Here is a 288,358-nt window from a genome sequence, read left to right on the forward strand (position 1 = left end):
TTTAAATAAATAATTTATTTTTAACATGGTTATATTTTTTGCTATCTGAAATTGAAAGCACCGTCAAAATCCCTTGCTTTTCCTCCACATATGCTTGACTGCACTATATACTTTGCACTGCATTATATATACTACACTGACTGCACTATATTATTCTGCACTGCATTATATATACTACACTGACTGCACTATGTATTCGGCCTTGCATTATATATACTACTCTGAGTGCACTATATACTTTGCACTCCATTATATATACTACACTGACTGCACTATATACTCTGCCTTGCATTATATATACTACTCTGACTGCACTATATACTCTGCACTGCTTTATATATACTACACTGACTGTACTATTTCTTTGCACTGTGTTATATATACACTACACTGACTGCATATATACTCTGTACTGTGTTATATATACTACACTAACTGCACTATATACTCTGCACTGCGTTATATACATTTCCCTGACTGCACTATATACTTTGCACTGCATACCTACAAGACAAATCCTACAGAAACTTTGGCAGCTTTTCTTCCAAGGAGACTTTACTCAGTAAAAAAAACTCCTCTCATCTCCTCCCTGTAGTGTGAACAGACATCCCGACCAGCTAAAGGGAGCTCCGCCCCCCTAAGCACACTGCACTGGTGATCGGCGGAGGAGGAGGAGGAGTTGAGTCAGAGATCTCTCAGGGACAAGAGGAGCTTTGGAGATTCTAAATACACCGCTGGTGTTCTATCGACAGAAGACCAGCACAGACAGTGTGTGTATTTAGAAGCTGCTGCCCCACAGTGGCAATTGTACCCCCATCCACTTACACTGGGCCCTCAGTCATCCCTGGTTAGAATGGAGGAGCCCTGCTCCATCGGCTAGGTGTGCTGCTGTGATAAGCAGCCAACGTCTGTCCTCAGAGGATATACAGGGAAAGTATCCAAAGAAGTGGTCCCCACTCGGGCTCCTAGGGACGCCAGGGGCCCCTTACAGGTGTATGGGCTATACCCCCCTGATGGCGGCCCTGGTCATGGCCATCTGGTGATGTCACCCATGTCCATCTTGTGGCATCACAGTGACAGAGCCCCCCCTGCCCCAAAACACCCACCATCCCATGTTGAGGGCATGTGGCCTGGTATGGTCCAAGAGGGGGAGGGGCACTTGCTTGTCCCCACCTTTCCTGGCGTGCATGCTCGGATAAGGGTCTGGTAGGTAGTTTGGTTGGGACCGCACGCTGTCTTATTTATTTGTTTGGCGTGGGGCTCCCCCTAAAACCCTTTGGGAGGGGCGTTTTTTTTCCCTTCAAGATCTTCAGAGCATAAGTCTCATTAGTTAAGATGATGATCTGACTTGGATGCGATTTACATTCAAATCAATGGGCTGAAATTGTGCCCAAGTTGGGCCAAAGTAGTGCAGGAACCTTTTTCTAAGTCGGACCAAATGAACAAGACGACTCTCATAGGGAACCATCGATTTTGACATGTCATGCAACTTGAAGTTGGAGAATATGTGTGAACTGGCCCTTAGTACTAGAAAACCAGGTGACCATGTGTTTTGGTAAGTGAGCAGCAAAAAAGTGTCTTTGGAAATATTTTTGAAATGTTGGCAACTATGTCAGCACTCACACTTACTTCTAAAATCTAAAGAAAATTGTATAGTGTGTATCCAGCTTAGTCTTAGGCTGGGTTCACACTATTCACATAGCAGGAGATTCTGACCAGCTCTCTATGGCGGTGTTTCTCAACTCCAGTCCTCAAGGCACCCCAACAGGTCATGTTTTCAGGATTTCCCTCAGATGAAACAGCTGTGGTAATTACGAAGGCAGTGAAACTGATCAAATCAACTGTGCAAAATAATGGGAAGCCTCAAAACATGACCTGTTGGGGCGCCTTGAGAAATGGAGTTGAGAAACACTGGTCGATGAAGCTGGTTCACACATCTCTGGAGAGGCTCTGGTGCAAATTGCACAGGAGTTCTGTGCATCTTTTGTTAAGTTTCAGGGCCAAATTCAGACAAAAATTCTGGCTGAAAATGGACCTGAACTGCACCCCCTGTTGTGAGCTGCTCTGTGCTCTAGTGATAACCCAACTAAAAAGGTTGAATGAAACCATTCCACCAGGGGTGCTAATGACATCAAGAAGCACTGCAGAGGACAGCTCCAGATTTAAGGGTATATTTCTTTTTAATTAGCTAGAAGACCATATCACAATGGAAAAAATGGCTAGAGTTGGGCTTTTATACAAAGAATTTGGAAGTATTTTAAATGATTGCCAAGTGCTTATCAAATGCCTGCCATTTATGCCCCAGGCCTTTGGGTTGGCATCACACCTATGCATTGTAGAACACATTACCACAACACATGGTAACACTGCATGCTTTACAGCACCCTTCATTTGGAATAGCATCTCACCGTTGTTAAGGAGTGCACCTGCATTTCAGCGAAACACACAGGGCCATCCTTAATATTGATTGGACCCTGGGCAAACATTTTCTTGCCCCCCCCCCCCATATAATTTGGCTCTCCACCTGCTCTGAGAAATACGATAAATAGCAGCTAGACTTCAGTTTACTCTATCAGATCAAGCAGCAAGTGTGATTGGTTGCCAAAAGTTACAGTGCATCATTACCGCTTACTGACTGTTAATCCCCATACACACTATCAGATTTTCTGCTGATTTTTTTCCTTCAGATTTACCAAAACCATATAATATGAGGTCAAACCTTAGGAGTTTCAATTTGTATGCAATCAGGCAGGCCCTTCCACTATATGGTTTTAGTAAATCTGAACACAAAAATCAGCAGAAAACCTGATAGTGTGTATGGGTCTTTAGACTGTTAGAGGTTCCAACACACATTAAAGCTCACTGAATAGTTGCTAGATGTTATAGCACATGATTTCTGCTTGTTGATTGGTTTCTAGAGATTACTGTACAGTAATAATGCTCACTGATTGGTTGCTAGAGATTACAGCACATCATCTCCCCACTGCAGGGGGCATGCAATACATAGGAATGCTGACTCTATTTACATATATATGCCACCGGATGCAGCTATTTACATATGAATGCTGGTTATTTACATGTAAACACAGGGTCTGCAGGTGAGTCATCTGTACACAACAATAGGGCAGAGCTGTGCAGCATTAGTAGCAGCACTTCACACTGAGATATAGGTCACAGCAAGGGACTAAAACTTCAAGGGACAAGGGAATTTAAACTGAAATAATTGGCAAGTATGAGGCAGCTGCTTTGGGCCCCACAACAATGACAGGGCCCAGGGCAGCTGCCCCTTTTGCCCTGCCTTAAAGACGGCCCTGGAAACACATGGTAACTCACTGCTGTGTGTTATAATTTGCTGTATCAGGAAAAATAGTGCACATGTTTTCTGGTAAATTGTGATATATTGGCAGCCCACTCAAATCAATTGGCTACCTTAATCCAGCACACATTACGGTGCAAAATAAGGTCTGAATGGGGACTTTTTGATTTATAATGAATACACAACTTAATTTTTTTTCTTACTGGAGTTCAACTTTGAAATATTAACTGGAGTGCTAGGGTTAATTTGGCAGGGACTGATTACAACAAAGGGTTGCATCAGCCTTTCTCAACCAGGGTTCCTCAAGAGATTGCTAGGGGTTCTTTGAGCATTGATAAGTAACTGCCTCTCAGATAAGTAACCACCACCCACAAAGATCTTTTTATATATTGATAATGGGCGTATTCTTCCCAATGACCAAAAATGTAAGGAGCATTGTTCCCTCTCACTATCATGCTAATGTACTGTGAGCTGTAGATATAATATTAGCAGGGGTTCACTGAGACCAAAAAGTTATTTCAAGGGGTTCCTCTGTGGTAAAAAGGTTGAGAAAGGCCAAGGTACATGGAAGTTTTGTACTGGCAGTTTGAGTTTGTTGACAGATTTTGTCAATCTAGTTTTAACTTCTTTTTCTAATAGAATAAATGACATGTTGACAAGCAATTAATAACACTGCTGAAAATGTTCAGCAAACTCGGAAGCATCTTCAATTAATTATTTGCCATTGTTGCCAAGAACACATGCTCCTTCAATCAGGCTTCCTTTCATTACTTTCATGTGTTTGTATTTTATTAATTTAGTGTGGAGCAGGCTGGAAGATAGATAGCTAGCAAGTCCCAACATGACAAACTTTCTGTATATAAATAATTCACCATGTTTTCTGAACAAACTTTTATGGAACTTTATTGATTTTCTTGTGATTCACCATTGCAGTTTAAAAAAAAATAAAAGTATTTCTGTATCTGTGCTGCTGCATGCTTTTGTCTTTATACTTCATTCATGAGTTAGCTGATCTAAAAACATACGCATCTTATCTTTGAAAAGATGTTGTTTCTTTTTACAACTCATGAAGCCATTTTATCTAGTGATTTGTATCTATGCGTAGACTTCAAAGAATATAAGCCTTAAAGTAAGGTGACCAGATTTTTAAAATGAAATCCAGGGACATTTTTTTTTTTTTACTAGTTATGGCAGCAATCAGCGATTCATAGCGGGACTGCGATATTGCAGTGGACAAATCAGACACCAAGTGACACTTTTGATACTTTGTGGAAACCAGTGACATTAATACAGTGATCAGTGCTAAAAATATGTCATGTCAGTTAACTAATCACACTGGCTGGGAAGGGGATAACATCTAGGGCAATCAATGAGTTAAATGTGTGCCTAAAAAGTGTTTTCTGTGGGGGTGGTGCTTTTACTAAGGCAAGACATAGATCCCTGTACCTGCTTTGCAGGAACACAGGATCAAGGTCTTCCACGCTGACAGAATTGTGAACTGCCTTGTACAAGATCCGCTGATTGGCTCTGACACCCAGAAATGCAGGATCACGTATATAAGTGATCCTGCCCAGCGTAACCGCCCTGTAAAGGACATCACTCTTGACCGTGTAATGGTGATGTTCCCAGAAATTCTCTCCTCCTGCACAAAACTTATACTGTAGTTATCACTATAAAGTAATGTCACATCATCTTCTGTAAGCAAGAAGGACCCACTCTGAATAGTTCCTCAAACTGGCTGTGATTGCTCGCTGCTACTAGGCCAGAGGCCTGCAGCACCTCTCCCCGGAGGCCTAGTCGTTTAAAACCACACATTGAGCAGTGGACTACTGTTCCCAGCTAGCCCATCTTGCAAATCCTGTGCCCTCAGGGCACATCAATTTGGTACAATTCCCCACAGTCTCTCCTCTGATCCAGGACTCCTCATCATTGACTGTGTAAAGATGAGGACTTTGCTAATGACCGTGTAAAATCAAAGTTCCCTCACAGACTTCCTGGCACATCTAGCCCTCCAGTGTAGTACTCTCATTGACCTTTCTCTGCCCTGAGTCCTTGATGGAGGACTTGACCGGACCATACATTCTGACAGCTTCACCTGCCCCTCTGCTCCAGGAGTTCCTTATTGATCACTATGTAATGATAAGGACATCACCAATGACCGTGTAAAGGCGAAGTTCCCTCAGAGTTCTCCCTGGGCCTCCTCCTGCGATTGGCGCCCCCCAGATGGGGATGCCCTCCTGCTGCTGTCTAGTATTACATTCTCCACTTCACTCAGCCGACAACTCCCACCAGTGGCATGTTACCTCAGCTTATATAGGAGGCCAATACAGGTTGGGGATTGGTCAGGGCTCCCACATGAGCTGCCTGCCAATCCAGTTCCAGGCCCTGCCCCTCTTCCAGAACATTATCGCTGGAAGCAGAAGAGGTTCCTCAGAACTAGAGCACAGGTGGTCACACCCACTGTTACATTAACCACTCCCAGCCCCCAGATCAAAACAGACAGGCCTAGCTTGCAGCATAGGCCTGCCTAAATTTACCTGTGGTGACATTCTATTTAACAAAAATCCTATTACTATCACCTACCTATTGGTAGAGGGTGCTACATACATATGACGGATCCTTCATCCTCCAGATATTCCAGGTGAATTACAGCACATTATAACAGAATATATGTCAATTTTCCACATACTGTAGTGTACAATAACAAAGACATGTTTTTTTCCCTCCCAAAAAATGTAACATTAACCACTTAAGCCCCGGATCATTTGGCTGGTCAATGACCAGAGGACTTTTTACAATTTGGCACTGCGCTGCTTTAACCACTTCAGCCCCGGACCAATTGTCAGCCTAAGGACCAGAGGTCTTTTTACAATTTCGCACTGCACTGCTTTAACTGGTAATTGCGCGGTCATGCAATGTTGTACCCAAACGAAATTTGCGTCCTTTTCTTCCCACAAATAGAGCTTTCTTTTGATGGTATTTGATTGCCTCTGCGATTTTTATTTTTTGCGATATAAATGGAAAAAGACCGAAAATTTTGAGAAAAAAAGATATTTTCTACTTTTTGTTATAAGAAAAATCGAATAAACTAAATTTTAGTCATACATTTAGGGCAAAATTTATTCAGCCACATGTTTTTAGTAAAAAAAATGTCAATAAGCGCATATTTATTGGTTTGCGCAAAAGTTATAGCGTCTACAAACTAGAGTACATTTTCTGGAATTTACACAGCTTTTAATTTATGACTGCCTATCTCATTTCTTGAGGTGCTAAAATGGCAGGGCAGTACAACCCCCCCCCCCCCCCCCCAAATGACCCAATTTTGGAAAGTAGACACCCCAAGGAAATTGCATGTTGAGCCCATTGAATATTTTTTTTTGTCCCAAGTGATTGAATAATGACACAAAAAAGAAAAGAAAAAAAGTTTACAAAAGTTTGTCACTAAATGATATATTGCTCACACATGCCATAGTTATATGTGGACTTGCACCCCAAAATATATTCTGCTGCTTCTCCTGAGTATGGGGATACCACATATGTGGGACTTTTTGGGAGTCTAGCCATGTACGGCACCCCGAAAACCATTTTTTGATTTCACCCCTCACTACCTATCACAGTTTCGGCCATAAAATGCCAAAATAGCACAAAACCCCCCAAATGACCCCATTTTGGAAAGTAGACACCCCAAGCTATTTACTGAGAGGCATGTTGAGCCCATTAAATATTTTATATTTTGCCACAAGTTGCAGGAATATAAAAAAATTTATTTTTTTTTGCACAAAGTTGTCACTAAATGATATATTGCTCACACATGCTATGGGCATAAGTGAAATTACACCCCAAAATAAATTCTGCTGCTTCTCCCGAGTACGGGGATACCACATGTGGGGAACTTTTTGGGAGCCTAGCCACGTACGGGACCCCGAAAACCAAGCACTGCCTTCCGGATTTAAATATAAAACGTTACCAAAAAAACTGTTAGCGATCGCAGGGATCAGGCCTGACTCTGCGATCACTGCAGTTATGTGTTTAGTGTTTTGTAAGTGACAGTGATCAATCAATACTGCACTTGGGTGGGCTGCGCGGAGGGGCAAAACGCAGGTGCTAGCAGGTATCTGGGCTGATCCTGCTAACAATGCGTTTTTTTGGAACCCTAAACTGCTGGGGACGCTAGTATAGATCTGATCAGTCAGATATTGATCTGTTCAGATACTATACCACTACGGGAGGTGTATGCTTTGCGCGTGGGTGCTAGCGGTACTGGCACTAACCTAGCGCTGCCTGGGGCGACGCAGACCCTGACCCTAAAACCTAATTGATATCACCCGCCGGGTGATCAGGGGGTTAAACCTTTATTGGGTAATAAATGGTGGGTGCCCTGATGCTATAAAAAGCAAACTAACTAACCAGAGTCACCCATAACACTTATACGGTGATCACTGGTGAAAGGGTTAACTAGGGGCAATCAGGGGGTTCAAATTTTTATTAGGTAGTATATGGGGGTCCCTGGCGCTATATAAAAACCTGGCGGTGAACCTAAAAAAATAACTAGCTACTTAGCGGCACCAGTGACACTAATGCAGCGATCAGAAAAACGATCGCTTAGTGACACTGGCAAAAGGGGGTGAAAGGGTTAACTATGGGCAATCAGGGGGTTAAAACCATTATTGGGTAGTATATCGGGGTACCTAGCGCTATAAAAACCTGGCGGTGAACCTAAAAAAAAAAACTAGCTACTTAGCGGCACCAGTGACACTAATGCAGCGATCAGAAAAACGATTGTTTAGTGACACTGGCAAAAGGGGGTGAAAGGGTTAACTAGGGGAAATCAGGGGGTTAAAACCATTATTGGGTAGTATATCGGGGTACCTAGCGCTATAAAAATCTGGCGGTGAACCTAAAAAAATAACTAGCTACTTAGTGGCACCAGTGACACTAATGCAGCGATCAGAAAAACGATCGCTTAGTGACACTGGCAAAAGGGGGTGAAAGGGTTAACTCTAGGGGCAATCAGGGGGTTAAACCTTTATGGGGGGGGGGGTAGGGGGCTACCCTGGACCTAACACTAACTGCCCTGACAGTTTTTACTGTCACAACTGACACTGAATGCAGTGATCAATAAATAAATGATCACTGCAATCAGTGACATTGTGACTGGGAGGGGGGGGGGGTGGGGGGGTGTCCGGGGGGGGGGATTTGTGTGCCTATGTGTGCCTACATGTTAGTGTAGTGTTTGGTGCACTTACTTTTAGTGTTCTCCTCGTAGTCCAGTCAAAAAGGAGAATGACATCACTTCCTCCCTGCCTGTGTTTACTATACACAGCGGGGGGAAGCTTCTCATTCGCCAGGAGCGATCGAGAGGGGATGGCCAGAAACCAACAGCCATCCCCTCATCCCGGATCGCTCCTGAAGCGAAACGAACTGCCGCATCCAGCGGGAGGGGGTCCGATCTGACCCCCCACCCGCTGGAAGGCAAGCACGTACATGTACGTGCTTGTGCCTGTACATGCCATTCTGTTAACGTACATTGCCATGCGGCGGTCCTTAAGTGGTTAACTGGTAATTGCGCGGTCATGCAATGTTGTACCAAAACAAAATTTGCTTCCTTTTTTCCCACAAATAGAGCTATCTTTTAAAGGTATTTGAGTGACTCTGCGATTTTTATTTTTTGCGATATAAACGTAAAAAGACCGACAATTTTCTTTTGTTAAAAAAAAAGTCAATAAGCGTATATTTATTGGTTTGCGCAAAAGTTATGACGTCTACAAACTAAGGTACATTTTCTGGAATTTACGCAGCTTTTAGTTTATGACTGCCTATCTCAATTCTTGAGGTGCTAAAATGGCAGGGCAGTAGAAAACCCCCTACAAATGACCCCATTTTGGAAAGTAGACACGCTAAGGAAATTGATAAGAGGCATGTTGAGCCATTGAATTTTTTATTTTTTTTGTCCCAAGCGATTGAATAATGACAAAAAAATAAGTTTTTTTTTACAAAAAGTTGTCCCTAAATGATATATTCACACATGCCATGGTTATATGTTGAATTGTACCCCAAAATACATTCTGCTGCTTCTCCTGAGTACGGGGATACCACATATGTAAGACTTTTTGGGAGCCTAGCCGCGTACAGGGCCCCGAAAACTAATCACCGCCTTCAGGTTTTCTAAGGGCATACATTTTTGATTTCACTCCTCACCACCTATCACAGTTTTGAAGCCCGTAAAATGCCACGATGGCACAACCCCCCCCCCCCCCCAATGACCCCATTTTGGAAAGTAGACACCCCAAGCTATTTTTTGAGAGGCATGTTGAGTCCATGGAATATTTTATATTTTGCCACAAGTTGTGGGAAAATAGCAAACTTTTTGTTTTGCCCAAAGTTGTTACTATATGATATATTGCTCACACATTCCATGGGCATATGTGGAATTACACCCCAAAATACATTCTGCTGCTTCTCTTGAGTATGGGGATACCACATGTGTGGGACTTTTTGGGAGCCTAGCCGCATACGGGGCCCCGAAAAACGAGCACCACCTTTCTGAGGGCGTAAATTTTTGATTTCACGCCTCACTACCTATCACACATTTGAAGGCCATAAAATGCCAAGATGGCACAACCCCCCCCCCCCCCCCAAATGACCCTATTTTGCAAAGTAGACACCCCAAGCTATTTGCTGAGAGTCATGGTGAGTATTTTACAGCTCTCATTTGTTTTTGAAAATTAATTAAAAAAAGAAAAACATTTTTTTTTTCTTTTTTCAATTTTCAAAACTTTGTCACAAAAATCAAGGTCTGAAAAATACTCACCATACCTCTCAGCAAATAGCTTGGGGGTCTACTTTCCAAAATGGGGTCATTTGGGGGGATTTTGTGCTATCTGGACATTCCATGGCCTCCGAAACTATGATAGGCAGTGAGGAGTGAAATTAAAAATTTACACCCTTAGAAAGCCTGAAGGTGGTGCTTGGATTTTGGGGTCCCGTACGCGGCTAGGCTCCCAAAAGGTCTCACTCTTGTGGTATCCCCGCACTCAGGAGAAGCAACAGAATGTATTATGGGGTGTAATTTCACATATAACCATGGCACGTTTGAGCAATATATCATTTAGTGACAACTTTGCAACTGTGCAAAAAAAATATAATAATGTCTTTTTTCCTCAACTTGTGTCAAAATATAAAATATTCCATGGACTCGACATGCCTCTCAACAAATAGCTTGGGGTGTCTACTTTCCAAAATGGGGTCATTTGGGGTGTTTTGAACTGTCCTGGCCTTTTATACACAACATTTAGAAGCTTATGTCACACATCAATCACTCTTTTAACCACTTGAAGACAAAGCCATTTCTGACACTTTTTGTTTACATGAAAACATTTTTTTTTTTTTTGCAAGAAAATTACTTTGAACCCCCAAACATTAAGTATTTTTTTAAACCAAAGGCTACAGATTAAAATGGTGGGTGTTTTATTTTTTTTTCACACGGTATTTGCGCAGCGGTTTTTTTCAAACGCATTATTTTTTATTTATTTTTTAAACACACTTTTTTTTTATTTTAGTGCACTTATACTTACATGCTCTGTGTAGTCATTTTGCACAGAGCAGCCCCGATCCTCCTCTCCACAAGTCCCTCTCCTCAAGTCCGTCTTTTGTGCTCTTGGCCCCACCCTCCTGTTGCGTGCCACCACAGAAAACAGCTTGCTATGGGGGCACCTGAGCAGAGCCGCTGCTCCCTGTTTACATTCAGACAAGGAGCCGTGGCCCTACCACGCCCCGCTCTTTCTCTTCTCATTGGCTTACTGACTTTGATTGACATCAGCGGGAGCTAATAGCACCGGGCAGCTGAGTCTGTCGTGCTGGATCTAGATGGACCTCAGGTAAGTATTAAGCCTCATACACACGATAGGACTTTGTACAAACTTTCCCTTGGATTTTTGTACAAAGGGCGTCGGCCCTGAACTTGTATTGCATACACATAGCAGGACTTTTTCAGCCAACTTTCACCAAATCATGTGGTTTTTCTGCTCTTTACCACCACCTTTGGTCAACTTCTGTGTTGTTGTCTGATCTTTTGCTTTGGTTCCGAGCATGCCTGTTTGTACTTTGTACAAAAGTCCTATGGTTTTCTGTACACACGATCAGACTTTACTCCATCAGACTTTTGTTGGCAGAAAGTTTGTTCGTTCGCACAGCCAATAAAAGTCAGAAAACCAAAAAAGTTTGTCCGATGGAGCGTACACACGGTCGGATGTTGCTCCAAAACAGCTAATTTGCATGTTTGTTGTCAAAAAGTCTGATCGTGTGTATAGGCCTTTAGGGGGGCTGCTGCACACAAGGACTTTTAGATTAAAGCAGAGTTCCACACAATTTTAGAAGTTCCACTTAATAGCTTCCTATCATTACAGACATTGTCAAATGGAATTTTTTTTTCCCTAAATGCCCATACACACGATCAGACTTTTTGACAACAAACATGCAAATTAGCTGTTTTGGAGCAACATCTGACCGTGTGTGTACTCTCCATCGGACAAACTTTTTTGGTTTTCATCAGACTTTTGTTGGCTGTGCGAACGGACAAACTTTCTGGAAACAAAAGTCACATGGAGCAAAGTCTGATCGTGTGTACAGAAAACCATAGAACTTTTGTACGAAGTACAAACAGGCATGCTCAGAACCAATGCAAAAGATCAGACAACAATACAGAAGTTGACCAAAGGTGGCGGTAAAGAACAGAAAAACCACATGATTTGGTGAAAGTTGGCTGAAAAAGTCCTGCTGTGTGTATGCAATACAAGTTCAGGGCCGTCGCCCTTTGTACAAAAATCCAAGGGAAAGTTTGTACAAAGTCCTATCGTGTGTATGAGGCTTTAGGGTTACCTGTCTCGCCTTTATTTCTGTGGCGTTTCCTGTCTCAGCCACCCGCGGGTATCGCCGCCATATCCTGCGGCGCACTGTCTCCTGGGGTGGCGCACTGTCTCCTGGGAGCTATGAATCATTATTCCCAGGGGACAATGTGTCTAGCCACCGCTAATTCTCGCGATCTTCCGAAAACCGGAAGTGACGTGATGATGCCAGTTAAGTCTTGGAGGCATATTTTCATTGCCGTCACAACGGGGCAGTCTGCTGATGTCGCCCATTTTGATGGCAATGTCGGAAGTTCACGGCGCTGTGCACAGCACATAATGCGCATGTGCGGTAACGGACAGTGCATGCTGGTAGCTTAGCATCACCGTATCCAGGAACTGTCTGCTTGTGGGCTTCAGATGCCCACAGGCAAGATGAAAACAGCCAGGAAGATTAAAAAAAACCTCCTGCCATTACAACCACTTTAAGAAAGGATCATATACAAGGGTCTTGTAAGATTAAATGCACGTTTTGGACACCTGAAGCCAGCAGTCCCATAACTTGTTTTGGCATTCTCTATGAAAACACTAAATCATAATTTCTTGTATGGAATGGTATTATTTATGGTAGCTTAAGCTTCCAAGTAGCAAAGTCAGGTGGTATTGCCCTCATCTATTGTCTGGCTATCACTTTTCTGGCTGATAATAGAGTTACATGTAAGTAAACTTTTGTAAACTTGTCTAAATCTGGGTCAGGAAATATCCCCAGCAGACACTGTTTGGGACAAAGAGTTAAAATGGAGCCCATGGTGTCATGGAGGAATTTGACGACTTGTGGCCAGAAACCTTGAATCTCCAGGCAATTCCATATTAGATGATAAAATGTACCAACATCATGGGAGCACATATCACATGTGGTGTTTTTTCTCTCTTATAATGAGCTAATCTAAGAGGCGTGAGGCAAGCATGATGTGTGATATAGAGCTGGGTGAGTCACTCTGATAGTTTAGGTGACACTGCTTTACAGGTGTCCAAGGCCTCAGTCCACTTTCCATCAACTATTGTGCCCATATCCGCTTCCCATCATGTTTTGCTATCATACACCATTTGGGTAGAGAATGCAGAAGTAGCATGTTTTAGAGAATGGAAATTATTTTTTGGAATCTGTACTCTTGACCACTTGACTGGAATTGGGTCTGGAGAGTATGCTATACTTGTAAGTACCTGAAGAGCATATGATTGGGCAATTCATATTCCATTTTCAGCCTGTTAAATGTTTTTAGGATGCCATCTGACATAAGGTGGGACAAGTAATACACACCTATTTCATTCCAAAGGTCTGTGTCAGGGATCGAAAGAAGTTAAGGTTAGCAGTGTGTTGTGCCACAGAGTTAAAAAGTCAACGTGACAGAAGCTATATCTCATATGCCTCTGTAATGGTAAAGTAGGGACCTTAAAATAGCCAGTACTTTCAGCTCCCCTAATCCCACTTGCTATTACACTTAGGGGTTCGGTGGATAATTGTGATCAATTAGGCCATAAGAAGGCAATTGATCTGCCCATTTTGTCAATATGAAATAACAGGGAAAGCTGAGTCGATATGTAATACAGGTTAAGTCTAGACATGTGCATTTGTTTTCATCCGAATTTCAGGTATTTTCTTTTTTGTTTTGACAAACGATAACTAAAGTGCAGAATCCGAAAAATGAAAGATCCGACATAAATAAATGCTTTATTTTCATTTTCGCTGTTACAACAGTTCGATATAGAATAGGAGATTCAACGTGACTCTAACAATAACAATCTGTGTCTATAGAACCTGTGGTCGAATGTGCCTAACCTTACCTCTATTAGTCCAAGATTATATAGAGAAAATATTCGACATAGAGAAAAAAGATTCTAAAGTGCTAATTTTAAATGCTAATATGCAAGTTACTGTCCTAAAAAGTGTCTGGGGACCTGGGTCCTGCCCCAGGGGTCATGGATCAATGCAAAAAAAAAGTTTTAAAAACTTCATTTTTTTCAGGAGCAGTGATTTTAATAATGATTAAAGTGAAACAATAAAAGTGTAATATTCCTTTAAATTTTGTACCTGGGGGGTGTCTATAGTATGCCTGTGAAGGGGCGCATGTTTCCCATGCTTAGAACTGTCCCTGCACAAAGTGTCATTTCTGCAGGAAAAAAAGTAATTTAAAATCACTCACGGCTATAATGAGTTGTCGGTTCCCGTAATACAGAGAACACTCATTGAAAGTCATTGATGAAGGGGGGCGTGGCCGGAAGTCGCTGAGGACGGACGCGTTCAGCCAGAGCTCCGCTGAGGCCTACTTGAATCGGACACAATCCGGACCCCTAACACCGCCGATCGGGCTTCCTCCGGGCTACGGGCCCTGCTGGCATCCCCCGCTGTCATCCGGAGGCCGTGCGGCACTTCTCCGGGCGGTCCGCGAGCCCCGATCTGTCCCAGGCCTGCCGCCCACACGTGAGGCGCTCCGCCGCCATCTTGCGGCCTACCCGACTCCCGGAGCGGCTGGACGTCCCTCGGCTTCAGGGGGGTTCCCCTCCCTTAGCATCCACCTAGCGGTACATCCCGGCCCGGGTCCGGTGCCCGAACGAGGCGCATTACAGACGCCTGGAGGTCTGGGGCCTAACGTTCTCCTATAGCATACGGCGGCCATCTTGGTACACCCGGAGCGGGCCGCAACCCTCCACCCGCACTTCTGAGGCTGAAAACTGCTCACAGTTGCACACCCCCTCTGAATTCTGCTCTCCTAAGCTTCGTGGGTCAACATTGGAACCAGGAAGGGCCTCCCCAGCCCCCTCAGCAAGTATTAACCCTCAGCCGGAGCGGTTTTGGAGCTACCTGGGCCTACTGTGTCTTCCCTGCCACCGCTTGGCTTCACTTCTTCATCTGCAACATGTGCGGTTCGCAGGGTTCCTTGCTACAGTTATTGCACCAGAGACCCCTGGACTAGCGGTGAGTGCGGCACACCTCTCTCCCCCCCCCCCCCGGCTGTAGACTGTTTCCTGGCTCCCTAACCCCCCCGTTGGTTGTTCATCCTGGGGGGAGCCCCCTTCTACAGGCCACTTTGGAGCCGGCTGCTGCCGGGCGGCTCTATCAATCAGGGGCACAGCAGCCCTCAGCTTTCCCAAGGACTGCCTAATGACATTGTGCTGATTGCTGCTGCTTCTCTGCACCGCAACCCTACACAGTAGCAGCGCACGCACCTAATTTTCCAATGATTTTCTAAGACCCTTGATTAGCTCCGTTCGGGACTTCAATCTATCTCAGAGGTATTCCTGCACCACGTTTCACCCCATCCACAATTTTTCTTTTTCTCCTTACCTCATCTTCTAACCCGCTGAGCCTTAGTGTATGCCGTCTAAAAAAAAGAAGGCACGGAGCACCGCCCAAAAGACTCTCACACAATACCTTCTCCGCTCTCAAGAACATCCTAGCATGGAGCGTGAGGGATCGGTTGATGGGCGCCTTTCCCCGGACCCGGCCTCCCCGCCTCGCTTACTGGGCCCTACTTCTCCTGCTCCTTTGTCGGGTAAAAGAACTCCCAGTGCCCTCTCAAAAGCGGACCTAGAGGACAGTCTGGACTCCATGTACAACAGATTGGCATCCAAGTTTCAATCAGAACTTCAGAAAACTTCTCATGCACTTTCACAGGAAATATCGGCCCTTGGAGCAAGGACTGAAAGGCTAGAGACTAAACACGACGAGTTGGCAATAGCTCATAATGACCTCAGCCGGGAACACGAAGCCCTTTCCTCCACGGTCCAACTTCTACAGTCTCAAATAGAAGACCTCGATAACAGAAATAGACGTAACAATCTACGTATACGTGGCATCCCGGAGTCCGAATCTGAGCTTATTCCGGTAGTTATCAGGTTGTTTAAGTCCTTGCTCCCTGAACATGAAGCAGCCATGTTCAAATGTGATCGGATACATAGGGCTCTGCGCCCCAGACCCCCGGAGGACAAACCTCCCAGGGACATCATTCTCTGCATGAAGGACTTTCTAGTCAAGGAGGAGATTTTGAGAGCAGCCCGTAACAAACAGAGGATCACTCTCGATGACAAAGTTATCCAAATCTTCCCAGATATCGCTCCTGCGACTTTAGAGCGTAGAAGGAACCTCAAGGAGATAACCACTGTCCTGCAGTCAGCCCGCATCAGGTACCGCTGGGGGTTCCCGTTTCGCCTGGTGATTCCTCATAACGGCTCGACCTACTCTGCTACCTCGGTCCTGGAGGGTCAGGAGATCCTGGTGAAGCTGGGACTTTTGGACGCCTCGGCGGTTCGCAGACTGCCCTCCACTCCCAGAGCTACACCTATTTGGCAAACCCCTCCGACCAGAAGAGACAGACGCAGAATCAGATATGGTGCAGATGACCGGGTGGAAGACAGTCCTCGATGATGTTGTTTTGCTCTCCTTTATCTGAAGGCTCAGACTGTGGTTTGCTATAAGTTCTCAATGGCTGTTTATATGCTGCTCTGGTTTATATGGTATAGGGTAGTGTGTGTTTAAGTTTCTGGTTTTATACTGGTTCCCCTTCTTAGCTCCCGCTCGCTCCACGCCTCAGTCCTATTGGGGGACGGTGGAGCTTGTCGGAGTGAGGGGCCTTATGTGTTCTAGGTTTTTCCTACCCATTCCACCAGCCATTTACAAGTCCCTAGGAGCTGTTTTATGGCTCCCCTTTCCAGTGGTCGGTTGCTTCTTTGGTGGGCTCCCCCTACCATTGCGCAACCCTACTGGGCACGAGACCTTGTTGTCTCGGTGTTTGATCGTTATTTTGGTGTGGCTATGTTTTCCCACACGCTATTATACTTAGCTTTCATGTTGGGCCCCAGGCCCTTCTTGGGCTTTGGGCCTTTTCCTTTTGATGCATATTCTCTTCTTTTATGTCTTTTGATTTTCTCCCTTCTAGGTCGATCATATTACTTGTTCTATGCTCTTACAATCACTCAGACGCCTTTTATACTCAAGATTGGTATTTTCCCTATACACTTGTTTTTATTGCACTGTGTCTTATTTTTCTACTGTCCCGCAGATGATATGAGGGTTCCCCTGCGCCTCGGGCGCCTGTTGGACGAGTATTCCCCGAGAATTTCCCTTTCTCCCCCGGCCACCATATCTGACCTCTCCACTATAGTTGTCCTTTTTTATTTGCCATGGCAATAACTTGTATTTCCCATAATGTCAAGGGATTTAATTCACCTTCTAAAAGGCGTAAAGCCTTCTCCTTTTATAAAAGCCTTGGAGCTAAAATCCTTCTACTCCAGGAAACACATTTCTCCCCTCTCACCCTAAATTTTTCCATAAGGACTTCCCTCAAGCCTTTTACTCGCTCCACTCGTCCAAGACCAGGGGTGCCGCCATTCTTCTTCACTCCTCCCTCCCGATGGAGGTCAAGCATATATTTAGAGACCCCGAAAGCCGCTATGTTATTATTCAGGGTGTGGTCCACAACAGGGAACTTACTATTGCTAGTATTTACGCACCCAATGAAGGATCAGCCACGTTCTTTGGGTCATTTTTTGAGAAAATTGCTCAATACCACTCCCCTCACTTAATCGTGGGTGGCGATTTTAATTCAGTTGCCAACGCCACTCTCGACCGTTCATCAACACCAATCACTTCTAGAGCTTTCCCGAAATCGCTCTCCAGGGGCCTACGTGAACTGCAACTCACTGACACCTGGAGAGCTCACAACATAGGCTGCAGGGAGTACACTTTCTTCTCCCACCCACATAACAGCTATGCGAGGTTAGACTACATTTACTCCACTCCAATTATTCTTGCTAACTCGGTGGAAGCCTCCACCCACCCCTGTGTTTGGTCCGACCATCAGGCAATTTCCTTTACTACAGAGTTCATTAGGCTTGCTCCCACGCCTCACTCCTGGAGATTGAATGAATCCCTTCTCTCGGACTCAGGGGTGGAAGCCCAGGTAGCTCAGTCGCTGGAGGAGTATTTCTCCTTGAATGCTCGCCCGGACATGCTACCCTCGACCCTCTGGATGGCGCATAAAGCCGTCATCAGGGGACGACTTATTAGTCTTTCCGCAGCCCGGAATAGAGCTAATAGACTTAGGATTGTAGAACTAACCAGAGAATTGGATCTCCTATACAGAGACGCAGCTTCGTTGCACTTGGACTCGTCCAGGCGCACCATAGATCAGAAGCGCCTGGAGCTCGACTCCTTGTTGTTCTCCAAGCTTGAGAAGACGCTACGCTGGGCCAAGGCTCGCAGTTTGCTATTCAACAACTCTGCCTCGACCTCGTTTGCCAGGAAGTTGTCTAGCACACTTCGACCGCCTCACGTCTACCGGCTATCTAATAGTGAGGGTTTTATATCTTCACATCCCAAGGAGGTTCTCAAGATCTTTGAGCAATTCTACTCTAAACTCCTAGAAGCCCCCCGCACCCTTCCTTCCCTTGAGGACCTGTCCTGGCTGCAGGACATCCCTCTCCCAACGCTCTCCTCCTCACAAGTGGAGGCGTTGAATGCCCCCTTTACTGTTCCGGAAATCCTAGGGGTTCTCAAGTCACTGAAGTTGGGTTCGGCCCCGGGCCCAGACGGCTTTTCAGCCCTCTATTACAAAAAATTCTCCATGATTTTAGCCCCCAGAATGATGCAACTTTTCAACTCGATTCTACTAGGTGGTAGCTTCCCGGAGGAAATGCTGTTAGCCAATATGTCACTGATCCCTAAACCCAATAAGAATCATAATTTACCTCAAAACTTTAGGCCAATTTCGGTAATTAATAATGATATCAAAGTATTTAGCAGAATCTTAGCTGACAGACTAGCAAAGTTTATCCCTTCTCTAATTTCCCCCTTCCAGTCTGGGTTCATTCCACATCGTTTTATCACTGACAATATACGCCTTGCCTCCAATGTTATCCAAGATGCCAACCTATTTTCCCGTAAGCTCCTCCTGTTGAGTTTAGACATACAGAAGGCTTTTGACAGTGTTACATGGAACTATTTAGACACACTTTTGCCTCTCATGGGCTTTCAGGGTAGCTATCTAGCAGGATTCCAAGCCCTCTATAATAATCCTATGACTCGCATTAAGTTGCCCGGCTGTAACTCAGAATTCTTCCCCATAGGTAAAGGCACTAGACAGGGGTGTCCCCTTTCCCCTTTAATCTTTGCCCTAGCCCTGGAGCCCCTCGCAATTGCTCTCCTTAGACATCCTGATATTTCTGGTTACACTAAGGGGTCCGAAACGTATAAATTTTGCATGTATGCAGATGATGTTTTGATGTTTATTACTAACCCTCATGTCTCTCTTCCCAATCTTTTCTTGACTCTGTCTCATTTTGCGAAAATCTCTGGCCTGTCCATTAATGTGTCTAAATCTGTAGCCCTCCCTATAGGCTTTACACCCAATGATTTGGCCCTTATTAAACTAAACTACTCATTTACCTGGGCCTCCACCCACATTTCTTATCTGGGGGTTGGTCTTCCCAGTAATTTCGGGGACCTCTTTGGGGTCAATTATCCCCCACTGATTAGCAAACTTAAAAACACCCTGAGAAGTTGGCTCTCTTTACGTATCCCCTTTATAGGTCGAATCACTGCCCTCAAAATGGTCATCCTACCCAGGTTGCTATATCTATTTCGCTCTCTACCGGTTAAGCTTCCCAAGAGCTTTCTCCTTGGCCTTCAGTCACATTTCAATAGATTTATTTGGAACAGTAGACCTCCCAGGTTTGCGAGAGGGGTACTCTATAGATCTATGAAAAATGGTGGTCTGGGGGTACCTCAGATTTGGTTATACTACCTTGCCTGTAGATTTACTCAGCAGGCACAGTGGTCGATCCCTAATTCTAAAGTCCCCTGGGTGAGGTTTGAGGGTGACTCGATCACTCCACTCTATCTCCCCGGCCTTATGTGGTCAACTAATCATCCCCTCCTGACTCTAACCACGCGCAACACTATAGTGGCGGATTGCCTCCAACTGTGGCACCGCTTCAAGCAGAGATACGACACCACCCTGGGGCGCTCTTTAGGGGCCTCCTTCCTGGGTGACCCTAGGTTCCCCCCGGCTTATCTCCATCCGGAATCTTTTGATATCTGGGTCCGTTGTGGGCTTACCCAGTTGAAAGACTTTGTGACGGGCTCTGGCTTTGTTCAATTTTCGACTCTGCAGGCCCAGCACCAACTCCCAGACTCTGAATGCTATAGATACTTGCAGATCCGCCACTTCTTCCTCTCCCGGTACGGACTCCGTCCTCGAGCACAGCTCACTGTCTTTGAAGACGTGTGTTTCAATTTCCCACGACAAAAGGGATTGATCTCTCTGATGTATAGGTCCCTTGAGGGACATTCGGAGTGCCAGTCCCTTCGATATAGAGCTCGCTGGGAGGAGGAGTTGGCTCTGGAGACGGGAGTGGTGGATTGGGAGGAAGGTTGGAACAACATGCGCAAATGCACCAGATCCCTAACTGTTAGGGAGACGGCCATCAAGGTCCTCACTAGGTGGTACTACACCCCGGTACGTTTGCACCAGATTTATCCCCTTACTTCCCCCAACTGTTTCAGAGGGTGCAATCATCCTGGCTCCTTTATACACATTTTCTGGGATTGTGACTTCATTCGCCCTGTTTGGCAAGAGGTCCTGAGGCTGGTGGATGGGTTCGCGGGCCGAACACTGTCCCTCTCTTATCATCACTGTCTCCTATTCCAGACCCCCCCCGACACCCCTAAACATTTTATAAGACTAGTGCACTCTATCTGTGTTGCTGTACTGTGGACTATTGCTCTTCACTGGAAGTCCCCGTCTATACCTTTAGCACAGGTTCTCACTCGTATCGATCAGGTAATGCTGTCTGAAAAGATCTTTCACACTCTACATGACACTGAACACATCTATGACCTTAAATGGAACCCATGGTTCCTGTTTCGTCTACAGAAGTGATCGCACCTTAGGTTTTTCCTTTTGCTTCTCCTTTCTATTTGCTTTTTCTCCTCTTTTTCCTTAGTTTCTCTCTGCTCTCCCTCCCCCTTCTCCCTGTCATGATCTTTCTCTCATAATTGGGTTATGATGGTCAGCTCGTTTAACTTGTCATTCTCGTTACTATTATGATTGATGGTTGGAATATGAGACCCATACAGTGTATCATTTATCTATGTTTGTTCCTGCAGGGTTCTGTTATGTGATTATTACCTTTTGGTAACCTGGTCTTCCAACATTTTCTGCCAATGCTGAAATATGTTTCTTTTTGCTGACTTTGTATTTCTGTTAATAACTTTAAAAAAAACCTTTTTTGAAAACAAAAAAAAAAGAAAGTCATTGATGAAAAAAAAAAAAAAAGCGTGGGGTTCCCCCAAATTCAATTACCAGGCCCTTCAGGTCTGGTATGGATATTAAGGGGAACACCGCGTCAAATAAAAAAAAAATTTGACGTGGGGCCCCCCCTAAAAATCCATACCAGGCCCTTTATCCAAAAAAAAGGCAGTTTTTACAACTTTTTTTTGCATTGATACATGTCCCCTGGGGCAGGACCCAGGTCCCCAAACACTTTTTAGGACAGTAACTTGCATATTAGCCTTTAAAATGAGCACTTTAGATTTTGAACTTTGGAGTTCCATAGTCTTTAATAGGGTACTAAAGTTCACACAAAGTTTAAGTCTGTTTGCAGGTTCTGGTGAGAACCGAACCGGGGGTGTTCGGCTCATCCTTAGTGGGGGAAATAAAATAAAAATAATGATGATGATGAATGTTTTATATTCGTTATTATCAGTCACTCACTATCTGACACCTGACACTGTGAGACTTAGACCATTCATTCAACATGAACGACGGAGATTCAACAAAGCAATGAAAAACACACACGTTTCTAATAATATTCGATGGAGCATCGAAACTGTACCACGCTGCAATCTTACATTTCCAGAGTCAAATGCTCCGCCTATAGGCTATATAGAGTTTAGCAGCTCCATCTAATCTTCTTTATACATTCGACAGACGCCATAAGCCTTCAAAGACAGATTCGACCTTAATTCATGTGGATTTTCGGACGAATGCAATTTTTGAACAAAAAATAAAATATATAGAAACGAATTTCGGGAGCAACTAAATAAATTCATTTTTTGGACGAAAATGAAATTCCGAAACAAAATATTTCACTCTGCACATGTCTAGTTAAGTCTGAAAGGGCAGCTTCTCCAAGGTCAGTGGGGTTTTTCAATGCATGCCAAAGCAGCTTGTGCCTACTGGTGCCCCATACAAATGGTTTAAGTAGGGCCTTCATAAACTGACAACTTTTTCATGATGAACTTTCCAAGATAACAAGAATAACTTGCCACAAATTTGTGGCAGTGTTGAATTGTAAGTCTTGTTAACTTGCTGAACCTTTTTACTGGCAAGTTGTACACTTGAAGAGCACTTGAAGCACAAGCTCTAGTTGACACTTTTCTAATTTGTAGCAAAGTTGCAGTGATGAGTCTATAGCAAGAGCTCTGCAAGTCACAGTGACCCCTGTGGTGGGATGACTATCGCACAACATAACTGAACCAGAACTTGTAGCAGACTTGCAGAATGTTTATAAAGAAAGTTGATCTGGAGTCATGGAATGTGGAATTGCTGCAATTGTGCAACAACTTGTGAAGCATGGAAAGTCCAGCAATAGCTTTGCAAGTAATTTTCAAACTTGCAGCTCTATTGCTTGCTATCTGTGTTCAGCATGGTTCCCTTACCACTTTAAAGAGCACCGGTAGTAAACCTAAAACCAAAAATGCAATATATTGCATATTACCAGTTCTTAGATGCGTTCGCTGTATTCATTTTCTTTTTAGGCTTCTTTTTTTCTCTTTATTTTCATGATCCTGCCAGTGAGTCTGTTATTTATCAACTTCCTTCCTTTTAAGACCAAGTTGTCTGGACAAACCATTTAACAATTGCCAACTTTGATTAATTTAGGAACCTGTATCCCAAAAGTACAAAAAGTCTGCTGATAAAGAGTTAGCTGGAGCTCAGCTTCAGTTTGTCCAGATCTGTTAGTCTAATGCCGCGTACACATAACTGGACTTTCTGGCAGACAGGGTCCGACGGTCTTCCCGACTGACTTTTCAACAGAGTTCTGATGGACTTCCGAATGAACGGACTAAGTCCGTTCGAAAGTCCGCTCGTTTTGAATGTGATGACGTAAGACGGGACTAAAAGAGGAAGTTCAATAGCCAGTACCCGATAGCTTCCCTTGCGTCGTATTTGGTCCGTCGGACCAGCATTACAGACTGTTTTCCCGACAGGAATTGAGTCCGTCGGACAGATTTGAAACATGTTCTATTTCTGGGTCCATTGGATTTCTATAACGAAAAATTATCGGATTAGCCCAAACAGGATCGGATTGTCCGACGGACTGATCCCGTCGGACCTAGTCTGCTGGAAAGTCCAGTCGTGTGTACATGGCATTACAATACCTTCTCCCCAGACTGACAATGCTGCTGTCCAAAAATGTCTTCTTTATTACTTCACCTAGAATGCAGACATCCTAAGACCGGAAGTATGCTACTGGCTGGATTACTAGGTGAAATAAAACAAAAACAAAAAAGAACTAATGCAGCCAACACATCAAAGGATTGGTAAGCTGCAATATATTACATATTTGTTTTTTGGGATTAATATCGCTTTATTGGCCTGTGTTGATGGGATTTTCATTTTTCTTTAAGCAGGTTTTGCATTCCATTACAAGTCAATGGAAATGCAAAATCCACTTGAATAAGGTCCAATACAGTTCAGAAAGTGGTCAGCTGCAGGTCAAATGCACCCATCAAAGAATTCTGAATGATTTCAGAAGCTTCTAAATATGATGTCAAACTGATGCCATCAACACAAGCCCAAAGTCTATCAGCTCACACAGGCTCTAAAGGTCTCCTAAACTGACACAGACACCGGTGAACTGGTCCTTAGCACAATGCAGTTAAAGGATAAGTTCACCTTTACAAATAAAATAATAAATGCACATGTTTTGCAGGTAAACCTGTAAAGCATTGCACCCATGATCAGCAGTAGGGATGAGCTTCGTGTTCGAGTCGAACGTACGTTCGACTCGAACATTGGCTGTTCGTCCGTTCGGCGAAATCCGAACATTTTGGTCCGTTCGCGTCAAATTCGCGTGGCGCTCACGGCCCACAATGCACTGCGATGGCGCAGTGCATTGCTGGCTCATGATTGGCCAAGCATGCACTGTGACCCCGCATGCTTGGCCAATCGCAGCGCCAGCAGCGAGGAGAGCCATGATTGGCCACAGGCAGGATGCCTGTGGCCAATCATAGCTCAGGCTGTGTAGTGCACGCCCCACACTATATAAGGCCGCCATCGCGGCGGCCTCGTGTAGTGTGTTGGCGTCTGAAGCAGTGGGTGTTCTGTGTACCTTCAACACAGTACACACCGATCGTTTTCGGCCGATTTTCTATCTTGCTGTTGTGTAGTGGTTATTGTCTGCGTGCCCTGACCGCAGTATACACCGCTATATTCACCTCACCTATATAGCTAGTGATCTATCCTTTATAATAGAGCTTGCAGTCAGTAGTGTTAGGAGATAGTGCGTGCTGTCTGCGTGCTCTGTACCCAGTACATACCGCTATATCCACCTATATAGCTGTTCTCTATTTGAGACCACTTGCCATCTGCAGGAGTTATTGGAAGTTGTGTGTGCCTCCAGCACAGCACAGTATACATCTGTATACACCCCTTTATCTCTGGTGTTCTCTGGTTATTGTCTGCGTGCCCTGACCGCAGTATACACCGCTATATTCACCTCACCTATATAGCTAGTGATCTATCTTTAATAATAGAGCTTGCAGTCAGTAGTGTTAGGAGATAGTGCGTGCTGTCTGCGTGCTCTGTACCCAGTACATACCGCTATATCCACCTACATAGCTGTTCTCTATTTGAGCCCGCTTGCCATCTGCAGGAGTTATTGGAAGTTGTGTGTGCCTCCAGCACAGCACAGTATACATCTGTATATACCCCTTTATCTCTGGTGTTCTCTGGTTATTGTCTGCGTGCCCTGACCGCAGTATACACCGCTATATTCACCTCACCTATATAGCTAGTGATCTATCTTTAATAATAGAGCTTGCAGTCAGTAGTGTTAGGAGATTTACCCCTTTATCTCTGGTGTTCTATAATAAAGGCATCTGCAGGAGTTAGTGGGTGTTGTGTGCCTCCAGCACAATATACACTACCCAACTGCTGTTTTACCCAACTCCCTTCAGGCCATTACCATGTCTGGAAGGCCAGCAAGGAGAGGCAGACAGGCGCGAGCCGATAAAAGAGGGCAAGCAGGCTCTGTGTCTAGAGACAACAGTGCTGGTCGTGAACGCGGTGCATTGTCATCAGCACGTGGCCATGGGACATGCTTGTCCTTCTTTTCGGCAGCTGGACATGTTGAACCGCAACATGCCAACGACTTGGTAGAGTGGATGACCAAGCCCTCTTCATCCTCCTCATCCTCTCTCACCCAGTCTCAGGGTAGTAGCAAAGCAGCTGCCAACGCATCGTCTTCCCTCCTCTAAATGTCATCATCAGTGACTCCTTCCCTAGACCCACCACGTCCTCCTGAGGAGTCTCCTGAACTCTTTGAGCACAGTGTTGGGTACATGCTCCAGGAGGATGCCCTGTGTTTTGTGGGCTCTGCTGATGACACACAGCTAGAGGAAGGCAGTAGCGTGAGCGCAGACAGAGGGGATGCTCAAGAAGGACAGCAATCTGGCAGTCATGTTCCACAAGCTGCAGCATACTGCCAGGTTTGCTACAGCGATGAAGAGGGAGGGGATGATGAGGGCACTGACTCCACGTGGGTGCCTGGAAGGAGGGAGGAGGAGGAGGAGGAGGAGGAGGCACATGTCCAACGAGGCAGGATGCCCTCCGGGGGCCAGCTTAGGGGCAGCACACCGACTGAATCACACCGCAGAGCTCCGCCTGTGCAGAGCGCTGCCTCTGCGCGTTATTCTAAAAGTTCTTTGGTGTGGGCCTTTTTTGAGACGAGTGCATCAGAGTGCTATTTGCAACATATGTCTCAAGCGTATCTCACATGGCCAAAACATCAGCCGCTTGGGCACCACATGCTTGACCAGACATATGTTGACCTGCCATGCAGCTCGTTGGCAAGCGTACCTCAAAGACCCACACCAAAGAACAAAGTGGACCTCTCCTTGCTCCTCATCAGCTGGCATCTCCAACCCCACTAGACCTTCAGTCCTCTCTGAAACCTGCTCTGAGAGGAATGAAGGTGTAGAATTAGGTGTGTCACAGCCAAGTGCTTCTGGGAACTCTGCTAGCGGTACACCCACGTCCGATTATAGCAGGCAAATGTCCCTGCCCCAGCTGCTGGACCGGCGGAAGAAGTTCACTCCCAGCCATCCACATGCCCAGCGGTTGAATGCTAGCTTGGCTAAATTGCTAGCACTTCAACTGCTGCCTTTTCAGTTGGTAGACTCGGCCCCCTTCCGTGAGTTTGTACAATGTGCGGTTCCTCAGTGGCAGGTCCCCAAACGCCACTTTTTCTCACGGAAGGCGATTCCGGCTCTCTACCGGCATGTGGAAGGCAATGTCCTTGCCTCGCTGGACAGGACGGTCAGCGGTAAGGTGCATATTACCGCTGACTCATGGTCCAGCAGGCATGGACAGGGACGTTACCTGTCTTTCACGGCCCATTGGGTCACTCTTCTGGCAGCTGGGAAGGATGCAGGACAAGGTGCAGTAGTGTTGGAGGTTGTTCCGCCACCACGCCTCCAAAATGCTACTATTGGTTGTGACACACCTCTCTCCTCCACCCCCTCCTCTTCTTCTTCCTCCATGGCCTCTTCCAGTGCTCTGTCCTCCGAACCAGCGGTGCTCCGTAGGCGTTCCAGGGGCTACGCAAGTACACAGGCAAAACGATGCCATGCCATGCTTGCGCTGGTTTGTTTGGGGGACAGGAGCCACACTGGGGCGGATTTTTTGTCAGCTCTGCAGGGGCAGGCCGAGAGGTGGTTGACGCCACGCCAGCTTAAGCCAGGAATGGAGGTTTGCGACAATGGTACCAACCTCCTCTCCGCCCTCCGACAGGGACAACTGACCCATGTGCCCTGTGTAGCTCACGTCCTTAACCTGGTGGTGCAGCGGTTCTTGGGCAGGTACCCCGGCTTACAGGATGTCCTGAAGCAGGCCAGGAAAGTCTGTGTACATTTCCGCCGATCATTTAATGCCTGTGCTCGGCTGGCTGAGCTCCAAAAGGAGTTGAACCTGCCCAAGAACCGCCTTATATGTGACATGCCCACCAGATGAAACTCAACATTGGCCATGCTGCAGCGGCTGTACACGCAGCAGAGGGCCATCAATGAGTACCTGTGCGACTACGGCACCAGGACAGGGTCAGGGGAGCTCGGTTTTTGATCAGGGATGCATGCACTGTCCTGTCACCGTTTGAGGAGGCCACAAGGATGGTGAGCAGTGACAGTGCATGCATCAGTGACACTGTACCTCTTGTCCACCTCTTGGAGCATACACTGCGTGGAATAATGGACAGGGCACTTGAGGCAGAACAGAGGCAGGAAGAGGAGGACTTCCTTGCCTCTCAAGGCCCCCTTTATCCAGACAGTGTTCCTGCTGTGCCACCCATCACACAGGAAGAGGATGAGGAGGAGGAAGAGAAGGGGGAGGATGATTGTGTCAGCATGGAGGTGGAGGCTGGCACTCAGCATCAGCATCAGCAGCAGCAGCAGCAGTCCTGTAGGGATGATTTACAGTCCCAAGAAACACGTGGACTTGTACGTGGCTGGGAGGAGGTAGCTGCGGATCATGTTGTCCTTAGTGACCCAGAGGACTCCGGACCGAATGCCTCAGCTAACCTACGCTTCATGGCCTCCCTGATCCTGCAAAGCCTGAGGAAGGATCCTCGTATTCTTCGGATCAAGGAGAGGGACCATTACTGGCTGGCCACTCTCCTTGATCCACGGTACAAGGGTAAGGTTGCCGACCTTCTCTTGCCATCGCAGAGGGAGCAGAGGATGAGACATCTCCGGGAGGCCTTGCAGAAAGGTCTGTGCAACGCGTTCCCAGAGACTGGGAGGTTACAAACTCCTGGTCCTGGACAAAGTGTTGCTGAGGCATCGGTCAGAAGGAGCGGTGGAGAAGGTGGCCGTCTGACTGATGCTTTCAGATAATTTTTTAGTCCACAGCCCCAAGGTATGATCGGTTCCAGCACCCATCGCCAGTGTCTGATTTACATGGTGCAGGAATACCTAGGGGCAAGGTCAGACTTGGACACCTTTCCCACCGAAAATCCTCTGGCTTACTGGGTCTTGAGGATGGATCACTGGCCAGAGCTTGCACAGTATGCAATTGAGCTACTGGCCTGTCCTGCATCCAGTGTTCTTTCGGAACGCACCTTCAGTGCTGCTGGTGGCTTTGTTACCGATCACAGGGTGCGCCTGTCCACCGAATCAGTTGATCGACTGACTTTCATCAAGATGAATCAGTCTTGGATCACCCACAGCTACCAAGCACCTGAAGCTGATGTAACCAAATAATTTTTTTTTAAATACCACATCCCTTCAAGACTGCCTATGCTGATGCTGAGTGACTGTCCTGTTATGTTGATTGTCTATCCTCTTCCTCCTCCGCTGATATGTTGGAAGAACATTTCTGGTTCTGGTTGATGCCATCAGCCCAATTTTTCTGCCCCTGTTTAACAGGGGCGTTTAAGTACAATTTTTGATGCAATGCTTTGCAGCAGGGCTAATTCCTGCAATCAAACAAGAGTATATGGGAGAGGTTGCAGTGTGGTGGCACCAGCACCAGTGCCTAAGGCCCAATTTTTCTGCCCCTGTTTAACAGGGGTGTTTAATTACAATTTTTGATGCAATGCTTTGCAGCAGGGCTAATTCCTGCAATAAAACTAGAGTATATGGCAGAGGTTGCAGTGTGGTGGCACCAGCACCAGTGCCTAAGGCCCAATTTTTCTGCCCCTGTTTAACAGGGGCGTTTAAGTACAATTTTTGATGCAATGCTTTGCAGCAGGGCTAATTCCTGCAATAAAACTAGAGTATATGGCAGAGGTTGCAGTGTGGTGGCACCAGCACCAGTGCCTAAGGCCCAATTTTTCTGCCCCTGTTTAACAGGGGCGTTTAAGTACAATTTTTGATGCAATGCTTTGCAGCAGGGCTAATTCCTGCAATAAAACTAGAGTATATGGAAGAGGTTGCAGTGTGGTGGCACCAGCAGCAGTGCCTAAGGCCCAATTTTTCTGCCCCTGTTTAACAGGGACATGTAATTACAATTCTTGATATAATATTTCACAGGAGGGCCCGTTCCTGTGCCCACCCAGAGTAACGGTGAGGACTTATAGTGTTGTGGCACCAGCACCACAACCACCAAAGGTCAATTTTTCTACCACTGTTCAACAATGGCATGTAATTACAATTCTTGATATAATCGTTCACAGCAGGGCGCTCCAGCGCCCACTAAGAGTCACTTTGAGGGCTTACAATGTTGTGGCAAAACCAACACCTTGTTCCGCCATTTCTGCAGAGCATATAGGGCAGGCCCCTACTTTCAAACATCCAATTTACAAACATCTCCTACTTGCAAACGGAAGGAGACAACAGCAAGTGAGATGAAAAAAGATGGACGACAAAACAAATTATACAGGGGTGATAACCCTTCCCTATGTTTTCCAAAAAGCTTTAAAATAGTTTTTTTGACTGGAGCTACACTTTAAAAATGTACCAGTTGAAAATTACAAACAGATTCAACTTAACACAACAAACCTACACAGTCCCTGTCTTGTTTGCACCGCCTGTATACTGCTGTTATGAGTATATAGGGCCTGAGGGCCACACGCATTTCCTTTTTTTAATATAGGTACGGGGTTCCCCTTAATATGCGTACAAGACCCAAATAGGCTGGTAATGGGCAGGGAGGGCTACCCATGCCATTTTTCTCAATGATTTTCAACCATATTGCAGGAACCAGATATAACATTAAAACCGCAAGCAGTTTTAAATGGTGTTATTTCCGTTAAATGTCATTTTGTGCAGGGACTGTTCTAAACACGGGAAACACGTGGCACTTCACAGGCATACTACAGACACCCCACAGGCACCATATTTAAAGGAATATTTCACTTTTTTTTTCCCACTTTAATCGTCATTAAAATCAGTGCTCCCGCCAAAACGGCAGTTTTTAAAACTTTTTCTTGCATTGACCCATGTCCCCTGGGGCAGGAGCCAGGTCCCCAAACCCTTTTTAGGACAGTATCTTGCATATTAGCAGTTAAAATTAGCACTTTTCATTTCAAACGTTCGAGTCCCATAGACTTCAATGGGGTTCTAACGTTCGTTCGAATTTGGGGTCCGTTCGAAAGTTCTGGTGCGAACCGAACCGGGGGGTGTTCGGCTCATCCCTAATCAGCAGATTGTGGGTGTAATGCCACAGACTGTCCGTGTAACTGTCTGCCCACACCTCCAGTATGGGTAGGCACTTACACTCTGACAGGAAGTTCAATTAACTACCTAGAGCGATCAACAGTGCCCTGGCAGTTTATGGAGACCTACAAACCAACAACCGTAAAGGCTGTCGGTATTTTTAGTTTTCCCATTCACAGAACACTGTGAATAAATGACATGGCCAGGCGTTGTCAAAATAAGGACTTGGGAGGGCACAGGGGTCGTGCATTTGTAGCTTATGTGCTACACCCTAAATATGGGTGTAACATGTTACAAAAGGTGAACTTATCCTTTAATGCAAAGCACTTTGATGACAAAAATAACATGTTTAGAAAGTTGTTTTGTAAATTTAAAAATTTTCATCCTTTTCATGACATAACAGTGAGAGAAGAAAGTCAGATACTTCAAAGTTAGTCTGAAATTGCAATGAGCAGAATATAAAATGTAGGATATGTTTTATACTTTATAAAATACTGCATGAGCAATGAGGCCATAAATAACCAAAGATGGCTGCAAGTGAATTATTTCTCGTGTAGGGGAAAGCAAGTCGAAATAAATCAGTGCATCTCACAGCGGGATCCAGAGTGGCATGACTAGTGACTGAATTATTATGGGATATTATTTAAGGAAAGCAATTTTTGTTACCTCATAAAACACCACCTTTCACAAGGCTTTATAAATATTTGATCATTTAAAAAAACTGCAGTAGCTCATTCAATTACTAATGGATGAACAATTGACTAACCAGTGTGCAGTACTGGCCTGTGCCACATAGGGACATCAAAAATTCTACTCCATCTGGATGCTGCGAATTAGCAGGGGATATAAAGTAATGATTGCACAACACTGACATCATAAACCTATAAAAATAAACGACTTCACTTTCATAATCTGGTTTATGTGATAGAATTTTCAATAATAAATCAGTATGTAAATGTTTCAGGCAGTTATTAGAAAAATAAAATAAAAAATGAAAGTGAAACCATGATTAAGATCATCTTGCTAAATGCCAAAGAGCTCAACAACCTGTAAAATGCAGCTCACTTTGGCAAGAATAAACTGATGGTAAGTAAACTCCGCAGATTTACTCACATTTTTTTTTATTTTTTATTTTTTTTAGCTCATTCTGAAAAAAAAGAGAAAAGGACAATAAGCTTCTAACTCCATATCAGGTTCTCAGACCCTGATGAGAGGTAAATCGTTTTAGCTGCTTCTCTCTACAACAAATGAGGTACTATGGTAAATTTATGCACCCGATATACATCAGAAAGCCGTTGTTAAAGGCCTGTTTTGCAAAATCAATCAATATCGCTAAGTCACCGGATCATATATGGATACCTTAATGGAATTACTCTCATTACTTTCTGAAAATCTTTTTGATGCTTGCAACCACAACAGACAAACTCTACGATTGACCTGTTCCGTGTAGAAAAACACATGCTACAATCCAATTAATCCATCACAAAAATAGATATTGGCCTGATTACATTGGTCAGATCACACCCCTTTCTCCATTAAGTTATTTTTGTTGCCTAATAAAAATGTGATGGTCTGGAGTCTTAATTTGGCCTTATTGGCTATCCCCCTACTGCTGGTATTAATGATAAATATAAACATAGAAATGTGACGGCAGAAAAAGGCTGAGTAGTTCATCGAGTCTGCCCAAAATTTTTTATATATATATTTTTTTCCTCTTTTTTTTTGGGGGGGGGGGGGGGGGGGTGTTATTTATTTGTTTCTTTCTTTATTTTTTATTTTTTTCGTTAACTTTATTGTCTGACTATAGATCTATGTTTAACCCAGGCATGTCTCACTACCTTATAGTAAAATAATACTTTCTAATTCTAAGATTAGTTTTAACTTTCCTCCAGTTAATTTGAGGTCATGTCTCCGTGTTCTTGATTGTGGTTTCATATTGAAAAAAATGCTTTCCTTGTTCTGCCTGCCCTACCGTATTCTGCCTGCCCTACCGTATTTATCCCCTTGATATATGTATAGGTTTCAGTCATGTCTCCCCTTTCTATTCTTTCCTCCACACTGTACATATTAAGTTCCTAAAGTCACTCTCAATATGTTTTATCCCCTAAACCTTCCACCATTTCATCTTTTCACAGTATAAAATACACATAAAGTGTTTATATGAGGATTGTTCATTAAAACGGGTGCCTGCAAAAAATAAATAAAACCTGAAGTCCTAGAAAATCAAGTGTAAATTTGATAAAACATGGTCTGAAGAGCTTTACTCTGCTCACCACAAACTTAGCCTGTGCCTAATTAAAGAGCATGACTTCCTGCACAGACTTCTAGAACTGGAGTTTTACTCTTTTTTTGACTGATGCAGGGCCAGATCCCCAACCATTTAGACATAGACAAATATTTCTGGGCATACTGCTCTTTCTTTTGTTACCTGAAACATGCCACTAGATTCCCACATCCTACAGTATGAACATTCATAAATACCATAGCTCAATTTCTCCAGAGCAATTAGCATCCCTCGCCAAACTTAATAGAATGAGTAATCAAGGAACTGCCACTACATAAATCCTCCCAGGGCCTGATGGATTTACAAATGAATACTACAAAGCATTTACAGACATACTAGCACCACACTTTTAGTCTATTCCAAAATCAGGCAGCAGCCACTGGCCTATTTCGTAAAGAATCACTAGAAGCACTCATTGAGGTTTTCCTGGTTTAGGAATTGCAACAAACTGACCCAGCTAATTACAGACCCCTCTGCTTTCCAAATTCCGGATATGAAAATGTATGTCAAATTGCTATCTGATACACTTTTCCAATTAAACCCCAACTGGTCCTTCCTGACCAAGTCAGATTTGTAGCTGGCCGCCAAGCCCCTGATGGTACTAGATGCCTTATCGACTCAATTCAATCGACAGATTATTGTCCAATGCCTTCCCTGCTCCTGTCTTTAGATGAAGAGAAGGCAATCACTGGGGCTGACTTAGTGAGGTCCTAACCACATTTGGTCTTACTTGTTCCACTGGATCGACTATTACAGTATTCTTTACCTCTCCTGATGCACGGATTTGGAACTCTGGTATGCTTTCTAACCCATTTGTTATAACTTAATATAATATATTTAATATAAATTAATTTATATTAATGCACAAACCTCTGGCAGAATACATTTTGTATAAACTCAGATCTCTCTGACTTGATAATGGGTGTCATAGAGCATTAAACAGTAGTTTATGCAGATAACATAATAATTTCCATGACCAATTCTAGAAGCTCTCTCCCTGTCTTTCAAATCTTCTCAGAGTTTGGGCACCTCTCCCTATACGTAATTAACAACTCTAATGCCGCGTACACACGACCGGACTTTCCGGCAGACTAGATCCGATGGAATCAGTCCGTCAGAGATTCCGATCACGTGTGGGTTAATCCGATCGTTTTTCATTTTTTTTAAATCAGACGGACCTAGAAATAGAACATGTTTCAAATCTGTCCGACGGACTCAATTCCTATCGGGAAAAACGTTCGTCTGTATGATGGCCCGACAGACCAGATACGATGTAAGGGAAGCTATTGGCTACTGGCTATTGAACTTCCTTTTTTAGTCCCGTCTTACGTCATCACGCTCAAAACGAATGGACTTTCGAACGGACTTAATCCGTTTGTGTGTGGGAAAATCAGTTCGTTCGGAAGTCCGTCGGAACTCTGCCAAAAGTCAGTCGGACCTTTTCTGCTGGAAAGTCAGTTCGTGTGTATGCGGCATAAATTGTTTATGCTTCCTGAGCACCTCTCATCTCAGATCAAAAGAAATAGTTCTCGTGTTTGCTCTTTCTCCTGCGCTCCTTCCTTTCAACTCACCTACTTAGGTATAAACCTAACATTCCTTGAACACACTGCCATCTTGGGCAGTCAGTATAGCACCAGCTAAAATATTTAATCTATCCCATATACTAAACCTCGTTAAGGCTGGGTTCACACCAGTGCAAATTGGATGCGGTTTTCCCCGCATCCAATTTGCATAGCAGGAGATTGTGACCGGCTCTCTCTAAGTTTATCTGAGGTAACATAAATGCATTCCCTACAAGGAAACTGTGTGAGTGAAGGGAACTCCCGGAGGAGCAACTCTATGAATTATAGACACGTATAATTTCCCTGCAACACTCATGCAATAATCAACTTTAAGGCTTTCCTTAGCCATCTCACGTTGTTCATGCTTGCAAATTAAACATGCTTGATTACTACAGGAATATATTTGAACTACAACACTCACTGCTCGCTCAGAACATATAGAAACAACATTGCGATAGTGTACACAAACCCATTGTTTGTCTATGAATATATCTCCCTAGAGAACAGAGAGATGTGCTCCATTTATGTACTAGTTACACCATCTCAACCAGAGCCTTGCTTTCTAGATAAAATACTAATCCACCGATGCAACTTGTGTAGTACCTTTGAAAGTGCTGAATTTTTAAACCTTTCAGAGTTCTGAAAAAAAGGTGCGGAGAGCTAAAATTCCACTCTGCAGAGCTCAGTGAGGAAAGCTTTGAGAACGGATTGGAGGGAAGAGACACGCCTCCTCCATACAGTTCACAGGAACAGAGCCAAGGCTGTCAATCTGCTGGAACTTCCTCCCCTGTCACCCATTGCGATAGGGTACAAAAACCCATTGTTTTTCTATGACTATATCTCCCTAGAGAACAGAGAGATGTGCTCCATTTAAATACTATGTTACACCATCTCAACCAGAGCCTTGTTTTCTAGATAAAATACTAATCCACTGATGCAACTTCTGTAGTACCTTTGGAGTTTTTTCAAGCACTTTTTTTTATATATTGCTCCAGTATATCCATCAGAGTAATATATAATCACTACTACCAGTTTAGGATATACATTAGCATCCAGCAATTTATTTACTCGGCTACATCAGAAAATTTCCAGCACACAGGCTACAATCCGTATTGTTTTTTATTATATGTTTTTGTATGTAATGTATTTTCAATGTTGGAAGGTGATAACATGTGTAATCCCACTATGTTTTTAATCTAATAAATAATGGAATTAAACTGATTGGTTATCAGTGGCCACTTTTTTTACATCTTTTTAACATAAAAGTATGTATAAGCAAACTATATTTAAGCCAAACTACCCTTAAGTCACAAGCTAGGAAAGGGGCCCCTGATATAGCTAATTATTACAGACCTCCTGGATCACTTTAAAGACACTACAATTTGAATCAGATATTATCTCTTCTAGTTTTAATTCACTACTATGAGATTCCCTTTTAAAACAAAAAAATATTAGATCTTGCCCAGATACCCAATGCTCTGTGAATGTGTAACCCTTAACCTGGATTTCTCTTTCAAAACAGTCAGAAATTAAAAATGAATTTATTCCCCTGGCATCTCTGAATCTCACATTGTTGGACCTATAACTTTGGGAAATAGCCAGGATCCACTCCATTTTAATTTTTTTTGCTTGATCACAGTTATAGTTTGACAATTCTTCTGATAACAGCTCCCTCCTAAGAACTCTTTCATACTCCTATAGCGATCCCAATCCTGGTCAAAAGTCCTCTAAAAGCATTCAGATGCCTATTTCATTGGGTGTCAGTGCAAAAAATATTTCACAAGTGGTAGTATTTACCTCAAAGACTGGAAACATGTTTGCCCCATCATGAATCTTCATTTTGCTAGAGAGACTATGGCAACCTTGGCTTTTTAAAACGCATTTGGTGGAGCTGTGAAAAAACATTTCCCTTTTTGGGACAACTTCTTCATGCTGATCTCCTCAGTTATTATTATTATTATTTATTGGACATACAAATTGATACCTTGCTTCCAGATGCATAGCATTTCAATACACATTCTGTAGCCAAATAGCCTAATAGCATTGGCAAGATCTTGGAAACTTGAAAAAGAGGCATTACCCTTTGTCCTAAAAATCCTGAATGTCCTCACCTCCTTCAAAATTCTCTTTGCCCAACTGTACCCTACATGGTCTAAATTTTAAATGAGTGGTCCCATTGGCTATTGGATGATAGATAACATGACTTCAGATACACCATGAAATTTACTTATTTTCTTTTTGTATTAATCTGACGATTAAATTTACACCCCAATTTGTATCCCTTGTTCCCCCTCCCTGTGTGATCTTTGCCTTTCTCCCTTAATATCAGGCATACAGAGATTGGCTCTGAATAGTGTACACTTCTTCTGGTTTACGCTCTTTGTTTTTGTTTTAATAGAAATATAATATACTGTACTGATACCTGACTATGTTGTCTTTTTAATTTTTACACATGTACTAAACTGCAATGAAGAAGAGTAGTAGTTTAAAAAATGAAAGCTATTTAACGGAAAATAATGTTTCCAAACACACCGATGACTTCTTTTCTCAATGGTCTCACAAAGGAAAACTCCTCTGTCATTTTAGTTGCTTCCCTTTGTCTCTAGACAATTGTTAAATCATGAAAATTGTACCACTACCACCCCTCCCTCAGCTGTTAAAAGATTTAATGTCTGTTTTGTCAAGGGGATGAACCAACATAGAAAATAACTCCCCCAGCTGTTGAGCCAAATTGGGCCTTAAAGTAAACCTGTCAGTCTTTTTAAAACTAAAAGTCCTGTCACAAAATGTTTATCTATATGAGACAGACAACCATCTACCTCTAAGCCCTTGTACACGCGGTCGGACATTCAAATTGTCTGATCGGTCCATGTTGTCGGATAATCCGACTGTGTGTGGGCTCCATCGGACTGTTTCTGTCGGAATATCTGTCGGAATATCCGACCGACAAAGTGTTAGACCTGGGCTCTAAAATTTTCCGACAACATGATCCAATCTGACTTTGTCCGATCGTTTGTAGAGAATTCCGATCAGACAAAGTGCCACGCATGCTCAGATCAAATTCCTATACCAAAGCTATTGGCTACTAGCTTGAACATAGTCCCGTCGTAACGAAATAACGTCATCATGTTCTGAACGATCGGATTTTCCGACAACTTTGTCCGACCGTGTGTATGCAACACCAGTTTTGGCCAAAATCTGACGGATTTGGTTGTCGGAATGTCCAACCGTGTGTACAAGGGCTTACACTTGTTAGTGCCCTTTTGTAGCTCTTTATGGCGACAAGGTTAGTTTCTACTTGGTTACCCACTAGAGGTCTCCACTTCCTGTCCAATTTAGAGATATGTGGAAGGGGGGGGGTCTAATTGGCAGAGAGTGTAGCAGAGAAGTTTGTGATAACTAAAGTGGTGATCGTAGGCCCCTGTGGGAGCCTTCCTTTCTAAAATGTAGAGGATATGTAATGGGCTTCCCCTGTGGGAGAATGCTGTTTTGGTGGGTAGCCAAAAAGCTGGAGAACTCAGTCAGAACATGCCCTTGAGTGGGCATAGTGTTGTAAAGAACCACCCTAACTTTATGGATTCACAAAGTGATGTTGTATGTACTGTTATGTTCCCACCTGCACAAGAAAAAAAAATCCTGTGGTCTGATAAGACCAAGATAAACTTGGTTCAGATGGTGTCAAGCGTGTGTGGTGGCAAGTCAAGTGTGTCTTGCCTATAGTCAAGCATGCTGGTGGGAGTGTCATGGTCTGGGGTTACATGAGTGCTGCCGACACTGGGGACCTATAGTTCATTGATGGAACCATGAATGCCAACATGTACTGTGACATAATGAAGCAGAGCATGATCTCCTCCCTTCGGAGACTGGGCCCCAGGGCAGTATTCCAACCTGATAATGACCCCAAACACACATCCAAGATGGCCACTGCCTTGCTAAAGAAGCTTAGGGTAAAGGTGATGGACTGACCAAGCATGTCTCCAGACCTAAACCCTATTGAGCATCCGTTGGGCATCCTCAAATGGAAGGTGGAGGAGCAAAAAGTCTCTAACATCCACCAGCTCCATGATGTCATCATGGAGGAGTGGAAGAGGAATCCAATGGCAACCTGTGAAGTTCTGGTGAACTCCATGCCCAAGAGGGTTAAGGGCGTGCTGTAAAATAATGGTGGCCACACAAAATATTGACACTTTGGGCTGAGTTTAGACATTTTCACTTAGGGGTGTACTCACTTTTGTTGCCAGTGGTTTAGACATTAATGGCTGTGTGTTTAGTTATTTTGAAGGGACAGAAAATTTACACTGTTATACAAGCTGTATACTCACTACTTTACATTGTAGCAAAGTGTAATTGTCAGGGAACTCACCATGTGAATGTCCGTCCCCGTGTAGCAGCAGTTTATTTTCATTCCAAGAGCCATGCGCGGTGTCCCCGTCAGAGACGAACGAGTTCCGGAACGAACAGACGCACGCTCACGCCAATATGAACACGTGGACGCACTCGCGCAAACCGAGCGTATGTGCGTACTCACGCACGCACGACCACGTCCACCAATCCTGGCACATCTCGCCATATATAAACAGGATCCTGACCTGATACCAGTGCTGGATCATCTTCAGCTTGTCCCTGGGATACCTGATCATTGTTTGTACCTGTGACCTTGTTCCTGATTAACCGGCTTGCTCGACTATTCTTTTGGATCCTCCCTGCTTACTATTTCCTGGATTATTACTGACCTTGGCTTGGACTTCCTACTTTGGCTTGATTCCTGATTTTGTACCTCACTGCCAGCACGTTACCAGACCCCTGCTCGTCCTTGACTATGTACCTGCCTTCCGTTCATGTACCTCGTTGCCAGCCAGTTGCCAACCTTGCTTGTCCTGACGTGCAGTGTTTTCCTCATACCTTCTTGGCTTCCGTTGAATACCTCCGGTGACCAGTTTACACCTCTTCCTCCGTGAGGATCCAGTGTCTTCAGGCCTCCATCTTCAAATCCGCAGGCACTTGCACCCTTTTGCTTCCTCAACACTCCCTGTCCCCACTTCCAGGGGTGTTGAGACTGGAACCGTGCAAGAGGCCACCCCCAGCAGTCTGACTCCGCTGTAAGGTACGTGACAGTAATTTCTTCAGTGTTGTCACATGAAAAGATATAATAAAATATTTACAAAAATGTGAGGGTTGTACTCACTTTTGTGAGATACTGTACATTGTGTCTGTTTATCTGCCGCCATCTCTTCCCCAGATCCACTCAAAGTGCTGAATTTTTAAAGCTTTCAGAGTTTGGAAAAAAAGGGGCGGAGAGCTAAAATTCCACTCTGCAGAGCTCAGTGGGGAAAGCTTTGAGAACAGATTGGAGTGAAGACACACGCCTCCTCCATACAGCTCACAGAAACAGAGCCGAGACTGTCAATCTGCTGGAACTTCCTCCCCTGTCACCTTTTTTTTTCTCTTGGCGTCAGGAAAACTTGTCAGAAGCGATTAATGGTAATAGCAGAGGAATGAGCCAGAAGACAGAAATGACACTTAGTGCTCTTAATATAGACAAGTACACATTATAGAGGGATATGCTTTGTTCATATTTCATGTCTGAGGTCTACAGCCACTTTAACTTTAAAAAAAGTGTTAGCTCCCTAGCAAAGCTCTAGTAGGTCATGGGTTGTATGCTATGGGTTTGATTTAGCTGGTTTTGGGGCTAAGCTAGTGTTCTGGAACTTCAATTACTCACTACATCACTGTCCAAAGAGAGTGCCTTAGTGACTAATTGGGGTATGGTCATTGGAGAACTGGAGCCCTTAAAGTGGTACTAAACCCACAACAGTAAAAGAAGTCTGCATATGCAGTAAAGCATGCTTGTTATACTCACTGTGGAACCTAAGGGGTTAATCCTCCGCATTGTGTAAAAAAAAAAAAAGCTGTTTGATTCTGTCTTCTCTGATTCTCCCCTTCCTCGACTTTCTCCATCCCCAATCCATCTCATGATAGTACAGAGCCTTTGGAGTCACTCTGCACATGCTTAGTTTGGGGTATTGCTAAAGAGTTTTGCATGTGAACGGCACGGGACCAATCAGCGCTGTCCAGACAGAGGGTCAGAGGTCCTGCAGCCTCATAGGACAGTCAGAGGAAAATGAGAGCTCCTCCTACAAGCTTAACCAGACACTGATAGAAGTCATAAGACTGCTATATACTGCTTATGAGAAAGAGTATTTATCAGTTTATATTTACTAAAGTAATTGCATTTCCATGTTCTGTGTACTGTGGGAGACTAGCTATAGTGAATGCAGGGTCCTGGGTTTAGTATCACTTTAATAACAGAATACAATCTGACAGGGGACAGGGAAACAGGTTTTCCTGGTTAATATAAGCAAGTGCCTTTTGAATCCTATTCACAGGTACAACTTTTAGTTGTAAAGTTGTAAAAGACTGACAGATCCACTTAATGAAGTGCAGTGTTAAATAGATGTAAAGTATCTAAATGTTCTGCCCCCCTCCCAGCAAGAAATGAAAAGTCAGCAGCTACACATACTGTAGCTGCTGAATTTTAATATTAGGACATTTATTTGTCTGGGAATCTAGCGGTGCCCCAGCTGATTTTTCCATTGGCTCTCGAGTGCTACCGCTGCCATTGTCTGCAAGGGAAACCGGCAGTAAAGTCTTGTGGCTTCACAGCTGGTTCTCTACTGCACATATGCTTTCTGAAAGGCCCGGCGGGGGGGGGGGGGGGGGGGTGGAGAGAGAGAGAGAGGGGGGCTGAACTTCCGAGTGATCTTGTGATCACTCAGAAGAGGGGACAGGCATCTGTCAAAAACAGGTACCTGCTCCCCCCCCCCCCAAAAGGTGCCAAAGGTCCGGACTCAGATAAGCAGAGCTTCCACTTTTGGGTGGAACTCCGCTTTAACTCTTTAAACTTGACTATATACTGGGTTATTAAAACCCAGATTACATATTCATGTGGTAAGCTTGTCTCTGGCCCCTGCAGCATTAAAAAGGATCTGCATTAGCTTATTAGCCCCCTTGTCTTCATTTCATAATCAATAATTTAGAACAGAAGCAGGTTACAGATGAAATATTAAATGCTACAAATAAAGAAATTGTATTTGTTGTGAACATATTTGTGTTACATAACAGCAGCAATGGCTTATGATAAATACATTTGAGGTCTGCTTTAAATTGTATAATTTGCAGTTTTAGGAAGGTATTTGAAAATGTTATCAGTTTATATTTTATAGTTCATTTATACTCCATGCCTAGGTATAGTGGTCCTCTTTGTCATAGTCATTTTTTTCTTTGCAATAAAAGATAATACATATTTATACACAAACGAAGGTGTAGTAGCAAAGCAGTTCATGGCGTTATATAGCTATCGCCTTTCTTGTTAAAGGTACCATATATTCTGTATAGTAAAGTAAATCCAGTTTGTCTATTTTACCTTTTAAAAGGATGCAGAGTGGAAACCAGTCGCTGTGAAATACACATGTAATTATAGCCCAAGCCGTTATTCATATGGCACTCTTTTCTTTCCAGGACTCTCATTTAACTGCTCACATCCTCTTTATTACATTTATTTATGTTTATAAATAAACCTACACTGAGAATATGCTGGAACTTAAAACACACAAAAACAAAATAAATAAAGTTGCATAAAATGGACTTGTTTAATAAGGCGATGTGCACTACTTGAGGCCAAAACCTGGCTGCTAGGTGTTACTCATAATCTTAACACTTATATTGTTAATATTACTAATACAGTATCTTATTATGAAGTAGTGCCTTTGTATATCATATTGCTGTATTTATTTATTTACTGTGGGGTGTTTTTAACACAATGCAAGTATTTTCATATGACAGGGGACAGGCACAGACAACATGGCTCTTTCCTGAGTGGCCCTGTCATGAGTGATGCGCATTCAACGCCGCAGTTTAACGAAAACAGGATAACTAAAGCTGGATGAATATAAACATGAACTCTGCTCCACTCTGCAAGACGCCAAGCAAACCAGCATTTGACATTTATTTTATATCAAGTCAGATTCCCACTCTATCCACTAACAAGCTTCTCATTCTCTTCCTTCTCACATCAGTGTCTTCTATCCTCAAATGATCCTTACTCTACCCCTCTCTACCCTGCAGCATGCACATATCACCCTCACTCCTACCCTCTCCCTACTGCTGCACCCATCATTTCCTGCATTTCCTGCACCCACATGCTGACATAAACTCCAGGGCCACTAGATACGTGCGCTCATGCACATCCCATCTTGCCTTCCTTGCCCTCCTCCTTCTCCTAGTCTCAGGTGACATTTCTCCTAATCCTGGTCCACCATTTTCCAACTGCAAGCCACATATCCAATACCCCTCCTCCTCTAGTAACCACCGCAATCCACTCAGTTTAATTTCTATCCCCCTGCTTTCTCAAAGCAGCCCACCTATCTCATGTGCCCTTTGGAACACCTGCTCCATCTGTAACGTGCTAACATCTGTACATGACCACTTCATCTCTCATGGCTTTAACATACTCACCATAACCGAAACCTGGCTTAAAAATTTGGACTCAGCTTCTCCTGCTGCCCTCTCCCATGGTGGCTTCCATTGGACTTACTCCCCCAGACCCAACGGACAGAAAAGAGATGGAGTTGGATCCCTTCTATCCCCACAAAGTCTGGACTTACTCCCCCAGATCCAACTGACAGAAAAGAGGTGTAGTTGGATTCCTTCTATCCCCACAAAGCACCTTCCAAGTCCTTCCTATCCCTTCCTCTCTATCCCTCTCTTCTTTTGAGATGCACTGTATTCATCTGTTTTCTCCTATTTTTCTGAAGATTGCAGCAATTTATCGGCCACCTGGACCAGTATTGTGCTTTCTTGATGACTTTGCTTCCTGGCTAATCTACTTTCTCTCCTCTGAAATATTCTCTCCTCTGAAATATTTCTCTCTTCTGAAATATTCTCTCCTTTGAGACATTGTCGTGCTCTTGAACGACTGTGGCATAAAACCAATTGCCTGGAAGACTTCACCCTATATAAATCTGCCCTTTTAAAATACAATTCCTGCCTTCATGCTGCCAAACAAGCCTACTTTGTTTCTCTTATTAATACTTTGTCATCCAGTCCCCATCAGCTCTTCTCAACCTTTAACTCTCTGCTTCATCCCCCACCCCCTCTACCCACTAACTCACTCACTGCCCAAGAGATTGCCAATCAATTTATGAGGACACCTCCACAGTGCGTACATCTTCCCCACCCAACATACCTTGCCTAACAGCACATTCAACACTCTCCTCTTTTGAATAGGCTACTACTGAAGAGGTTACAAAATTTTTCTCAGATGCCAACCTAACCGATTGTCCTTTGGATCCTGTTCCCTCACAACTTCTATGGTCACTCTGTTCTTCTATCCTATGCTCCCTCATTCACATCTTCAATCTCTCCCTCTCTAGTGGCACCTTCCCCTCCCTTCCCCTCCCCTCTAAAACATGGGCAGATCACTCCCATACTTAAAAAGTCCTCACTGGACCTCATCAATCTAAACAACTTAAGACCCATCCCATTGCTCCCCTCTAAACTTCTAGAATGCTTAGCCAACAAACGTCTTAGCTCCTACCTCAGTGAAAATAACCTTCTTGACCCATTACAGTCTGGCTTTTCGCTCGCAGCACTCCACGGAAACTTACTGAAACTCACTAACAATTTACTAACTGCTAAAACCAACCAATACTCCATACTCTTCCTACTTGACCTCTCTTTGATACTGTTGACCACCCACTCCTTCTCAATAAGCTACATTCCCTTGGCCTCCAAGATTATGTTCTATCCTGGTTCTCTGCCTATCTATCAAAGCGCTCCTTCAGTGTCACCTACAACTCTGTTTCCTCCTCTCCATTGCCCCTTTCTGTGGGGGTCCCCCAAGGCTCTGTTCTTGGACCCCTTGTCTTCTCTATCTACACCTCCTTCCTTGGTCACTTGATAACCACCCATGTCTTCCAATACCACTTATATGCTGATGAAAACCAAATATATCTGTCTACTTCTCACCTCACTCCTTCAGTCCCCTCTCGCCTTACTAACTGACATATCAGCATGGATGTCGCACCACTTCCTTAAACTAAATCTCTCTAAAACTCTCTAAATTCCGCCCTGCACATTCCCCCTTCATGACTTTTCCATCAAAATCAACAATCAACTATCAGTCCCTCACCTCACGCCAGGGTACTCAGTGTAATCCTAGACTCTGACTTGTCATTTCAGCCCTAAGTCCAATCGTTGTCAAAAGTTTGTAGAATTCATCTCTAAAATTTTCTCCTTTTTAAAAAATTAAACCACCAAGCTCCTCATTCTCTCCCTCGTTATCTCTCACCTTGACTATTGCAACTCCCTTCTCATTGGCCTGCCTCTCCATAGGTTATACCCTCTTCAGTCTAACATGCATGCTGCTGCCAGACTTATCCACCTAACCAACTGCTCAGTGTCTGCCAACCCTCTCCTCCAATCCCTACACTGGCTCCCAATCACCCAGCAAATTAAATTCAAAATACTAACCACAACATACAAAGCCATTCATAACTCTGCCCTGAGCTACATTACCATTTTCCAAATATTACCCAGATCATCCTCTCCGCTCTTCTCAAGACCTCCTATTCTCAAGCTCTCTCGTCTGTTCCTCCCATGCTCATCTCCAGGATTTCTCCAGAGCCTCTCCCATCCTCTGGAACTCGCTACCTCCACTGGTTTAGCTATCCCCTACTCTTGCTACCTTCAGCCTATCATGTCTCCAACTAATCTCCTACCACTTCCATCAGCTCCTTCCCCACAGTTACAACCTTTTGTACCACCTGCCCCTCTTAATCCCCTTGTATTTTATTGTATTGTAACTGTATTGTCTCCTTTTATATTGTAAAGCGCTACGTAAACTGTTGGCGCTATATAAATCCTGTATAATAATAATAATAATATGTAGCTAGCAGGTGTAGCTCTTTGCTTTTTAATGTGTGTTCCAGGCTTTTCTTGCACCTCTATTAAAAAAAAAAAAAAAAAAAAATCTCAATTTTTTTTTATGTTAACCGAACGCTCAAGCTCAAGCTAAAATTTATAGTTGAAAATATTGAGATATGAAATAAAATAAAACAAATGAGAACAGCACTCACACCAAAATATATGTGTTTAAAGTCCATAAAAAGTCCATATATAGCATACAAATCATATATATATATATATATATATATATATATATATATATATATATATATAGCTCCATATTCTCCCACATGTGACACGCTGATGATAAAAAATGTTCCGCTTCATCACTTGTTAACATAGACCGCACTCACCAGAAATAATTGACTCCTTGTTTGCACAAGAAAGTCAAAATGTGTCTTTATGTAGTATGCACCTCCATGAGTATCGCCTGTACCACTAAACTGCAAGGACCATATTCTCGTCAAATTTATTTTATTATTTTTAAATATAACAAAGATTGACAAATTGAGTACATAAAAGAATGGTGGTACAATATTCAAATAGCGATAAACATACTGATTTATGAACAGGATGAGTACATAATAGACATGTGCGATTCGTTTCGTACGAATCTCAAATTCGTACGGATTTCTCAAAATTCGTACGTTCGGGAGGATCCGAAATACGAATTGCCGTGCGTCCGAATTCTGTACGGAACACGAACTTTTGTTTACGAATTCCGGATTTCGGATCAGTTGTCGTCGAATCGACGACGACTTCAAGCGTTTTTTGCGGCGTTTTTTGCGGCGTTTTTTACCGCGATTTGCAACGTTTTTTACCGCGTTTTTTAGTCATTATGCTTATTATGACTTGCAGAACATACAGCAATGACACCTGCACCGTGATAGAGTGATCTGGCACCAGCACCGTGATAGAGAGCACTGACATCAGCAGCGTGACATAAAGCACTGACACCAGCACCGTGATATACAGCACTGACACCTGCACCGTAAGCAGCCCCAGGAGGAAGTCAGCATAGCACAGGGATGGTGGGAGCCCCTCATAATAAGCAGCCCCAGGAGGAAGTCAGCACAGCACAGGAATGGTGAACTTTACAAACCTACAGGTCATATTTGCAGCCACAAAATAATTACTAGCTGTGCACACATAGTCCCACCACATGGCCAATGACATAACACATGTATGAGGTGAATCTGGGATCGACAACTACAAGCATTCTTTTTTTATATGTGAAATTCTGAAAATTCAGGAATCTTGAGATAATGGAGGCGAGGGAAGGTGAGGGTAGGCAAAGAAGAGGGTGCAGGAGATGATCACCAGCACCAGCACCGTGATATAGAGCACTGACACCTGCACCGTGATAGAGTGATCTGACACCAGCACTGTGACATAACACATGTATGAGGTGAATCTGGGATCTACAACTACAAGCATTCTTTTTTTATATGTGAAATTCTGAAAATTCAGGAATCTTGAGATAATGGAGGCGAGGGAAGGTGAGGGTAGGCAAAGAAGAGGGTGCAGGAGATGATCACCAGCACCAGCGATATAGAGCACTGACACCTGCACCGTGATAAAGTGATCTGACACCAGCACCGTGACATAACACATGTATGAGCTGAATCTGGGATCGACAACTACAAGCATTCTTTTTTTATATGTGAAATTCTGAAAATGCAGGAATCTTGAGATAATGGAGGCGAGGGAAGGTCAGGGTAGGCAAAGAAAAGGGTGCAGGAGATGATCACCAGCACCAGCACCGTGATATAGAGCACTGACACCTGCACCGTGATAGAGTGATCTGACACCAGCACCGTGACATAACACATGTATGAGGTGAATCTGGGATCGATAACTACAAGCATTCTTTTTTTATATGTGAAATTCTGAAAATTCAGGAATCTTGAGATAACGGAGGCGAGGGAAGGTGAGGGTAGGCAAAGAAGAGGGTGCAGGAGATGATCACCAGCACCGTGATATAGAGCACTGACACCTGCACCGTGATAGAGTGATCTGTGCTGGTGTCAGATCACTCTATCACGGTGCAGGTGTCAGTGCTCTATATCACGGTGCTGGTGCTGGTGATCATCTCCTGCACCCTTTTCTTTGCCTACCCTGACCTTCCCTCGCCTCCATTATCTCAAGATTCCTGCATTTTCAGAATTTCACCTATAAAAAAAGAATGCTTGTAGTTGTCGATCCCAGATTCACCTCATACATGTGTTATGTCACGGTGCTGGTGTCAGATCACTCTATCACGGTGCAGGTGTCAGTGCTCTATATCACGGTGCTGGTGCTGGTGATCATCTCCTGCACCCTCTTCTTTGCCTACCCTCACCTTTCCTCGCCTCCATTATCTCAAGATTCCTGAATTTTCAGAATTTCACATATAAAAAAAGAATGCTTGTAGTTGTCGATCCCAGATTCACCTCATACATGTGTTATGTCACGGTGCTGGTGTCAGATCACTCTATCACGGTGCAGGTGTCAGTGCTCTATATCACGGTGCTGGTGCTGGTGATCATCTCCTGCACCCTTTTCTTTGCCTACCCTGACCTTCCCTCGCCTCCATTATCTCAAGATTCCTGCATTTTCAGAATTTCACATATAAAAAAAGAATGCTTGTAGTTGTCGATCCCAGATTCACCTCATACATGTGTTATGTCACGGTGCTGGTGTCAGATCACTCTATCACGGTGCAGGTGTCAGTGCTCTATATCACGGTGCTGGTGATCATCTCCTGCACCCTTTTCTTTGCCTACCCTGACCTTCCCTCGCCTCCATTATCTCAAGATTCCTGCATTTTCAGAATTTCACCTATAAAAAAAGAATGCTTGTAGTTGTCGATCCCAGATTCACCTCATACATGTGTTATGTCACGGTGCTGGTGTCAGATCACTCTATCACGGTGCAGGTGTCAGTGCTCTATATCACGGTGCTGGTGCTGGTGATCATCTCCTGCACCCTCTTCTTTGCCTACCCTCACCTTTCCTCGCCTCCATTATCTCAAGATTCCTGAATTTTCAGAATTTCACATATAAAAAAAGAATGCTTGTAGTTGTCGATCCCAGATTCACCTCATACATGTGTTATGTCACGGTGCTGGTGTCAGATCACTCTATCACGGTGCAGGTGTCAGTGCTCTATATCACGGTGCTGGTGATCATCTCCTGCACCCTTTTCTTTGCCTACCCTGACCTTCCCTCGCCTCCATTATCTCAAGATTCCTGCATTTTCAGAATTTCACATATAAAAAAAGAATGCTTGTAGTTGTCGATCCCAGATTCACCTCATACATGTGTTATGTCACGGTGCTGGTGTCAGATCACTCTATCACGGTGCAGGTGTCATTGCTGTATGTTACGCTGCTAATGTCAGTGCTTTCTAAAGATCGACCGAAAAAAAAGGGCTAACTTGCGTTTGAAAGACCTCTGCGCAAAAACCGCGTCACATAAAATATTGCAACAACTGCTATTTTATTCCCTAGGGCAGTGATGGTGAACCTCGGCACTCCAGATGTCTTGGAACTACATTTCCCATGATGCTCATGCACTCTGCAGTGTAGTGGAGCATCATGGGAAATGTAGTTCCAAAACATCTGGGGTGCCAAGGTTCGCCATCACTGCCCTAGGGTCTCTGCTAAAAAATATATATATAATTTTTGGGGCTTCTGAGTGATTTTCTAGCAGAAAATACTGGATTTTTACTTGTAAGCAACAAGTGTCAGAAAAGATTTAGTCTTTAAATGGTTAAACTGAGAACCTCTACACACGGAGTTCAGCCCTGTCAGACCCACGTACCTGACAGGTGAGCCCGAAATAGCAGGGGAAGGTCTCCCTTATGGGTCTGGTTCACGGCCCCTGATAGGATGGACAGGAGGCATGGGAGCGCAGACGGGTATGAGAGCCTGGCGAGTTAGTTGCTGAAGGAGGGATCCGACGGCAGGGTTCAGACAGGTAGACAGACTCTCACAGCTGGATGCAGGAGCAGATGCAAGCAGAAGGTGGTGAGCAGGTCCAGCCACAGGCACAGATGACAGCAGGCAGGTAGTGCAGAAAAGGGATAAGCAAGTTCGAGTCCGGGTCACAAGCAGGGTTGGCAACAGGTGGGCAGCGAGGTACAAAGGAGCAGGCAGATGCGAGGTCAAAGACAGGCCGAGGTCAAAGGCAGGCAGCAGACAGGAAAATCCAAGGGACGAGCCGGGTAAACAGGAGTTCAGGAACACAAGCAAAGTCACAGGTAACAGGGCACAGGAAGCTGCAGATCGGACAGCACCGAGCACACCACGGGGGAACACTTAAGTAGGCCGATTGGCGCCAATGGGCACGACGTGCGCGCACGCGCAGCCGCGCGCCCAGCAGCGCCAGCGCGCACCAGCACACACCGACGCCCCGCAGCGCGCCCAGTGACACGTCCGCTACGGGCAACTCTCTGACAGTGCCCCCCCCCCCCTCAAGGGCAGCCTCCGGATGCCCATCCGGGCCAATCTATCCAAGTGGGCACTTTTAAAAGCACTGAGCAGTTCCTCCGCATGTAAATTGCTTTCAGGTTCCCAGGAGTTATCTTCCAGACCGTACCCCTTCCATTTGATTAAATATTGGATTTGGTTACCCCTCCTTCTACAGTCCAATATCGCTTCCACTTCGAATTCCTCTTCATTATTAATGATTACGGGTTTAGGTGGGCCCGAGTTCCGGCCAGCAAAAGGATTAGGAGTAACAGGTTTTAACAAAGATACATGGAAGACTGGATGAATCTTTAGGGAACTGGGTAAGTCCAACTCATATGTAACATCGTTAATTTTCCTTCTGACTGCAAAGGGACCCAAAAACTTAGGACCCAGCTTCCTTGAGGGACAAGCCATCTTCAGATTAGCCATAGAAAGCCAGACCTGATTGCCCGGTACAAGGATGAGTTCTCCTCGCTTCTTCCTATCAAACATCCTCTTGTTATAATCCTGGGTCTTGGCCATAGCCTCCTGTAGCAATTTGTTTTTGGTCATGAAAAAGTCAATTGTCTCTGAAACTGCAGGAATGGCACACTCAGGAACCGAACCGGGCAAGAAGGATGGATGGTAACCATAATTTGCGAAGAAAGGTGTCTGATAGCAGAATGCAATGAGTTATTATAGGCAAATTCGGCTAGAGGCAGAAGAGAGACCCAGTCGTCTTGTGAGAAGGCAGAAAAACAGCGGAGGTATTGTTCCAAGGTCTGATTAGTCCTCTCCGTCTGCCCATTCATCTGGGGATGATAGGCAGAAGAAAACGCCAACTCAATCTCAAGGGAACTACACAGAGCCTTCCAAAACTTGGAGGTAAATTGGACACCCCGGTCAGATACAATGCTTGAGGGAACTCCATGCAACCTCACCACTTCTTTAATGAACACCTTTGCAGTTTCCAAGGCCAAAGGTGTGCCTTTCATGAGCAGAAAATGGGCCATCTTAGACAGTCTGTCGACCACCACAAAGATGGTAGAGAAACCTTCCGCCAGGGGCAACTCCACGATGAAATCCATTGAAATCATCTTCCAAGGTCTTTCTGGAACTGGCAAGGGTCTTAGTAGACCCCAGGATCTTGTCCGGCTAGTCTTGTTCCGGGTACAGGTGGTGCAGGACTCTACGTACTTCCAGCAATCACTACTTAGCTGTGGCCACCAGAATGCACGATGTACCAAGTCCGCCATCTTCAAAGTGCCAAAGTGGCCGGCAAGTTTGTGGTCGTGGCAGAGCTCCAGAACAGCCATCCTCACATCATCCGGGACTAGAATTTTGTCCCTGTACCGGAACATGCCATCTTGTGACCTTCTCAACCGACGGGGACCACCCCACAGAAGCTTGTCTAATCCGGGACAGGAGGTCCCCCTGAAGAAGCAAAAAATTTCCAGTAGGGAGGATGGTATCTGGAAGCAAGGTATCCTGGGAGTTATGAAACATGCAGGAGAGGGCATCTGGCTTGATGTTCTTGGAGCCGGGTCTGTACGTGATGTGGAAGTGGAATCTGGAGAAGAACAATGCCCACCTCGCCTGCCGTGGTTTCAATCTCTAAGCCGTTCTCAGATACTCCAGATTCTTATGGTCGGTATAGACCAGGATTGGATGTGCAGCACCCTCCAGTAAGTAACGCCACTCCTAAAAAGCTGCCTTTATAGCCAGTAGTTCCCGGTCCCCCACATCGTAATTTCTCTCCGCTGCGGAAAGCTTGCGAGAGTAAAAGGCCACAGGGAAGAGAAGGGCCTTGGAACCTTGTCGCTGGGAGAGTACAGCCCCTACCGCGATTCTCGAAGCGTCCACCTCAAGGACCAAAGGCAGGGCAGGATCCGGATGCTTTAGGATGGAAGCAGAAGTAAAAAGTTCCTTCAGTTTCTGGAAAGCAACTTGGGCCTTAGGGGACCAACAGAAATGGTTTCCTTGCTTGGTTAATTCAGTGATGGGGGCGATTATAGCTGAGAAGCCCCTAATGAACTTCCGATAAAAATTGGCAAAGCCAATAAAACGCTAGACACCCTTTTTATCGGTAGGAGCGGGCCAATCCAGGATAGCAGACACTTTCCGAGGATCCATCTTGATACCATCAACAGAGATAACCAGGCCAAGGAACTGTATGCTTTGGAGCTCAAATTCGCACTTTTCCAACTTGGCGTAAAGTCTATGATGCCTAAGGCGGGTCAACACATTTCGGACGTGCCTGCGATGGTCAGAGACTGAGGAAGAGAAGATTAGGATGTCATCCAAGTAAACGATAACATATAAATCTAACAGGTCACGGAAGACGTCGTTTATAAAGTGTTGGAAATTGGCGGGTGCATTACACTGACCAAAGGGCATAACAAGGTATTCGAAGTGCCCGAACCGCGTACGTAAGGCAGTCTTCCACTCGTCCCCCTCACAAATGCGGATCAAGTTGTAGGCACCGCGGAGGTCTAACTTGGTGAACACAACAGCGGATCCCAGTCTCTGGAAGAGTTCAGGCACTAAGGGTAGCGGGTATCGATTTTTGATGGTAATTTTATTTAGCTCCCGATAATCAATACAAGGTCGAAGAGAGTGGTCTTTTTTTTCAACGAAAAAGATGCCGGCCCCAGCTGGGGAAGTAGATGGGCGAATGAAGCCTTTCTTGAGGTTTTCATCCAAATAGCCCTTCAGAGTTTCCAGCTCTTGCTCAGTTAACGGAAAAATCCTTCCAAATGGGACCTCAGTTCCGGGTGGAAGCTCTATCGGGCAGTCGTAAGATCTGTGCGGGGGTAAGGTTTCTGCTCCTTTCTTGCTAAACACATCCCCAAAATCCCGATAGGGCTCAGGAATTGCTTGAGGTGACTCAGGATCAGAGTCCAGACTGAGAAGCTGAGTGGACGTGGAAGGGACTTCAAGAAAGCAGTGCTGTTGGCAGTAGTCGGAAAGAAACTCGACCCTCCCTGAGGCCCAGTCAATGTTGGGGTTGTGGGCTTGTAGCCAGGGCATTCCCAAGATAATGGGAAAGAGAGGGGAAGAGATGGCGTCCAAGCAAAGGAGTTCACGATGGTTAGGACTCATGGTGGCCAGCAAGGTGATGGTTTCCTGGGTGACAGGACCAGAACTTAGGATGGAGCCATCGGCAAGGTGCACCGCCAGGCTCTGGGACTTCGGCCGGAGGGGAATGCGGTGATTGGCAGCAAATGTCTGGTCAATAAAACAACTACAGGCTCCGGAATCAATTATGACTGGAACTGGGATATCCTTGTCGGGAAGCTGTAGAACAACAGAGAGAGCAGGGTGAGAAGTAGACTTAGGCAGATTAGGAGCATGCTTGAAAGGAATCAGAAGAGACTTACGTGTCTTGTTAGGACAAAATCTCACGTAGTGACCTGGTTCCCCACAGTACATACACAGGTTACTGGCTCTTCGACGTTGCCGTTCCTCCAGAGTGAGGGAAGGACGGATGAGACCCAGCTGCATGGGTTCAGGGGGTTCAGGTCCCGGAGCCGGAGGAGCTAGGGTGGTCGGCCGAGAAAAGCTGGAAGCACTAGGAACCTTGGGGAGTACCCAGGGGCGGACTGACCATTAGGGCAGTCGGGCGCCACCCGAGGGCCCGGTGTCCAGCAGGGGGCCCCGCGGTGTTTGCAACCGCCCGTAGAGTTAACCCCTTTTTGGAGCTGCCCATTAAAATCCATTATGGGCATCGGTGCCCGTAAAAAAGATGGCCGTGAGCAGACCATGGAACGGCGCATGCGCTGTTCCAAAGCCGGCCGGGCTCGGGAAAGTTCGTACGCGCTCGGCCGGGCGGCGCATGCGCAGTAACGTAATGGCGCCTCCCGGCGCCATTTTTGAATAGACGATCGGGACACTGGCAGAGGAGCCGAGCAGAGGTGAGGACTGAGGAGGGAAGAGGAGAGTTAAACTGTGAGTAAACTCTGTGAGTGAGAGCGGAGGACATCGCTGGGAGCCCGGAGGCGGCGGAGGGTGAAGCTGTGGCATGCAGGGGAGGTACAGAGACTGATGTGTTCTGTCAGCTATCATATTACTTCTCCACATCATCAGTGCTGTGTCCTCCTCCTGTGCCCATTTCTCCTCTCCACAGGTCAGGGAAGCACTGTACTGCCCTGACCTGTGGAGAGGAGAAAGAGGCACAGGAGGAGGACATAGCACACTGATAATGTGGAGAAGTAATATGATGGTGGACAGAGGAGGAGGCTAAGGTGAGGAGGACACTATCATGTTCACAACCTCTGTCCCCCTCCTGTAGTATATCTGCCACCTCTGTCCCCCTCCTGTAGTATATCCACAACCTCTGTCCCCCTCCTGCAGTATGTCCGCAGCCTCTGTCCCCCTCCTGCAGTATGTCCGCAGCCTCTGTCCCCCTCCTGCAGTATGTCCGCAGCCTCTGTCCCCCTCCTGCAGTATGTCTGCAGCCTCTGTCCCCCTCCTGCAGTATGTCCGCAACCTCTGTCCCCCTCCTGCAGTATATCCGCAACCTCTGTCCCCCTCCTGCAGTATGACCGCAACCTCTGTCCCCCTCCTGCAGTATGACCGCAACCTCTGTCCCCCTCCTGCAGTATGACCGCAACCTCTGTCCCCCTCCTGCAGTATGTCCGCAACCTCTGTCCCCCTCCTGCAGTATGTCCGCAACCTCTGTCCCCCTCCTGCAGTATGTCCGCAACCTCTGTCCCCCTCCTGCAGTATGTCCGCAACCTCTGTCCCCCTCCTGCAGTATGCCCGCAACCTCTGTCCCCCTCCTGCAGTATGTCCGCAACCTCTGTCCCCCTCCTGCAGTATGTCCGCAACCTCTGTCCCCCTCCTGCAGTATGTCCGCAACCTCTGTCCCCCTGTCCACCTCTGTCCACCTCCTGTAGTATGTCCGCAACCTCTGTCCACCTCCTGCAGTATATCTGCAGCCTCTGTCCACTTCCTGTATCATGTCCGTAGCCTCTGTCCACCTCCAGTATCATGTCTGAAGCCTTTGTCCACTTCCTGTATCATGTCCGCAGAATCTGACCATCTCTTGTCTTTTATTATGTCTGCAGCTCTCTGTCCCCATCCCAGGGACCCTTCTCTGTCCCCATCCCAGGGACCCCCCTCTGTCCCCATGCCAGGGACCCCCCTCTGTCCCCATGCCAGGGACCCCCCTCTGTCCCCATGCCAGGGATCCCCCTCTGTCCCCATGCCAGGGGCCCCTCTCTGCCCCCATCCCAGGGATCCCTCTCTGTTTCCATCCTAGGGGTCCAGGGGTTTACACATGTTGCAGCCTCAGCAGAAATTATACACCCTGTCACGCTTGGCATGGGCCTTGCTCTGCAAAGGTTGTGCAACCTTATCCAGTACAGCGACCAAGTGGCTAAAGCAGGCTATAAGGAGGCATTGTATAACATAACCTGCTTTAACCCCTTGGATCCCACACTAGCATGATGCTACTGCATGCATTACACATTGTTGCTGGGTGTTTGCAGAGTGGCCCTATTCCCTTGATTGGGTCACGATCACCCACCAAAAGCAACAGGGGGTATAATTCCTGCCGCAGCATGTGTACATTCTCAGCTGCTGTCTCTGCAGCTAAAGGGGGTAGAGACCAATGTATGTAATGTCGGCAGTGTGGCTGGGACACAGGGGGGGCCCCATGATCTCCTATTGCCCGGGGGCCCCATGAGTTGTCAGTCCGCCCCTGGGAGGACCCACGTAGGCCGAAACTGGCTGGAGGACCTCTCAGAACGACGTTCCCTAAGGCGTCGATCGATTTGAATGGAGAGGTTGATGAGCTCTTCCAGAGACTGAGGGACACCGACCCGTGCCAGTTCATCCTTGAGTGAGTCAGACAAACCCATGCGGAACTGGTAGCGCAGAGCGGCGTCATTCCATTCTGTATCAGAACTCCAACGTCTAAAGTCCACCACATAGTCCTCAACTGCCCTGCGCCCCTGCTGTAGGACATGCAAGGCAGCCTCCGCAGTTGCTCTCAGCTGGGGATCCCCATAGAGCTGGGACATAGTGGCGAAAAAGGTATCCAGACTGTCAAGAGAGGGCGACTTCTGCTCTAGAAGACGATGGGCCCAGGACTGGGGTTCACCAGACAGAAGAGAAATCACGAAGCCCACTTTAGTTGCTTCCAGGGAGAAGGTGCGAGGTTGTAAAGCGAAGTAAAGCTCGCAAGCATTGCGGAAGGACCGGAACCTACCGCGGTCACCAGAGAATCTCTCTGGAGTTGGTACCCTGGGTTCTGGATGCAGCATTACTACGGAGGGTGCTGGTCCGGCAGCGGAAGCTCCTGGTTGGTGTGCAGGAGATGACAGTACCTGGATTTGGCCTTCCAGTCTGGTGTAGCCTTCTTGCAGACTCTTCACGGCTTGAGTGAGACCCGCCAGGTGTCTGCACAATTTCTCCATGGGGGAGGCTCCCTGCTCGGGCTCAGACATGGCTATCTGATACTGTCAGACCCACGTACCTGACAGGTGAGCCCGAAATAGCAGGGGAAGGTCTCCCTTACGGGTCTGGTTCACGACCCCTGATAGGATGGACAGGAGGCACGGGAGCGCAGACGGGTATGAGAGCCTGGCGGGTTAGTTGCTGAAGGAGGGATCCGACGGCAGGGTTCAGACAGGTAGACAGACTCTCACAGCTGGATGCAGGAGAAGATGCAAGCAGAAGGTGGTGAGCAGGTCCAGCCACAGGCACAGATGACAGCAGGCAGGTAGTGCAGAAAAGGGATAAGCAAGTTCGAGTCCGGGTCACAAGCAGGGTTGGCAACAGGCGGGCAGCGTGGTACAAAGGAGCAGGCAGATGCAAGGTCAAAGACAGGCCGAGGTCAAAGGCAGGCAGCAGACAGGAAAATCCAAGGGACGAGCCGGGTAAACAGGAGTTCAGGAACACAAGCAAAGTCACAGGTAACAGGGCACAGGAAGCTGCAGATCGGACAGCACCGAGCACACCACGGGGGAACACTTAAGTAGGCCGATTGGCGCCAACGCGCACCGACGCGCGCGCACCCACGTGCGCACCCGCACGCGCACAGGCAGCCGCGCGCCCAGCAGCGCCAGCGCGCACCAACACACACCGACGCCCCGCAGCGCGCCCAGTGACTCGTCCGCTACGGGCAACTCTCTGACAAGCCCATTGAAGAAGAAACATTGTATCATTTTGTTCTTTTCTTGGCAGCCTGCCCAGAGAGGATGAAAGTGCTTCACCAATGTCTTCAGGCAACTTACATTGACTTCTATAAGAGAAGTCTTCTGCAAGTCATAATAAGCATAATGAGCAATGTTTTTGCCTTTAAATTCATGGTAAAGAACGTTCGTACGAAAATTTGTATTTCGTACGAAACAGAACGGAATTTCGGACACGAAATACGAATTACGAATTAATTTTATTACGAATCGAAATGGAACAGAACGAAATGAATTTTTTTGACGGCGCCCATGTCTAGTACATAACAATCTAACAATGTAGCGAGTAGAACAACAATTAAACTAATAAAGTATTACATTGAAAGCATTAGAAAATTCCATCAGAAGGAAAAAAGTAAGCTAATGACTATTGGTTTATTTTGCAAGAGCAGTAATTAGGAGATCAATCTAATAGGTATATATTAAAAACAGTAGAGATAATTTGTTTGTTTGCTTGTTTATAAGTACCACACAATATTAAAAGAAAGGTAGAAAACAAAAAATAGGAGTAGATAGAGAGAAGAGTGGGGTTTTACAAGTGGTGATGCGATCCCAAATGTATAGAAAGTATAGTCAGGCCAAATAGAGTAAAATTACCAAGGTATTATTAGTGTGTCATCAAAGTCTGGGGGTAAACAATGCTTAACCTAAGAAAGCCTGAGTTTCTCAAATTGACCAATTCGATCTCTTTCGATTGCTTCCATTTTCGCACAAATAAGAGCTTTATTAGTTTTGTGTATGGTTTGAGCTAGAATTAAATATTGCGTTTTCCTTGCCTTAGCAATGGTTTGTTTTGCAGCTGTAAGGAGCTGTAAAAGAAGGCAAAATTGATTTTGTGTGATTCCATCATGTTTCAGGTTTAATAGAGCTGTAGTAGGATTGGGCTGTATAGGTTTTTTAACGATTTTGGAGTCTGCCTTCTAGAATTTTTGGGCAATTGGGCAATTCCACCAAATATGAAGTTGCGTGCCAAATTCTGAACAGCCATGAAAACAAGCTGCATGGTAATCAGAAGCATATTTTGATATTCTAGCGGGAACCAAATACCAACGGGTTAGCACCTTAAAGTAGGGATTCCGCCAAAAAAAAAAATTAAAGCCAGCAGCTATAAATACTACAGCTGCTGACTTTTAATAAATGGACACTCACCTGTCCCGGGTTCCAGCAATGCCGGCAGCCGAGGCCGATCGACCGCTCGTGCCTCGGCTGCTGCCGCCGCCATTCTAGGTGAGGGAATCAGGAAGTGAAGTGAATCGGCTTCACTTCCCGGTTCCCTACTGCGCATGCGCGAGCCGCGCCGCGCAATAGGAAATCTCCGCGCTGTCACTGGGACCCGTGTGTGTCCCAGCAGACAGCGCGGCAGGGCAGGAAATGGCGTAGACTCCCGTGGGAGTCTATGCCCGGAAGTGGGTGAAAATACCTGTCTTTGACAGGTATCTCCACCCCCTCCCCCCTGAAAGGTGTCAATTGTGACACCGGAGGGGGGGGGGGGGGTTCCGATCAGCGGAGGTTCCACTTTAGGGTGTAATCCCGCTTTAAAGTTAGTTTCCACGGCAACATTAGAAGAAGCAGACTTAGTGGCAGACCATATGCCAGACAATTCAGTAGCAAGAAATTAGCGATTAGGGTCTAGTTCCCATTTGGAGACATATGAGGGTGGGGGACCAGTGTTAGTATTAGCTAAAATTTGCTTACAGAGAAATTAAACCAGTCCTCTAGCATAAGGGTCAGAAATATATATGCGTTCAAAACATCTGGGATAGTTGAGAGTTGCAATTGAGATAAGGTTGGAAAAGTTTTTGATATGCAAATATCAGAAAGGTTCTGATTGAGCAAGTCCAAATGTATCACACAATGTAGGAAAATAATTTATGGAGAAGGCAGATACCAAATTATATAAACAGGATTAATTACCGTATATACTCGAGTATAGGCCACACCGAATATAAGCTGAGGAATCAAATTTTACCACAAAAAAACTGGGAAAACATATTGACTTGAGTATAAGCCTAGGGTGGGAAATGCAGCAGCTACTGAGTCAACAATGCCCATCTGCAGCCTCAATGTGCACATTTGCAGTCTCACTGTGACCATTTGCAGTCTAATTGTGCCCATTTGCAGTCTCACTGTGACCATTTGCAGCCTAATTCTGCCCATCTGTAGTCCCACTGTGCCCATTTGTAGTCTCACTGTGCTCATCGGCAGCCATATCTTTCATTACTAAAACAGCATGTGCTTCCCGCTGTGTTATGCAGTCTGTTCGGCCATCCATTGTAACAAAGCCCCACCTCCTCCTCATCTGTGATAGATGGAACGCTGATACAGTTTCCCAGCATTGTATCAGTGTTCCTCTATCACAAACAAGGAGGAGGTGGGGCTTTGTTACAATGGACCGCCGAACAGACTGCATAACACAGCGGGAGTCACACGTTGTTTTAGTAATGATAGGTACGGCTCACTCGAGTACAAGCCGAGTGGGGGTTTTTCAGCCTCAAAAATGGGCTGAAAAACTTGGCTTATACTCGAGTATATATGGTAGCTGTATTCCATGCTTTGAAAGAATTAGGAACGATCCAGGTAGGGTAAAAGCAGGATTTTTAACAAAAGAAAGGAGCGCTAAATGAAGAGATTGAAGGCCAAGAGAAGCTTTGAATTTGTCCCGGATGGATAGAGAATGTTTTGTAATAGGATTGCAAATAAAAGTATGATTAGTTGGTCTTAACCATAACATGTTAGATATTAAAATAGGGTCACAGTCAATAGACTCAATTGTTACCCTTTCAGGACTGAGCTCAGCCCCTCCTTCTCTGAGCTGGCCGCTCAGCTGTCGGCTAATTTCCAGCTCCCATCTCTCTCCACAGTTACTCAGCTGTTGATGATATCCTGCTCGTCAGTCCTGCCTACTTAACCACTTACAGACCGGACCATTTTGCTGGCTTAAGACCAGACCACTTTTTGCGATCCGGCACTGCGTCGATTTAACTGACAATTGCGCGGTCATGCAACGTGGCTCCCAAACAAAATTGACGTCCTTTTTTTCCCACCAATTTCTTTTGGTGGTAATTGATCACCCCTGCGGTTTTTTTTTGCGCTATGAACAAAAATAGAGCGACAATTTTGAAAACAACGCATTATTTTTTACATTTTATTATAATAAATATCCCCCAAAAATATATAAAAAAAATTTTTCCCCTCAGTTTAGACCGATACGTATTCTTCTACATATTTTTGGTAAAAAAAAATCACAATAAGCAATTATTGATTGGTTTGCGCAAAAGTTATAGCGTTTATAAAATATAGTTTTATGGCATTTTTATTAATAATTTTTTTTTTACTAGTAATGGCGCCGATCAGCGATTTTTATTGTGACTGCGACATTAGGGTGGACAAATCCGAAATTTCTGACACATTTTTGGGACCATTGTCATTTATACAGCAATCACTGCTATACAAATGCAGTGATTCCTGTGTAAATGACCCTGGCAGTCAAGGGGTTAACCAGGGGGTGGCAGTGTAGGGGTTAAGTGTTCCTAGGGGCGTGTTACTAACTGTGGGGGGCTGCGCTTTGTTTTAGTGAACACTGATCTCTGCTCCAATCACATGGAGCAGAGATCAGTGTCACTTGTTGCTAGGCAGAATGGGGAGATGCTGTTTACAACGGCATCTCCTCGTTCAGCCGCCCCGTGAGACGATCGCGGGTATGCCCGTGGCGATCGAGTCCGCGGGACCCGCGACCGGACTCACGGGGGTCCCGACCGGCACACGAGCACGCCGCCGGTGGCACGCTCGCGATGGCAGGGCGACATTTAAAATTGGAAGTACCTGTACGCCAATATGCCTGCCCGTGCCATTCTGCCGATGTACATCGGCGTGCACCGGTCGGGAAGTGGTTAAGCCGTCCAGTCCAGAGGACCTCTGCCTTTGCCTTAGTCAACATCACAGAAAAAATTTCCTGCGATCCTGTTCAAGACTTGCTTTGCTGACATCCCTTCTGGCTCCAGATCCTGCTTGCTGTTCCACTACATTGATCCCTGACTTCTGGCTTGGCTGACTATCCATTCCGGTTACTGAACTTTGGCTATGTTTTGACTACGTTTGTTCTTTTTTACTTTTATTATTAAACAAGTGTGATTTAACTGTACTTCTGTTTTGGCCTGATTTCATGGTTTCTGACATACCCATAAAGGAATTTCTTTGATTTCAGGGTATCTTGGTAAATATACAAGGCGTGCAGAATGATAGTAAGCTGAAATATTTGGGAGACCGAAACCTCCACAGCATTGTGGGGGACAGAGAGTGGATTTCGAGGTTTGAGGTTTCATTTTACCCTGGATAAAGGAGATATTTCTGCGCTGTATAAGCCGTAAAAAATTAGATGGAACAGGAGCGCCAATGGGTGATCTGAAAAGAGGAGGATAGAGGCACATGCGCGCAGCCATCTGTGCCGGACATGCCTGTTTAGAGCTCTGCACTGTCCAGGAATCGGCAGCCTTTACACGCGAGCCATCTCAGACTGAAACCCGCTCCAAGTGACTGCCACCTCCCTGAGAATCCAGGGCACAACTTGGCACCATGTATAGCAGGAGAAAAGCAAAGCTTAAGATGGTAAAACTCCAGGAAGTGCTGGCTAGAGCTGCCTCTAAAATGGCGGCGCCGCCATCTTCCCACGCCTCACAGCTTCACACAGAGAAACAGCTCAGGTCTCCCTCCACTACTCAGCACGAGCACTGTGAGCCTGATTTAGATTTTGGGTTAACTCCCATTACATTACAAAACTCCTCACCTGGCTCTGATTTATTAAGACAAATTTGAAAGAGTCTTCCATAAAGCATTACAAAGCACCTCAGATGCTATTACTGAAAAATTGACGCAGTAGATCCGTGAGGTAGTCACTGGACCTCAAACAGAGGTTGGATGAATTTGATATTACTACCTCTAGCCATGCTGAAGAATTAGAAAACCTCAGAGAGGAATATCCCTCCCTTCAAACACACCTTGAAGATTTTGAAAATGGAAACAGGAGATTTAACCTTCGAATCCGCGGAATACCAGAGGCTATTGAAGATCTTCAATCAAAAACAACAGCACTCGTTCAGAAACTCGCTCCATCTATCCCCATTGAAAGGCTAGAAATGGACAGGATCCCTAGATCTCTGGCTCCTAGCAGGGAAGATGGACCCCCCAGAGACATTATTGTAAAATTGTACTACTTCTGCACTAAAGATAAATTGTTGGAAGCAGCCCGCAATAAGGAGTGTCTACAATCTACAGTACTACATAATTATGGAATCTACCAGGATCTCTCCCAACAAACGCTTAAACGAAAATCAATGAAACCTTACATGCAAGTGCTCCAACATCATCGCATTTCATATGGTTGCGGTTTTCCCTTCGCTGTCCGCTTTACATTTAAAGGAACCTCCTATACCTGCAAAACAGCTGATGATCTTCTCACCATAATCCATGACCTCCACCTGTCAACACCTGAACCTGCTGCAGAGGGATTGAAACGTTGGGCCAATTCTGGTTCTCCCAAAAATTAGCAAAACACCCCTGAACACCAAGCTTCTACCAGCTTTCACAAGAGCAGTCACTTTGCTTCACCACCCCCTGAGACGGATTCAATGGACTGACATTTCCTAAATGGGTGATATCATTTTTTGACCGGTTTCCGACTGGCTCACACAGATATACTCCAGCAGAATGGCTGTCCTGGGTGAAATCCCATATGGGTACGTCCTTTCCTTTTTCGGCCACCACTGGCGTGCACGAGTGCTAGCACAGGGATTTATGTGTGAAAACACACAAATTCCTGTGCTGTCAGAAGAGAGACATGTCGTTTGTTTCTACTAAGTAGGAACAGAGATGTGTCTCCTCTCCTACTCAGTCCTATCCCCATAGCGTTAGAACACACAGAGGGAACACACATTTAACCCCTTGATCACCCCCCTCCCCCAGAAGGTAAATTACTTTGGCTCAGCTTGTAGAGACACAGAAGATATAGTGCACCGATCTTCAGCATCTATGTTTTACCTGATGTTTCTCTTGGCAGATATAGTGACATTTGCTTGATGCTACTCCTCTGATGATATAGTGGATGGAGCCTGTGTCCTTTTTAGTACCAGCTGTGGGTGGAGATGGGAAGTTATGGAGTATCGAAGCAGGTCACCCCTGACTAAAACCATGTAGGTCTGTGGTGGTGTGCACAAGTGAGAGAGAGGTCCCCCACAGGACTGAACTACCAGGAGGACTAGAAATGGACACATAGGCAAAAGGTGGAGGTGCCTTTACTCTGTGGTTTAGTTCAGCATGCCTTGTGGTCTAAGTTTGAGGAACACCCTATGTGTGGAGCCACCTGTGGGGACTGACTGGTAACACTTGGGAAGATGGTTGGCTGCAATGTTACTGTGTATTTCTGAGCTTTTAGCACTGTGGCTGTGAACCATGTGGACCTGGGCAAACGCAATGTAAATGGATGCACAAACAATGGACACTTACTAATTTACATATTAAAATACACTGTCCACTCCTTTGCTTCTTCTGGGACCCATAGGCAAGATAAGCTAATTTATGGTTTGAGAAAATGTCTCTAACCAAGAGAAGGAATCAAGACTTTATTTACTTACTATATATGCAAACACACAAAAACATACTATAGGTGAATACAGGAAAGCAAAACCCAGTCTTGCCCAACCGCTGGCATCCAGCCCTATACAAAAAGAAACAAATGCTTCTGCGCTCAAAAGATTGGCATAGGGTAAATTGAAGAAGAGGGAAATCTTCACAAATCACACCACTGCGTCAGCTGTGCTGCCCCTCTCAACAGGTCAGGGTGAACCCAGGAGTAATTCTAAAAGAAAACAAGGACAGAGGGCACAGCAGCAAGCAGTTTTTTTTTTCTGAGGAGGCAAAAAACCCTTTACACCCCTCCTTCAAGAAGTCGGAGTCCAGTTCCCAACCAGACAAATCTGAGGATCCAAAAATGGAGGTGGTTCCATCCCCCAAGACCTCTTAACCACATCCCACCCGGCCACTGCACATAAACAAACTGCTGGGTCGGGCGCTTACTCCTTCTGAGTGGATGTACCTGAACATCTATCAGAAGGAGGGCGATCGCACAGCCACAGGATCTCGATGTGTGCGTATCCCCCAGAAAGGCCGCATCTTGGATCAGCAGGAGGGCTCTGTGTTTTGCCCTCCTGATCATATGATGGCTGTGTCCAATCACAGCCATCGTATGATGTAAATAGCCAGGGGAGATGTCACAAATAAAATGACATGTTCAATAGACTTATTATGCCTTTCTTCTTTTCTTTCCAAAATGGGATCATTTTGTGAGTAATTTCAATGTTTTGGTGCTCCAGGGCCTTCAAAAATGTGATAGGTAGTCAGGAAACGAAATGTGTAATTTATGCTCCTAGAATGCCTGACGGTGCTCCCTGCATGTTGGGCCTCTCTATGTGGCCAAGCTGTGGAAAAGTCTCACAAATGTGGCATCACCATACTCAGGAGGAGTAGCAGAATGTATTTTGGGGTAATTGCAAGTTTATCTATGCCATGTGTGAGAAATAACTTGTTGATATGACAATTTTGTGGGGAAAAAAAAAATTCTTAATTTTCCAAACTATTGTGGACAAAAAATTGTAACTTCAAAAAACTCACTATGCCTCTTACTAAATACCTTGGACTGTCATCTTTACAAAAATGGTTTTGGGTGCATCTGTACTGTCCTGACATTTTAGGGACTCTAGAAGTGAGGCCGTCAGTGCATCAGAATTGATCAATATGCACTAATATGTAGCCTAGCTTGTAGACTCTATAACTTTCATGCAAACCAATTATCATACACTTATCAGGATGTTTTTTATTACCAAAGACATGTGACAGAATACATTCTGGCCTAAATTTATGATCACATTTGATCTTATTGGATTTCTTTTAAATAAGAAAGCAGAAAATATTGTTTATTTTCACTCTTTTTCCAGTGGAAATCGCAAACAATAAAAAAAAAAAACTGTGGTGATTGAATACCACCAAAAGCAAACTCTATTTGTGTGAACAAATGATAAAAATTTCATTTGGGTACAGCGTGGCATGACCGAATAATTATCATGCAAAATACAAGAGTATTGAAAGCTAAAAACTTGGTCTGGGAAGGAAGGCAATGAAAGTGCCCAGTATTAAGGTGGTTAACAGCTATGGGTCAGCAGGCAATCTTCAGAGTTCTGGTGAGGTCTGCAGTGGTTACTGGATAGCCTTCAAAGATCACTCTAGACAGTGCCTGTTTTTTTCATGATTTTTTGGTCTCTTTCAGCTTTTTCTCTAAAAGAATTCCTTCTATTCACAAAGTAATACGAGGCTGGAAATACTCTGGCTTCAGGACTCAATTCTGATAGAAGCTGATTCTACAGATTCAGTTCTGCGAATCATCCATACAACTGTCTTCTAAATATAATACTTTAAGTGATTGTTTGGCAGTTTTATTTAGGCAATTAAAGCAGTCCTTCAGGCATTGGCATAACATTTGATTGTCAATATTAAAATATATATTCAAAACAACTTGTGTCCTCTGCTTCAGTTTAATCCCCATTTCCCTTTTTATCATTCCCCAGATTAATATAAAACCTGCATTCTCAGCTTTCTTTGCTAGTGTACTATTTACTGCTTCATGAACTAATAGTCTATAAAATAAATTTGGTTCGGTACTAATCACCTCATGTAGTTGGATCGTCCAATTCAGAAAGGTTTGGTTTCGCACAGACACAGTCAAGCATTGCTTCCCTTTAGATTGCAAAGTTCTTTGCAAACTTTTGGAGCTATATAAATGCTGTATAATAATAATAATAACAATAATTTTACACATTTGCAATGTGATGCATGTAGCATGTTTCCTGCTGTAGGAGATGTAAGCAACACCAGGCGTGATCGGGTCTATCTTAGTTCCAGAACCTTCCTCTGGTGTATCCTCACCAGCATCCAGTCTCCTGCAAGTAAATAATGAGGCTCTGCTGGGTTCTCTCAGTCTGGACGTAAGGCATATATTTGGTTTTGACCCATGTGAAGTGGTTGCACAGTTCAATGACATTCTCAGAGAGTGACCCATTGGATTTTGCTAATGTCTGTGGAAAATATATTCCTGTCTTTGAGACTGGCCCAAAAATATCTCATAAGGAGAAAGTTTTCCCTTCTGCCTAGGTGCGGTTTTTAGTGTTAAGACATATTCATATAGGCATATCTTGGGCAATAGCAGGCAATTCTCTGTTTGGTTTATACCACAGTTATAAAATTAAATAGACCAACCTCCCCCTTTGGATACATTAGAGGGAATGTGTGCCATCACAGAAAGCAAGGGTTACTTCGAAGGTGGTCTGCTAACTAAATCTGGGATGCATCATCAACATTTTGCCTTTTCAATTTTCTTATGACTTCTTGAAAATAAGCCACCAAGGTGTCATCAGAGGTTTTTCTGCAAGAAGACATATCTTAGGTTCATTCACATCAAGTGAGAGCAATGATTTTTTTGCTAGATTAACTTTCCAATGGCCTATAGCATCAGGATCAGTATCTTTAATATGTGCTTTCCCCTTTTTCCAGCCACCTCTAAAAGTAGTGTGATAGCCTCTAGCAGAGCTTAAACTTGAGTGAATTTTTTTATTGGCTGTCTACTAGATGTTAGGAAATTCTGTCTCCTCCATAGTGCTTTATAATCATGTACTACAAGAAAAACAGGAATGGAAGGTGTGCACACCAGGAGTGACATCAGGTGTTCACTGATCGGCGCACTGCAGCGGCGATGATGCCGTTGGCATCTGTTGGGGTTCCCCCTGAGGTGATCCTAGTGTGCGGTTTTTGGACACCTCTGAGTGCCCAAACCCCCTCCCCCCGCAGCTACATAAGACATGGATTGACCCACTTATCCATCCTGCATCCTTTTTTGCTTATGTGTTTCTACACCTGTATTCATCTGACTAAATATAAATAAATGTACAATCTATTATGGATTTGAATGAATCATCATTTTGTTTCTTTGTTTTTACTTTAGTAATATATATTATTCAATTTCTTATGAATAATTTCTTATCAACTGTTTTTCTTTCCTGCCCCTTTTGAGGGTTTTGTGAGTACCTACTTTTATCCAAAAATTTCTTATTATTAAATTATCTCTGGTAATGCACTAGGTGTGTGTGCCTTCCATTTCTGTTCTTGTAGTTCCTTTCAAATTATCCCACCTGAATAAGGTAGCATGCACCTAGTTTTGGGATACCATATACCCCTTTCACACCACCATTTTATCTGACATCTGTAAGGCCGCGTACACACGGGCGGATTGTCTGCCCAACTTAGTCCGCTGAACCGTGTTTCAGCGGACAATCCGCTCGTGTGTGGGCTTCAGCGGACTTTTTCAGCGGACAGTCTGACGGACTTTGTCTTTCGGAATTTCCGTAATTTTGTCCGTCCAAACTTGGTTTTGTCCGTCCAAACTTGGTTTCAGCGGACAGTCCGCTCGTGTGTAGGCAAGTTGGACGGACTAAGTATGGCGCATGCTCAGAAAGGATTTACACGGCCGAAGGTTGCATTGCAGTGTATTGGACGTCGTTTTTCTAGTCCCGTCGTACGTGCTGTACACGTCATCGCGCAAGTTTTCAGCGGACTGTCTGTTCATGGTGTGTGGTCAAGTCCGTTCATTCAAAAGTTGAACGGACTGTCTGTCGGATTGTCTGACGAACTTAGTTGGGCAGACAATCCGCCCGTGTGTACGCGGCCTTACTCCTCACCTTGGAAGACCTATTAGCACCAGAAGTGACTGTGCTTTTTATAATTATATTCTACCCCGTGAGCATAATGACAGCTAGTGAAAATATTTACTGATTGTCTCTGTGCCACCTGCCATGATTTGATTAAAGCCTTCAGTTCTGCAATTTGGACAGAACAGCTGGAGGCAAAGATTGCTGGAATAGATTGTCTAACTGAGTGACCACTGCCAGTCCATTGACAGGTGTAGCTGTCTCTGTGTAGAAACGTGACCCATCAGACCATGGTTCAGTCTGGGTTTTCTAGGGAATTATCTTTGACTGTTACTCACGGTACATAGAAGGTATCAGATACCTGAAGGTAATCATGCTCTCCCATTGTAATGAAGGGTGTAGTGGGCAACAGTGTAGCGGAGTTCAAGACATTACACTTCTTTATAATGATTTTAGTAGGTGTTATTAAAGCTGACTTATATTCCATCAATCTTGCAGCAGAAAGGTGTTTAGTAATAAAATGCTGCAACACTTGCTTCACAGCATGTGGGACCGTTGAATTAAAATGTGAATTAGCACCCAGCTCAATTGTACAACTCCCCTTTTCATAACTGGGAAATTCCCAGTCATCTTGGCTGCTGTTGTCTGGGTACTATTGGCAATAGTTCTCAAGCAACTTGTATTGGGCAGACAAGTCCAGGTAATTGATAACACAAATCTGCAAGGTGCTTGGGAATCTGTAACTCTTGCTTATGTACCCTGACAAGAAAATGACTCATGTCATCCATTCGTGTTTTACAACAGCTGTGAGAAATTGGAAGTTCTGACTGACACATTATTCATTTACTTCACTGTCATCTTGGTTTATAAAGATTTGGCGAGAAAGAGCAGGTTGCTTGTATGTGACTTGCAGTTTATGCTTTGAAGAAGTGCCATTGCATTTTAACATTCCTGCCACACATTTTGTGTAAGAGGGCATTTTCTCAGTGCACAGCATGTACTTTCTAGGTCGTCCTGTGTATTCAACTCTTTGGTAAGGTCTGGTGATAATTTTTTTAATTGGGTGGCAGAGGGAAGGTTGTTGATCTTGCGCACCATATTCTGGTAGGTTAAATGGTTAAGCCCAACTGACAAATGCCATAGATGAACAATTGGGAGGGGGTACTAAGATAATTGGAGCTACTAATAGGGAGGAGTTGAAGACCCGTTATGGGAAGTGGGTTCATTACCTAAGCAAGTCTAACGCTGCGTACACACGGTCGGACTTTCCGACAACAAGCTCACATCCAACATTTCCCATCGTAAAATCTAACTGTGTGTACGCGACATAATGTCGCGTACACGCAATTGGAATTTCCGACAACAAATGTTCGATGTGAACTTGTTATTGGAAATTCCGACCATGTTTAGGCTCCATCGGACATTTGCCATCGGAATTCTTGACAACAGATGTTTGGGAGCTGGATCTCAAATTTTCCGACAACAAAATCCATTGTCGTAAATTCCGAGCGTGTGTAGACAATTCCAACGCACAAAATTCCAGATATGCCCAGAATCAAGCAGAAGAGCCACACTGGCTATTGAACTTAATTTTTCTCGGCTCGTTGTACGTGTTGTACCTCACCGCGTTCTTGAAGTTCGGAATTTCCGACAACATTTGTGTGACCATGTGTATGCAAGACAAGTTTGAGCCAACATCCGTCGGAAAAAAATCCACGGGTTGGTTGTTGAAAATTCTGATCGTCTGTCATTAGACTTAGCAGAGCAAAGAACACTGAAAATATTAGATTATATAATATTCAGATTGTAAGATATTGTGACTAAAACATACTAAAAATTATTTATTTATTATGGTTTTTTCCCTGTTGGTCATGTTTCTCATTGGTCATATTTCAACCTGGAAACTCTAGAGCTTAATTAGTTCAGCTGAAGCACATGTTCTTCAACCAAATATAGATCAGTATAAATAGAACGAGGATTATCATCATCATGAGACTTGCAAAACAACTGCTACGCTTCTGAACTGTAAACTAAGGTATGTGTTTGTAAACTGCAATTTTAAGAGTTATCAACTGAGCAAAAAACAAAAAACATTTTATACTTGTTATGGTTTTGTAATATTGCATGTATTTACCATTATCTGATTGGAAAAAAATTGTGAATCTTTGGTGAAAATAAATAGACTCCTATTTGCTATTGCAATAGGAGTAGGAATACATCAAGCTTGTACTTTTAGATTTAACTTTTTTAGATTTTTAGATCTACCGCACCTTTTTATTTTGAATGTATTAATAATGTTGTTATATTACACAATGTATTAACAGCATTAAGCTCCATTGCTTATGGGGCAGACTCTGCCAGGAGTCCGCTTGCTCAGTGGGGGATGTGTCCGCTGATCCTCACTGATGGCTGGTCCGAGTCCACTCCACTTATGCATAGCGGACACAGACACAACTGTCCTATGCTTTAGAGCAAAGGAAGCTTCAATCGTAGCCTCTGCTTTATTCCCATTTGCTATGTTGCTGCACATGCGATCAGCTATGACACCGGCTACAGTATTTGATGACAGTTCCGTTAAGATCACAAGCAACTGTGGAAGTTCTCATTCAAAGCATGAATGGAACATTTTTGGCAAATAAACCAATGGGTTTATTTTCACAAAGTATATATGAGTTCGGTGTGGCAATGATAATACATTGAAGAAACGTTCATTAAGTACAGCAGGCCCAGCAGGGAAGCACACCCAAGTCACTTACAACTGACACAGTGGTCGATCCTTGAGTTGCAGAATGGAAGATACCGACAGCATCTGCCATGAGGAGTGGAATGCCACCTGGCCAGTCCACCCCAGATGGAAAGGCTTCCTAGATGATAGATGTAGTCCCTGTACTGCCCCTACTCCCCTGGAACTTTTCCCTATCTCTAAGTACTGTCCCAGACAGACCTTTCCCTATGCTAGGCACTTGCATAGAGAGCACCAATCCCAGGAGCCGGCCTGCCCCAAGATGGCCGCCAAAGTCACATGGATTGCCAGCATCCAATCGGAATAGCTGCCTCCATGTGACAGAGGAAATCATAGAGGAACCATGTTTCTCTAAACTTCCTCCCCGCCTGCATTGCCGCTGCAGTTGAGCACCACATGCAGTGGTTAGTAGAAAGTGCACCTGTCTACATTCCCTCCCTCTTTGACAGATGCTGTCCTCGGCATCGCAACACAGCAAAGAACAAGTAACCATGCAAAACATAATTTAGGCAATAACAGTAACATTTCAAACAACATAATCTGAATACTTTGCAGGGAGTTGCCCTTGGTTAGACCGCATGGAGCGTCGAGCTGTCCTTTGTGGGGACACCTTCAGAGTAATCATCTTCTGCTTGTGATTCTGGAGCCACAGGTGGTTGGCGGTCCTCAAGGCCATCTACAAGTTTTTCACCCGAGCAGGAGGCTGATTCCTCGAGAATATGTCCATGGAGTCATCAGGATTGGCAGTCTCCAGGATCAGTGTCTCGAGGCTGTCTGTAGGTGCGCTACTAGGGTTTCCCGCTTCAGGATTAGCAGAGGCCAGAGCTCCGGGTTCAATGGGAGGCAGGTACCATTCAAAGAAGACTTTCTGTATAGGCAGAATATCTACAGAGTAATTATATCTTCTGTCGGCAGAAGGTTTGGTGGAATAATCCCCACTCTATGCAAGGCCTCAACAAGTTGCAGTGAAGCCATCTTTTGTAAGGGTCAGGACCCCCTGAGATCATCACGTACACGGGGGTTGGCAGAAAAAGGTTTCTTCTCCACCTAATAAGGGGCCCACTCCCACCTCGGCTCCAATTTCCTGCCCCTTTCATATTTTGGGTTCTTTACCAATCCAACTGCCGTCTGTGGATGAAAAAGCTCTGTCTTAACCATGGGACTGTTATGCTTTCTCCAAACAGGCCTTCCAGGTGCACCACAATATTTTCCAGGCTAGCGGGGACCTGGTACAGGCAAGCATCACTCTCCAGCCTTTTCTCCTATTTTAACAGAGAGATGTTTGACCCAATAAATGTAGGCACTAGGGCCAAGGCTGCTCCTAACAACTCCATTGTGACCCCCCTGCTCCTCCATCCACACCAGTTGCAAAGAGGGGCATATTCTTTGGACTGCCGCCATGTGTGGGTTAGGTGCAGCATTGTGCAGCAGGCAGTGAACACACAGAGTCTGTGTTTGGAAGAAACAATATATTGTAGAAAAGTTCATCAAGTACAACATGCCTAGTGGGGAAGCACACCGGACCAAGGCCACTTACAACTGAGACAGCAGTGGACACGCATTTTGCAGAATGGAAGAAGTCGCCAGAATGTGCCACGAGGAGCAAAATGATATCTGTCTGCGCTAAGGGTAAAAATCGCATATGCAGCCAGACCTCCTTCCTTAGAGGTCAGATAATCTGATAAGCAGTTTATCATTGCTGGTGCACACAGTAGTGGAAAACCTGTTTACTTTGGAAGATTTGATTAGCTTTTTGACACAAAGCACTATATTGTTATATGTATGCACTGATTTTGTATAAACACTTATATGAATTTATTGTGAATGTTTATGCATTTTTAGTACTTTTTTCACATTTATCATTGGCTGTTTTGTATGATTGCTGATTATGTATTATATTGATTTTCAATTTCTGGTTAAGCACTCTAGTTTATTGTGCACTTATTGACAGCACAGCACAATTCGATTTTAGGTTGGTTATATTGAGGTATGAATATTTTGGGAGTTCAGCTTTTTTGTTGGTTTCCTTTTTAGAGTGATTTTTTTTTATTTTTTTTACAGATTGCCACTTTTTAGCGCAAATTCTTTTTTTGTTTTTTATATTAGTTTATCCTAGAATAAGTGAGAGTTAAATGCGTCTAGTGTTTAAGCATGTTTAGGTACATTTAGGCACATTTTGAATGTCATTTTTTTTTCTTCTCAAAAGCTCCTGAAAGCACTGGTGATGCTTTTTTTCAGCCTATAAATGCTCCTTTTCTAATATGCCTGTAAACTCCTATGTGTGCATAGACACATAGGCTAACATGGAGGTGCTTTTATAGGCTGAACCCCCCCCCCCCCCCCCCTCCAAACCAAAAGAGAATTTTTTTTTTAAACCCCATGTGTATGAGGCCTAAACCTGTTAGCCCTTGTAGACACGGTCGGACATTGTGACAACCAAATCCGTTGGATTTTGTCCGACGGATTTTGTCCGATGGATTGTGTCCGAAACTATTGCATGCACACGGTCGGACAAAGTTGTCGGAAAATCCGATTGTACATAACGTGAGGAGGTTATTTCGTTACGATGGGACTACGTCCAGGCTAGTAGCCAATAGCTTTGGTCTAGGAATTTGATCTGAGCATGCGTGGCACTTTGTCCCTCGGAGTAGGCTACACATGATTGGAGTATGTCCGATTGGAGCATTTTGTCGGAAAATTTTATAGACAAGTTGGAAAACTTGGTCCGTCGGAAACTCCGACGGAAACAGTCCGATGGAGACCACACACAGTCGGTTTATCCGACAAAATGGTCCGATAGGACACATTCCGACGGAATCTTCGACCGTGTGTACAAGGGCTTACAGAGGCTTGGTTACTTATGAGGCAGACTGTTTTGTGTCTGACCATGTCACTAATTTACTTCATAAATGTATAGATGTCCTCCCATGTCTTTCGTATTTGGTTTCCTTCCTTGTCAGATTGTCATTGGTAAAAGCTGCACAGATTTAGACGGTTTACTCTGGCATTCCACACTGATAAGGATCTTTTTACTATTATTCTGGATTCCTGCCATCTGCAGGGAATATTGGCTGCCCATAAAGCAGAGATTTATTAGGATCGTTCTGCCTGCTTAGGAAAGGCACACTTATGAAGCCTGCTCTGAGTTTCTCCATGTTAGAGTTTAATTTCATATGGCTTCTGAGAATTCTTTAACTTTCTCTCCTTTTTTGGGCAGCCAGTTTAAGGCTAAGCAGCATTCACCACTGACAGTGTAACAAGTGTGAAACTGAATAAAGAACACAAAGCCGATATGTTTGACTATTGTTCCTAGAAATTACTGTAACTGACTACAGTTTGTGGTTAAGTGGTACAGTACTGTAGCTGGGAAATCATAAGAAATTTAATGCTATTACTACAAATTTATGGAAACTTACCTTAACAAAATAGGTATAAATAGATTGTTAAGCAAACTGTAAGAAAAACTGAAAGTGTTATTAAACCCAGACTATGAAAAACTCTTAGTACATGCTACATAACAGAGTGTTCATATTCACAAAGCCGCTGGTTGATCCTGTCTTCAGCTGCTGTCCCTCCTATCTTCTCTGTGTCCCCACTGTAGGCTGAGATTGTGCAGACAAGCTGGTGTCATCTACTGAGCATGCTCAATTTCATTTCCCTTTTAAACTCCTCATTTCCTACTTTTTCTTATCTGTACAGCCCACATGACTGTAGAGTCACACATATGGGCATATACACAGTGGTGAATGACACTCCCCTTTCTCTCTCCCTCCTTCTCCATGTCCTCCTATTGCTAAACACTATGGGGGCAGGATATACAGTGCCTTGCGAAAGTATTCAGCCCCCTTGAACTTTTCAATCTTTTGCCACATTTCAGGCTTCAAACATAAAGATATAACATTTTTATTTTTTGTGAAGAATCACTTGTTGGACAGAATTGTGAAGTGGAACGAAATCTATTGGATTTTGGAAACTTTTTTTAACTAATAAAAAAATGAAAAGTGGGGCGTGCAAAATTATTCGGCCCCCTTGCGTTAATACTTTGTAGAGCCACCTTTTGCTGCGATTACAGCTGCAAATCGCTTGGGGTATGTCTCTATCAGTTTTGCACTTCGAGAGACTGAAATTCTTGCCCATTCTTCTTTGCAAAACAGCTCGAGCTCAGTGAGGTTGGATGGAGAGCGTTTGTGAACAGCAGTTTTCAGCTCTTTCCACAGATTCTCGATTGGATTCAGGTCTGGACTTTGACTTGGCCATTCTAACACCTGGATACGTTTATTTGTGAACCATTCCTTTGTAGATTTTGCTGTATGTTTGGGATCATTGTCTTGTTGGAAGATAAATCTCCGTCCCAGTTTCAGGTCTTTTGCAGACTCCAACAGGTTTTCATCCAGAATGGTCCTGTATTTGGCTGCATCCATCTTCCCCTCAATTTTAACCATCTTCCCTGTCCCTGCTGAAGAAAAGCAGACCCAAACCCTGATGCTGCCACCACCATGTTTGACAGTGGGGATGGTGTGTTGAGGGTGATGAGCTGTGTTCCTTTTACGCGAAACATATCGTTTTGCATTGTGGACAAAAAGTTGGATTTTGGTTTCATCTGACCAGAGCACCTTCTTCCACATGTTTGGTGTGTCTCCCAGGTGGCTTGTGGCAAACTTTAGACGAGACTTTTTATGGATATCTTTGAGAAATGGCATTCTTCTTGCCACTCTTCCATAAAGGCCAGATTTGTGCAGTGTACGACTGATTGTTGTCCTATGGACAGACTCTCCCACCTCAGCTGTAGTTCCCTGCAGTTCATCCAGAGTGATCATGGGCCTCTTGGCTGCATCTCTGATCAGTCTTCTCCTTGTCTGAGCTGAAAGTTTAGAGGGACGGCCAGGTCTTGGTAGATTTGCAGTGGTCTGAAACTCCTTCCATTTCAAAATGATCACTTGCACAGTGCTCCTTGGGATGTTTAAAGCTTGGGAAATCTTTTTGTATCCAAATCTGGCTTTAAACTTCTCCACAACAGTATTACGGACCTGCCTGGTGTGTTCCTTGGTCTTCATGATGCTCTCTGCGCTTTCAACAGAACCCTGAGACTATCACAGAGCAGGTGCATTTATACAGAGACTTGATTACACACAGGTGGATTCTATTTATCACCATCAGTCATTTAGGACAACATTGGATCATTCCGAGATCCTCGCTGAACTTCTGGAGTGAGTTTGCTGCACTGAAAGTAAAGGGGCCTAATAATTTTGCACGCACCACTTTTCAGATTTTTTATTTGCTAAAAAAGTTTAAAATATCCAATAGATTTCGTTCCACTTCACAATTGTGTCCCACTTGTTGGTGATTCTTCACAAAAAATTTAAATTTTATATCATTATGTTTGAAGCCTGAAATGTGGCAAAAGGTTGAAAAGTCCAAGGGGGCCGAATACTTTCGCAAGGCACTGTAGTATGTTGATTGATTACATTCACTAAGAAACTTACAAAAAAAGCTTAGTTTTAATACATATCAGTATTAACTATATGAAATGTAAAAAGAGCCTTGAATGCAGATGCCGTCTGAACAAAAAGAAAGCTGTGAGTCATCTTTGACTCCACCTACACCATATTAATGCACAAAAAAATACACATTTTATATTCATTAAAGATGTACAAGAAGTTGTAAAACACTTACCGGTAGTTAATGCTTTTGATTTAATTTGAATTTCTCTCTTGAAACTGTTTTTTTTTTGTCATGTGACTGCTGGCACAGCACCAATCAGGGCTAGCCAGACACAGTCTCACACTATAGAGAGCGTACATCAGCAGATTAATAGAAGCTTTCTCAAGGATATTTCCCTGCAGATGCCAAAGAACAGGGAAATGACCACACAACACCACTGTAGGAATATAGAGGATTAAAACAAAATACAGTGACATGATATATATGATTTATGTGATTGCATTATGGCAATTAAGACTTCTCTGTTTAGTATCAGTTTAATTATTTTTTCTTCAGAATTCTAATGTTGTCCTTTCTTTAATTTACTACATAAATACAAGCATTCAACAATATGATTTTAAAAAGCAAAAAAAAAAAACAATTCCACATACATGATCCACAAAGAATCAAAGGCTACATCACATGAAGGGCATAGAATAATATGAAAAAAAAAAATCAATAAAGAAAGTAGATATATGGGGCTAACAAATCAACCTGTTATGGGATTCCTTGTCAAAGATATACTTTTGCAGTGGTAGGGAAAGCATAGATGTTCTCAATTATTACATTATATTTATTTATAGTTTTGCATACCGAGTTTTAAATACTCATACAACTTCAATAATTGTTGCACTCTGGTTACTGTATTGGGCAATGAACCTAGCCTGGAATTTTCGTTACCAACCCCACACCCAAACCCATTGCCCTCCTAAACAGGTTGTTTAATGATCACTAAGATACACAATTTAAAAAACAAATGCATAATCACATTCGAGAATTTAAACTATAGAGTTTATCATAAAGATTTGACCACAACAACTACCTAATTTGGACAACAGATTGGTCTCTAGTTGTCATAGGAATTTGAGGTGGGGGGACATCTACAAAGAATTTAATTTTGTTCTGGCGACAACTGTCTAAGAGACTGACAATGCTGGTTGTTGTTTTGTATTGCAAGCTTGAATAAGTTGTAAATTTGCTATTTTCATTGACCAGTGAATTTTAGCACATGTATCTCTACTTTAGTGACCTCTCCTCAGTTTCTGAACAAATATTACCCCCAATAGAAATATACTTTCTCACACTTAAATAAGAATTCCTCGTATGACTATTTATTACATAGTTACATTGGTCCAGCTTGGACCAATGTTAATATATAAATATATATTTATATATATAGCACCCTGGTGTATAGGCGGGGTTGCTCCTAAATTTACCCGCCAGGTGTAGTTACCTGGGCTCATTGTTGGGGATCAATTGATTCCACCCTAATTCTTGAATTGCTGCACTTCTCCCTTCTGCCACTAGGTGGCCAGGTACCTGGTGACTAGGGATGGGCTTCGAGTTCGAGTCGAACTCATGTTCGACTCGAACATTGCCTGTTCGCTTGTTCAGCGAACAGTGAACAATTTGGGATGTTCTCTGTATTACGGGACCCGACAATATAGCCGCAAGTGATTTTAAAAGACTTTTTTTCCTGCACAAATGATACTTTGTGCAGTGACAGTTCTAAGCACCAGAAACATGTGCCCCTTCACAGGCATACTATAGATACCCCCCAGCTACGAAATTTAAAGGAATATTACACTTTTATTGTTTCACTTTAATCATTATTAAAATCACTGCTCCTGAAAAAACGTCAGTTTTTAAAACTTTTTTTTGCATTGATCCATGTCCCCGGGGGCAGGACCCAGGTCCCCAAACACTTTTTAGGACAGTAACTTGCATATTAGTAGACATGTGCATTCGTTTTCGTCCGAATGCATTTTCGTCCGAATTTCAGCTATTTTCGTTTTCGTTTTGACAAACGATAACGAAAGCACAAAATCCGAAAAACGAAAGATCCGACATAAATAAATGCTTTATTTTCGTTTTCATTGTTACAACAGTTCGATATAGAATAGGAGATTCGACATGACTCTGACAACAATCTGTGTCTATAGAACCTGTGTTCGAATGTGCCTAACCTTACCTCTATTAGTCCAAGATTACGGTATATAGAGAAAATATTCGACAGAGAAAAAAGATTTGACAGAGAGAAAAGATTCTGCAAGATACTGTCCTAAAAAGTGTTTGGGGACCCGGGTCCTGCCCCAGGGGACATGGATCAATGCAAAAATAAGTTTTAAAAACGGCCGTTTTTTCGGGAGCAGTGATTTTAATAATGATTAAAGTGAAACAATAAAAGTGTAATATTCCTTTAAATTTCGTAGGGGGGGGTTGTCTATAGTATGCCTGTGAAGGGGCGCATGTTTCCCGTGCTTAGAATTGTCCCTGCACAAAGTGTCATTTATGCAGGAAAAAAAGTCCTTTAAAATCACTCGCAGCTATAATGAATTGTCGGCTCCCGTAATACAGAGAACACTCATTGAAAGTCATTGATAAAAAAATAAATAAATAAATAAATAAAAAAGCGTGGGGGTCCCCCAAATTCAATTACCAGGCCCTTCAGGTCTGGTATGGATATTAAGGGGAACCCTGCCTCAAATTTAAGAAAAAATTTGACGTGGGGTTCCCCCTAAATATCCATAACCAGACCCTTCAGGTCTGGTATGGATATTAAGGGGAACCCCGCGTCAAATTTAAAAAAAACTTGACGTGGGGTTCCCCCTAAAAATCCATACCAGACCCTTTATCCGAGCACGCAACCTGGCAGGCCGCAGGAAAAGCGGGGGGGACGAGAGAGCGCCCCCCCCTCCCTCCTGAACCGTACCAGGCCACATGCCCTCAACATTGGGAGGATGCTTTGGGGGTCTGTGACCCCTCAAAGCACCTTGTCCCCATGTTGATGAAGACAAGGGCCTCATCCCCACAACCCTGGCCGGTGGTTGTGGAGGTCTGCGGGCGGGGGGCTTATCAGAATCTGGAAGCCCCCTTTAACAAGGGGACCCCCAGATCCCGGCCCCCCCCTGTTTGAAATGGTAAGGGGGTACAAAAGTACCCCTACCATTTCACAAAGAAAGTGTAAAAAATGGTTAAATAAAACAAACACACTTTTGAAAAATTCCTTTATTAAAAAATAAAAAATAAAAAAAAAGATTCCAGCGGCGGTAATCCACTCTTGCTATCCAGCGACGGACGGTCATCTCTCCAGCGATGTCTCATCTCATCCAGCGCAGCGAATCCTCCGTCCTTCTTCTGTCTCCGTGGAGGAGACACTGCAAGGATTCCGGCGGCTGACGTTTCTAATATACGGAGGGCGGGGCCACCCGTCACCTGACCCCGCCCCCCTCTGACGCAAGGGGAAACCCGGGGTTCCCTGTGACGTAGGGGTGACCCGCACCCCTCTGATGTAACACAGGCAGGTTTCCGTTACATCAGAGGGGGGCGGGGTCACCCATACGTCACGGGGAACCCCGGGTTTCCCCTTGCGTCAGAGGGGGGCGGGGTCAGGTGACGGGTGGCCCCGCCCTCCGTATATAAGAAACGTCATCCGCCGGAATCCTTGCAGTGTCTCCTCCACGGAGACAGAAGGATGGATCGCTGCGCTGGATGAGATGAGACATCGCTGGAGAGATGACTGTCCGTCGCTGGATAGCAAGAGTGGATTACCGCCGCTGGAATCTTTTTTTTATTTTTTTATTTTTAATAAAGGAATTTTTCAAAAGTGTGTTTGTTTTATTTAACCATTTTTTACACTTTCTTTGTGAAATGGTAGGGGTACTTTTGTACCCCCTTACCATTTCAAACAGGGGGGGGCCGGGATCTGGGGGTCCCCTTGTTGAAGGGGGCTTCCAGATTCTGATAAGCCCCCCGCCCGCAGACCTCCACAACCACCGGCCAGGGTTGTGGGGATGAGGCCCTTGTCTTCATCAACATGGGGACAAGGTGCTTTGAGGGGTCACAGACCCCCAAAGCATCCTCCCAATGTTGAGGGCATGTGGCCTGGTATGGTTCAGGAGGGAGGGGGGGCCGCTCTCTCGTCCCCCCCTCTTTTCCTGCGGCCTGCCAGGTTGCGTGCTCGGATAAAGGGTCTGGTATGGATTTTTAGGGGGAACCCCACGTCAAGTTTTTTTTAAATTTGACGCGGGGTTCCCCTTAATATCCATACCAGACCTGAAGGGTCTGGTTATGGATATTTAGGGGGAACCCCACGTCAAATTTTTTCTTAAATTTGAGGCAGGGTTCCCCTTAATATCCATACCAGACCTGAAGGGCCTGGTAATTGAATTTGGGGGACCCCCACGCTTTTTTTTTTATTTATTTATTTATTTTTTTATCAATGACTTTCAATGAGTGTTCTCTGTATTACGGAGCCGACAATTCATAATAGCTGCGAGTGATTTTAAAGGACTTTTTTTCCTGCATAAATGACACTTTGTGCAGGGACAATTCTAAGCACGGGAAACATGCGCCCCTTCACAGGCATACTATAGACAACCCCCCCCTACGAAATTTAAAGGAATATTACACTTTTATTGTTTCACTTTAATCATTATTAAAATCACTGCTCCCGAAAAAACGGCCGTTTTTAAAACTTTTTTTTGCATTGATCCATGTCCCCTGGGGCAGGACCCAGGTCCCCAAACACTTTTTAGGACAGTAACTTGCAAATTAGCCTTTAAAATTAGCACTTTAGATTTTGAACGTTGGAGTCCCATAGACTTTAATAGGGTTCTAAAGTATGCTATATACTAGCTCCGTCGAATCTTCTTTATACATTCGACAGACACCATAAGCCTTCAAAGACAGATTCGACCGTGATTCATGTGGATTTTCGGACGAATGCAATTTTTGAACGAAAAACGAAATAAATAAAAACGACTTTCGGGAGTAACTAAATAAATTAAGTTTTCAGACGAAAACGAAATTCCGAAACAAAATATTTTACTCTGCACATGTCTACATATTAGCCTTTAAAATTAGCACTTTAGATTGTGAACGTTCGAGGCCCATAGACTTTATTAGGGTTCTAAAGTTCACACGAAGTTTAGGTCTGTTCGCAGGTTCTGGTGCGAACCGAACAGGGGGGTGTTCGGCTCATCCCTACTGGTGACATTAGATAAGACAAGGGCAAAGCAAGGACAGATTAGGAGTATATGAGGTATCTCAGCCAATGGGCAGGGGTTTTCTTAAATCTCTTGGCCTGCTGGGAGAACCTATATATTTGGTTGGAGTTAGGTGATCAGTGTTCTGTGCCACCTGGACGGCTGTCTGGGTGGACATGTGTTGTATTGCCCTGGCTGCTATACCAGAGTTTCGGCCTATGCTGGCCACATCTGGCTGCTAGGCTGTTTGAGGGCCTATCCAGAAATAAGAGAGCAGCATAGGGTTAGGATTGCGGCTTGCAGTCCAACCAGAAGTGATGGTTCTGCCGGCTGGAGAACCTGTGGTGGTCAGAGGTAGAGGGGAAGCTGTCGCCACTAAGGGACCAACCACCTTATTACCAGGGACCACAGTGAGTTGCTGAAGCAAGTACCGGAGCAGTATTCTCACCCACAGGGGTCGGTGAAGAATCGGAAAACTTCAGCAGGTGTCAAGCCAGGGACCCAGCCAGTGGAGGTGACGCTTGCAGAGCAGCCATGTGTGTCAAGCCAGGGACCAAGCAGGCCAGTGGGTGAAGCTTGAGAAGTATCTGGAGTGCCAAGCTAGGGACTCAGCAGAGAAGCGGGGGTGACGCTTGAGGAAAATACTTAAGTGAAGATTGGAAGAGCTCAAGGGATTCGGTGGCAGTGAATCAGCAAGTCTAGAGAGAGAGATTGGGAGCTCAATGAGTTGAAAACCTAAGAAGTGACTGTAAAGAAAGTAGAGGAGTCCATTACATTCTGTGTTAAGAACTATTTTAAGACTGTTTCCATAGGAGGCAGCATTCCTACACATGCAGATGTGGTGTCTTGCTGAATGCCTTTGTCCTTTATGACTGTCTATCTGTAAAAGTCTCGGAGTCTGCTAATTAACATTGCAACTACCTAAGGGTGTCCTGGCCCTAACCCCCTCTCCCTGTTCAAGAGAAATAAAATCTCTTTGGATTCAAGAATAGTGATGGCCGAATCGCCCGGTGGACTTCCGTGTTTACTGTGTAAAAGAACTTTGACCTATGATGACACATCCATCATGGGGTACAGGACAGCCAATTGAGACATTACAGCACATGGACACTTGGACATTCCCCCTAACTTATAAATAGACCCGATCCGGCGGCCATTTTACATTCTTTCTTCTGTCACTATAGGGAGAGGTTGCTGTGTGGAGCAGGGAGAGATTGCAGTGACCCAAATCGCTAGCTATTTGGTACACAAAAGTTCTTTTCAGGACTGGTATAGGTGTTAGGTGTAGTTCAGGATATAGGTTTGCTGTGCTACTGATTGTTGCAGCAGCCTGAGTGTCTTTTGTCAGTTTAGAGAAAGGGACAGGACGGTGTGTGCTGCAGGGACAGTCAGTTTAGTCATTAGCTGTTACTATCAGGTCCACAAAAGTGCTATTCCAGTTATTGTTCCAATAGCCTCTGTTTTGTCAGTTTATATAGGGACAGGCAGGAAGCTGTGTGTGAGGCAGTGAGGGTCAGTTTAATCAGTAGCTGTTACTATATTAGGTCCACAAAGCTTCTTTTCAGGACTGGTATCAGTGGTATGGTAATAGGCTTGTACACGTATAATATTCTTTCTTCCAAATATAGAAAGAATATTATACTTGACTGCTGCCCTTCTGCTGCAGTCTGCTAATCAGTCACGCACAACCTACTTGTTCCACAAAGGTCCTTATAAGGACTGGTAACCTGGTGTAGGGTGCTATAGTACATAGGGTTGAGTGAGGTACAGTCTGCTATTCTATAAGGACTGGTATAGGTCCACAATACATAGGGTTGAGGTGCACTACTGCTGACCGCTGCCCTATACTGCAGCAGTCCTTCATCGGTATAGGGACTGACGTACAGTCTGCTAATCAGTGACACACAACCTACTTGTTCCACAAAGGTCCTTATAAGGACTGGTAACCTGGTGTAGGGTGCTATAGTACATAGGATTGAGTGAGGTACAGTCTGCTATTCTATAAGGACTGGTATAGGTCCACAATACATAGGGTTGAGGTGCACTACTGCTGACCGCTGCCCTATACTGCAGCAGTCCTTCATCGGTATAGGAACTGACGTACAGTCTGCTAATCAGTCACACACAACCTACGTGTTCCCCAAAGGTCCTTATAAGGACTGGTAACCTGGTGTATGGTGCTATAGGACTGGTATAGGTCCACAATACATAGGGTTGAGGTGCACTAGTGCTGACCTCTGACCTATACTGCAGCAGTCCTTTATCAGTATAGGGACTGAGAGTTTTGTCACAGGGTCATTTAAAAAATGACAGGTAGAGGAAGAGGCAGGCCCTTCCGCAGGGGTGGCAGGGGTAGGGCAGGAGCAACAGGCTTGAGCCAAAGTGGGAAGTTGCAGAAGGTGCGTTCAATTCATTTAAAGGACGCACCAGACTTGGTTGAGTGGCTCACTCAGCCTTACTCTTCTGCACCCTCCTCATCCTCTCGATCTGCACCCTCTTCTTCACTCTCTGCTATGTGCACCCCCAAAGACACTACCACCAACACCACCACCACCACATACCTTCCGCTTGAGTCACAGGAATTATTTTCCGATCCATATCAAGACATTTCTGATGCGCAGCCACTCTTGGTATTGGATCAGGAAGAGGAGGTAGCAACAACCGCTACTCAGCAGTCTGACGACAGTACCCAGATCAGCCCAAGGAGGAGGTTGGTCCCCAGTGTTGCTGCCTACTCCGAGATCTCTACTTATAGCGGTGGGGAAGGTGACATCGATGATGACGTGTCTAGTGATGTCACGTGGGTGCCCACAAGAGAGGAAGAGGAGGGGAGTTCAGAGGGAGATGTGGACCAGCAGATAGGGAGGAGAAGCAGGAATAACTTACATTGCACAGGAGGGCCAAAGCAGACTGCAAATGTATCAGGAGCGAGTCATCAACCATGTACGGTCACATCTGGCGCTCCCAGGACACCAGCACATGGCTCCGCAGTGTGGGTTTTTTTTAACGTGTCCGCTGCTGACAATAGCGTTGCCATCTACAATCTTTGCAGTCAACGCATTAGTCGCGGTAAGCTCAACACTCACCTAGGGATGACCGCCTTAAGAGGGAGCGGGAGTGGGAGCAATGAAACACACAAAGCCACACTCCAGGCTCTCACCGTTCAGCCTCGTCTTCTACTTCTCCTTCTCCTCTCTCCTCACAATTGTCCTCCACTCCACCTTCCATCACACCAAGCTCACGTTTTTCTGCAAAAAGGCAGGCTTCCGTGGGCCTAATGTTCGAGCGTAAAAAAATGATGACGCCGGATAACCCTTTTGCCCAATGGTTGACGGCTGGCTTGTCAGAACTCATAGCCCGCCAACTACTGCCATATAAACTGGTGGACTCGGAGGCCTTTCACAAATTTGTGGCCATTGGAACACCACAATGGAAGGTCCCAGGAAGGAAGTATTTCTCACAGAAGGGCATCCCAGAGCTATATGGCCATGTTCAGAGGCAAGTGAATGTATCTCTGGCACACAGTGTCGGTGCCAAGATACATCTGACAACAGACACGTGGTCTAGCAAACACGGGCAGGGAAGGTATATCACTTTTACTGCCCACTGGGTGAACCTTCTGACGGCCGTCAAGCATGTAACTCGTGGCACCCGTGTAGATTTGGTTTTACCGCAACGGATTGCATGCAGGCCTGGCCCTTCTTCTCCTCCTCCTCCTCCATCCTCCTCCCTCTCCTCCTCGGCTGACACCTCCTTTTCAGCTGCTAGCATCTCTTCCACTGCGCCGCTCAAGCTCCCCAGAACCTATTCGACATGCCAAGTGAGACGTTGCCATGCCGTGCTGCGTCTGTTGTGCCTGGAAGCCAAGAGCCACACTGGCCCGGCACTCCTTTCAGCTTTGCATTCACAGGCAGATCAGTGGCTAACACTGCTTAATTTGACAGTTGGTAAAGTGGTGTGTGACAACGGTGCCAATCTGCTTAGCGCATTGAAACAGGGCAAAATCACGCACGTGCCATGCATGGCACACGTCTTAAACTTGGTCGTGCAGCGATTCATTGTCAAATACCCTGGGGTCCAGGACATCTTGCGGCAGGCAAGGAAAATCTCGGCCCATTTCAGAAGATCTTACACGGCCATGGCTCGCCTTGCTGAAATTCAGCGGCGACACAATCTGCCGGTCAGACGTCTTATTTGCGATTGCCCGACGCGATGGAACTCAACCTTCTATATGCTTGATAGGCTGCTCCAGCAGAAACGTGCAGTTAACGTCTACCTGTATGAACTCTGCGGCAGAACAGGTTCTGGGGAGCTGGGTTTTTTTTCACCGCGCCAGTGGCTGCTCATGCGCGATGCATGCAGACTTCTACGCCCATTTGAGGAGATCACCAAACTAGTCAGTCGTAGCCATGGCGCCATCAGTGACATGGTACCTTATGCCTTCTTTATGGAACGTGCATTGCGTCGTGTCATTGATCAAGCTGTGGAGGAGCACGAGCGGGAAGATGAGGAAGTCGCAATGCTGGATGAATTCCCAGGGGGGGCTACTCTATCTGAGACAAGTGAACAACAGGAGTCTGAAGAGAAGTCAGAGGAGGATGGTGCCGGGGCGGATGAGGAGGAGCAAGAAGAGCATGCTTTAAACCTTTGTGGGATCCCTGTTGTGCGTGGATGGGGAGAGGAGAATGAAGAGGACGACATTATCCTGGATGATGAGCAGGAGCCAGGCCACCACACCGCTTCCAGTTTAGTGCAAATGGGGGCCTTCATGCTCCAGTGTTTTAATAGGGACCCCCGTATAAAAAGCATAAGGGTCAAGGACCAGTACTGGGTGGCAACGTACTTAGACCCCCGGTACAAACACAAAATGGCAGGAAATGTTACCGCCGTCACAGAGGGCTGGCAGAATGAAGCACTTCCAGGCCTTGTTTCGAGAAATGCTGCATTCTGCTTTTGCGTGCGCTGGCATAGGAGCAATTCCCACTCCCAGAGAAGGAGTTGCGGGTACCAATCCAACAGCGCCTGCAAGAAGAGGCCGGTTTGAAGATGTGTTGGTGACTTCGGATACAAGGTCATTCTTTCAGCCGACCCATCGACAGGTGTCATCTGGATCCAGCATCAGGGAACGCCTAGACCATCAGGTGTCCGACTACATCGGGTTAACGGCCGATGTGGACGCTCTGAGGAGTGATGAACCCCTGGACTACTGGGTGGGCAGGCTTGACCTCTGGCCAGAGCTTGCCCAATTTGCAATCGAACTGTTGGCTTGCCCCTCGTCCAGTGTCCTGTCCGAAAGGACATTCAGCGCAGCAGGGGGGATCGTGACCGATAAGCGTACTCGCCTAGCTCACGACAGTGTTAACTACCTCACATTTCTAAAAATGAATAAGGCATGGATCTCGGAGGAATTCAACACATGTGACCAGTAGACCATGTATATGTCTATAAACAAGTTTTTTTAATCGAGCACACAGACCTTCTTTCTTCATTTGGCTCACTTCCTTGTCCAAAAAAAGCACACCGTACTATATGCCCATACCCTCCTGTTTGAAGAGGTTGAACGGTGTCATATTTCTACTGGGGCTGCTTATTATGAGGGGCTCCCACCATCGCTGTGCTGTGCTTATTATGAGGGGCTCCCACCATCCCTGTGCTGTGCTGACTTCCTCCTAGGTCTGATTATTATGAGGGGCTCCCACCATCCCTGTGCTATGCTGACATCCTCCTGGGGCTGCTTATTATGAGGGGCTCCCACCATCCCTGTGCTATGCTTATTATGAGGGGCTCCCACCATCCCTGTGCTGTGCTGACTTCCTCCTGGGGCTGCTTATTATGAGGGGCTCCCACCATCCCTGTGCTATGCTGACATCCTCCTGGGGCTGCTTATTATGAGGGGCTCCCACCATCCCTGTGCTGTGCTGACTTCCTCCTGGGGCTGTACCTCTGCTGTGCATATTATGAGGGGCTCCCACCATCCCTGTGCTATGCTTATTATGAGGGGCTCCCACCATCCCTGTGCTGTGCTGACTTCCTCCTGGGTCTGCTTATTATGAGGGGCTCCCACCATCCCTGTGCTATGCTGACATCCTCCTGGGGCTGCTTATTATGAGGGGCTCCCACCATCCCTGTGCTATGCTTATTATGAGGGGCTCCCACCATCCCTGTGCTGTGCTGACTTCCTCCTGGGGCTGCTTATTATGAGGGGCTCCCACCATCCCTGTGCTATGCTGACATCCTCCTGGGGCTGCTTATTATGAGGGGCTCCCACCATCCCTGTGCTGTGCTGACTTCCTCCTGGGGCTGTACCTCTGCTGTGCATATTATGAGGGGCTCCCACCATCCCTGTGCTATGCTCATTATGAGGGGCTCCCACCATCCCTGTGCTATGCTCATTATGAGGGGCTCTCACCATCCCTGTGCTATGCTGACTTCCTCCTGGGGCTGCTTACGGTGCAGGTGTCAGTGCTGTATAACACGGTGCTGATGTCAGTACTCTCTATCATGGTGCTGCTGTCAGTGCTGTATATCACAGTGCAGGTGTCATTGCTGTATGTCATGCTGCTGATGTCAGTGTTCTCTATCACGGTGCTGCTGTCAGTGCTGTATATCACGGTGCTGGTGTTAGTGCTTTATGTCACGCTGCTGATGTCAGTGCTCTCTATCATGGTGCTGCTGTCAGTGCTGTATATCACGTGCTGGTGTTAGTGCTTTATGTCACGCTGCTGATGTCAGTGCTCTCTATCATGGTGCTGCTGTCAGTGCTGTATATCACGGTGCAGGTGTCATTGCTGTATGTCACGCTGCTGGTGATCATCTCCTGCACCCTCTTCTTTGCCTACCCTGACCTTCCCTCTCCTCCATTCCTTCATGCGCTCCAGAGTCCTGAATTGTCACAACAATTTCACATATAAAAAAAGAATGCTTGTAGTTGACGATCCCAGATTGGGCCATTTGCCATGTGGTGGTACTATGTTTGCACAGCTAGTAATTATTTTGTGGCTGCAAATTTGACCTGTAGGTTTGCAAAGTTCGCCTCCCATTGAAGTCAATGGGGCCCGCCGCGAACGTTACGGTTCGCGAACTATCGGCCGCGTTCGCGGTCCGCGTTCACGAAACGTCCCGTCGGAAGTTTGTCCATCACTATTCAAGAAGTGTCTGGCGCCCATGAATTTAGCTTGCATTACACCCACTATGCCTTACAACCCACTCTATACGTAAGGATGTCAGCAGCTCTTGGCTCTGGAGGTTCTCATTAGACTAAAGGAGGCCTGGGATCTTGCTACACACACACACACACACATATATATATATATATATATATATATATATATATATATATATATATATATATATATACAGCGCCTTGAAAAAGTATTCATACCCATTGAAATATTCCACATGTAACATGTTGACACATAATTGTGAAGTGGAAGGAAAATGATAAATGGTTTTCAATTTTTTTTACAAATATCTGAAAAGTGTGGCGTGCATTTGTATTCACCTCCCGAGTCAATATTTTGTCAACCCACCTTTCGCTGCAATTACAGCTGTAAGTCTTTTTGGGTATGTCTTTACCAGCTTTGTACATCTAGAGAGTGACATTTTTGCCAATTCTTCTTTGCAGAATGGATAGCGTCTGTGAACAGCAATTTTCAAGTCTTGCTACAGATTCTCACTTGGATTTAGGTCTGGACTTTGACTGGGCCATTCTAACACATGGATATGCTTTGATATAAACCATTCCATTGTAGCTCTGGCTGTATGTTTAGCATCATTGTCCTGCTGGAAGGTGAACCTTCGTCCCAGTCTCAAGTCTTTTGCAGACTCTAACAGGTTTTCTTCTAAGATATCCCTGTATTTGGCTTCATCCATCTTCCCATCAACTCTGACTAGTTTCCCTGTCCCTGCTGAAGATTAGCATCCCCACAACATGATGTTGCCACCACCATGTTTCATGGTGGGGATAGTGTGTTCAGTGTGATGCGCAGTGTTATCTTTCTGACACACATTGGGGGTTATTTACGAAAGGCAAATCCACTTTGCACTGAAAGTGCACTATGAAGTGCAGTCGCTCTAAATCAAAGGGGTAGATCTGAAATGAGTGAAAGCTCTGCTGACTTTATCATCCAATCATGTGCAAGCAAAAATTCTGTTTTTTATTTTCCTTGCATGTCCCACTCGGATCTACAGTGACTTTATTTCAAAGTGCACTTGCAGTGCAAAGTGGATTTGCCTTTAGTAAATAACCCCCATAGTGCTTTGCTTTTGGGCCAAAAAGTTCACTTTTGGTCTCATTTGACCAGAGCACCTTCTTCCACATGTTTTCTGTGTCCCCCACATGGCTTCTCACTAACTGCAAACTGGACTTCTTATGGCTTTCTTCTTGGAACTCGTCCATAAAGGCCAGATTTGTGGCGTGCATGATTAATAGTTGTCCTGTGAACAGATTCTCCCACCTGAGCTGTGGATCCCTGCATCTCCTCCCGAGTTACCATGGGCCTTTTGCTTCTCTTCTCTTGTGCCATACGCTCCATTTTCAGATGATGGATTTCAGATGATAACAGTGCTCCGTGAGATGTTCAAAGCCTGGAATATTTTTTTATAACCTAACCCTGCTTTAAACTTCTCCACAACTTTATCCCTGACCACTCTGGTGTGTTCCTTGGCATTCCTTATGCTGTTTGTTCACTGAGGTTCTCTGAGGGCTTCACAGAACAGTTGTATCTATACTAAGATTAGTGGACTCTATTTACTAATTAGGTGACTTCTGAAGGCAATTGGTTCTACTAGATTTTAGTTAGGTGTATCAGAGTAAAGGGGGCTGAATACAAATGCACACCATACACAGATATTTATTTGTAAAAAAAATTTAAAAGCATTTATCGTTTTCCTTTCACTTTACAATTATGTGCCAAGTTGTGTTGGTCTAGCACATAAAATCCCAATAAAATGTATTTATGTTTTTGGTTGTAACATGAACAAATGTGGAAAATGTCAAGAAGTATAGAGAATACTTTTTCAAGGGACTGTATATATACCATAACTAGCCAATGCTCATTGAAAGCTGGAATTGACTGAAGTAGACACCACTACTCCAGTGATCTCCACTTGCTTCTGAGTCCTATGCCAAGTGACTGTGCTGCTGCATTCTGAACACAGGAGGTTTACTGCTTGGCACATGTGCATTTTCTGAATGAATACAAGCATTCTCTGATTGGACAAAGTGAAGAGGCAGGGTGGTGATGCTATGCTCTCCACCTCGTCTAATCAAAGAATGCTTTGCATTCATTCAATCTATGCAAATCATTCTCTGATTAGTGCCTGTGCCAAGTGATTGACCTCCTGTGTTCAGAATGCAGCAGGGCATCCTCTTGGCACAATACGCAGAAGCAAGTGGAGATCACTGGATGAGCAGTATTTACTTCCGTTTCCGGGGAACTGACCATGTATAGTATATGCATAGTTGTTTTGGTCTAAACTGGACCAATGTAACTACCGGTAAGTATAAAATAGCCATACCTGGAATTCTGTTTTAAATGTATGTAGTTTATCTAGTTTACATACAGCTGTTTCAAACCTGGATGAACAAAGCAGAGATTTGTTTTAGGTATGCAATGCTCTACCTAGTTTTCTTTTCTAGTAAATCGTCTCCCACGTACATAAATAACGTGCAATCTTCCAGTCCAGTAAGTATCTTACTGTACTTTTTTAAGTCACAGGCTTTTGACAATCCAGCTATTCTGGTTAACTGAGTGATCAAAGTTGAAAATATTCTGCCTGACAGCTCTTTTGCAAGTCTTCATTGTGTTGCATGATGCATGACAGAGCTAGTTACTTGCATATGCTATGGTACCTGTGCTATAAATATTGAATCAGTGTGCTATGGTTGGCAACTGCTGCATTTTTTTATTCAATATGATAGGTACTTTTGTGTTTTACTGTACTGCTATAAGCAAAACAAAGGCACCTTTATTTAGCAAGTTTCCTTCTATGGTTTTATAAACTGTACATATTTTAATTAAAACTTTTAATTCAGATATAGGTTAATTGGTCAGCACAAGTAGGTAACTTCCATAGAAGGCAGTTCTGTAACACAGGGTACAGCATGTAGGGGCACATTTGAACGCACAAGAAAGTGGAATCCAAAACACTGATATCGCAAAGCATTATGGGTTTTATTTTTAAATAAAGAGAACAGCAGTACAGTAACTATTTTCTTTCAGATTGTCTGCTCAAATTAAAAGTCTGTATAGCATTGTGGAATTAGTTACCACTCTGATTCATTCCGTTCTGGAAACATCAAGCCTTCTTTAGCAATACAGGTTAAGTTAGCCTGGTAAACCAGTGAAATATGTACCTAAACATTTTCATTTAAAGCATAATATTCTTTCTGTTGACAAAGTCTCTTTCAGCAAGTCTGAAAAATTCTCACACAGCAACTGCAGTTGATCATTCTCAGTAAACTGATATCCTCCCTTCTTCATATTTGACCAATGATTTGTAATCTTCCATTTTAATATTAAAATACTGTGATTACACAAAGAAGAAGAAAGCATTGAAAGTTAAAGCAGTATGAAATCAAAAACAAAAATGCAATATATTGCAGCTTACCAATTCTTAGATGTGGTGGTTGTGTTTTTTTTTTTTTTACAGAGCAACTAAATAAAACGATATTAAAAACAATGATAAAAAAAAAACACTTGTCAATCACATATGAATGCCACCGTGGCGTGAATGGCACTGCCCAACACGTTTACAGCCAATGCACATCTTTAGAGGTCCCTAAAGATGAGCATTGGCTAGAAACGCGTTGGACAGTGCCATTCATGTGACGTCACACCGCCGCAATTGCCGACCACGGTGGCATTCACATGTGATTGACAGGTATTTTTTTTGTTATTGTTTTTAATATAGTTTTAATTAACTGCTCTGTTATCATGGATCACTAAACTATAGCCCTGTTTTTCCATATTCAGTTGGTATAATTTTGCGGTGTGAGCAGCTGAGTGTCCCCTGACATGACTAAGCTCCAGGGGGTGGAGCAAAATGTGTTGGAAGCGTGGCCTGGTCAGAGGCCAGGCTCAGGTTGCCACTGTACTCATCCCAGTAGGACACCTTAGATGTGCAGCTTCCAGGGGTCATCCCTCTTTCCTTGATCTTTACTGAAAGTCTTGGATTCAGTGAACACTGTAGGCATTGGTGCAATTCATCCGATTATCCTTGTTGAGCTGATTGGGCCACGTATTGCATATTTTCATACTCCCTGTGGTGAGTTTGCACTGCATGTCAGGAAGATGAAGTGATGCACTGATTCAATATTTTCTGTTACCATCACGGGTATACCTTCCTTTTCTGTTCACGATTTATGATTTACTACTATGAGTTATTTTCTTTTGGTGGCTATGGTGTGATGTGGAGGAGGCATTAACATCCTACACCAAGAGTGGACTCCCTTTAAAGAATTTCATTGGCACTTGTAGTGCACAAAGCGAGTGAACACTTCTCTCTGGTGAGTAACCATTTCTTCCATATCCATATATGGGAAGGAATATTGCACATTGTTTATGGATGATTATTTATGAACTTTTTCCATTGTTTGTGGTATCTCACTTATGTCATGATTGTCCAACAAAGGACTATTGTTTAGAAGTTATTTGTCTGTTCATCACATCATTATTAGAGCTGCATTTTTTTTCTTTTTTTAGTATCGCTTTAACACTGACCAGGATGCTTACAATTGTCTTTCTTTTCCAAGGATGCTTACAATTGTCAATGTAAAACCTTTATCCCAAATGGAAAATAACTGTTGCTGTAATTGCTTATGAAGTGTTTGCAGGAGTTTGGCCTTGAATTGTTAGCCATGTCCATATAAACTGCCTAGTACACCAGCTAACATTACCCCCCCCCCCCCAGTTGAAAATGCTACTGTCCAAAAGTGTCTCTGATATTTCTCCAGGGGAGTGCAGACACCCTAAGTCGGGAAGCATGTTAATGGCTGGATCACCAGGGAAAATATAGGAAAAAAAATATACAAATTCAGCCATCACATTTAAGGATTTGTGGCTTCAATATATACATTTTTTGTTTTGGGGCCTAAAACCACTTTAAATTAATTTATAATGTTTCCATAATAGACATTTATTATTTACAGGTTGCGAGGGAACCAACAAGAGACATAAGAACAATGGAACAGTTTGAGTGTAATTTCTACCAAACAGACTACAGTTTTGAAGATGTTGCTCAAGGTCGTTCTACAACTGGGGCAAGTAGCCAGTACGACCAGAATAAGTGAGTATCGCCTGCCAGTGATATGTCTGGTAATGGATCAAACACTAACAAGATAACTGTAATTCTCCATACTGACCATCATTTTGTTTTTTTAATAAATACTCTAAAGCCCCGTACACACGATTGGGCTTTTCGATGGGGAAATGTTGGATGTGAGGTTGTTGGTGGACAATCCGACAGTGTGTATGCTCCATCGGACAATTGTTGTCAGACTTTCCACCATCAATTGTTGGCTAACATGTTCTCAAATTTTCTGGTAACAAATGTGTGTTGTCGAACTTTCTGATCGTGTGTGCACAAGTCCGTCGGACAAAAGTCCAAAGTACAAACACGCATGTTCAGAAACAGAAGTTGTCGGTCTTGTAAACTAGCGTTCGTAAAGGAGAGTTAACATTCGTGGCGTGGCAAATTATGAAATCTCTAAATACAGCACACAATTCTCTTCTTCTTTAATGGGATAACAATGAAGCTGCTTTGCTGGTGATACTGATGGAGTTTTTGAAAATTAATTTTCAAAGGCTTTTTTTCTAGTGATATCAAGAATAATATTATTTTATTTTATTTATTTATTTTATTTGTGCAAGTTACCACAACAGCATTATCCTGTAGTTTTTAAAAACAAAGATACAACTATGTTGGTGTCCTTTGTTAATTTTACATTGTATTTTTTAAAATGTAACTGCCTACTCCCAAACTGTCATTTGAAGTAAAACACATAGCCAAGTATTATTCTCCACAATTTTTTTTATTGTGCATTAAAAAAAATAGACATGCTATCTGCCATTAGAAAATAACAAAAAGATGCATTCTATGCATCCAAAAATATAGAAAATTTACCAAATCAAATTATTATCCAATCAAAACAATAATGTCAAAGCAATACCTCCAAGGCCAATAATAAACAACACGTTATCTCCTCCGATTCTGCAACATGTTTAGTTGACGAACCGCCCTTCAGAAACAAACTGAAAAGCCTGAAATGAAAAGCGATAAATGAAAAACCTGAAAAGAAAAGCGCGAATCAACACTCACCAAACTTCTACTAACACGAAATTAGCAGAAGAAGCCCAAAGGGTGGCGCTAAAGAGCAGAAATAACACGTAGTATGTCTAGTACGTCACTACGTTCGTAATTGTTGGCCAACATTTGTGTGACCGTGTGTATGCAAGACAAGTTTGAGCCAACACCCTTTGGACAAAATTCCCTGCATGGTTTTGTTGTTGGAAATTCCAATTGTGTGTATGAGGCTTTAGGCCTTTTTATTCCAATATGTCAAACAATATACAGTATCTCACAGAAGTGCGCACACCCCTCACGATTTTGTAAATATTTTATTATATCTTTTCATGTAACAATACTGAAGATATGACACTTTGCTACAATGTAAAGTAGTGAGTGCACAGCGTGTATAACAGTGTAAATTTGCTGTCCCCTCAAATCAACTCAACACACAGCCATTAATGTCTAAACCACTGGCAACAAAAGTGAGTATTAGGGATGAGCTTCGTGTTCGAGTCGAACGTAAGTTCGACTCGAACATTGGTCGTTCGTGAGTTCGCCGAATTCCGAACGTTTGGGCCGTTCGCGGCAAAATTCGTGTGGCCCACAATGCACTGCGATGGCGCAATGCATTGCTGGCTCACGATTGGCCAAGCATGCACTGTGACCCCGCATGCTTGGCCAATCGCAGCGCCAGCAGCGAGGAGAGCCATGGTTGGCCACAGGCATCCTGCCTGTGGCCAATCATAGCTCAGGCTGTGTAGTGCACGCCCCACATTATATAAGGCCGCCTTTGAGGCGGCCTCGTGTAGTGTGTTAGTTAGCATCTGAAGCAGTGGGTGTTCTGTGTACCTTCAACACAGTTACACACCAATCGTTTTTGGCTGATTTACTATCTTGCTCTTGTGTAGTGGTTACTGTCTGTGCCCTGACCGCAGTATACACCACTATATTCACCTCACCAATATAGCTAGTGATCTAGCTTTAATAATAGAGCTTGCAGTCAGTAGTGTTAGTGCGTGCTGTCTGCGTGCTCTGTACCCAGTACATACCACTATATCCACCTACATAGCTGTTCTCTATTTGAGCCCAATTGCCATCTGCAGGAGTTATTGGAAGTTGTGTGTGCTTCCAGCACAGCACAGTATACATCTGTATATACCCCTTTAACTCTGCTGTTTTCTGGTTATTGTCTGCGTGCCCTGACCGCAGTATACACCGTGATATTCACCTCACCTATATAGCTAGTGGTCCATCTTTAACAATAGCGCTTGCAGTCAGTAGTGTCACTCAGGAGATAGTGCGTGCTGTCTGCGTGCTCTGTACCCAGTACATACCGCTATAATCCACCTACATAGCTGTTCTCTATTTGGGCCCAATTGTCATCTGCAGGAGTTATTGGAAGTTGTGTGTGCTTCCAGCACAGCACAGCACAGTATACATCTGTATATACCCCTTTAACTCTGCTGTTTTCTGGTTATTGTCTGCGTGCCCTGACCGCAGTATACACCGTGATATTCACCTCACCTATATAGCTAGTGGTCCATCTTTAACAATAGAGCTTGCAGTCAGTAGTGTCACTCAGGAGATAGTGCGTGCTGTCTGCGTGCTCTGTACCCAGTACATACCGCTATAATCCACCTACATAGCTGTTCTCTATTTGGGCCCAATTGTCATCTGCAGGAGTTATTGGAAGTTGTGTGTGCTTCCAGCACAGCACAGTACAGTATACATCTGTATATACCCCTTTAACTCTGCTGTTTTCTGGTTATTGTCTGCGTGCCCTGACCGCAGTATACACCGTGATATTCACCTCACCTATATAGCTAGTGGTCCATCTTTAACAATAGAGCTTGCAGTCAGTAGTGTCACTCAGGAGATAGTGCGTGCTGTCTGCGTGCTCTGTACCCAGTACATACCGCTATAATCCACCTACATAGCTGTTCTCTATTTGGGCCCAATTGTCATCTGCAGGAGTTATTGGAAGTTGTGTGTGCTTCCAGCACAGCACAGTACAGTATACATCTGTATATACCCCTTTAACTCTGCTGTTTTCTGGTTATTGTCTGCGTGCCCTGACCGCAGTATACACCGTGATATTCACCTCACCTATATAGCTAGTGGTCCATCTTTAACAATAGAGCTTGCAGTCAGAAGTGTCACTCAGGAGATAGTGCGTGCTGTCTGCGTGCTCTGTACCCAGTACATACCGCTATAATCCACCTACATAGCTGTTCTCTATTTGGGCCCAATTGTCATCTGCATGAGTTATTGGAAGTTGTGTGTGCTTCCAGCACAGCACAGTATACATCTGTATATACCCCTTTAACTCTGCTGTTCTATAAAAAAGGCATCTGCAGGAGTTAGTGGGTGTTGTGTGCCTACAGCACAATATAAACTACCCAACTACTGTTTTACCCAACTCCCTTCAGGCCATTACCATGTCTGGAAGGCCAGCAAGGAGAGGCAGACAGGCGCGAGCCGATAAAAGAGGGCAAGCAGGCTCTGTGTCTAGAGACAACAGTGCTGGTCGTGGACGCGGTGCATTGTCATCAGCACGTGGCCATGGGGCATGCTTGTCCTTCTTTTCTGCAGCTGGACATGTTGAACCACAACATGCCAACGACTTGGTAGAGTGGATGACCAAGCCCTCTTCATCCTCCTCATCCTCTCTCACCCAGGGTAGTAGCAAAGCAGCTTCCAACGCATCGTCTTCCCTCCTCTCAATGTCATCATCAGTGACTCCTTCCCTAGACCCACCACGTCCTCCTGAGGAGTCTCCTGAACTCTTTGAGCACAGTGTTGGGTACATGCTCCAGGAGGATGCCCAGTGTTTGGTGGGCTCTGATGATGACACTCAGCTAGAAGGAAGGCAGTAGCGTAAGCGCAGAGAGAGAGGATGCTCAAGAAGCACAGCAATCTGGCAGTCATGTTCCACAAGCTGCAGCATACTGCCAGGTTTGCTACAGCGATGAAGAGGGAGGGGATGATGAGGGCACTGACTCCACGTGGGTGCCTGGAAGGAGGGAGGAGGAGGAGGAGGAGGAGGAGGAGGAGGAGGAGGCACATGTCCAACGAGGCAGGATGCCCTCCGGGGGCCAGCTTAGGGGCAGCACACCGACTGAATCACACCGCAGAGCTCCGCCTGCGCAGAGCGCTTCCTCTGCGCGTTATTCTAAAAGTTCTTTGGTGTGGGCCTTTTTTGAGATGAGTGCATCAGATCGCACCGCTGCTATTTGCAACATATGTCTCAAGCGTATCTCACGTGGCCAAAACATCAGCCGCTTGGGCACCACATGCTTGACCAGACATATGTTGACCTGCCATGCAGCTCGTTGGCAAGCGTACCTCAAAGACCCACACCAAAGAACAAAGCGGACCTCTCCTTGCTCCTCATCAGCTGGCATCTCCAACCCCACTAGACCTTCAGTCCTCTCTGAAACCTGCTCTGAGAGGAATGAAGGTGTAGAATTAGGTGTGTCACAGCCAAGTGCTTCCGGGAACTCTGCTAGTGGTACATCCACGTCCGATTATAGCAGGCAAATGTCCCTGCCCCAGCTGCTGGACCGGCGGAAGAAATTTACTCCCAGCCATCCACATGCCCAGCGGTTGAATGCTAGCTTGGCTAAATTGCTAGCACTTCAACTGCTGCCTTTTCAGTTGGTAGACTCGGCCCCCTTCCGTGAGTTTGTACAATGTGCGGTTCCTCAGTGGCAGGTCCCCAAACGCCACTTTTTCTCACGGAAGGCGATTCCGGCTCTCTACCGGCATGTGGAAGGCAATGTCCTTGCCTCGCTGGACAGGGCGGTCAGCGGTAAGGTGCATATTACCGCTGACTCATGGTCCAGCAGGCATGGACAGGGACGTTACCTGTCTTTCACGGCCCATTGGGTCACTCTTCTGGCTGCTGGGAAGGATGCAGGACAAGGTGCAGTAGTGTTGGAGGTTGTTCCGCCACCACGCCTCCAAAATGCTACTATTGGTTGTGACACACCTCTCTCCTCCACCCCCTCCTCTTCTTCTTCCTCCATGGCCTCTTCCAGTGCTCTGTCCTCAGAACCAGCGGTGCTCCGTAGGCGTTCCAGGGGCTACGCAAGTACGCAGGCAAAACGATGCCATGCCGTGCTTGCGCTGGTTTGTTTGGGGGACAGGAGCCACACTGGGGCGGATGTTTTGTCAGCTCTGCATGGGCAGGCCGAGAGGTGGTTGACGCCACGCCAGCTTAAGCCAGGAATGGTGGTTTGCGACAATGGCACCAACCTCCTCTCCGCCCTCCGACAGGGACAACTGACCCATGTGCCCTGTGTAGCTCACGTCCTTAACCTGGTGGTGCAGCGGGTCTTGGGCAGGTATCCCGGCTTACAGGATGTCCTGAAGCAGGCCAGGAAAGTCTGTGTGCATTTCCGCCGATCATTTAATGCCTGTGCTCGGCTGGCTGAGCTCCAAAAGGAGTTGAACTTGCCCAAGAACCGCCTTATATGTGACATGCCCACCAGATGGAACTCAACATTGGCCATGCTGCAGCGGCTGCACACGCAACAGAGGGCCATCAATGAGTACCTGTGTGACTACGGCACCAGGACAGGGTCAGGGGAGCTTGGTTTTTTCTCACCACGCCAGTGGGGCATGATCAGGGATGCATGCACTGTCCTGTCACCGTTTGAGGAGGCCACAAGGATGGTGAGCAGTGACAGTGCATGCATCAGTGACACTGTACCTCTTGTCCACCTCTTGGAGCATACGCTGCGTGGAATAATGGACAGGGCACTTGAGGCAGAACAGAGGCAGGAAGAGGAGGACTTCCTTGCCTCTCAAGGCCCCCTTTATCCAGACAGTGTTCCTGCTGTGCCACCCATCACACAGGAAGAGGGTGAGGAGGAGGAAGAGGAGGAGGAGGATGATTGTGTCAGCATGGAGGTGGAGGCTGGCACTCAGCATCAGCATCAGCAGCAGCAGTCTTATAGGGATGATTTACAGTCCCAATAAACACGTGGACTTGTACGTGGCTGGGAGGAGGTAGCTGCGGATCATGTTGTCCTTAGTGACCCAGAGGACTCCGGACCGAATGCCTCAGCTAACCTACGCTGCATGGCCTCCCTGATCCTGCAAAGCCTGCGGAAGGATCCTCGTATTCTTCGGATCAAGGAGAGGGACCATTACTGGCTGGCCACTCTCCTTGATCCACGGTACAAGGGTAAGGTTGCCGACCTTATCTTGCCATCGCAGAGGGAGCAGAGGATGAGACATCTCCGGGAGGCCTTGCAGAAAGCTCTGTGCAACGCGTTCCCAGAGACTGGGAGGTCACAAACTCCTGGTCCTGGACAACGTGTTGCTGAGACATCAGTCAGAAGGAGCGGTGGAGAAGGTGGCCGTCTGACTGATGCTTTCAGACAATTTTTTAGTCCGCAGCCCCAAGGTATGATTGGTTCCAGCACCCATCGCCAGCGTCTAATTTACATGGTGCAGGAATACCTAGGGGCAAGGTCAGACTTGGACACCTTTCCCACTGAAAATCCTCTGGCTTACTGGGTCTTGAGGATGGATCACTGGCCAGAGCTTGCACAGTATGCAATTGAGCTACTGGCCTGTCCTGCATCCAGCGTTCTTTTGGAACGCACCTTCAGTGCTGCTGGTGGCTTTGTTACCGATCACAGGGTGCGCCTGTCCACCGAATCAGTTGATCGACTGACCTTCATCAAGATGAATCAGTCTTGGATCACCCACAGCTACCAAGCACCTGAAGCTGATGTAACCGAAGAATTTTTTTTGAAATACCACATCCCTTCAAGACTGCCTATGCTGATGCTGAGTGACTGTCCTGTTATGTTGATTGTCTATCCTCTTCCTCCTCCGCTTATATGTTGGAAGAACATTTTTGGTTCTGGGTGATGCCAGCAGCCCAATTTTTCTGCCCCTGTTTAACAGGGGCGTTTAATTACAATTTTTGATGCAATGCTTTGCAGCAGGGCTAATTCCTGCAATAAAACTAGAGTATATGGCAGAGGTTGGAGTGTGGTGGCACCAGCACCAGTGCGTAAGGCCCAATTTTTCTGCCCCTGTTTAACAGGGGCGTTTAAGTACAATTTTTGATGCAATGCTTTGCAGCAGGGCTAATTCCTGCAATAAAACTAGAGTATATGGCAGAGGTTGCAGTGTGATGGCACCAGCACCAGTGCCTAAGGCCCAATTTTTCTGCCCCTGTTTAACAGGGGCGTTTAAGTACAATTTTTGATGCAATGCTTTGCAGCAGGGCTAATTCCTGCAATAAAACTAGAGTATATGGCAGAGGTTGCAGTGTGATGGCACCAGTGCCTAAGGCCCAATTTTTCTGCCCCTGTTTAACAGGGACATGTAATTACAATTCTTGATATAATATTTCACAGGAGGGCCCCTTCCTGTGCCCGCCCAGAGTAACGGTGAGGACTTATAGTGTTGTGGCACCAGCACCACAACCACCAAAGGTCAATTTTTCTACCACTGTTCAACAATGGCATGTAATTACAATTCTTGATATAATCGTTCACAGCAGGGCGCTCCAGCGCCCACCAAGAGTCACTTTGAGGGCTTACAATGTTGTGGCAAAACCAACACCTTGTTCCGCCATTTCTGCAGAGAATATAGGGCAGGCCCCTACTTTCAAACATCCAACTTACAAACATCAGACAGCAGCAAGTGAGATGAAAAAAGATGGACGACAAAACAAATTATACAGGGGTGATAACCCTTCCCTATGTTTTCCAAAAAGCTTAAAAATAGTTTTTTTGACTGGAGCTACACTTTAAAAATGTACCAGTTGAAAATTACAAACAGATTCAACTTAACACAACAAACCTACACAGTCCCTGTCTTGTTTGCACCGCCTGTATACTGCTGTTCTGAGTATATAGGGCCTGGGGGCCACACGCATTTCCTTTTTTTAATATGGGTACGGGGTTCCCCTTAATATGCGTACAAGACCCAAATAGGCTGGTAATGGGCAGGGAGGGCTACCCATGCCATTTTTCTGAATGATTTTCAACCATATTGCAGGAACCAGATATAACATTAAAACCGCAAGCAGTTTTAAATGGTGTTATTTCCGTTTAATGTCATTTTGTGCAGGGACTGTTCTAAACACGGGAAACACGTGGCACTTCACAGGCATACTACAGACACCCCCCAGGCACCATATTTAAAGGAATATTTCACTTTTTTTTTTTCACTTTAATCGTCATTAAAATCAGTGCTCCCGCCAAAACAGCCATTTTTAAAACTTTTTTTTGCATTGACCCATGTCCCCTGAGGCAGGAGTCAGGTCCCCAAACCCTTTTTAGGACAATATCTTGCATATTAGCCGTTAAAATTAGCACTTTCCATTTCGAACGTTCGAGTCCCATAGAGTTCAATAGGGTTCTAACGTTCGTTACGAACGCGGGGTCCGTTCGAGAGTTCTGGTGCGAACCGAACCAGGGGGTGTTCGGCTCATCCCTAGTGAGTATGCCTCTAAGTGAAAATGTCCAAACTGGGCCCAATTAGCCATTTTCCCGGTGTAATGTGACTCATTAGTGTTACAAGGTCTTAGGTATTAATGGGGAGCAGGTGTGTTAAATTTGGTGTTATCATTCTCACTCTCTTATACTGGTCACTGGAAGTTTAACATGGCCCCGCATGGCAAAGAGCTCCCTGAAGATCTGAAAAAAATAATTGTCGCTCTACATAAAGATGTCCTAGGCTATAGGAAGATTGCCAAGACCCTAAAACTCAGCTGCAGCATGGTGTCCAAGACCATACAACAATTTAACAGGACAGGTTTTACTCAGAACAGGCCTCGCCATGATCGACCAAAGAAGTGCCCAGCATCATATCCAGAGGTTGTCTTTGGGAAACAGATGTATGAGTGCTGCCAGCATTGCTTCAGAGGTTGAAGGGATGGGGGGTCAGCCTGTCAGTGCTCAGACCATACACCGCACACTGCATCAGTCTGCATGCGTTTCGTCCCAGAAGGATGCCTCTTCTAAAGATGATGCTCAAGAAAGCCCACAAACTGTTTGCTGAAGACAAGCAGACTAAGGACATGAATTACTGGAACTATGTCCTGTGGATTGAGAGACCAAGATAAACTTATTTGGTTTAAATGGTGTCAAGCGTGTGTGGTGGCAACCAGGTAAGGAGTACAAAGATAAGTGTGTCTTGCCTACAGTCAAGCATGGTGGTGGGAGTGTCATGGTCTGGGGCTGCATGAGTGCTGCCAACACTGGGGAGCTACAGTTCATTGAGGGAACCATGAATGCCAATATGTACTGTGAAATACTGAAGCAGAGCATTATCACTTCCCTTCAGAGACTGAGCGGCAGGGCAATATTCCAACATGCTAGCGACTCCAAACACACCTCCAAGGCGACTACTGACTTGCTAAAGAAGCTGAGGGTAAAGGTGATGGACTGGCCAAAAATGTCCCCAGACCTAAACCCTATTGAGCATCTGTGGGGCATCCTCAAACGGAAAGGTGGAGGAGCACAAGGTCTCTAACACCCACCATCTTTGTGATGTCATTATGGAGGAGTGGAAGAGGACTCCAGTGGCAACCTGTGGAGCTTTGGTGAACCCTATGCCCAAGAGTGTTAAGGCAGTGCTGGAAAATAAAGGTGGCCACACAAAATATTGACACTTTGGGCCCAATTTGGACATTTTAACTTAGGGGTATACTCACTTTTGTTGCCAGAGGTCAAGACATTAATTAGTGTGTTGAGTTATTTTGAGGGGACAGAAAATTTACACTACTATACAAGCTGTACACTCATTACTTTACATTGTAGCAAAATGTCATTTCTTCAGTGTTGTCACATTAAAAGATATAATAAAATATTTTCAAAAATGTGAGGGGTGTACTCACTTTTGTGAGATACTGTATAAAGGTACCCAAAACATAAGCTAATACAGCTAGTTTCATCTGGATTTCTGAATCTGGTAATTTTATTATATATATATATATATATATATATATATATATATATGCATATACCACGGTTTATGTTCAGATCAACTGTGTCTGGTACTTGATTACAGTACAGAGTTCCTTCACCTAACAGGTAATCCTAACACATGTACATGTGCCTGCAATTTCGCATTGTTGATACCTTACAAATGTTTTAGGCTTGGTTAAGTTCACGTTAAAACTCTAACCTAAGGACTAAGAACTGTGACTGGCAACCTTACAGGCCAATGTGAGTTGTGGGAGGTGGGTTGAGGTTGCTTCGATCTCAGGAATTCACCATCTGGCACTTCATGAAGGTTTTTAGAGTCTTTAAACTCTAACCTTAATTGACTTTAGATGTGTATATATTTAAAAAATACAATGAACACTTCCTGAAAGCTTGATTTATAAAAGTTTTACATTTTGCAGAATTTTATTCCCTAAACCTTTTACATAACCTCAGTTATGTGTGATATATTGTTCTGTTATCTGTTCAGTTATTGAACTGTGTGAAAACATTGGAGTGAATTGAATACAACGGATTGTATTTATAATCTTAGCCCTAAGGTTATTAAGAATACGTTTTTTTATACATAAGCAACAGTTTCAACATGACCCCATGAAAAAAAGACTGTTAGGCCGCGTACACACGGGCGGACTGTTGGCTCAACTTTGTCCGCTGAACAGTGTTTCAGCGGACAGTCCGTTCGTGTGTGGGGCTTCAGCGGACAGTTTCAGCGGACAGTTTGACGAACAAAGTTTTTCGGAAATTCCAAAAAACTGTCCGCTGAAACTTGGTTTGAGCGAACAGTCCGCCCGTGTGTAGGCTACTTTCGAAATGAGCAAACTGTTCCCGCTCGGAGGGAAGTCTGCTCATTTCGAGCGCGTGTGCAGGTAGGCAGGGCCCGCGACGGAGACGTCGCGGGCTCCGCCGCCTCGAATGGACTTAATGGGGAACCCCAACGCCGAAAAAAATCGGCGTGGGGGTCCCCCCAAAGTCCACAACAGACCCTTGTCCGAGCACGCTACCCGGCCGGCCAGGAAAGGGGGGCGAGCGAGCGCGCCCCCCCTCCTGAGCCGTACCAGGCCGCGTGCCCTCAACATGGGGGGTGCCTTGGGGAAGGGGGGGCTGCGCGGCCCCCCCACCCCAAAGCACCTTGTCCCCATGTTGATGAGGACAAGGGCCTCTTCCCGACAACCCTGGCCGTTGGTTGTCGGGGTCTGCGGGCGGGGGGCTTATCGGAATCCGGGAGCCCCCTTTAATAAGGGGGCCCCCGGATACCGGCCCCCCACCCTATGTGAATGAGTATGGGGTACAATGTACCCCTACCCATTCACCTGTAAAATAAAAGTACCCAAAAAAAAACACAACACACAAGATAAAATATTTTATTGCACAGCTCCGGGGGTCTTCCGTCTTCGGGGGTCTTCTCGCCGGACTCCTCCGCTATCTTCGTGTAGCTCTTTTGCTAGCGGAGGAGTCCGGCTTCCTTCCTCCCCGCCGCCGGCCTCTTCTCCCGACTTCGGGGGTCTTGTCCCCCTCTTCGGTTCTTCTGCCGGGCCACCGCGCCTTCTTATAGCTCTTTTGCAGGCGGTGGCCCGGTCTTCTGTCGCCGCTGTCGCCGCTGCCTTCCGTTCTTGTTCTTCTTCTTGTTCTTCTTGTTCTTCTCCAGGAGATGTTGACACGTCGCTCTCTCCGGCCGGAATGCCAGAGCCGCGCTGAGCGGCCACTTATATAGTGACAATGGGGCGGTGTCACATGGTATATGTCACATGGGTTGGTCACATGGGTTGATGTCACATGGGGACTATGACATCGTAAGGGGGCGGGGTCACCATGTGACCAACCCATGTGACATATACCATGTGACACCGCCCCATTGTCACTATATAAGTGGCCGCTCAGCGCGGCTCTGGCATTCCGGCCGGAGAGAGCGACGTGTCAACATCTCCTGGAGAAGAACAAGAAGAACAAGAAGAAGAACAAGAACGGAAGGCGGCGGCGACAGCGGCGACAGAAGACCGGGCCACCGCCTGCAAAAGAGCTATAAGAAGGCGCGGTGGCCCAGCAGAAGAACCGAAGAGGGGGACAAGACCCCCGAAGTCGGGAGAAGAGGCCGGCGGTGGGGAGGAAGAAAGCCGGACTCCTCCGCTAGCAAAAGAGCTACAAGAAGATAGCGGAGGAGTCCGGCGAGAAAACCCCCGAAGACGGAAGACCCCCGGAGCTGTGCAATAAAATATTTTATCTCGTGTGTTGTGTTTTTTTTTGGGTACTTTTATTTTACAGGTGAATGGGTAGGGGTACATTGTACCCCATACTCATTCACATAGGGTGGGGGGCCGGTATCCGGGGGCCCCCTTATTAAAGGGGGCTCCCGGATTCCGATAAGCCCCCCGCCCGCAGACCCCGACAACCAACGGCCAGGGTTGTCGGGAAGAGGCCCTTGTCCTCATCAACATGGGGACAAGGTGCTTTGGGGTGGGGGGGCCACGCGGCCCCCCCTTCCCCAAGGCACCCCCCATGTTGAGGGCACGCGGCCTGGTATGGCTCAGGAGGGGGGGCGCGCTCGCTAGCCCCCCTTTCCTGGCCGGCCGGGTAGCGTGCTCGGACAAGGGTCTGTTGTGGACTTTGGGGGGACCCCCACGCCGATTTTTTTCGGCGTAGGGGTTCCCCTTTAAGTCCATTCCAGGCGGCGGAGCCCGTGACGTCTCCGTCGCGGGCCCCGCCTACCTTGACACGCGCTCGAAATGAGCGGACTGTTGCCTCGTGTGTGGGCGAGTCCGCTCATTTCAAAAGTTGTGCGGACTTAGTACGATGAACAAAGTTTGCCGTATTTGTCCGCTCCAAAAGTGCCGTGTGTGGGCGTGTTCGTTCATTCAAAAGTTTGAGCGGACTGTTTGACGAACTTAGTTTCGGCAGACAGTCCCCGCGTGTGTACGCCGCCTTAGTGATAAATTAGGTGGTGAAGGCTGTTAAAAAAGTCCTCCTCTACCAATCCACTGGTCTTAGAAAGTTTCAGTTACAAATTGCCAGACTTACAAGTAGTGATGGACGAACTTCCGACGGGACGTTTCGCGAACGCGAAACGCGAACGGGCACAAACGTTCGCGAAAACGACCGTTCGCCGCGGGCTCCATTGACTTCAATGGGAGGCGAATTTCGCAAACCTTTAGGTCGAATTTGCGGCCACGGGGTAATTATTAGGGGGTAGCACGTAGTCCCACCACCTGGACAATAGCATAATACATGTATGAGGTGAATTTGGGATCGATAACTACAAGCATTTTTTTTTTATTTGGGAAATTGTTCTGACAATTCAGGACTATGGAGCTAATGAAGGCAATGGAGGAGAGGGAAGGTCAGGGACCAGGGTAGGCAAACAAGAGGGTGCAGGAGATACAGAGCACTGACAGCAGCACCGTAATACAGAGCACTGACATCAGCACCGTGACATACAGCGCTGACAGCAGCTCCGTGACATACAGCGCTGACAGCAGCTCCGTGACATACAGCGCTGACAGCAGCTCCGTGACATACAGCGCTGACAGCAGCTCCGTGACATACAGCGCTGACAGCAGCTCCGTGACATACAGCGCTGACAGCAGCACCGTGACATACAGCGCTGACAGCAGCTCCGTGACATACAGCGCTGACAGCAGCTCCGTGACATACAGCGCTGACAGCAGCTCCGTGACATACAGCACTGACAGCAGCTCCGTGACATACAGCGCTGACAGCAGCTCCGTGACATACAGCGCTGACAGCAGCACCGTGACATACAGCGCTGACAGCAGCTCCGTGACATACAGCGCTGACAGCAGCTCCGTGACATACAGCGCTGACAGCAGCTCCGTGACATACAGCACTGACAGCAGCTCCGTGACATACAGCGCTGACAGCAGCTCCGTGACATACAGCGCTGACAGCAGCACCGTGACATACAGCGCTGACAGCAGCTCCGTGACATACAGCGCTGACAGCAGCTCCGTGACATACAGCGCTGACAGCAGCTCCGTGACATACAGCGCTGACAGCAGCTCCGTGACATACAGCGCTGACAGCAGCTCCGTGACATACAGCGCTGACAGCAGCTCCGTGACATACAGCGCTGACAGCAGCTCCGTGACATACAGCGCTGACAGCAGCACCGTAAGCAGCCCCAGGAGGAAGTCAGCACAGCACAGGGATGGTGTGATCCCCTCATAATAAGAACCCCCAGGAGGAAGTCAGCACAGCACAGGGATGGTGGGAGCCCCTCATAATAAGAACACCCAGGAGGAAGTCAGCACAGCACAGGGATGGTGGGAACCCCTCATAATAAGCAGCCCCAGTAGAAATATGACACCGCTCAACCTCTTCAAAGAGGAGGGTAGGGGCATATAGTACGGTGTGCTTTTTTGGGTCAGGGAAGTGAGCCAAATGAATTAAGAAGGTCTGTGTGCTTGATTCCAAAAATTGTTTATAGACATATACATGGTCTACTGATCACATGTGTTGAATTCCTCCGAGATCCATGCCTCATTCATTTTTAGAAATGTGAGGTAGTTAACACTGTGGTGAGCTAGGCGAGTACGCTTATCGGTCACAATCCCCCCTGCTGCGCTGAACGTCCTTTCGGACAGGACACTGGATGAGGGGCAAGCCAACAGTTCGATTGCAAATTGGGCAAGCTCTGGCCAGAGGTCAAGCCTGCCCACCCAGTAGTCTAGGGGTTCATCACTCCTCAGAGCGTCCACATCGGCCGTTAACCCAATGTAGTCGGACACCTGACGGTCTAGGCGTTCCCTGATGCTGGATCCGGATGACACCTGTCGATGGGTCGGCTGAAAGAATGACCTCATATCCGAAGTCACCAACACATCTTCAAACCGGCCTCTTCTTGCAGGCGCTGTTGGATTGGTACCCGCAAATCCTTCTCTGGGAGTGGGAATTGCTCCTCTGCCAGCGCACGCAAAAGCAGAATGCAGCATTTCTCGAAGCAAGGCCTGGAAGTGCTGCATTCTGACAGCCCTCTGCGACGGCGGTAACATTTCCGCCATTTTGTGTTTGTACCGGGGGTCTAAGTACGTTGCCACCCAGTACTGGTCCTTGACCCTCATGCTTTTTATACGGGGGTCCCTATTAAAACACTGGAGCATGAAGGCCCCCATTTGCACTAAAGTGGAAGCGGTGTGGTGGCCTGGCTCCTGCTCATCATCCAGGATAATGTCGTCCTCTTCATTCTCCTCTCCCCATCCTCGCACAACAGGGATCCCAGAAAGGTTTAAAGCATGCTCTTCTTGCTCCTGCTCATCCGCCCCGGCACCATCCTCCTCTGACTCCTCATCAGACTCCTGTTGTTGACTTGTCTCAGATAGAGTAGCCCCCCCTGGGAATTCATCCAGCATTGCGACTTCCTCATCTTCCCGCTCCTGCTCCTCCACAGCCTGATCAATGACACGACGCAATGCACGCTCCAGAAAGAAGGCATAAGGTACCATGTCACTGATGGCGCCATGGCTGCGACTGACCAGTTTGGTGATCTCCTCAAATGGCCGCAGAAGTCTGCATGTGTCGCGCATGAGCAGCCACTGGCGCGGTGAAAAAAAACCCAGCTCCCCAGAACCGTTTCTTTCGCAGAGTTCATACAGGTAGACGTTAACTGCACGTTTCTGCTGGAGCAGCCTATCAAGCATATAGAAGGTTGAGTTCCATCGCGTCGGGCAATCGCAAATAAGACGTCTGACCGGCAGATGGTGTCGCCGCTGAATGTCAGCAAGGCGAGCCATGGCCGTGTAAGATCTTCTGAAATGGGCCGAGATTTTCCTTGCCTGCCGCAAGATGTCCTGGACCCCAGGGTATTTGACAAGGAATCGCTGCACGACCAAGTTTAAGACGTGTGCCATGCACGGCACGTGCGTGATTTTGCCCTGTTTCAATGCGCTAAGCAGATTGGCACCGTTGTCACACACCACTTTACCAACTGTCAAATTGAGCGGTGTTAGCCACTCATCTGCCTGTGAACGCAAAGCTGAAAGGAGTGCCGGGCCAGTGTGGCTCTTTGCTTCCAGGCACAACAGACGCAGCACGGCATGGCAACGTCTCACCTGGCATGTGGAATAGGTTCTGGGGAGCTTGGGCGGTGCAGTGGAAGAGACGCTAGCAGCGGAAAAGGAGGAGGCAGCTGAGGAGGAGAGGGAGGAGGATGGAGTAGGAGGAGGAGAAGAAGAGTCAGGCCTGCATGCAATCCGTGGCGGTAAAACCAAATCTACACGGGTGCCACGGGTTACATGCTTGACGGCCGTCAGAAGGTTCACCCAGTGGGCAGTAAAACTGATATACCTTCCCTGCCCGTGTTTGCTAGACCACGTGTCTGTGGTCAGATGTATCTTGGCACCGACACTGTGTGCCAGAGATACATTCACTTGCCGCTGAACATGGCCATATAGCTCTGGGATGCCCTTCTCTGAGAAATACTTCCTTCCTGGGACCTTCCATTGTGGTGTTCCAATGGCCACAAATTTGCGAAAGGCCTCCGAGTCCACCAGTTTATATGGCAGTAGTTGGCGGGCTATGAGTTCTGACAAGCCAGCCGCCAACCGTTGGGCAAGAGGGTTATCCGGCGTCATCATTTTTTTACGCTCAAACATTAGGCCCACGGAAGCCTGCCTTTTTGCAGAAAAATGTGAGCTTGGCGTGATGGAAGGTGGAGTGGAGGACAATTGTGAGGAGAGAGGAGAAGGAGAAGTAGAAGACGAGGCTGGACGGTGAGAGCCTGCAGTGTGGCTTTGTGTGTTCCGTTGCTCCCACTGGGCTCGGTGATGGCTGCTCATGTGCCTTCTTAAGGCGGTCGTCCCTAGGTGAGTATTGGGCTTACCGCGACTAACGCGTTGACTGCAAAGATTGCAGATGGCAACGCTATTGTCAGCAGCGGACACGTTAAAAAAAGCCCACACTGCGGAGCCATGTGCCGGTGTCCTGGGAGCGCCAGATGTGACCGTACATGGTCGATGACTCGCTCCTGATACATTTGCAGTCTGCTTTGTCCCTGCTGTGCAATGTAAGTCATTGCTGCTTCTCCTCCCTATCTGCTGGTCCATATCTCCCTCTGAACTCCCCTCCTCTTCCTCTCTTGTGGGCACCCACGTGACATCACTAGACACGTCATCATCAACGTCACCTTCCCCACCGCTATAAGTAGAGTAGGCAGCAACACCGGGGACCAACCTCCTCCTTGGGCTGATCTGGGTACTGGCGTCAGACTGCTGAGTAGCGCTTGTTGCTACCTCCTCTTCCTGATCCAATACCAAGAGTGGCTGCGCATCAGAAATGTCCTCTTGATATGGATCGGAAAATAATTCCAGTGACTCAAGCGGAAGGTATGTGGTGGTGGTGGTGGTGGTCGTGTTGTTGGTGGTAGTGTCTTTGGGGGTGCACATAGCAGAGAGTGAAGAAGAGGGTGCAGATCGAGAGGATGAGGAGGGTGCAGAAGAGTAAGGCTGAGCGAGCCACTCAACCAAGTCTGGTGCATCCTTTAAAGTAATTGAACGCACCTTCTGCAACTTCCCACTTTGGCTCAAGCCTGTTGCTCCTGCCCTACCCCTACCACCCCTGCGGAAGGGCCTGCCTCTTCCTCTGCATGTCATTTTTTAAATGACCCTGTGACAAAACTCTTAGTCCCTATACCGCTGAAGGACTGCTGCAGTATAGGTGAGCGGTCAGCAGTGGTGCACGTCAACCCTATCTATTGTGGACCTATAGCGGTCCTTACAGAACAGCAGACTGTACCGCACTCAAGCCTATGTACCGTAGCACCCTATACCAAGTTACCAGTCCTTATAAGAACTTTTGTGGACCAAGCAGGTTGTGTATTAGTGTTTAGCAGACTGTACGTCAGTCCCTATACCGCTGAAGGACTGCTGCAGTATAGGGCAGCGGTCAGCAGTGGTGCACGTCAACCCTATCTATTGTGGACCTATAGCGGTCCTTACAGAACAGCAGACTGTACCGCACTCAAGCCTATGTACCGTAGCACCCTATACCAAGTTACCAGTCCTTATAAGAACTTTTGTGGACCAAGCAGGTTGTGTATTAGTGTTTAGCAGACTGTACGTCAGTCCCTATACCGCTGAAGGACTGCTGCAGTATAGGGCAGCGGTCAGCAGTAGTGCACGGCAACCCTATGTATTGTGGACCGATAGCGGTCCTTACAGAACAGCAGACTGTAACGCACTCAGGCCTATGTACCGTAGCACCCTATACCAAGTTACCAGTCCTTATAAGAACTTTTGTGGACCAAGCAGGTTGTGTGTTAGTGATTAGCAGACTGTACGTCAGTCCCTATACCAATGAAGGACTGCTGCAGTATAGGGCAGCGGTCAGCAGTAGTGCACGGCAACCCTATGTATTGTGGACCGATAGCGGTCCTTACAGAACAGCAGACTGTAACGCACTCAGGCCTATGTACCGTAGCACCCTATACCAAGTTACCAGTCCTTATAAGAACTTTTGTGGACCAAGCAGGTTGTGTGTTAGTGATTAGCAGACTGTACGTCAGTCCCTATACCAATGAAGGACTGCTGCAGTATAGGGCAGCGGTCAGCAGTAGTGCACGTCAACCCTATGTATTGTGGACCGATAGCGGTCCTTACAGAACAGCAGACTGTACTGCACTCAGGCCTATGTACCGTAGCACCCTATACCAAGTTACCAGTCCTTATAAAAACTTTTGTGGACCAAGCAGGTTGTGTGTTAGTGATTAGCAGACTGTACGTCAGTCCCTATACCAATGAAGGACTGCTGCAGTATAGGGCAGCGGTCAGCAGTAGTGCACGGCAACCCTATGTATTGTGGACCGATAGCGGTCCTTACAGAACAGCAGACTGTACTGCACTCAGGCCTATGTACCGTAGCACCCTATACCAAGTTACCAGTCCTTATAAGAACTTTTGTGGACCAAGCAGGTTGTGTGTTAGTGTTTAGCAGACTGTGCGTCAGTCCCTATACCGCTGAAGGACTGCTGCAGTATAGGGCAGCGGTCAGCAGTAGTGCACGGCAACCCTATGTATTGTGGACCGATAGCGGTCCTTACAGAACAGCAGACTGTAACGCACTCAGGCCTATGTACCGTAGCACCCTATACCAAGTTACCAGTCCTTATAAGAACTTTTGTGGACCAAGCAGGTTGTGTGTTAGTGATTAGCAGACTGTACGTCAGTCCCTATACCAATGAAGGACTGCTGCAGTATAGGGCAGCGGTCAGCAGTAGTGCACGTCAACCCTATGTATTGTGGACCGATAGCGGTCCTTACAGAACAGCAGACTGTACTGCACTCAGGCCTATGTACCGTAGCACCCTATACCAAGTTACCAGTCCTTATAAAAACTTTTGTGGACCAAGCAGGTTGTGTGTTAGTGATTAGCAGACTGTACGTCAGTCCCTATACCAATGAAGGACTGCTGCAGTATAGGGCAGCGGTCAGCAGTAGTGCACGTCAACCCTATGTATTGTGGACCGATAGCGGTCCTTACAGAACAGCAGACTGTACTGCACTCAGGCCTATGTACCGTAGCACCCTATACCAAGTTACCAGTCCTTATAAAAACTTTTGTGGACCAAGCAGGTTGTGTGTTAGTGATTAGCAGACTGTACGTCAGTCCCTATACCAATGAAGGACTGCTGCAGTATAGGGCAGCGGTCAGCAGTAGTGCACGGCAACCCTATGTATTGTGGACCGATAGCGGTCCTTACAGAACAGCAGACTGTACTGCACTCAGGCCTATGTACCGTAGCACCCTATACCAAGTTACCAGTCCTTATAAGAACTTTTGTGGACCAAGCAGGTTGTGTGTTAGTGTTTAGCAGACTGTGCGTCAGTCCCTATACCGCTGAAGGACTGCTGCAGTATAGGGCAGCGGTCAGCAGTAGTGCACGGCAACCCTATGTATTGTGGACCGATAGCGGTCCTTACAGAACAGCAGACTGTACTGCACTCAGGCCTATGTACCGTAGCACCCTATACCAAGTTACCAGTCCTTATAAGAACTTTTGTGGACCAAGCAGGTTGTGTGTTAGTGATTAGCAGACTGTACGTCAGTCCCTATACCAATGAAGGACTGCTGCAGTATAGGGCAGCGGTCAGCAGTAGTGCACGGCAACCCTATGTATTGTGGACCGATAGCGGTCCTTACAGAACAGCAGACTGTAACGCACTCAGGCCTATGTACCGTAGCACCCTATACCAAGTTACCAGTCCTTATAAGAACTTTTGTGGACCAAGCAGGTTGTGTGTTAGTGATTAGCAGACTGTACGTCAGTCCCTATACCAATGAAGGACTGCTGCAGTATAGGGCAGCGGTCAGCAGTAGTGCACGGCAACCCTATGTATTGTGGACCGATAGCGGTCCTTACAGAACAGCAGACTGTACTGCACTCAGGCCTATGTACCGTAGCACCCTATACCAAGTTACCAGTCCTTATAAGAACTTTTGTGGACCAAGCAGGTTGTGTGTTAGTGTTTAGCAGACTGTGCGTCAGTCCCTATACCGCTGAAGGACTGCTGCAGTATAGGGCAGCGGTCAGCAGTAGTGCACGGCAACCCTATGTATTGTGGACCGATAGCGGTCCTTACAGAACAGCAGACTGTACTGCACTCAGGCCTATGTACCGTAGCACCCTATACCAAGTTACCAGTCCTTATAAGAACTTTTGTGGACCAAGCAGGTTGTGTGTTAGTGATTAGCAGACTGTACGTCAGTCCCTATACCAATGAAGGACTGCTGCAGTATAGGGCAGCGGTCAGCAGTAGTGCACGGCAACCCTATGTATTGTGGACCGATAGCGGTCCTTACAGAACAGCAGACTGTAACGCACTCAGGCCTATGTACCGTAGCACCCTATACCAAGTTACCAGTCCTTATAAGAACTTTTGTGGACCAAGCAGGTTGTGTGTTAGTGATTAGCAGACTGTACGTCAGTCCCTATACCAATGAAGGACTGCTGCAGTATAGGGCAGCGGTCAGCAGTAGTGCACGGCAACCCTATGTATTGTGGACCGATAGCGGTCCTTACAGAACAGCAGACTGTAACGCACTCAGGCCTATGTACCGTAGCACCCTATACCAAGTTACCAGTCCTTATAAGAACTTTTGTGGACCAAGCAGGTTGTGTGTTAGTGTTTAGCAGACTGTGCGTCAGTCCCTATACCGCTGAAGGACTGCTGCAGTATAGGGCAGCGGTCAGCAGTAGTGCACGTCAACCCTATGTATTGTGGACCGATAGCGGTCCTTACAGAACAGCAGACTGTAACGCACTCAGGCCTATGTACCGTAGCACCCTATACCAAGTTACCAGTCCTTATAAGAACTTTTGTGGACCAAGCAGGTTGTGTATTAGTGTTTAGCAGACTGTGCGTCAGTCCCTATACCGCTGAAGGACTGCTGCAGTATAGGGCAGCGGTCAGCAGTAGTGCACGGCAACCCTATCTATTGTGGACCGATAGCGGTCCTTACAGAACAGCAGACTGTACCGCACCCAAGCCTATGTACCGTAGCACCCTAGACAGACCAAGTTACCAGTCCTTATAAGAACTTTTGTGGAACAAGTGAGTTGTGAATGATTAGCAGACTGCAGCAGAAGGGCAGCAGTCAAGTATAATATTCTTTCTATATTTGGAAGAAAGAATATTATACGTGTACAAGCCTATTACCGTACCACTGATACCAGTCCTGAAAAGAACCTTTGTGGAACTAATAGTAACAGCAAGTCTTTAAAATTATCCTCACTGCCTGACACACTGCTTCCTGCCTGTCCCTATACAAATTGGCAAAAAAGAGTAGGCTGGAACGATTAGCTGGAACAGCTCTTTTGTGGACCTGATAGTAACAGCTAATGATGATGATGATGATGATGATGAAGAAAGACTAATCTGGCTGAGCTGTCCCTAAAATAGCAGCATACAGCGCTCTGTCCCTTTATCTAAACTGACAAAAGAAACTCAGGCTGCTGACCTAACACCTATACCAGTCCTGAAAAGAACTTTTGTGTACCAAATAGCTAGCGTTTTCTCTGTCCCTACTCCACACAGGATCCTTTCCCTACAGTGACAGAAGAAAGAATGTAAAATGGCCACCGGATCGGGTGTATTTATAGGTTAGGGGGAATGTCCAAGTGTCCATGAGCTGTCATGTCTCAATTGGTTGTCCTGTAACACATGATAAACGTGTCACGAAAGGTTAAAGTTCTTGTATACATTAAACACGTAAGTCCGCCGGGGCGAACGACGGAAAAAGGCGTTCGAACCCGCGGACGGCGAAAGTCGGAAATTCGCCGCGAAACGACCGCCGGGCGAACCGTTCGGCCATCACTACTTACAAGGCATAATGACAGTATACCATCTTTTTGAAAGATTGTATTACAGGACATGACTGTGGCATTGATTTACTAAAACCTGAAGAATGAAAATTTTGGGCAAAGCAGTGCATGGTAGCCAATCAGCTTCTAACTTGAGTTTGTTCAATTAGGCTTTGACTAAAAACCTGAAAGTTGATTAGTTTCTAGGCAGAGCTGCACCAGATTTTGCACTCTCCAGTTTATCAACCCCTAAGTGTCTAGGAATGGAATAATCATGATATATTTCCAAGTTGTATGACTGACTATATTGCAAGACTTCCTAAGGACAAACCAATAATTAATTTTTTTGGGGAGTCTCTTTCATGTTGCCAAATTTCCTTAGGCTTTTCTATGCCTTAACCACTTTCAGACCGGACCATTTTGCTGGTAAATGACCAGAGGTCTTTTTACACTTTGGCACTGCGCTGCTTTAACTGGTAATTGCGCGGTCATGCAATGTTGTACCCAAACAAAATTTGCGTCCTTTTCTTCCCACAAATAGAGCTTTCTTTTGATGGTATTTGATTGCCTCTGCGATTTTATTTTTTTGCGATATAAACGTAAAAAGACCGCAAATTTTGAAAAAAAATGATATTTTCTACTTTTTGTTATTAGAAAAATCCAATAAACTCAATTTTAGTCATACATTTAGGCCAAAATGTATTCAGCCACATGTCTTTGGTAAAAAAAAAGTCAATAATTGTATATTTATTGGTTTGCGCAAAAGTTGTCACATCTACAAACTAAGGTACGTTTTCTGGAATTTACGCAGCTTTTAGTTTACGACTGCCTATCTCATTTCTTGAGGTGCTAAAATGGCAGGGCAGTACAAAACCCCCCCAAATGACCCCATTTTGGAAAGTAGACCCCCTAAGGAAATTGATAAGAGGCATGTTGAGCCCATTGAATATTTTATTTTTTTGCCTCAAGCGATTGAATAATGACAAAAAAAAATATTTTTTTTTTTTTTACACAAAGTTGTCACTAAATGATATATTGCTCACACATGCTATGGGCGTATGTGAAATGACACCCCAAAATAAATTCTGCTGCTTCTCCTGAGTACGGGGATACCACATATGTGGGACTTTTTGGGAGCCTAGCCGCGTACGGGGCCCCGAAAACCAAGCACCGCCTTCAGGCTTTCTAAGGGCGTAAATTTTTGAGTTCACTTCTCACTACCTATTACAGTTTTGAAGGCCATAAAATGCCAAGATGGCACAAAACCCCCACAAATGACCCCATTTTAGAAAGTAGACACCCCAAGCTATTTGCTGAGAGGCATGTTGAGTCCATGGAATATTTTATATTTTGCCACAAGTTGCGGGAAAATTACAAACTTTTTTTTTTTTTTTTTTTTTCACAAAGTTGTCACTAAATGATATATTGCTCACGCATGCCATGGGCATATGTGAAATGACACCCCAAAATAAATTCTGCTGCTTCTCCTGAGTACGGGGATACCACATATGTGGGACTTTTTGGGAGCCTAGCCGCGTACGGGGCCCCGAAAACCAAGCACCGCCTTCAGGCTTTCTAAGGGCGTTACAGTTTTGAAGGCCATAAAATACCAAGATGGCACAAACCCCCCCCAAATGACCCCATTTTGGAAGGTAGACACCCCTAAATTTAGGGGTACACTAGTGAGACTAGGTAATAAATGGCGGGTGCCCTGAAACTATAAAAAAATAACTAACCAACCAGCGTCACCTGTAACAGTTATATGGTGATCACTGGTGAAAGGGTTAACTAGGGGGCAATCAGGGGGCTTTATGCGGTAGTATATGGGGGTCCCTGGCACTATAAAAAGCTGCGGCGAACCTAAATACCTACCTGCCTAACTAGCGTCACCTGTGACACGAATACAGCGATCAGAAAAACGATCGCTTATTAGGCTGGGTTCACACTGGAGCGATGCGGGAACGCCACGAATGCGCGGCGGGTTCCCGCATCGCATGCCTCCCGGCGGCAGTTCACACTGCCCTATGCGAACTGCTGGGAGTGTCAGTGAAATGTTACTGACACCCCCAGATCAGTTCGCATATCGCAGTGCGATCTGCAAACTCGGATCGCATGGTGTGAACACCCATGCGATCCGATTCTGCTGCGGGCCAAAAAAAGGGTCCCGTGCGAATTTGCGGCGGGTGCGGCGGGTGTGGCGGGTGCGGCGAATGGCTGAACTCGAATCGCACAGAGATCGGATGTGATTTGCACTGCAGTGCGGTGCGAATCACATCCGTTCTCAAACCGCTGCAATGTGAACCCAGCCTTAGTGACACTGGCGACGGGGGGTGATCACGGGGTTAAACCTTTATTGGGGGGGTTAGGGGGGTACCTTAGAACTAAAGGGGGCTAACCCTAACTGCCCTAACAGTTATTAGTCACAAATGACACCCGCCGGGTGATCAGGGGGTTAAACCTTTATTAGGTAATAAATGGCGGGTGCCCTGAAACTATAAAAAAATAACTAACCAACCAGCATCACCTGTAACAGTTATATGGTGATCACAGGTGAAAGGGTTAACTAGGGGGCAATCAGGGGGCTTTATGCGGTAGTATATGGGGGTCCCTGGCGCTATAAAAAGCTGCGGCGAACCTAAATACCTACCTGCCTAACTAGCGTCACCTGTGACACTAATACGGCGATCAGAAAAATGATCGCTTATTAGGCTGGGTTCACACTGGAGCGATGCGGAAACGCCGCGAATCCGCGGCGGGTTCCCGCATCGCATGCCTCCTGGTGGCAGTTCACACTGCCCTATGCGAACTGCTGGGAGTGTCAGTGAAATGTTACTGACACCCCCAGATCAGTTCGCATATCGCAGTGCGATCTGCAAACTCGGATCGCATGGTGTGAACACCCATGCGATCCGATTCTGCTGCGGGCCAAAAAAAGGGTCCCGTGCGAATTTGCGGCGGGTGCGGCGGGTGTGGCGGGTGCGGCGGGTGCGGCGAATGGCTGAACTCGAATCGCACAGAGATCGGATGTGATTTGCACTGCAGTGCGGTGCGAATCACATTCGTTCTCATAAACCGCTGCAATGTGAACCCAGCCTTAGTGACACTGGCGACGGGGGGTGATCACGGGGTTAAACCTTTATTGGGGGGGTTAGGGGGGTACATTAGAACTAAAGGGGGCTAACTCTAACTGCCCTAACAGTTATTACAGTCACAAATGACACCAATGCAAAAAAAAAAAAAAATGACATTGGTGTCACTGTGACTGGGGGGCAGGGGTAATTGGGGGGGTGATCGGGGGGTGTGAGTGTGCCTGGCATGTTCTACTGTGTGTGTAGAGTGTTGGTGCAACTCACCGATCCGCTCTCCTCCGTGTCGGAACGAAAAATACCGACACGGAGGAGAGAATACATCACTTCCTCTCCTGTGTTTACATTACAGGAGAGGAAGTGATGTCACGGGGGATTTCCATTCGTCGAGAGCGATCGCGAGGGGGTGGCCATGAATGAATGGCCGCCCCCTCATCCCGGATCGCTCTCGAAGGAATGCCGACCGCCGCAGGCACCGGGGGGGGGGCCCGATCGGGCCCCCCACCCGCGGGCAGGCAGGGACTTATATATACGCCCATATGCCTGCCCGTGCCATTCTGCCGACGTATATCGTCGTGCGGCGGTCGGCAAGTGGTTAAATGTGAAAATTCAGATGGCTAAGATTGACAATTATGGTAGTAGACATTCTAGGCCATCTGGTCAAGAATATAATTATTAGATTTGTCACTTATTGATTTGACAGTCATACCTTGACAGTCAGTTGGGTAAAAAAATAAAATAAAATCCTAATGCGCAAAAATTTCAAACAATTCCCCAGTGTCTCTGGCTTCCCATTGTTAAAGTGTTTGTTACCTCAACATTTCATATTCCTGGTATGTGTCTGCTGTACCCTGTACATGTATGAAAAAAGCATCCTGTTCTCTTTGTATTGCTTCCTTTATGTGAAATCTCTGGTGTTCCCGCGAGTCCCTTTGCTTTCCTATTAAAAAGTGACCACACTAAGCAGGAGAACACACTTTAGTCAGTTCCCTAGCTCTGCTGAGAAGTCAGCAAGCTCTCCTCCAATTATTAGACTTGTCCTGACATTCCACAAATCTGACCTTTTATGGAGGAAAGCCATTGTTGAAAGAAAGCCATAAGAAGTGCCATTTGCAGTTTGTGAGAAGCCATGTGGGGGACACAACAAACACGTGGAAGAAGGTGCTCTGGTCAGATGAGACCAAAATTTAACTGTTTAACCTAAAAGCAAAATGCTATGTATGGCAGAAAACACTGCACGTCGCCCTGAACACACCACCTCCACCGTGAAACATGCAGATGGCAGAATCAAGTTGTGGGGATGATTTTCTTCAACAGGGACAGGGAAGCTGGTCAGAGTTGATGGGAAGATGGATGGAGCCAAAAATCTTAGATGAAAACCTTTTATGCCCTGTACACACTGTCGGATTTTCCGACAGAAAATGTGCGATCGGATCATGTTGTCGGAAAATCCGACCGTGTGTGGGCTCTATCTGACTTTTTCTGTCAGAATTTCCGACGTGCGAAGTTTGAGAGCTGGATCTCAAATTTTCCGACAACATGATCCGATCGTGTCAATTCTGATCATCTGTAGCTTAGTCCAAGGGAAGTGAATAAATTCTGAGATGGAAGCGCTCGGTCAGGTAAAACTAGCGTTCGCAATCGATATAGCACATTCGTCATGCTGCAGTGCTAAAAATTGTTTAATGCAGCGCATTCTCTTTTTCTTTATAATGCTAGAAGAATGAAATTGTTTTGCTGCTCATATTCACACAGACTTCTCCAAAACGTATTTCTTTATTATTTTTCCTGATTTGATGAATAGAATTCGTCGGCTCTCCCGAACAATTTTTTTGTTTATTTATTTATTTTTTGTTTAAATTTTGTGGTTGGTTTTTTAATCAAGATCTCCTTTTTTTTTTACATTTTGCTCATCTTCGTAATTTTTTTGGTGTTTTTTTTTATTGTTTTATTTTTTAATCTCGAGGAGGTTGTTTGGTGTTAGTGCCCCTTGTTAATTTGACTTTGTATTTTTGAAATGTACTTGCCTACTCACAAATAAACTGTCCTTTTTGAAGTAAAACACAAACACAAGTATTTCTTTAACCAAAAAAAAAAACATTATTAGGTGTCATAATCAAATAAAGAGGGAGGCAACGCTGGAGAAACTGGGGAAATTGGTGAAGCCTTTGGCCCCCAGGGCAGACATCAATTATTTAAAGTCAAAAATTGGTGGCCTGGGAAGTCCATATCTAAGGGAGTACAGTCTGGTCCAGAAGTCCAAGAGATCAGGAAAAGCAGCAGATGACATCTATGTCCCCAGGCTGTGGTCATACAAGAGCCTGCATCATCTGTCAGACCAGGCTGAACCCTGGTCATCACACTCTTGTCTTCCTTCCACGCTTCCTTCCAGGCTGTGGTGTTGGAGGTGTGGCAGAAGGAGGAGGAGGAGCATGGTCCAAATCACACAAGTGTGTTTCTGGTGTCATTTGGCAGAACAACTCCTTATTTAGAGTTTTGACAATGATTTCCTCACACATGAGACGTTGCCCCTCCTCCATTTCGTGCAGTTTACACGCAGCCAAGGCTGAAAAGGCCTCTTGATAAGTGGGGGTGGCTTTGAGGACTGCAGAAGCCTCCCCAGTCAGCCTGAATGCTGACTCCTCCACGTCCCCCCCCTTTCTGGCCTTTTTGGGTGGAAGGCGGAGGGGAGGGACCAGCAATTCAGTCAAGCTCCTAGGCCTGCCCACATCTTGGCTGCCACTTACCCCTGCCTCCTCCTGGCTGCCACATTCCACAGCCACCTCCTGGCTGCCACATTCCACGCCCTCTTCCTGGCTGAGGTCTTCCTGTGTATGAAAAAGGGACATACTTTTCGTTTTTGGTTCATCAAACACACACAATTTAGAGCTCTTGACTGTTGCAAATTGTTAACAAATAGAAAAGACTATCATTCTGAGCCCAGAATTTTTCATTCTTGTCCCAAATATTTTGGCCACTACTGTCTATTGATATGTAAAACACTTTATAAAATCAGCAATTAGTGAGCAAAAATCAAGTTAACATCATTCATTTTTACTACAAAAATATGTAGAAGAATATTATACCTGGCTCAAGCTGGGCTCCTCCAGTTCTTCCTGTCTGGAAGGCCCAGGTTGGGCGTCGGATGCCTCAGCAGGTGTGGAACGAAGCGTAGAAGGAAGCGTGCAAGGAAGAGTGGAGAGTGATTCCCTGATCTCAGTCTGGTCTGACAGAAAATGCAGTCTCTCATAGTACCACAGCCTGGGAACGTCATCTGCTGCAGCTCCAGATTTCATGGACTCCTGGACCTTCTTGCGCTCTCTCAGATATGTACTCCTCAGGCCACCAATTTTCGCTTTTAAATAGGTGATGTCTGCCCTGGGGACCACCGGCTTCACCAACGCCAGCAGTTTCTCCAACACTGCCTGCCTCTTTAATTTGTTGCTGTAATGTGGGTGTTTTGATTGCCACAGACAGGGCAGCTCCCTGTACTTGTCTATGACCAGGGGGAGGAAACTATGGTTGTTGAACCCATCCATATTCTCTGCAAGACACAACACAAGACAAACCCTAATGTCAGGCTAAACTCTCCTAATCTTGTCCCAATATAGGCCTCAATCTAGAAGCAGTATAGGCTAGTGATGTAACAAGTTAAAATTGTACATTCGTTCGAGCGATCGGCACTTCAGTTCCTCCTTCCTCCACTCACAGATCGTACATATGATGCACACGTGTTAGGTTTTATATACAGTGCGCATGCATGAAACTCCGCCTGCCCCTGACAATCTTTCTAGTCTATTCCCCTCCTTCTCTTTCAGTGCAGTGGGGAGAGCACATGGCAGTGAAACATAGCAGGTGCACACTACTTATTCTACTAACAAGGAGGAGGACGAGGAAAGCCCGGAGCCAGAAACGTCCCGATCCCGGAGAAGATTTAAGGCCTCAAATATGTCTTTTGTCGAGATGTTGGAGATGGTGGACATATTGAAGAGGAACGACTATGATGGGAAGTATGGATCTTACCCAAACCCAAATATCAGAAAGGCCAAGATCATGACTAAAGTTGTGAAGAGTCTTCAGAAGAATTTTAGGGTACGACGATCCAAGGATCAACTAATAAATCGCTGGTCAGACCTGAAACTGAGGGAGCACGATCAGTACAGGAAGATCAAGCGAGTAAGTAGTTGTCGTGTGCTCATATTATTATTATTGCTTCCATACTGCTCCATGTGCTTTTATTTAATGTTGTACAGTTTAAAATGGCCACTTTCTTGTTCATGGGTTCAATCGTTCGTAATAAACTTCGTTCGTTCGCCCACTTCAACTATGATGTTTTGTCAAGTTGCAGTTAACTACATTTGTTCAGGCCTATTTCTAGTCAAAGGAAGTTTGTCGTCTAGAGGGCTTTGTAATAGAATAAAATGCAAACTTGATTCAGTGTAAAGGAGAGGACATTCAGCAGCTGTTTATACATCTGGACTCAGGAGCACTAGTGTGGGACACCAGAACACCCCTTTTATTAGGGTGTCCCACACACGTGCTCCAGTGGATACTATAGGGATGTCTCCATCTGTCAAACTTGCACAAAACAGGTAAGTATTCCAGCTTTAGTAAGTCTCTAAAATAATGTTTTCAGCTTTGAACTCTGCCAAAAAAGACAATTGTACGACACTTCCAAGCAATGTTTCATATTCCTATTTCTGCCCTCAAATATCAGTGTGCTAAGTAATCCTTTTTTACATTCTTATAAGGGAGAGAAGACTCGGGAAGTCTGAGGACACCAAGGACCCCGCACCTCCCAAAGAAGGGGTAATCCAAAAAACAGAAACAGAGGAGGAAGGAGAGGTTGTTGAAATTGGCGAAATTGGCACCACAACAGGTGAGTGTCTGAGACCACAGCTTCAGGTAATCGATGTATGCCTGCATATTTATAATACATTGTGTTTTTTTTTGGTTTATTTTTAGGTGAGGTGGATGTTGTGAAAGAAGAATCGCATTTTACCAGTGAAAGTGTCCAGATCATTATCGGGGAGATAATGGGGTGCAATCACGATATAGGTAATCTCAAGAAAAACATCAATGATTTTCAACAAAAAATGAAGAACATCATTGATGTTTTAGGGAGAATCCGAAACACCCAAAACTAGCTAGCATCCATTTTCTTTTTTAAAAAACAGTTTTAGATTTTTTTAAAAGCCAGATTTGGAAGATGCACACAGTGTGTTAACATGTACTATCTCCCATCATGGGGGAACAATGTACGTGTTTTGTGGGTGCAACCCCTTCCTTGCTACTAAAGTGGCTGAGATGAAGGGGTTGCACCCCTAAAACACGTACATTGATCCCTCATGATGGGAGATAGCACATGTTGACATTAGACATGGGATCAGGAGGAAAATGCCCAGTTTGAATCACAATTTGTGTGCATCTTCCAAATTTGGCTTTTAAAGCGGTGACACTCCATGTGATGAAGGCAATATCAACACAGTTTGGACATACTCAAGTCTGATATTGTCTTCACTTTTCAAAGTTGAACTTTGTAAGTTCCTGTGTTCTATATGTTATGCTTTGATACATGCCTGTTTCCACAAAAAACTGCAAGTTATATTAATGTTAACAAAAATAATGTTATATACACCAAATATGTTGGTTTGTTGTAAAATCTTTTTTATAAACGCACATGTGAATGTGCTTTCAGTAAAAAATGTAATTATGAACAATGTGTGACTTCCTTTTTCAATGCGCAAAAGCAGTATTTGTAGTAAAGTTGTTGTTTTCTGTGACAATGGGTGTTATTTACTAAAGGCAAATCCACTTTGCACTCCAAGCGCAGTTTCAGGTGCAGTGCACTTGTAGTGCATAGTGGATTTGCCTTTAGTAAATAACACCCACAGTGATTTTTAATTTGCCCCATTGTGTGGAGCCATTTTCATGACTCCACACATTTCTGTCATGGTGCTAAAAATTAGCAATATTTTTGTCAGTAATGCACTACATACATTAACAAAAACAAGGTGTGTGTGTAGCAGACCCACAACATAATAATAATATTATCTGAAGAAGAGACTGTCACCTCATCTTGCACAGAAATTGGGTTTGCACTGTTGAAGAAAAAGCCCCCCCCCCCCCCAAAAAAAAGCTAGGAGACACCTAAAACAAACCCAAGCAGTAAATGAAAACAAATATTATTGCAGTTTGAAAGTGACATTTATTTAAAAAAATGCCTCTCAGACATTGTCTGGCATATCAATTGCCCCCCACCCGCAAAATACTCCATATATCGGTTTCTGACCTTGCGGGTACTTTAGGGGGGCAAGCCAGGACGGCCAGCTTCAAGGGCTGTCAGGTTGGCTGTTCTGGTAATAAGTCTGCATCAGGCCCAACTGAGGCCACATAGTTCAGAGAGTACTTTTTCAAAAAATTGTGCAGAATGCAGCAGGAAAGCACAATATGATTGAGTTTATATTCTGCCATGTGGATAGGTGTCAAAAATAGGCGGAACCGGCTGGCCATTATCCCGAAAGTGTTCTCCACTACTCTTCTGGCTTTGGCCAGTCGGAAATTAAAAACCCTCTGGTCTGGGGTGAGGGTCCTCATTGGGAATGGTTTCCCAGCGCAAATGCTTCATCCGCAACGAAGATGAAGGGGAGTCCTTCCACATTCTCCTCTGGAGGTGGCGAGCCCAGACTGCCACTCTGGAGACGCCAGTAGGACTCCATCTGTGCATTCACTCCACCATCCGACATCTGGCCATTTTTCCCCACGTCCACATACAGAAAGTCATATGTCGTTGAAACCACCGCCAACATCACGATACTATTATACCGATTGTAATTATAATAGTAGGACCCCAAGTTGGGGGGTGGAACGATGCGGACGTGTTTCCCATCAATTGAACCTCCACAATTGGAAAAGTCCCAACGGGTGGCATAGTGGGAGGCCACGGTCTGCCATTCCTGTGGCATTGAAGGAAACTGTGGAGTCAAACAAGAAAAAATATTATTAATTTTGCACATCAATATTGCAAGCAGATTAGACACAAACATTTTTGGAAATGAGTATTTATAGCCAAAAGTATAAGGTCCCCTTATCAGATTTCTCTCCCCATCTGATGGCCCATTGCAAAAAATTAGGGGGGGGATGTTTGGACAGGTAAATCTCACCACTTCATTGAGAGCTGAATGCATAAATAATGTGATACTTTGGCCAGCCCCTCCTTACTTACACTATTGGCAGCCCATGGACAGGTAAGAAGTGTCATAATACAAAAAAACAATGAACAAATGGAAGCACATTTTTACATTCTGCTATTACCTATCAAGATAACAATAGGAGAAAAAAACTTCAAACAGTAGCATTTGAAAGTATTGAGGCAGGCCCTTGCACTACATGCTTTGGTGAATTAATCCATAAATCTGACCACAAAAGAGGTAGGTATAGTGTGTATTGGGTTTGGCAAAGTCAGCAGATAGAGGATTGCTATAAGCTGACCTAGCAGTTGGGGGAGGGGGGTTCCTAATGAGCTTGGTCCACCAAAAAAAAAAAACTCTGGCACTCTGCATGAATTTAAGAACACACATAACATTTGCACACATTTTAGGGGGTGTTTAGGGAAAAACACTACTATGGAGCTGACAAAATACATTGCTAAGTGACTAGACTAGAGGTGTATGGGCCCAGAAGAGCATGCTGGGGAGGTTAGTGAAGGCAAATATGCATGAAGGGCAGAAAGGAACTTTAAAAGCTTCCAGCATGCATGAGGACAAAGGGGGCATTCACAGCATATTACAATCATGGTAATTAGTGAACGACAAAAGAAATACAATACATAAGCAAACATTAAATGCATAGAATGTGATGTTAAAGGATAAATCTTACCTTAATATAGTCCTTCTGCAGGCCCTGTATGATGACAGAACAGGTCTCTGGAATAATGATCCCCAGAGCCTGGGGGAAGATGCCTGTCGAGAACTTGAGGTCCTGAAGACTTCTTCCTGCCGGCAAGTACCGCAACATGGCAACTAGCCTCTGCTCCAGAGTGATGGCCTGCCACATACAGGTATCCTGCCTGCTGATATAAGGGGACAGCAAAGCCAACAGACAGTGAAAAACGGGCATGTGCGAGAATTGCCCATGCTGGAGCAACCAATTCTTGCTCCATGAACTCCTCCTCACCCTCTTCATGGACTAGGCTTGGGTCAAAGCTAAAAGCCCAACATCAAGCCCCTGCACAGCACGAACTCTAGGACGAGTACGTACATGCAACATGGCTTCAAAACGGTCAGCTGGTCAGAACGGACAAACAGAAAGCACAGATAAACAGCAAGGCCTGAAAGAACAAACTGAAAACCAGACACGAGCGGACAATAAGCACTGAAAATCAAAGCGTACTATATAAAATATAGGCTGCAATGACAAACAAATGCAAACTGACTACACGCACTGGTAAGCAGATACGCACCGACAAGCACAAACTGTAGAGCAGTAACGATCTGAAGCACAAGTCTGAAAAGCGCAAATCGTCTCTAACCAAAGTTCTACTAACACGCAATAAACACGAGATCAGCAGAAGGAGCCCAAAGGGTGCCGCACATGGCGCTGGACTTCCCTTTTATAGTCCCGTCGTACGCGGTTTACGTCACCGAGTTCTTGGCGATCGGAAATTCCGAAAAACGTTGTCTGACCGTGTGTAAGCAGCACCAGTTTTGGACAAAATCCGTTGGAAAAATCTGAATGTCCGACTGTGTGCATAAGGCATTAGAGTCTGCAAAAGACTTGAGACTGGGGCGGAGGTTCACTTTCCAGCAGGACAACAACCCTAAACATACAGCCAGAGCTACAATGGAATGTAACAAGATTAGAGAATTTTTGGATAAATTATGGTGTCTCTTTGGCAGGCTTTGGATGGAAATAACAACGTTTTCCACTACAGTGAGCAAGCCATATGTTAAGAAGCCAAATGATAGTGCTCAGGCCTAGATTAACAATCTTTTTTAGATAAAGTCTGGTGTCTCTTTCACAGACTTTGGATAGAAGTAACAGGTACAGAAAAGTTGGACTTTGGGTGTTGGTGGTGCCTTCACCCCATAACTTTCTAGAGGTACTCTTGATGAAAGCAAGAAATAGCTTTGTGGTAAAAAAAAATTCTATTTGATGCACTGTCAAACAGGCCAGTGGTCTAGTGTGTTTCCCCGAAAATAAGCCTGGGTCTTATAATAATTTTGGCATCCAAAAACACAGTAGTGCTTATTTTCAGGGTAGGGCTTGCCATGCATGGTGCTATCTTCTCTCCCCCTATCCCTCCCTGCCTGTCAGGAATCCTCAGTATGAACAGAGTAAAAGTGCCTGTAAAATGCTGGAATCCTCTCTATTACAGGACTGTGTAATGTGGAGGGTGCGTGTTTCTGTGGTATGGTTGTGCAAGTACCTTATAGCGCCACTGGGCATTTCCATGACCTGCTTGAACTGTCTTCCCCACTCTGAGCACTGCAGGGAGGGGGGCCGAGATCCCCTGCTGACACCCAGGAGAAGAGGAGAGCAGTGGAGACCAGCTGAGCGCAGCTCGGCACATCAATGGCCCACCAGAGCTCTCTTCCCTACTCCTGAGCACTGCAGGGAGGGGGGGACCAAGACAGTTGGGGAAAGAGGAGATCAGCTGAGTGCCCCTGTACCGAGGGTATTTGATACGATTGTATTGCAGAGGCACACACTTTTTGGATTGTGTACCACTGTAGGAGAGTGGATTATACCATTTTCCAACCACTTTAAACTAGGGCTTATTTTTGGGGTAGGGCTTATATTGCAGCCCTCCCTGGAAATCACAGTAGGTTTCATTATCGGTGTAGGTCTTATTTTCTGAATCATTTACTGGAAAGCTCTCCATGTCTGTTTTTGCCCTTAGATAATTTTCCACCATTTAATGCAGACGCTGCTGATGGAAGTTGAAGATGACAGCCCTGGGTGCCGAGGACTAAAAAAAAATTTTTATGTATCACTGAGGCAGCTCCCTTCTCCATCGCTCCTCCTTTGACCAACCAAAGCCTCAAAACTAGCTTTTTCATGAGACTGTAACCTACCAGAGTCTGGAAAGGCAATAAACTCCTCTTTAGGGTGTCCTCAAGATATTTCACCCCGTGCTCCCTCTGCAAGGGCCAGATGAGTTCCGAGACTTTCCCCTTAACTGTAGTCAAGGAGGGTTGCCAAACAATAATGATCTTTATACTTGATGCCACGAATTCTGGGGAATTTGCAGGCTTTGAAGAATAAGGGAGTCCATGCACTGCATGTTTGCAAAGGCATGAGAAGCAGTCCTTGGGGTCACTGAGGATTACAGTATCTGGAACTGACTCCTCCCAGCCATGTACCACTCCCAAGCTTTCTGGGTGCTGAAAACCCTCTGTTAAGGTTTTACGTCTGTCTTCCTCTGATTCCATACCTCCACAACTGCCAGAATACTCCTCCTCCTCTTACTCCCCCCTTTCCTTTTGTGAGTTCCGTGGCGCCACAAGAATGGTTTATACATTTGTTCATAAATGACCTGGAGGATGGGGTAAACAGTTCAAACTCTGTATTTGCAGACTATACTAAGCTAAGCAGGGCAATAACTTCTCCGCAGAATGTGGAAACCTTGCAAAAAGATCTGAACAAATTAATGCGGTGGGCAACTAAATGGCAAATGTAGAAAAATTTAAAATAATGCATTTGGGTGGCAAAAATAGAAATGCAATCTATACACTGGGGGGAGAACCTCTGGGGGAATCTAGGATGGAAAAGGACCTGGGGGTCCTAGTAGATGATAGGCTCGACAATGGAATGCAATGCAAAGCTGCTGCTAACAAAGCAAACGGAATATTGGCATCCAGAGATAAAATGATAATTCTCCCGCTCTACAAGACTCTGGTCCAACCACACCTGGAATATGCTGTCCAGTTCTGGGCACCAGTCCTCAGGAAGGATGTACTGGAAATGGAGCAAGTACAAAGAAGGGCAACAAAGCTGATAAAGGGTCTGGGGGATATTAGTTATGAGGAAAGGTTGTGAGCACTGAACTTATTCTCTCTGGAGAGGGGATATGATTTCAATATACAAATACCATACTGGTGACCCCACAATAGAGATAAAACTTTTTTTGCAAAAGGGAGTTTAACAAGACTCGTGGCCACTCATTAAAATTAGAAGAAAAGAGGTTTAACCTTAAACTACGTAGAGGGTTCTTGTCAGGGCTGGCTTAGCTCTTCCTTATCTGGGCTGGCCGCTCAGCTGTCAGCTAATTTCCAGCTCTCTTCTCTCTCCACAGTTACCAGCTGTTCCTGATGATGCTCGTCTGACCTGCCTACTTTTAGCCTTCCAGCTCACTTCACCTCTGCTTTCGCCTTGGTCACATCACTAGAAACCATCTCCTGCGGTTTGTTTAAAGACTGGCTTGCTGACATCCCTTCTGGCTCCTTATCCTGCTTGCTGTTGCTCTACTTGGATCCCTGACTTCTGGCCTGGCTGACTACCCGATCTGGTTACTGGACTCTGGCTATGCTTGACTACGCTTTTTCTATTTACCTTTTTATTTTTATTAATAAACAAGTGTGATTTGATTGTACTTCTGTCTCAGTCTGATTCATGGTTTCTGATAGTAGGCGAAGGCCATGAATTCAGAAGATACAGTCAATCCACGTGTTGGTAATATTTTTTCCAGATTGGATGAGCAAGATCACTGCATGGATCAGTTTGCCATAGCGTTACAAACGCTCCTGGATCGCACGGCACACCTGGAATCCCCCACGGTGGCTGCTCCGGTACAACCTGAGTCGCAGGCCGTACCTGCTGCTGCGCCAGTCTCTGTGCAGGCACCCGCCTCGAGTATAACCTTGATAAGAGGTATGTCTGGTTCTGCTCCGCTTCCCCAACGATTTGGGGGCAATCCAGTTCAATGCAGAGGGTTTCTCAATCAGGTTGAGATATACTTCGAGAGGCTGCCCCAGGCGTTTCCCACAGACAGAAGCAAAGTAGGTTTCATGATATCTTTGCTTTCTGATAGAGCCCTCAGTTTGTGGCCTCCTTTAAAAGGGTATTTGACGTTCCCGCACGCTCCGATTATGCTGTCAAGTGCCTCATGTCCATCAGAGTACGAGAACTGTTGCCGACTACGCCATTGAACGCCGTACTCTGGCAGCAGAGATTGCTTGGAACAATGAGGCCCTCGTGGCTGCTTTTTCTCATGGTCTCTCGGATTCCATCAAGGATGAGATAGCAGCCCGAGATATACCCACTGAGCTGGAGAGCTTGATCTCGTTTGCCATCCTCATTGACTCCAGACTCAGAGAAAGACTTTCTCTTAAGGAGCGCTTGCAGAAGCCTCCTGTACGTTTGCCTCCGAGCTTTGTAGACCCACCCATGCATCCCTCACCTCCCATGCCTCCTGGTAGCGAGTTGGTCAGTGAAGATGAACCCATGCACCTGGGCTTCACGCGTCTCTCTGTGGGTGAGAGAGCCTTTAGGAGGAGGGAGGGATTGTGCCTTTATTCTGGCCAGGCAGGTCACTTTTTGAAGTCTTGTCCTACCCGTCCAGGGAATGTCCGAACCTTGAGGTCCTGTCATGGACAGACCTTAGGTGGCGTTGCTTCTTCCCCAGTTATCCAGAAGGATAAGCCTCTGGTTTTGGTTACCCTTTCTCGTCCATCGAGATACAGGCTCTAATCGACTCTGGGGCTGCAGGCCTGTTCATTGATGCTGCATTTGTTTCGCAGCACTCGATTCCGCGGCAGCTGCCCATGTGACTCATGAGATGGTTCCGTTGTCCATGGCCGTAGGGGCTCTTCACCATGAAATAATCCCATTCCAAGTTATTTCCTCACCCAGGTTTCCCCTTGTTATTGTTTATCCTTGGTTACAGAGGCACAACCCCTCTTTTTATTGGCTCTGTGCTGAGATTCTCTCCTGGTCACCACAATGCAGTGAGACATGCTTCCTGAAGGTATCCAAGGTCCAGTGCACCTCTTCACTTCCCTTGCTGCCGGAGGAGTACCGTGATTTTAGCGATGTCTTTGATAAAGGTCAAGCCGGTAGTTTGCCCCCACACCGGTCTTATGAGTGTGTAATTGACCTTCAACCTGGTGCCATACCTCCTCGTGGCCGGGTTTACCCTTTGTCGGTCTTGGAGGATAAGGCCATGGAGGAGTATGTTGCTGACACACTTTCACGAGGTTTCATCCGCAAATCGTGGTCTCCTGCTGGTGCTGGTGCTGGTTTCTTCTTTGTGAAAAAGAAGAGCAGTGAACTGAGACCTTGTATAGATTATAGGGGTCTCAATCGTGTCACGATTAAGAATGCCTACCCGATTCCATTGATTACAGAGTTATTTGACCGCCTCAAGGGAGCAACGGTTTTCACGAAGCTTGACTTGAGAGGGGCATACAATCTTGTGCGCATTAAGGAGGGCGACGAGTGGAAAACTGCGTTTAATACCAGAACAGGCCATTATGAATACCTGGTAATGCCTTTTGGCCTTTGTAATGCCCCGGCAGTTTTCCAGGAATTTATTAACGATGTCCTTAGAGATTTGTTGCAGTTGTGTGTGGTGGTTTATCTCGATGATATCCTCATATTTTCCAAGTCCCTGGAGGGCCACCACACAGATGTCTGTCGTATGCTTCAGAAACTTAGAGAGAAAAATCTCTATTGTAAACTGGAGAAGTGCGAGTTCCATCGTGAACAGGTTACATTCCTGGGCTATGTCATTTCTACTGCTGGTTTATCGATGGATCCAGAGAAACTTTCGGCGGTCCTACAATGGCCTTGACCCATGGGTTTACGTCCTCTGCAGCATTTCCTGGGCTTTGACAACTACAATCGGAAGTTTATTCATAACTTCTCGTCTTTGGTCAAGCCCCTGACTGATATGACTAGAAAGAACGGTAACCCACAGAGTTGGTCTCCGGAGTCCATTAAGGCCTTTGAGACTCTCAAGGCTGCCTTTGTTTCTGCTCCTGCGTTGGCACATCCTGATCCTACGTTGCCTTTTATCCTAGAAGTTGATGCTTCTGAGACTGGAGTTGGCGCCCTTCTGTCTCAACGTCCTAACTCTGAGAGCGCTATGCATCCGTGTGGCTACTTTTCCAAGAAATTGCCACCTGCTGAGTGCAATTATGAGATTGGTGACAGAGAGCTGTTGGCGATCATTTTAGCCCTGAAAGAATGGAGACATCTCCTTGAAGGTACCACTGTGGCTGTTCTTATTCTTACTGACCATAAGAATCTTACATTCTTGTCTGAGGCTAAGCAACTCTCCCCCAGAAGGGCGCGATGGGCTCTTTTCTTGTCAAGCTTTAATTACATTGTCTTATTCACTCAAGTACTAAGAATGTAAGGACTGATGCCTTGTCACGACAATTTTCCTCCACTTCCAAGTCTGAGTCGGTTCCAGTTCCTATGATTCCTCCTGATCCTATCTTGGCTACGGTTCGCACCAGTCTTACTTCTCCTTTGGGTGACAAAATTCTTGCTGCTCAGGTCCATGCTCCTCCTGATAAACTTTGTGACCGCTGCTTTGTCCCAGAGAGTCTCCGTACTGCTGTGCTCTAGACTTACCATTCTCCCAAGGCAGCTGGCCATCCTGGGAAGAATCAACTCATTTGGGCCATTTCCCAACAATTCTGGTGGCCTAGTCTACGGGCTGATGTTACTGCCTTTATAGCTGCCTGTCCCGTGTGTGCTCAGAGTAAGACTCCACAACACCTTCCAGTGGGCCTCCTACAACCCATACCCAATGGAGAGAGGCCCTGGACTCACCTGTCTATGGATTTCATTGTGGAGTTGCCCAACTCCCAAGGCAACACTGTTATCCTTATGGTGGTTGACCGGTTCTCAAAGATGTGTCATTGTATACCACTTAAGAAGTTTCCCACCTCTAAGGAACTGGCTTCCATTTTTGCTCGGGAGATCTTTCGCTTACATGGGCTACCCAAGATAATTGTCTCGGATAGGGGCAGTCAGTTTGTCTCCCGGTTCTGGCGAGCCTTTTGCGCACAGTTGGGAATCCAGCTTCCGTTCTCTTCTGCGTATCACCCGTAGTCTAATGGGGCCGTAGAACGAGCCAATCAGTCCTTGGAGAAATTCCTATATTGCTATATTTCTGACCATCATAACAACTGGTCTGACCTATTACCTTGGGTAGAGTTTTCTCACAACAGTGCCTTGAATTCTGCTTCCCGATTGCCTCCATTTATGGCGAATTATGGTTTCCAACCTTCCATGTTGCCTGACTTGTTTGTTGCGCAGAGTATTCCTGCGTTAGAGGAGCATCTCCGTGGTCTTCGTACCACTTGGGTACAAGTCCAGGAGGCTTTGCGTCATGCTAATGATAGGTACAGACTCCATGCTGACCGCAGACGCCTGCCTGCGCCTTCCTACCAGGTTGGGGACAGGGTCTGGCTGTCATCTCGCAACCTCCGGCTTCGTGTTCCCTCACTGAAGTTTGCACCTCAGTTTATTGGGCCTTTCCGTATCCTTCGCAGGATTAACCCAGTGGCTTACGCGTTGGATCTTCCTCCTAGTATGCGCATTTCAAATGTGTTTCATGTCTCCTTATTGAAACCATTGGTCTGTAACCAATTTACCACCTCGGTGCCACATCCTCCCCCTATTCAGGTTGAGAACCATGAGGAGTATGAGGTACAATCCATTGTTGACTCTCGTAGGTTCCGTGGGCGCATACAGTACCTGGTGCATTGGAAGGGGTACGGTCTGGAGGAGTGCTCCTGGGTTTCATCCTCTGATGTACATGCCCCTGTCCTCCTCTGCGAGTTCCATAGATGGTTTCCCCTCAAGCCCGGTGGCCCTCCGAGGGAGAGGGGTCATTGAGGAGGGGGTACTGTCAGGGCTGGCTTAGCCCTTCCTTCTCTGGGCTGACTGCTCAGCTGTGGGCTAATTGCCAGCTCTCTTCTCTCTCCACAGTTACCAGCTGTTCCTGATGATGCTCGTCTGACCTGCCTACTTTTAGCCTTCCAGCTCACTTCACCTCTGCTTTCGCCTTGGTCACATCACTAGAAACCATCTCCTGCGGTTTGTTTAAAGACTGGCTTGCTGACATCCTTTCTGGCTCCTTATCCTGCTTGCTGTTGCTCTACTTGGATCCCTGAATTCTGGCCTGGCTGACTACCTGATCTGGTTACTGGACTCTGGCTATGCTTGACTACACTTTTTCTATTTACCTTTTTATTTTTATTGATAAACAAGTGTGATTTGATTGTACTTCTGTCTCAGTCTGATTCATGGTTTATGACAGTTCTTTACTGTAAGAGCGGCAAGGATGTGGAATTCCCTTCCACAGGCGGTGGTCTCAACTAGGGGCATTGATAGTTTCAAGAAACTATTAGATACGCACCTGAGCAACCACAACATACAGGGATATACAATGTAATACTTACATATAATCGCCTCCTAAAATGGTGACAGTACAGTGCATGCATCCTTTATCAGCAGCCATTGGTGTGAGGAAAAAAAGCTAAGGTGCCCTGAGCCTGTCTTTGTGCCATACTCACACAGGTAATAGTTGACGGTCCTCTGCTGCATGTGCAGCCACTGCAGCATTGCTAAAGTTGAGTTCCAGCTGGTGGGCATGTCATAAATCAGGCGATTTACGGACAGGTGGAATTCCCGCTGAATTTCAGTCAGCTGAACACTGGCCGTGTATGACTGCTTGAAATGGCTACAGACTCTTCTGGCCTGCTTTAGAAGGTCTTGCAAACCTGGGTACCTGTTTAATAAACGTTGCACCACCAAATTGAGGACATGTGCCAGGCATGTGGAAGAACAGACAGAAGGTTAGTGCCATTGTGGCACACCACCATTCCTGGCTCAAGCTTCTGTGGTGTGAGCCACCTCTGGGTCTGCCCCTGCAGAGCTGAAAGAATGTCTGCTCTGGTGTGGCTCTTTTCCCCTAGACAGACCAGCTGAAGCACTGCATGTCATCTTTTAGCCTGACTCGTTAAATGGCCCCTTAAACGCTTAGGGGTACTGGTGGTTCATAAGAGAATTCAGCAGAGGAGGGCATGGAGGAGGGGGCGAGGTGACAGATCCCTCCTCATCACCACCAGCTGTACAACACAAATTCGGGTGTTCGTTGAAGCGGGCCCACTTATGCGCGCTGCCATGTAGGGACAGAGCTTGCTGCCATCTGGGGATTTAGGCTGCGGTACTGGCGTGGCAAACTTTCCTTTCCATTCACTCTTTCATCTCACAGGCATGAGGATATACCACACTGGTAGGCATTGTGACATTTGCCAATTTTGGACACATCAGTATATTTGTACACTTCTCTACCTCTATACACTACCTGTGTGGACCATGTGCCCACACTTTTCACATCCTTTTTCTTCACTTTTTTTACCTGGATGATCTGCTACGATCTTCTTACCCAGTGGCGGACCTATTGGGGTCGCTGCAGTCCCACTTGCGACTGGGCCCTGCCGTTCTGCCGCCATGGGGGGGCCCTAAGACCCGGCATCTCCCCCTGAACCTCTGGCTGTCCATTTAGGGATCTTCCTGGGGATTGTAGTTCTCTTCCTGAGTCTACACAGTGGAGAGGGGAGGGGCCTCTGACCCAAGCATCTAGCAGTTTCACTCTTAAGTATACAAGTGAGTCGGCCCTGCTTGTACACTGTTGCTGATACATGCTCGGGTCAGAGGCTCCTCCCCTCTCCACTGTATACATTGGGGAAGAGAACTACTAGCCTCATGGAGATCCCACTGCCCATGGACACAATAGAGCTGCCGAACGTCGCTTCCCACCTCAACAGCCCAGGTACCAGCCAGATACACGTGGAGCCCCTGGAAGGGAAGGGGGCGGTCTGGGGACCCTGATGTAAGAGGAGGCTCCCATTTGGCTACTGCGGGTCCTGCCTCTTCAGCTCCGGGTTGGAACACACTCCCGCTGTCTCCAGTTGAGGGTCAGTCCTTCGAACCAATTAACCATCAAGTAAGTATGGGGCTTCTGGATCAGGCCCCCTGCTTTTTGTCCAGCCACAACCTATACTCTGTGCTATATCTCATTTATACTTTATCCTTACAGACATCTTATATACACATCAACTCCTGAAGAAGCACTTAGAGCTTGCAAAACACGTTGAATTATAGATGTATACGTTTACCTTGCACTGTCACTATTGCATATTACTATGGTTATGTCTGGAAGTCATTTGTATCATACTGTTTTTATGAGTTTATGCAATGTTCATGTCATGTCTAATTTTTATGATGACAATTATAAATTTTTAGATGAATTGTGAGATGTTATATACTCTATATACTTAATTTACTTGTCTTGACCATTATGACCACCTCATTTAAAGTCCCACGGGCTATTGTTTGCTTTTATTGTGAGGATGCTGAGGACCCACCCACAACTTGGAGCTTCAGAGGAAAAGAAGATATATCCGGTTGCCTTTTCCAAGGGCTAAGGTATTTAAAACTGCATTTTAATGGTACCCTAGACAAACAAAGTATTTAACCCTGCAGTATGGGGTAACCCACGGTAAGGATAGTTATGAAAATTCCCCAGAATTTAATTTTTAAATAACAAACACGTTATACTTACCTCCTCTGTGCAAGGGTGGCTCGATCATCTTCTTCTGGGGTCCCCCAGTGGCGCACCTGGCTCCTCCCAGCATCGGAGACCCACATTCCAAGGGGGCACCTGTGCGGGCACGCTCCCCAGTCCTGCTGCCACGTCCATTGACAAAGACAGCAGGACTCCGGCCCGCCCCTCGGATCCCGCGTCACTGGATTTGATTGACAGCGTGGATAGCCAATGGCTGCGCTGTTACCAATCCAACCAATGAGGACCCGAGACAGCGCTGGAGTTGCTGTGCTCGTCCCCATCAATAGAACGATAAGGTTCAGGTAAGTAAAAGTTGGGCGCTGGGGGGCTGCTGCACCACAGAAGGTTTTTCACCTTAATGCATGCATTAAGGTGAAAAACCTTGAGGGTTTACAACCCCTTTAAATCTTCCTTCCTTACAAGCATTACTCATTTGCTAATTTGCTTATTACTCATCACTTATTTTTGTACTGTAGCTAATCATGTTCTCAAATATACAGATGACCACTAGAGGGTACTTTTGCAATCTGAATATGAAATTCTATTAGCAAAACATGCAATACCAAGCAAGTATAAATGTGCAAGTCACATCAAAAAATGACCTTTAGCTAATTACTTTTATTCATTTTAACCATTCAGGTCTCACATCTGATGACTCATATGGACAACAACAATTTTCACAGACCTTTATTTGGCAATAACTGTAATTACTTGTAGTAGTGAAGCAATGCATATACACATAATTATACAGTATATATAGGGAAAATAATTTATTTTAGTGATTTTATAATTTCTTTTAATTCATTTTATAGGTTTAAAAAGTTTAAAAATAAAACAGAAAAAAAAAAAATTTCTCCACTTTGAGTAGTGATAATATAATTTTGTTACATCCAGTGTTAGGCCCCTTTCCCACTGGGGTCCCCCCAGCGGCGCTATAGGTGCTACAGTGCTAAAAATAGCGCCTGCAAAGCGCCCTGAAACAGCCGCTGCTGTGTCTCCAATGTGAAAGCCCAGAGGGCTTTCACACTGGAGCGGTGCGCTTGCAGGATGTTAAAAAAACTCCTGAAAGCAGCATCTTTGGAGCGGTGAAAGAGAAATCAATGGAGCAGCAGTTATACCACCGGCACAGCGCTGCTGCAGCGGCTCTTTGCGGGCAGTTTTAACCCTTTTCGGATGCTAGCAGGGGTTAAAACCATCCTGTTACCAGCCGAATAGTGGCGCTAAAATTACGGTAAATCGGCGCTAAAAATAGCACAGTTTTACCACCGACGCCGCTTCCGCCTGAGTGTGAAAAGGGCCTTAATAGAAAGAGATAAAAATGTACATTGAATTGTACACTTTGTCCGGTTCATTATGACCCCTTTCACACTGGAGCGTTTTGCAGGCACTATAGTGTTAAAAATAGCGCCCTCAAACAGCCGCTCTATTCACTCCAGTGTGAAACCCTGAGGGCTGGGAGGGCGTCAGAAAAAGTCCTGCCAGCAGCTTCTTTGGAGTGGTGAAGGACCGGTGAAATAACCGCTCCTCCACCGCTGCTCCCCATTGAAATCAATGGGGCAGCACTGTGATACTGCTGGCAAAATGCTGCTCCAGCGGCATTTTGCTGGGGTGATTTAACCCCTTTTCGGCCGTTGGGGGGGTTAAATCCTCCCTGCTAGCAGCCAAACAGCACCGCTAAAATGACGGAAAAGCTTTACCACTGACGCAGATGGAGGCTCAGTGTGAAAGGGGTCTATGACACTACAATTATGCTTCTGGTACAAAGCTAGACTTTATGTTTAAAGTTATTAACCAACAATATCTTTTTTAATGTTGATGCTACGAGAAATTAACGTAATTTTTTTTCTATAAAAATGGGGAAAAAAATACACTAATTAAAGGGTTTAACACGCTACATCTATAAGTTTGTACATATTGATGGAATCATATGTGTGTGTGTAATGGCATGGCAGTAGCATAATGTGCTAGTATACATTGCATACTAGCACAGTATGCAATACTTACTTTAGAACAAAGCCCTACAGTCTTCCTTCCAGGTTTGAGTGCTCCAGCCATGACGTAACTCCCATGCATGTGGGTGAGCTATGAAGGGTGGGCGCGGGTATGCTGTCCCTTCAGAGTGCATGTGCAGTGACGTCACCAGCTGCATGCAGTGTGAATATCTCCTAAATGTTGTAAAAGTTTAGGAAATATTCACTGTACTTACAGGTAAGCCTTATTATAGAAGTACAAGTCAAAAAGGAAACTTTACTACCACTTTAAACCTTTTTCCTATTCATGTATGATCAGAACAGTTTTTTTTATTTTTTTGTTTTTTTTCAGGGCTTGTTGGTAAAAACAACAAGGACTGCTGCCTGCCTAAAATCCATGCTCAGGTTTTCAGAGCCATTTGACAGGCAGCAAAGAGGCAATATGTTGCCTCCTCAATACCTGTTTTAACCTCCTAAATGTAATCCAAGTTGCAAGGTGGTTGCAGCACAGCCCCATTTATGTGGGCGGTATACATCCAACCACAGCAGGTGTACACCCCTAGCTGCCACTTCTGCAGCTAAAGGGGGTGGTAAAAACAGCTCAACCACATGGTTTTAGCACACCTCCAACCTCACATTTGAACAAGCCCTTGGTTCACATCTGTGCAGCTGCGTACTGCATGTAGGGCAGCCCATTCTTTTCAGTAGGCTACCTTACCCACAGAAACACAGGGATGAAAGTTCTCAACCCTTTTTTTTTTACATTGTACCACACCAAAAACACACCACCTTTGCCAATGCGTGGGGGTACCATTAAAGCGGGAGTCCGCCGGGACTCCGCATTTTTTTTTTTTTTAAAAGCCAGCAGCTACAAATACTGCAGCTGCTGACTTTTAAAATAGTGACACTTACCTGTCCAGCGCGCCCGCGATGTCGGCACTCGAAGCCGATCTCTCGATCGTCTCTCGGGTGCTGCCGCCGCCATCTTGGGTATGGGAATCAGGAAATGGAGCCTTTCGGCTTCATTTCCCGGTTCCCTACTGCGCATGCGCGAGTCGCGCTGCGCAATAAGGATGGACCCGCTGCCTCTGGGATCTGTGTGTTTCCCAGCAGGCAGCGGGGCACTTTCGGAAAGGGGCGTAATCTACGCCCCTTTCCGCAGAGAGCTATCCCGGAAGTGGGTGCAGATACCTGTACTGTATAGGTATCTGCACCCCCCCTCCCCCCTGAAAGGTGCCAATTGTGGCGCCGGAGGGGGGGAGGGTTCCGATAAGCGGAAGGTCCACTTTAGGGTGGACCTCCGCTTTAATGCCACGTACACGCGATCGGACATTCCGATAACAAAATCCATGGGATTTTTTCCATCAGATGTTGGCTTAATATTGTCTTGCATACACACGGTTGTACAAAGTTGTCAGAATTTCCGAACATCAATAACGCGGTGACGTATAGCTCGTACAACGGGACTAGAAAAGGCAAGTTCAATACCAACCCTTTGGGCTCCTTCTGCTAATATCGTGTTAGTAGAAGTTTGTTGAGAGACGATTCGCTTTTCAATATGAGCAGAAAAAAAACTTTATTCTTCTAGCATTGTAAAGAAGAAGAGAATGTGCTGCATTAAAAGAATTCAAAATTTGCAGCATGACGAATCTGCTTTGTCCATTACGAATGGTAGTTTTACCAGACCTAGCGCTTTCCTCTCGTAAATTATTCTGAGAATGCGTTGCACTTTGGAATTGCGTGGCGCGTCAGAATTGTGTACACACGAGCGGAATTTGCGCAAACGGATTTTGTTGTCGGAAAATTTGAGACCCAGATCTCAAATTTTCTGTGACGGAAATTCCGATGGAAACTGTCTGATGGAGCCTACACATGGTCGGAAAAAGCTCCGATTGCACATTTGCCGTCAGAAAGTCCAACCATATGTACGCTGCATAAGAATTGACACCTGCGTGTCTGCTGAAGAGCAGTACATTTGTTTGCATGTCAAGAACCTAGAGATTTTGCATATGATCTGCGACACATGACACGGGAGTGCCCCAAATCTGAAAAAAATATTTCAATGGTGCATTGACTGGAAAAAAGGGTTGAGAAACACTACTCTAATTCCTCTCTACTCTATCTACAACTCTAAAAAAGTGTAGCACTGCCCCCTAGGGGACTGCTTGGACACACCTGCTCATCTGCACCACCATGACCTGATGAACATTCCAACCCATCTGAGACTCTGTGTTCAGACATCTTGGCACGACCTTAAAGTAATAAGTCAGACAACTCTGTGCGCTTATGTTTTGATAATGTTCACTAGAACAGTTCAAATAAGATATTGTCACAAAGAGAAGGTAATAGAGCTGCTGAGTTTTGGGCAACAGGGCCAACTCAGCAGAGGAATTCCTCAGAATAACACAAGCCAAGATAGTTGTAGGTAAACAGGCAATTATATACACACATGTACAGTGGAATACTACTTGTACCTGAAAGAATAAACAACGATTAAGGGGTTATACTGACAGATTTCTAAAAGGGAAAACCTAGCCAGCCTATAAACCTTTAACCCCAATGAGAGGTCAGACTTAATGTCAATGGTATAAGGGCCCTTGTAGCAATAATGACAGCAATGTTCCCATTGCAGATCTAATGGTCTTCACTGGCAGTAGGAGCTCATTAAAGTTAACCAGTAATGGGTAGTAGCAAGCAATAAGGTTTCTTGGAATGGTAGAAGCTAAAGTTGTCTATGCACAGTGTTTACGATAGGTTCAGTAAGGTATTCCTAAGGTAAAGATATCTGTGCAAAGTGTCCCAATGAAACCTTAAGAAAGGATTTGTAAAGGTGGGCGATTCCCTCTCACCAACGACCAGGCTGATTTAATGCCTTCCGGACAGCAGCTCCTGTATCAACACTTGTGCAGCGGACCCGCCGTATCGATCTCCTGATGCAAAGCTCAGAACACGGGTTGGCATGCGAACGGCAAGCAATACTAGGTCCCTCTCATCTGGGTTGGAAAGTTGTACACCGCGTGGGTGATGTACAACATTCCAACCCGGATGGGTGCAACCTCTCTCTCCGTGCACGGAGAGGTCCGTCTCATGTCCGGCCCAGGAGGAAGAAAGAGCAGGGTGGGGCTTGTGCTTCTTTTTAGCTCCTCTGTCAGGGCTGGGCTCAGCCATTCCTTCTCAGAGCTGGCCGCTCATCTGTCGGCTAATTGCCAGCTCCTATCACTCCACAGTTCCTCAGCTGTTGATGATCCTGCTCATCAGTCCTGCCTACTTAAGCCGTCCAACCCAAAGGATCTCTGCCTTTGCCTTAGTCAAACATCACAGAGATGATCTCCTGCTTTCCTGTTAAAGATCTGCTTGGCTGACATCCCTTCTGGCTCCAGATCTTGCTTGCCGTTTTACTATGCTCATCTTTGGCTCATTAACGTTTGGCTTGTCTGATTATCCATTCCGGTTCCTGAACTCTGGCTATGTTTTGACTTGTTCTATATACTTATATTATTAAACAAGTGTGATTTAACCGTAATTCTGTCTCGGTCTGATTTCATGGTTTCTGACATCCTCCCAGCAATCTCTCTGATGGTAGCAAAGATCTCTGGGATATGTGGTCCAAGTGTATAATCATGCGGGGCAATTATCAGTCTGAGGAACTACTCATCCCAGAATCCCTTGATGTCATTTGATAGCACTGGGCACTAGAGGGACATGCCATGCATAGAAACACCGGAGGATCATAGTGCTTTGCAATTGTAGTCCACATTTCTACAAAAGTTTTAAAATTTTAGGCCTGGTTCACACTTGTGCAGGTGGTTCCCGCTGCAGGTCCGCAGCCGTATCCGCAGCTGCAACCACCCACACTGAATATGCAGGAGATGTGTGCGGGTGCCACTGCTAATGGCATCCACAGGCACTGAAGATTGTTGCAGCTGCTTCCCGCATTGGGAACCATCTTAGACTTGTGATTTCTGTACAGGCTATGATTCAAAATAAAGAGTAGGGACCTTTTCCCTGCATTTTAGGAGGCCGGACAGCCTATTCAAAAGAATGGGCTGACGTGCCTGCGCAAAACATGGCTCGCAGAGCTGCAAAAGTGTGGACCAGGACTACCTTGTGTTCTAAATGAAGCCCTGCACAGTCTACCAAAGAATGACCAAGGTCTTTAAGAGGTTGAACATTTCAGAATAATTATCTTTATAAGAGTTGACACCACAAAAGCCCTGTTAACCAAAAAACTCCCATTATAGACCTCTCTATAACTATATAACTTCTTTTTCATTTTGTTACTGGCACAATGCCCCCATAACTTTAGTACACTGCCAATTGAGATTTACCTGTCCAATGTGAGCATCTTTGCTGGTCACAAAGCAGATTATCATTGGAAAGGTAAATAGCAATCAGTGGGATTAAAGTTAAAGAAGTCATGACCCATTATGGAAGCAAAAATCATTTTAAAGTTGTGAATTTTCCTAAATCAAAATTAGCAGCACGTAGCTTGTGTCTTGTGTCTGCTCTTCAGCAGAGTTTAAAATGAATGACATGCTCTTTTTAAATAGTTTTCTCCTTAAATCTTTGTATATCGCTTTAGAAACTAAGTCAAATAAAAAAAATTTGTAAATTAAATCTGAACTTCCGGGACAAACCATATTCTTTGTGGATATTGGGGGATAGATTTAAAAGAGTTTTTGTGCCTGGCATTGCGCTTTATTGTGAGAGCTGCTACCAGTCCATATACCCTGATCATTTTATTGCAGTTACAGAACAAGAAAGCAAGAATATCTTCACTCAGGGATGATGTCTTCTTCTTTGGATCAGCCAGGTTATATTTGTGAAGAACCATCATATGCTGCATCAGAACCCCCATATGGTCCATCATATATTTTTCAGCCCACTGACAACTTTGAAGATGAACCTCCTTTGTTAGAAGGTAATGAGAATATATCAACGGAAGACAAAATTATGTTCTTCAGACATTTTCTTGCTAAGAAAATACCCCTTTGTGGGCGTGAAATAATTTAGCCTGCAACTTCAAATAAGCAACCTACCTTTGTAAATGTGGTGAAAATTCACTTTTCTAAAAATTTCAGTCATGTGCAATGAAAACTAAAACAATTTTTGCTTGTACATGATTGGATGATTTAAGTGGACACAACTTGTCTTCTTAGACTAAGCTAAATGCAAATTCCCTCACATAGTGAACGTTTATTTTCCAAAGTGAATGCAGAATTTTACTCCAAAATGTATATATTGGGAGCATTTTCAGAAACAGTGAGATAAGGAGGCCCATCTTTCCCCACACCTGGGACATGAGTTCTTTAAGTCTGAGTCTAATAATTGTAGTTGGAATGTGTAAGATTTTGTACTACATTTTTCATATTTTAAGGAAAAATTACACTAAAATTATGTTTTTTGCAATCAATCTCAATATAATGCCCATTTTTTTTGTTGTAAAATATAAAAGATGGGGTAAATACATACCAAACATGTAAATCCCAAAACTGTGTGTGCCTGTAAAATCGCAGAAAGGTATCATACCCAAAATTCTTGTTAGGTGATGGTTTAAAAGTCTTTATAGATCTTTAGTTTTTAATGTTAATCATGAATTGCAGATCTAGAATTATTGCTCTCACTGCAAAATACATGGTTTTAACTAACATATGTGGCACAATTTGTGCTTACATATGTACTCTACTTTGTGTGTTTGCATTAGGGTGCATATAGGGGTGAGGACCAGGGATGCTGTGTTTTTTTTATATGCATTATTATAATTTATTTTATTTACACTTTTTTTCATTTAACCACATGAGCTTCAAAAGATTTTACCCCTTCCTGATTAGGGCATTTTTTGCTATTCAGCACTGTGCTCTTTTAACTGGCAATTGCCCGCTCATGCAACACTGTATCCAAATGAAATGTATATCATTGTTTTTCACACAAATAGAGCTTTCTTTTGCTGGTATTTGATGACCACTGTTTTTTTTTTTATTATTATTATTATATAGACGAATTAAGAGCAAAAACTTTTGTTTTTTATAGCAGAAAGTAAAAAATATTATCTAATAAAATAAAAAAATAAAAATCTAATTTCTTTATGAATTTAGGCCAAAATGTATTCTGCTAAATGTCTTTGGCAAAAAAAATCCCTTTAAGTGTATGTTGATTGGTTTGCGTGAAAGTTATAGCATTTACAAATTATGGTATGTATACTGGATTTAAAAAATAAATAAAAATGTAATACTAGTAATGGCGGTGATCAACAACTTATAGTGGGCCTGTGATAGTGCGGCGGGCAATATGACACTGGGTGGGAACTGAGTAACTGACACTGATATCACCAGTGACACGAATACAGTGATCTGTGATAATTCTATACACTGTCTCTGGCTGGGAAGGCGTTAACAACTTGGTGCAATTAAGGGGTTAACTGTCTGCCCTTCGATGTGTACTGTCTGTAAAGTGTGCTGCTTTTACAAACTGATGTGGTTTGTTTTTTCTCTCTGCTTTGTAGGGAGAAAAAAAACAGGGCTCTATATTGTGAATCACTAAGTTAATCTGCAGGTCCTGGCCATCACTTGTCCTGTACCTATCATAACTTTAAAAAAAAACTGTAATGATTTCAAATGTCCTATTATTTATCTGCAAAAAGGTAAATAAATGCAATTAACGAAAAGGTAATTAATGTATATTTATTTTTTTGGATATATCTATTAACAGGATCAAGAGAATTAAAACATTTGTTTGCATAAATAATGATTAATATTTTAAAATTTATTTTTACTGCAGAGCTGGGAATCAACTTTAATCACATTTGGCAGAAAACTTTAACAGTTCTCAACCCATGGAAGCCAGCAGATGGCAGCATAATGAATGAAACAGACCTGACAGGACCCTTGATGTTTTGTTTTGCACTTGGCTCCACGCTTCTGTTGGTATAATTTTGAATTTATTATGGATAATTACTCGATACATTCTCTAAAGCTGTTTATCACAGATAACAATTTCATGTTTGTCTAAGCATATTGTGATGCATTGTTTAAAATAATGTTATAGTTGCAGCATACATCTTGAGATTCTACTCCTGTAAAACCATCATGCAGCATGAAAATATTAAGAGATGGTCTTGCGTTCTTTTGGAAAACACTTCTGGTGGCATATAATTCACAAAACAATCTCAACTAAGAGGGGGGGGGGGGGAAATTGAATTATTAACCAATTTATTTTGCAAGGATTTTTCAAAGGCACATTTCTTGGGCTCTTGAGCAAATAAATATTTTCTAATTAGGAACGGCAAAGTGTAATTATAGATGATAAATGGCATTTGTCACAGTGAGCCTTAGACCTTGTTTGACATGACAAAGTGTAAAACAACTAATTCACGGGCCCTAATCTAGCAGACTTTTGCATTTAAAAACTGGCAGCTCATCGTGATAACAGTAATAATTCCATTGCTCAAGGTGGGCTTGTTTGTAAAAGTGATGCTAATTATATGAAGATGCAGCTCAGAATAAATAAGACTTGCACGTGCAGAACGTTTTATAGAGAAATAAAGCCTGAACAAATAATTGATGATTCAGACATTAAATACAGAATACAACTTCACACTTCATTGCATGTTGAATGTTTGAACCATAGGCTGTAAATGTGATGCCAAGAGTAACTTTTCCAATTTCTGTGCACAAAGAGGAAGCTGGAGAAAACAAGGTGATATGTTTAATTCAGCTTTTAGTAATATAGAGGAAACTTGCCTCCATCAACATATTTTAACCTTTTCGCTGCTAGAGCCATTTTTTTTTTTTTTGTGCATGTTAAAAAAATTATTTTAGGACTAAAGATTTGTTTAAAAACCTTTAAACGATATATATTTTCTAAAAAAAGCAGAGACCCTGGAGAATAAATGTTGGTAGCCACATTTTTTTTTCTGTTACACGATATTAGCGCAAAGTTTTATCAATTGCAAATTTTCAGTAAAAAAATTTACCAAAGTTAGCTTTATTGGACACAAATGCAACATATTACGCAATTTTGTGGTAGAATAAAAAAGATACCCAATATGTCAAACCTTAAAATTGTACCTGCCAGGTAAACTTTGGTACCCAACTTTTCCATGGGCCGCTCTTTAAATCCCTAACACGTCATCAGTTTAGAGTTAAAGGATAAGTTCACCTTTCAAGAAAACATAATAAATGCACATATTTTTGTAGAAACAGAATGTGCATTTATTATTTTTTCCTACAGGAGCCTGGATAGCATTGCATCCCTGATCAGTAGATCAGGGGTGCAATGGTCAGGCTTCTGCAGACATGCCCTGCAGCTTTCTGTCCATACCTTCATATGGGCTGTCTGTTGAAAGTTGCAGGGCTTGTAAATAAACTCCAAGAGTGCTCATCAGCATCCTTGCAGTTCATTCATAACTACAAGCTGTCATCCATTGTGGCTGATGGTACTTGCTCATTAATTCACAGGAAACTGTGAATGAATGGCGTGGCCATGGGGAGGGAGCCCCGCATGGCCGCACTATTTTTTAAATTGTGACAGTGGGTGCAGGTATAAGATCCCCTGCCAGCAGTCAAACCAAGGAGGAGGAGGGGGTGAGAGAGAACTGGTGGCAGAAGCAACCTAAATATCAGTGGAACATGTAGCATGTTCCAAAAGGTGATAATAGCCTTTTACCATGAACCATAGCCCTAGAATTATTGCTCTCTGGTGTGTGAGGGGATGTTTACAATGCGTAGTTCAAGCAATGTTTTGGTATGTAGTCATCTCCAAACTGTGTTTTTTTTCATATATTACTATCACATAGGGTTCTCTTTAATGAGATATTAGGGGTCTGTAAGACCTCTGATATCTCCCCTACACCCCATTGAACTCGAAGTGACCAAACGTTTGCTGCTTCTGAGTTCTTACTAGCTAGGGTAGAGAGTCAGATTTATATTTGCTTCCGGGTGATGTAGCAGCCAGAAATGTGTGTAAAACTCTCTGCTGCTGTGGGAATATGCCATACCTCGATAGCAGTAAAACTCCTATGGTTTCTTGCAGTACCAGACGGACTTTAAATAACCCTGACTTAGACTAAACTGTTGATAGGGTAGTGGAAGAAGTAAAGACACCTTGTGCTGTATGCATGTCTTATGCTTCACATGAATGCCATAAAGCTTTGTGGACAGGGTAGGGACAAGACAGAGGTAGAAGAAGGGGCATGTGAGAAGAGGAGTGCACTGGGAAATTCATCCACTTGTCCTGTGAAGTCCATAGTGTCCATATCCTGGAAACCCTGACCAGGTTCCCTCCAAGGGGAGAATGATTAGGCTTTACTCAATCACATAGCAACATAATCTCCACTCTAGTTCCCATACATTGTGATGCAGTGTGTGACATTAAATTATAGCCTCCTGCCTGCTGGAGCTCAGAAAAAAACCTGTGAGCTGTGTGTTTTAGTAGGTTGTAGAGCGCAGAGGTCTGTGGATACATGTGTACAACTTTTGTGGGAGAATTTGTTTCCTCTAAGCCTTGTCACTTCAGTGGGTATACATTATGTGAGAGTTTTCTCCTAACACCTCCAGTTAGAGTGCGCAATCAGACTGGCACACAGGCTTTCACTGTTCAGTGTGAAAATGTAGTGCCAAAAAATCCAATAAATAATTATACAAACAAAATAGTGTGCAAATTGCCTATTTCAATTTCAGCTTCAATGTTATTTCTTCTTCACCGTAACATGTGCATAAAATGAAGGTCCATAACATTTCTATCACCCCAGAAAGATTTAAACACACAGGAGGTTCCTCCAAACAGGAACAGGATATGATGACATCTAAGATGGAGGATGAACAGGAAGTTATAGGAGTAGGCTACATAAATATGACCGCTCACTTTCTCCCTGGAGACCCCAGAGAACGCACAAGAGAAAAAAGGTCCTATGCACCACACATCACTGCAAGACCCTGTGGATATGTGAAATGATAGCTTCAACCCAGGCTTCAGCCAAGCCATGTCCCCAATGCATTTCACTCCACCCCAGAGCTTAATCATGAGGATACATGCTCGTCTGAAACACGTGGAGCTTTGTGCGTGAGGTCACGCTCCCATATTGGAACTGGAGTGGTGGCTACTGATGTAAGTGCTGAGCGGTTTACTTTTGTTTGCACCAGCTGGTTAATTATACAATGCTGCAGTTTCATTTCGTTTTTTGTGAGCATTTGAGGAATAAAGAGCAATTGTTTTTAACTATTGGTCCCCTTGTATTGCTGCGTTGTGTGAGCTTTATTTTGTACAGCTTTCTGACACCATTTAGCCTTGGTGGGGAAGGTGAGGAAGCTGTAGTTGCCTAAAGGGGACATTATATAGTCTCAACTGGCGTAATATGCTGCTTATTACTGGACATCAGTGTCTCTGGTGAGTTTGTATTCTGTCTGGTGATTTGATCATGGTGGAATATCTCACAGACATAAGTTTGTTGTGGTCATACCCACATTTATATTTGGTGAGCAGTGTGCGTAACTAGTATATTCACTATTGCTTTGAATAACACACTATGACCCCAATTTGTTGCTCTGGTATGTGAGCTTTAGATAAACAGCAACCTGATACACTTGTGGTGGAAAGTTTTGGTGGAGCTGAACAAAGGCTGGAGCAAAATGAAAGGGGAACCCCATTTATTACTGACATGAGTTTTTGGCGCCTGTAGTAGCAGTTATTGATTCTGTTTTTTTTTTCTCCACTTTTATGGGTGATTGAAGTTTTATGGACCTTCATTTCATATACATGTTATGGTGAAGAAGGAAATATATTGACGTTGAATGTGAAAGAGTCTATTTGCATGCAATTTTGTTTGTATAAATATTCATTGTTTTCTAGGCGCTACATTTTCATCTTGAACATTCTTTTGGGTTTTACATGTGGAACCTTGATATTAGCTGCCTAGTTATTGAAATTACTTCACTGACCACATGATCCAGACCTCCTCACTCTTGGCTGGATCATGACTCTCTAGTACTTACAGTAGTCTTCACTGAAAACCTGAACACCTCACTGGGAGGGGTGCTCACATACTTTTAGCCACATATTGTATATTTAGTAAAAAAAAAAAAAAAAAAAAAAAACGAACTTTTGAATCTGTATAAATATGCTTTTTTACAAAATATATTGGGATAGAAAATGAAAAGATTCAGTGAACCAGTTCTGTTTTCTTGTCAAATACTTCTTTTCACACTCCCAGGAAATGAATGTTGAAGAGCTGTGCTGGAGACGGGAAAATAATATGAGATAACAGTACTGTGAAGCTGTTATATGTCCCCAAGAAATCAATTATTCAATGGTCAGAATGGTGATAGAAATTCAGTATTCAGGTTAAGTAGTTGTTTCTTCAGTTAAGTTAAACTGATTTTGCTTTGTATGTAAATAAAAAATGTAGCTGACAAGTAAAAAGACCGCAGATGTTTTTCCTACAGTGTCTGAAAATGAAGGTTATTTGGAAATGCATGATGCTGAATAACAGACCCGCCGCACAGTGCATTAGAAATGTATTAGAAAATGTGCCCTTCTTTTATGTGTGTTCCAGATCCTGTATAAACTCAGCTGCAAAAGACATTTTCTTCTTATGGTTGAACTTTAGTAAAGGGAACCTGAACAGAGAAACTATAAGGGCAGCCATTTGTCACCTCTTACTAAATACTAGTTCCTTGGCTGTCATGTTGACCCTGTGGTTACAGAACTGTGTGAGTCACTTGCCTGGAACAAGAATGTCATTAAGAATCTCAGACTTCACCCTGACTTTCTAACCTGTGTGCTTGTTCCAAACCAGTGACTTAAAGTGGTTGTAAAGGCACAAAGTTTTTCACCTACATGCATGAAGGTAAAAAAACATCTGTGCTCAGCAGCCCCACCCAGACCCACCTAATACTTACCTGAGCCCCCTTTTGATCCAGCAATGTCTACAAGACCCTTGGCTCTCGGGAGACTCACAATCCTGATTGGCTTTTGCCAGCAGCAGGAGCCACTCGCTCCCACTGCTGTCAATCACAGCCAGTCAGCCAATCGTGAGGGGATGGGACTTAACAGCTCCATGTGTGAATGAATACACAGAGCTGAGGCTCAGGAGCATGCATGCTTGGGTGCCTCCACAGCAAGCCATGAAGGCCAAAGAACACACCAGACAGGTCACGGATAAAGTTGTAGAGAAGTTTAAAGCAGGTTTAGGTTATAACAAAAATATCCCAAGCTTTGAAGATCTCACGGAGCACTATTCAATCCATCATCCGAAAATGGAAAGAGTATAGCACAGCTGCAAACCTACCAAGACATGGCTGTCCACTTAAACTGACAGGCCAGGCAAAGAAAGCATTAATCAGAGAAGCAGCCATGAGGCCCATGGTAACTGGAGGAGCTGCAGAGATCCGCAGCTTAGGTGGAAAAATCTGTCCACAGGACAACTATTAGTCATGCACTCCACAAATCTGGCCTTTATAGAAGAGTGTCAAGAAGAAAGCCATTTTTGAAAGAAAGCCATTTACAGTTTGCGAGAAGCCAGGTGGGGGACACAGCAAACATATGGAAGAAGGTTCTCTGGTCAGATAAGAGCAAAATTGAACCTTTTGGCCTAAAAGCAAAACACCATGTGTGGCGGAATACTAACACTGCACATACCCCTGAAAACACCATCACCACCGTGAAACATGGTGGTGGCAGCATCCTGCTGTGGGGATGTTTTTCTTCAGCAGGGACAGGGAAGCTAGTCAGAGTTGATGGAAAGATGGATTGAGCCAAATACAGGGCAATCTTAGAAGAAAACCTGCTAGAGTCTGCAAAAGACTTGTGACTGTGGCAGAGGTTCACCTTTCAGCAGAACAATAACACTAAACATACGGCCAGATCTACAATGGAATGGTTTAGATCAAAGCATATTCATGTGTAAGAATTGCCAAGTCAAAGTCCAGACCTAAATCCAATTTAGAATCTATGGCAAGACTTGAAAATTACTGTTCACAGACGATCTCCATCCAATCTGACAGAGCTTGAGCTATTTTGCAAAGAAGAATGGGCAAAAATGTCACTCTCCAAAGTTGGTAGAGACATCCCCAAAAAGACTTGCAGCTGTAATTGCAGTGAAAGGTGGTTCTTCAAAGTATTGACTCGGGGGGCTGAATGCAAATGCATGAAATACTTTTTAGATATTTATTTGTAAAAAAAATAAAAATAAACCATTTATCATTTTCCTTCCACTTCACAATTATGTGCCACTTTGTGTTGGTCTATCACATAATATCCCAATAAAATACCTTTCAGTTTTTGGTTGTAACATAAAAAATTTAAAAAATTCCAAGGGGTATGAGTACTTTTTCAAGGCACTGCACATTTCAAAAGCCAATATAAATGAATAGTAGTGGTAGGAAAAAAAAATATTGTGGGTTTGACCAATCTTTTTTGTATAATTCTTCTTTAAGGGGGCGTTGGCAGGGGTCGTGTCCTATGCCTACTTACCGTATTTATCGGCGTATAGCACGCACCTTTTTCCCCTTAAAATCGGTGGAAAATCATGGGTGTGTGTTATACGCCGATCCCCCCGCAGATCTGCCGATCTGCGCTGTCTGTGGTGCGCCGCCGACATTTACCGAGCTGAGCCGTGTGTACTGTGTACTCGGCTCCGCTCTCAGTCACGCCCAGTCCCGCCTCCTAGCCTTTACGTCCGCCATTGGCCCGGTGTTGTGTCCATCACAGGAGCCAGGACAAGGGGCGGGACGGGGGGCGTTACTGCGAGAAGAGCAGAGTAGCCGAGTACCCTCGGCTCGGCTCGGTCTATGTCGGCGGCGGAATGAGCCGAAGATCTCGACGGCGGCGGCGGGAGGAGCTGAAGATCTCGACGGCGGCGGGAGGAGCCGAAGATCTCGACGACGGCGGCGGGAGGAGCCGAAGATCGTGGCGGGAGGAGCCAAAGATGGCGGCGGTAAATTTAAAACTAACCATACTGCAATTTTGTGGAAGGCTGCAGGGGGACAGTGTAGGGCTGCAGGGGGACAGTGTAGGGCTGCAGGGGGACAGTGGAAGGCTGCAGGGGGACAGTGTAGGGCTGCAGGAGAACAGTGTAGGGCTGCAGGGGGACAGTGGAAGGCTGCAGGAGAACAGTGTAGGGCTGCAGGGGGACAGAGGAAGGCTACATTGATGGGCATTTAAAATGTAAGGTTTTTTCCTTAAACTTGCCTCCTATAAGTTTTTTTCCTTAAACTTCCCTCCTAAACTTGGGGTGCGTGTTATACGCCGACACGTGTTATACACCGATAAATACGGTACTTTTGCTAATATGACCTAGGTGTCACTTGTTCCCATCTCAAAAAGTTGTAAGGTATGTAATACATGGTGCCTATTGCTACATAAAACAAGAAGAACATACATGGCAAACATTGTAGACTCCATCTTTATTTATAGATAAAAAAAAGTTCAGGTCATAAAAAAGTACTTTTTTTTAAAGCAGAACAAAATAAATTATATGTAGGTTCACTTTTAATAATTAAGGAGGTTAGGTAGGAGAATTAGAATATACAAAAATGTATCAGTTGACAGGAAGATCTGGTGGTCTTTCAATTCTGGATCACAAGGTGCAGTGCTTCTACAGCCTTTACTTTGACTTATGACTCAATTAAAATGGGTACTTATTATAAAGAGTTGCTACATGCCAAGTGGCCTAAAATGCTGTTTTATGTTACATTACCCAGAACCTAAGCACAACAATGTCTATCCTTTACAGCAATCAGGGAAATTCCTTTTAATTTCCCATTATGACTCTTGTTTAAAGCAGCTCTAAATACATTTCCTAAAGACACTTTGCAGCATTACACAATATTTAACTTAACATGAGTAGATCATAAACGCATTACCAGTTAAATATGTACAGCAGCTTCCAACTATGATATCACCATTCTCTGAGCATACCTGCAGATGCACTAATTGCACGTCTCATATTTTCTTTTCATATGTGACCTGTTCATCAAATATGCCACGCTTGGATAGCATTCATTTTGAAGTGATATTTGAAAATGGCAATACGCTACGCTTTATAAGAAAAGCAATTAAATTAAATGTATACTGCTTTTGTATAGGTTCAGAACTAAAAAAAGGCATTAAAAAGTTTTCCTTCTTTTAGTCTGGTAAATATAACATGTAAATGATTGAATGAGTCATACTTATATTTACAGCCAGCACACGGAGCTCATTTTCACGTGTTTGTCTGTGCTTATATGTTCTGTTGAAAAAAACTGTTGTTTACAGGGGTCGCAATAGCTCAAATGTAAAATAACACACACATGTAAAGCCCATTTCCAGGATGTTAGCAATCCCTCGAATACGCAAGCGTCAGGGTCCTCTCTCAGAGACAGGAAAACTTGCGTGGAGCGGTGAGGGGAAGCTTTGACTTTAATCCATTACACTACAGGATAACTTAGGAAGAGGTATTTGGAATCAAGACTAATGCTGGCCATACACTTTATGAAAAATCGGTCGAGTGCGCTTTCGATAAAACAAACATATGTGTGTGGGAGCAAACGATCACGCCATCAGGTAAGTAACGATTTTCGAACAATAAATCGTTTATTAACATCAATGTATCATTTTTTTGTGCGCTTTTTGCATATAAAAAGGAAGTGTCAAAATGTGTTTGACCTCTGTACTGTGGCTTCCTGTGGTTCACGGATATGCCCAGAGGATCAACGTACGTTCGTCAGAACAAACCCTGTGCATAGTACAGATCTACTGCACCACCTTCTATATGGATGTGGATGAGAGGACCATTGCCATAGTAATGCTTGAAGTGATGGCTATACAGCAAGCAGAGGAGCCCAGAAGCAAAAGGCGAAGGTTATGGAGTAAAGAGTGGCTGAAGAACCGTAATGACTTCTCTCATATGAGATTGTTCGAGAGCTGAAGGAAAACAATCCTGATGATTATCGGAACTATCTGAGGATGCCTGATTTCAGCTGCTACTGAATAAAGTGTCACCCCTCAAAAAAGGACACAGTCTTAGGACCTAGCATCACAGCGGAGCAGAGACTGGTAGCAACACTTCGTTTTGTGGCAACTGGACAAAGTTTTGAAGACCTTAAATTCACCACTGGAATCTCTGCCCAGACACTTGGCCGCATCATACCTGAGACCTGCCAAGCCATCATAAGAATAATGCAAGGCGAATACTTAAAGGAAATTACACAGTGCTTTTATTTTTTAATCTCAAACACTGTACAGCTTGCTTTGTTAAACTTTAAATTTAGAAGCTCTAAACATATCAGTAAACTCAAACTAGTTCATAACTGACAAAGATAACATCTTTTAAACCAAATGTATGTGATTCACAAAGATGTGTACTGATAATCATGTCCCCATTTGCTTTGTGGACAATCCTGCTGCGTGTATGGTACGTGCCACTGATGCATTTGTTGAGGTAGTTGCGATGATTGGGTGTGTGTGGTTTTGTGCTCAGCTAAGTGCGTATTTGTGGTCAGCTCCCCCCTTAACCCTTTATTAAGAAGCTGAATGAGTAATGGTTCCAGTAATTGTTTTTGATCTACTGACATCCTGCGTATTTTCTTGGCAGCAAATGCACCCAGGTCATCACATTCATCCCTCTTCTGATTTAACGCTGCAGATTCTTGTAGTAGAAAGTTGCCTGTATAATCTCACCTTGTCTTTCTCTTTTTGTTCCTGCTTACTGGTGGTGATGTGCCAGTTTGTGTTTTATTACCAAATAGATCTTGTATAATAAAGCAAAATAAAATAATGTATCTAGAATTAAGCCTTGCATTTTTTTTAACATATATTTTTTACCTTTGCACTGCTACCGGCATCTGTGGAGGAATGTAAAGCAACAGCTAAACAATTTAATGACTTCTAGAATTTCCCCAACTGTGGTGGTGGCATAGACGGCAAATATGTTCGCATAACGCCACCAGCAAAATCTGGCTCCTTCTATTATAATTATAAAGGCTACCTTAGCATTGTCCTAATGGCAATTGTGAATGCAAAGTATGAGTTTATCTTTGTGGACATTGGCAAAAATTGACAAAATTCCGATGGGGGAATAATTGAGTAGTCCATCTTTAAAAAAATGGACTACTAAATCTACCATCCCAAGAGGACACAGTTGAAGGACTAAACTTCATATTTGTTGCAGATGACACATTTGCATTATCTGAGCATGTGTTGAAACCATTTGCCCTTAGGATCCTTACACCTGATCAAAAAATCTTTAATTACAAGTTATCTCATGCTAGACGAGTTGTGAAAAATGCTTTTGGTATTACGGCCAACCGCTTTCGTATCTTCCATACAGCAATAAATGTAGCACCCCATAAAATTTATACTATAGTTCATTGCTGCTGTGTGTTTTTCTTAAGGCATACTAGCTCCACCTACATGCCACAATCCCTGGTGGACCGGGAAGATACTCTGTCTGGGGATGTCATGCCTGGTGAGTGGCATAATGATACAGAAGGGCTATTAAACCTAGGCCATGCCCCACCACGTCTCTCTAGTCAACTCACTCGTCAGAATCGCCTGGATTATATGCAATATTTTCTGGGTCGTGGAGCAGTAGATTGACAAAATAATCTCTAAATGATATATGTATATTTGAGTGGCTGCATTTATATCTTATTTCAATACTAAACACAGGTGTCATGTTATTTTTTTGTTAAAAATGTAAAAAAGTACAAAGGTACATGTGCTTTCAAATTTTGATGTGTTTTGCATTTTTTTATGTATTATCTTCAATTTTTATTTTCTGATCTGTACATATAAAAGTGTATTATAATAAATAATATGAGGACTTACCTGACGTCAAAATGTCACTTCTGCCCATACCTCTTAAAGGCACATTTTTTCAATGTCATTGTTTCAAATGACATTTTTTTTTATTGTATTTAAGTCCAAATATGAGATCTGAGGACTTTTTGACCCCAGATCTCATATTTAAAAGGACCTGTCATGCTTTTTTCTATTACAAGGCATTTTTACATTCCTTGTAATAGGAATAAAAGTGATCCATTTTTTTTTAAAACAGTGTAAAAATAAATAAAATCAATTAAAATAAATAAGAAAAAATAAAAAAAAGTTTTTTAAAAACACCTCGTCCCAACGAGCTTGCGTGAAGAAGCGAGCACATACATGAGTAGCGCCCGTATATGAAAATGGTAGTCAAACCACACATGTGAGGCATCGTCATGATTGGTAGAGCGAGAGCAATAATTCTAGCCCTAGACCTCCTCTGTAACGCAAAAAATGCAACCTGTAGAATTTTTTAAATGTCGCTTATGGAGATTTTTGAGGCTAAAAGTGTGACGCCATTCCACGAGCGGGTGCAATTTTGAAGTGTGACATGTTGGGTATCAATTTACTCAGCGTAACATTATCTTTCACAATATAATAACAAATTGGGCTAATTTTACTGATGTCTTACTTTTTTATTCAAAAAAGTGAATTTTTTCCAAAAAAAGTGCACTTGTAAGACCGCTGCGCAAATATGGTGTGAAAAAAAGTATTGCAATGACCGCCATTTTATTCTCTAGGGTGTTAGAAAAAAAACAATATAAAATGTTTGGGGGTTCTAAGTAATTTTCTAGCAAAAAAAACTGTTTGAAAACATGTAAACACCAAGTCCGAAAAAGAGGCCTGGTCCTTAAGTGGTTAAACCTTACCCCAGCTGACCCAACACAAGGAAATCTGTTTTGTGCAAATGTATCATTCAATCATTTTGGGTTCCTTATTTACAGGCATACCCCACTTTTAAGTACACAATGGGGTTTATTTACTAAAGCTGGAAAGTGAAAAATCAGGTTCACGTCTGCATAGAAACCAATGAGCTTCTAACCCCAGCTTGTTCAATTAAGCTTTGGTAATAAAACCTGGAAGCTCATTGGTTTCTATGCAGACTTGAGCCTGATTTTGCACTTTCCAGCTTTAGTAAATAAACCCCATTGTGTGCTTAAAAGTGGGGTATGCCTGTAGTAAGCACTAGAAGAATAAACTCTCTCTAATGACATTACCATTATAACTACAGAATGTCTGTGAAAAAAATCATGTAAACATCAAGCAAATTATGAGTATGGGTTTTTTCATCTTGTTTCAAGAAATTCACTGTGATCTTTCTCTGTTTGCAGGCAGGAAAGATTCATTTTGGCTACATGTACACAATGAGTATATTTGGTTGCCTGGGAATTCATGCTTTATTAAACCTGATGAGTTTCACAGGTGTCTCACACGGATGTGTTGCCAGTGTCCTGGGTTACTGCCTTCTGCCTATGGTAATACTGTCTTGCTTTGCCATCATACTTTCTCTCCAGTAAGTACCCGGAACCTTAAAAAATGTTTGTTTTCTTGTGGATATATTTTATAAGGTGAATGACTGATATAATTAAGGAGCATAATGTATTTTAATGGAAAGTATAAAACAAAATAAAGAGGTACTGCAGTCTGCTCACATAATTTGTATTAAAAACATCTTCACCATTCTGAAGCTTCCCTCCAACCACTTTGCATATTATTTTATATATACTGTGATTCTGCACTTGCCAGATATGCTGCAGAAATCTCCCTCCACAGAGTCTAGCTGCAACTATTTTAATTGTGGGCAGCAGAAGCAGCTGCCTGTTCAATTCTGGAATTTACACAGACATACAGAGGCACATCTTCAGCTCTGCAGCTTTCATTGGCCCTTGTATGATTCATCCCCTCTCCCTTCCTGACAAACTCTCACTAGAGTGAGAGAGAGCTATGCATGGTGTGATAACCCTAAGCTTTTTACCAGACAAGAAACAGGAAATGGGTTGTATTAGGTATTTACTAGCAGAATTTTTTTTTTATTATCCAAAGTTAAAACAAGGGCAGAGGATTTAATGTGTAGCGCCGGCTCCTGAAGTGCACGCGCTATATGTTTTTGCAATTTAAAACTGCAGTTTGGTTTGGGTCTAATTGTTCTAAATTTTTGACCTCAGCATTAGTCTGACTGGACTACAGGGTGTTCTGCCTGGCCATGGGGGGCACTGTCAATTTTGGCAGGCATTGAAACACAGGTGCATTAAGGTTATTCTCTCTCGGAACCAGCCTAGTGGGAGTGTCGCTCTTGCTAGGCCTTCTGGGTGGGGGTACTTAAGGTGTGGATGTCACGTGTTTCGGGGTTCCGGTCCAGAAGTATGTTCTGACTGCATGGTCCTGGTCTTCCTGACCAGCCCCCAGGACATCCATGGCCTGGGGTGCAGATCCACCTGACTTTACGTCTCGGGGCTGGCTAGCCCGAGGCGAGGAAACTAAAAGGAGGATTCGGAGGTGGTCCGGTGCTGTCTCGGTTAGTGGAGAGGCCCAGCAAATGTGAAGTTATCCAGGGGAGGACTCTTAGGGAGAAGGCCACGAAAGGGTTGGCTTCTCAACAAGAGCCTGGACAAGTTGAAGGACCCAAGTGAATCCACTCTCATGCGGTATCACCGGACTGGCTGCAAGATACTGGGACCACACGAGTGTCCTACAAGCTTTCAAGTTTCCCTCACGTGTTCTATAGGAAAGTCTGTGGCAGAGACTTGTTCCTGACTCAAGTACCCTGTTGGCTGCTAGGCCTGGTGAGAGAAGGACTATCCAATTAGGGTGAGGATCCAGTTGTGAATGGCTATTCTCTGGAATTATTCAAAGTGAGAGACTGTTTCATGTTGAATTTAACATTAAGAGTACCTGGACTTTTCACCTAAACCCTCTGATCCTATGCTGAGAGACTGTGTTGTTAACTACTTTTCACAAATAAAAATCCCTTTAAGTGGATCTGTCATCAGTCTCTGCAGTTTTTGGGCCTCAGGAAACCTCTAGACGCATGCGAGCTGAAGAAGGTAACGGTAAGCCCAATTAATTCAGCCGCTCCTTCGGGAGTCAGTGCTACAAATAGATGGAAAGTTGAAAAAATGACTGAAGGTCCGCTTTAAGTAGATAAAACTGTAGACTGCTGACACAGATAACATCAAGGCTTAGGGGAGTTATCATCAAATATTACTGGTGTCTCCTTTTGTCCTGTTTGGTCAGAACTCACATACACCAGAAATCCTACAACACTTGCAAGACCTGCTGCTAAAAGCCAACAAGAGTCTTATGCCCATACACACGATCGGATTTTCCGACAATAAAACTGTGGATTTTTGTTCGAAGGATGTTGACTCAAGTTTGTCTTGCATACACACGATCACACAAATGTTGGGCAAAAATTTTGAATGTGAGAACGCGGTGACGTACAACACATACAACGAGCCGAGAAAAAGGAAGTTCAATAGCCAGTGCAGCTCCTTCTGCTTGATTCCGAGCATGCGTGAACTTTTGTGCGACAGATTTGTGTACACACGATCTGACTTTCCCACAACAAGTTTTGTTAGCGGAAAATTTGAGAACCTGCTATCAAACATTTGTTAGTGGAAATTCTGACAGCAAATGTTTGATGGAGCATACACACGGTCGGACTTTCCGACAACAAGCTCACATCAAACATTTCCCGTCTGAAAATCCGACCATGTGTACGTGGCATTAGAGTAAAACAAAAGCATACGAAAGAGCCACCGGTTACAAGTTCTTCCTGAATTAAAGCTGTCTTTAGAAAGCAAAATAATAGCGTCATGCTTCCCTGGTGGGTGATGTGGAACAAAAAATAATATGTGAATATAGCTGCCCTGGGGTGAAACTTATATTCCAGAATTGCAGGAGGAGGCAGGGATGCAACTCTTGTGGACCTGAACCTAAGCCTGCAGTCTCCAAGAAATATATAAAATCAACAAGTGATTATAACTGTTATTGAAGTATCAATTTTGAAAGGTGTTGCTCTTTAACCTTTTCCCACCTCTAATGTGTATAATAATGTCCCTCAGAACAATTTCCCATGCTGGGCATAAGTTATTAAATATTCTCCAACAATTTGCAAGGCTGATGTCTCTCAACAACAGTTGCAACTGACAGCTTTAATCTACACTGATGATCAGGAACCAATCCGAATGATTACCATTTGTGCGATTACTATGTCAGTGTAGAAAAGTCCTGGGGCCCCTGAAGCCCAATGGTGACCTCCAGAGTTAAGGATAGCTGACATCCTTCAGTGTAGAGTGGGTTAGAAGGCATGGTGGGTGTAATGCAAGATGAACAGGTGGGCACCAGACAATTTTTGAACGCAAAGAGATTTATTGTCTCTTAAACAGAACTGTGGGCCAGCACACCCTTAGTTGATGAAATTGGCAGACTCCAAGACTTCTATAGGTGGACAGCTATATAGGTGAAGGCCTTCAGCCGTACACCACTTCTGTATAGGTAGGACCACTGTCTCCTATGGCAGCAATCTTGTAGTAGTTACTAACGGTAAGGTATTTAACTATCTGCAACACGCACAGCACTAAGTATGGACCCAGCAGTAAAGCGTCACCCCCGCTTTACTGCTGGGTCTCTGGCTGGGCACTCACAGATACTCCTTAATAGGGATGAGCTCGGTGTTCGACTCAAATGCATGTTTGACTTGAACGCGGTCATTCGCCTATTCGGCGAATTCAGAACTTTGTGGACCGTTCACACCAAGGTCGTGTGGCACGAACGGCCCACAATGCACGATGCCATCGCAGTGCATGCTGGCTCATGATTGGCCAAGCATGCACTGTGACCCCGCATGCTTGGCCAATCACATCAGGCAGCAAGGAGAGCCATAATTGGCCACAGGTAGGATGCCTGTGGGCAATTATCGCTCATGGGGTTTAGTACAAACCCCATACTATATAAGGCCGACAGCGAGGCAGCCTTGTGTAGTGTGTTCCGGCGTGCAGGGAAAGAGCAAGATAGGCAGGGACAGTGTGTTCTTTTCTCAGGCATCTGCAGGAGTTAGTGGGTGTTGTGTGCCTCCAGCACAGTATACACCTGTATCTACCCTTTATTTCTGGTGTTGTCTGTTGCATATCTTGCATATTAGCCTTTAAAATGAGCACTTTTGATTTTGAATGTTCGAGTCCCATAGACTTTAATAGGGTTCTAAAGTTCGTATGAATTTTCGATCCCTTCGAAGGTTCTGGTGCGAACCGAACCAGGGGGTGTTCGGCTCATCCGTACTCCTTAAGCTTCACCTCAGCTGTCCCGCTGGGTCCCTAGCTTGGCAGTTGCTGATGCTTTCCCACTTCTTCACCGTCCCCGGTTGGCGAGACGACGGCTCTAGTACTGGCCTCAGCTTACTCACAATGGTCTCCAGTAGCAAGGTGGAGCTTCCCCTCTACCTCCATCCATGGCTACAAGCCCACAGTCCCAACCCTCCACTACTTCTGGATAGGCTCTATGGCAGCCTAGCAGACAGATGTTCCTGGGATAGGCCTTAGGTTTCTGGCCTAACAGCCCGAAACCCAGACAGCAGTCAGGTAGCACAGAACCCTGGTCAACTGACTCCACCCAAATAAATAGGTTCTCCCAGCAAACCAAGGGACCCAAGAAAATCCCTGCCCATTGGCTGAGACACCCCATTCATTCCTAATCTGTCCCTGCAATGCCTTTGTCTTATTTAATGCCACAAGACACAACCGGCCATCTAGTGACAGAAGAGAGAAGTGCAGCAACTCCAGAATTAGGGTGAAATCAATTGACCTCCTAATAATTGGCCAAAGCAACTATCACTTGTCAGATAAATTTAATAGCAACCCTACCTAAACATCAGGGTGCTACATCAGCTATCACATAATGATCACATGCAAGCTTGAGCCTGCAGATGAACATTGCATCCTTGTTGCTACGGTGGCATTGACTCGATATTTAAACTGTCAGATTCAATGATATAATTGAAGAAAAATGAATTTAAAAATATATATATATATATAATTTTTTTTTTTTACATTTTTGTCATTCTATAACAAAAAGCAATGTTTTTATTAAATAATGTACCAAGTAAAAACTATTTAATTATTTAGGTATGCAGATTTATCCTAGAGTTAATGATGCTGTTAAATTTGGCAAGGCAATATAGGCATCGATAACCTCTGGTCACAGAACCACAATTGATTATTGAAAAGTCTGTGAACTCTCTAGAGTTACATAGATTTCTGGAAGAAAGGGTTCTAAAATGTGATATGACCTTTTAGGTTTCTAGTGCTTTTGGGATCTGTCTGATATATATTTTTTCTGAGGGAGTATTTAGAGGAAACTAGTAGGGCAAGTATTTGCTGTACTTGTGTTATGCATCTTTTAATGTTAGTTTGTCCTTAATAGTACAATTACAATACAGTTCAATAGAGAATGGACAGGAGGGACCTGCTGGTTGAGTTTACAATCTAAAGGGATTAAAAATAAAAATAAAAATGTTATACAATTCAATTACATTTTGAAGTCTTTTTTTATTTTGATTGGCAACATTGCTGAGTTGAAAGTATCACAGCAACACATTATAAGATCTGGGGATGCTTTTCCTGAATTGGTGCCAGGGAGGTGTTGATTTAAAGTGGATCTTCCCCCCTGAACAGACATCTCTCCAATCCAAACCTCTTCACCTCCACTACATGAATAGCACTGTATTTATTTTTATTTTTTTGTAAATCTCTGCCCCCCATATGCTCATTGTGTCTCCTGGGATATGCATGTCACATATCCCAGAAGGCATAGCCCTTCATTCATAAAGGAGAGGGGGTGTGCCTAGAGCTGTGGCAATGGAAGGCAAGCTGGCTGAACCCAGAAGAGCCTTTGGGCCTCTTGATGACATTACAAGCAACATGGTGGAGTGGGATAGAGCAGTGGCAGAGGACAAGAAGAGCTCAGCGGGATAATGCTGGATCCTCTGAGGGGGTGAGTATCTGAACTGGTAAGCAGGGGTAAAAAAAAGGGGGGGGGGGGGAGAGAGGCAAAATGTCCACTTCAGGAAATATATTGCGATTATTAACAAAGAAGTCGTTTATTTATGAAGTGGATTTGGAAACTCTGCTGGGTTACAGATGGTTACAGCGGGTAAAATAAGTATTGAACACATCACCATTTTTCTAGGTAAATATATTTCTAAAGGTGATATTGATGTGAAATTTTCTTCACATGTCGGTAACAACCCATGCAAAGAAACTAAAACAAATAGGTTCAGAAGTTAAAGCGGAGTACCATCCAAAAGTGGAACTTCTGCTTTAAGTACTCCTCGCTCCCTGACATGTCACATTTCACATATGATTTTTTTGGGGGGTGAGTGTGTACCTAGTTTAGAGTGGGACTTCCTGTCCCACTTCCTCCTTCCTGCTCTTGGCTGCCTAGGGGACTCCTCCTCTCCCCCTAGGTGGCCTCTCCCTCTCTGTAATCTTCTGGGACACATCACAGGTCCCAGAAGATTGCCTGGCCACTAGCAGAGTGCAGTGCGACTCGCGCATGCTGTTTGCGCCCGGCCATGAAACCGAAAGTTGTCACGGCCGGGTGCCCACAGTTGCTATGGCGGAGAGGAGTGAGGCTTCAGGCGCTCGCATTGATGGACCGCGGGACAGGTAAGTGTCTGTTTATTAATAGTCAGCAGCTACACTTTTTGTAGCTACTGAATTTTAATAAACAAAAAAATGCACGGAACTCCACTTTAGGTTATGCATAATAAAATGGAATGACACAGGGAAAAAGTATTGAACACATGAAGAAAGTGAGGTGCAAAAAGACATGGAAAGCCCAGACAACAGCTGAAATCTATCAGTAATTAAAAAGCAATCCTGCCCCTTGTCAGTGCAAATTAATATCAGCTGGTTCAGTCTCAACTGATGGCCTATAAAAAGGTGTCTCATTACCAAGGTGTCACACAAGAAACATGTAATGATGGGTAAAAGAAAAGCGTTCTCTCAAGACCTTCACAACCTTATTGTTGTAAAACATACTGATGGCATTGGTTACAGAAGGATTTCTAAACTTCTGAATGTCCCAGTGGGCACTGTTGGAGCCATATTCCGGAAGTGGAAAAACATCATTTCACTAAAAAAATGACCATGACCAGCTCCTGACAAGGTTTCTAACAGAGGAGTGAAAAGAATTATAATAAAAGTTGTCCAAGAGCCAAGGTCCACTTGTGGAGAGCTTCAGAAAGACCTGGAACTATCAGGTACAATTGTTTCAAAGAAAATAATAAGTAATGCACTTAACCGCCATGGCCTGTATGCATGCCGATCACGCAAGACTTCATTGCTGTTGAATGTATGAATGGAAAAATGTACCAAGACATTCTTGATAACAATCTGCTCCCATCTACCAAAATGATGAAGAGGAAACAAGGGTGGACAGTTCAGCAAGACAATGATCCCAAACACAAAGCCAAGGAAACGCTCATTTGTTTTCTTTTAAGAGAAAGAAAATAAAGCTGCTAGAATGGCCCAGCCAATCACCTGACTTGAATCCATTAGAAAATCTATGGAAAGAACAAAAGATCAGAGTTCATTGAAGAGGCCCACGGAACATTCAAGATTTGAAGACTGTATGGAAGAATGGGACTAGCTTCTCCATACAGGTGGTGTCTTGAAGCTGTCATTACCAACAAAGGATTTTGTACAAAGTATTAACCCCCGTAGCGGTAATCCCGAGTCTGGCTCGGGTTAGGAATTTACTGATAGAAGCGGTAACCCCGAGCCAGACTCGGGATCGCTTCGCTGGATGCAGGGGAGGACACAGGGAGACTTACTTACCTTGTCCCCTGGATCCAGCGATGTCCCCCGCGCTGTGTGATCGAGCTGTCCTCCGCTCGATTCACAGTGCCGAATGCCGCCGAGCTCCGTTCCCTGCGACGTTACGGCTCACGGGAGCGGAGAACGGCGGCAAATTCAAAAAAGTAAAAATACACAAAACACACACAGCACTGTAATCTTACAGATTACAGTGCTGTATTAAAAAATACACACCCCCTTTGTCCCTAGTGGTCTGTGCAATGCCCTGCATGCACTTTTATATTATAAATACTGTTTTTTCTGCCTGGAATTTGGAGATTGCCCATAGCAACCAAAAAGTGTCCCTTTTTCAGTGTTTTTGGATTTGATTACATTATTGAATAATTTTTAGTATTCTTTATTATATTATAAACTTTATCATACCCGGGATGTCTGCTAGACTCTGGTTTGAACAGATTTAAGAGAGTTATTCCTAAGAATTACAGGACTACAAAATAAAACGCCAAATTCCCATGCAAAATAATTGTACCGCTTTCAGCACCTAAAACCGGACTAATTCATACCGCCAGGGAGGTTAATACATTTTAGTTAGTGTGCGTTTAATACTTTTTCCCTGTGTCATTCCATTTTATTTCACATAACTTAATTTCTGAACTTTTTTGTTTTGGTTTCTTTATATGTGTGGATTGCATGTGTTGTTACCAACATGTGGTTCAAATTTCATGGCAATAGTACCTTTAGAAACATATTTACCTAGAAAAAATGGTGACATGTTCAATACTTATTTTACCCACTGTAAATCTAAGGAGGTATAGGCCACCTCCAGGTTTGACGCCTGTTAATCACAATTTTGCTATATAGCTTTTGCTAAACTTGCAACAGAAGGCTCTCTTTCACAACAGCTGTCCTGTCACTTGTCTGCCCTTTCTCTCCTATTGTCCAATCACGGAGCACTAAGCCCTTGTACACACGGTCGGAGATTCCGACTACCAAATCCGTCGGAGTAATTCCGACGGATTAATTCTGGAAGAGGTCCGGAAGTGATGTTGCATACACACGGTCGGACTAAGTTGTTGGAAAATGCGATTGTACATAACGTGATGACGTTATTTCATTAAGACGGGACTACGTTCAGGCTAGTAGCCAATAGCTTTGGTCTAGGAATTTGACCTGAGCATGCGTGACACTTTGTCCGTCGGCGTAGGCTACACATGATCGGAGTATGTCCGATCGGAGCATTTTGTCGGAAAATATTTCCGGCAAGTTGGAAAAGTTGGTCAGACGGATATTCCAATGGAAACAGTCCGATGCAGACCACACACAGTCGGAATATCTGACAAAACGCTCCGATCGGAAACATTCCGCCGGAATCTCCAACCGTGTGTACAAGGGCTTAGTATTCTGTGAACCTATTCACAAAATACCAAGCATTCTGTAAATGGACAGGGTGACTGCTGGACAGTTGGAGTGCTGGAAGTTTAGCAACAGCTATACTATTAGAGCTCAATGAAAGCATACATTTTTAATTAAGGACAGTGATGCAGGAGGTGGCCTTCACATCCTAGGATATAACTATTTTTAACCCATCAGATTTTTTAAAGGTTTTTCCCTGGAGTTCTTCTTAAAGTTGTGATAGCCTACGTAATACTTACTTTATCAAGACTGCAAGCTTGCAATGTGTGATGTCAGCCCATATGGGATTTCAAATGGGTGGGTGCATTATAGACAAAAAAATTGCCTAATACCTAGAATACTATCTTTCTCTTAGAAGGTATGAGGCTCTTTCTTACTTTAGCTCCCCACAAGGAAAAATAACCATGGGGATTGGTTTTGTATGACCCCATTGTCCAGTGTACTAACAAAGGATTCCTTATGAATGTGTGTGTTAGACTCAAGCAAAAACAAAGCCACCCCAGTCTTTGCCACATCCATAAAGATTTGTTTTTTCAAAATCATCTTGATACATTTAATTAATGATGGGTCTGTGCTTTCCTAAAAAGAAAAAGTAAATTGAAATATCCCAAGTGTGCAGTTTCCAAGTGACCAATTTTTATTACTTAAATAATTTAATAGCGAATATAGCAATGGAGCTACATTGCACAAGTGATACTATGAAGTATTGCCATGCACAAATCAGTGGATTCGTTTATCCACCTGTGCACCATAGAAATATACCAAGTTGTAAAAGTACATTTTCAATCATCTCCAAAATGCATACCTTCTTGTACAAAGCAATCTTTATATTTTTTTAAAATTTGAATTGTATAATTTGAACTGTTTTATAGAATAAGTTGCAGTCACAGACTTTTGTTTATTATGTACAAAAGGTCATGGCAGTGCAAAAAAGTGATGAGTGACCATTATGTTGAAGAATAATCAAAGACAACAGCTGCAATCAGAAGTAGATTATCCATTAAAGTGCAGGAAAGATCAAAACCAGCAGCCTTAGCAGGGAGCACCATCTGTCCTGCTCAACTATGTTTGTGGATAAAATATTTCTTAAGTCCAAGGCAACAAAAAGCCGTGCAATTCCAAACCAACTTAGAAGATGCCAGCATTATATCTTATCTATCACTACACAGAAAATAAAACCACTGTGCCAGCTGATCAAAATGTAATAGACTAAGAGGGTAAAGGATGCCAAGATATGTAGTTTTTAATGTCAGGACTGACTTGCTTCACATAAACAAATAAAAGACTTTATGTTACCAAATAATTTTGTAAAAAGTTGCTGCACTAATGAAAATATGTACACGCATGAAATGATTTTCATGTCCAAGAAATAACATGAAGATTACCTGACCAAGGCTGTCAGCTCTTTACCTACAATTACCTACAATTACACAGTATTTTTGATTATTTTTCTTAGCAAGAAATATCAATTTTTCTTGTATGAAAATTTGAAATTGGAATACCAGTATTGTTTTTTTATTTTTTATTTCTGGGATCCCACTCCTCACCCCTACTTCTAACTTTGGTTCCTCTGTAACAAAATATATGTCCAAGATCTGCTTACTCTCCCCATGCTTCTGGAGCCATTTCCTCCATTCAGTGCCACCAGTCCTCTTCTGGGATGAACAACAGTCAGCATCATTAAACCTATTTGCTGACACCCCAGTGCTGAGGGGTACATTATTAGGCCACCTGGGCTCACAATGCTCCAGGACTGAGTTGTGCTCACACAGCATGGCATGAACACCGCTTAGTGCAGGAGGAAAGCCCCTACAGCAGCCGGGAAGGAATAGGATAGACCCATGAAATCACTTAATTTTATGAGTCTTTCCTATTTTATATGAGTCAGGAAATGGCTGGATGGTGTTTGAAGACAGGGGTAAATTGGCCTGCTGTTTCCTGCTCTCCTCATTTCCCTACTTGCTGCGCAATAGGCCAATAGGGAGCCATAAGTGCAGGAAGGGAAAATGACCATAAGGCCGCGTACACACGCGGGGACTGTTCGCTCAACTTTGTCCGTCAAACAGTTTCAGCAAACAGTCCGCTCAAAATTAGCATGGACGGACTTGCCCACACACGACGAACGAAACCGTGCGCGATGACGTGAACGGCACGTACGACGGGACGGAAAATACAACGTCCTATACACTGCATTACAACTTTCGGCGTGTAAATCCTTTCTGAGCATGCGCGGAACTTAGTTTGCCGAACAAGCCTACACACGAGGGGACTGTTCGCTGAAACCAAGTTTCAGCGGACAGTTTTTCGGAAATTCCGAAAAACCTTGTTCAGCAAACTGTTCGCTGAAACTGTCCACTGAAAGCCCACACACGGGCGGACTGTCCGCCGAAACACTGTTCAGCGGACAAAGTTGGGCGAACAGTCCCCGCGTGTGTACGCGGCCTTAGAGATCTGCATTTATTACTATACATTCATTATATTAGGTGATATACTGTACATATAATATTAAATAGTAAAAAGTGCTAATGCGCTTCACCTCACTCAAAAAATGTCAACAAAAAAGGTGTGTAATAATGAATATAAGTACACTTAAAAAAGCAATTTTTTGTATATGTGTGGAAAAAATAATAAATATATTAAATAAGTGGAAGCAGCCAGGCAATAAATAGTAATCTCAATACTACGTGAAAAATATGTGTTAATAATGAATGCGGCGCTGCCAGCAAACTATACTAAAATATTAAAAAAACACTAAGCAAACAACAAGTGAAAAAAGTGAATCCACCTCACAAAGTGTTCCAATGTGCAATATAGGGCAATATACTAGAAACACTAAAAATAGTGCGTGTATAAAACAATCATGAGAAAATAAATATATAAATAATCAAAAAATGATAAAACGTGGCTAAAATAAAATGTGCACATAAATGCAATAAACAATATAACGTGTCGACTTAATATAAGTCCATAGAGTTGCTTCGTGAGCATACAATAAAGTCCATGCAAAAAACGTGATTTCCAAACAAGTGATATTCCAGTAGCCAACTTCAGTGCCAAACAGGTGCACCACCAGTTTCCCCCAGCCTCTCACCTCAACAGCTTAATAAGCAGACTCTGAATAAAGCCAAAAGGCTATTCCTTTCTCCTCCATCCAGCAGATAGTAAATGGCTGAACATTCCTTTCCCAGACTCTTCAGTTATCTCCCAGTACAGTGAGCGGCACGTAGAGTATGAAATAAAAGGACAGGGGGGCTCTCATGTGTAGTAATTCACATAGATAATTTAATAAAATAACTGGTCACTTACATATAGGCTAAGAAAAGCAGATAGCGTCGAATCATCCGAACTTCCGGTCTCGGCCGCGACCGGAAGTGACAAGTGTAACACCACAGCTCCTTCCCTGACGCATTGCGTCACACCCTCGTGACTTTCTCAAAGGGTTATGGGAGTTGTGGTTTTTACCTTCCAAGTAAGGACTAATGTACAACTGAAGAGGAACGAGGGTGGGGTGGTGTACATGTGTTTCTGTGTACATATGTGTGTGTGCCTATGTGCATGTGTACATGTGTGTCTGTGTACATATGTGTGTGTATGCATATGTGTGCCTGTGTACATGTGTGTGTGTCTGTGTACATATGTGTGTGTGCCTATGTGCACGTGTACATGTGTGTGTCTATGTACATATATGTGTGTGTGCATGTGTGTGTCTGTGTACATATGTGTGTGCCTATGTGCATGTGTATGTGTGTGTTACTGTGTGTTCATGTGTCTGTGTCTGTGTACATATGTGTGTGAGGGGGGCTTAGAGAGTGCAGATGTGAGGGGGGTTGAGAGGGTACAGATGTGAGGGGGGATGGAGAGGGTACAGATGTGAGGGGGGCTGAAAGGTTACAGGTGTTAGGGGGCTGAGAGCGTACAGGTGTTAGGGGGGCTGAGAGCGTACAGGTGTTAGGGGGGCTGAGAGCGTACAGGTGTTAGGGGGGCTGAGAGCGTACAGGTGTTAGGGGGGCTGAGAGCACATGGGTGTTAGGGGGGCTGAGAGTGTACAGGTGTTAGGGGGGCTGAGAGTGTACAGGTGTTAGGGGGGCTGAGAGCACATGGGTGTTAGGGGGGCTGAGAGCGTACAGGTGTTAGGGGGGCTGAGAGCACATGGGTGTTAGGGGGGCTGAGAGTGTACAGGTGTTAGGGGGGCTGAGAGTGTACAGGTGTTAGGGGGCCTGAGAGCGTACAGGTGTTAGGGGGCTGAGAGCGTACAGGTGTTGGGGGGCTGAGAGCACATAGGTGTTAGGGGGCTGAGAGCATACAGATGTGAGGAGGGCTGAGAGGGTACATGTGTGAGGGGAGCTGAGAGCATACAGGTGTTAGGGGAGCTGAGAAAATACAGGTGTTAGGGGGCTGAGAGCATACAGGTGTTAGGGGAGCTGAGAAAATACAGGTGTTAGGGGGCTGAGAGCATACAGGTGTTAGGGGGGCTGCGAGCGTACAGCTGCTGGTTTGGGATGTCTCTTTTGGGCAAAATATTAATATGAAAGCACTTATGACTTATAATATACTGTTCATTTACATATATAACTTTGTAAGTGTTAAAATAAAAGGTGTGTGCACGGAAGGACTTGATGGGATGGCTAGTGGACAGATTCGGTGCAATGGCCAGGGGGCAGGCCCTGGGGAATGTTGGCGGTCAGGCCTGGGGGGGGGCCCAGACCTAAAGCTGTCTAAGAGGCCCCACAATTTCTGATGGCTGCCCTGACTGCAGAGACCGACACTTGAATCCCTTTTGAGGAATTTTTATTTGCATAAAGAATTGAACAAAACACAGTCTCTGAGTTGGGAATAGAGGGCCTGGGTAGGAAAACTCAGGTACTTGTTTGGAAACTGCTGACACTTGAAATGTCTCTCTCTAGATGATCCAGGGAATAGCCACTCGCAACTGGATACTTCTGTCGGAAGTATACTGTCGGATAAGTCCTGGTTCATGGAAAAGCAGCCGACAGGTGCAAAGTCTCTGTCACAGACTTGGTTGTAAAACTTTAGCTGAACACAGAAAAGTCTCTCACAAAAACGTAGTTGTAACCGAAGGATGAAATTATGAACTTTCTTACAGTACCAGAATCTTGCAGCCGGTCCGGTGATACCATAAGACTGCGGATTTACTTGGCGTCCTTACAGGTCAGCTTCCAGGCTCTTACCGAGCAGTCAGCCTTGTGCATGGCCCTCTTCCGAAGAGTCCTCCCCTGGTTGCGGTTTGAGTTGTTGGGCCTCTCAAAAACCCGAGACGACACCGGACCACCTTGAAATCCTCCTTCCAGTTACTGCGCCTCAGACTAGCCAGCCCGAGACTCGGAAAACAGATGGATCCACACCCCAGGCCATGAGGGCCTCTGGGGGCTGGTCAGGAGGACCAGGACCACGGAGTCAGAACATACTTCTGGACCGGAACCCTGAACCACGTGACTTCAGCACCTTAAGTACCCTCTCCCAGAATTCACAGCGAGATAACGCCCCACTGATTGGTTCCGAGAGAGAGATTGGTACCCAATGCGTCCAACCAGACTGCGTTCCAATGCCTGTCAGAGGTGATACATGCACCTATGACCAGGCAGAACATAGTACAGTCCAGCCAAACTGATGCCAGAATCACAATTTAGTGAAATTAACCCCAAGACCAAACTACTTTTCAGGAGTACCGGTGCTACACTTATAATCAATAAAATATTTTTATTTCTTCTGCTAAAATATTTTTTTTTTCAAAAACAATTCATACAAATGTATCCTTGCTGCATCCGAACCAAGTGGGGAAGAAAAGTTTATATGTATGTATTGTCCAGAATACCTCTGGGTATAGAGCAGTGGATTTGTCTCTCTCCTCCCACCAGAGCTGCTGTTAGAAATCATAGGGCCTTGTACAGCCTTTCTGATGCCCTCCCCCAACCTCACCTACAGTCCACCCCCCAACCTCCCCCCCCCCCCCCCAGGGAGCAGAAGAACAGCTTCACTGACTTTTTCCACATACACCCGGAAACTTAAAAAGAAAAAAAAAATACCTTCTGTGCTTGACCTCCTGGGCCCCTCTGTTGGTCTGATGGGACCCAGGGAAATGTAATGTAAGCCCTGGTAAGCAAGTAGGAACCAGGGTGTGGTCTAGTAAAATCCATTTATTCATATAGGCTGAAATTAACAATAAAGCTGCCCTGCCCCTCCCCCCCCCCCCGTTTAGCTGATAAGGCCCAGGCTCAGTACAACAGGACCAGTTGTACTGCTTTATCAGTGGCCCTGCCTCCCACAATGCAGTGCTGAGTGCTTGAGCAGCCAATTGCCAGGCTCCAGCATCCTCTGTAAGCTCCCCAGCAGAACAACTCAAAGCTTACAAGGGGGTCTTCTCCTCACTCCCGCATGTTAAAAGAACAGTGGAAGAGAGAAAAAAAAGGGAAGTAGACACAGCTATATGGGCAAAGCTCAAGTTCACTTTAAGAACATATTTATAGAAGCATGAAATACAACTGCATCCACATTCCTTTCCCAACCATCTTTATTTACATACCCTACATGCATTCCCATGTGATAGAAGACATGAGGCGGCCAGATTGAAATACTTTTTTTTTTTTTTTTTACTTCTTTTATACTGCTCCCCTGCTGCATTCATGTGTAACCATTTCAATTAGAGGATAAAGATCTACTTTCACTTCACAGATTGAGTTCACATGATGCTTGATAGATTTTAAATAAAGCAAATGGACCAAAAGAGATTATTTAATGAGATTTCATGTCAGAGGGCTGCATTTATAGATCCGGGTTTTCAGAAGGATTAAGCTGCATCTTAAAGGGAAGAAATGTCATTCATACTAGGGCAAAACAGATTATGTAGGTATTAAGCTGTATGCCACTAGTATAACCAAGGAATTTATTATCACATATGCTTTCAGCTTTGCAATGACACCAAGTCAACGCTTTCATTTGAAAAAAAAAAAAAAAGTTAACAATGGCCACCAAACTCAGAACAAATATTATACATAATGATAACACATGATAGCATTTAAATGTAAATGTATGAGGAACTCAATCAAGGGTTCCAGATGTCCTAAAATATGAGGAGATTTTTCTCTGCCCTATAAATAACATTGAGTACTCCCTTATTGAGTTCTAGCCTTATCATTTTTCGATGTCAGATATTTTTTTGATTTATGGTATTTTCACCCTTCAGATCTCATACATTATTCTGCGTTATGCCAGAAGAGCTGTGTAGAAATAAATAAAAGGAATGGTTGCTAAAATACACACTTACTAAATAAAAATAATCTGTTCCTTAGCCCATCCATCTTGCTCAGGATTTTTTTGTTTTATGTGGTGGATAGAGATGTACCAAACACCCCTTGGTTCGGTTTGCACCAGAACTCTCGAACATAGCAAAAGTTCAGACCAGAACATCACACCCAATTGAAGTCTATATCCAAATCTGAAAACCAAAAATGCCCATTTTGAAGGCCTATATGCAAGTTATTGGCCATAAAAAGGGTATGGGGCCAAGTACTGCCCTGGAGATATGTATCAATGCAAAATGATAATTTTTAAAGGAGCAGTGATTTTAATGATGCTTAAAGTGAAATAATAAAAATGAAAAATTCCTTTAAATATAGTGCCTGTGGGGTCCCCTTAGTCCGCCTGTAAAGTGTCACATCTGTACCATGTATAGAACCTAAAGAAGCAAAACTGACATTTCTAAAGAAGAAAAAAAAGACGATAAAAAAAAGGCGTAGCCCCCCCCCAAATTCCATATCAGACCATTATCTGAGCAGGCATCCCAGCAGGCCAGGACAGGAAAGGGGGGGAAAAGCACCCCCCCTCGTGAACCAGGGGGTGCTTTGGGGCGGGGGGGCTCTGGACTGTGGTTGCAGGGGTCTGCAGGTGGGGGGGTTATCAGAATCTGGAAGCAGCCTTTAATAAGGGAGCCTCCAGATCCTGCCCCCCATGTGAATGATTATGGGGTACATAATACCCTTACCCATTCTTCAAAAAAGTGTCAAAACGTAATAAGAACATAGAGACAGTTTTTGACAATTTCTTTATTAAAATGTAAAAAAACAATGTTCCCCAATGTAGGTCCATCATCAATCACAACAACTCCGACTTTACCACTAGACCCGAAAAAAGAAAAAAAAAACACTCTGCCATCAACGAAGGCTAAAAGCCTACTGTAGGCTCCCCCATTTGACAGTTCTTATATAGTTAAGGGGCGGAATCACCTGGCACCATCACCTCTTGGCACTGACCCCGTGTTACGTTACTGACCAAGCATGCACCTCAGTACCAAATGCAGTACAAACTATCAGCCCCAGTTCACACTGATGCAGTGCAGAAAACACAGTGATTCCTGTGCGTTTTCTGCACCGCTTGGCAATCACACTGTGTTCTGCGATCTACAGTGGGTGTCAACGGAAATTTAACAACACCCCAAAAGCAGGCCATGAACGCTGTGCATTCACCTGAACCGGATCATATGAGTATAAACACTCATGCAATCCGGTTCTAGTGTGAATAAAAAAAGCTGCCCGCACCTTTTTGATGCGAATATGGTACGATTTGAGCTATCCAAAGTTAATTTGCTCAAAACACACCACACAGAATCGCATGTGATTTTGTGCAAAATAGTCCCAATATCTTATAGTGCTTTATTCATTGAGCACATTCTTAACAGACAAGTCACTATGCTCCAAGGTGCCACATGGACAATCTGTGTGTAGTGCCCCTATGAAATAAAAACTCACCAGAAAATTTGCTGAAATGGGTCATAAATGATTTTACAGCATGTATATAGTCCATGGACCACCGCCACTCTTTCAGGCCACCGTCAGGATCCACCACTTCAACCTTTTGTTTCACCAACATTTTAGGTGCTGCAAAAAGCACATCATTGCACACCGAAGTTTATTAAAAATATATATTTAAAAAAAATCCTCACATGTAAAATGTATTGTTAATGCATTCGCATTTAAAGTACCCGGAGCCGCCACTGTTTCGTGCCCAGAACCAGCACATGCTTCAAAGCTGGGAAGTGAGCTCACCAGAAGTGACCCAGATGTCCGTAACCCTTCCTCGGCGCATTTCATCCCATGCAGAGTGGTTCCTGGAGCTGCTCTGCACAGGGTGAAACACGTTGAGTGCTGGTTTGGGCACTTTAACATGTGAGTGCATTAACTATAGGCTTTACATTTTATCAATGTATATTTTTAATAAACTTTGTTGCACTATGATGTGCTTTTTGCAGCTTTCTCTTATTCTGCACCTAGGCTGTTGGTGAAAGAAAAGGTTGGAGTGGTGGATCCTGACAGGGGCTTAAAAGAGTGGCATGTGGTCCATGGTCTATACACAGAAGTGTTTTGTCTCATTTCACCATAAAGTCCAAATTTTTGATAGGTGAAAAAAAGGTTGGAGTGGTGGATTCTGATGGTGGCCTGGAAGAGTGGCAGTGGTCCATGGCAGAGATGGACTGGGGCAGGGTGGCTAAATCTAAAGCCCCCATAAAAGGCCATTGCAGCAGCAGTGGCAGCAGCTCCACCTGACTCACACAGTGACCCGGCAGGACGAGACTCATTTGTTCCACTGCTGGCTGCTATTGACTGCACTTGTTGCTAGGATCATCTGCTGCCTGGCGTCTAGCAACCAGTGGTGTCACGAGGAGGAGAGCAAGGCCGAAGTTTCAGCATTCAGAGGGGAGGAGGATTTAACTTTTTTTCTCCACCCACCTCCTCCCTCCATCTTCTCCTCTATGGCCGCATGCGCCTCAGAGCCTGCCTGAGGGAAGGGAACTGTCAGGATTAAATAGAGAACCTCTCAAGACTTGACCTGCCTGAGGTGAGGTCGGGAACAGTGGATAAATTACAACATATGTGTCATGCAGAGCATGAGCTGGCAGCAGAGGAGGAGGTCACATCCTTAGATCTCAGCCAGGGTTCATGCTGGGACTTGGGACTTGTAGTCCTTTACATTTGGGGATGTGACCCCCCAAAAGTAAAGGACTGCAAGTCCCAGTATGAACTCCTTAGAGCTCAGGATGTGTCACACACCCCAGCCCCCCCCCCCCCAACTAGTGAGAGACTACAGGTCCCACTGTCCCAGCTTAAACAATTGGGATAAATTGTGCTCCATTGTTAGTGTCCTTTGGAGGAATTGTGCCCTCATTGTTGGTGTCATTGGGAGGAAGTGTGCTCTATTGTTTGTATCAATGGATGAAACAGTGCCTCAAGGGCTGGATAAAACCAAGCAAAACCAAGCATCTGGCCCCCCGGGCTACAATTTGGATACCACTGGTCTATACACATAAAATAATTTTTGACCCATTTCAACATAGGGTCAAAATTTTCTAGTGAATTTTGTTTGTTTTTATAGAGGGCAGCCATGTGGCACTACACACAGATATGTGTATGGCGAACAAGGGAACATTACCAACGTTTTTTTTTTTTTTATATATATTTTTTTTATTCAATATTGTTCATTTGCATTTTAATTTTTCATAGCACCATTCACAATTACTGGTATATAATGCTGGAAGAATTCAAATCTGTGAACTATTTTGTGCTCATTTGTTAAAGGAAGGTGAATAAGAATTTATTATAAAGATGGCATTGTATTGCATTCATTATTTTATTTAGGTAATACTACCAGAAACTGCCCCTAACATGAAAGGGGCAGCTGGTTATTACTACCACCAGGGCTAAAAGTTCCCAGTCTTTACTCACAGAAGCTTATACTTTTGGGTTGTTTTATTTTATTGCACATGAAAGGATGACTTGCATCAATAACATTTATAAAAGCTGAGAAAGATCCTCTTGTATGTATTTACTATTAGGTTTTTCTTAGTGCCCAGGTGAACATCAGTGGGCAGCATTTTACTGTGTAAGACATCTCCTAAGTCTATACCCGGCTTTACAGCTTGTTCTTTTCAGAGACAAGAAGCTTATTTAATAGAGAAGAGAGCAATGTGCAACCAACCAAAATAAATCAATCACCCAAAAGGCTTCTGCAAACTGTAATCTGGTTGGTTGCTAACAGTTAATACGCCTGTAACATCATGAGATCATTCTCAGTAGTTACTTGCAGTAATTTTATTTTAGCACACATTTAATAAGTGAACCTATCACCTAGAAATCTCTGTTGTGCAGTTTTGTAGATTCAGCACTTTTTGCATATTATGGCCGCATGTATAAGGTAATGCTTTGTGATAAATTATTCATTAGATCAACAACATCCAAAGGACGGACAGTTTTACTTTCAACATACATTTTCATAAGTGACCAAGGTCCTTTAATAATTTCAAAATAAAAATAGGAATTTATTTTAAGATTAAAATTATTATTGGGGTAAAAACGGTTATGGTGAACTGCAAAGTACAGTAAAAGGGAATGTAACTAAAGTAAGCCATACAAAGCCATGTTTTCAGTTTATTGTATAGACTTCAGTTTACTTTCAGGTTTGGGAAAGATAAATTGTGAATGCCTGCAATGGACTATTGCGCTTTAAACAGGGTATACACAGGGAGTTTTTCTCTTTTTTTTTTTTTCATTCCGGAAGGGGATTGAATGAAAAAAAAACAAATCACAGATCCCTGCATCCACACAACCAACGTGCATGCAGGGATCTCCCCAACTGCACTATCATATACTGACAGCACTGGCTCCCCCGCCTCTGTCAGAATACACAGGTCACAGCTGCAGCCATTGGCTGCATGTGCAGATCAAATGCTGGAACACACAGAGCAAAATTTGGTCTGTGTATACCAGCCTTTACACAGTGACTTTAACTTATTAAAGTAAACCAGCACCGAGGACAATACAGAGGCTGCCATTGCTTCTTTCTGTATACTTGTGCTTGAAAATTTAAGCCCATTTATTATGGTAATTTAAACTTAAAGTGTTACTAAACCCAGGACCCTGCATTCACTATATCTGGTGTAGCACTTACCCCCAAAGGAGCTGCTGAATTTGATTCGGGCCTGCACTCTGCTAATGAACCTCCCCCTGAATTGACTCAGTCCCCTTGACACAGCGGTGGTGCAACACAATACAGAACAATATAATGTAATGCAATATACCTGTATTGTAACCTCAGGATTCACTGGCTCCACCTGCTGGGAGAAAACAACACTCCATACAACTGGATACTTAACCAAAAGTATTTTACTCTAAATATGTTTCAAAGGGTGATTACAGTAGTTGTGCTGTCATCCCAACATTTTAACACAAACATATATATATATATATATATATATATATATATATATATATATATATATATATATATATATATATATATATATATATATAGCTGGGAGCTCCCCCTACTTTTAAAGCCATGCGTGAGATCTCACTCATAGCACTCAGTCTTTGATCTTCTTGTCTTCGCTAGCTAAAGTAACTCTTTGTAATCCACAAGTTAAAGTAAGTTAAGTTTAGGTAAAGGTGCTCCTGGTGTAACTTAGCAACTAGGTTACAAAACCTGGAAATGTCAGAGTGGATAGGCCTCAGACCTGCTTAGTGTAAGTTACTCGGTCCCTCCTCCGTGGAACTATAGATCCCAGTAAGGCCTGTGTATGAGTCTATCTGCGTGTGAAAGTTAACAAACTGTGGGTCTTGACCCGCTCACCAACTGGATTGGAACTCCGTGTAGTAGCTCTGGTCCAGTGACTGCAGCTTGCTTCTCCGTCAGCTGGCTCTGTCACTCCATTATGCTATGCTGGGTGAACCCGATCCTCCGATGCTCAAACAAGTGTCTCTGGATGTCTCCAATCTGGTCACTGTATCTCCTGCACCGTCAGGTCACTCACACAAGCTGTAGAAGTTGTGATCTGTGATGGCTGTGGGCCTCTTGTAACAGTAGGCCTCAGCACAGATCCTCACAGGCTGGCCACGCTATCCCCAGAGACCTAAAATGGCCACTCAGGTTCCTTTTATGTCCTACCCAGCATGCAGTGCTAGAGAAAGTGTTCATGGGTAGGTGACCAAGCCTCCTGGGTTAAAAGGGTCAACCTTCTAAACAAAACAACAGTAACTTCCTGTATTGTGTTCAATGGTTGAAAACAAAAGTTATCCCTGTGCACTTTCTGTATTTGACCGCTAGATGGCGCCAAATACTAAGCTATAGAACTGTCCATAGGCTTGCATTGTAAAACATTTACATCACATTAATAGGCGAAAATGTGTCAGCGCTACACTGGTCTCCCACAGTGCACAGAACACAGAAATGCAATAGTTTTAGTAAGTATAAACTGCTAAATATCTTTTCTCATCAGCAGTATATAGCAGTCTTATGACTTCTATCAGTGTATTTTTAAAGCATGTAGGAGGAGTTTTCATTCTCCCCCTGATTGCCCTATGAAGCTGCAGGACCCCTAACCCTCTGTCTGAACAGTGTTGATTGGCCCTGTGCTAATCACATGCACTTTCCCAAGAAAAAAAAAATCTTTTGTGAGATGGTTTGGGGACTGTGAAAGAAGGGGAGGATCAGAGGAGACAGGATCAAACAGTCTTTTTACACAATGTACAAGATTAATCCCTTAGGTTCCACAGTGAGTACAACAAGCATGCTCTACTGCTAATACAGAATGATTTTACTGTTGTAGGTTTAGTAACACTTTAAGATGGGTGTAAGCCCAGTTGCTAAAATCTCATATACTATTTAATATATTAATATATTTTCACAAGTCATGTTCAATATTTTAAAATCTGCTGTTTTCATTAAAATAGTTCTTGGTCAGCCTGCCATGAAGGACCTTATTCAGGCACTTCATTATAGGATGACAATGTCCTAGTCTCATAAGTGTACATCTGCTTTATCACCCTGTCAAACACTCTCCAGATAGTCTACAAGTCACCACTTCAATGAACATTATGCAAATATGGTTGACTGTAGTCGCCATCAGGAAACCTAGCTGAAGGAATGGCATGCTACCATTGCTGGTGTCCAGAAAAACAGAAAACCTGAATTTTATTTTAAAAAAAGGCAATTATTTATGATGCATGGGGGGATATTTACTATAATTGGAACACTCAGAATCTGATACATCTTTGCATGATAGCCAATCAGCTTTTAACTTCAGTTAAGCTTTGGCAATAATTTATGGAAGCTGATTGGTTTCTAAGCAGATGTAGGCTCCAGTTTTAGTAAATTTCCTGTACGGTGCGTTAGTAAAGTAAATGTCATTCAGGTGGGAGTTGCATTTATTTTAACCCCTTGGCACTAGCGACTCCCGCCCCTTTAAGGGGCCTCAAATCCCGCAGGGTGGGGGTTTATGATCATGTGACTGCCGTGATTGGATGTCACGGTGGTCACATGTTTGGAAAGCTCCTGAGCACAAGCAGTGATCAGGAGCTTTCCGTTAGCCGCCAGTAACTTTGCCGGTAGTGCACAGGGCACACGCTCTCTGCACAGCTGGTTTCACAATGTTGCATGCAAATATGTGGCCGCTTGGTACCAAGGCCCACTCAGAGGGAACATATTTGTGTGCCATCGGCACCAAAAGGTTAACATGTAGCCATAGAGACTGATGCCAATTTTTACCAAAATAAACTTAAGATTGTACCATAGACATATTTTTTATCACAATTCTGCAGTGCTGGAACATAAAATCATTGGATGATAATAATAATATTTTATAAAGTTTATACATATTTAACTATTTTATACTTGAACTAATGAAAAAACAGAATGTGGTTTAATATTGTGGAGTTTAAGTCTCTAAGTAGCAATCAACACTTTTACCTTTTTTTAGTTACAGTGAGAGAGCGGGACAGCTAATATGCAGTTCGCTGTCTGGCATCCTGAAAATTTTTAATTGCTAGCTGTACTGAGAACAAAGCGGAATAAGCATCTGTAACCTGTGTTGGAGCAGTTTTCTTCCGATTTACACCTGCGCAGCTGGGACAAGTTTAAGGCCAATCATTAATCCTAATTTGAGTTTTTTGCATCGACCTAATTGTTAGGAATAGGAGCAGTAGGGCCTCCTTGGCACTGCAGGGGTTTAAAGTTAATTTTGTCTGGAAAATAATTAATAAAACTAATTACATAACTTATTTCTTGCACTCCCAGCGACTGGTGCTCTCCTTCTAACTTTGGACCTCTTGGGATTTAAACAAACCCTTTGGAGAGACCACTGGTGACGTTGGAAACTTGTGACTGGTGGGGCAGCAGAGAGGAGTGGCTTTTTATGGAGAGGAGGAAGCCTACATGATCGAAGAATAGGATAAATATTTCACCTTATTCCCCCTGGAAAAAAATGATAATTTAACCCTTGCAGCAATAAAGAGTGATTCATTCTTGCAGTGGGATTACATTTTGTGACCTGTCTATATACAAGTAGTATTTTGGAACTTTATCATTTCTATTTTTTTTTTCTTTTATTTCCAGAGGAATTGCTGGGACCATCTTGGCGGTTGCTATAATAGTGTGGTGCAGTTTCTCAGCCTCAAAAATCTTCATCTCTACGTTGGCAATGGAAGGACAGCAACTACTTGTAGCCTATCCCTGTGCACTGTTTTATGGATTATTTGCATTGTTAACTGTCTTCTGAAATGCTAGGTGCCTTTATTTTAATATATGAAAACAAATGGAAAAATAAATGAACATTCTGTGTTTTTCTGGTTAATAGTAATACAATGTTGTGTTTTACTGATAATACTACATATAACCTTTTTAGGTATGCATAGGTTTTACATGGCTTTTCATTGTATCATTATGAAATATAATATTACAGAGAATGACAGCTCCAAACCCTCTGTTTCAATCCCTCTCCATTAAGGAACAAAATATCCTTGTGAATAGCCAAAATTGGCTGTGCACCCTATTGAATTACATAATTTTGCCAATAAATCAGGACAAAAAGCAATATATTAACTAAAACAGGGCTAATGTGTGCATCAGAAGTACCAGACTTTGCATGCCCACTGGTTGTAAATAGCATCACTGGCAAACTGGAAATGGCAAAAATGTTAATGTAGTCTTCCTAGGACCAAAATGAAACAAAATTTCACTGCATTAGAAAAACAAAACAAAAACTGGACTGAAAGTAAGAAGGGGGGAAAAAAATCAAAATCACTAGTACTAATGCCCACAAGGACTAGAGAAGTCCTATCTTACAACATCCCAAAATGGACCTTTTATGATATGTAGACTTTGGTTATGTGTTAAAACAGACTTCTATCACAAAGAAATATATAATACAAAAAAGGGGGGGAGGGACATACAGAATATTTTACAAATAAAGGTTAAAAATAGGAAAAAAAAACACTTTGCTTTGCAGAGTTTGGAATATGAAAGTGGGAGAGACCTAAGCTGGACCATGTTTGGAAAACTCTAGTATAAGTGACTATTAACTATGGGCTAAAAAGATACTATAATGTCCCCATGAACACTTACCTTTCAGCATATTAAACCTCTAGAAAAAACTGCAACTACAAATTCATGAAAATAAGCTCTCGATTAGTGTTCTGTTAAAAAATACAGGAGTGACATCATGGTATTAGGGCTCCCTTGGGGCATGCAAAAAAATGATCCAAAATTACTCTCTTTTGAGAAGAATTTGGTTTTCCTTACCATCCCAGTTAGAACTGGAGACCCAGTTAAAGTGGTTGTAAACCCTTACAAACCACTTTGACCTACAGGTAAGCCTAGATTAAGGCTCACCTGTAGGTCCAAGAAATATCTCCTAAACCTACACGGTTTAGGAGATATTTGGCAAAAGACAGGTATGGCTGTCTACGGTGCATGCACCGTAGACAGTGGCACGCAGGCGCACTGAGTGTGCCGCTGTCAACGGCGATATGCCGCAAGTGGCGGCTCCCGTGCGCATGCGCGGGAGTGACGTCATCGCAGCTTCGTCGAATGACAGCGCTGAAGCAGCGAGACCCACCAATAAGATGGAGGCTCCGTATACAAGGGGACAGCGGTGACTTCGCTGGCTCCTGTGTCAGGTAAGTGACACATAATGGACTACTATGCGATGCATAGTAGTCCATTATGCTTTACCTTTGCAGGGAATCAAAGAGGAAGTAAACCCCATCAGGGTTTACTTCCTCTTTAATGGCAATCCCCTGGAGTCCATGAATCGGGTGTTGGAGTTGCACAAAATGTACCACAACCTGTATTATTAATTGGTTTTTGCAGAAGACATCATTCAAACTCCAACAATTTGTCACTCTTGTGTTTTGAAAACAACATTTAAATGGTCCAGCGGTCTTCTCGACATAGACCAGTGAGCAAGGATATTTTGTTTTCTCTCACTGTCTCCAGAACAGAGAACTAGTATAAAATCTGACAAGGATTTTAACCCTTCCCTACTGCAAAATTAAACAAAGTTTTGAATATATTTAGCAGTCTCCCCAACTTCCAAGGCCCTGATGGTGACCCCAGACCCAGAGAGAACTGACATTCCTCCTTAGGATGCAGGTTAGAAGGCATAGTGGGTGTGATGCAAGGTAGAAAGATGTCTTCCTGGATGAGTCTCCACTGAAGCTTTCCCACTTACTTCACCGTCCCTGGTTAGTGAAGCATCTGCTCTGGTACTCCTTCAGAACTTCATCCCTTCCAAACTTGCCTTTGGTAACAGGCGTGGTCATCCCTCTGGCAACTGCTTCTCCTTTACCTCCGGCAATGATCAGGCTCCCCTTAGGCTGAGCCTCTTACACACCTGGTTCTGCCCCAGGCTTCGGGCGTAACCTTTTCTGCTCCTCCTTTGTGGAACCCTGAATTACTGGATAGGCCTCACTTAGACCTAGCAGCCAGTAGGACTCCTGAATATAACTCAGGCTTCAGGCCTAGCAGCCAGGAGCTGTCTGATACACATTCACCAAGACCGTGGAAAGAACCCCGATCACTTGACTCCTCCCAAATAAATAGCCTATCCCAGAATGCAGAGCAGCCAAAGAAACTCCTGCTGATTGGCTGAGACAACGTATTTACCTATCACCTGAATTCACTGTAACCCATCATCCTAATGCCAAAGGCAACAGTGCCACCTGTTGACAGAAGAGGGAGTCTACAAACTAAACTCAGACTTAGGACAGAAATCAGTGGATTAAAGACTACCAATTAGCCAGGCTAATTACCACCTAGCCCAACTAGATTTATTACCAGCCCTGTTTAGGATCCAGGTGCTACATATAGATACACTTTAATGATACTGTAATTAATTTGTGTAATCTTCACATGCACACAGGTTTTCTGTGTTTTGATTAGCCTCAGCAGTCTGGCTAATGGGACCTCCCTCACTCAAAGGCCCACATAGCTGCCGTGTGAGCTACTATAGCTCTAGTTATGCCACTGTTGAAAACAGATCGGTACAAATCATTCATATTGTTACATACTCTGTGGACTATACATGTTCCTAAAGTATTATACGAACAAAGAAATAAGATAAAGAACATACTGGTGTCACCATAGATGGTGGATGTGGACTGACATACCCTAAAAATATTACCACAGATGCCTTGAGAGAATACAGCCTCCATTGTGATGGTTACCAAATGGAATTCTAGAATGTTAAGAAAGCTAATCATGGAGCCACTATGCTGGGCAGCAATGATCCTTGAATTTGAACTATCCTAAATATGATAGATGGTACAATTTGAAAACCTGTTTTTATTCTTGGTAAACATAATATATCCATGATTATAATAAAACAGTTTCTACCTACTAAAAACTAAATGAACATGTACTATTCAGCCATTTTTTAATAGTAACTCTATTCAGTTAAACTCGGTAAGCTTTTAATGCAATCCAGAAAACAACCTTTTATTACACTTTGGTGTATAAGGACAGGTCAATAGTGGGCTACAAAGGGGTGGCCCTTGATCTAGTTAAAGCACATATGATGTCTCTAAAACAGATATGCAGATTTACAGATTTTATACTAACATTCTCCTTTTCCATTGTCGTACCTCTAATTTTGAAATGAAAATGCAATGTCTACTTTTTGCCTAGCCCTAAATAAATAAAATGAACAAGAGGAAATTAGGAAATTAACCATTAGTGGCTTGGGGACTGGTCACAGGAGAAAGAAAGAGACAGTTTGGAGGAGTATGTGGAGGGGTAGGTAGATAATTATAGGTGAATAAAAAGGATGAGACTTCATCTGGGCTTTAAAACACAGCCAGAGCCATTCAGAAGTAAAGTATAAGCTATTATAGCAGAGCACCAAGGTGCAAAGATTAAATGGCAGGATTCAACAATGACTGTTTATTTTAAATTCAAAATGTTTTCCCAGGGTATACTTAAATGGAAGAGCTACTTTTTAAGTGGCTCCTCTCCCACTTGCTGAAAAGTAGCATAAACATTTTTTTAAAATTGGTGAACAAAATTCATCGTATACCTAATGCCCGCTTCTACCCCCCTTGCCTTGTCCTAGGTGACGCCGTCCTCCTTCCAGCGAGCTCTAAGGAATGTAGTGTACCGCAAATCTCTCTGAGAATACACTGCCTTCACTGTGCTTCATGGTTATGTCCCAAATGTGCAGTGCATGGTCCACTCTATAAGATCGTACATGAGAATTTCTGAATATTCCAGACCAGTGCTGGAGGCTTTTACCTTACAGATGGCATAGTTCTAGTGTTTGCTAGATGTGCTGGAACAAGAATTTGGCAAATAGGAATATAACAATGTTTGTCTAGAGATTTAGTCTGAAATATGGACAAGAGTGTGTAGAAACATTAAAAATTATATTAGATGTATTAAACATTGTAAAACAAATATAAGAAATCCTCATCACATACCAGACATACATATACAATCCTGAAATGTAGCAGAGCAAGAGTCACCTTTCCATAAATGAAAAAGAACAATAGGTCTGTGCAATGACTACAGGTAAAGTATAGTTTTATTGATAGAAATCCATTAAAACTTCAACCAGATTTCACAAAAAGCCTCTGTAAAACAGTAAAGATCGTATGCAGTCAGCTGAAAAGGTCAATAGTCAGAGCCTAAATTGAAAGTAAAATCGGATTTTAACTGCTGGTATGAACTAAAGAGCAGCAGAAATATGTGTTATGCTTCCGACACATAAAGGTACGATGCAGACAGCCTTGACCTTTCCTTCCTGTCTACATGATGTATTGGTGAACAAGACACTACCATTTAAGAATGTGATAAAAGATACAAACTCACCAAATTGTAAAAAAAAAGCCTTGATTTCACCATGGTGAGACAGTATACCCATACAGGTTATGGTGAGAAGGTGCTAAGGCCTCATTCACATAAGCAGAGGGCCACAGTAAAAAAAAAACGGCATTCACATCATGGTAGCAATGCCCAAGTCTGTTGCTTAGTCAGTAAACCTACATCATAAAAAAAACTATCAATACATGGTGTATTACATGCTGTTCATACTCACTCAGTCACTATGAGGTTCATTTTCTGTATTCTGCAAAAAAACTGGTTGGTCCTGCTGCTCTCTATCTCTACCTTCTGTTCATGTCCCCAATTCAGCTAGGGAATTGGCAGCTGTAGTGGCAACTCTGCACACACTCAGTTTTCAGTGAGTTTCTATGCTAAGCATTTCCTCTCTACGGTATCACATCTGAGTAGCCCATGTAAATATAGAGTCACATGTGTGGGCGTATACACAGTGGTAAATGACAGCCCACTTCCTCCCTCCTCATGAATGCCCACTAACCAGTTAAACACAATGGGGTGGGTTATTACATGTAAATTATTGGAGGATTCACCTCCCTCTTATTCTAAGACACAAGCTGTAGGGGCATGACACAGCCTGTGACTGGCAGAAATTCACCCACACCATGTCATTGCCAGAAAATAGTAATAGATTTGATTTCAAAAACAGTTTATTGATATTAATTATTTATTTTTACTCTGTAATCCAAAGGCTGTTTTTTTTTTTTTTTTAACATATCACCAGCAGCAGAGGACTAAAAGCTTCTCCTGCTTATGTTTCCCTGCAGACATTCTGGGAAAGAGCTGGGTCATGTCACAGCTGTATATCGATTAGGAAAAAGGTATTTAGATGTTTTTTTTTAATTAAAATAATGACAGTGCCAACATCCACATACAGAGATAAAAGGGGCAATGTCAATTAAACAGTGTGCGTTTAGTATCACTTTAAGTTTGTGCAAAATGGGGCAGTTCAGACTAGCATGTTTTTGTTGCTTTGCAGCCCAGAACACCAGTTTCGACTTGGCATGTCACATTTGGTGGCATTACACCAAATGTGCTCATCAAGCTGGGGAAGGCTGTCCAAGGCTGTGCCACACCCATGTGCCAAATGTAACTATGGAGGTATCAGTGGTATTTCAATGTAAAATATCCAATAGACTTAAAAGAAATGGCATTCAGGAGGTGACAGTATCACATCCTGTCCACCTTTAATCTGACTCTTTAATATTTCAGTCAATCCATAACTGTTTTTTAATTTATAGGTGGGTGTTGGGCAGGTCTGGATTTGGAGCATCATTTTGGTGGGCCTTTTTATGGAAATAAATAAAATTAAAATGCAAACAATTTAAAAAAAAAAACAAATTAAATATTTTATTTACCATAATAACCCCCAGCATCAGTGCCAGTTTCTGAAATAATATCCCAAAGCATCAGTTCCAGTTTAAAAATAATTACCTCCAGCATAAATGGCAGTTTCCATAAAAATAACTGACAGCATACGTGCCAGTTTATGCAATAATAACCCACTGCATTGATGTCTGTAGCAGCAATATTAACCCTCAGCATCAGTGCCAGTTTCTGTAATTATATCTCCTAGCCTCTGTGCCATTTTAAAAATAGTAACCCCCAGCATAAATGGCAGTTTCCTTAATAACAACCGAAAACATGAGTCCGAGTTTACACAATAACATCCGACAGCATTCATATTAGTAGCAGCAATGATAACCGCCAGCATTAGTTCCAGTTTACGAAATAACAACCTACATCATTGACGTCAACAGCAGCAATAATAACCATCAACATTAGTGCCAATTTGAACAATAACAACCCAAAGCATTGGTGTCAGTAGCAGCAATAATAACTCCCAGCGTTAGTGCCAGTTTAAAATAATAACCCCCAGCATAAATGGCATTTTCCATAATAACCTCCAGCAACAGTGCCAATTTGCGCAAAAAAAGAAACAGAGCATTTGTGTCGGTAGCAGCAATAATGCCTCCCAGCATCAGTGCCAGTTCTTCAACAATAATCCCCAGCAATAGTGACAGATTATGTGATAACTCCCAGCATTGAAAGCATGTGACCTGGCTGGAGTGGTTATCTCTTTGGTCGGGAGTTAAAGGATAAGCTCTTTTTAAAAAAAATAAAAATAATAAATCCACATCTCTTTGCAGGTAGAAAATATGCATTTATGATTTTTCTTTTACTAGTAGCCTGGAAAGTATTGTGCCCATCATCAGCAGATTGTGGGTGCCATGCAGGACTCCTGCAGAACTCCTGCAGACTTATCATTGTGTCTGTTTGCTCGTACCTCGTACAGGCAGGCAGTTACACTCTGACAGGAAACGACAATGAACTGGCTAAAGTGCTCAACAGCGCCCTGATAGTTCATTGAGAACCACAAGCTTACAGCCGCAAAGACTGTCGGTACTTGTAGTTTCCCATTTACAGAACCCTGTGAATGAATGACGTGGCTGGGCGGGCAGAGCCGTATTTTTTTTTATAGTTTATTGTGTCATCCTACTGCTGTTAACTAATTCATTGACATACTGATTAATTGCAAAAAAAAGAAAATATTTTACCCCTAATGGGTTTGCTTGCTGTCACTCGATCCAGTGGATCGGGGAGACACTGCAGGAGTGGCAACATGTAACATGTTCCCAAAGTGAACTTATCTTTTAACCACTTTCCTACCGGGCACTTTCACCCCCTTCCTCCCCGGGCCAATTTTCAGCGCTGCCACACTTTAAATGACAATTGCGCTCATGCTGCACTGTACCCAAATTACATTTTTATAATTTTTATAATTTTCTCACACCTTTTGGTGGTATTTAATCTCCAATGGGGTTTTTTTTTTCTAAATATCGAAAAAAGACTTAGTTTGTTATAAAATGTTGCTAATAAGTAACTTCTTCACTGGTGTGCACTGATGATGCTACACTGATAGGCTGCACTGATAGGCAACACTTATAGGCACTGATGGGCACCGATGAGGCAGCACTGATGGGCACTGATAAGGCGGCAGTGATGGGCTGCACTGATAGGTGGCACTGATGAGGCAGCAATGATATGCGCCACTGATGGTCTGCACTGATATGCCCTGATAGGCGGCAATGATGAGCTGCACCGATAGGTAGCACTGATAAGCTGCACTGATGGGGACTGATAGGTGCCACTCACGGGCACTAATAGGCAGCACTGATAGGCGACAGTGATGAACTGCACTGATGGGTGGTCTTGATGAGCTGCACTGATAGGCAGCACTGATGGGCACTGATGAGCTGCACTGATAGGTGGCAGTGATGAGATGCACTGATAGACAGCACTGATAAGCTTCACTGATGGACACTGATAGGCAGCACTGATGGGCACTGGTAGGTGGCACTGATGAGCTGCACAGAAAGGTGGCATTGATAAGGAGCACTGATGGGCACTGATAGGTGGCACTGATAGCTGAACTGATAGGCAGCACTGATAAGCTGCATAGATAGGTGGCATTGATAGGCAGCACTGATGAGCTGCACTGATGAGCACTGATAGGCAGCACTGATATGCGGCACTGATGAGCTGCACTGATAGGTGGCACTGATGAGCTGCATTGATAAGTGGAACTGATAAACTACACTAATAGGTGGCACTGATAAGCTGCACTGATAAGTGGCATTGATGAACTGCACTAATAGGCGGCACTGAGGAGCTGCACTGATGGACACTGAGAGGCAGCATTGATGGGCACTGATAGATGGCACTGATAAGCTACACAGATGGCATTGATAGGGAGCACTGATGGGCACTGATAGGTATCACTGATAAGCTTCACTGAAAGGCAGCACTGATGAGCTGAACAGATAGGTGACATTGATAGGCAGCACTGATGAGCTGCACTGATGAGCAATGATAGGCAGCACTGATGGGCACTGATAGGTGGTACTGATGAGCTGCACAGATAGGTGGCATTGATAGGCAGCACTGATGAGCTGCACTGATGGGCACTGATAGGCAGCCCTGATGGGCACTGATGAGCTGCACTGACAGGCGGCACTGATGAGCTGCACTAATAGGTGGTACTGATGAGCTGCCGGCTGGTGGCCTGCGATTGAGTTTAGAGCCACTGTCTTGGGCTTATATTATGATAGTGGCCTGGAGCTGCAGCTCCAATAGCTCCTACACTAATTCGGCCCTGGTGTTAGGGTATGTATAAACTCTTGACATTCTACAACCCTGCAGTGGTTCCATTTCAACTGCAGAAATTGAGGCTGTAAGATATCATTGCTTTGATATCTCACTGTAGCAGCAGAACTGCCTTTTTTGGAATATGGAAAAAATCATCCAGTGGGGGTGTTGAACCATCTTATAGTCACTTTAGGTAGTGGGTCAGCAGGAAATCCAAACATTGAAGTCTCCAAGTGGTATAAAAGTGCCTGCAATCCTCAAATGGCCTCAGATGCATGCATTCTACAAACCCTTGGCTGGCCTCAGATGTGTGTATTCGACAAACATAATCAGAAAAACTTGCATTATTATGCATATGAAATGTGACAGGAAGAACTCGGATGTCAGCCTTTCTCAGGAAAGACAACAGAGATTTGCTGGAAATCCATAATGGACAGCCAATTCTTACCCCAAGCAGGCTCAGCCAGGGAACCTTGGTCAGGGTTGTGGAGGGTCTACAGAAGTAAGATTGCTGTCCAACTCGATTATAACCAGCCTGATCAGGAAAAATGTTCAGTAGGCATGAGGATGGCTGCAGAATAGAGGACGATGATAGAGGACAATTCAAGCTCATTATACCATTATACATTTCAAATTTTATTTTCATATTAAAATATGAAATCATTTATTTTACTGTAGTAGAAATTATTTACATACAGGCCCATTTTATAGCACCCAACAAGAAAAATTTATTTGTGAGAAATCACACTTTCTGGGGGCTACCCAATCCTTAATTGAAAAACTGTATACTGCATAACATAATCACATACAAAACTGCCCTAAAGTGGAAAATGCAAAAATACAACAATTTATAACAGCACTGAATCCTGATACCCCCCTCCCCCAACCCCTCCTGACACAGACCTTAAAAATCACTCCTATATACAGTAGGCAATGATACCTAACCCACCACCACCAATTGCCTCCTGCAAATTACTAAACAATAATATTGTTATAAATATAAAGCAACTAAAATGTTGCCTATAGTAAACAGGCATTCTGTCATTATATAAGCAAGTAATTGCAGCTATATTGCATGTCATCAAATAAATTGTAGGATGAGTGAACCTGCATTCCCCCATGTATTAGCAGCTAAATGTGACCCACATTGGGTATAACTGATATACACTGTTTTACCCCCTTGGCTCCTCGACTTGATTCAAAGTATCATCAGTTCGTTGTCCCGGCTTATAAACAACATAAATCTGGAGGTAGAAAGGAGGCCTGGATAACATTTACAGGCAAGTAAACAGTGTACCAACTAGGAGGTATACAGGAAGCCTCAATAAAATTACAGAATCACAAGCGACAGTACTATCAGCCAAGAGTCCACGATACAGTCCACAGCGATATTGGTAGACCAACTGCCAGTAAAAAGTCCGATAGTGAAAATAAACAACATGAACATGAACAAGAACATGAAGAGCACTACATATGCAAGCAAGAGCTTATGTGTTTCACACACAAATTGTGTTTTATCAAAGTGCCTTCTCAACGGCCCCTGTACTTCAAAGGGTGATGATTTTAACTGCAGCTGTTACAGAGAAGCTAGGCTGTCATCCCTTAGGCTGCTAATTACTAGTACAGGTCCACTGAAACAGGTAGCACTGTATGAGTTCCTATAAGCTGTGACTATGAGTAGTGTATGGTGCCTGCCACTACAGATTTTAACCTGAACACTATACAGGCAAGCTTGCAGGCCCAAGGTTGTAAGAAAGCATACTTCTACATTATCGCTTTTCATTCCTAATTATTGGGATTTCCTCAGGATGCATGCGCTCCTCCTCAGCCATGGCCCAGGGGTAACTAGGGGCAAAAGTACCAGAAAAGCGAATAGGGAAGAGGGCAGGAGAAGCGGTAGGGAGTTGGTAGGGTTCCCTGGAGTTTCACAACAAAAATTAGAACAATGAGCTCTTAAGAGGTCACTGTAGCTCAAAGTTCCAATAGAGTTGTATCAAAGTCAGAAGGCAAGAAGTTGTCAATCCAAGTGTAGCATTGACTCCCGAAGGAGCAGCTGGTTTGGTTTTGGCCTGCACTCTGGTAATAACACCCCACTAACTTGGCTCTCTATCCTCTTGACACAGCTGTGGTGCAATACAATACAGTACAATATAATACAATGCAAGGTACCTGTATAATAACCTCAGGATACACTGGCTCCACCTGCTGGGAGAAAACAGTACGCCACACAACTGGATGCTTAAACAACAGTGTATTTTAAATAAAAGAAAATATTCAAAGAGGTGATTACAGTAATTGCGCTGTCATCCCAACATAGAACGACAGTACAATGGAATTCAATATAAACAATATCAAACAATATACATATAGATAAATACCCGGAAGCTCCCCTTACTTTTTAAGCTATGCGTGAGATCTCACTTAAAGTACTTGGTCTTTGCTCTTCTTGTCTTCGCTAGCTACAATAATTCCTTGTGATTTGTAATCCATAGGTTAAAGTAGGTTAAGTTGAGGTAAAGGCGCTCCTGATATAACTTCAGTACTTATACTACAAGGCTTGGGATATCAGAGTAGGTAGGCCTCAAGCCTGCTCAGTGTCAGTTGCTCTGCTCCTCCTCCGTGGAACTATAAATCCCAGTGAGGCCTGGGTATGAGTCTAACTGCATGTGAAAGTTAACAAACTGTGGGCCGTGACCCGCTCACCAACTGGATCGGAGCTCCGTGTAGTAGCTTTGGTCCGGTGACTGCAGCTTGCTTTTTTGTCAGCTGGGCCCGTCGCTCCATTCCGCTCTGCTGGGTGAGCCCGGTCCTCCGATGCTCAAACAAGTGTCTCTGGATCTCTCCAATCTGGTCACTGTCTCTCTGGCACCGCCGGATCACTCGCACAAACAAGTGGGATTTGCATTCCGCAAGGGCTGTGGGCCCTGTCTCCGGGAGGGCCTTCACACAGATCCTCACAGACTGGCCATGCGATCCCAAGAGACCTAAAATGGCCACTCAGGGTCTTTTATGTCCTACCCAGCATGCGCTGCCAGAGAAAGTGTTCATGGGTAGGTCATCAAGCCTCCTGGGTAAAAGGGTAAACCTTCTGATCAAAACAACAGTCACTTCCTGTATATGTGTCAGGGCTGGCTTAGCCCTTCCTTCTCTGGGCTGACCGCTCAGCTGTCGGCTAATTGCCAGCTCTCTTCCCTCTCCACAGTTACCAGCTGTTCCTGATGATGCTCGTCTGACCTGCCTACTTAAAGCCTTCCAGCTCACTTCACCTCTGCTTTCGCCTTGGTCACATCACTAGAAACCATCTCCTGCGGTTTGTTTAAAGACTGGCTTGCTGACATCCCTTCTGGCTCCTTATCCTGCTTGCTGTTGCTCTACTTGAATCCCTGACTTCTGGCCTGGCTGACTACCCAATCTGGTTACTGGACTTTGGCTATGCTTGACTACGCTTTTTCTATTTACCTTTTTATTTTTATTAATAAACAAGTGTGAATTAATTGTACTTCTGTCTCAGTCTGATTCATGGTTTCTGACAGTAGGCGAAGGCCATGAATTCGGAAGATACAGCCAATCCACTTGTTGGTAATATTTTTTCCAGATTGGATGAGCAAGATCACCGCATGGATCAGTTTGCCATAGCGTTACAAACGCTCATGAATCGCACGGCTCACCTGGAATCCCCCACGGTGGCTGCTCCGGTACAACCTGAGTCGCAGGTTGTCCCTGCTGCTGCGCCAGTCTCTGTACAGGCACCCGCCTTGAATATTACCTCGATAAGAGGTATGTCTGGTTCTGCTCCGCTTCCCCAGCGATTTGGGGGCAATACAGTTCAATGCAGAGGGTTTCTCAATCAGGTTGAGATATACTTCGAGATGCTGCCCCAAGCATTTCCCATGGACAGAAGCAAAGTAGGTTTCGTGATATCTTTGCTTTCTGAGAGAGCCTTGGCCTGGGCTAACCCTCTATGGGAGACGCAAAAACCTGTTGTCTTGAGTTACCCTCAGTTTGTGGCCTCCTTTAAAAGGGTATTTGAAGTTCCCGCACGCTCCACTTCTGCTGCCAAGTGCCTCATGTCCATCAAACAGAGTACGAGAACTGTTGCCGACTACGCCATTGAATTCCGTACTCTGGCAGCAGAGGTTGCTTGGAACAATGAGGCCCTTGTGGCTGCTTTTTCTCATGGTCTCTCGGATTCCATCAAGGATGAGATAGCAGCCCGAGATCCACTGAGCTGGAGAGCTTGATCTCGTCTACCATCCTCATTGACTCCAGACTCAGAGAAAGATTTTTACTTACCTCCCATGCCTCCTGGTACCGAGTTGGTCAGTGAAGATGAACCCATGCACCTGCGCTTCACATGTCTCTCTGCAGATGAGAGAGCCTTTAGGAGGAGGGAGAGATTGCGCCTTTATTGTGGCCAGGCAGGTCACTTTTTGAAGTCTTGTCCTACCCGTCCAGGGAACGCCCGAGCCTTGAGGTCCTGGCATGGACAGACCTTAGGTGGCGTTGTTTCGTCCCCAGTTATCCAAAAGGATAAGCCCCTGGTTTTGGTCACCCTTTCTTGAGTCGTCCATCGAGATACAGGCTCTAATCGACTCTGGGGCTGCAGGCCTGTTCATTGATGCTGCATTTGTTTCACAGCACTCGATTCCGCTGCAGCTGCGTGACACTCCACTTGCCATTGAGGCTCTTGACGGGAGACCTTTACAGCCTGCCCATGTGATTCATGAGACGGTTCCATGGCTGTAGGGGCTCTTCACCATGAGATAATCCAATTCCAAATTATTTCCTCACCCAGGTTTCCGCTGGTTATTGGTTATCCTTGGTTACAGAGGCACAACCCCTCTTTTGGTTGGTTTCCGTGCTGAGGTTCTGTCCTGGTCACCACAATGCAGTGAGACATGCTTCCTGAAGGTATCCAAGGTCATGTGTACCTCTTCACTCCCCTCCCTGCCGGAGGAGTACCGTGATTTTAGCAATGTCTTTGATAAAGGTCAAGCCGGTAGTTTGCCTCCACACCGGTCTTATGATTGCGCAATTGACCTTCAACCTGGTGCCATACCTCCTCGTGGCCGGGTTTACCCTTTGTCGGTCTTGGAGGATAAGGCCATGAAGGAGTATGTTGCTGACGCACTTTCTCAAGGTTTTATCCGCAAATCCTCGTCTCCTGCTGGTGCTGGTTTCTTCTTTGTGAAAAAGAGCAGTGAACTGAGACCTTGTATAGATTATAGGGGTCTCAATCGTGTCACAATTAAGAATGCCTACCCAATTCCATTGATTACAGAGTTATTTGACCGCCTCAAGGGAGCCTCAAGGGAGCCACGGTTTTCACGAAGCTTGACTTGAGAGGGGCATACAATCTCATGCGCATTAAGGAGGGCGACGAGTGGAAAACTGCGTTTAATACCAGAACAGGCCATTATGAATACCTGGTAATGCCTTTTGGCCTTTGTAATGCCCCGGCAGTTTTCCAGGAATTTATTAACAATGTCCTCCGAGATTTGTTGCAGTTGTGTGTGGTGGTTTATCGCAATGATATCCTTATATTTTCCAAGTCCCTGGAGAGCCACCACACAGATGTCTGTTGTGTACTCCAGAAACTAAGAGAGAACAATCTCTATTGTAAACTGGAGAAGTGCGAGTTCCATCGTGAACAGGTTACATTCCTGGGCTATGTCATTTCCACTGCTGGTTTTTCGATGGACCCAGATAAACTTTTGGCAGTCCTACAGTGGCCTCGACTTGTGGGTTTACGTCCTCTGCAGCATTTCCTGGCCTTTGCCAACTACTATCGGAAGTTTATTCGTAACTTCTCGTCTCTGGTCAAGCCCCTGACTGATATGACCAGAAAGGACGGTAACCCACAGAGTTGGTCTCCAGAGACCATTAAGGCCTTTGAGACTCTCAAGGCTGCCTTTGTTTCTGCTCCTGTGTTGGCACATCCTGATCCTATGTTGCCTTTTATCCTAGAAGTTGATGCTCCTGAGACTGGAGTTGGCGCCCTTCTGTCTCAACGTCCTAACTCTGAGAGTGCTATGCATCCGTGTGGCTACTTTTCCAAGAAATTGTCACCTGCTGAGTGCAATTATGAGATTGGTGACAGAGAGCTGTTGGCGATCATTTTAGCCCTGAAAGAATGGAGACATCTTCTTGAAGGTACCACTGTGCCTGTTCTTATTCTTACTGACCATAAGAATCTTACATTCTTGTCTGAGGCTAAGCGACTCTCTCCCAGAAGGGCGCGATGGGCTCTTTTCTTCTCAAGCTTTAATTACATTGTCTCATTCTTACCAGGTACTAAGAATGTAAGGGCTAATGCGTTGTCACAACAATTTTCCTCCACTTCCAAGTCAGAGTCGGTTTCCGGTTCCTATGATTCCTCCTGATCGTATCTTGGCTACGGTTCGCACCAGTCTTACTTCTCCTTTGGGTGACAAAATTCTTGCTGCTCAGGTACATGCTCCTCCTGATAAACCTTTAGACCGCTGCTTTGTCCCACAGAGTCTCCGTACTGCTGTGCTCTAGACTTACCATTCTCCCAAGCCAGCTGGCCATCCTGGGAAGAATCAACTCATTTGGGCCATTTCCCAACAATTTTGTGGCCTAGTCTACGGGCTGATGTTACTGCCTTCGTAGCTGCCTGTCCCATGTGTGCTCAGAGTAAGACCCATACCCAATGGAGAGAGGCTCTGGACTCACCTGTCTATGTATTTCATTGTGGAGTTGCCCAACTCCCAAGGCAACACTGTTATCTTTATGGTGGTTGACCGGTTCTCAAAGATGTGTCATTGTATCCCACAGGGGCAGTCAGTTTGTCTCCCGGTTCTGGCGAGCCTTTTGTGCATAGTTGGGAATCCAGCTTGCGTTCTCTTCTGCGTATCACCCGCAGTCTAATGGGGCCGCAAAACGAGCCAATCAGTCCTTGGAGCAATTCCTACGTTGCTATATTTCTGACCATCATAACAACTGGTCTGACCTATTACCTTGGGCAGAGTTTGCTCACAACAGTGCCTTGAATTCTGCCTCCCGATTGTCTCCATTTATGGCGAATTATGGTTTCCAACCTTCCATGTTGCCCGACTCGTTTTTTCCGCAGAGTATTCCTGCGTTAGAGGAGCATCTCCGTGGTCTTTGTTCCACTTGGGTACAAGTCCAGGAGGCTTTGCGTCATGCTAATGATAGGTACAGACTCCATGCTGACCGCAGACGCCTGCCTGCACCTTCCTACCAGGTTGGGGACAGGGTCTGGCTGTCATCTCGCAACCACCGGCTTTGTGTTCCATCACTGAAGTTTGCACCTCGGTTTATTGGTCTTTTTATTATCCTTCGCAGGATTAACCCAGTGGCTTACACGTTGGATCTTCCTCCTAGTGTGCACATCTCAAATGTGTTTCATGTCTCCTTATTGAAACCATTGGTCTGTAACCGATTTACCACCTCGGTGCCACGTCCTCACCCTATTCAGGTTGAGAACCATGAGGAGTATGAGGTACAATCCATTGTTGACTCCCGTAGGTTCCATGGGCGCATACAGTACTTGGTGCATTGGAAGGGGCACGGTCCGGAGGAACGCTCCTGGGTTTCATCCTCTGACGTACATGCCCCTGTCCTCCTCTGTGAGTTTCATAGACGGTTTCCTTTCAAGCCCGGTGGCCCTCCGAGGGAGAGGCGTCATTGAGGAGGGGGTACTGTCAGGGCTGGCTTAGCCCTTCCTTCTCTGGGCTGACCGCTCAGCTGTCGGCTAATTGTCAGCTCTTCTCTCTCTCCACAGTTACCAGCTGTTCCTTCGCCTTGGTTACATCACTAGAAACCATCTCCTGCAGTTTGTTTAAAGACTGGCTTGCTGACATCCCTTCTGGCTCCTTATCCTGCTTGCTGTTGCTCTACTTAGAACCCTGACTTCTGGCCTGGCTGACTACCCGATCTGGTCACTGGACTCTGGCTATGTTTGACTACGCTTTTTCTATTTACCTTTTTATTTTTATTAATAAACAAGTGTGATTTAATTGTACTTCTGTCTCAGTCTGATTCATGGTTTCTGACAATATGTCTTTTGTGCTTTCTTCAAAGCAATAATCATTTAAGTTCAGTACCAGTATTTGGCCGCTGGATGGTGCCAAATACTAAATACTAAGCCCCTGTACACACGGTCGGAGATTTCCACAACCAAATCCGTCGGATTTTGCCCGTCAGATTTTGTCCGTCGGATCTTGTCCGAAACTGTTGCATACACACGGTCGGACAAAGTTGGCGAAAAATACGAACTTTCAGAACGTAATGACGTAATTTCGTTACGATGGGACTACATTCAGGCTAGTAGCCAATAGCTTTGATGTAGGAATTTGATCTGAGCATGCGTGGCACTTGGTCCAATCAAAATTCTCTACACATGATCGGAGTATGTCCGATCGGCCCAGTTGGTCGGGAAATATTTCCAACATGTTGGAAAATTGGGTACGACGGATATTCCGACGGAATCAGTCCGATGCATACCACACACAGTCGGATTATCCGACGACACGGTCCGATAGGACACATTCCGACGGATTCTCCGACCGTGTGTACAAGGGCTAAGCCATAGAAATGTCCATAGACTTTTGATTATTACATGGAAACACATGGAAACACACATTAATAAACAAGCATGTCAGCGCTACACATTCCCCCTACTTTGTCTCTTTGGTCCCCAAAGAGGTTCAAAATTTTAACTCTATCCTGTATTTTAGCGTCTATACAATACAGACAGAGGAGCTTACCACCAATTGTCATGTGATGGGGAGCTGTCATGTTCACTCATAGCTGATACTACCGTGTCTTGTACAGATGTGCCAAGGGGTGAGTTGGGGTTGTGTCTCACTGAATCAGAAATAGAGGGTCCAGTACAGGGTTTCTTTTGTTGACAAACTGAGATGCTTCAGAGCATTCGCCCAATGTATCATAAGTCAGTCTTTGTGGTGGAAGAATGTCTCTCTTTGTTCTTTGCATTTTCGGTGTATCCACTCCTTTTGGGCAAATGTCTTCCTCCCTCCTCTCAGGAGCTAAGGATGGAGAGTAAACAGGAGTACTGGGCTCCTCTGTGTGATGAGTTGCCGGCACAAATTCTGAGGCCTCTGCCTTAAGAATTCCATTATTATCCTCTCCTACTTCTAAGGAGATATTAGCATCTGTCTCTGAAGTTTTCAGGGGCCACCGCCAACTCATCTCCGCTTCCTCATCTTCATCTGTAGAGGGTGCAGGCTGAGATCTGGTTACTGACCTATACACAACAGTGGATTTGGAGGAGAGTTCCTCCTCTGGACTTTTCCCTGATTGCCTCTGTGAGAGGTAAGAGGTGATTCTGATGCCAAGTTTTCACTGGCCCAGTGTTTCCTTCTGGCTTGATTTCATACACTGGGAGCCCTGGAAGCTTCCTACGCACAACATAAGGCTGTGATCTCCAGCAATCAGTCAACTTATGCTTTCCTGGGATTCCTAGATTCCTCAGCAAAACCGGGTCACCTGGTTGAAGATCCAGAACTCTTACTTTTAGGTAAAAGTTCCTCTTGTTCCTATTTTCTCTGGAGTTCAAGGTGGCTTGAGCCTGCTCGTAAGCTATCTTAAAGTTCCTTCGCAGTCTGTCCACATACCCTTAATGGGAGGTCTCTGATGTGTGGTCCAAGGAGTTACCAAAGGCTAAGTCCACTGCTAAGGACTCTTCAACTCATAAGGGACAGATTATACTGGCCTCACATGAGGACCGAAGTGGAAAGCTATTGTCATTCCAGCCTCAGGTGCATACAACGGAAGACTCTGCCTCAGAGGGCTGCCCCAATGGGCCACCTAGAGAGCCAAGGGCCAATGGATCTAGTCTGCATAGATTTTCTGTGTCTGGAACCCGACCTGAGTGGGCAAGGGGCCACACCCGCTATACCCAGGCGTTCCCTACTAGAGTCCAGCAAGCAGCCACAGTAGCAAAGACTCTCATAGAAAAGTTCTTCGTCCATTATGGCTTACCTCAACTGATACATTCAGACCAAGGAAGAGACTTTGAGAGCAGGCTGATAAAAAGACTGTTGGATCTATTAGGCATACAAAAGTCCAGGACTACCCCCTACCACCCACAATGGGTCCTCCAACCGGAAAGGTTCAACAAAACACTCCTAAACATGTTGGGGACTTTTACTGCAGAACAGAAACCCCATTGGAGTAGACACATTACTGTACTGGTTCATGCCTACAACAGTACCAAAAGTGACGCCACTAGGTATTCACCTCACAGACTGATGCCACTATTGGGGAGGCGTAAGGACTCCGAGACTCTCTAATGATGCCCGTCGTTTTGAGTTCAGCCAGCTATTCTCTCAGATCTTCGAGATCCCCCAGTGGGATTCAGCTGACTCTCTCCCAAAAGGGCTTGTCTTCTTCCAAACGAATCCGGTGAGTCGCACTCTTCACCAGCCCCACATCAAACTCACTTGTAGAGAAAGTTGACTTCCATCTCAGGAGTTGTTTTCCAGGACCTAGCTATTGTTTGCTTGTCATCTGTTATTAAATATAATAATAGTTTAAAATGGTTCTTAGTCAGCCCAGTGGATTGTGATTCAAGAGGGCAACCTGGGGGTCCGGTTCATGTGGGGGAAGTCACAAAATATTGTCGTTAGACAACGTGTCCAAGTATATCGCTTCCAAACTTACCCTAGTTAGAAAATAGCAGTAGATTTAGTAATGTGACATTGGCCAAATAATTTGCCTCAGCCCTGTCACTATCCATTTTTCTAGACAGTATAGCCTGCATGTAAATGTGGAGAAAAAGTTAAACAAAGATAATTAAAAAAAGACATCATATAATATTATCTTCACATATTATGTGCATACATATCATCAGCATGTTACAATAACCAGTAATGCAGTACAATACCTTCCCCGATAAGCCCTCATTAAAGCGGTAGTAAACCCGCACATTTTTTTTTTTTTTTTAAACCTGCAAAGCAAAAGGCATAATGAGCTAGTATGCACCGCATACTAGCTCATTATGAAATACTTACCTTAGAACGAGGCCCCGACATCTGGCCCGATTCACGCCGAGGGAGCTGACATGCTCCCTCTGCGTTTCTTCCGGGTATCGCGGCTCCGGCGCTGTGAGTGGCCGGAGCCGCGATATCATCACTCCCGTGCATGCGCGCGGGAGATTTCATTCCGGCCGCCGGCCACTGCCGGATTTTCAGGCCGAGAATCCCCTTGTGCGCATGCGCCGCTGCAGTCAGCAGCGCATACCGAGGGGGATATCTCCTAAACCGTACAGGTTTAGGAGATATTTTTTTTACCTACAGGTAAGCCTTATTATAGGCTTTCCTGTAGGTAAAAGTTAAAAAATCGAGTATACAACCACTTTAAATAAAAAAATGTCAAGAATAAATATTTTCACAGCATTTTCTGTGAACTTTTAGGGACAAAATCAGAGTAAAGGAAAGTAACATTAATCCTTTGAAACACATTTTGTTGCTGAATGTCAGTCTTATTGGTTTGTATTTTCAGGTGGTTCTTAAGAATAAGAAAATGGGAAAGACTATGAGGCTTTCTATCAGAGTAAATAACAAATTCTTACTCGATTGGTTTTACACATTTTGTTACAGTTTATTGGTTCTTTAAGAAAACACAGAAAAGCTGTTTGGGCACCCCGCTCATATTTCCTCAGCAGTACTTTGCACATTGCTATAGTCAGTTAATAGTCCTCTATTAAATTTTGGCCATATGCCCTTGTCATCAGAGCAACAAGAATTCTCATCTGTATCCCCAGTAGAGCCTCTGTAAATAAAGTATTTTGTTTGCTGCCCTCAAAGCTAATGCTCATTCCATCACAGTTATTCAACTGAACAGTAATGAGTTCCTTACATGATGCTCTGGCTCTTCACCCATCTGTTCCCTTTTGTCCCTTTTCAATGTTGCAGTTCTAAATATTGCATTTATTTCACATAGTTTATTCACTGTGACATTTTAATCTTTATTGACAAAGGCTTTTCTAATGTCAGCTCATAGTTTATTCTTATAGACAAGTTCATGCTGTTTTCTGCTAGTTAGTGGAGACATTTATTGACCTCTTCACTTCTGACAGTTTATTTTCAGTTGCATTTGAGAAGTAGCTTTATTGTTTGCCAAACAGTGGGATCTTTTAAATAGAAAAAAAAGGTTTAGGTAGAAACAGGAAATTATTACAAGTAGAGTGATTCTACCTACAGTAAGGAATTACTTTGGAACTCAAATATCTACTGCATCAGGAGATAGCTAGGCATTAGTCAACATATTATCCCTTTATTTCATCATGCTCTGTTTAGGTCAATAGCAATGCGACCTGCTAGCCCAAAAAAAAAAGAATCCAGTACAGACACAATAATGCCGCATTTGAAATCTGGATCTCAAATTTTCAACAAAATCCGTTGTCAGAAATTCCGATCATGTGTACACAATTCTGACGCACAAAGTTCCACGCATGCTCGGAATCAAGCAGAAGAGCCACACTGGCTATTGAACTTCAATTCTCTCGGCTCGTCGTACGTCACCACATTCTTGACGTTCGGAATTTCCAACAACATTGTGTGACTGTGTGTATGCAAGACAAGTTTGAGCCAACATCCGTCGGAAAAAACCCCACGGATTTTGTTGTTGGAATGTGCGAACGTGTGTACGTGGCATGAGAGTGTCATTCTGTATCAGAAAGTCTTAAAGGATAAGTCCACTTTCGGGAACATGTTACATGTTCCACCCATTTTTCCAGGCAGGATCTTCTCCCCGAAAACCCCTATCATCATTTCAAAAAAGCTTGGTCATGCAGCATTCAACCCACATGGTCGCATCATTGATTCACAGATCCCTGTTATGTTCAGTAGCAGCAGCCCCTGCAGGTTTAATATTCGCTAATGCACCCACGGCTCCCTGGATTCCTCCATGTTCTCCTGTGTACAGTGGAGTGTGCAATGTGGAGGAGGGAAGGACCACCAAGCCCCAGGCATCTTGCTTAAGGGAATCCTCGCCTTAGCGGCCACACTCGCTCTTCTCTGTTCAGTTGGTACACGACTCTGCCTCTGCATTTTATATGTCACCACCAGAGACTGCACACTTATTGGCTTCCACCAGCTCCCCGCGCCTTCTCCTCCTCCTCTGCTCCTCTACTCCTCCTCTCCACTGCTTATCTTCTCCAACCACTGCTGCACACATAACACAAGTGGGTGGACTCAGGGCACAATGCTCTGCACCCGGAGCCCACCCTTTTTGAAGCCAATTAGAGCCTCAAGATCTAATCTAAATAATTAGCAGAACATCTGGCTTCGGTGCCCCTTGGTGAACATTATTAACACTGACAAAGTATTTGGCTCTGGTGCCTGTTTTGACTCAATCTTTAACAAGAGTCCCCAAACTCATCAAACCCTTCATGAATTTTCAGATTGTTCATCGACCCCCAACATTTTTATTTTTATATGATAATTAATTACCTCTACCTTTCCAAACAGTACTACGAATAACAACAATACAGGTAATCAAACTTAAAAAATCTAAATTGTAAATATTCTTGTGAACATAATCAAAACTTGGTATCAGCAGCTGGATGTTACAATGTTAATTTTTAGTAAATGAAAAGCAATCAGTTCTTGAACACCACTCTTCTCATATGGGTATTGATAATCTACTGGAATACTATATGTATGGTATGTATATTCTCCCAGGAAGGGGGGCAGTTAAAGGTCACAGGCGCACAATGCAAAGCACAAAGACAGTAAACAATGTACAACTGACAACCCAAAGCCACTTCATTAGCAGCTGAGCGCCCTTAGTAACACTGTCTCACTGCTAGGCATTTCATTTTCAGGACTAGGTCCTAGCATGGTACTCAAAAGATGAATTAACCAAATCAATCTATCATCATTTATTAACCACTTATTGACCACATTTACTTACCATCTTTTGGCCCACAGCCATTTATCAACCTCTTATTTAGTCCCATCGACCCTTAGGGATCAATACTGACCATGTTGGGAAAGCCTGATGTGTAATCCTAAATAAGTTTTAAAAAATTCTATGAGCGTGATGTATGACAGTTGCATGCTTCTACACATCAGAAAGCAGCTTCAGTGCTACTTCTTTGGTATGGGAGATAAGTTACTTTCACCAAAAGAAGGAGTTTAGAAAATTGCAGTTTCAATGTCCCTTCCTTTATCCTCACCTATAGTATAACTTGAAGAAGACTTACATGCCAACATTGTATGCAGCATTCTGCACATTTGTATATTCACTCACCTGACCAGTCTTCAAGTAGACTCAGCACCACTACAACTATATGGCATCACCTAATTAGAAGACTTGTACAACACTAGTGAATTACTTTACAAAAAGCTGAACTCCAGCCTCAACTTCAGTTTTGCACTGTTGCATAGGCTTAATTCTCTACTGTAATGGCTTACTCTGATTTCACAGCACCATGCCTGCCCCTCCAATCGGCCATGATCTGCCTTCAATTCACGGAAAAGCACACAGACCCAGTGATTGTGTCAAGCTTAAGGCATTTTACAGGATGCCAGGATGGGCCCAGAATGGGAGATACACTTCCCATCCTTTGGGTTATAGTCCCTTTAAGGGGTACGACTTGAATGCAATTATTAAATATTTAGGTGTTCTCACTTACACAGGGGAGGGGTTCAGAGGTAGTCTGGTTTGAAAAGGGGGACTGACAGTGCTGTCAGAATTGGTAGGTCCTCATTTGGGCCCCAGAATTTGAGGGAACAGAAAGTCTTTGAGTGGGAAAGAGCCTCTAGACCCTAATAACTGGGACTTTGGTCTTGAAGGCATTAACCCACCTGTAGTAGAGGCCTAAGGAGGAACAGGAAGCCATTAGAAGGTGTCTGTAAAATGGAGTATATAGCAGGATACAATGAGGAGGCAGAGTAGTGGCCTGTTTATGAATGAGACTCTGCTAAGTGGCTGGAAACCTCTTTTTTGGGATCCCTGAAGCAGGCGGGAACGTAACACTGTTGAGGGACAAGTTTTGCAAGCAGTGTACCAAACAATAGATTTTTGTACCAGGAGTGTGGACTATATTGTTTTGTGCTGGAATCAAGCTGTTTGGTCTTCCTTTTCAGTAATGAAAGAGTGCTTTGCTTTTACCAACGTGACTGCCAGATGATTCCAGGCTCTCCAATATTACAGCATGTAATTAAAATTGAAGGATTTTCATATAAAATTTTTGATGGGGGGGGGCTCTCGATGGAACAAGGGAAGGTAACATTTAACCAGAATAAACTTTAAGGCTGCACATCACCAGATTGTAATGATGAATCTCAATCACCTTGTTACAGATGTTTGTTTAATTTCAACTCTTGTGGATTGCACAAAAAATTTGGATAATGGAATGCCTGTTGCCCTTAATTGATCTATGCATACATTCTATTTTGCTTCACAATTAGTTCCAAAAGCTGGGAAAGACAGTAGTTCTTTGTTGTTATTATCCTTCCTCATCATCACTAAGCTTAAATGATAAAACTGAACCTGACCTAATTTACCTGCCCCATTTTTTTTATTATATTTCTCTCAGCTACAATACTGTCATCTGCAGTTGCAAATAGGTGCTGCCCTAATTACATCAAGATTAGCATACAAGACCTGCTCAGTGTTGACTTGGGGTTTCATGTGCAGCACAGGAATGCATCATTCATGGACTAGTAACTTAGTGGCAGAGAACAATTTGGCACCTAGGAAGCAGTCATTTAGCTGTCCAGGGGCTTGCCATTTGATAAGCAGCTGATCAAATTTGTTATAAAATAAAGATAGATTTATTAAAAAAATATGTTAATACATAGAGGTTATGAACACATTCATGTCTTGGCCAATTGCTGATTTATTTTTGCCTACCTTTGCTGACTACAGGGAATGGACCCACCTCTCTCGCTCTGAGAACTTTTGTACAGAGGATAACAAGACAAGTGCTTACAGAAGTTTATTTTAATTTTTAAATTTTTTAAATTTACTTTTGTTTTGGACAGCATGAGAAAGGATTAAAATCTCTGTCAGAGTTTTTTTTTTGTGGGCAATTGTAAGGAATTGCTTTTAATTTATATCTGATAGACACAACAGGAAGTGAAATTTCTTTAAAGTCATGGAAAATTAACAGTTGTCAACTTGTCACCAGAGCAAGTGACCCGTTAGAAGATTTCCCCACTATTCTTGTTCCAGTGACAACTCAAAATTCTGGATTACCTCTTGACGATTGTCACCCAAACAAAAAATAGATGGCTTATTTCTACAGTAGGGGCTCAGACAGCAATAAAAATCTGACAAGGTTTTAATGACTACACACACCAACTGATACGTTTACGACTGCCTGACTTCAGTTTAATGTAGAGAGAAGTGTCTGACCTAAATCAATGAATGTGCAATTGAAGCATTGCTGATAATAAATGAAAGGCATTTGAGAGAAATTCTATAAATTTATAACAGTGAAATGATAATCCAAGCCTGGCAGAGGACACTTGAAGTGCAATCTAATGAAATGATATCCAGTCAGGAAATTAAAAATTTAGTCAGAATGTTTTTTAATAGCCAGGACTTACTTTTATGCCCTGTACACACGACTGGTTTTCCCATCGGAATAAACTCTGAAGGTTTTTCCGACAGAATTTCGATGGAATTCCGCTGAAGCTGTCTTGCGTACACACGATCACACCAAATTCCGACCATCAAGAACGCGATGACGTACAACACGTACAATGGAACTAGAAAAAGGAGTTCAATAGCCAGTAGCTAATAGCTTCTGTCTCGTACTTGCTTCAGAGCATGCGTCGTTTTTGGTACGTAGGAACAGCATACAGACAAGTGGTTTTCCCGATAGGAATTTGTTTCGTTGGAAAAATATAGAACATGTTCTCTTTCTAGGTCTCTCAGAATTTTTGACATAAAAAGCCTGATGGGGCATACACACGGTCGGAAAATATACGATGAAAAGCTCCCGTCTGACTTTTCTGTCGGAAATTCCGACCGCGTGTACAGGGCATTAGGGGTTGCAAAAACAAACATACTTTTGCTAACCTCTAGCATTATTTTTCACAATTGTGACTTATCCAGTTATGGGCATACCAAGAAACTCCATTTAACTATAAACACTGCACAATGCAAAGTCCATGTTCCTATATACACATAACACAATATAGTGAGGCCCGGAACGAAAAAAAAGAGAAACAAAATAGTGCAGGGCCGGGCATGACTATGTGGAATAGTGAGACAACAAAGGGTTAAAAAGTGTGAGGAGTCTTAAGGGGGAGGATTTAAGAAATAAAGGAAGCTGAGGGGGAGGAGAGTTTATTTAAAGGGGAGGCGGGGACTTCCGGGCACAGTCAGTGAGAGAGACAGAAGGAGGCCGTTTTCCCACCCACCCTCCCTGTGTTTCTGTTGTGTGTTGTCTGTTTGTTTCCTTTTATTTCAGGAACCGTGGACTTGGGTCGTCATAGCAGCTGTGTAACGGCGGTGTCTTTGGTCTTTGATGGTGGCAAAATCATACGTGATGGAAGTGGTGGGGGGCTCATCGGTAGTATGTGCCCCTCTGGTTTATTCCAGTGGAACGGTGTCTGCTGGAATACGGTAATGGTTGCACTGCGGGAAGGGGGTTGTCTCCAAACTGATCATTCGGCTGGAGGCCTGTTATGGTGAAAAAGGTCCCGCAGTGTAGTGGTGGAAAGTGTTAAGTTTCGGGTACCATCATAGACCAATAGACTGTTATTTAAAAAGTTGTCGTTACAAAGGTTATATGATAAAATTGGAAAATATTTAATAGTTGGTTAATAATAAAAGGCTGCTATGGCCATTTTTATACTCCAAACTCCTGTGTGGTCTCATTATTTTATGGGGGTAAAAGAAAAGGGGTTGGGGTAGTATGTGTGGTCCAAGGACAATAAAAGAAGGTTGGGGATATCTAGACTACACTAGTCAAGAGTCCATGATCTTATATAAACAGAACACAATAAATAGTCAGCGTTCCTTTACACTGTGCATAGCACAATACAGATGTTATAATCTTATATACACACCATACAATTCAACATACAGTGTATTCATAATGTATTCTTTACTATGTTACAGCTTGATACTACAGTTGTTTAACCACTTAAGCCCTGGACCATTTTGCTGGCCAAAGACCAGAGCACTTTTTGCGATACGGCACTGCGTTGATTTAACTGACAATTGCGCAGTCATGCGATATGGCTCCCAAACAAAATTGATGTTCTTTTTTTTCCCACAAATAGAGCTTTCTTTTGGGGGTATTTGATCACCTCTGCGGTTTTTATTTTTTGTGCTATAAACAAAAAAATGGCGACAATTTTGAAAAAAAAATACATTATTTTTTACTTTTTGCTATAATAAATATCCCCAAAATATATATGTAGCGCACTACTCCCTTGGGAGCTGCAAAGTTGTTCATTTTCCCACTGACCATCCCAGACATTCGGGGCTACCCTTACCTCTGACACTTCGGGTTCCATGCTTGCAATAAGACAACTCACTGTTTTGTAAGTAAATATTAGAATACATTTATTGAAGGATATTAAGCACAAGCACAAGAATTTTACTAGAACTGGTACAAACAGTGGTTACAATAACTACACTTCCACACGAACGTAATGCAGCAATGCAATGAATATTCACAACTTCTTCACTATAAAAGGTTTGTTTGGCTAACCCCTGTACGCGGGTCTTCAAGTGGGACCAATGCTCAGAGTGGCAATGCCTTGACTCTGGGCACCTTCCCACTTCCAGCACACTGTAATAGACACAGAAATGCAAAGTTGTCAACACCACACAACACAATGGCTAAGGAGCTCCCTCTGCTTTATAATGCAGTCCGTTCTTATTGTGATTGAACATACAGTAAGGCCTTACAATAGAAGATGTAGTCTTTGGACTTCTGTCTTCTGCAGGCTATTGTATTGAAGTGATTGCAATCCACAGGGTTTAACAAACAAAGAATAGTGTAGAATGAGTATTGAAACTGTTCTTGTGATGTAGCACACTTGTAACTGCCTCCAGTGTAGTTGTCTCCAGTGTCAGTTCTGAGTGGAGTATAGGCTTGAGGCCTGCTTGAACTCAGTTTAATAATGTGAAACCTCCTCTGTGGGACTACAGGTCCCAGAAACACTGTGATCTGAGTCTAAGTGTGTCTAAGTGTGTAAAAGTGCGTTAAGAATTATGGGGGCAGCCCTCTCACCAAACCAGGCCTGAAAGGATAGGAAACCTCCGCTCCGGCTGTCTCAGTCTTGCTTTAAGCCAGCCCTGTCATGCTGCTTCTGTTCTGAAAGATGACCGGGACCCTCCGAATGGCTCCTTCAGGTGTCTCTTGATCCTTCCCGATCCAGTCACGCTGTCTCTTCAGCAAACAGGTATGATGCAGAGTCACTGGCTGTTCCGCTCTGCAGTTTTTGCAGGCCGCGCTTTCTGGAACACCTCCTCACAGATCCTTGTAGGCAGGCCACGCGTCCAGAAAGAGAGAGAGAGAAAATGGACGCGCCGAGTTTTTTTATATTCTACCCAGCATGCAGTTCAGTACTGAGTGTTCATGGGTAGGTTACTTGGCATTGTGGGTAGGTAAGTCATTGTAAACAATGAGTCACTTCCTGTAACATTTCTCTTTGTTTTTCAAGCAGAAAGTAGACACAGTTCCTTCTGCATTTAGGCCACTAGATGATGGCAAATACCAACTTATAGCATTATCCATAGTTTAACATTGCCTGGCAGAAATGTAAGCGATACACATATAAAAGAAAAATTATTTCCTCAGTTTAGGCCAATACGTATTCTTCGACATATTTTTTTTTTACTAGTAATGGAGGCAAGCAGCAATTTTTAAAGTGACTGCGACATTATGGTGGACACATTGTACAATTTTGACACATTTTTGGGACCATTGGCATTAATACAGCGAGCAATGCTATAAAATTGCATTGATTACTGTAAAAATGTCACTGGCAGTGAATGGGTTAACCACTAGGGGGCAGGGGAGGGGTTAAGTGTGTCCTGGGGAGTGATTCTAACTGTGGGGGGATGAGCTAGCAGTAACATGACACTGATCGCTGCTCCCGATGACAGGGAGCAGACGATCACTGACCTGTCACTAGGCAGAACGGGGGAAATGCTGTGTTTACATCGGCATCTCCCCGTTCTTCAGCTCCGTGACCCAATCGCGGGCACCCGACAGAGATCGAGTCCGCGGGTCTTGCGGGCGCATGGTCCCGGAGCTTGCGGCAGACGTGCATGTGCGTAAGCGGCGGGAAATTCAAAGTAACGTATGGGTACATTACTTTGCCCAGCCATGCCATTCTGCCAACGTATAAGTACAGGAGCTGGTTAGCAAGTGGTTCATTTTTTTTTTGTGATTAAACTACTCTCAGTACCCCATAATGGCGAAGTGAAGTCAGAATTTTAGAAATGTTTGCATATGTATGAAAAAGGAAAAACTGAAATATCACATTGGCATAAGTATTCAGGTTCCCAGGAGTACATTGACCTCCATAATTCTCAAATGAAAGAAGGACTCTTCCTAGAGCTAGTCGCTCAGCCAAACTGAGCAATAGGGGGAGAAGGACCTTAGTAAGAGAGGTGATCAAGAACCCAATGTTCACTCTGACTGAGATCCAGAGATCCTGTGTGGAGATGGGACAAAGTTCCAGAAAGACAATCATCACTGCAGCCCTTCACTGATCAGGGCTTTATGGCAGAGTGGCTAGATGGAAGCCTACAAGTTTTCAAAAAGCACCTGAAGGACTCTCATACTGTGAGGAACAAGATTATCAGGTCTGATGAAACTAGGATTGAACTGTTTGGCATTAATTCGTTATGTTATATTTGGAGGAAATCAGGCACAGCTCATCAACTGCTCAATACCATCCCAACAATGAAGCATGTTAGTGGCAGCATCATGCTGTGGGGGGGTTTCAGCAGCAGGGACTGGGAGATTGGTCAAGGTTGAGGGAAAGCTAAATGGAGCAAAGTACAGAGATATCCTCAATGAAAACCTGTCACACACTGCTCAGGACCTCAAACTGGGCCGAAGGTTTACCTTCCAACATGACAATGATCCTAAGCAAACAGCCAAGACAACACAGGATTGGCTTTGGGATAACTCTGCAACTGTCCTAGAGTGGTCCAGCCAGAGCCCTGACTTGAACCTTGTTGAACATAGTTTTACGTAGTTACATAGTAGGTGAAGTTGAAAAAAGACACAAGTCCATCAAGTCCAACCTATGTGTGTGATCATATGTGAGTATTACATTGTATATCCCTGTATGTTTGTGGTCATTCAAGTGCTTATCTAATAGTTTTTTGAAACTATTGATGCTCCACGCTGAGACCCCCGCCTGTGGAAGGGAATTCCACATCCTTGCCGCTCGTACAGTAAAGAACCCTTTATGTAGTTTAAGGTTAAACCTCTTTTCTTCTAATTTTAATGAGTGGCCACATGTCTTGTTAAACTCCCTTCTGCAAAAAAGTTGTATCCCTATTGTGGGGTCACCAGTACGGTATTTTTTAAATTTAAATCATATCCCCTCTCAAGTGTCTCTTCTCCAGTGTGAATACGTTCAGTGCTCGCAATCTTTCCTTATAACTAATATCCTCGAGACCCTTTATTATTAGCATTGTTGCCCTTCTTTGTACTCGCACCATTTCCAGTGCATCTTTCCTGAGGACTGGTGCCCAGAACTGGACTGCAAACTCTAGGTGCGGCCGGACCAGAGTCTTTTAGAGCAGGAGACTTATCATTTTATCTCTGGAGTTGATCCCCTTTTTAATGCTTGCTAATATTCTCTTTGCTTTGTTAGCAGCAGCTTGGCATTGCATGCCATTGTTGAGCCTATCATCTACTAGGAACCCCGGGTCCTTTAGCATCCTAGATTCCGCCACATCGGTCCCCCCCCCAGTGTATAGATTGCAGTCATATTTCTGCCCGCCAAATGCATTATTTTTCATTTTTCTACATTAAAGCTCATTTGCTATGTAGTTGGCCACCCCAGATCTTTTTGCAAGGTTTCCACATCCTGCGGAGAAGTTATTTTCCTGCTTAGCATAGTTTCTTCCGCAAATACCCCATCCTCAAGGTCGTTTATGAACCAAATAATAAGGATTGGTCCCAGCACAGATCCCTGGGGGACCCCACTACCCACTCTTGACCATTCCGAATACTCCCCGTTTATCACCACCCTCTGAACTCGCCCTTGTAGCAAGTTTTCAAGCCATGTACTCACCCTATGGTCCATGCCAACGGACCTTACTTTGTACAGTAAACATTTATGGGGAACTGTGTCAAATGCTTTTGCAAAATCCAGATACGCCGTGTCTATGGGCCCTCCTTTATCTAGATGGCAACTCACCTCCTCATAGAAGGTTAATAGATTGGTAGATCTCTGGAGAGACCTGAAAATGGTTGTCCGCTGATGGTCTACATACGATCTGACTGAGGCTGGATTAACACCTAGGCATTTTTTGTGCTTTTTGCATTTTTCATATTTGCACTACAGATCGTGTTCCATAGGAAACAATGTTAAATGGACTCTAGTACAAATCTGCAAAATGCAAAAAGCACTAAAACTGCATAGGTGTGAATCCAGCCTTAGCTTGAGAGGAAAAGAAGAATGGCAGAAAATCCCTCAATCCATGTATGCTTGTAGATTCATACCCAAAAAGACTGGAGGCTATAATTGCTGCCAAAGGTGCTTCAACAAAATACAAAATACTGAGTAAAGGGTCTAAATACTTAAATACACATGATATTTAAGTATTTTCCTTTTAATAAATTCACAGTCATTTCTAAAATTCTGTTTTCACTTTGTCCTTATGGGGTACTGAGTGTAGATTAATGAGAATTATTTTTTATTTAACCACTTGCCGACCGCCGCACGACGATATACGTCGGCAGAATGGCACGGGCAGGCATATGGGCGTATATATAAGTCCCTGCCTGCCCGCGGGTGGGGGGCCCGATCGGGCCCCCCCCCCCCGTGCCTGCGGCGGTCGGCATTCCTTCGAGAGCGATCCGGGATGAGGGGGCGGCCATTCATTCATGGCCACCCCCTCGCGATCGCTCTCGACGAATGGAAATCCTCCGTGACATCACTTCCTCTCCTGTAATGTAAACACAGGAGAGGAAGTGATGTATTCTCTCCTCCGTGTCGGTATTTTTCGTTCCGGCACCGAGGAGAGAGGTTCGGTGAGTTGCACCAACACACCACACATACAGTAGAACATGCCAGGCACACTCACACCCCCCCTTTACCCCCCGATCACCCCCCCAATTACCGCTGCCCCCCCCAGTCACAGTGACACCAATTGCTTTTTTTTTTTTTTTTTTTTGCATTGGTGTCATTTGTGACTGTAATAACTGTTAGGGCAGTTAGGGTTAGCCCCCTTTAGTTCTAATGTGCCCCCCTAACCCCCTCAATAAAGGTTTAACCCCGTGATCACCCCCCGTCGCCAGTGTCACTAAGGCTGGGTTCACATTGCAGCGGTTTATGAGAACGAATGTGATTCGCACCGCACTGCAGTGCAAATCACATCCGATCTCTGTGCGATTCGAGTTCAGCCATTCGCCGCACCCGCCACACCCGCCGCACCCGCCGCAAATTCGCACGGGACCCTTTTTTTGGCCCGCAGCAGAATCGGATCGCATGGGTGTTCACACCATGCGATCCGAGTTTGCAGATCGCACTGCGATATGCGAACTGATCTGGGGGTGTCAGTAACATTTCACTGACACTCCCAGCAGTTCGCATAGGGCAGTGTGAACTGCCGCCGGGAGGCATGCGATGCGGGAACCCGCCGCGGATTCGTGGCGTTCCCGCATCGCTCCAGTGTGAACCCAGCCTAATAAGCGATCATTTTTCTGATCGCTGTATTAGTGTCACAGGTGACGCTAGTTAGGCAGGTAGGTATTTAGGTTCGCCGCAACTTTTTATAGCGCCAGGGACCCCCATATACTACCGCATAAAGCCCCCTGATTGCCCCCTAGTTAACCCTTTCACCAGTGATCACCATATAACTGTTACAGGTGACGCTGGTTGGTTAGTTATTTTTTTATAGTTTCAGGGCACCCGCCATTTATTACCTAATAAAGGTTTAACCCCCTGATCACCCGGCAGGTGTCATTTGTGACTGTAATAACTGTTAGGGCAGTTAGGGTTAGCCCCCTTTAGTTCTAAGGTACCCCCTAACCCCCCCAATAAAGGTTTAACCCCGTGATCACCCCCCGTCGCCAGTGTCACTAAGGCTGGGTTCACATTGCAGCGGTTTATGAGAACGGATGTGATTCGCACCGCACTGCAGTGCAAATCACATCCGATCTCTGTGCGATTCGAGTTCAGCCATACAGATAGTATGGCTGAATTCATGTCGCACCCGCCGCACCCGCCGCAAACTCGCACGGGACCCTTTTTTTGGTCCGCAGCAGAATCGGATCGCATGGGTGTTCACACCATGCGATCCGAGTTTGCAGATCGCACTGCGATATGCGAACTGATCTGGGGGTGTCATTAACATTTCACTGACACTCCCAGCAGTTCGCATAGGGCAGTGTGAACTGCCGCCGGGAGGCATGTGATGCGGGAACCCGCCGTGCATTCGTGGCGTTCCCACATCGCTCCAGTGTGAACCCAGCCTAATAAGCGATCGTTTTTCTGATCACTGTATTAGTGTCACAGGTGACGCTAGTTAGGCAGGTAGGTATTTAGGTTCGCCGCAGCTTTTTATAGCGCCAGGGACCCCCATATACTACCGCATAAAGCCCCCTGATTGCCCCCTAGTTAACCCTTTCACCAGTGATCACCATATAACTGTTACAGGTGACGCTGGTTGGTTAGTTATTTTTTTTATAGTTTCAGGGCACCCGCCATTTATTACCTAGTCTCACTAGTGTACCCCTAAATTTAGGGGTGTCTACTTTCCAAAATGGGGTCATTTGGGGGGGGTTTGTGCCATCTTGGCATTTTATGGCCTTCAAAACTGTAACGCCCTTAGAAAGCCTGAAGGCGGTGCTTGGTTTTCGGGGCCCCGTACGCGGCTAGGCTCCCAAAAAGTCCCACATATGTGGTATCCCCGTACTCAGGAGAAGCAGCAGAATTTATTTTGGGGTGTCATTTCACATATGCCCATGGCATGCGTGAGCAATATATCATTTAGTGACAACTTTGTGAAAAAAAAAAAAAAAAAGAAAAGTTTGTAATTTTCCCGCAACTTGTGGCAAAATATAAAATATTCCATGGACTCAACATGCCTCTCAGCAAATAGCTTGGGGTGTCTACTTTCTAAAATGGGGTCATTTGTGGGGGTTTTGTGCCATCTTGGCATTTTATGGCCTTCAAAACTGTAATAGGTAGTGAGGAGTGAAGTCAAATATTTACGCCCTTAGAAAACCTGAAGGCGGTTCTTGGATTTCGGGGCCCCGTACGTGGCTAGGCTCCCAAAAAGTCCCACATATGTGGTATCCCCGTACTCAGGAGAAGCAGCAGAATTTATTTTGGGGTGTCATTTCACATATGCCCATAGCATGTGTGAGCAATATATCATTTAGTGACAACTTTGTGAAAAAAAAATAAAAAAAAATTAAAGTTTGTAATTTTCCCGCAACTTGTGGCAAAATATAAAATATTCCATGGACTCAAAATGCCTCTCAGCAAATAGCTTGGGGTGTCTACTTTCTAAAATGGGGTCATTTGTGGGGGTTTTGTGCCATCTTGGCATTTTATGGCCTTCAAAACTGTAATAGGTAGTGAGGAGTGAAGTCAAATATTTACGCCCTTAGAAAACCTGAAGGCGGTTCTTGGCTTTCGGGGCCCCGTACGCGGCTAGGCTCCCAAAAAATCCCACACGTGTGGTATCCCCGTACTCAGGAGAAGCAGCAGAATTTATTTTGGGGTGTCATTTCACATATGCCCATAGCATGTGTGAGCAATATATCATTTAGTGACAACTTTGTGTAAAAAAAAAAAATATATATTTTTTTGTCATTATTCAATCGCTTGAGGCAAAAAAATAAAATATTCGATGGGCTCAACATGCCACTTATCAATTTCCTTAGGGGGTCTACTTTCCAAAATGGGGTCATTTGGGGGGATTTTGTACTGCCCTGCCATTTTAGCACCTCAAGAACTGAGATAGGCAGTCGTAAACTAAAAGCTGCGTAAATTCCAGAAAACGTACCTTAGTTTGTAGATGTGACAACTTTTGCGAAAACCAATAAATATACAATTATTGACTTTTTTTTTACCAAAGACATGTGGCTGAATACATTTTGGCCTAAATGTATGACTAAAATTGAATTTATTGGATTTTTCTAATAACAAAAAGTAGAAAATATCATTTTTTTTCAAAATTTGCGGTCTTTTTCCATTTATATCGCAAAAAATAAAAATCGCAGAGGCAATTAAATACCATCAAAAGAAAGCTCTATTTGTGGGAAGAAAAGGACGCAAATTTTGTTTGGGTACAACATTGCATGACCGCGCAATTACCAGTTAAAGCAGCGCAGTGCCAAATTGTAAAAAGACCTCTGGTCATTTACCAGCAAAATGGTCCGGTCTGAAAGTGGTTAAACAACTATAGTATCAGACTGCAACCAGGGGCGGACTGACAACTCATGGGGCCCCCGGGCACTAGGGAATCATGGGGCCCCAGGTTTAAAGATGACCACCACACGGCAGCCATCTTTCTGATGCAACATTAATGCGGAAGGGCCTCATGGAGGGGCACCTAGCTTGGCGACATGCAGAGTGGCAGGAGACTGGTATAGGCCTAACTGTAGGTACAAGTGGTAGTACAGAGTTTACTACCACTTTAAGTCAGATTTTTTACAATAGTTTTTTTTAATTCAATTTTTTTTCACAACTCTGTTGGGGGGAGGGTGGATTGGTGAGATATCAGGGGTCTAAACAGACCCCCTGAAGTCTCACTTTTGAGACAGAGATAGGTATTGAGGACATAGATTCCACAGTCCCTTTCTCTGCAGCCTCAGTTGCACTGAAAATGAATGATCAGGAGACAGAGGCTATTGCCCATTCATAAACTGAAGAATAATAAACATAGTTTACTATGCTCAGTTATGAATGAATACAGTATCCATCACTCACTGTGTTCACTTAGAAAAGAAAGGGGCTGGTAAATTACATATTTACAGGCCCCTCCCCCACTCTCCATCCTGACAGATACCCCTATGTGCCTGCAACTGCTGCTGATGGGAGAGAAAAGGAGGGAAGTAGGCAGTGCTGTGGGTGGCAGGGTTCAGGTAGTGACAGAAATCCATCTTTCAGCTGCTGCAGTGAGAGCCACAAAAGATCAGTTTCAGTTATCCCCCCCCCCCCCCCCCTTTGCTGCAGTGATTACCTGCTCTATCCACACATGATCCTCATAGTGGGAATAACTGCGGGTGTAGGGGTGCTCCCAAGCACCAGTGGGATGGGGTTGTGATACAGTTGGTGGGGGTGAGTTAGATGTGGAGGGATTTATTTCAGTGTCTGTGGGGTGACCAGGAAGCGATGTTAGGAAGGTAAAGAATGAAAAGTGACCATGGAATAATGTCCCTGGGGGGTAGGAAGTATCTCAAAGTGATGTCTGTCAGCTGGATGTATGATTAACATGATTATGTGGCCTGTGGGTGATGCAAGCTGGGGGGAGGCAGGGGGTGAGAAGTACTCAGATAAAGACGTCTATAATCAAAAAAATGTGCTCATCTGCTAATAGGTAAAACAATAAATAATACAATGGTACTGCTCAAAGAGAACAACCTTCTGTTAGAAGAGATATATGCAACCCCAATCACTCTGTGTATATCTAGATAATGTTTTTTTTTTTTTTGACCATTCTATTTAACCCTGTGTTATCCAAACCCTGTACAATCAAAAGTGTAAACTCAACACAAACTAAACACTCCATGATTAAGTTTGCATCTATGCATGTGGGGAATGCATGCAAAAGTGTATGCTTTCCCAACATGCACAGAAATGAGCTGCCCTTTAGCAGATGTACAGCAGTTCTAATATTGTTAATGGCACCACCATGCATCTGCAAACGTGCCCATCAAACTGGACTCTTTCATGACTTTTCCATGTTGCTTGCGTGTAGGGCAGCCCATTGAAATGAATGGGCTGCCCTACACGTGACATGTGAAAAACATGCCCATGCTTGGTTGCACCTGCAGGTGTGAACCAAAACTGTTAAGCCTCTTTCACATGGGGCACATTTGTTTTAACGGGCTCTGCTTTGCTCAGCGGGGGATTGATCTGCTGATCCCCACTGAACAGGTGGATGACAGATCATTCTCCACTCACTGTGCAGAGACGGACCTGTCAGAGCCCCGCTCTCCTCTATGGGGAGATTGGATGAAAACGGGACTGCCTGTCCGGTTTCATCTGATCCGCCAGATGGATGGAAAATAGGACCACTGTCCACCATCCATCTGATTTGATGGACAAGATCAGATTGGATAGCAGCGAGTGTAAGCGGACATGTCACTGCTGACATCCGCCGCTCCATATGGGAGACTGGAGGGTCCAATCAGTACCACCTGAAAAACTGACAGGTGGACCTGATCGGAAAGCCCGTGTGAAAGGGGCCTTAGTGCATAAAAAAAAAATCAATCCTCCTTAAACATACATGATTCTCTAAATGATCAGTGTTCATACAGTTGTCGTACCATGCAAATAGCCATGAACATTGTGCTCTGGTATGTTTATTGATGAATGTGGTTTTCTATATAGTGTGTATAGTTTATGTGGTGAGTGTACACTTCATTATACAGGGTGTGCATAACACAGGAGTAAATGGAAAGGTCATAATTTAACTTCTCCTTATCTGGGACATACAGAGTGATGGGGGGATGTTTATGTAGATAGATAGTGAGGAGTCTGTCCCGATGACTGTCAGCTATGGGGAGGGGGTGGAGGGGCTGCAAACTCTGCCAGCTCAGACACACACACACACAGTTCCCTGCCAAATTAAACCCTCCTTAACACCTTACTGAACCCTTCACATGTTGCCATAAACATTTCCTCCTGAGTCCTGACATGAAACCTTCTATTGTGTGCTCCGCAGCAGCTTACCTCCATGAAACTTTCCTCACTCGCTCAGCTCCGCTTCCTCTCTACATACAGTGTGCAGTAGTCGGCAGTAGCTACACCGCTCCTCCGGGTTCTCCCATTACACTGCACTGAAGGGGAGATCTGACTGAGGGAATGCAGAGCGAGTGTGCAGGAGATCACTGAGGGGTGAGACAGAAAGAACTCAGAACTTCTAAATACATAAACCACCAGGCAGTGTATGTATTTAGAAGCAATGACACTGCTACTAACAAATCCCGGGATTGAGCTGTAATGGAACACCTATTTACAGAGTGTGACTGTCCCTGCAGATGGGGCCCCCTACTTGCCATGGGGCCCTCGGTCGGTGCCCGAGTGCCCTAATGGTCAGTCCGCCCCTGACTGCAACATAACAAAATTGGAAAAGGGAAGAGGGTCTGAATACTGTATGAATACATATACAGGACACAAAGTTTTATGGTATGTTGGTGGTTTAACTGACCAATGACCATGTTGGTTTTGTTGGTTCTGATGCAGTACATCTGTGTCAAGAGGATTATTTTTCCTGTCTACTTGTAGCTCCCTACTTCTAGGCTTGATAAATTTCATTTTTGGTTCTGTTGTATCCAGCTGAGCAGCAATTTGTTTTCTAGGTCTAGTCAGGTCTTTCTAAGCCTGGTGGTTGATTACTCTTGCCTGCCTCTGGAAGAAGCTTCCAGAAATAGAGTAGGAGGGTTAGCCACTAAGTTAGGAGTAGTGAGCCCAAAAGGTGTGGCCAGGAAAAGATAAATGTTTTTGAGGGCCTATTCAGATCTCTCTGTCCTGGGGCCTCTGCCCTGGGAGGCAGCCTGTGTTACTGAAGAGCTGTTACTGTTAGACCTCAGCATGTGTTTTGTTGAGGGGCTGAAGGTGGTTGAATTAAAGAGAATTTGATAGAGGATACTACTTTAGGGAGCTGAGCTGCAGAAGGACCCCTTTCACCGAAAAGTGTTGCAGAGAAGTTGGTTGGAGACCTGTCTCTGGACATTGTGTGTAGAACCTTTTGCCTAGAGCTCCAGGTGTGCCTGTACTTTTTGAGGGTTAGAAGCTAGAGGTTGCTGCAAGCACTGTGATTGCTGTTAAAAAGTCTCAGACTACCTGGCTGTCCCCTCCACCTCCAGCAATACTTAAGGCTGCTGCTGAAGGACTTTGCCCAAGAATTTGTGTTGTAATGTCTGCGTGTGTTTTGGAGTACCCTGAACCAAATACAGCAAATATAAAGCCCCTATTCTGATACACAATGTTCCCAGCAGAACCTTATTACATTATATATAACACAATGTAGAGTCCATGTTTATACCAGGGACGTGCAGTCAGGGAAGGCAGGTGAGGCAGGGCCTTACCTGCCATGAACATTAAAAAAAATCAAGCTTCGAGGGTCATAGCTTGGCGACCCTGGGGGCATGTAGCCTAAGTCCTACCCCGCCACTGGTAAAAATTTGGGGCTCCTATGACCTATGGTTCCAGAAATATGGGGCTCCTTGAGCAGCCTTTCAGAAGCTACATACAGAGCGGCCAATTTAAATACAAGCTGGCACACTCTGTTTGCAGCAGACTGAGAGGTTGAGCTCACAGTGCCTCTCACTTCCTGTCAGAGGCACTGAGCTCAATGAACAGCTTGGAGTCTTGGGCCAATGGTAAAGTACCATTGGTCCCAGCTGTCCAATAAAAATGCTGCATTGGAGGTACGCCTCTCACTGCACTGTCATAGAAGGGGCATGTATCTAAAAGACAAATGCTCCCTTCCAGCCCAGCCCTCTTAACTACAAGGTAAACACATGTTTATGGATATAAGATTTACCCACTCACAAGGTTAAGAGGGTGAATGAGAATCTGCTGCCTGCTGAAAGGGTACTGTTATATTCAAGCTAAATCATATATTTATATGCTATATGTTATAGCATAATAATGTATTATTTATATATTTTCTGTGAAATTAATTTTTGAAGTTATAACTTCAAACTTCAGTAATTTGTCTGTTAAGTCACCTGCTTTAGTACAGATTTTGAAAATATAGTAAATTAGCTTAAAAACAATGTATAATAATTATTTGTATATTACTTACTTGTGGTAATTAACCCCTTGCCACACAGGCCAATTCTGATACTTCTCTCCTACATGTAAAAATCATAATTTCTTTGCTAGAAAATTAGTCAGAACCCCCAAATATTATATATATTGTTTTAGCAGACACGCTAGGGAATAAAATGGTGGCCGTTGCATGAATAGTCGTTGCATGGCCTCACCAGCCACTGACCTCACTGCACGTCCCTGGTTTAAACATATATAGCACAGTACCAATTCTTCGGCGTGCAACACATAGAGTACAATAAAGACCCCTTCAACCAACATACACAGCCCTGTACATAGCCCATATTAATACTGTCCCTCAGCACATAAAATAATAACTAGAGTTATAATTGTAAACCAATGAATATGCCAACAGTCAGCGAAAAATGTAAAAAAAATGTAAATGTCTATTTTATCCAAGCAATATAATATAAATTGCGCTATAAGTAAATTGTGCTTTACTCAATTGGTCTCTAGAGCTAGCCCTTGCAAATTAAATTACAAGTACGACTTACATAATTTACTAACACATTTTAACCACAGAGGAACATCAAAATCACATTAAGAATGAAGAAAAAAACATTTGTTATAAATAATTTATGATCATAAAAATCTAAGGACTTGACCCAGATAAGCTTGTCAGTTCTGGTTGGCAAAGAGCAAGAAATGCGGATTTAACTATGTTGGCCTTAGCTAAGGAAAATTGTTAAGATCTTCTCATAAAAGTCAAAGATTGGGCTATAACAATGTGATTTTGTGGCATGTTGCAATAATTCTTTCTAAAAGATGGATATAAATTGTAACTTCTTGGCCAGCACAGAAAGGGAAGAAAGAACAAAGATGTTAGGTGAGGTCAGGCGTGTGTGTAATTTGGATGCCAAGTTAACAGTTTCAGACCAACCTTTGGAGAAAAAAACAACAACGTGATCAAATTGTACATTGATGTGTGCATCTCTTAAAGGAAACCTGTACTGAGAGATATTTAGAGCCCTCTAGCTCTACCCTTTTCTTCTGGAAATGCTAGTTCCCTTGTAGTCATATTGATTCAATGGATTCAAAACATTCTATGTCACTGACTCAGGATCAGCATGTAGACCAGTAGTTCTAACTTTACATGCTGCATGTTTCTTCCAGTTCAGTACTTAAACACTTAAGCCCTGGCCCTGGACCATTTTGCTAGCCAAAGACCAGGCCACTTTTGCGATTCGGAACTGCGTAGTTTTAATTGAATTGCACGGTTGTGCGACATGGCTCCCAAACAAAATTTACATCCCTTTTTCCCCACAAATAGAGCTTTCTTTTGGTGGTATTTGATCACCTCTGTGGTTTTTATTTTTTGTGCTATAAACAAAAGAAGAGCAACAATTTTGAAAAAAAAAAGCATTATTTTTTTACATTTTGCTATAATAAATATCCCCCAAAAATATCTAAAAAAAACATTTTTTTTCCTCAGTTTAGGTCGATACGTATTCTTCTAAATATTTTTGGTAAAAAAAATCGCAATAAGCGTTTATTGATTGGTTTGCACAAAAGTTATAGCGTTTACAAAATAGGGTATAGTTTTATGGCATTTTTATTAATATATTTTTTTTACTAGTAATGGCAGCGATCAGCGATTTTTATCGTGTCTGCAACATTATGGTGGACACATCCGACATTTTTGAGACCATTGTTATTTATACAGCAATCGGTGCTATACAAATGCACTGGTTCCTGTGTAAATGGCACTGGCAGTGAAGGGGTTAACCACTAGGTAGCAGTGAAGGGGTTAAATGTTTCCTGGGGCATGTTTTTACACCTGTGGGGGGGGGGGGGGGGCATGGCTGTGTGTGACACATCACTGATCTCTGCTCTGATGACAGGGAGCAGAGATCAGTGAAACTGTCACTAGGCAGAACGGGGAGATGCTTGTTTACATTAGCATCTCCCTGTTCTTCCTCCCATTGAGACGATCGCTGGTATCCTCGCGGCGATCGAGTCTGTGGGACTCGTGATCTGAATCACGGAGGTCCCAACCGGCACGTGCGTGCCACCAGCGTGCACATGATGGCACAGCGGCAAATTTAAAATGACGTATGGGTACACCCATTTGCCTGTCCATGCCATTCTGCCAACATACATCGGCGTACACCGGTTGGCAAGTGGTTAAAGCTTTTGTTAACCCCCCCCAAAAAAAAGAATCTGTTCCTTTAATGCATGTTATACAGCACAGTGCTTTATACAGCACAGACCCCCCCCCCCCTGTATACCCTAAAAAACCTGTCTGATCCTGCCATACTATACACTCTCCTCTGCAAACAGACCACGATAATCATGGCTGCTGAGGCTCCTGATAACGCAGTCTGTTTGCATGATTCTGTCAGCCACAGCTCTCATGTCTGCAGCCCTCCTGTCTGCAGTTCTCCTTGTGTCTGTGTCCTCTGTCCTCCTTCCCCCTCCCCTCCCCTCCTTTCCCTGATTGTACCAGTACAAAAGCCCCCCCCCCCCCCCCACACTCCTGCCTCCTGCTTTTCTCTATCTGCTATAAAATCTTCTTACCTCCTCTTTACTAACGTGTGTTTCTGTGCCTGTTTAATGTAAAAAATCCGCCGATCTGTACCTTGTATGAGCGTGGCTCCAGGCGCTCAGCTGATTGTCGGCTATCTGTCTCTTCTCTCCCCCTCCTCCCTGCTGACATCAGCGGGATAGCTTGGCCCTTCCCACTGCAGCTGTGAGCCGGAGAGAGAAGGAGGAGGGGAATCAGCTGTGCGTCTGGAAAGCAGCTTATATCAGCACAGATCGCAGATTTATTACAGAGTGCAGGCACAGGGACACATGCTATTAAGGTATAGAGGAGATAAGATTTCATATCATATTCATTTCATAAAAGTGGGATAACAACCACTTTAAACCAGAGAAAGTCAGGCACCTACCATTTATATCAAGAGGTTAGCAGTAGTATTCTACAATATTATCTCAGTTTTTCTTTAACCACTTGCCGCTCACTAACAGTACATTTTCTGCTAGCTGGTGGTACAGTCAGGCACCTCGACGTACCCATGTGTCGCAGGGTACTTCCTGGTTTCGAGGCACGCATTTACGCACCCCCTGCTCACCTGTGCTGTGATTGGACACAGCATTGAGCTTGTCAGCAGGTTACAGCCAATCATTTTGACTGTATACCTGTTGATCAGATGTGGCGAATCAAATCATAGATTGGTGTGTTTGTAAATACAGGACATACGGGGGCGTGGCCGCATGGTGATGGCGGTGGAGATGTGTGAGGAGTGAGCTGTGAGAGAGGTGTGCGCTCTCACCCCGTGTATGGATTGACGACGCCGGTCTATTACACTAATGCTGCAGTCCCTGTCGGCCCCCGCTCATATCTCCGGAGATGCTGGAACAAAGAACCGGATAGAGTGACCGGAGAAAAGCAATAACTGAACGTACGGCCGAGCATAACCCACAGCACAGCCCTGCATAATCCCCTTGGTTACCTGAATGCGGTGCGGTCTGTGTGCTGGCCCTGGGGAGGTGGCCGTTCGAGCGCTCTGCTATAGGACTGGACGGCTGAGTGAAGAGATCAGGGAGGCTCTGGCTGCCACAAATCCCGCGAGATTACGAGCGAATGTGCAACGAGGTGGTAGTAAGCTATGAACTTGTTTACAATACAATGTATTCACTGTGACCAAGCTTTGAATGCAGGGGATAACTGGGAGATAAGCCTCACAGCCAGCAGGAGAGACGCTTGTTTGTTTAGGCTCATGCTACCTCTCTCATAGTGCTAACCAGCATATTGCCAACCAGCACACTGTCAACCAGTATATTGCATTACAATCACAAGGTTATAACGCCACATGAACGGCTATTTATTTCCTATTGAGGCTTGTGCTTATAGTAATAACCAAGTGATAACTAAACTGAGAGGAGGTAAGAAGACCAGCTGTTTTATAAAACACGTGGACATATGTGATATATTTGGATATACAGGTTTATATCTACATAGCTGCCCCCGTCATTGGCCCACACTATTTTTGGTGTTACTCCTGCCACCTCCGGTTAAATATTTCAACCAAGACGCAAAGACTTGCTTTCCCTTTTTTTTTTTCCCGGGGAACAAGAGCTGTTGGTAATTTTTTCTCTCTCCTTTAAAGAAGGGGTTGTGGTAGAGCAGCGATATGGCCGCGAGGAGGAGAGGGGAGGAACATGCTAACCAGGACAATGTGGGAACCCAGTCACTGAGATCCGCTAAAGATAAAGATAAAGATAGGGAGAGGGTTCCCCAGCCGGGTGTAGTACCGGGAGTCTCTTCAGCCGCGGCAAAATTGGAAAAATATGCCCACACCCCTGACCATACACCAACTAAGGGGGGGCATGGGGGCCTAATAAAAATCTCATCGGATAGAAAGAGTCAAGGGTCAACCGCAACAGGAGTAAAAAGTGCAACTATTAAGAACACTGGGACAGTTGGAAGGCCTGAAATAACCCCCCCGCTGGCCCCCTCATTAGAAGGAGAAGCTGAGCCATCATTAAAGGAGGTGCTGGGGGCTGTTAATACCTGTAAAGCATCGCTGGTTGAGTTATGTGACCAAACAAAGGGTATTAAAGAGGAAATAGTTATGATGCGTCACGATCTCCAGAAGACAGCGGACAGAATAACATCAGCTGAGGGTAGAATAAGTCAAATCGAAGATGAGATGTATCCCTTAAACCAGGAGGTCCAGGTTCTCAAAGTACAGATGGGTAAATTTGAAGGGAAACTGGATGAAATGGAAAATAGACTTCGAAGGGACAATGTGAGGGTGGTTGGTCTCCCGGAAAAGTGTGAAGGCCCGGATCCAATCGGATTTTTGGAGAAATGGTTTATTGAGGTGTTTGGAAGAGATTCTTTTTCGCAGCAATTTGCAATAGAGAGAGCACATAGAATTCCATTTAGAGTTTCGCCACAGGGAGGACATCCTAGATCTATGCTACTAAAGTTTTTGAATTATAAAGACAAAGCAGTCTTACTTCGTAAGGCTAGAGAAATGGGTAGTATCCAATATAAGGGAATTAAAATATCGTTTTATCCTGATTTTTCTCCTGAATTGCAAAAACGTAGAGCAGAGTTTATAGAGGTGAAGCGCAGGCTTCAGAAAATGGATATTACATATGCTCTGCTGTATCCAGCACGACTTCGTGTAATAGCAGCGGGAGAAACCTTATTTTTTGACTCACCGGCTGGTGTAATAACTTGGATAGAGGAAAGGGGGGACCAGATAGGGAGGAGGTGAGGGAGAATTTTTTTTTTTTTGTTTCGCTCTCTCCCTCACCCTCTCGTCTTCTCTCCCCTTTTCTCTCCCTTCCACTTTGTTTTCGTTTGGGGTTTTTTTTTTTTTTTTTTTTTCTTCTTTTCTCTTTTTTTGTCTTTTGTTTTTTCTCCTTTTCCCCCCCCCCCCCTTTTTTTTGGGGGGGGGGGGGGAGGGGGGGCAGCACATATGTATATGGGGCTGAGGGTTATGTGGTAAATTGAATAACTGTCGTCATTTAAATAATACATACAATATATGTGTAAGGGGTGAGGTGTGTTATAATGTTGATGTATAAGTTGTGTAAATGGGGAAAAGGGGGGAGGGACGGGAGGGTGGTAAGTGGGGAGGGGGGGGTGGGGAGTGGGGGGAGGTATGATTGCACAGGACGGTATGTAACGGTCACGGGAAAAGCCCCTAGGGGTAACCTAGAATGGTATAAGGGGGGGTGGGGTAAGGGGTTGAGTATAGAAAAAGGATATAAGATTAAGGAAAATAGGGTTGAGTACACAAGAGTAATTTATAAATTAAAATTAATACAAAAACACGGATTGAAATCACTAGTAGAGGGGAAATTTATTGGTCTTAGGCTATGGAACAAGTTTAGCACAAAATATCATAGTGTTATGCAAAAAGATGTATATGTTTATGGGGTGTTTTTTTTTTTTTTTTGGTCCTCTCTCTCTCTCTCTCTCTCCTTCCCATGCTTCTCGGTATACTGGGCTTCTCCTTCCTTTGGTAAAAAATGTTTTGTTTTTTGTCTTTCTTGCTTGGTAGTTCTTGGTATATATGAGTATATTCCTCTCCGTCTTTCTTTTTTTTTTTTCAAAACAATGCAGACTAGAGTTTTGAAAATTGGATCATGGAATGTCCGGGGGATGGGTACACCTGTCAAACGAGCAGCAGTGTTTGATATTCTTGAAAGTTGTGATGTCCAGCTGATCTGCCTACAGGAGACGCACTTAACTGAAGAAACTAAGTTACAACTCCGAAGTAAGAAGTTTCCATTTCAATTCCACTCAGTCCACACCTCTTATTCAAGGGGGGTGGCTGTATTGATAAGGAAAGAAGTTGCGTTTCTGTGTCGGCAGATCAGCATAGACAAAGAGGGGAGATATGTTTTCTTGCATTGCGTAATAGAGAACCGGGAGTATATCCTGGCAAACATATATATCCCCCCTCCATTTGGGTTGGAGGTCCTTTACTGCTTATTGGAGTTCATAGTGGATAAATCCGGGACCCCGGTTATAGCGGTGGGGGACTTCAATGAGGTTGTTAGTAAAAACCAGGACAGGTTTCCACCAGGAAGATACACCCAGAAGGCAGATGAGACCCGGCTGTTTCGGTTCCTGCAGGAGGGAGGGTTGTTTGATATGTGGAGGGTTCGTAATCCAACCTTGTTACAATATTCATGTTTTTCAAGTTCTTTTTCCTCACTCTCCAGGATAGACTTGGTTCTGGGGAATGAGGAAGCAAATAAAGCAGTGAGGGATATAGTATATCATCCTAGGGGGGTATCTGATCACTCTTTGTTGACAGTATCAATAAATATAGAAGGAAAAAGAACCCCTAGGGTATGGAAGTTGAATCCAGTATGGTTGGAAGTAATTGGTGATCCAGAAGAGATATTAACCCGGCTAGAAGAATTTTTGGAGTTTAATAAAGATACTGCAGCAAGAGGGGTGATATGGGACGCATTAAAAGCTTATCTTCGGGGAATCCTTATCCAACAAGTTGCGAAAATTAAGGGGAAGTCAAAGAAATGGGAGAATAGAGTAAGAGAGGAGGTAATGGAAGCCGAAAGAGCATATGTGGAAAGTCCTACCCCAGAGAAACAAAATATATGGTTAGAAAAACAACAGGAATATAAAATGGTGATTATGAGGAAAATGGAGAATAAAAGGTTATTTCAGAGCCAGATTGCTTATGGGGAGGGGGAAAGAGTTGGGAGAATGTTGGCGCATTTGGTAAACACCAATTCCTTGTCCTCCTCTGTCCCTGCGATCAGGACAGAAGAAGGAGAAATTATATCACAGGGCGTAGAGATCATAGATACTTTCAGAACATACTATGAGAAGTTGTACAGGTCTCGGGGGGCTGCGAAGGACAGGGAAATGGATGTATTCTTTGATAGTATTACAACTCCGTTCCTCACTGAGGAGGAGAGGGGGGTAATGGAAGCCCAATTAACATTAGAGGAAATTCAATCAGCGGTGGCAGAAATGGCTAACCAGAAATCCCCAGGTCCAGACGGTTTACCAGTAGAAATATACAAACATTATGGGAAAGTAATGCTGCCAGAGCTTCTTAAAGTTTTTAACTGGGCAAAAGAAGAAGGGAAGCTTCCAAAATCAATGACCGAAGCAACGATAGTTGTTTTGCATAAGGAGGGGAAAGATCCATTGGATACGAAATCTTATCGACCTATATCCCTCCTTTGTTCTGATGCTAAAATATTAGCTAAAGTGTTGGCACTCAGACTGAATAAAATTATCTCGAGACTCGTGCATCCCGATCAAACGGGATTTATCCCCGGTAGGTCCACTGGCATGAATGTTAGGAGGCTTTACCTAAATCTACAGTTACCAACGGAAAATGAGGGTAAAAGAGCAATTATGGCGCTAGATGTGGGTAAAGCCTTCGATAGCCTAGAATGGGGATATATATGGCGAACACTGGGCACATTTGGGTTTGGCCCCAAGTTTATTGCTTGGGTACAGACCCTATATAGTGGTCCTAGTGCGCGAATAAGGATTAATGATGAGTACTCAGATAGGTTTTCTTTGGAGAGGGGAACAAGACAGGGGTGCCCGTTGTCACCCCTGATTTTTGCTCTTGCTATGGAGCCATTAGCCATCGCAATACGATCAAATATAAATATGGCAGGCTTCCAGAGAAAGAGGAGGGAGGAGAAAATAGCTCTGTACGCAGACGATATCCTCCTCTTCTTGGGGGACACGGAACAGACCCTTAGACAGGGGATGACTATACTTGCCGATTTTGGTAATCTTACTGGATTGGTTATAAATTGGGAAAAGTCTGCCCTAATGCCAGTAGATTCAATAGTGAATCGAAACATGCTGGCAGCCCCGCAGATAGAAGTGGTCGATCAAATAAAATACTTAGGGATACTTATTAAAAGAGACCCTGGAAAATATATTGGTGATAATATACTCCCACTAATAACTAAATTTAGAACTAAGATTGAAATATGGAAGAAGCTCCCACTATCAGTTGCGGGAAGATGTAATTTGATCAAAATGGTGTGGCTGCCCCAGATGCTGTATCTACTGCATAACTCCCCGGTATGGGTTGATAAAAAGTGGTTCAAAAAAATAGAAGAATTATTTAGAGAACTCATATGGAAAGGTCGAGTGTCAAGGATTAGCCTCCAGACCTTACAGTTACCAACTAGGAAAGGAGGAATGGCAGTACCTCATCCACGGAGCTATTTTTTAGCAGCTCAATTACAGCATCTGGGGATAAGTAAAGGTAGGATCGGAGGAACAAATAAGGCATTGATGATAGCAGAGTCCCCTCACAATACAATTATGGAAGCCCTGGAGGCAAACTCATTTCAATATAGGATACCGACGATAAAAATGGTTTTAAAAGTCTGGAAGGCAGTTAAAACAATAAAAGGCCTGGGAGGCCTGACTAAACATACCCCATTATGGAACAATTTAAATTTGCCAGAAATGGAACTGATTGGTAGATATAGACCATGGGAGATAAAGGGGATTGATAAACTGGCCCAATTATATGAAGGAAGGATATTGAAAACATTTAATGCATTGAGGGCGGAGTTTGATATACCAAAGCACTCATTCTATAAATATTTGCAGATCCGAAATGCGTTGGATAAACAATTTAATAAACAAGGCCCAGTGTGGAATAACTCCCCTTTTTATGACAGATTGAACGCGCAAGAAAAGGCAGGGGGAACCATAGCAGAAATATACCCATATATAACTGAAGGGAATATAGAAAACCCAGAGAAACTTAAATGTAGAGGGAAATGGGAGGAGGAATTTGGGGTATTTTCAGATGAGCAATGGAGGAAGTTATTAGAGGCAGGACACTCTATCTCAATCTCGCCTGCACAGAAGGTTTCTCACTTGATGCTGTTGCATAGATCATACTATACCCCCAAGAGACTGTTTGGCTTCGGGAAAAGAGAGGATGATAAGTGTCCAAGATGTCAAGATACTGGGGACCTAGCGCACATGTTCTGGAGATGTCCCAGACTATTTCGATACTGGTCAGAAATTATCCACACTCTGAATGAAACGTTTGGAGTGGGAGTAGGGAGAGATCCCAGACTATGTGTGCTGGGATTGGCCGAGGGAATAGGGGGCTCATCCTGTACAATTAAAGCAATACTGAGGTGTATGTTTCAGGCAAGAAAGCTTATAGCACAGAGGTGGCAGGCAGAGAGCCCCCCCTCGGCAAGAGATTGGACAAGGATAGTAACAGAAACAATATGGAAGGAGAAGACAGTGTATATAAAAAGAGGAAACTTGAGGGAATTTGAAAAAATATGGAAGCCTTGGATGGACAGGATAGGATATCCAATGTAGAGGGAGGGAGGTGGAGAGAGAGGGGGACGGGGGCAGGGAACATTTTGGTTAGTCTCTTCTTTTTTTTTTTTTTTTTTTTTGTTTTGTTTTGTTTTGATCTGTTTTTTGCTTTTGCCTGAAGGGAAATAATGCTGTGAAGTCAGATAATTGTTAAATTATGAAGGAATGACTGTACCCTTGACGATCTAATGGTTTCCTTTTTTTATATATATATATATGTTTAAAATTTTGATATCATATGATATAAAGATTGTATTTATGAAGAAAATGAATAAAGAATACTTTAAATTAAAAAAAATAAATAAAAATACAGGATCTGGCTGGATCTGGCTGTTATGAACTGAAAGCAAGGAGCGAAATCCAGCCAGATCAATGAGTAAAAGCAGCACACATCCACTTGTATACACTTGTTAGACACACAGTTAACCCATTGATTGCCCTCCAGATCACCCCTGTCACCCAGCCAGTATCATTAGTCCAGTGTGCAGTATTTTCACTGATCACTGTATTAGTGCCACTAGCGACCTCAGTATCAGTTATTGTCCCTCCCAGCTAGTTTCAGTTAGCTCCACATTGCTAAACACACTATCACAGTCACAATATAACTTGCTGATCACTGCCATTACTAGTATAGTGTCTGTACGGATCAGTATCTTGAGCCTGATCTGAACTATACTAGTGTCTCCAATAGTATAGTGTCCCCAAAATTGCAGTGTTAGCAGGATCAACCCCCCCCCCCCCCCTGCCCATCACTGCCAGCACTTGTGACTTGTAGCAGAATACATTTTGGCCTAAACTTATAAAGACATTTTATTTTTACTTTCTTTATGGTATTTGTTTTATAACAAAAAGTAGAAAATATTGGGTTTATTTCATAATTTTTGGTCTTCATTTTTCATTTTCATTTATATAATAAAATAAAATAAACATTTAGGGATCACATCTGCTTTAAAATGATTGACAAAAACATAGCAACACTGTAGTGCCTGTGTCACCTAGGACTTCATTCACATGGGCAATGTGGCCCATACAATGTGAATGAGACACCTGGAGCCGCATGCAGGAAGCCTATATTTCTCCATAGAGATGCAGAAGCCTTTACAGGCACAGACACTTGTTCTAATATTACAGACATTCAGGGCAGGGTCCATACAGCCACACCCTCCCCATAGAGAAACATAAGCTGCCTGCAAGTAGCTCCAGGCGGCTCTAGCCCCATCAACAAGGTGCTCATTCACACTGTACTATGTGGTTGTATACAGCAGTGATGGTGAACCTTGGCACCCCAGATGTGTTGGAACTACATTTCCCATGATGCTCATGCACTCTGCAGTATAGTGGAGCATCATGGGAAATATTGTTCCAAACATCTGGGGTTCCAAGGTTTGCCCTCACTGGTATACAGGTTAAAGGATTATTAATTATAATATCAACTTTCAAACGGACCTAAAATTTGTGCGAACTTTAGAACCCCATTGAAGTCTATGGGACTTGAATTTTAATGGCTAATATGCAAGATATTGTCCTAAAAAAGGGTTTGGGGACCTGGCTCCTGCCTCAGGGGACATGGGTCAATGACAAAATTGTTTTTAAAAACAGACGTTTTTTTCTGGAGCACTGATTTTAATGATGATTAAAGTGAAAAAAAAGTGAAATATTCCTTTAAATATTGTGCCTGGGGGGTGTCTATAGTATGCCTGTGAAGTGACACGTGTTTCCTGTGTTTAGAACAGTCCCTGCACAAATTGGCATTTAATAAAAAAAAAGTCATTCAAAACTGCTTGCGGTTTTAATGTAATATCTGGTTCCGGCAATATGGATGAAAATCATTGAGAAAAATGGCACGGGTAGCCCTCCCTGCCCATTACCAGTCCCTTTGGGTCTTGTATGGAAATTAAGGGGAACCCCGTACCCATATTAAAAAAAGGAAAGGCATGGGGCCCCCAGGCCCTATATACTCAGAATAGCAGTATACAGGTGGTGCAAACAAGACAGGGACTGTGTAGGTTTGTTGAGTTAAGTAGAATCTGTTTGTAATTTTGAACTGGTACATTTTTAAAGTGTAGCTCCAGTCAAAAAATTTATTTTTAAGATTTTTGGAAAACATAGGGAAGGGTTATCACCCCTGTATAATTTTTTTTGCCATCCGTCTTTTTTCATCTCACTTTCTGTTGTCTCCTTCCGTTTGCAAGTAGGAGATGTTTGTAAGTTGGATGTTTGAAAGTAAGGGCCTGCCCTATATTATATTATATATTCTGCAGAAATGGGGGCCTAAGGTGTTGGTGTTGCCACAACACTGTAAGCCCTCAAAGTGACTCTTGGTGGCTGCTGGAGCGCCCTGCTGTGAAATATTATATCAAGAATTGTAATTACATGCCCCTGTTAAACAGGGGCTGAAAAATTGGGCCTTAGGCATTGCCTGCTGGTGCCACGACACTGCAACCTCTCCCAGATACTCTAGTTGGAGTGCAGGAATGAGCCCTGCTGCTAAGTATTGCATCAAAAATTTTAATTACACACCCCTGTTAAACAGGGGCTGAAAAATTGGGCCTTAGGCACTGGTGCTGGTGCCACAACACTGCAACCTCTTCCAGATACTCTAGTTGGAGTGCAGGAATGATCCCTGCTGAAAAGGATATGTGTATAATATGCTGTGCTGGAGGCACACAACACCCACTAACTCCTGCAGATGGCTGTATTAGAGAACACCAGCAATAAAGGGTAGATACAGGTGTATATTGTGCTGTGCTGGAGGCACACAACACCCACTAACTCCTGCAGATGGCTTTATTAGAGAACACCAGCAATAAAGGGCAGATACAGGTGTATACTGTGCTGTGCTGGAGGCACACAACACCCACTAACTCCTGCAGATGGCTGTATTAGAGAACAACAGCAATAAAGGGTAGATACAGGTGTATATTGTGCTGTGCTGGAGGCACACAACACCCGCTAACTTGTGCAGATGGCTGTATTAGAGAACACTAGCAATAAAGGGTAGATACAGGTGTATACTGTGCTGTGCTGGAGGCACGCAACACCCACTAACTCCTGCAGATGGCTGTATTAGAGAACACCAGCAATAAAGGGTAGATACAGGTGTATATTGTGCTGTGCTGGAGGCGCACAACACCCCCTAACTCCTGCAGATGGCTGTATTAGAGAACACCAGCAATAAAGGGTAGATACAGGTGTATACTGTGCTGTGCTGGAGGCACACAACACCCACTAACTCCTGCAGATGCCTTTATTACAGAACACCAGCAATAAAGGGTAGATACAGGTGTATACTGTGCTGGAGGCACACAACACCCACTAACTCCTGCAGATGGCTGTATTAGAGAACACCAGCAATAAAGGGTAGATACAGGTGTATACTGTGCTGTGCTGGAGGTACACAACACCTCCTGCAGATGGCTGTATTAGAGAACAACAGAAATAAAGGGTAGATACAGGTGTATACTGAGCTGGAGGCACACAACACCCACTAACTCCTGCAGATGGCTGTATTAGAGAACAACAGCAATAAAGGGTAGATACAGGTGTATACTGCACTGGAGGCACACAACACCCACTAACTCCTGCAGATGGCTGTATTAGAGAACAACAGCAATAAAGGGTAGATACAGGTGTATACTGCGCTGGAGGCACACAACACTCACTAACTCCTGCAGATGCCTGAGAAAAGAACAAACTGTCCCTGCCTATCCTTCTCTCCCTGCATGCCGGAACACACTACACAAGGTCACCGTGTTGGCGGCCTTATATAGTGTGGGGCGTGTACTAAACCCCCTGAGCTATAATTGGCCACAGGCCACATTATTATGGCTCTCCTCGCTGACGGCGCTGTGATTGGCCAAGCATGCAGGGTCACAGGGCGATGGCGCAGTGCATTGTGGGCCGTTCACGCCACACGAATTTGGCACGAACAGCCCATAAAGTTCGGTATTCGCTGAACGTGCGGACAGCCGATGTTCGAGTCGAACATACGTTTGATTTGAACATCAAGCTCATTCCTATAAATAACGTTTATAAGTATGCATCTATTTATATTGTAAATAGACTATATTAGTTGGCATTGTATTTAACTCTGTGTTGCAGCCCATTATTCTATGTTATTGGCCATTTTAGGCTAAATGAGGCATAAAATGAACAGTTGCCAGCTTTTCTATGGGACTACTGTGTGCAGAGTAATGCCAGAACAATACTTGTCCTCTATTTTTAGGTCTAAATACTTCTTGAAACTTGATATGCTCGCCAAAGTTACTTAAAGCTGCTGTATATAAAACTAAGGCCTCTTGCACACAGACATAATCATTTACTGATGTTTATGAGCAAAATTTTGGCAGAAAAAAAAAAAACATAAGTTATGTTCAGTAAAGATATGCATATGCATGCAAATTACTGCACTCAAAAGTAACAATTTCTATTTTTTTAATTTATGACTATGAATATATGGTTTCATTACTGATCTTTATGCAGCTGTGTTCTTTGTCCCATAGGCAACAATGAACCTTTGTTCACTACAAACACAGATTTTTTTTTTGGACCATGTGCAAGAGGCCTTATAATCTGTATTCTATGGCCTTTTAAAGTGAGTCTTTCCTATAAGAAGAATGGGTCTGCCTTTGCTGTTTTCCCAAATGCTTTAATACTTTGATTTACTGATCTGGAACTATTATTATTATTATTATACAGGATTTATATAGCGCCAACAGTTTAAGCAGCGCTTTACAACTTGAGGGTAGACAGTACAAATACAATACACTTTAATACAGTAGGAATCAGATGGCCCTACTCGTTAGAGCTTACAATCTAAGAGGACGGATCAAGAGATACAAGAGGTAATAACTGTGAGGGATGAGCATATGGAGAAATTAAATATACAGTTCTTAGGTGGGGGCCAGATAGGCTTTTCTGAAGAGATGAGTTTTCAGGGATCGTCTGCAAGTAGACAAAGTAGGAGATAGTCGGACAGATTTGGGTAGAGCATTCCAGAGGATGGGAGAGGCTCAGAAAAAATCCTGGAGGCGAGCATGGGATGAGGTGACAAGGGAGCTAGAGAGCAGGAGGTCTTGGGAGGAGCAAAGAGGACAATTTGGTTGATATTTTGAGACAAGGTTAGTGATTTAGCCGGGGACCAGGTTGTGGATGGCTTTGTAAGTTACTGTTAGTAAGTCAGAGTTAAGTTAGAAGTGCATATTTTTCTTGGTAGTGACACAAAATATTGACATTAAAGGGGCGACAGAACCTCAGAAATAACAGCCTCCATGTATCTCTCAGATATTATTACAGTTTCTTTAAGAAACAGCAGAAAGATAATTCATATTTACCTGCTTGTAAAAAGGGCTGGATCTTGGGGTAGGCTGTGCCCCTCCAAAAGGGCTGGATCTTGGGATAGGCTGTGCCCCTCTAGATTTTAATTGCACACCCCCTTCCCAGGACTACCCTTCCCAGGACTACTGATGTTTGCATCGGGAAGAGGAGGGGCCAATGGGGCACCACGGAGCCTCATTGTCACGATCAGGGGTCAGGCTCGAAGACCAGTTGCTATAGCAGTAGCGGGACTTCCACCAACCAGTAGGATAGATACAAAAGGCAGTCACACTCAGGGGCAGACTGACCATTCGCGCACTCGGGCACTGCCCGAGGGCCCCAGGCCAACAAGGGGCCCCATCAGGGTTGCCAGCCTCAATAAAACCAGGGACAGTATGTAAAAATCTGTGTTTTTTTTTTAAATCCCAAGATTATAGCTGCTGTCTCTCCAGTACCCTTTCAGTGTGTGTATGTATATTCTGTGTGTGTATATTGTGTGTTTGTATGTGTATAATCTATTGCCTGTGGGCCCCATAATCTCCTATTGCCCGAGGGCCCCATAATCTTCTCCTATTACCTGGGGGCCCCATAATCTCCTATTGCCCGGGGGCCCCATGAGTTGTCAGTCCGCCCCTGGTCACACTGCCTGATGACATGGGCACACCTGAGGTGGGAAGTCTAATTACTAACCGGTGTTCACCAGAGCTCCAGAGCTGATGGTGGAGATGGATTTTGCTGCATGTTGGTATCAGGTCACTGTCCTCAGGATTGCCCCACCAGGAGGTGAGCAAGCCAAGGTCCAGAAGCGGATAAGCAGGAAAAGATCACAAAGAAGCATAGTCAGTAAAACAAGCCAAAGGTCAGTAAAGTGTAGTCAGGGCCGGACTGGCCTACCAGGATACCGGGACATTTCCCGGTAGGTTGCCTGCCCTGGGGCTGCTTTGAGCTATGCTGTGGCTGCAGCATTGCTCAAAGCGGAGTCTGGATGTGTCACGGAGCTCACTGTGTAAAAATGTTCGGCCGCCCTGTTACAAAGGTCCTGCCCTCCTCCTAGACCAGCTTGTGTGATAGACGCAGTGTTCTGTCTATCACACAAGCTGGTCTAGGATGAGGGCAGGACTTTTCTAACAGCCCTCCTCTTAGACCAGCGAACATTTCCGACTGAGCTCCGAGACACATCAGTAGATGCGCACTGTGAGTAATTCACTGGCCCAGGCGCTGACTGGTGAGGCGGCAATGTTTGGCATGGTAAGGCGGCAGTGATGGGCACAGTATAGTTGCAGTGATGGGCACAGCATAGCTGCAATGATGGGCATGGTAAGGTGGCAATGATGGCCATGGTGAGGTGGCAGTAATGGGCACGGTAAGTCGGCAGTGATGGGCACAGTATATCTGCAATGATGGGCTCAGTATAGCTGCAATGATGGGCACAGTAAGGCTGAAATGATGGGCACAGTGAGGCGGCAATGATGGGCACAGTGAGGCAGCAATGATGGGCATGGTGAGGCGGCAATGATGGGAATGGTAAAGCGGCAGTGATGGGCATGGTAAAGCTGCAATGATGGGCATGGCGAGGTGGCAATTATGGGCACAGTGAGGCTGCAATGATGGGCACAGTGAGGTGGCAATGATGGGCACGGTAAGGTGGCAGTGATGGGCATGGTATAGCTGCAATGATGGGCACAGTGAGGTGGAAATGATGGGCACAGTGAGGCAGAAATGATGGGCATGGTAAGGCGGCAATGATGGGCACAGTAAGGCTGCAATGATGGGCACAGTGAGGCGGCAATTATGGCCATGGTGAGGCTGCAATCATGGGCATGGTGAGGCGGCAGTGATGGGCATGGTAATGTGGCAGTGATGGGCACAGTATATATGCAATTCTGGGCACGGTGATGCAGCAATGCAGGGAACAGTGAGGTGGCAATGCTGGGCACGGTGAGGCGGCAATAATGGGCACGGTAAGGTTGCAGTGATGGGCACGGTAAGGCTGCAATGATGGGCATGGTGAGGCAGCAATTATGGGCATGGTGAGGCTGCAATGATGGGCACGGTGAGGTGGCAGTGATGGGCATGGTGAGGCAGCAATGATGGGCACAGTGAGGCGGCAATGCTGGGCACGGTGAGGTGGCAATGATGGACACAGTAAGGCTGCAATGATGGGCATGGTGGGACTACAATGATGGGTACAGTAGGCTGCATGGATGGACACAGTGAGGCCATATGGATGGGCACAGTGAGGCCACATTTGATGGGCACAGTGAGACCACATTTGATGGGCACTGGTGAGGCTGTATTGATCTCTTGTATCGTGTCTGCAGTCTCTGACCATCTCCTGTATCATGCCCACATTCTCTTACCATCTTTAGTACCATGTCCTCAGTCTCTAATGATTTCCTGTACCATGCCCACAGCCTCTGACCATCTCCTGTACTATGCCCATAGCCTCTAGCCATCTCTTGTATCATGTCCACAACCTCTGACCATCTCTTGTCTTATATCATGTCTGCAGTCTCTGAGGGAGTCTGGAGAAGAATCAAGAGTGGGAGCACTGCCAGAATGGGGGCCATGGGAGAAGTCAGACTTGTGTGAACTGTGGAGAGGAGACTATAGGTCACCAGAGTCGTCCCCTTTCCATGGTCCCAGCCAGTTGTCCCCCTTGATGATTGCTCCACTTTTACTACTTTTAACTGAAATTTGCTAATATATATATATATATTGTGGCAGCAGGCAGGTAAAATCACCTGGTTGTATCCAGGATGGAAAATATGTATGCCCTAGATTCAGGCTTTATGCGGACTTGTACAACTAGAGGGGAGTGCTGGGAGTCTTATAGGGGAAGAGTTAATGAGCCCAGCTGAAGTAAGTGGGCTCATTAAGACCTCTACAAAAAACCCCAGCATGCTTAGGGAGATGCTCCATCCTGGAACCAGTTTTGTGTTTGTATAGACTGGGGAGTGTGACACCTGTTCTGTGCGGTGAGTTAACGCCTGTGTGGCAAACCTCTACAACAGAGACAGAGACAGGGACTGGTGCAGCACAAGGCTGCACTCAGTTGACAGACGGGGAATCTATGTGTGTAATTAGAGGTCAAGCTGACCAGGATTTATTTTCATGTTTTTTTTGTTTGGCTGTTATATTTTTCACTGCATGTAGCATAAATAAACCGCACCTTTTTGTTTTTCCCACCTACAACGCTGTCTGCTGTGCCTGATTTTGTGTTGTGAACCCATCCAGGGGGGTCACACACACCCGCTGCCGAGCTAACCCCTCACAATATATATATATATATATATATATATATATATATATATATATATCCCTAGCCCTATGTGCTTTCATATCTGTCTTATCTATATATAATACATTCTTCAAATGTGCTTTAAATGCACAGTTTTCCCTTTCATGAACAAGAAAAAAATGACATTATGCTGTTGGGCTGATATAATATTGCTATGAGGCTGGTATGAAATTATTTCCAGGGCTGGTTTTTATTCCCAGTTCGGCCCTGAGCGTAGTCCAGGAACAAGCCAAGAGTCAATAACGAGTAGTAGCACAATATGGACGACAGCAGGGAAGACGAGAGCAAGATACTGGCTGAAGAGAGCACAATAATCTGGCAATCAGGAAGTACAGAGACATGGCTTAAATCAGGAAGTTCATGGGAGGGGCAAAGAGTTTAAGGTTCAGCAGAAGTCAAAGCACAAAGAGGCGTTGTCCAATGGATCATATAGGACACTATCCAACATCCCAGGTAGCTCAGCAGGAAGAGTCATCGCCAGACCCAGTGGAGGTCCCAGGTTCAAGCCCAGACTACATGGCTGCATAGTGCCCTGATAGATATTCAGACCAATGTCACTCCTATAAAGAAAAACTCCCAATATTGATATGATTAGAAACCAGAGATGAGCTCAGACATTTTTTAGTCTGAACCCGACTGAGCTATCCCACCAGGAAGCTGTCATTGTGCATCGCCATTCATAAGCAGCCAATGCATTCCCCACCCCGCAGCCACATGTATAAATGCCCCTTGTATATGTGCTGGTGCTCTGCAGGGATTGCTTTGGCCCCTAATGATTGGTGGTGCACAGTGACAGCTTCCTAACATCTCAGGCGGGTTAGACAGGTATTATATATATATTGATCCTGTTTCTTTAAAGCATGTTATACAGCACAGTGCTTGTGCGGTGTATATTGACCCCCCGTAACACCTGTAATACCTGGCTGATCCTGTCTGGCTATACCCTTCCCTCTATAAACTGACCACGATAATTAAGGCTGCTGATCCCTGACACCGTGGTCCATTTACATGCCTCTGTCATCCGCAGTCTGCTCTCCTGTGTCTGTGTACTCCTCCCCCTCCCCTATTTGCCTGTCAGCTCCCCGATCTGCCTAACCTGCTCTAAATATAACAGTGTTTTTGTTCTATAGTTCATGCTTATACTGTATATACCACTAAGTTTCCCAGTGGATGTCATTCATAAAAATATGTGGTATAATAGCTTGCTTCAGATCGCAGTTCAGCGCTAAGCTGACTGCCTACCAGTCTCCTCCCATCCTCTCATTTCGGCTGACGTCAGCGGGGGTTTCCCAGCCCCTCCCCCTGCAGCTATCGCATCAGTAGAGGAGACCAGTGGGCAGTCAGCTGAGCACCGAAAAGTAAGCTATTATACTGCATATTTTTATGAATGATATGCACTGGGGAGCTTAGTGTTATATATTAGCGTGAACCATAGCAGAAAAAAATGTACACTTTAAAACATCTGAAATATTTTCCCTGCAGGGCAAGCATCTGTGGCTTATGTTATCAGCTTCACTCAACTTAGACAAGAACGCCAAATGATGTATTCCTTTATATTTACTTTTGTCCAATCCACAGATTTTCCATAGTAGAATATTGTAATACCGTATGCCCTATCAAATGAACTGTGTTAACAACTAGGTGCAAAAAAAACTGTGCTCTGCCAGTATAATCTGCAGGGCTAGGTTATGAGTATAAGTGCACAGCCCTGGTCTTCAAATTATTATTATTTGGAAAAGCATATTTGGGCATATACCGTACTGTTAGTGAATAGTGAAAATACTTACTCCTGTGAAAAAAGCTGCAACACAAAAAACATGCGATATCCATGCAAGAAGAAAATGTGTAAAAAGAAAATAGTAGCGCTAGTTAGAAAAAGTGAATTCCAAATTATCTTAAATTGATATGTATGCTCAAAAACCAAATGCACAAAATAACGCAAATGCACAAAATAACATACACTAAGTGAACAGTAATTAATAAGGAACTATATCAATCAACATAAGTGAATAGGAATCCAATTGAAATAAGTCCACATCAAAAATTCATATAGTGCAAAAAAGTAAACAAAACAATGTGTATAAAGTCCACATATGATGGAGTTTGAGTCCAATTCCAAAGTGAAGAAAAGAAGAAAAAAAACACACTGAAGATGAAGATTGGAGGTTAGTTCCGCCACCACCGAGAGAGAGCAAGAGATAGTTCTCTCCTTGGGGTACACACCAAAGATAATGAGAACCTTTACCAGATATGGTGGACCTCCTATCAGTAGCAAGGCCATTACCGCCTGCAGATATAACCCTCTGCGTGGTCGAAGATCGATCCAAGATGCCAGTGCCTCTGGGTTCCTACGCATCCTCCACCCTCCTTACGCCGGCTCTCCATCCAATATGCAGAGGAACTTTCTTTCTGATGAAAAAGCTGAACGTTTCTCTGGGCTGTGCAGTCTGTGCTCCCCTCCCGGTCCATGCACTGCTCTCCCTCTTCTAGTCCTCGGCTCCCAAGACTCGGAGCTCCTTCTCAGTCCTGGGCACACCCTTACCGGCAGCTCTCCTCCCAGCTGCCGCTTCCACATCCAAATCTCGTGACACTTCACGGGTACAAAAGGATGTTGTCACTCATATGCTAATGGCTAAATTTTTGTATATTATGAAAAAGACCCAAGACTTATAAGGTCCTCTTATATGACACGATTTGTTTACATAAAAATGAACACATTTAATTATTACAGAATATTAAAATCAAGGTAAATATTAAAAATATGTAAGTATCCAATATATAGAGTCATTTTTTGAGACCATTGCAGCATTCAACATGCTACATTTACTAATCTCTAAGAAGGTTTTAAGATGAATTAGTTTTTTTTAGGACCTTTATAACACCTGCTCAAAACTTCACATATACAGTATGGTCTGTAAAGGATGTCTGTATATTATGTAATAAAAATAATATCTAGTACTAGGCATGTGCGCCGTCAATAAATTTGTTTAGTTTCGTTCCATTACGGTTCATATTAGAATTAATTTGTATTTCGTGATTCGTGTCCGAAATTCAATTTCGATTCATACGAAATACGAATTTTCGTTAACTTGTCATAACAATTACGAACATACGTTATGATGAATTTAAAGGCAAAAATATATATACCTGTATATGACAGCCAATGCTGATGGTAGTTTGGTTTTTATCCGAAATACGAAATTCCGCTGAAGAATTTCCGAACCGAAATACGAATTTTCGTTAGATGCGTTCACTTTTCGGTCCAAATTTCGTTACTATGGAAACATGTGACTGTTGGTTGACCAATCAGATGTTTTCTTCTGCTGCTGAGGCCTACAGGGCAGGCTGATCATGTGACTTCCCTTTGTGGGTTAGTGTAGTGGAGCAGATCACACGATTATTTGTCTGTGCATCTGAGCGAATATCTTTGCAATCCTTAGTTTTTCATTGTTCATTTTAGTTTATATCTGTTGTAGTTTGCGAGTTTATCATCTGTTAGTGTTTAGTTTCTGGTTTTATTCATTTTTTGGTTGGTTTTGAGCGATCTTTTTTTTTTTTTCATTTCTTTATTTAGTTAATATTTTGTTATTTTATGTTGGTATAATATTTTTTTTTGTACATTTGGTGATTTTGGTGTTAGTTTGCTGTGATCAAAATCATATTTTTTTTGGTCTACATTTTTCTAACTTTTAAAGGAAAAATGAACAGCAAACAAGGCCAAAAAGCAGTAAGAGTGCTGCTGGGAGAGGGAGAGCTATGAGCTGTGTACATGAGCAGCAGGTGGGACGTTCTGTCTCTGCACCCTCTGAGCTCAGCTCACCTCCCATAAAGCTGAGGCGAATGGGAGTGAAGACTGCTGGTGGTAAAGAGCCTGGCAAACAGCAGACATTTGCATGTCGCCAGTTGTTCCAGGATTTGCCTCCTAGAACCAGCAGCACAGTTCATAGCAAAAGTGGAGCTACCACCTCTGCCACTGCTGCTGGTAGCATGCTGCCCATTGGTACCTTTTGTGGAAGAGGGTATGCCAAAGGGGTTTCCAGTGCACATAACTTTGTGCAGCCAAAGCTGGAGATCCTGGCCATGCAGCAGGAAACATGTTAGGAGGCCAAGGCTCATGATGATGTTACCCCCACCATTGCTGCCAGTGCCATCACCATCAGCACTACAGGAAGCTTGGCAATGATCAGCAAGGAGACAGACTTTACTGCTTCTAATGACCACTGTTCCCTTGGCAATGTGGAAGAGGTGGAAGCAGGCTTTCCTGACATTGTTGTAGACAAATTTAATTTCCAGCCCTCTACCCATGTTGGCACCACCGACAGCCCAGAAAGTATCTCCCCTCAGTCCCCACTACTTTTCTCTCCTGAAAAGACCCCCGCCCAAGTGCTTTCCAAGCCTCCAGCATCAGAACGGGCCAATGCAACCATTAGGCCTCAATCCATCACAGCACCCAAAATACCTGGGATGTTCAGGTCTCTTCCTCCTGCTCCTGCCGAACCTCAGGAAAAGAATGTGACCACTGCAGTGGAAGGGATTCCATCAGGCGATGTCATTGGTGGTGGCTGCCATTGAAGCATTTGGTAGCATTTTAAAAGAATTGGTGTCGCTCAGAAGGCCAAATGCAATCACTGTGGCAGGGAGGTCAGCCGGGGCATCTCAGTAATAGTGACATGAACCTGATGAAAGATGATGATCCTGACTGTGCCTGATCAGCTGAAACAAACCTTAGGTCATTACGTCAGTATAAACGCACCACTGAACAATACTGTTATAATTTCTGTTGCTGGGCACCTGACTCAGGGTGGAATGACCCAGCCAATTCAGGTTAGGCTTATCAGACTCCATCAAAGACTCCTTAGTAAACTATCCTGAACCAAAGTCGTTGAATAAAGCCATGCAATTAGCCATCTGTATAGACAGGCGTTTAAGAGAAAGGCGTACAGAAATGTTTGTTTCTTTCCCCCATCATGCTGCCTACTTCTTATACTTCATCAAACCTTCCTGAGCTCTCTCAACTCTCCTGGAGGATGGGCCCATGCAAATTGGCGCTAAAAATGTATCCTTTGGGGAAAAGGCTAGAGGAAGAACTCAGGGACTCTGCTTATGCTGTGGCAACCACGGCCACTTTATGGACAGCTGCCCTAATAAGCAGGGAAATGCCAAGAGTCTAGTGCAGGTGGGGTCTGCTTCTATAGACTATACTGTGTCAGTTTCCCTTGAAGATAAAGGATTTGTTCCTGCACAACTTAGTTCTGCTAAGTTTTTATTGATAGGGACCTAGCACACCGTCTACAGATTCCCGTGACTAAGGTGCACAGACCCTTTTCAGTCTTAGCTGTTGATATCTCTCCCTTGTCCATGGGCCTGGTCACCTTGTGCACTGTACCTATTACTCTGACCATTGGGGAATTTCATAGGGAGACAATCAGCTTCTACTTGATAACATCTCCTGCTTATCCCCTTATCTTAGGATATCCCTGCCTTAAACTTAATGACCCACACATAGATTGGGCTACAGGGGAGATTAGGTCCTGGTCTCAGATCTGCATCCAAAACTGCATTAGAGCTGCTGACCAGTTGCCCATTTGTAACTCTTGTGTGGCCAGTACAGTCATGTGCCTTTATTACAGTCTTATTCGGATCCTGACCATGACAATTTTTCCAAGTATGACTCTAGTTTGCATAACTATTTGCTTTTATATGACTCTGTTAAAGCAAAAGATGCTGACAAGTCTATTGAGTTCTCTAAAGGCCACCTCTCCAGCCAATTGCCACAGCCTGCATCTTTTCCTCCTAGAAGCCTTGAGCCCTGTTTGGAAATTTCCTCTAAGTCCTCAGAAGTCGAATCCTCTGGATTACCCCTACCTTTGCCTGACCCAAACTCCCTTGGATGCACATCCAGGCTAACTTGTCCTCAAGTTCCACTGACTCTACACCTGCCGATGCGGTCCAGTCAGTCGTTACACCTGCCAATGTGTTCCAGTTTGCCTCTGCACCAGTTATTCTGGTCAAGCCCAAGCCAACTGAACCTCCTGCTTTTTCTTATTCATGACTTTCTGTAACCTGGCCTCACCCTACTGCTACTACATCTACTCAAACCTGTCTAAGAAGTTCAATCCCTCCTTTGGATAGATTGCCTTATTCAGCCAGGTGGGGCTTTAAACCTTTCTTTCAAGCCGTGCTGCATTCTGCTTGTGTTTCAGCTGTCTGGCTTGACTCCTGTGACACGTCACCTGTTAACCAACCTGACCTTGTGAATCCCCTGACCTCTGCCCAGTCTGATGTTTCTGTGCTGGATGTCCAGCTTGTCTTTAAGGGTCTAGGGGCCCCTCCTCGGGGAGGGGGGGGGGTAATATCAGGAGCATCTAATGCTCCTACTCCTCATTCCAGCATCCAGGTTTTGGCTATGGCATTCTCCCTGTCTTTGTTCACCTGCAAGGTGATTGATGTGGACAGTCTCTGGGTGGAAACCAAACCTGTTATAAGCAAGCTGCATCCAAATAGGTAAGTATAATCTCCCCCCACCCAACAAAAAAGCCTATACTTCTATTGTAAGCTTAATTAGTATTTGATCGGACTTCTATATCACATGTATAACATACATAGCATCACCAATTGTCTGCTAGAAAACATAATGACCTTATTGGCTGACCTTGCTAAAGCATGGTCACCGTAACTAATTGTTTCTTATTTAAACATGTTCTTAGGTTTTATCTCACCCCTTGCAGTACATGAATGAAATAAACATAAATAACCTTAATCACCTATTAAGTTGACCGGAAAGAAGGTACATAAGCAATAAAATCTGATTAAGGATTCTTCACGGCACAGTTAATAAAGTTACTTTTACAATTAAACTCCTTAGGTCAGTTTTAAACTTTATTTCTTATTGCAAGATTTATTAAATATCGAACTGTCCTTAACAAGTACTGTAAGTTATTTATATAGAGAATCATGGACTGCGCATAAATCGCTGTCTGGTTTTGAATTAGTGCTTAATGTTGAACTCACTTTCAAATGGATAAGCTATCTGTAAAAGGCAATTGAAATACTTTGTATTCATTAGAGGTACACCACTCTCTGCCTTTCTCTGAATCAGCAAAGTTGGCTTCAAAGTTCGGACAAGGTCTTTTGTAATCAGCCTTGTATGTTGCTGTGTTCTATGTAAGAACATTGCGATAATCCTGTTAAATTTAAGTGTTCAGCCGCTTACAGATAAATTACTTTCTTCATTTATTTCACACTGCTGGAAATTTTACCAATTGTACAATGCATACTATATGAATTCGGGAAAATTGCAATTTGTGCAGAAAACACAAAAAGTCAAAAGTCTAAAAGAAGAGCCTTTTTCTCCTTTTTTATAGCCACGCACTTAAAAAGAAAACCCAGCAAAAAATATACTTTTAAGCAGTTAAAATGGAAGGGTGTACATGTTAAATATTTTATTTTTGTGCAGTCAGCGCTGTCTGGCTGTCAGTGTACTCCACACTATAAAGCTGATTTTTCTTGATGGGTTAGACACCAATTTTCTGTATCTGCAATTTTTTTTTCCTGTGTAATACAGCCTGGCTCATGCCTGAAAGGTGCAACAACCAGACCCTGCCTGCAAGTATAATCAGGGTGGCAGTCTGTTTTGCAGAAATTCTGATGGTAACTTATGTGTGAATGAACAGGATAACACCTGTCAAGACCTTTCGCCCCAAGAAATACAATGTGACAACATTGTTACAGAGTATTTTGCTGCAACGCTTATCTTAGCTGAAAGTCCAGTCAAGACATAACTAAGCTTAAACCTGCTCCCACTCCTACTCCCATTCTAAGCTGTAAACTAACTATCCCGTAAAAGAAGATGCTTATGCTTACCCAATCTATAGGTAGGCACTCTTGTTTGGTTAGGTGATCTTCCCAGTGGCTGGCTTCAAGAGAGAGGAGAGAGAGCCGCAAAAACAGCTGCAGAGCTTGGGTGGTGACGCCATCTATAGACTTATTACAGGGCATCTGCTGTCAGCTGTCCCTCCTCTCCCCTGAAGCTGGCCCTGGGAGCTGATCATGCCCTTAGCGTCTCTCCCAGGCTCTTCTGTCCCACTGGTAGACCCGAGTGTTTAGCCATCACTTTCTGCCAGCTTACCACAGAGCTCAAGGAAGACCAGAAGGTCTCAGACGAGCTCTATGGTTAGGAAACCAGAAGTGACAAGCATTTTTGTCACTTCTGGTTTCCCGGATGTAAACAGTGGCATTTATACATTTGGAATGCATCTGAACTCACTGATCTTGGTGAGATCAGATGCTTGTAAGGGCAGAGGAGACATCTGGGGCCTAATAGACCCCAGATCTCTCCATAAAGAGTAACAGTCACTGCCTTTTGCCATCACAAGGCATGCTTATATCCCTTGTGACAGCAATAAAAGTGTAAAAAAAGAAAAAAAAGAAAAAAAAAACAGTGTAAAAAAATAAATAAATAAAATGTGAAGTGCCCCTGTCCTTGCGTGCAAAGGCAAACACACGCTTTGGACCCACATGCATACATAAATGGCAATTGTACCACACATCTGAGGTATTATCGTGAACGTCAGAGCGAGAGAAATAATTCCAAAACCAGACCCCTCTGTAACTCTAAACTGGTATCATGTAAAAATTAGATTTTTTTCTTGATACTTACCTGTAAAATCGATTTCTTTGAGTACATCACAGGACACAGAGCAGCCATATACATTAATTCCTGGGTTATGCACCCACCGCGGTAACTCGCATTTAGCTGCATTTCGTTTACAGGTGTTTTTTATTTTTGCCTATTTAAAAAAAAATATATATATATTTTTTTTAAATGCTTCTAAACACAAACACAGCTAAATGTAAACATGGCAAAATGGACGTTTTAAACGTGGGTTACTATCTGTCAAGTTAAATTGTTCCGGAGAAGTTGTAAAAACATCCTGCCTACTAAGGCTTCCAGCTTCTTATCTGCAGGATCCTTAAAGACCTGGATATTATCCACTGGACAGGTTAAGGTCTTGTTCAGGGAGGAAACCTGCTGCATCCACAACCGGTATGCTCCACTTCTTGCTAAAGTTTTCCTCCATAGAAGACAACAGAGAAAATCTCCTTGGAGACACAAATATCCTGTCTGTTTGCTCCCAGTCCTAATATACCACCTTCTAGAGTGGGTGAAAAGGAAATACCTGAGTACCCTGCTGTGGTTCCAAGGAACCCAGGGAGGAACAAGGTGTTTTAGGGACCTCTACTGGAGGTAACGTAAAAGCTGTATGGACCATCTGTACAGAGAATGGGTTTGAAGCTTTTGTGATTGAGAGGCTGATATAATCTGAGCATCTTCAGGCTCTGAATCACTTGAGGGAAATTCCTCTGCTTGGATATCGATTGCCTGACTGGCAATTACCTCTTCTACCTCATCATCCCAGGCTTGCTCCAATATAGGAGGAATAGAGAAAGGGGACCGGTCATGCTTTCTACCACTTTGTGTGACAGAAGCGATCATTCCAGCAATCTTGCCTTCTAAACCAGCCAAAGCTGATGCCAGATCCTCTTTAGTAATAAACTCTGAGGTAGTAGTACTGATAGTAGCCACAATGCCGGATAGACGTAGCAGCTCAGGAGAGGCTATTTCAGCAGAGTTCGTTTAGCCTCTACAGGGGCCACTGATGGAACACATGTGCCCTTTTGCTGCAGAACTCCCCCCCACCCCCCCTCAGAACGCTTCTTTGGAAGACATAGCTTGTTGAAGCAATGGTAACTGGCTTTGTGACACAGGTTCCTCAGTACCATAATTCCCCCTTGGAAGAATCTTATACAATGAACTGTTCTTCCAGCTACTGCAACATATTTAGGCTGTGTCTGTCATCACCCATAGGACTCACACGTCACCCAGGACAGACTGCTCTGTATCCCCGCCGCTGGCCAGCAACATTGTTGCAGGGGAAAATAGATAATAATTGGACCCTGGTTTTTCACAGGGCCACTTACCACCTCTAGTGGGAAAAAAAATCATTGCAATAAAACGTTTTTTTGTGCAGCTCTGGGAAGAGAAACACAGAACAGAAAACACATGCCCTCTAGTGAGCAAAACAAGCATAGCAAGGAAAAGTTTTTTTTGTTTTTTTTTAACCATGTCAGCCTAAACATACATTGTTGCAGGGGAATATATAATAAATCAAACCCTGTTTTTTCACAGGGCCATTTACCACTCCCGCAGCAGGACAATAGCCTAAGCCAGACGTCCAGCCTTCACCCATCGTGGCTGGTTCTGTCCCACAGACCTTCAAGGACTGGGTACCCTTTTAGCATGAGGGTCCACTCCCTTGGACCTGTACAGCACCCCGCAAGAATGCCTTAGCGCTGTGGTGTCCAGGATTCCACTACGCAGGGTCCTAAACCCAAAGGTTGCATTATAGGCAAAACCTTGTTGTTGATCCTTTAATTTTCTTTACGAGGCTCTGGTACCATTTATCTTAGTATAGTAGCTTTTTGAAATGGATCCGATCTCTAAACATTATCCTTTGATTCTTCAGAACCTGTGCGGAATTACAGCATGCAAACTCACAAAGAGCTCAAAAATGACCATCCACCATTTTAGACACTGGTGAAAAAACTGGAGTACTTCCTGTATGTGAGGGGTTATATAGGGGATCACTTCCTGTTTTTGGTTATTCTACCAGTGTCCATTCACCTATAGGTGGTACATAACCCACGTAGTAATGTATATGGATGCTCTGTGTCCCTTGATGTACGAAAAAGAAAAAGGTTTTCAAAGCGTCACCTATTTTAAAGTGTGACATGTTAGGTATCTATTTAGTTGGCATAACACCATATTTAATATTTTATATATTGCATTTGTGTGCAAAAAATATTCATTTGGAAAAACCGCTGCACAAATACTGTGTGACATAAAAAATTGTAAGACCCCCAATTTAATTCTCTACAGCCTCTGCTAAAAATATATATCATGTTTGGGGGTTTTAATTACTATGCTAGCAAAAATACAGATTTTTACTTGTAAACAAAAAGTGTGAGAAAAAGGCCTGGTCTTCATGTGGTTATGATGCACTTTCTCCCATATTTTCCCTGAAATATCACCCAAATCCTCTTCCCATTTAACCTTAGATCTAAGGGGCATTACTGAAAAATGAAGAAAAGAGGTTTAACCTTAAACTATGTAGAGGGTTCTTTACTGTAAGAGCGGAAAGGATGTGGAATTCCCTTCCACAGGCGGTGGTCTCAGTGGGGGGAATTGATAGTTTCAAGAAACTATTAAATAAGCACCTGAACGACAACAACATACAGGGATATACAAGGAAATACTGACATATAAGTTGGACTTGTGTCTTTTTTCAACCTCACCTACTATGTAACTATGTAACTATGTCACTGCAGCATCCCAGGGACTGTTCACTCATTGCTGATACTATTAGCCAGGACTGAGCAACTGACAGCAGGACACCACATATATGCAATCCATACTGCACTCTATACCGCACTTATTCCAAACCTAGACTGCACCTGTACCAACCCCATACCACATATACTGAACCTTTACCGCATCTGAACCATATTTACTTTGTACCTGTAGATTTAACTTTACTACCGTTTACTGCTGCACTTGAGGCGGCCTTGCTACTGTTTATGTTTATCTGGGCACCTTATGACTAGTCCTTACTGTTCATAAGCTTGAATGCTAAATTGTGTTATTACCATTGTTAATCTATTTTATGCTTGCCTAGTTACCAACCATATTGGGCGACAATATATTAAGTTTGCCTTTACTGCCTGGTTTGGTGCCTGTTTATTTTGATATAGTGCTACAACTGAGTACTAAGTATTACTTTCCATGATTTCCTGTAATATTCTATTTTAGTACACGCAACCTGGTGTGTTAGAGGGGCTGAGGTTTGGAAAAGAACAGAGGACCCATTCTAAACTGCAGCTCCTACCGGGGTAGCACTACATATATAACATCCATGAGGCATGCTAAACCTTGCAGGCAGTAAAGAAAACTATGTCTACCTGCCTTATCCACCTGTACCTGCCTACAGGAAAACAAAACCTTTTTATGCACCAGTAGACTAACTATAAGAAGAATTTTGTGAATGCACTATAAACTATGAAAACCCTTTAGCAAGAAAACTACAGGTTTTAGAATTAGCATTTGTGATAGAATGGCATCAGATAGCAGCCTTGGATACAAGTTGTTTTAAAGAGACCTCTTTTGTGAGTACCCGTTGCTTATTGTTAATAAAAATTGGATACATTTTAAGAAATCTACTACACTATGGTTTGCTTTCTCTGATTAAAATGGGCTCTATGGAGATTAACTAAAGGAGGAGAGTGGAGCTGGAGAGAGGAGGCTTTAAAGGGACCTGCACCTGTGCTGTGACCATCTTCTTGCCACATGTGGTTTTATAAAGAAAGTGAAAGAGAAGTGATGATCCAGAAAGAGGAGCCTTAAAGGGACCCTCACTAGTGATGGACGAACTTCCGACGGGACGTTTCGCGAACGCGGACCGCGAACGCGGCTGATAGTTCGCGAACCGTAACGTTTGCGGCGGGCCCCATTGACTTCAATGGGAGGCGAACTTTGCAAACCTACAGGGCAAATTTGCAGCCACAAAATAATTACTAGCTGTGCAAACATAGTCCCACCACATGGCCAATGACATAACACATGTATGAGGTGAATCTGGGATCGACAACTACAAGAATTCTTTTTTTATATGTGAAATTGTGACAATTCAGGACTGTGGAGTGCATGAAGGCAATGGAGGAGAGGGAAGGTCAGGGTAGGCAAAGAAGAGGGTGCAGGAGATGATCACCAGCAGCGTGACATACAGCAATGACACCTGCACTGTGATAGAGTGATCTGACACCAGCACCGTGATAGAGAGCACTGACATCAGCAGCGTGACATACAGCAATGACACCTGCACCGTGATAGAGTGATCTGACACCAGCACCGTGATAGAGAGCACTGACATCAGCAGCGTGACATACAGCAATGACACCTGCACCATGATAGAGTGATCTGACACCAGCACCGTGATAGAGAGCACTGACATCAGCAGTGTGACATAAAGCACTGACACCAGCACCGTGATATACAGCACTGACACCAGCACCGTGATATACAGCACTGACACCTGCACCGTAAGCAGCCCCAGGAGGAAGTCAGCATAGCACAGGGATGGTTGGAGCCCCTCATAATGAGCATAGCACAGGGATGGTGGGAGCCCCTCATAATATGCACAGCAGAGGTACAGCCCTAGGAGGAAGTCAGCACAGCACAGGGATGGTGGGAGCCCCTCATAATAAGCAGCCCCAGGAGGATGTCAGCATAGCACAGGGATGGTGGGAGCCCCTCATAATAAGCAGCCCCAGGAGGAAGTCAGCACAGCACAGGAATGGTGGAGCCCCTCATAATGAGCATAGCACAGGGATGGTGGGAGCCCCTCATAATATGCACAGCAGAGGTACAGCCCCAGGAGGAAGTCAGCACAGCACAGGGATGGTGGGAGCCCCTCATAATAAGCAGCCCCAGGAAGAAGTCAGCACTGCACAGGGATGGTGGGAACCCCTCATAATAAGCAGCCCCAGGAAGAAGTCAGCACAGCACAGGGATGGTGGGAGCCCCTCATAATAAGCAGCCCCAGGAGGAAGTCAGCATAGCACAGGGATAGTTATGTTGTTGTGCCTAATTTATATAGAAATAAAGTATATGGTATCCTCATCCTTATATATTGAAGATTTTTTTTTTTTTTTTTTGGGGGAAAAGACAAAGGGAATTTATACATGGAACATCATAACCATGGTTCACCTTAGAATCACCCAACAGAATGATGGACTGTCTTGATACCAGGTTTATATAAAAAATACAAATATGTATTATTAATTATAAAATATTTTTTTCAAAAGAGGAAAAAGTTTGTACATACATAAATAAATACATATTATGGCTATAGCATAGACAAAAATTTGTTACGACAGTATTTTGTGTCCAATACGGTCTTTGGTTTCTCTACTAGTTTCGCGACTAATCTGTCGCTTCTTCAGGAGACCTTGTTTGTCTAGAACGAAATTTATCACAGATTACTTAACAAAGAACATTATTTATTTCAAGGTATTTGATGTATTTTTTGCAATCAGTTTAATAAAGAGAACAAGAGGGGGAAAAAATATAAACACGAAGCATGCAGCTCACCACCATGCAGATGTTGGAAGGCATTTGGAGTTCGGGTAGTCCCTACCGAGTCGGGTATTGACCACCCTTTGGGGCGGACACGGGAGGTTCAAAATCAGCTACAAAACAGTAGTAAAAAATTTCTAAATAATGAGTATAGATATAGCTGACTTGCACAACTTAGGCATAGACATTTAAGTCACAATGTAGGTATAAAAACCACATACCGGTATAGCCAGAAGCTTTAAAAGAATCAGCATGGGTAAAAATGCAGCAAAGCAGCAGTTCCAATAGGCATTGAAGTCCAGGTACAAATGTCGGTGTGCCAGAAAAACCCGGAAAGGTATATCTATATTGGATCTAATGCACGGTGGACATTGTGTCTATATCAAAAGGAGAGTCCAAGTCTTTGCCCAATCTATCATAGGTGTGCAGTATTGACCTAATAAAAATTTAATTCAGTCAGCCAGATACACTTATGCTGTATAAGTTTGGTTCTAGGGTACAGGGTGTATAGGGGAGCTCATACCAATCGGCAACGTCCCTCCTGCAACTCCTCAGTCCAAATGACGGTTCTGGCCTGGAGGCTCCACGTCCTTCGTTCTGCCTGCTGTAAAGGAGCGCCATAATGGCGCACCTTTAACCTCCAACCCGGCGGCATCACAGGCACGGCGCGGACGCCGGGCTATGACGTCGCCGGGTCCGCCGCTCCTACTGCGCATGCGCCAAAACGTGGCGACGCACATCAGCCACAGTCACCGAGGAAACCATCGGTGACTCATTGCTGAAGCGGACCTGGTGCCACCCACAATGTGGGGGCCTATCAGGGCCGCCGGAGAGGCGCATGCCCACCCCTGGGAGTCTCCTCCCATACTCCATGCTATGCCTCACAACAGCATGATTTGAGTGTCACATGCCCCGTTTTACAATGTAAATAGATGTTGGTAAAAGGTAAACAGAGAAAAAAAAGGCTTTACAGCTATTACATTGGCAAAGTTTTTTACATATTGTTATATATGCAATTCTCACCAATACGTTAACTTGGTCTGTGGAAAAATAATACAAAGTCATAATTAGATAAACAACTAGATTAAGGTGCTAGGACAAAACGGACAATTTGTCCATATAGTACACTAATAACTAGCACCAGGGGTTTGTGGTGATGTCAAAGGGAGGAAACAGTGGGTCAGATACCATACAAATTGAGGGACTGAGGTGAACAAGAAGAAACAGATAATAAATAAAAGAGCAATAAGAGAAAAGGGGAAGGTTTTTCTCATTTAAGAAAATACTTATATGTTTTTGTTTCGTTCAAGCCTGGCGGAACCAGAGCGTCTAGGCTTTCTATCCATAGGGTTTCACGTTTTAAAATCTCTCTATCCCAATCCCCACCACGGATGTCTTCGCGGACTACTTCGAGGACAAGAAATTTAACCACTTGGGGCTGATACCGATGATGAATGCCTATGTGGCGGCCCACTGCAGTGAGCTTACAGCCCGATGAGTAGTAAAGGTGGTTTCCTATACGTTGGCGAAATTCCCTAATGGTTTTACCTACGTAAAATGCCCCGCAGGCACATACCATTAAAAAGACAACGCCTTTTGTATCACAGCTGGCATGAAAAGATGGAATGAAAACTTCTCAGTTTGGGAGATTATAGGTAGTTCCCTCTGATATCCACGGACATCGAGGGCAGCTCCCACAGGGATGAGTGCCACGGGGGCCTTGCCGATTTGGTTCGGGAGTTTGATAGTGGCTTCTGGTAAGTTTGTCCCCAAGGGTGGCTGCGCGTTTAAAAACCAATTCAGGAGTTTGTCTAAGGCCGCGTACACACGCGGGGACTGTTCGCTCAACTTTGTCCGTCAAACAGTTTCAGCGGACAGTCCGCTCAAAATTAGCATGGACGGACTTGCCCACACACGACGAACAAACAGTCCGCTGAAACCGTGCGCGATGACGTGAACGGCACGTACGACGGGACTAGAAAACGACGTCCTATACACTGCAATGCAACCTTCGGCGTGTAAATTCTTTCTGAGCATGCGCAAAACTTAGTTTGACGAACAAGCCTACACACGGGCGGACTGTCCGCTCAAACCAAGTTTCAGCGGAAGTTTTTCGGAATTTCCGAAAAACTTTGTTCGTCAGACTGTCTGCTGAAACTTTCCGCTGAAAGCCCACACACGAGCGGACTGTCCGCCGAAACACTGTTCAGCGGACAAAGTTGAGCGAGCAGTCTCCGCGTGTGTACGCGGCCTTACATATTTATTCAAAGTAGGATGGTCTGTTAGAAGATGCCAATGTTGCGATAGAATACTTCTAAGGATATTCTGGTGTGCAGAGTATTTTGTGATGATCTTAACTGTGGGGGGGTGGGCTGGCCTGGAGGGGCCGTAGAGTAGAGATTCTCGTGTGCGCCCATAGGCTTTATTGAATGCTTTTCTAAAATTTGATCGTGAGTAACCTCTATTTTTTCCCCCCTCTTGTTCTCTTTATTAAACTGATTGCAAAAAATACATCAAATACCTTGAAATAAATAATGTTCTTTGTTAAGTAATCTGTGATAAATTTCGTTCTAGACAAACAAGGTCTCCTGAAGAAGCGACAGATTAGTCGTGAAACTAGTAGAGAAACCAAAGACCGTATTGGACACAAAATACTGTCGTAACTAATTTTTGTCTATGCTATAGCCATAATATGTATTTATTTATGTATGTACAAACTTTTTCCTCTTTTGAAAAAAATCTTTTATAATTAATAATACATATTTGTATTTTTTATATAAACCTGGTATCAAGACAGTCCATCATTCTGTTGGGTGATTCTAAGGCGAACCATGGTTATGATGTTCCATGTATAAATTCCCTTTGTCTTTTCCCCAAAAAAAAAAAAAAAAAAATCATAGCACAGGGATGGTGAGAGCCCATCATAATAAGCAGCCCCAGGAGGAAGTCAGCACAGCACAGGGATGGTGAACTTTACAAACCTACAGGTCATATTTGCAGCCACAAAATAATTACTAGCTGTGCACACATAGTCCCACCACATGGCCAATGACATAACACATGTATGAGGTGAATCTGGGATCGACAACTACAAGCATTCTTTTATTATATGTGAAATTCTGACAATTCAGGACTCTTGAGAGAATCGAGGTGAGGGAAGGTCAGGGTAGGCAAAGAAGAGGGTGCAGGAGATGATCACCAGCACCAGCACCATGATATAGAGCACTGACACCTGCACCGTGATAGAGTGATCTGACACCAGCACCGTGATAGAGAGCACTGACATCAGCAGCGTGACATAAAGCACTGACACCAGCACCGTGATATACCAGTCCTTAAGGATTAGCAGACTGTACCTCACTCAACCCTATATACTGTAGTACGCTATACCTTACCAGTCCTTAGAAGGACCTTTGTGCAACTAGTAGGTTGTGATTAGCAGACTGTACCTCAGTCCCTATACTGATAAAGGACTGCTGCAGAATAGGGCAGCAGTCAGCAGTAGTACACCTCAACCCTATATATTGTGGACCTATACCAGTCCTTAAGGATTAGCAGACTGTACCTCACTCAACCCTATATACTCTAGTACACTATACCTTACCAGTCCTTATAAGGACCTTTGTGGAACTAGTAGGTTGTGATTAGCAGACTGTACCTCAGTCCCTATACTGATAAAGGACTGCTGCAGAATAGGGCAGCAGTCAACAGTAGTGCACCTCAACCCTATATATTGTGGACCTATACCAGTCCTTAAAGCGGGGTTCCACCCTAAAGTGGAACTTCCGCTGATCGGAACCCTCCCCCCTCCGGTGTCACAATTGGCACCTTTCAGGGGGGAGAGGGGTGCAGATACCTGTCAAAGACAGGTATTTACACCCACTTCTGGGCATAGACTCCCACGGGAGTCTACGCTTCTTCCTGTCCCTGCGCGCTGTCTGCTGGGACACCCAGAGACCGCGCGGACAATTCCTATTGCGCTGCGCGGCTCGTGCATGCGCAGTAGAGAACTGGGAAGTGAAGCCGATTCGCTTCACTTCCTGATTCCCTCACCTAGAATGGCGGCGGCAGTAGCCGAGAACCGTGCAAACAATCGATCTCGGCTGCCGGCATCGCTGGACCCCGGGACAGGTGAGTGTCCATTTATTAAAAGTCAGCAGCTGCAGTATTTGTAGCTGCTGGCTTTTAATTTTTTTTTCCGCAGTGTAGTCCCGCTTTAAGGATTAGCAGACTGTACCTCACTCAACCCTATATACTCTAGTACGCTATACCTTACCAGTCCTTAGAAGGACCTTTGTGCAACTAGTAGGTTGTGATTAGCAGACTGTACCTCAGTCCCTATACTGATAAAGGACTGCTGCAGAATAGGGCAGCAGTCAGCAGTAGTGCACCTCAACCCTATATATTGTGGATCTATACCAGTACTTAAGGATTAGCAGACTGTACCTCACTCAACCCTATATACTCTAGTACACTATACCTTACCAGTCCTTATAAGGACCTTTGTGGAACTAGTAGGTTGTGATTAGCAGACTGTACCTCAGTCCCTATTGTGGACCTATACCAGTCCTTAAAGCGGGGTTCCACCCTAAAGTGGAACTTCCGCTGATCGGAACCCTCCCCCCCTCCGGTGTCACAATTGGCACCTTTCAGTGGGGAGGGGGGTGCAGATACCTGTCAATGGCAGTACAAAATTCAAAGCTCCTATGAAGCCTTTTCTGAATTTAGCCAATCAGCACCCATCAATCTATGTAATGGGTGTTGAGTAAACTGACCCTCCTGGGACTATTTCACCCTACATTCCAGATATGGTATATTTTATATGTAGATTCAATGGTCCAGGTGGAATCAATATAATTACATAGTAGGTGGGGTCAAAAAAAAGTCCATCAAGTCCAATCTATGGGTGTGATTATATGTCAGTATTACCTTGTATATCCCTGTATGTTGTGGTCGTTCAGGTGCTTATGTAATAGTTTCTTGAAACTAGTGATGCCCCCCTCTGAGACCACCATCTGTGGAAGGGAATTCCACATCCTTGCCGCTCTTACAGTAAAGAACCCTCTTTGTAGAATAAGGGTGAACTTCTTTTCTTCTAATTTTAATGAGTGGCCATGAGTCTTGTTAAACTTCCTTCCGCAAAAACGTTTTATCGTTATTATGGGGTCACCAATACGGTATTTGTAAATTGAAATCATATCCCCTCTAAAGCGTCTCTTCTCCAGAGAGAATAAGTTCAGTGCTTGCAACTTTTCCTCATAACCCATATTTCCACATCCATGATCAGGTCTGTATTGTTGGTAATCAGTAGATCCAGTAACGCTTTATTTCTAGTTGCTGCGTCTACCATCTGACCCATAAAATTGTCCTACAAGACATTTAGGAACTGGCGAGCCTCAGATGAATGTGTGGTTCCCTCCGCCCAGCCAGTATATGTCTGGTTAATTAAAATCCCCCTTTATGATAACACTTCCCATCCTTGCTGCTAATCCAAATTGTGATAGGAGATCTGTCTCCCCTTCCTCCCTCAGGTTAGGGGGCCTATAGCATACTCCCAGTATTATTTTCCCCTTAGCTTCATCATATAACTATGTAAATACCATATCTGACCAATGCCTCTGGAAACTGGAAATTACTGAAGTAGACACTGCTACCCTAGTGATCTTCACTTCCAGGTCTCCTATTGAGCAGCTGGCCTGATGCATTGTAAACACAGGAGGTCAGCCTCATTCAAAGAGAATGCTTTGAAATTTCTAAATGAATGCAAAGCATTCTTTGATTGGCTGAGGTGGAGAGTGTGACATCACTGCCCCGCCTCTCCACCTCATCCAATCAGAGAACATTTTGCATTTATTCAGAAACTTCAAAGCATTCGCTTAATGGTGCCCATGCTCAGTGGCCAACCTGTGTTCACAATGTATCAGGACGGCTGCTCAGAATGTAACTTTGAAACAAGTGGAGATCACCGGAGTAGAGGTGACTACTTCAGTGACTTCCAGCTTCCTGGGGCATTGGCCGGGTATGGTATATACATAGTTACCAAGCTGGACCAATGTAACTATGTATAAAATACCCTAACCTGGAATTCATCTTTAAGGTTTCTTGGAGTCCGCTGAACTATTATCCTGGACACAATAGTGGTGAGTCTTCCCTGCCGTGGATGTGGGGTCTATCCCTTCCCTCTACTCTACAGAGGCTATTATGCCCTAAGAAAATGATGATATAAAATAACTGAATATAGAATTTTCTCTACCCCTGCCTGCAGTAGGTAGTCAGAGCTGGAAAGAGGTGCAAAGGTCTCATTGCAGACCTTGTCCCGATATATATGAATCTTGTGATGACCTTGCCTTTAATAGCATGTTAAAAGCTTTTTTTTTTTTTATCGAAAGATATATAAGAAGTCTTAAATCATTTCTCAAAATAGAAGCTCTCTGTATTATTCCGTGCTGAGTTTATTCAATAGCTTTTACATGGCAAAAAGTCTAGGTACTCTTCCTAATTAGACACCCCTTGAGATCCAGAATCTCTATCTTTTCATTATCATTTAACAGCTGTGCTCCCAGCAGGAAGTGTTCCTGTGAATGGAGATGGCTACAACAGTTAGTATCCTCTAAATAAAACAAACTGGCATATGAGAAAACCTCAGGATATTGAATAAACAGAGGCATCTTAATTAGGCTGAAGGTTACCTTTTTATAATTTGTATAGATTATTATATTTAGTTGTCTTTTTTTTTAATGATATCTACTTTTGTTTCATTACATATATTAATATCTTTTATTTGATATTCAACATGGATGTGTTCATCTTAAAGTGGAACTCCAGCCATATTTTTCCTTTTTTTTTAGTTTTGGATAGAATGAGGAATGGTTTCAGCTTTATGTATTTAACACAATATAATACCAGCCTGTCAATGTCATTCTTCAGATTTAAAGTAGACCTATAGGCAAAACTTATTCCTAGTGGCTCCATGGTAGCATACCTGTGATAAGCTCCACCCTGGACTCCTCTACTCAGGACAGAATATGTTATAAAAGAAAGCCCAATATCATGGATTAGTGTTGGTGGTGCATGTCTTTTCCTCTGCCATGTGCGGATTCTGTCTGGGTTCAGCCTCCCTCAAATGCGGTCCTCATCCTTGGGCTGCTAAAAAAGCTGGTAAGGTGGGGAGCCCCTTCTGAGGGTCTTTTGGGGCTACAGCGGTCTCCTAACCAAGAGTATTAGTCCTGCAATCTTGTTATGGCTGATACTATGTTATGAGGGTAGCCAATGCAGCACTTTCCTATTACGTGCATATTTCATTATTTTACCTTTTTCCCCCTTCTGTCCCTGTCTGTCCTGCCTGTCTTCTCATTTCTGGCGGCATTCCTTGTGGGCCGCGGCCAGCGCACCAGCGTCATATCAACAGGAGTGGAGACGGTAGGAGGGACCTATGCGACGTGCGCTGCCGGATGGCACATGGTGGCAGGCAGGTGACATTTTAGTTGAGTGAATCAAACCCCTTTTTTGTCCTTATAATTGGAGATATCGTGGTCTAAGGTGTATCCACGTCCCCTTTCTCCTCCTCTTTGTCCTATTTAAGAATATGGGGAGATTAGTATGGCAGAATGCCTGGAAGAAGCAGGTTGTCTGTACTGAAGTGCTCATGGATGTCCTCAGCTGGTTTTGTAGGAGAGAGAGGAGGAGAGATTAAGAATTGTTAGTAAAGCTAGCAGTTTGGAGCATAGGAACATTTTGTATTAAACATTTTGTATTAAAATGTATAAAAATGTTGTATTAAAATGTATTATTTGTATTTCATTTTCTATGTTTTCTAGTTTTTTTTTTCCATCTGTCAGTCAGCTGCTGCTGTCTGCCCTGCAACAATGAGTGAGCTGCCTTCAGATCAAGACCCTCGCTTACTTAGGTGAGGATATGCACTTCGGATTCCACTTTAAAAAAAAAAAGGAAAAGAAAAAGATCTTCATCTAAAAGGCACCGATCTGCAAATTCTTGCAGACGGGCAAGCTCTACATGATGTCGGGCTTGCGGAGCCATCCCTATGACAGATATGTTGGACTGCAATGACTGTTTCCGAAGCTATGCTGCTCAAAGAGAGGCTGAAGCTCAACAGATTTAATTAAAGAAAGTCGTCAAGGACTTACTAGTGGAGCTGATGGGGTCAACGCCCTCCCAGCAGACTGTGCCAAGTGGGAAAGATGAAACCTCAGAGGTAATCCGCCCAGGTCCCTCCGACACTAATGTCTGCGATTATACACCCTCCTACAGCAGCAGGAGATAGGGATCGGTTACGAAGATTCGGCTGGTGAGACAGCCATCAGGATTCAGTTCCTCTTTAGTTCAGCCATTTGTCTCAGCAGTGAAGCAAGCAATAGGCTGGGAAGAGATTGAGGAACCTCCTAAGAAATCAAGATCTTATTTCCCATTTCTGAAGAAATGGCTTTCCTTTTTTCCTCTTATAGAGGAGATAAAGGACCTTATAGAGGACGAATGCAAGAAAACAGAAAAATGATTTTCCCTAAATCGCTTGAATAAACTTTATCCATTAGCTCTTTTGGACACCTCTCTGGTGGTTGATGCTGCAGTGGTTCGCCTGGCCAAAAACATCACTTTGCTAATGGAGGACTCAGAATCCGTTAAAGACCCTTTAGATAGGCGCAGGCCAGGGGTGCCTGCAGGCCAGCGGTGGCGTTGACTTTAGTTTCAAATGCTCTTGGGGTCTGGACTGATAATATAGAGGTGGCCATTCGACGAGGTGTGCTGAAAGATGACATTATAAAGGCGTTGGAGGAACTCAAGTTATCTGCTGATTTTGTCGGTGAAGCAGCCATCGATTCTATAAGATGTTCAGTTAGGGCTATGCTGCATACAGGGATGGCCAAGTGGGCCTTGTGGCTAAAGCCTTGGGCTGCGGATGCAGCTTCTAAGCAGAACTGGTGCAAGAACCCCTTTGATGGGAAGGCTTTATTTGGGGACAGGCTCGAGAAAGCAATCTCCTGGGTGACCAGAGGGAAGTCAGGGTTACTTCCCCAAGATAGAAGAATGAGACGTTCAAGGGTGTTCTCTTCCAAATTTCATTCTTCAAGAAACAGGAATTTCTCACCGTTCCATCAAAAAAAGAGATACTAAAAAGAACTGGAGAAGCACTCAAGCCACTTTTCTAAAGTCCAATAAGTGGAAGAGTCTTCCCAATCCTCAGGATATTGCAAAGTGATTTTGACACAAGGCCACCCCAAGCGATTCTGGTCGGAGCCAGGGTTGCTTTTCCAGGGTCGGGTCCGACCGTTGCAAGGATCCTTGGGTGGTATCCACTGTCCATTTCAGGCATTTCTGGACCTTTTCAGACCATCCCCCGCAAGCTTCATTCACCCTAACGAGAATCCCAGTCTCCTCGCAGAAGGCAAAGCACTTCAAAAGTTTCTACTCCTGTTGTAAAAACAAAAAGCAGTTGTTCCTGTCCCTCCCTCCAAGAAGTTCACTGGATTCTATTCAACCCTCTTCCTAGTCCTCAAAATGAGTGAAGAGTGGAGACAGGTGATGGCTCTAAAACGGCTGAATCTGTCACGTACCTAGTAGTTGAGCCTGGAATGCAGGGATCGGCCCCTCGTATCCCCCTGGCTAATGAACCCCTGGAGATGAGGACAGGTATTCAAAAGTTCAGGGGGCACAAGTGCCTGGCAGATGGAGACTGGTCCAGATGAACAGCTGGGCACCGACAGCGAGTAGGTAGAGCTGGTAGGACTGATCTGTAGCAGGCAGGCACCAGTGGATGGACTGCTGGGCAGGTGGTCGTCAGGAGGCACCAGGAACCCAATGGGTAAGCAGAAACAGGAGTATCGGGTACAGGCCGGGTCAGCAGGAATCGGTCAGCAAGGTACAAGGGATGAGGCAGAGACGTGGTCAGACAAGCAGAGGTCGTAGGCAGGCAGCAATGGATCGGAGTCAAGGAACAAGCCGGATATCAGGAAACCAGGGTAACGGGTACAGATTCAGATAGCAAGATCACGGACACGCTGTAGACTGGACAGCACGGGTGGAAGGGAGCCAGTGACTAAAGAAGGCCTTAGGGCGCCAAACAGACGTACGACGGGTCAGCGCGTCCTCGCAAGGGAACGTGCTCCCGTTCGTGACCCACGTGCGCGTGCGCGTTCGTTCGTGTTGACGCGAGTGCGTTCGTTGGCTTTAGTGCGCGTCAAAGGGAAACGACGGGCTCTCCACGACGGGTCTCTACGGGTAAGTCTCTTGCATACGACCGGGGTGCCCGAGCGGTCGTGACATTGCCCCCCCCCCCAAGGGGCAGCCTCCGGATGCCTAACCGAGCCAACTTGTTCGGGTAGGACTTCTTGAAGGCACGGATGAGTCTCTTGGCGTGGATGTTGGCTTCTGGCTCCCATGAGTTTTCCTCAGGTCCGTACCCCTTCCACTTGAACAAGAATTGAATCTGGTTCTGTCTCTTTCTACAGTCCAGAATGGCCTCCACTTCAAACTCGATCTCCCCATTGACCAACACGGGTTCCGGAGGGCTGGAGATTCTGTCAGTGAAGGGGTCCATGACTGTGGGTTTGAGGAGTGACACATGAAAAACTGGATGGATTTGGAAGGATCCAGGAAGTTTGAGTTCAAACGCAACATCGTTTAGTTTCCTCTTGATTGGGAAAGGACCTATGAATCTTGGGCCCAACTTCTTAGAAGGGCAGGAGAGCTAAAGATTCAGGGTAGACAGCCAGACCCGATCCCCAACCTTAAGGTCCAGTTCCCCTCTCCTCTTTCGGTCGAAGACTTCTTTACTGTGCTCCTGTGATCTGGCCAGAGTTTCCTGCAGAAGCTTGTTGTTTTCTTCAAAGAAATTCAGGTTCTTTTGAACCGCTGGCACTGAGCACTCAGGAAGGTCGCCAGACAGGAACAACGGGTGGAATCCAAAGTTCGCATAGAAAGGGGATTGCTTGGTGGCCGAGTGGACAGTATTATTGTACGCAAACTCCGCCATTGGTAAAAGAGAGGCCCAGTCGTCTTGAGAGAAGGACGAAAAACAACGAAGGTATTGTTCCAGTGTTTGATTCGTCCTTTCGGTCTGGCCGTTGGTCTGCGGATGGTAGGCTGAGGATAGGCGAAGGTCAATCTTCAATGCTTCGCAGAGTGCCCTCCAAAACCTTGAGGTGAACTGCACCCCCCTATCGGATGTGATGTTGGCAGGAATGCCATGAAGCCTCACAATTTCCTTTATAAAAATGTTAGCTGTCTCCGCGGCTGAAGGGGTGCCCTTCATGGGCAAGAAGTGTGCCATCTTGGTGAGTCGGTCAACTACGACGAAAATCGTGGAGTGATCTTCGGAAGGGGGGAGTTCAACGATGAAATCCATGGAGATCATCCTCCACGGTCTGTCAGGAACGGGTAGTGGTCTTAGTAGACCCCAGGCTTTTAACTTGTCGCTTTTACTTCGGATGCAGGTGGTGCAAGCTTGTACGTAATTCTTGCAGTCGTCCTTCATCTGTGGCCACCAGAAGGTGCGCCTGAGTAATTCCAGGGTCTTGAGTATCCCAAAGTGGCCAGCCAAGGGGTGGTCATGACAGGAGGCCAGAACCAGAGTCCGAGCTGCCTGGGGGACGAAAATCCTGTTCTCGTACCATAGAAGGCCATCACTGGAGGATAACGGGGTACCGGATGGAGGTATAGCGCCTATGGACGCCTGCTTAAGCTGAGACATCACATCTCCCTGGAGAAGAAGGAAGTTCCCAGCAGAGAGGATGGTATCAGTAGGTGGCAAGCTCTCCGGCTGACTGAACATGCGGGATAAAGCGTCCGGCTTGGTATTTTTGGATCCGGGACGGTAGGTGATATGGAATACAAATCTTGAGAAGAAGAGTGCCCACCTGGCCTGACGAGGCTTAAGTCTCTTAGCTGTCTTCAGGTACTCTAAATTTTTGTGGTCTGTATAGACCAAGATTGGGTGGGTAGCCCCTTCCAGCAAGTAGCGCCACTCTTCAAGTGCGGACTTGATGGCTAATAACTCACGGTCTCCGACGTCATAATTTCTTTCGGCCTCTGATAGCTTGCGGGAGAAGAAGGCGACCGGATGGAGTAAGGACTTGGGTCCCTGCCTCTGGGAGAGTATTGCTCCGACTGCTATTTCTGAAGCGTCAACTTCAAGGGTATATGGTAGAGCAGGATCGGGGTGTTTCAGGACCGAGGCTGAGACAAATAGATTCTTCAGGGACTGGAAGGCCTTTTGTGCTTCAGGAGTCCAATGAAACCTTCGGTTCTGTTTGGTCAGCTCGGTAATGGGAGCGATAATAGCAGAAAAACCCTTTATGAACTTGCGGTAAAAGTTAGCAAAGCCCACAAATCGCTGGACTCCCTTTCTATCTGAGGGAGCAGGCCAATCTTGGATTGCTGAGACCTTCTGTGGATCCATCTCTACTCCTCTTACCGAGATGACCAAGCCGAGGAACTGGATGCTCTGCTGTTCAAAAATACACTTTTCAGGTTTGGCGTACAAGCCGTGGAGACGGAGACGGGTCAGTACCTTCTTCACGTGTTCCCGATGAATGGCTAGGGTGGAAGAGAAAATTAAAATATCATCCAGGTAAATAATTACAAACAAATCTAGATAGTCCCTAAAAATGTCGTTAACAAAGTGCTGGAAAGTGGCCGGGGCATTACACAATCCAAATGGCATCACTAAGTATTCGTAATGCCCGAAGCGGGTGCGGAAGGCAGTTTTCCACTCGTCACCTCTCCTGATACGTACGAGGTTATAGGCGCCCCGAAGATCCAACTTAGAGAAGAACTTATCGGACCCCAGTCTTTGAAAAAGTTCAGGTACCAGCGGCAGGGGGTAACGATTTTTAATGGTGATTTTATTCAGGGCCCGATAGTCCACACATGGGCGTAGGGAGTGGTCTTTTTTTTCTACAAAGAAAATTCCAGCGCCCGCCGGGGAGGTGGAGGGCCGAATAAATCCCTTTGCTAGACTGTCATCTAGATATGACTTCAGGGCACTCAGTTCGGACTCGGAAAGAGGGAAGATCCTTCCAAAGGGAATTTCTGCCCCCGGGAGCAGTTCTATTGGGCAGTCATATGACCTATGGGGAGGAAGGGTCTCTGCCCCCTTTTTGCTGAAGACATCTAGGAAGGCGTGATACTCCTTGGGTACCGCTTGTCGGGTTTCGTCATCGGATTCTGAACAGAGAAGAACCGAGGAGTCCCCGTCGGGGTTCCGGCTGCAATGCTGGAGGCAGTAATCCGAAGGAATTTCGATGGTTCCGGTGATCCAATCAATCCGCGGGTTGTGTGCCTTCAGCCAAGGCATACCAAGGATGATTGGGAACAGGGGAGACTGAATGACGTCCAGGCACAAGAGTTCTCGGTGAGTTCCGGCAATGACAGCGGGTAGGGGGCTAGTCTCCTGAATCACTGGTCCTGATCCCAAGGTAGACCCGTCAGCTAGGTATACCGAGAGCCCCTTCTCTCTTGGTCTGAGGGGAATGCTATTTCTTCGGGCGAAGGACGAGTCGACGAAGCCACTGCAAGCCCCGGAATCAATAACCGCGTGGGTTTGGATAGTCCTTCCTGGGAGCTGCAAAAGGACAGGAACAGCCAGATGAGAAGGGTTATCAGTCAACACAGATGAGGGGACAGGTGGAACAAGGAGGCACTTACGTATCTTAGCTGGACAGGAACGAACAAAGTGCCCTGGCTCTCCGCAGTACAGACAAAGGTTGTTGACCCGGCGACGTTGGCGTTCTTCTGGGGTCAGAGACGGGCGAAGTAGCCCCAGCTGCATGGGTTCCGGGGTGTCCAATGTGGATGCGGGTGGAGCAGGAGGAGTTGGGTGACTAGGCACCCGTGGTAGCATCCAGATTGGACGAGTAGCTGCGGAAGAACGTTCCTGGCGGCGTTCCCTCAAACGCCTGTCGATTTGGATGGAGGTGTCTATCAGGGCTTCTAATGTCTCGGGGATGCCCACACGAGCCAACTCATCTTTCAGGGCCTCGGAGAGACCCAAGCGGAACTGATAGCGCAGGGCCGCGTTGTTCCATTCTGTGTCCGCGCTCCATCGCCGGAATTCTGATACATAGTCCTCCACAGGTCTACGACCTTGTTGCAGGGCACGTAGGGCTGCTTCTGCGGTTGCAGCGAGTTGGGGGTCCTCGTAGAGTCTGGACATTGCCTGAAAGAAGGTATCCACAGAGTCTAGAGATGGGTCTTTCCGCTCCAACAGACGGTGTGCCCAGGCCTGAGGTTCATCTGTCAACAAAGAGATGATGAATCCCACCTTCGTTGCTTCAAGGGAGAAGGTCCGGAGTTGCAAAGCAAAGTAAAGCTCGCATGAGTTGCGGAAGGCCCTGAACTTGTTTCGGTCTCCCGAGAATCGTTCCGGGGTTGGAACCCTAGGTTCAGGTGGCAGCATGACTACTGAAGGTGGGGCATGAACCCCTGGAGCGGCTGGTGCTGAAGCAGACAGTGCCTGAACTTGTTCCTCCAGTCTTCCGTAGCCCTCCTGCAAACTCTTAACTGCTTGAGTAAGGCCGGCCAGATGATGGCAGAGCTCGTCCATGGGGGAGGCTCCCTGCGCAGGCTCGGACATGGCTGTCCAGTACTGTCACGTACCTAGTAGTTGAGCCTGGAATGCAGGGATCGGCCCCTCGTATCCCCCTGGCTAATGAACCCCTGGAGATGAGGACAGGTATTCAAAAGTTCAGGGGGCACAAGTGCCTGGCAGATGGAGACTGGTCCAGATGAACAGCTGGGCACCGACAGCGAGTAGGTAGAGCTGGTAGGACTGATCTGTAGCAGGCAGGCACCAGTGGATGGACTGCTGGGCAGGTGGTCGTCAGGAGGCACCAGGAACCCAATGGGTAAGCAGAAACAGGAGTATCGGGTACAGGCCGGGTCAGCAGGAATCGGTCAGCAAGGTACAAGGGATGAGGCAGAGACGTGGTCAGACAAGCAGAGGTCGTAGGCAGGCAGCAATGGATCGGAGTCAAGGAACAAGCCGGATATCAGGAAACCAGGGTAACGGGTACAGATTCAGATAGCAAGATCACGGACACGCTGTAGACTGGACAGCACGGGTGGAAGGGAGCCAGTGACTAAAGAAGGCCTTAGGGCGCCAAACAGACGTACGACGGGTCAGCGCGTCCTCGCAAGGGAACGTGCTCCCGTTCGTGACCCACGTGCGCGTTCGTTCGTGTTGACGCGAGTGCGTTCGTTGGCTTTAGCGCGCGTCAAAGGGAAACGACGGGCTCTCCACGACGGGTCTCTACGGGTAAGTCTCTTGCATACGACCGGGGTGCCCGAGCGGTCGTGACAGAATCGTTTCATTCATTTGGAAACCTTCAAAATGGAATCTTTACAAACAATCATCCAGAAGGTGGCATCAATTTCCCAGTAAATGAACCACGCCAGGACACTATGCCACCTCTCTGCTTCGGGTTGTCTGAGTTTGATTGGGACAATGTCATTTTGCATCCTGATGTTGCCATGGGCTCATTGGCACCTGAGATTTTTTCAAGTAGGTTTTCTGACACATTGGAAGAAACGGTCACGGTTTCAGTGGATATACCTCACAAACCCCATGAAGAGGAGTCTTCTATGGTGGATGAAGAAGGAATTGATCTCAAGGCCACGGCATTTGCAGTGCCTCTCCTGGACCATACTTACTACAGATGCAAGCTCAAGAGATTGGGGAGCGTACTGCAATCAACTCGCAATTCAGGGGAAAATGGAACTGCACGAATAGTCTTGAACATACTGGAATTACGGGCAGCCTATCTGACCCTGATAAACTTGGAGGGTCATCTACAACAGAAACCAGTTCTGCTATGCATGGACAACAGAGCGGCAATGTCTTATATCCAATGGGGGGAACTCACAGCACCCCTTTATTGAGGGAGGTAGAATCCATTATGTTGTGGGCAGAAAGGAACCTGCTAGATCTGAAGGCAGTCTAACTTCCTGGCTACCTGAACGAGGAGGCAGATCATCTGTCCTGAAATTTTCAAGACAGCAACGAATGGTCCCTTCATCCCTCAGTATTTAACTGGGTCATTAGTCTGCAGAACCCCCCAGAAATCAATCTCTTTGCCTCCTCAGTGAATGCCAAACTACCAAGGTTCCTCTCCCGTTTGCCTCATCCCCAGGCGGAAGCAGTGGATGCCCCTTCGAGCCCTTGGAATTGCAGGACAGTATATGCCTTAACCCAAAGCCTCTAATCTTGAGGGTCCTTTTCAGATTATTGAGTCAGTCATGGTGGTAGCCATCCTGGAGACAATTTGCAGAGTAGCTACTTGGTCTTCTCTGAACACATTAATGCAAAACTATAGAATTGATTCAGAAGCACTCACTTTGGTGGAGTTCGGAAGAAGGACAATTGAATCCACTTTTGCGTTTACTTAATACATTTCTTTAAGAGCATTACCTACCCAGTTTTAAAGCTAGTTGTTTATCACCGGTATGCTGCCATGGAGGCACCAGGAAAACAGAAAATTGTATCATACTTGCCCTAATTTTCCTTTCCTGGTGCCTATCCATGGCAGCATACATGCCCTCCCTTGGTATTCGATTTGACATGAGAATGCTGTAGGGGGGTATTGGGCTTTCTTTTATAATATATTCACTATCCTTAGGGGAGGAGTCCGGTGGAGCTTATCACAGGTATGCTGCCATGGATAGGCGCCAGGAAAGGAAAATTACGGTAAGTATGATACAATTTTCCGTTTTTAGTAAGGGAAGGTTATAACTACTGTCAGATTTTTTTTATCATCTGTGTCCCATTGCAGAGATTTCTCTTCACTCTCCGTCCCATAGCCAAACAGGAAGTGAAAGCAAATCCCTGAAAATTAAGGGAATTCCCTAGGGACCCCCAAGTCACCAGAACTAGTGTCTCCATCGGAAGATTTCCCCTCTATTACTTTTCTGGGGACTACCCAAAATTTGGGATTTTCTTTTACTTTCATGTTCAATGATAATAGTAAACAGGTCAAATAGAGAGGATGAATCTTCTTAACGGGGGGCACAGACAGCAATACAAACTGACAGATGCTCTAATTCATCACTCTATCAAAAACTAAAAATAAAGTTTTGCCTTTAGTTATACTTTAAGTGATGTGACAATTTTGAAGAAAGACTTTTTCTCGTGTTTTCTATTATAAAACATATCAAATAAAATTGCAAAGGCAGTACAAATACCCCCCAAATGACCCCTTTTTTGAAAGTAGACATTCCAAGATATTTGGTAAGATGCATGGTGAGGTTTTTGATTTTGTTATTTTTTCCCACAATTCTTTGCAAAATTAAGATTTTTTTTCCCACAAAATTGTCAATGTAATAGGTTATTTCTGTCACATGGCATGTGTATACCACAGATGATACCCCAAAATACATTCTGCTACTCCTCCTGAGTATTACGATACCACATGTGTTGGACTTTTTCCCAGCCTAGCTACATAGAGAGGCCCAACATGCAGGGAGCACCATCACGTGTTCAAGGAGCATAAATTACACATATAACTTGTTGACTACCCATTACACTTTTGAAGGCCCTGGAGCACCAGGACAATGACACGTGGCACTGATATGTGGCACTGATGGCACGTGACACTGATGTGGCCTTGATGACACATGACACTGATGACAGGTGACACCAATATGTGGCACTGATGACACATGACACTGATGTGGCACTGATGACAGATGGCACTAATACGTGGCACTGATGACAGATGACACTAATACGTGACACTAATGACAGATGGCACCAATACGTGGTACTGATGACAGATGCACTAATGCATGGCACTGATGACACGTGACACTGATGTGGCACTGATGACAGCTGGCACTTATGCGTGGCACTGATGACAGATGGCACTAATATGTAGCACTGATGACAGATGGCACTAATACATGGCACTGATGACAAATGGAACTAATACATGCCACTGATGACACGTGATACTGATGTGACACTGATGACAGATGGCACTGATACGTGGTACTGATGACACGTGACACTGATAACTGATGGCACATGACAGACAGGTGGCACTGATGACAGATGGTACTGATACGTGGCACCGATGACACGTGGCACTAATGACACGTGGCACTAATGACACGTGACACTGATAACAGATGGCATGTGACACTAACAGGTGGCACTGGGGACAGGTGGCACTGGGGACAGATGGCACTGACAGGTGACACTGAGAACAGATGGCACTGATAGGTGGCACTGGGGACAGATGGCACTGATGGCATATGTGTGTTTATGTTCACACACTCACCGCTCACACTGCAGCTGCAGGTCGTTCTCCCTCCTCACACGCGGTTTCTGTGTGAGGAGGGAGAGCCGGAAATGAGAGATGATCTCATATGTTTACTCTCATTGGACACTCTGATCGAGTGCTAAATGGCCACTGTGGCCATTTAGCACAATCTATTATTGACTGTGTCCAAGGGACATGGCCAACACAGATTTCTCCCAATGCGCACCTGCGGCGGCGTGAAGGGGGGATGTAAACAGGAGGATGTCCAAGAACGCCCTCCCGGCAATTGAGCACCGCATTGTAGCTGTTTTTCGGCTATAGCGCGGGCGCCAGGTGGTTAATGTACAGCTGATGCACAAAATGAAGAAACAGTTAATGTACAGGTCACATACAGAAAGGAGATGAAGGTGAGGTTACTAGGTTAGTATGCAGGATAAGGGAGGTTACATAGTTACATAGTTAGTCAGGTTGAAAAAAGACACAAGTCCATCCAGTTCAACCAAAAAAATAAAAATAAAAATATATATATACTATACATACACATATATACACACATATATATATATATATATATATATACATATACATATATACATATATATGTATATATTGTAGACATGTCACTGGAGAAGTGATCGAGGGGGTGTACATCTCACCTAGGTTGCTACACAGTGTGAGATGGTAAATCCAGGATGGATCAGTTTCTCAGCAGCGATATGCTGCTGAGTTGTTATTTAATTTTGCCGGGCCTGGGTTTATATGGAATGGCAGGTAGGTTTGGTAGAGGGACCTGTCATTCCACATCCCCCCGATCCAGTTCTGGGTTTGGGATCAGGTGAGCTTTGATCCTAATTAGCCTGGGAAGCTAAAGGCTCTGCAGAGTCTGCAGGTGATTGCTCTCAGCCAGGGAATGAACAATCTGTGTGTTGAAGGAAGCTGCAAGCACAGCCACTGCTGGAGCTAAAACTCACCCTGCGATATCCAGGCGAAAGACGCTGTGTTTGTAAGTGTCAGATAGGTGAGCAGAACCTGTTAGTAAGCGCCCAGCCGGGCTAGGACTTTTATTTTTGTTGTACTTAGAAAGCACGGTGTTGCTGTATATTTTGTTTGCTGGACTGTTTGTACCACGAATAAACGCCAAGATCTGCTTTATAAATTCCAAGTCTGCTGTGAACTGTGTCCAAACACACCCTACCCCGGGAAGATCCCTTACAATTGGTGGAGGTAGCGGGCAACACGGTTGCTAGGGGCAACGGTGTGGACAGACTTGGCTACAGCTGCTGATGTCCTGGGTGAAAGCTGCAACTACACTCCAAGAACAGTCCAGCAACATGGAGGAGATGCTGAAGCAGTTTATGCAAGTGAGTTTGCAACAACAGCAGGCTCAGACAGAGGCCAATAGACGACATGAACAGTCCATGGCTGAACAACAGCAGATGCATAAGGAAGAGTTGCAAGCTTTGCGCCAAAGCCAACAACAACTTATCGAGCACCTGATAGTAATGCGAGAGGCGCCTGTGGTTACTAATCCACCCATAGTGATGGGAGCCGCTCCAGAGATTTTTTTTGGGAGAAGGACTGTGCAGAAAGCGCTGCAAAAGATGACTGCTGAGGACGATGTTGAGGCCTTTCTAACAGTATTTGAGCGCGTGGCTGAGCGAGAGAAGTTACCAGCCGCTGAGTGGGCAGAGGTAATTGCGCCCTATTTAACAGGTGAACCCCAAAAGGCCTACTATGACCTCAGTGAGCAAGAGGTTAAGGACTATACTCGGCTAAAAGAGGAGATACTTGCCCGACTAGGAGTTACTACTGCAGTCCGTGCCCGGAGGGTACGCAACTGGAGCTACAGTCTGGACAAATCAGCGAGGTCCCAGATGTATGACCTAATCCATTTGGCAAGAAAGTGGTTGGAGCCAGACACTTCTACTCCTGCACAAATCCTAGAGAAGGTCGTGATGGATCGCTACCTCCGAGCGCTTCCTACTGACCTGCAACGCTGGGTGGGACAAGGTGATCCTAAGAACGCAAACGAACTTGTCAACCTTGTGGAGAGGTTCCAGGCGACTGAGGACTACCTCCGTGATGTTCCTGCAGCATCTTCACCTCCCCGGAGCGCCAGATCTGTGCCGTCAGCTGGTAAGAGACTTCCATCTATTGGGGGAGTGTGGAGGGGTGCTGATAGAGGGAAAAGGGCTCAAGTGGTGTCTCAGGGACAAAAGACTGGTGATGGTCCCGGGTGGCTAAGGGGCTCTGAAAAGGACTCCTTGCCAAAGAGACCAGGCCCTATCCAGTGTTGGAGATGCCATGAGGCGGGACACGTGTCGGCCCATTGCCCTCTTACCTCTGAACCCATGGAATGTGACGCTAGCCGGCGTCAGTCGCTATTTGCGGAACCATCTTGTGCTGCAGTTCCTGGACTAGAGACTGAACCGCAAATCTGCAACATCACAATCAATGACTTTCCTGTTAAAGCGTTAATGGACTCAGGAAGCCTTGTAACCTTGGTGCATGCTAGCCTGGTGACTGGGGACTTAGAGTCTAAAAAGCATATGAGCGTTGTGTGTATACATGGTGATACAAAAATGTACCCTATAGTGCTGGCTAAAGTCGGGACTGAACAAGGCACAGTACAATATGAAGTGGGTGTGGTTAAAAACCTCATGCATAATGTAATATTGGGGCGCGATTTTCCTTTATTCTGGGCTCTCTGGGAAAAAAGAAAAATCCCCAAAAGGAGTGAGGATACCTCTAAGGTGGTTGCCTTGTCCACTGTAAATGATAAAAGTGTACAGGATGAAAATGATTGTTTTCCTTTGCAGGTCCTGGCTGGGGAGGAGGAGGCTCCTCCCACTGAGCAAAATATACTAGACTTAGAGGTGTCTAGGGATAATTTTGGGGCTGCACAATTACAGGACCCCACTCTCAAAAATGCGAGAGAGCAGGTTGCTGTAATGAATGGGGTACCTCAGGAACCAGATGCTGAAAAAAGGTTTCCACATTTTTCGGTGACTAATGATCTTTTCTATAGAGTCAATAAGGTTAAGGATGAGATTGTGGAACAGCTTCTGGTACCTAAGCCGTACCGGCGTCAGGTGCTTGACATGGCACATAACCATGTTCTTGGGGGACACTTGGGGACTGACAAAACGCGAGAGAGGGTTCTCCAGAGGTTTTTTTGGCCGGCCATATATGATGACATTAAAAAATACTGTGAGTCGTGCCCCACATGTCAGGTTAGTGCCCCAGTGTCACATTTTCGCAGTCCTTTGGTTTCGCTCCCTATTATAGAGGTGCCTTTTGAGCGTATTGCCATGGATTTAGTGGGTCCCATTGTAAAGTCAGCTAGAGGACACCAGTATATTTTGGTAGTCCTGGATTATGCGACCCGCTATCCTGAGGCTGTACCCTTAAGAAACACTGCATCTAAAACAATTGCACGTGAGTTGTTTTATATGTTCTCTAGGACTGGGATCCCCAAAGAAATCCTAACTGACCAAGGTACGCCATTTATGTCGAAAGTAATGAAGGAATTATGCAGACTATTTAAAATCTCACACATCCGTACCTCTGTGTACCACCCCCAGACGGACGGATTGGTGGAGAGATTTAATAAAACTTTGAAACATATGTTGAAGAAAGTGGTGGCAAAAGATGGTCGTGACTGGGATCATTTATTACCCTACCTCATGTTTGCTATTAGGGAGGTGCCCCAAGCGTCCACAGGGTTCTCACCATTCGAGTTGGTCTATGGTCATCACCCTAGGGGTCTACTAGACATTGCAAAAGAGACATGGGAGAATGAGTCCACCCCATACAAGAGTGTTATTGAGCATGTAGCACAAATGCAGGACCGTATAGCCACTGTAATGCCCCTGGTAAGGGAACACCTCCAGAGGGCTCAAGAGGCCCAAAGTAGAATTTACAACCGGTCCGCAAGAATCAGGACATTCAACCCAGGCGATAGGGTCCTTATACTAGTCCCCACTGTTGAGAGTAAATTCTTGGCGAAGTGGCAAGGTCCCTATGAAATTGTTGAAAAGGTCAGTGAGGTGAACTACAAGGTGCACCAACCAGGTAGAAGGAAGCCTTTCCAAGTTTATCACATAAACTTGATCAAGCCCTGGAAAGACAGGGAATCCTTGGTGGCGACAAATACTGTTAATAATTTGTCACCACCAATCCCTCCAGTCAAGGTAGGTGATACTCTATCAGTGTCACAGAAACAGGAGGCTCAGGAATTTTTACAGAAAAACAAAAACAAGTTCTCTGACCTCCCAGGGCGTACACACCTCATCCATCATCACATTGAAACTGAGCCTAGAAGCAGAGTAAACCTTAAGCCCTATAGGATACCCGAGGCACGTAGGGAAGCCGTATCTGCCGAGGTAAAACGTATGCTTGCTCTGGGGGTAATTGAGGTGTCACAGAGTGAATGGTCCAGCCCAATTGTGCTAATCCCAAAGCCCAATGGAACTTGGAGGTTCTGTAACGATTTCAGAAAGTTGAATGAGATCTCCAAGTTCGATGCGTATCCTATGCCCAGGGTAGATGAGTTGATTGAGAAGTTGGGTAACGCCAGGTACATAACCACCCTCGATCTCACAAAGGGCTACTGGCAGATTCCACTTTCTGGTGAGGCTAAAGAGAAAACTGCATTCTCCACCCCTGATGGCCTATTCCAGTATGTAGTGATGCCATTCGGGTTACATGGAGCGCCTGCAACTTTCCAGAGGTTGATGGACTTGATTCTGCGACCACATCGTGATTACTCAGCTGCCTACCTCGATGATGTGGTCATTTTTAGCCCTGATTGGGAAAGTCACCTCTGTAAGGTACAGGCCGTGTTGGATGCCATAAGTGATGCGGGGTTAACCATAAATGCCGAGAAGTGTGCTCTAGCCCTAGAAGAGGCCAAATATCTAGGCTACATTATTGGGAGAGGGTTGATTAAGCCACAGCTAAATAAAATTGACAAGGAAACAGGTTAGAGCTTTCCTGGGTATTACGGGGTATTACCGTAGATTTGTGCCGAACTTTGCCTCAGTTGCTGCTCCACTAACTGACTTGACAAAGGGCGGAAAGACAGCAATGGTCACGTGGACCCCAGAGGCCGAGAAGGCTTTCCAAAGCCTTAAGTCTGCCTTGTGCCAACCACCTGTCTTAGTTACCCCCGATTTCAGGCGAGAATTTCTGGTCCAGACAGATGCCTCTAACACAGGCTTAGGTGCAGTACTCTCACAAGTAGTGAATGGTGAGGAGCATCCAGTGACGTACTTGAGTAGAAAACTAACCCCGGCCGAGAAAAATGATGCCATTGTGGAGCGAGAATGTTTGGCAGTGAAGTGGGCCCTAGAATCGTTAAAGTATTACTTGCTAGGCAGGAAATTCAAGTTGGTGACAGACCATGCCCCCCTAACATGGATGAAGTTAAACAAGGAGAGAAATGCAAGAGTGACTAGATGGTTTCTCTCCCTACAAAACTTTAATTTCACTGTGGAACACAGGCCAGGGAAATTACAGGCAAATGCTGACGCATTGTCAAGGGTAAGTTGTCTGTGGGGACAAAAGGCTCAGCCCTCCGGTCTGAAAAAGAGGGGGGGGATATGTAGACATGTCACTGGAGAAGTGATCGAGGGGGTGTACATCTCACCTAGGTTGCTACACAGTGTGAGATGGTAAATCCAGGATGGATCAGTTTCTCAGCAGCGATATGCTGCTGAGTTGTTATTTAATTTTGCCGGGCCTGGGTTTATATGGAATGGCAGGTAGGTTTGGTAGAGGGACCTGTCATTCCACATCCCCCCGATCCAGTTCTGGGTTTGGGATCAGGTGAGCTTTGATCCTAATTAGCCTGGGAAGCTAAAGGCTCTGCAGAGTCTGCAGGTGATTGCTCTCAGCCAGGGAATGAACAATCTGTGTGTTGAAGGAAGCTGCAAGCACAGCCACTGCTGGAGCTAAAACTCACCCTGCGATATCCAGGCGAAAGACGCTGTGTTTGTAAGTGTCAGATAGGTGAGCAGAACCTGTTAGTAAGCGCCCAGCCGGGCTAGGACTTTTATTTTTGTTGTACTTAGAAAGCACGGTGTTGCTGTATATTTTGTTTGCTGGACTGTTTGTACCACGAATAAACGCCAAGATCTGCTTTATAAATTTCAAGTCTGCTGTGAACTGTGTCCAAACACACCCTACCCCGGGAAGATCCCTTACAATATATATATATATATATATATATATATATATACACACATACATATACATACACATATATATATATATATATATATATATATATATATATATATATATATATATATATATATATACACACATACACACACACATACATACATATATACACACATACATATACCAGCCAATATACCCAATTCTATACCCACAGTTGATCCAGATGAAGGCAAAAACCCCAGCAGAGCATGATCCAATTTGCTAAAGCAGGGGAAAAAATTCCTTTCTGATCCCCCGAGAGGCAATCGGATTTTCCCCGGATCAACTTTACCTATAAATTTTAGTACCCAGTTATATTACGTACACTTAGGAAATAATCCAGGCCTTTCTTAAAGCAATCCACTGAGCTGGCCATAACCACCTCTGCAGGGAGTCTATTCCACATTTTCACAGCTCTTACTGTGAAGAAACCTTTCCGTATTTGGAGATGAAATCTCTTCTCCTCTAGACGTAAAGAGTGCCCCCTTGTCCTCTTTGTTGACTTTAAAGTGAATAACTCGACACCAAGTTCCCTATATGGACCCCTTATATATTTGTACATGTTGATCAAATCCCCCCTTAATCTCCTCTTATCAAGAGTGAATAAATTCAGTTCCTCTAATCTTTCCTCATAGCTGAGTTGCTCCATGCCTCTTATCAGTTTGGTTGCCCTTCTCTGCACTTTCTCCAGTTCCCCGATATCCTTTTTGAGAACTGGTGCCCAAAACTGAACGGCATATTCCAGATGAGGTCTTACTAATGATTTGAACAGGGGCAAAATGATATCTCTCTCTCTGGAGTACATACCTCTCTTTAGAGGTGAAGGGGTTAATATGCAGGCACTAAAATACAGAATGCAGATAGGATATACTGGATATATAAAGGTTAAAAAGATCCCACAATAACATTTATCATCCCCCCACGTTGAATCTGTCATCTGCTTGCCTAAATGAATGAATATGGATTCATGGAATTCATGAAAATCCTCCCCTTCCTCTTTTTTGGAGAGGAAGTGCAGTGCCCTGATATGTAAATAGTAGTACTATTTACATTTCTACAAATGATAAAGAAGCAGAAAGGGAGCTAAAGTCTAGTGCATTATCTCAAGCACTTTATTAAAAGATAAAACAATCCAAAATATACTTACACACCAAAATGAAATGGTAGCGCAGGTATATGCAATTAGCGGACCTCCAGCTGTTGTAGAACTACAAATCCTATAAGGCATAGCAAGACTCTGACAGCCACAAGCATGACTCCCAGAGGCAGAGGCATGATGGGACTTGTAGTTTTGCAACAGCTGGAGGTCCGTTAATTGCATATCCCTGTGGTAGCATATCATGATACAAAATCCAGAGGCCTGCCCTCCACCCTCATTGAATGAATCACACAAGTGGCCGGAAACAACCGTCACATTTCGGGGGACTGGCCTCCTTCCTCAGAGCAAAACTAGTGGGGTGGTATATTTGCTTACTTGTGAGTGTACCAGCTTCTACATTGGCAAAACCATTCAGGAGTTCTGACGCAGACCCTCAAAACACATCACAGCCATAAAAACATGCAACTCCAACTTACCGCTAGGCCGTCACGTTACTAATGTACATGAGGGCTCCTGCCCCAAATTCTCGTTTATTATTTTGGATCGTGTGCATGTTGGTATGCGTGGGGGGGAACTAAACAAAATTTTGCTCCAATATGAACAAAGGTGGATCTTCAGAATTAATGCCACCCAACCCCCGGGCCTCAACTCTGCGATCTCTTTCAGACCCTTTTTGGAGGGCTTTTCATTGGGTGGTTCGGAATGGGAACCCCCTGACATGCCTTCCTAGTCGTCTTATCCACATCCCAAAAATTTAAAATTAAATTTAACATTCTCATCCACATCCCTATCTCATAAACCTCTAGAGTGAATATATTATACTTTCTTGTATCTTTTTGTATATAGCATGTGTTCTCTTTTATTTGTACATATGAGGACGTATACGTATGTATTTTTTACCATCACCAGGCTGATACTATTGACATCATAATAGTCTGTTCCTTCTCTCCCCCTTTTTTTTCCTCTCCTCTAGTGCCAGGACTGCTTTTCTCTCCCCCCTTTTTTTCAGGTCTCGGCGGGGGGGGGGGGGGGAGTGTCAGCACATTGTCGGTGTCCGTTCTCCATGGGTCTTCCCCCGGGGGTGGGTACTCGCTGCCCCCCCACTCTGCGCGGGGGGGGGGCGCCGGTGGTGATATCTATCGCTGCCAGCGGCACCCACGATTTGGAGGAGCGGGTCACTTTCCATAGGACCCGCTCACTCCACTGGATTGTCCCTGCACCGCGGGCCTAATGCATGGTTGTGGGTCCCCGCCCCCTCCCGAGCTTGACGTCATCCCGCCGGGAGGGGGGCCTGGCCACGCTCGGCGTTGTATACACACGCCGGTGTCCCATCATATAAGGTCCCCCATCGGATAGTGTCCGCTGTGTACTGCGCATGCAACACAGATTCCGAAAATAGCCGAGGATGAACGGCGCCTGCGCCGTGAGACCAGGTTCTATCCCCACCATCCAAGTGGACATAGAGTTGGAATATAAAAGAGCCGAGCGCAGCAAGGCTGAGCCCGAAGCGTGGCGAGCGGCCCTCTAATTTTCACAACCCTATGTCCGCTTGGATGGTGGGGCTACCACCTCCACTCACGGCGCATGCGCCGTTCAGCCTCGGAGATTTTCCGAAGCTTCTTCTGCCCCGTACTGCCCATGCAGGCGGACACTTATGATGGCAGGACACTATCTGCCAGAACACCAACCGCGGTTGCTAAGGGGGCTGGCGCCTCCTCCCACACACTTGGGGGAACAGCTACTCCCTTACTTAAACAGCCCCAGACGTCAGTACCACAGCATCTAGGCATGCTGATCGGTCATCCATGCATTTTCTGCTTTCTCATGCTTTTACTGGCAAAGATAATTTTTCAATTATATTCTGTCATTATTTAATAACCCTCCCCCTTCTGGCCTCCCTCCTCTCCCACTACTAAAGGGTTCCCTACCCCCAGAGAGGAACATTTATTTTTTATATGCACATATGTCATTTAATACGTTTTAAATATAAAAAATATATATTATATATATATATATAATATATATATATATATATATATATATATATATATATATTTTTTTTTTTTTTTTTCCATTTTACTGACATTGTATTCATTACTTATTATTCAGCAGTTTATCCATCTCATTTGTGGGCATCAGGGGAACTACTACTGGGTCGTGGTTATATCAGTGTATGCCACCTCAGGTATGTACTTCCACACCCAGTATGTTGAGGTTTTTACCATCACCTGACTTTTTCACATTCCCACTTTACCCCTTCTCCTCCTTTTTCCATAGGCCACTGAGACCAACTTTTCCAAGCTTTCCCTGCCGTGTCTTGCTGTGTGGTTATCTTTGGCGCCCTCTGTTGGGGGGGGGGGTGCTGTGTGCTCCTCTGTGTTCCCCCCTGGGGACACCTTTGGTTTTGGACACAGCGAGAGAGAGAAGGGTGCTTTTTTCCCATCTCTCCCCCTTCCCCCCCCTTTTTTTTCTCCCCCCCGCCCTGACCTGCTACAGCAGTCCCTGGGATAAACAACACCCGGATGTCCCGGTTTGTTTCTTTCCTTCATTGTTTTTAACGCAACAACTATACGGATGCAGAAAATTATTATGCCTCCTGGCAATACTTTATGGTCAGTACTGACGGTTACCGTATTTATCGGCGTATAACACGCACTTTTTTCCCCTTAAAAAAATCGTGGGTGCGTGTTATACGCCGATCCCCCAAAACTCTGAGCCTCTGGGCGGCTTATAGCTGCCTTCGGCTCTTCAAGGCGACTTTTGGCCGCCTTTGCCCATTCTCGGAAGCTTTCGGCCATTCTTGGAAGCTTTCGACCGCCTTCGGCCATTCTCGGAAGCTTTCGGCCGGCTTCGGCTCTTCTCTTCCGAGAACGGCGGAAGGCGGGCGAAAGCTGCCGAGAAGAGCCGAAGGTGGCCGGAGGCCCGCCGAGAACTATCGCACGCCGCAGAGATACACATCCGGCTCCGTATCTCGGCGGCGGCATTTTTAAAAAATAAAATAGACACGGCTGCAATGGGGGACAAGACTGCAGTGGGGGACAAGACTGCATAAGGCTGCAATGAGGGACAAGACTGCACTGGTGGACAATCCTGCATAAGGCTGCAATGGTGGACAAGGCTGCATAAGGCTGCAATGGTGGACAAGGCTGCATAAGGCTGCAATGGTGGACCAGGCTGCAATGGTGGACAAGGCTGCATAAGACTGCAATGGTGGACAAGGCTGTAATGGTGGACAAGGCTGAAGATGACACTGATGGGCATATAAATGTAAGTTTTTTTTTTTCCTTAAACTTCCCTCCTAAAAGTTTTTTTCCTTAAAATTTCCTCCTAAACTTGGGGTGCGCGTTATACGCCGATAAATACGGTATATTTTTTCTTTTTCGTCATGACTATCTAATATTGTGTTAATATATATATGCATTTTTGTTTTTTCGTTTTTTGTTCCTTATTTGTTTGCATTTTCTGTATATTTCCTGATCAAATGCTCATGAAATATTCCCTTTAGTACCCCTGAAGAAGAGTGTTTTACTCGAAACGCGTTGAGTTTTTTCCCCATACATGTAGTTCACATGTGTTGTGGTTCTTATGATTGTTATTGCCTCATACTGTATTGCTTTTGAGTTTATGTACACTGCATCCTATGTATTACTTGTCTGTACTTGTATTTCCTAGGGAAAAGATATATTATATTTCTTTTTTCTTTTCATATGATCACTTCAAATAAAATAAAATCCAATACGCACTCAACCCCAAGTAGTCTTTTTCCCACTAAAAGTCCCACTTAAGAGGAACACTTTTTAACTTTATTGTTCCTCAGAGCAAAGACTTGTTGCTGTCTACATTTGTGACCACTGTGACTGACTGGCCATCACTGCCATACCTCCCAACTTTTTGAGATGGAAACGAGGGACACATATTAGCAAAAGTATATAGTCATAGGACACACACCCTGCCACGCCCCCTTATAAGAGAATTATACAAAAATAATTAGTTAAACCCACAAGTGCTTTTTTTTTTTACCATTACTATTCCTTCATATTGGCTTCTGAAATTTACAGATGCAGCAATTTAGAAATTGGATGAAAGGTTTAGCACTGGAAAACACTTTTTGAAAGATAAAAAGTACATTTGATATACAACTATATGGATCAGACCAAAATGAGGATAAAAGAGGGACAGAGGGACTTTGTTCCAAATCAGGGACAGTCCCTCGAAATCAGGGAAAGTTGTTCCCTATGATCACTGCGATCACAAAGTGCTGATTAGCTCTGTGCATTTTGCCTTTGATCAATGCCATCTAAGTCAGCTTGATTACTCCAGAATGCCACAGTCACCACTCTATCATTTAGAGATGTGTGATGGCAGTAAGGGGGCTGGGGACATAGACCATTCCCAGACTACCCACAGAATATACCATAGGAATGACTGTTTTCTGATCTCACCTTAAAATGATTGTAAAGGCTGAAGGTTTTTTGCCTTCATGCATTCTATGCGTAAAGTAAAAAACCTTCAGTGTGCAGCTCACCCCGCAGCCCACGTAATACTTACCTGAGCTCATTGGCTGAGGCACATAAGGGGGAGCCAAATGCTTCCATTGCTGTCAATCACAGCCAGCGAGGTGGGAGCGGAGGGGCGTGGCTAAGCCACGCTCTGTTTGTTTCATAGAAACACAGAGGTGGCTCAGGAGTGAGCATGCACGAGTGCTCCCATAGCAAGCAGCTTTCTATGTGGGCACTCAGCAGGGCGGTTATTTTAAAAACAAAATGTTGAACTTTTTCAAATACATTAACTGTCCAGCCTGGATGAAGACAATCTACTGTCTTTGGTCCACCTCTTTATAAAAATTAAAAAAAAGAAGTGTCATTTCTATACACCTGCATGTATAGTAGACAGTTTGTGAAAGTCACACCACATTTTTTTCTATGATCTAAGGAGCACTAACACTATGGGGCTGATTTACTAAGATGAATGTGCTGCACCGGTTCATACCTCAATTTGTGCGCCAGATGAATTATTAAGTGAGTGTATGAACCGGCGCACGCATAAGCGCAACAGATAATATGCGCACGTGATAATAATCTCCCATTGATAATAGCGTACGCCGTATCATTAACAGTCCATTCACACAGGGGCATGATTTCCAGCGCGACTTTGGGAGGCAGCTTGGACACGCCTTGAGTGTGAATCACAGCACGACTTGGTGCAACTTACAACACGACTTGGGGCGACTTACAACACGACATTAAGTTGCCCTCAGGCCAGGCGACTTTAATAAAGAAAAAAATAACGGCTTCCAGATTCCGATAAGCCCCCCGCCCGCAGATCCCCACAACCACCGGCCAGGGTTATGGGGATGAGACCCTTGGCCCAAAGCACCCTCCCAATGTTGAGGGCATGTGACCTGGTACGTTTCAGGAGGGGGGGCGCTCTCTCGTCACCCCCTCTTTTCATGTGGCCTGCGAGGTTGTGTGCTCGGATAAAGGTCTGGTATGGATTTTGAGGGGGACCCCCAAGCCATTTTTTTTTTGGTGCGGGGTTTCCCCATAAAATCCATGCCAGACCTGAAGGGTCTGGTATGGATTTTGAGGGGGATCTCCACGCCATTTTTTTTTTTTTGGCGCGGGGTTCGGGGTTCCCCTTATTATCCATACCAGACCTGAAGGGTCTGGTATGGAATTTCGGGGGACCCCCACGCATTTTTTTTTCTTAATGCTAACATGACCTGTGTGCAAATAGCCTTAAAAAAAACAGCGCAAAAAAAAAGTCAAGTTGAAATGTGCGCCTGTTCAACTTATGCAAATGAATGTGGCTTGACATTTACTTAGATTTTGCCGGCGCAGTGAACCAGAGCACTTGATCATGCACAAATGCCGCTTGCACATGCGCAGTACATAAATTGACCTCACGCAGCTCCAAGTGTATTTGCAGGCGCAGCAAGCTTGTTCAGAGAAAGTTACTTTTCCGTTCTATTTTGGGCATATTTGTTACTTGGACAGTTATAACTATACTTCCTCACATCACCCACATCACCCCCATAATATTGTCACTTCCATCTTCTTTTAATTCTGAGTTGAATAATGCGTGCGCCAGGTCTATAGCAGTGCACCCATCGCCGCCTCCCGCGCACCAGCATGTTATTAGTAAATGGGGGAATTGTGCTGTGTTACAGGCACAAATGCTTTGCGAATACGAAAACGGCAGTTGCGCACCGGCGTGCACCGCAACTCATGGCGCAAACCTTTTGTAAATCATCCCCTATGTCATACTGTATATAGAAATGATAAAAATTCAAATGTTACCTCCTCCTCTAAAAGGCCCTGGGACGCCTATGTCTATTTCAAAATAAAGTGAAGTCGAAGGATTTTGGCTTCATTCCTGAACTGAACATCAACATAACATACCAAGGCTTTCTATGCCCTTTTCAGCCTGGAATTCTTATAGGAGTAACTGAGATAAATTTTCTAATCCAAATCTATTTACAAGTACAGCTGAAATGGCAGATTGCTAAGGAATGAGCCACATAGCAAAGCTTTAACTTTCTTTCTGAATACACTCAGGTGTTTGCAGATCCGTCGGTGTTCTAGGGCACTGTGCGGTCAACAAACTCTAAACTGAGCTAAAAATGGAGGTCACTGACCCTTGTGAAGTGATGCAGGGCAGAACGCGAGGTATTCTTAGCAGAAGAGAGAACGTTACAGGTTCCATTTTTTGTTGCTTGAATGTTTATTATTTGCTGCACTATAAAGAGGATCTTTCTACTTTGTCTTTGAATGCTTAAAAGATGGATGTGATGTAAAGACATGAATCCCCTATCACTCAGGTTTTTTCAATATACAATTTTTAATTTTTGCTTCAATACATGTAATTTACAGCTACAACCACCTTATCTTAAGATATTTTAATACAGGAGCCAAACATATTTATTACTGAACATTTTGTTTTTGTTAATGCATTTCCATTTACACCGTAATCCATAGAGAAATATCATATACAGTTTATGCCTTAAAGTCTTTGTGAAAGAACAAGATAAATTATGTAGTAAGCCAATGTTAGTGTGCAGCCCAGGAGCATTGTGTGTGCTATTATTGCAACAGCCTATGATAAAAGCAGAGCCCAGTGCAGGTTCACTGTATATGGCTAATCTTTGACATTCCTAAATGTT

The 288,358-nt window shown here is 44.5% G+C and overlaps 1 protein-coding gene across 2 annotated transcripts; it reads left to right on the forward strand.

Moving 5' to 3' along the window:
- The first annotated feature begins 69,718 nt into the window (after nt 1-69,718).
- YIPF7 (Yip1 domain family member 7) lies at nt 69,719-183,089 on the forward strand. Of its 2 annotated transcripts, none has more exons than XM_077477548.1 (6): nt 69,719-69,817; nt 93,365-93,501; nt 144,179-144,351; nt 146,208-146,353; nt 158,558-158,739; nt 182,852-183,089. In XM_077477548.1, the coding sequence occupies exons 2-6, from the start codon at nt 93,398-93,400 to the stop codon at nt 183,012-183,014; spliced, it is 768 nt and encodes a 255-aa protein (XP_077333674.1). In that variant the 5' UTR covers nt 69,719-69,817; nt 93,365-93,397; the 3' UTR covers nt 183,015-183,089. The 2 variants fall into 2 exon arrangements, with proteins under 2 accessions (XP_077333674.1, XP_077333675.1); XM_077477549.1 differs by having other exon boundaries at nt 144,185-144,351.
- Nucleotides 183,090-288,358: the final 105,269 nt, after the last annotated feature.

Source organism: Lithobates pipiens, unplaced genomic scaffold, assembly GCF_037356315.1.
Source record: "Lithobates pipiens isolate NorthernLeopardFrog02 unplaced genomic scaffold, aLitPip1_a1.2 Scaffold_13, whole genome shotgun sequence".
Lineage (NCBI taxonomy): Eukaryota > Metazoa > Chordata > Amphibia > Anura > Ranidae > Lithobates > Lithobates pipiens.

Excerpts from the sequence above, each read along its gene's own strand:
- YIPF7 (XM_077477548.1), top strand. The coding sequence starts at position 93,398 with ATGGAACAGTTTGAGTGTAATTTCTACCAAACAGACTACAGTTTTGAA. Across the intron at positions 144,352-146,207 it reads TGAACCTCCTTTGTTAGAAG|AGCTGGGAATCAACTTTAAT; the intron begins GTAATGAGAATA and ends TTTTTACTGCAG. Across the intron at positions 158,740-182,851 it reads GCCATCATACTTTCTCTCCA|AGGAATTGCTGGGACCATCT; the intron begins GTAAGTACCCGG and ends TTTTATTTCCAG.